Source organism: Emys orbicularis, chromosome 1 (genome assembly GCF_028017835.1).
Source record: "Emys orbicularis isolate rEmyOrb1 chromosome 1, rEmyOrb1.hap1, whole genome shotgun sequence".
NCBI lineage: Eukaryota > Metazoa > Chordata > Testudines > Emydidae > Emys > Emys orbicularis.
The window spans coordinates 120,947,889-121,236,246 of NC_088683.1; the positions used below are offsets into that span (position 1 = coordinate 120,947,889).

Consider the following 288,358-nt stretch of genomic DNA (forward strand, 5'->3'; position numbering starts at 1 on the left):
TAACCACAATGCAAAGTTATTTGACCACAGTGCTTAATCCTTGGAAGTCATGCAGATACAGCGATGATACAGGCAAGTCTCATCTTATGCGGGGGTTCCGTTCCACGGTTATCGCGTAAAGCGAAAACCAAGTATAGACAAAATTACATTGAGTTGAATGGCGGGCGGAATCGCCCGCACTACAGGTACAGTATTAAAATAGTTATTTTTCCTCTTTTTTTTTGGTTTTTGCCGACCGCGTAAAGCTGAAATCGCGCATGTTAAATGCGCGTAAGATGTGACAGACCTGCATAGTTAAAACACAAGCACTGCACCACTGTTGAGGCAAATCATGAACCTTTACTCTACATCAAAGTAAAGAAAAATAGAGGTTGGCCTGCCCTTGAAAATGACTTCTTCAGGTACAAGTTCATGGGCTGGAGTAATGGGGTAGAAATTAAGCATTAACTCTACTTTCCTATATTTGGGGGGAATTCCTAGCACATCATGGGCACCACAATAATAGAAATTATTTTAAGTATGTGTTATTGTTGCTACAAACTAACTTGTAGTCTCAGTAATTTAATCTTAGTAGCTGAAGAGTAGACATTTTTATAGTGAGATAATCAAAAAGGTAATTCCAAACTGTATCAATACTTCTTTCATGAAATATTTATTTAAAGCAGAACGAGAAAGTGCAACATGACCTTTGAAACATCTAAATCTTTTATTAAACTCGTACATCAATTTTGTTACTCTGTTTTAGCCACTCAACCACATCAATTCAGATTGTTTATGTTCAATAATAAAACAGTCGTTTTTAATCAGTAGTTAAAAATGTGTCCCAAAGAATCTTGTTTAACCACATTATAAAATTATACGAACTTCACAGGGTCCAGATTTTCAGGTTATCTTCAGACTTTTTTAAAGAACATTTACTATCTTTGCTTGTAAAAGTATCCTGGATTAGGATCATTTAAATTTGATCGTGGACGGAATAGACTAGATTTAAGCAAGATAGCTCCCTAGAGTATGTTTTCCAGCACCTTGTCAATTCTAATGTTGAAGGTCAATGCAACAGAATTTCCACTCTCAATCTAGGCAATCTGTTGTGTAACCCAATAGCTCCACTCACTTAAGAAAATCTGTGGCATAGTAGTCGATGTATGATACATCATGGATATTACAGTACCTCATCAACTTGTGTCTCTAGTATCCTGGGACCAACATGGCTACAACAGTACTGCAACCACACATCATCATCATCATCATGTTTGACCCCTTTTATTAATGGGTTAGCAGAATTGAAAACATCCTAAAGTTTTGTTGCAGGTTAATACTGCTGCAGCAGGGGAAAAGGTATGTGTTATGGAGCTCACCTCAATGTAGTTGTGTGCTCTTTAGCAACAGGGGCATAATGGATCATTCCTTTCTTTTAAAGCATTAAGCCAGGCAAACTGCAGTGTTTAATATGACACTCATGTATTGACCATATAAATCATACAGATTAAAAAGAGATTACAAAATCAAAAAAAATACACTTTTACTTGCATTTGTCACCATTTCCCTTTCTCTAGAGCAGTGGTTCTCAACCCACAGCCTGCAGGCTGCTTGCGGCCCAATCAGCACACAGCTGCAGCCCATGTGACATCCTCAGGACCATACAACTAGTATGATGTTCGTCCATCGTTATCGGTGAAGACCTCAACAACTCATTCTTTCGATGACCGGGCTCTGTGCGTCCGAAGATGACTGATCAGTCCGATTCGGGCATGGAACGTCCTGTCACACGTCGGGCAGACATGTAATGGCACTGTCGATGATGTATGAGCTGCTCTGGACTTGCGCAGCTCACGCTTTTTTTCAGCCTCAGCAATACGCCTCGCCTCAGAGGTATTACTGCCTGTGTGAATGAGGCTGCGCCATGCTGGACGGTTCAGTGCAAAGGTTTCCCATGTGGCGGTGTTGATCTCGAAGGACTTCAAAGAGGTCTTCAGCGTGTCCTTGAACCGCTTCTTTTGTCCTCCATGGGAGCGCTTTCCCTGAGTGAGTTCTCCGTAGAAGAGCTGTTTAGGAATGCGTTCATCTGACATTCTCACAACATGTCCGGCCCACCTGGTCTGGGCTCTCATCAGCAATGTGTGAACTGACGGCAGACTGGCTCTAATAAGGACATCAGTATCGGGCACTTTGTCCTGCCATCTGATTTTTAGAAGCTTTCGCAGACAGGAAACGTGGAAGTGATTGAGCCTTCGTGCATGACTCCGATAGACAGTCCACGTCTCACAGGCGTACAGCAGAGTTGGAAGCACCACTGCTCGGTAGACCTTCAGCTTCGTTGGTAGGCTGATCCCTCAACGTTCCCAAACGTTGGAGCGCAATCGGCCAATGCAGAGCTGGCTTTAGCAATTCTGCAGTTTACTTCATCATCGATTGACACTGCTCGGGAAAGGGTACTGCCCAGGTATGTGAAGTGGTCCACTGTCTGAAGTCTCTGTCCATTTACAGTGATGGACGGTTCTGAGTACCGAGCATAGGGAGCTGGCTGGTGCGTGACCTCAGTCTTCTTGATGTTAATGGTGAGACCGAAGTTGTTGTATGCAGTTGAAAACTTGTCCATACTGGATTGCATTTCTGGCTCTGTACTAGCATTCAGAACACAATCATCGGCAAAGAGAAAGTCTCGAAGTACAGTTTCCTTCACCTTGGTAATGGCACGCAGTCGCCTCAGATTGAATAGTTTCCTGTCAGTTCTATACTTCAGGCCTACTCCTTCAGTGCAGTGTTGAAAGGCATCAGTCAGAGTGGCAGAGAATATCATGCTGACCAAAGTGGGTGCTAAAACACATCCTTGCTTGACGCCGTTGGTGACTGGGAAGGCCTCAGATGTTTCACCGTCATCCAGGACACGAGCCATCATACCATGATGAAATTGACGTACCATTCGTATAAATCTGTCTGGACAGTCAAATTTCGACATGATCCTCCACAGGCCCTGGCGACTGACAGAGTCAAATGCTTTTGTGAGGTCCACAAAAGTTGTGTAGAGTTCACGATTCTGCTCTTGACATTTCTCCTGTAGCTGATGCACAGCGAAGATCATGTCAATAGTCCCACGTCCCTTGCAGAAGCCACACTGTGATTCTTGCAGTAAGCCCTTCTCCAGGTGAGTGATCAATCGGTTCAACAGAACCCATGCAAAAACTTTCCCCGCTATAGAAAGCAGGGAGATTCCACGGTGTATGGGGTTGTCAGGGAGGGGTAGTACCTCTGATGGGGGAGCAGCCGTACTCCTAGGAGTAGCTCATCCACTTTGGTCCCCACTTGACACCCAGCTCTCACCTGTGGCTCCAAGTAGCTGTCAGCATGCGACAGCAGCCACACCCCGGAGACCATCTCGACTGGCGGGCTAAACCAGGTGAGGGTAGCCGATGAGTATGAGACTCTCGGTGAGTTAGGGCCTGTCTACCCATTGCATGCGAAGGCTGGATCCGGGTGACTAAGGCAACATGGTTCAATGGTCAGGAAGGCGGTGACAGCAAGCATTGTGGAATGCTTAAGAGCACGACAAGACACGTAGGAGTCCTGGTCATCCACTGCACCCTGCCCTATCTCCAGCCGTCTTGACTTCTGTCCTGCCACTGGATACAGATAGGAACTGGGAAGAGAGAGCGAGGCTGACGTCGCGCAACTCTCCCTCACTTTAATCCAATTCACGCGCAAGTCTCGACATCATATCATATCATATTACAACGAGTATATATGTTGTGCAGATGCAGCCCACATAAGACACGGAGAGCTTTATATGCAGCCTACAATGGTAAGCAAGTTGAGAATCACTGCTCTATAGTGAAGGATTTCTCAATGAAAGTCGTCATTGTGCTGATATTTGCCAGCAGGAGCATCAGTCTGATGTAGAGCATGACTCTGAATGCTGCCTCTCTTTGAATGCATTGAGAGTCCTAGGGCGAGATTTCCTGCTCCCTCAACTCAGATAGGAGCAAGTAGGACTAAAAGAATGGTCAGATTCAATAAGACCAGTGGTCTATCTGGTCCAATATCCTGTATCTGATAAAGGCTAGATGATTCCAAAAATGCTGCAAGAAGCCCTATTGTTGACAATTATGAAATAACATGTCCAAAGGAAGTTTCTTCCTAGCCCCTTCCCCTCCATTGGCTAGTGGTTGGCTTATGGGCTCACATATTAAAGTCCATTCTTAAAAGAAAAATCCTAATGTACCTGTAGATGTTCTTACTATCCATATAAATGCATAAGCCTTTTGTAAATCCTATTAAGTACTTGGTTTCAATGATAGCTTGTACCAAGGATTTCCACAAGTTAATTATGTGGTGTATTAAAATAAGGAATTTCCTTCATATCAGTTTTAAGTGTGTTACATTGCAACTTCACTGGACATCCCATTGTCCCTGTATTACAAGCCAGGGTGAAGAAAGCATACCCAAATTCACCTTCTTGATATTATTCATTATTTGGTATACTTCTGCCACATCTCCTCTTAGTCAGCTGCTCTCTAAGGCCCTGTTTCTGCAATGAGCCACATGTGGATGCAGAAATTCACCTACATGCACCTCATTGCAGGATTACGGTCTATATTAAACAGTCTATTCTATATTGATTGTTATACTGTGCTCATCACCATAATATCCGAGAGCCTTCCAGTAGTGCATTAACCAGTGTGACTATACATCTGTCATCACTGAGAATGCTCAGGAAATTTGAATTCTAAATGCTTATGAATCAAATGCTTTGCTTGTTGCACTTTATAAAAATCTCACTATCTGAGCTGTACTTTTAAAAAAAGCAGCACCTCACCCATTAAGAAATTATGAGCATTATTTTAGCTTTACAAACAAATTCAATGCTATTTTTATAGCTGAAGTCACAAAAATTCTCTTTATTTGCACTTTTTTAAGCAATATTTTTAGTTACAAAACTCGAAGAAAATATGGTAAAGAATTCAGCTCATCATGGCCTGATGGGTTCTATGCCAAATTTCAGCCTGGTGCAAAAATATAGGGCCAAGTTATAAAACTAAAATTAGCAGGCTGTAATGGAAATGAGGACAACGTGAGTACCACCAAATGCATCTTCTGTATGTGCACACACCAGGGCTTCAAGTAAAATTCAAGAACAGATTTTTGAACCGTTCAGAGCAAGGTTGGCTCAAACCGCCAGTTATAGAACCTACCAAGCACTCCTTCCTGCTGTGAAGGGAATCCAAGCCTGTGTGTTCTGGATTCCCAAAAGTGCATGTTAAACTTCTAGAGCCTCAGCAGGCGGTAGCACTAGTTCAGGGGTCGGCAACGTTTGGCATGCGGCTCGCCAGGGTAAGCACCCTGGCGGGCCGGGCCAGTTTATTTACCTGCTGACGCAGCAGGTTCAGCCGATCGTGGCCCCCACTGGCCGCGGTTCGCCATCCCGGGCCAATGGGGGCGGTGGGAAGCGGCGCGGGCGAGCGATGTGCCTCTCTGGCACATTTCCTGGGCACTGATTTGCAGTCTATTGCCCCTTCTCAGAAATGGGCCTCTTCAGTCCACTTGCCCTATGCCCCAAGACTAGGGTTACCATACGTCCGGATTTTCCCGGACATGTCCGGCTTTTTGGGCCTCAAATCCCCGTCCGGGGGGAAATCCCAAAAAGCCGGACATGTCCGGGAAAATAGGGAGGTAGGGCCCGGCAGTGCGGGGCCGGGGGTCAGCGCGGTGCTCGGCAGGGGCTGAGGCCGGGGGCGCGGGGCCGGCGCGGTGCTGGGCCGGGGGCGCGGGCACTTGGCCGGGGCCGGGACCGGGGTCGGCGTGGTGCTGGGCCGGGGGCCAGGACCGGGACCGGGACCGGGGCCGGCGTGGTGCTGGGCCGGGGGCCAGGACCGGGACCGGGACCGGGGCCGGCGCGGGCGCTCGGCCGGGACCGGGGCCGGCGCGATGCTCGGCCAGGGCCGGGGGCGCGGGGCCGGCACGGTGCTGGGCCGGGGGTGCGGGCACTTGGCCGGGGCCCCAGCCAGGCGGGAGACACCGGGGCCAGAGCCTCTTGGCCTGGGCCGGCCGGCCGCTGAAGGAAGCCGCTCGGCCAGGGGGGCCGGACTGAGCCGCGCCGCGCCGCACCCCGCCCCAGCTTACCTGCTGCCTCCCTGTTTCAGGCTTCCCGCGAACATTTGATTCGCGGGAAGCAGGGGAGGGGGAGGAGCAGGGGGCGGAGCGTTCAGGGGAGGGGGCAGAGTTGGGGCGGGGCTGGGGGCGTGGAAGGGGTGGAGTTGGGGCGGGGAAGGGGCCCCATGGAGTGTCCTCCTTTTTAAAAATTAAAATATGGTAACCCTACCCAAGACCAGCACTGACCCTTCTCCCAGCCCCAAGATACCCCAGTTACTGAAGCACGCCCCTCTCCCAGAATTCCACCCCCAAAGGTGTGAAGTTTAACAGTTTCCCTCTCTCAGGGGCATGCAGCAGTGATGACACAGTCAACACACACACCCTTTGCACAGTCTAACATCTTTATGCTCTTATTATTTAATTAGGTTAAGCACAGGAGAATACAGATCACACAGAACAAACAAACACTCAATACATGTCCCTGCCTCAGTCTCCTCACCACTCCAAGAAATACTTTGGGCTGGGGTCAGAGTCTCTTGCGGCAACCTGGGTTCAGGAAAGAGGGCAAGTCCCCCGGCTACATGCTGGGTGATGTCTCCCTCATGGAGCACCTCATTCAGTTTCTGTGACCTTGTCCCCTCTTACCCTAGGCTTCCTTTTCTTATCTGGCCCCTAGCCCAGTTCCTGTGTGCTTCTTTATTTTAAAACCCTTCTGGTCACCTGGACTCTTTTGTTCTCCTCCTGGCAACTTTCCATTGCTCCTATCTTCTCCCGTCCTGCACCTTGAGGTCTTTAAACCAGTATTTGAGGACTTCAATAACTCAGGCATAGGTTAGGGATTTGTTACAGGAGTGGGTGGGTGAGATTCTGTGGCCTGCATTGTGCAGGAGGTCAGACTGGATGATCATAATGGTCCCTTCTGACCTTAAATTCTATGAGTCTATAAACTAATCTTTCTAATGACGCGGCTGCTTTTTTTAGCATAACTTTTTCTGAGGTTTAAGTGCCAACGTTTACCTTAAGTATTTCCCATTGTACCTCTCTGGGGTGTAAATGCCACAGGCTCTCTCAGCCATGGCAGATTCACATACCTATAGGCACTTGTGACACAGAAGATTTGCATAATACAACTTTGCAATATCAATCAGAATTCGTATGCTGTACCAAGATAGCCCAAATTCGTCACACTAACCTGATACGCCCTGTAAAGTCATTAGCTTGCATCCAGTATACACCCCCTCTGCACCTCACCAGCTGCAAACTCTTGTGTTATACCAGCTGGGTGGGAAAGTTCAACTTCATGAGGTTTGCAGGGAGAATAGACAACGTGTCCCAAACTGGTTTATTTGTTGGGGGTGGACAGTGGAATGAAGTTTTCTGTAAACAGGAGAGAGAACAGGGCTGAGACAAGGCCAGGATAAAGGAGGAGACATCCTCATTCCACCAAAGTCTTAGCACAAAATGCCACACCACACAGCACTAAGTATGAGCAGTAAATATCACACTAGCACTTTAGCTTGTCCTGAAAGTGGTGGTGCCCCCATGACCTGGGATTGAGGGTGTGCCCTGCACCTGCAGGTTTAACAGCATTGTACGAACCACCTCTGATTCAGGCAAACGTTCATGATCGGTGTATAGAAAAGAACCAGAGAAATTCTAGAAGTGGGTGGGGGATGAAGTACAGGTATGCTAATTACATGCAAAAGGCTGTTTGGGGAATATCTATTTGTGCACACATTTTGTTATGAAGTACCTCAAAGAACTAATACGAATCAATCTCAATAATCTCTACTATGGATCAGGCCAATATCGCTCCCATAAGAATTGCGAAGAACACCCATATTCTCCAGCCCACTCATCCAATGAAGTCAAAGGGTGACTTCAGACTAATTATTATTAAACCAAAAGAAATTTTTATCTTGGAAGCAAATAGCCAAAAGACTAATCTTTTCAGAAAGATAAGGCATAGGTTTAATGATTATTATATGGTATATTTTTTAATAGAATATAGCATGCAATTCTGAAGGTTACCACAGGAGATTGAAGAACTCTGCAGCGTTTAAAAGGTAACACATGTAAGCATTCATAGGTGGGCGTTTTAAGCCAACCTAAGATACCTACAAAACCATGGGCAACAGCCACCCTATCTTCCTGTTCCCCTTTAACACTCAACTTCATGGGAGTATGTGTTGTGGAATTTTGTTTCTAATATCAAATATTTGAGTTGTGAATGTTTAATTATTATCTGATCAAAACAGAGTTATACTTCATGCACTGTAAGAAAGGCTTATCATGTGAGCTTTCAGATTGCGGAGGCGAAAAATATTGGTGGTACTCTCTAATTTAAAAAGAAACAGAAGTACCCAAATGATTACTGAAACTCTAGAAAGTTGAGCTTCCCTCTGGAAAATGGATAGTAGGTGAAAATTTAAAGCAATTTAAACGCACAATTTAAACCATCTAATGGTCCCTCCTGCTCTTGAACTCAATGAATTTTTGTTTAACCATAAGCTTAATTGATCCAAGATTACCCATTTGACTTACTGGTTCTTTAAAAATATTGGCTATGCATGCCCACTTTCTAAACTAAAAATCTGGACTTTAAAGCTTTTGTAGCTCAATTCTTATGGTAAATGCCATGGCTCAAAGTCTGCACTCCTTAAGGAGAATATTTTTACAAAAAACAAATGTTTATTTACGGGAGTCCTGGGACAAGCTAAAGGACTAAAATGTGAACTAGCTATACTTCTCTGCAAACAATTAATAGAATACTAGCTAAATTCACAGTGAAAAGATTCTTTATTTTCAAAACCATTAATATGTATCTTTCTGTATAACAGATTACTGTGTGAAGTGAAGCATTGCTTAATCCATTACACTAAATATTGCCTCAGGATCTCAACCAATCATGAGATGGCAGGGCTACATGCCAATTTACTCCATTATCCCAGAAAAATTACATTTACCAGGACCTGCACATTCCAACCGTCTCTGTAAGAAATAAACTTAAACGCACATAGGACTGCCAACTTTGGTTGGATGAATTCCTGGAGATTTCATCACGACATAATCTTTAATTAAAGTTTAATCTTTAATTCCTGGAGACTCCAGGACAATTCTGGAGGGTTGGCAACCATAAATGCATAGTTCCTCTTCAAGCACAGTAGTCAGTTGAAGACACAGGTAAAGTCTGCATAGCATATCTTATTTCAGAAGATACATTCTGTCTAGAGTGACCAAATACATGAATACTTGGCCTTAATAGCTAAATTTATTCATACAAGAAGTAATCATGTAAATATTTACTTAGTAGTGACCTGGCCAATTAGTTTCACCGGCTCACCTAGTATAAGTGGTGGCATTAAAACATTCCCTATGGTCAGCAAAGCAAACAGCAGCAGCATAGATTCTCTCCAGGCAGAGAAGTTGGTCTTAAAGAAAATATATTTACAGAAATTAGAATTTAAGTGGTTGACTCACTAGGGCCATTCTATGCAAGCACTGGGGGAGGGGAGGAGAATCTTTCATATTTGCACAACCATTGGTGCGGCTTCACGGGTTTTGGCAATGGTGGGAGTGCTACTGAAAATGGGGGACAAAAAACACTGGATCACTGTGTTGTCATACCAAGGCCTGTGCTTTCTCTCCCATTCGTGCTCCACTGCCGTTTCTGACACCAGTGTTATGGAATTAAATGGAAATGCTATAAAACTTAAATGATATCTAGTTTCAAAAAAGTCTCTAGAGTGCAAAAATCTAATACAGAAAACTAGAATAATAAGCACCAATTTCATTTTTCTGCTACTTTGTCTGCAAACTCCCCTCTTCCCCCACATGGGAAAATGAGCACACTGTATTTAAAATCACCAATTATCCTGTAGTTAGTAAAAATACTTTGCACAGATGTACTGTACTGAGGGAGATGTAACAGTTCTTGCCATTAAAAAAAACACAGGAACTGTTTGGCACTATCAATTGGTCCATGCAAATCTTGCCAGAAATAGCATGGGGAAAAAATCAATCTGCAATTAGGAGACCAGAAACTGAAACCCCTATTCTCCACCCCAAATATACAATTTGGCATGTAGACGGAAACAGGTCACAAACACAACAGTTTGCAGATGGTGTTAAACCCTTTAGTTCGATTGTAAAAATCACTAATTCAATGCAGCTGGAAACAGTGATAAACTGAACCTGTTTTCCATGAAATAGGACAGGGATTGTCATTTACTCTGTACAGTGCTGTGGGGTCCCAAACTAACTGGCCCCCAGGTGTTATCACAATATTAATATTGAATTATCATCTGAAATAAAACTAGCAACATCTTAAACACCTAAAACATAACAAAGGGAGACAGTAGTTGTCATGATCTTGTGCATGGAAGACACTAGCCTCTTTTAGATCACAGCTACATAATAAATGCAAAATGGAAGGAGGGAATTACTTTCATTAATCAGATGCAGTAGGAGGATTAATATATTTGGGTTATAAGAACTTACTCCCTTCAGTAAGATTTCTTCTTTCCCACCCACCCGTTTTTCTTTTTTTTCTTAAAGTAACCAGTTCGCTCCTTCTGTTTCTATTCAATTATTTGTGTGGAACTTGACAAAACAAAAGAAGAACATTAAAGAACTAATTTATCAGTTGCAGCCCAGAGTAAAATGAGGCATGAGCGTGGGGTTCTGACTACAGACTGACAAGGCCTAACCTCCAGAGAGCAAGCTGGGAAGGGACCTTTAGCCATCAGGTACTTAGGGACGGAGGTGATGCCACCTGTCAGGTACCTAGGGACGGAAGTGATACCATGAAATGGCACTAGGGTGACCAGCTGTCCCGATTTTATTGGGACAGTCCGGATTTTTGGGTCTTTTTCTTATAAAAGCTCCTATTACCCCTCACCCCCTGTCCTGATTTTTCACATTTGCTGTCTGGTCACCCTAAATGGCACAGAACAGCAGAAGGGAGACAGAGGATCTGCAGCTAGTGGTTTTTTGTTTTTTGTGGGAGGGGCGGGGGGGTTGAGAGGCAGAATAGAGAAGGAAGTGCCTTCCCCTCAAACAGCAGCTAGACTTTTCCCAGATGTTACCTCCTTATCCTCCTAGCTGTAGTTCTTTAGAGCCCTGGCTCAGCTATTTACTTGCTGAAGGCTACAGCGTGCGGTTCTGACTTCCTCCTCTCCTACATGGGCATCTGGTGTAGGAAGAAGAAGAAAAAAGCAGCTGCTGGGGAGTTGCATGATTCTCCACTAAGGAAAGGAAGAGCTGAGCAAGATCTTACTGCTCAAAGCCAGCCTCAGCAGAATAAGGTGGCAAAACCTGGCAGCAATCCAAGATCCGCTCACAAGTGAGGAAAAAAATTCCCCCATTCCCATACAACTCTTCAGATGCAGCTGCAACTCGCTCAGGATAAACTCCCTTCCCAAGTGGTCAGACTTTAAGGGTTAACTCTCTCCCACTGCTACTTCCCTGGAGGAGGAGAGAAGAAACTGGTCTCTTTCCAGGGGCAGAGTCACAGCCTGGTACTTGATACTGCTTGGAGGAGTTAGTCAGATGTCAAAGCTGTGGCTCCACTCCCTGATTCAACCAGAAAGTGGAGGGAAGGGTTGTATATTGGGGAACGAGGGGTGGAGTAAATTATTGTTTCAATACACCTAATTGGGCATTTCTTCTAGTTAGTATTTAAAATATTTTACAGTTTTAATGCAATTTGAAGAGAGCTCCCCACGCTTTAAAGGAACTGGAAAGCTAGATGCAATATGCCTGCCTAAGGCAAGTCCCAAGTGGAAAATATTATGGTGATTGACAGCACAACTTTCCTCTCGGGGCCTCCTGAGCACTATGTTGCTTTAACTGTGAGAGCAAGAGGTACAGAAGTGTCATGAACATGACATTACTCACCTAGGCTTTATTTTACAGGTACTTGGGTCAAAGCTATTAAATCTGGGTGAAGCAGGGAAGCGCGTCTTACTTATGGGCCCCTCTTTCTGTGGGTCAGGAAAGGACTCAGCACAGAGAAGCATTCAAAAAAGCAAGGCTCTCAGCCAACTGGTCAGGCTGTCACCTCTGCCATCATGGAGTAAAGGAGACTTTCCACTGGAAGGGTAAGCCAAGCCTGTGATGCTGCATTTCTCTGTTGGACAAAACCAGAGCCCTACTTAACGTTTTTTCCCCTCAACAACCAATCATATCACATTTAATTTACTATCAATACTTATGTAGATTAATTACCTGCAGCAATGCAACCTTGGGTTGTGCTCTTAGCAGATCTCCAGCTAAAGCAAGATCAGATCTGGTCAATATGGGACAAGAGACCTCCAAGGAAAGCCCGGGATACTGTATGAAAATCAGCATTGGTGTTTTAATCAGTGACCCTTTTCTGTTTGTGTCTGAGCCAATGTACTGTGAAGGTGAAATGCATTGAGCTACAGAAGGTGCTATCTTTTGGAAATTATTTAAGTGAACCCCTGGCCACTCGCTATCATCTAGATTTGGGGTCGGGGAGTGAAGTACAGGTGCCCCAACCAAACTTCACCTAGGACATTTACATTCAGCCTTTTAAAAATTCCTCATTCATTTTCTAGTTGATGCAGCATTTTCCTTCACTTCCCATCCAAAACTGATGTGTAAGGCTTCTGTGATCTGTTCAGAGCCAATTCATTCCACTGACGGAGGAAACTGATTTGTATGTGTGTATGTTTATAAAGAGTTTTAGCATCCATTGGGATGAAAGGAGCTATATAAACGCAAGAGATTAGTGTTATCGCTGCAAACAGGAAAAAAAGCTGTGCAAACTATGACCAAATGACTGAGGTTTAAAAAAATAATCTTCCTGGAAAAGGAAAAACCTGGTTAATTTTAAGACCCTGTACAATTCCCTATTCCTCCTAGAAGATCCATCTGTCAAGACAGGAACAGACAGCTTCTGAACTGGGTGGATCAGAGGTTAGCAGGATTATAATTTTACTTTAAAAAGGTACATAGTTAAACAGATGGTAGCAGCTCTTAAATTCATTATCAAAAGGAGTAAATGTATTGCAGGGAGACAGTGCAGTTCCCACAATGATCCATTAATAACCTCAAGCTTGACCCAGCAATTGCTATCTCCTTTAGAGATAAAAGGGGTAGGTCACTATCTGATTCTTTCCTAGCTGTCATCGTTTCAAACCAGAGCATTACATTATTGCTGAGGTTTGATCTCTGTGTTCTAAAGGTCTAATAAGTATCAGATCATAACTCAAATAATAGCAAATCGACAAGACAGAGGAATTTCAGAGTGTATGTTCTCCAACTATAGGCAACAAGACCATGTGCTAATTTAGGAATGAAGTGTCATCAACAGCTTTGAGTATTATAGCTTTTGTCAGATCAGTTTCACAGCCTTAAACATATTAACAATTCAGTTCAACTCACTACTCTCACTGCCTTGACCATTACAGACCAATCAAAATGTTCCCACTCACATTGAAGAAGGAGCTCTGGGCTTGCACTTATGTATTTTAGAAAAAAAAATCTTGGCTCAAGGAATACATTAAGATAAATATAAAAAAGTGGAAGTATAACTAACTGCCAAACACCAGACATGCTTCTGCATATTGCAGCCTTCCAGATGGCATCTCCTTTCATGGCAAATATAAAATTTCAGCTAGATAGTGAACTCTATGAAGTAAAAAAATCTCCATTTCTTTCTCTCATTCTCATCTTAACGCCCATTTCCATTCACCGTATTATTTATTTGTGTTACAGTGGTGCCCATGGGTCCTAATTGGGATCAGAGTTCCAATGTGCCAGGTGCTGTACAAATGCACTGGAACACATGGTCCTTGCCCTGAACAGCTTACAACTAAAGGTCTATGTTTTAAAGAATGGATTTTGGGTGCCTCCGATTTGTGTCCCAAACATCAAGATACCTTGAGAGAGCTGAACACTCACCCTCTGAAAATCAGACTCGTTTGATGTGTCTCAAGTAAGCTATCTCAAAACTGGCACTGAAAATCACTAGTCACTCTTGAAAATGTAGGCTTAATTCCTTCCATAACATACCCTCCATCTGGAACTGCCTATTCCTTGTGTCCACTCACTCAATTCAAATCTGTCCTTCCTGAAATCCAAACAGGTAAATAATGCCACCAGCCCTTTTTAAACAGATTTAAATAACTTCTAAGCAAGGCACTGAGTACCCTTTGAATCTGGCCCTAAATTAAAGTCATTTTACAGCCTCCCAAATATTGTCTATTTAGACTGTAAATTACTCATGGACTATGTCTACTTTCGATGTTGATGAGAACAAGGTACACTATCTGTGCTCAAATAAAAAATGGAAATTAATGGAGAAAATATATATTGCTTAATGCTAAAACTGAATAATGAGGCCCTGTTTTTTTAAAAAGTATAGTAGCAAAAACTACTACCAACAAAATGATTTTGCCTTCATTTTAAAATGCATATCTTAAAATGCTGATTTTTAGTTTAAGATTTTATACTGTATGCCAAATGATTAGGGCAAAAAAATGTTTTCAGCCAAGTTATGAGCCAAAGGTGGAGGGGGGAAAGGGTATATCGCAAAAATGGTTACACTTATGTGATTTCATAGCAGCATGGAATGTTCCAGAGAATCAAGATAACACAACAGGAACAGTTACAACATGCTGTCACCCACCTGAATCTAGCTAATCTTTGTAGAGATAACCCATTTCTGCGCATATGAAAAAGGCTAAATTGATAAGACATTGATTTTTCTCTTAAAAAAACAACAACAACAAAACATTTTTAAAGCTGTCAACACTTTGTGGTTGAGCACTCCATTCATCATTAAGATAATGATCTTTAAAAGGCCAATCCCATGTGAGGTGTGCCCTGAATTTGAGAACCACAGCACAGCACATCTCTCAAGGCTTAGCCTTGATCATTTGGACAGTTAGAGATTACACTCACCAATTTCATTACACTTGGGACCACAAGCTGAATCTGGGCACTTTAAATGAAAAGCCATATCCATTTCTAGTACTGATAAGTTTAAATTAGTAATGACAGCTTCTAGTCACGCGGAAGCATGGGGATGTGGATAAAGGAGACTGACATTCAAGCCCGCCTTTCTCAAAACTGCTGTTAGTTTATTCAACAGAAAATACATAAATCAACTGGCTAGAAAAAAAAACCAACAACTCCACTTAGCTCAAGGACTTTGGTCTCATACTGTATGACTACACTGCACTACACTACATCTGACTCAGGTCTGACCCTAAGCCCCTCTTCCATCCACACACAAATCAGTCTAACTCGGGTCAGTAAGCACTTGGGTTCCTAGGACCCTGCTAGGGAGGTGAGTCTGAGTCCAAGTCCTGGGTCCAAGCCTTGTCATTTTGCTGTGTGGATGCAGCTCAAGCAGCGGACCCAAGCCAGAAGGTCTGTGTAGTGCAATGTGAATGCATTAGAATGACTGAAACACCCAGATCCCGCAACTGTAAACCCAGGTTTACGATACAATGTGGACACAAGCACAGGCTTGGAAACACAAAGTCTACAAGCCTGGGTCCTAAAGACCATCGGGCCCCCACATGAGTGAGACCTCCAGGCACTACCACAATATAAATGTTAAATACTAACACTAATAGGTTCCCTGGAGTGGAGACCATGAAAAACAAAATGTTAGTGTGTGCGCGCGCGCACAGGGGAAGGGGGGTGGTGGTGGTGGAAGGGAATTAGTGATTAACTTTCAATGTTAGATTGCATTCTCAAGGGTAATAACTATCTTCACAAGGATCAGGGCTAGAATACACAAACAGAAAGAAAACACACTAGCTGCCAAAATCAAGGGGGCAGAACAGGGAGCCCTGGAAACTCTCTGCTCCCACCAATCACATACCGCAATGTGTATACGGATGGATTCTGCTACATTACCACAAGTCTGTCCTAGCCTATGTGCCCCTTCACCCACAACATTTCCCATTTTTTAAATCTTACATCAGTTACAACAGAACTAATCCAGCCACAAACACCTCCTCTTCGATCCTATTACTGAAAACACGAGGGCCAATTCCTAGTCCCTTTCAGGTCAGCTGGACTTTTGCAATTGACTTCAATGGGACTGATGTTTAGCTCAATAATACCTGTACCAGTGTTTAATTCTATTTTAAGACAACATTCAACAGTAACACCAAACATGATCTATTGAGTTTCATTAATTAGCTTTTGGAATTCTAAGTATCCAACCTTGCATGCTTTTATGCAAGGATGTAAAGTGATACATTCAGATCTCAGCTGTCTATAAAGCGGACAGCCCAGAAACCACAAAGAGGCTAATCCCCAAATTTAATTCGGCAGCATACAATAATTTTATAGCATGTATTACTTGTCTGTAAGCACTAGTATCTTCTAAATTTCTAATCGTCCTCTGGTTTCTGTGGAATTGAATGCAGTAAAATCAGCAGCAACCCATTTGAACTGAAATGTGAGTGCATTTTCAGTTTCTCTTTCATACATCATCTAAAGAAGATGGGAAGCATTTTAAGAATTTGTAGTACTTTACACCCCCTGGTCATGTAAGAATTACTCTGTCTCATTGTCAGAAACCACCGATGAATATTAAGTGCAAGAGAGGGAGACTGCTAGTAGGTAGTTTAAGCCCCAGAAGATTTTACAAAAATGTAACCTTAGTAGAAATGTTTTCATGCTTTCTTTGTTTTATTTAAAGAAAAACAGGTTGGTTGCTTGACTCCAAACATTGCTCTGTGGTGTTTGCAACTCAAACACTGCAGATATCGGTCTGTTTCTCATGTCCACACAATCAAAAGCCATCCTTAACAAGGGCAATGGTGGGGGATGGGGAGGAATAGCATAAATGGTGAAAAATATGTTTTTTAAAGTTACTTTAATCTTAATATAATCCAAGGTTCTATTAATAAATAAAACAAGGTTGGGGTTTATTTGTTTGGGGTTTTGTTGTTGTTTTGGACATAAAATTTTAGGCCCCAATCTCACAGATCTCTCTGCATGTGCTTAGCTCTAAGCACATTAGTCCCATTGACTTCAATTGAACAATGCGAGTAAAATTAAACACTGTAAACACCCATGTGCATAATCCTAACAGTGGCCCTTTAAATAACAAAATTTACTTCAACACCATGCTTTGACATTGTATTATAATGGTCATTTCCAACAAGACAGAAGATTATGTCCAATCACATACGGTCAGAGTCAGGCTCTCAAAGACAGGATACCAGTAACCACATTCTTTTAGTAAGCAATATTTCTGCTTAGCTACCATGGGGGGGGGGGGGGAGAAATCTCTGAACTCCCTCCTAAGAGGCACAAACATTCTAATATGAATTTAGCTATATTAGAAGCTACATAATCTGGACTGCACATTAACTGCACCATTGTTAAGAACACATTCACTGCATAGGAAACGTGTATATCACTAGCTTTGTTTTCCCAGTGAGGAAACTAACACCAGGAGAGACCCAAAAGATAACTGCAGGAAACTTGAAAAACTGATTCATACTGAATTGATTGAATTATTTTCCTGAAAAAGGAGAGAGAGAAAAAGCTATGAAGGCAAAAAGCTCTGGAATTTTATTTTTTTCTGAGCACTGATCCAGGGAGTTTCCAGGAGGAAAATTTGTTCAAACAGCAGAGATGGACTGAGAATACTAGTTAAATAAGCTCTCAGATCAGCAAGCACAAACCATCCTCCTAAGCTTCAAACATGCAACATTTGAAAGGTCATTTGCATCCTGGGAAAGAAAATGCATTGGCCCGTATTATTCTATGCAGAATGGTAGGAATAAACACTGCCCTAGAGCATTCCCTTAGCCTAGGAAGTGTAGAATGGACCCCTCCATGGGCAGATCTCCCTGCCTATGAGGAAGGTGTGTGCGTACGGGCAGGGAGGGGAGAGTACCACTTGTATCAGCACTATGTCCTCTCCCTTACACCCCAAAAGAAGTCCCTCCACCAAAGCTTTGTGAGGGAAAGGTCCATGGGGTTTTGAGGCTAAGTAGGGACTGGGCACTCTGTGGCATATCCATACACCACCTGTGGACATCCAAGCTGCTATACTGTTGGAAGCAGCATCAATTCCCTGAGTCTTGTTTGTAGCTGCTACTGAGACACCACAGGGGACACCTAACCAAGTGCAAAAAAGCTCATGTTTCATCTGGCTTTAGCAAATGATGCCTCTATGCCTCTGCCCCTTCCCACAGCCTCCAGAGTCCATGAGGTTGGGAGGTCTCCAAACTACTAAATGATTCTCTCCTGGAGTCCCTGCCTCTCCAGCCCTTTTCATGGGTCTCTCCCATGGCAGGAGTGATCTGACTCAGCACTAGTTTGCACTTAGCTTTTTTTCCAACCAAGGACCTCAAAGCACTTTACAAACTACTTCAGCCTCAGAACATCCCGGCGAGATAGTGAAGCATAGACACACCCATTCTCAGTCTACCCCTTTGGATAAGTGATCTGTCCAAATTCATACAGTGAGTCAGGGGCAGAGATAGAAGAGAACCCAGGATCCATAACTCCCAACCCCTCTACTCTCACCTGCTTTGATAGCCCGTATGCCCTTTGGAGTAAAGTCTGTGTGTCTGGACACAGCACACACAACATTTTCTATGCTAATGAACAAAATAGCAGCAGGCAACATTGCCTCTCAGTGGGCCTACTTCTTTTCACAATACTCAAACCCCTGAATCACCTAGACTTCACCAGTGCTTCTACTGAAAGTCTAACCTAGTGTGCCCGGAACACCAGAACCGTGAAAAGACGCAGGTGGGATAAAAGCAGTCCATTCTCCATTACAGGAAATAGGGAGAGAAGTGAAGAGGAGGAGAGGAAGAGACATCATCTGAACCACACTTATCTTGTTTTATATTTTTCAACATTGGCAAAAATTTTACTCTTTGGTGTATTTACCTTATTCTTATTTAATTAATATTGTCCCAACGAGCAACTGAAGTGTACCCAGCCAAATCTGACATATCTATACAAGTGTATCAATCACCTGTTTGGGTGTTTAACTGTTGAAACTTGCAGAGAAATTGAAACTTTAAGGCACAAATTTTTAACAATGAGCATGATTAACCACTGGAACCATCTCCTGATATCATCAAATCAAGATGGATGCCTTTCAGGAAGATATGCTAGTCAGACACAAATGATTGGGCTCATTGTAGGGGTAAATGGGAAAAAAAGCCCACACCCTGTTTTATGCAGGAGGTCATTGTGGCCTTACAATCTATGAAAGCTCTTTCACTGTTTTAAAAATAAACACTGTATTTAAATAATAAAGTTCTGTTTAACTTGCGCATTCATTACCTAGTACAACAGAGGTGTTATCATAGTACAAATATTAAATAAGAAACCAAAAGAGAATTGTAGGTTCGAGTTATTCTATCCTTTTTTTTTTTTTGTCCCGCTGTGCCTATCTGTCTGAGCAAGAAGTTATACACCTTATGCTCTGCACTAACCAGGTGCATAGTTAAAGGGAAAAAAAGCACAGCCTGGAGTCTGAATTTCCCTATTTTTCCCCGCAGTCTCCAAACTTTAAACACTTAATTCAAAGCCTATTAAATGTACAAGACTTACCGCTGTGTATGAGGAGGAAGGGAATACGGTTTACAGACCTGCCATGACAAAACAGAGTGCAGTTTTAGAGCATGTCAATACAAGGCTACGAGAGAGAGCCTGTCACACAAGCACTAGAAAACACCTTTCCGCCTACTGACTGGCTGATCACATGGCCACAGCTCAGACAGGGATCTGCATTCATTAAGGGGCTCAGTACATACATTATCCTTTTGTTACACTCCCAAATGCGAAGCCTAAAGAGACAGTACAGGAAAGAATTGTCACATCAGAGGCAGCAGTTTCTCCTCAGATTCAGCATTCCTTTGCTCGCCAGATAGATGCATACAGTCCGGCTCAGCAAACCCTCACTAATTCATATGAACGACTGGGAGGCCCACTGCAAATTACTTAATTTTGCAAGTTAGTGAATAAATGAACAATAAAAATGGCCTTATTTTGCTCATTCATTTCGACGCTGGCCATTTCATTTTATTTATGATTATACCTCATAACGTACCAGCAAATATACTGTAGTATTTCCTGTAAAAATAATTATCTTCTAAGTAATGCAAGACCTTGCTACAGCACTCCATTAAATTCTTTGAAAGATGGGGAGAGATCCAATATTTTGTGCAAACGAGGGATTATCCGGGTTCCATCACACACACTACTTTAAAATTAGGCCCTTAGTATATGCAATGAATGAACATGCAGTTTTTTTAATAAGAGACTCATTTCATATTATACTTTGATATGAGGGACCCTTGGGCAGATTTTCTGCACTTCAAAAGTTAGTTGTTGTCATAGAGCATAACATATAGAAATACAGCAAGAACAAGAATATTCCTATCAATCTGAGCTACTACATGCTAGGAAAAAGAACCACCAGTCTTAAATAACTCTCAAAAAGCTACTGTTTATTTATTTCTATTAACCCTGGTATAAGTGAAAGGTCACTAGTTCCTCACAGGAAAAAGAACAACTTACTGAATCACAGAAGCCTAAATGTCACCACTTAACATACGTGAACATGCTTCAAAGGCCATGCTAGCGGTGTTTCAAACCTCTCTGCATTCAGCTCCCAGTTTTAACTAGGGTGGATTATAAAGATGCATACGTGTATCACATCACACACCTCTATGTTCTTAGCTATTTTGATTTGAAAGTCAAATGGACTTCGCAGCTGTACAACCCATGCTTGATTTTAGAGGGACCTGCAAAAGAAAAAATAAATAGGTGTGTACGTTGTTTTGCTGCTTAATGACATTCAAAGGTGGCCTAAAAGTTTGTTTATATGAAGCAAAATAGGGATCAGAACTAATACTTTCCCCCCCCCGTTACAAGTCAGCTTTCAGAGAGATAGGATATCCCACCGTTCAGGCAATACAAGTTCAATCATGACTCCTGCAATCTACTAAAACACTAATCACTTGCCTATCTGTCAATAGTACGTAGGCCTGATCCAATGCCCATTGAAATCAATGGAAAGACTCCTATTGACGTCAATGAGCTATGGATCGGGGGGGAGGGATAGCTCAGTGGTTTGAGCATTGGCCTGCTAAACCCAGGGTTGTGAGTTCAATCCTTGAGGGGGCCACTTAGGGATCTGGGGCAAAATCAGTACTTGGTCCTGCTAGTGAAGGCAGGGGGCTGGACTCGATGACCTTTCAAGGTCCCTTCCAGTTCTAGGAGATAGGATAGGATATCTCCATTAAAATACAGTTAGTAACTGATCACTTGCTACAGTCACTCTCTACTGACATGGGTTATTAAATGGAAAAAAAAAAAAAAAGTACAATAGAAGTTACTGGACATTCCTAACATAACACCCATATGAAAATCAAGATCTCATAAATCAGCAATTAAGAACGTTGGAACAGGTTACCCAAAGTGTTCTGTTATTCAAAACCATTATATGCCCATCTTAATATTTACAACCAATGAAAGAGATCCAATATACAAATCTCCCTCAAAGCCAAAATATTTTATGATCATTAATCCATTCCTAATATTCCAACAGAATAATACTGTAAAGTCTTGTAAAGTGACTGGATGGTCTTTTTCCCTATCAAATCCTCAGGACATATTTGTAAAAACAGATTAACCAAATTGTTCCCTTTGCTGTAATTACCTCATTCCCTCTTGTCCCCTTAGCATTCTTGAACAGAGATGGCTTGGGGAAGACTGCGAGTAATTTGCCAGAGTTCCACCACATTTTCATTCCTTTTAGTTTCAAATGTCACTGTTCCAATAGCACTGTTCAAAGCTGATAGCAAAGGAAAGGTTTTCTACATGAGCAAGAACTGCTAATCCAACCAATATTTCTGTAGCCTCAGGCTAGTTCTTTTTCTCTCTTATTTCACTACTTTAAAAAAAAAAAAAAAAAAAAAACGGGATAGGAGGGGCCCACGATCTACCTTCAAGCCCATTGGAATCAATCTTCCTATCTCTTCCTTGCAATTTGGAAATCAGAGGCTTAAAGCCAGTGTTCCCATCCTTCTTTTACAAGCTGTTTACATGTGATAAGAACTAGGATGTTAATAAAAATAGCTCAGCACTAAATCATGGATATTTCACAAATGCAAATCTAAAAAAACCCAAAGGCTAATATTAATGGATTACCATGTCTCTTTCCCCACATTTCCAACCACAGACTAACATTTCCAAAAAGGAAAAATAAACATAGGGAAATAGCAAACATCCATCTCTTACATATCAATGTCATGAACACAACTGCCAGTGGCTGGCTTCCAATTAATTTTCATACTGGATGGCTATGACATTTCAGGGTGCAATCCAGACCATTGAGGGGGCCGTGTCACCCCTGCCCTGCAACCTTGGGTGTCTTACACTGCCTTGCTGCTGTAGCTGCCACCTGGGTCATTCACAAACAGCCTTCCAGCATACCAGTCACACCCCGAGTGTCTGTGTATAGCTGCAGCCTGCCAGCAGCACTCCAGTCACACTTGGGCTTCCACCAGCCTTGGTTACCACATGCAGGGTGACCCCAACACACTCCCTGTCCTGGATTTCCCCCCCAAAATGTGTATTCTGTATTGCATTACCAGCTCTCAGATAACAAAGGTCCATTGTCTCTATAAGGGAACAATATACAACAACTTGCCATCCTAAATGGACTTATCCACACAGTTCACAAACTGGATTAATTTTGATTAAAGAACAAAAAAAGGTTTATTTAACTACAAAGATGTAGATTTTAAATGAGTACAAGTAATAATACATTAAAGTCAGAAATGGTTACAAGATAAAACACTTCCTAGTACTAAAACTTTACAAACTAGGCTTTGTCCAAGGTAAAATTCTTACCACATGCTTCCAACAGCCATAGGGACCAATCTTCAAATCACTCCTAAAGTCAAAGAGCTGGATTCTTTTGTCTTCTTAGGTTCAAGAGAGATAGATAGGAGAGATAACTTGGGGTGTTTTTGCCCCTCACTTTTATGGTTCAGTCCCCCTTTGAAATGCATCTTCCAGAGGGTGGCCCCCTAGATAAAGTTCTTTCCAGCTGAGAGCAAGGAGACATGATGTCTAGTGGGGGGTTGCTAAATTGTTTGCTTAAGCTGCAGATCTGTTTGTTCCTGCCCCCTTTCCTTGCCCAAGAATGGCCACTTGATAGGTAATGGCCCAACTTTGATGATACCTGGCCGAGTGTCAGCTTGTCCTTTTTCTTTGAAAGACAGGTCTGGGGAGTGGGTAAATCTGTCTGGCAAACACACTTCAGTCGTGATTTCAGCTCATGTTCAGAACTTCACTTATAATGTTGTTACATACGTGTTACCATGATATTATTGTCCACAGAGTTATTAGTTTTCAAATGATACCTTCCCAAGGCATATTCTGCACAAAGATTATTACTAACAAGTGTAAGGTATGAATACAGGGGTGTATTCTGTCACAATGGCATAGCCCACATCCCAGTTAATACTGTGCATTGCTGATATTGTACATGCTCCAAAAAAGGGTTTTTTTAATATTCCAATTGTGGAGTTCTAGTACTTTTGAAGCCAGTTAGGTAATTCACAATGATTAGGTAACAGAGGACAGCTTTGCTCATCTCCCCTGTCCTCAGTATAGACTTGACCAGCACTTTTACTACCACCCTGAATGCCTCTGTTGTTTCTCTGTGATGGGGGCACTAGATTCAGTGTACTAGGATGATGTCAGAGCATGCAGAAAGAGCACTATGTTGCATGAAAAAGGCACCAACTTGATTGAAAGAGGAAATATCTATCCCAACTGCTACAAGACCAATGGGGTGGGCTATCTATCTTGTTCAATATTTGTAAGGCTCATTTCCTGAATGAAGCAATGGCAAGGCAGAAACTCTTAGGAGCCTAATAACCAGGAAAGCCAGTCAACACAGAACAAGTATAATGCTGCCATTAGCATTGGAACTTTCATTGCGGCAATTAGGATGAACCAGCTGCTAGTAAAAATAATAATACTTCACATTTATGTAGTGCTTTACATCTTCAAAAGGCTGTACAAACATTTGCTTAAATAACCACCACAAAACTGCTGAGATGGAAGTATTACCCATTTTACAAATAGGAAAACAGAGGTGGAAGTGAAACATCTGTTACCAAGGCCAATGACTTCATTTATACTGTAAGCTCTTGGGGCTGGGACCATCTTTGTGTTCTGTGTTTGTAGAGCACTAGCACAATGGGGACCTGGTCCAGGACTGTAGGTCATAGGTCCTAACAACAACATGGATAATAAGAACATCCAGAGTTACATACACTAAGGGTTACAAAACCTCAAGAGTTTAATAGGTGCATTAGCGCCTCCCTCTGACCAATAGGGATTAAATAGAAGATTTCCCAATAAGCAGGTTATTCCATAACTGCCTACTGCTCTGAAAATTCTGGCACTGTCAGAGACAAGATACTGGACTAGAGGGACCAGCATGTCAAGTCCTACGTACAGGAGAATTGAGCACCTCTGAAAACTCTGGCTATAAAAGACTTGCACCAGACCACAAAGTGTGTCAATCTCCACAGGATAAGACCTCAGGAGCAACTTGCTCCCAGTTTCTTGTTCAGATACCACCACTCAGTACTGAAGGAGCAGTTGAAAACATCCCTCCTAACTCCCAGACCATTCTTTATCCCTAGACACAGAGAGAGGAAGAGATAAAAATTACACCAATGGTGTGAGAACATAGGAAGGATTGTGGATCTGTAAATAATGATACAAGTAGAGGAGAGGAATTAGGAGCACAGATAAAAAAGGTCCATTGTGGCAAGATTAAGCTAGAGCTGACGATGGGACATCCAAGAGGAGAAAAAAGTGTAAAATTACATAACTAAGCTAGTAGGCCCCAAATTCTGCCTTTGGATGAACTTATAAAACTGCAGTTAAGGCCAATGGAATGCTCGCACTAATTTGTGAAGCTGCAAATTATTTTAGAGGCACAAATATATGACTGACTTCTCCATTTATTAAAAGGCCAGGAGATCATCAAGCTCTCTTCAAATACACCTTGATATGAAAAAAAAAAAAAAAAAACCCCAAAGCCACAGTATGACTAGATTTCACAGCAAGAACTCAATTTATCATCATCATTCATAACACTACAAAACTACACTGGGTAGCTGAAAAAAAAAGATGAACATTCCACTGTAGTACAAAGGTTTCTAATACATAAACCATACGTAATACAGTCATTAATCTGAATCCAGATCTTTCCCATATCAGATGTCACTTAGGGCATGCACCAGGCTCCACCATCCCTGTCTAATCTGGGCCACTCATAGAGGACATGCAAAGGTGTTATATTTCATAACTTTTCTCTCTCTGTAATGTTCAACAGAGGGATTCTTTCAGCTGGCGCCTTCTATGTGTTCCTCCGGCTGCCCAATAGCACGCCTGCCATAGCAGATATTCTGGCTTCATTCTGAACACGTCCCCAATATTTCCATCTTCTTTTCTGGATAACTTTAGAGATTAGAGTTGCTAAACTCTCCAATGAATCTCAGCTCTTGTAAATTCAAACCATTGAATGCCTACTTTTTCTACATTTGCTCCAAAATATCCATGAAATACATTGTGATTTTCCAAGGGGCTTGAAGGAGTCAGGCACCTAACTCCCTCAAGTGCCTTTGAAAATCCCAGCCTATAAATTAGACAAAGCACAACACACTCCCTCAAGAATAATTAGGCCAGATTCAATTTTAAGACGACTGCTCTGGAAAGTGTCTGAGATTTGGCTGTAAGGATGAAGGCATCCCAAGAGCACCGCCAAAAGCAAGCAGAACCAGTGCTTATTGTGTAATGAAAGGGGTGCCAGGGCTCAAGCAGTTACATTCCGGGCCTCAAGCAACTTTTTTACAATCATAACTGACGCAGCAAACCCAGAGGTGCCTTCAGCCTTGGCACAAATCAAACACTGAGCAGAACTCACTGTGATAGGGAGAGAGAGAGAGGAGGCAAAACTCTAGAACAAGATGTCAAGAGCCTGACTCCACTAGCAAAAAAAAAAAAAAAAAAAAAGTTCTGAACGTTTGTGAGACAAGCACTGCAGAAGGCTGGAATAATACTAGTTCTCTCTTCCACACAGGGAAGAAAGAACAAACCCTTTAACCAGAGTTCATACATTTCAGGCAGAAGTCACCAGCGCACTACGCAAATGAGTCACAGTAATGTGGAATTTCAACCAGCCAAGGTGAAAACATTGCTAAAACACTCTTCGTGATCTTGTTATATCACACTGTATAGCTGCAAGTGTTAAGAGAATAAATATGCTTCTTCAGTCGCATGAGATTTTTCCTTTTTAGCTCAGACTTTGTAAAACTGCAGCAGGTGTAAATTAAACACTTTACTTGCCCAGTGTTTTTGGACCTGTCAGTAACCAACAGATGAAAAGGTATTGCTAACATGTGACTTTGATTTTCTCAACTGCTCAAGACAGCATTTTAGTGTCTTAAGGAAATTAATAGCAGCAAGCCCAGTGCCTGTTTTTCTACAAGGGTAAAGAGAGTTTTTACTCACAGAAGAACAAGTCAATAAGCAATACCACACCACCCCCACATAATACAACCCTTTATTCTCCTGCTAAAAATATCCCTAGGTGGCAAGCACTGAGGCGCCCAGTGATATTGCAGTGGGTTTATCTGAAGTACCTGTGAGTCAAGGTAAAGCAGCTTTATTCTACAGAGCTCTAAAGTATAACAACCTTCTAATTAAAACTAAATTAATGCCTATGTTCTCCGATGGTGTGTATTTCTGGGAACCATTGAGGAAGCAACATACATTCAGTAGGCACCATCATGTCTTTACTTGTCTCTCCAAAGTGCCTAACACAATCTTAGGCATTCAAAATTATAGATAAATCATCATTATCTCTAGACACTGTGAATGAGCCAAATATGATCTCTAGCTACACTTAGAACACACTACATTAATTGCTACTCCTCCAATTGGGTTTGGGGGACAGAATATTAAAAAGCCTTTCAATAGAAAAGCCTTGTAAAGGTTTTCATTGTGCCTGTCGCCACCTATTTGGCAATTCTGTCAATACAAAAAAATTAAAACTACTGTTTTTATTTGTTTGATTTTAGTATTAATTTCAGTACTATCAAAAGAGAAACTACAAAATGACATCAGAGGGTTCCTCATTCAATCTCTCTTGAAGGACTTTCCAATCAAGTTTGGTCAGTTTGCAAAGTGAAAGATGTTTTTGCTGTCAGCCCTGCAAACTCCACCCAGGCTCTTAGAAGCCACGCTGCTTTTGTGTCCCCTACAGCAGTCAAAAGGTTCCGAAGTGGGCCAGGAAATCAGCATAAACTCCCTCTCACTTCCAGCAAGTGAGAAGTGAGAGGGAAAAGTATCTTCCTTACACACCTGGGAGTGAGGCCAATACAGAAGATGAAGCAAGGTCAAGGAACAATACCTTAGAAGGAAGCCCACCATCTTGCCTCTTCCCATTAGAGAGAATAGGATCCAGATCCTCTTGGAAAATTAGGCACCTCACTCCCATAGATTTCAATGAAAGTTAGGAGCCTCAGTACCTTTCAGAGGATTTGGGACTAGGTGCGTAGGGTTGCCTGTAGGCTTCACTTGTAGAGTTTTCCCTCGTCTTTCATATTAGCTTCTGGCTGGTAGGTTAACTAATCAATGTGTGGTATTTTTTGAAGCCCTGGACTAATCAAAATCAAACTATAACATGCAAACATGGAATTTAAAGTGTTTATAAGATAAAACCTCTATCAAATGTTAACACACCCATTAATAATATCCCTTTAAAAAAAAAAAAAAAAAAAAAAAAAGGATAGATCTGCACAAGGCCTGGTTTAACACACTGGACTATTAGCATAATTTGGAAGCAGACTGATTTTCCAGTGTTGTGGCAAACATTTTACCATTCACAGCAAGTCCTATCATCACTCTCCAGAGATATCAGTTTCAAAATGCTGGGGGGGGGAGGGGGAAAAAGAGGGGGGGGGAACAGCTTTTCGAGATTTCATTGAAATAAAACAACCCAACATATTTGAAGTGTCACGGGACACAAGATCATAGAATCATAGGACTGGAAGGGACTTCGAGAGGTCATCTAGTCCAGTCCCCTGCACTCATGTCAGGACTAAGTATTATCTGACCATAATTGTCTAACCTGCTCTTAAAAATCTCCAATGATGGAGATTTCACAACCTCCCATGGCAATTTATTTAGTGCTTAACCACCCTGACAGGAAGTTTTTCCTAATGTCCAACCTTAACCTCCCTTGCTGCAATTTAAGCCTGTTGCTTCTTGTCCTATCCTCAGAGGTTAAGAAGAACAATTCTTCTCCCTCCTCCTTGTAACAACCTTTTATGTACTTGAAGACTTATGTCCCCTCTCGGTCTACTCTTTTCCAGACTAAACAAATCCAATTTTTTCAGTCTTCCCTCATAGGTCATGTTTTCTAGATCTTTAATCATTTTTGTTCTTCTCTGCACTTTCTCCAATTTGTCCACATTTTTCCTGAAATGTGGCACCCAGAATTGGACACAATACTCCAGCTGAAGCCTAATCAGTGCGGAGTAGAGCAGAAGAATTACTTCTCATGTCTTGCTTACAACATTCCTGCTAATAGAACCCAGAATGATGTTCGCTTTTTTTTTTTTTTGCAAGTAACTCATATTTAGCTTGTGGTCCACTATGACCCCCAGATCCCTTTCTGCAGTACTCCTTCCTAGGCAGTCTTTTCCCATTTTGTATGTGTGCAGCTGATTGTTCCTCCCTAAATGGAGTGCTTTGCATTTGTCCTTATTGAATTTCATCCTATTTACTTCAGAACATTTCAAATTTTAATCCTATCCTCCAAAGCACTTGAAACCCCTCCCAACTTGGTATCTTCTGCAAACTTTATAAGTATACCCTCTATGCCATTATCGAAATCATTGCTGAAGATATTGAACAGAACCAGATCCAGAACTGATCCCGCTGGGACCCCACACGTTATGCCCTTCCAGCATGACTGTGAACCACTGATTACTCTCCGGGAACGGTTTTTCAACCAGCTGACTGGTCTGTAATTCCCCACATTGTACTTATTTCCCTTTTTATAAATGAGCACTATATTTGCCCTTTTCCAGTCTTCTGGAATGTCTCCCATCTTCCATGACTTTTCAAAGATAATCGCTAATGGCTCAGATATCTTCTCAGTCAGCTCCTTGAGTATTCTAGGATGCATTTAATCAGGCTCAGGTGACTTGAAGACATCTAGTTTGTCTAAGTAATTTTTAACTTGTTCTTTTCCTATTTTACCCTCTGATCCTACCTCATTATCACTAGCATTCACTATGTTAGACATCCAATCACCACCAACCTTCTTGGTGAAAACTGAAACAAAGAAGTCATTAAGCACCTCTGCCATTTCCACATTTTCTTTTATTATTCTCCCCCCCACCCGCCCCCCATTGAGTAATGAGCCTACCCTGTCCTTGGTCTTCCTCTTGCTTCTAATGAATCTGTAGAATGTTTTCTTGTTACCCTTTATGTCTCTAGCTAGTTTGATCTCGTTTTGTGTCTTGGCCTTTCTAATTTTGTCCCTACATACTTGTGTTATTTGTTTATATTCATCCTTTTTAATTTGACCTAGTTTCCACTTTTTGTAAGCCTCTTTTTTGAGTTTTAGATCATTGAAGATCTCCTGGTTAAGCCAAGGTGGTCTCTTGCCATACTTCCTATATTTCCTACGCCGTGGGATAGTTTGCTCTTGTGCTCTTAATAATGGCTCTCTGAAAAACTGCCAAGTGTCTTCAATTGTTTTTCCCTTTAGACTTGCTTCCCATGGGATCTTACCTACCAACTCCCTGAGTTTGATAACGTCTGCCTTCTTGAAATCCATTGTCTTTATTGTGCTGTTCTCCCTCCTACCATTCCTTAGAATCATGAACTCTACCCTTTCATGGTCACTTTCACCCAAGCTGCCTTCCACTTTCAAATCCTCAACCAGTTCCACCCTATTTGTCAAAATAAAATCTAGAACAGCCTTTCCCCTAGTAGTTTTCTCCAACTTCTGAAATAAAATTGTCTCCAATACATTCCAAGAACTTTTTGGCTAATCTGTGCCCTGCTGTGTTATTTTCCCAACAGATGCCTGAGTAGTTGAAGTCCCCCATCACCACCAAGTCCTGTCCTTTGGATGATTTTGTTAGTTGTTTAAAAAAAGCCTCATTCACCTCTTCTTCCTGGTTAGGTGGTCTGTAGTAGATCCCTACCATGGCACGACCCTTGTTTTTAACCCTTTTTAGCTTTACCTGGAGACTTTTAATAAATCTCCTATTTCCATCTCAACCTCAGTCCAAGTGTATACATTTTAAATATATAAGGCAACACCTCCTCCCCTTTTTCCCTGCCTGTCCTCCCTGAGCAAGCTGTACCCTTCTATACCAATATTCCAGTCATGCTTATTATCCCACCAAATCTCTGTGATTCCAACTAGGTCATCATTGTGTTTATTTACTAGCATTTTGAGTTCTTCCTGCTTATTTCCCATACTTCTTGCATTAGTATACAGACATCTAAGATACTGATTTGATCCCCCCCCAGTTCTGTCTTGTCTCTCCTTTATCTCTGCTATAACAGCCCATGTTCCCCCCAAATTCTGACCCTTCTCCCAGGTCTCCATGTTTGTGACTCACCTGCCCCCCTCAAACCTAGTTTAAAGCCCTCCTCACTAGGTAGCCAGTCTGTATCCAAATACAGGACTGGTTATGAATTATCAAAGATTTGCACTCTACTGGAAAATATGGCAATTTCCTAATTGTGTTACTGGTGAAGAGGCTGGTCTGAGTGGAGCTCGGAGACCAGATATAGACAGAATGTTTACCTTTTTAACAATGAGGGTCACAGATAAAGTATCAAAACTACATTGCACAAAATCCTTAGAAGTGGCTAAATGGAGATACTGTTTAATATGCTACACAGAAGTTAGAAGACTGATCAGCAGCACTTTTTTCCAGCTGAAGGTTTCTACTATTTTCACTTTTAGCTGGCTAAACATTTGGATATACATATTGCAAGAAAATGATGGAGGTAATCAAGACAAAACAAGATGATTTGCAATCAGCTATTTCCAATTTAGGCCCTGATCCCGCAAAGATTCATGGCATATGTAATTTTACTCATGTGTGTAGCCCAACTGAAAAATAGAAGTCTGAAATGTTTGACCGATTACAGTTGCATATAACACCCAAGGCCCCAATCTTGCAAACACATACACATGTGCTTGTGTCGGTTCTCAGGGTACCCAGGACTGAGAGTCACCTTGTTACCCCTCTGCCTCCACTGAGAGGTAGACTTGCTTGTGCTTAACTGGGTGTCAGCTCCCTGATATCACCAGCCTGTTAACCACCCAAGCACTCTCCTCTGGGCAGTGCTAGTCCTTACCTTGCTTTGCAGGTTAGCAATAGGTGCACCCTAGTTCCCAAGCCCCTTTGAAGAGCTCCCCTGTAGCGTCAGCTGAACCACTGAACACTCACAGAAATACCAGGTCTGCTGTTCCCAAAGGGACAGTATGCACACCCGCTCATATGATTCAGCTCAGGATCAGCACCTTGCTTAATACCACAGCACTACCACATATTTACAGTGAAAACAACAACAAGCTTGTTATCAAAAACTCAAGATTCAAGGGATAGTGAGTAAGCTAATTTGAAACAAAAAGTTACATATAAAATAAAATCATAACAAGCTTTCTAGAGACCAAACTTAGCTTTACTTCACCCCCAGGGTCCTCTGCAGCATTTCAACCAAGGTTGCTTGACATTCCATTTTCATGAATGTAAACACACCGCCCGTTTATTTCCCAGTTGCAACATGATGTGGTATCTTTGTTCACTGAATACAGTTCAGTAAAACTTTGAAGTGTATAACAAGAGAAGGTTCTCTTCCATTGCTGTGTTTCTCTAGCTCTTAGTTCCTTTTTGGAATTTTTACATTCAGCTTAGATCGGTGATGGGAGACCCATTGTGAATGAGACAATACTTAATTTACATCTCAACAGGGAGACAGGTGAATAAACATCCCTCAGCTGATAGAAAACCTGTTTGTCAAGCTTGCTTTGATACAGACTTTAAAACATATTTTCAGGATAAATACATTACTCCCTACAGTATTGTCTGTACATACATTTCACAATGATATTAATGATGAGTGTGACCCCGCTTTCATTTAAGACCTTACATGACCTCTTTGGTGAACCAGAACATACATACCAGAATCAGGACATTCTGTAACCCTCTTGCCAGTTGGCCTCACAGTGCTTAACTTTAAGCATGTGAGCAGTTCCGTCGCAATGAAACTATTTATGACATTTTGTATGTGCATTAGACTTTGAGGGAATTCGGGTCTCAGATCAAAATGGAGATGAGCTCAAGGTTCAAGCTGACAAGGTCTATTTTAACTGACTAGTTTCTGACACAGCACCCTTTGAATTGTATATCCTGGATTTAAAAAAAAATAAAATAAAAAAAATAAAATAGGAGGGGAGTAGGGTTTTTCTGCTCCCACATTAATGTTAATTGAGATCTTTTCAACAAGGAAAAAAATTACTAATTTTACAGGGGAACAGCAAAACTGACTCTTCACATATTTTCTCTAACCTTTCAGTTAGAGCAACCAAAGGTCTCAATCTTGCAAACACTTGCACAAACGCTCAATTTTATGCACACCAGCAGTCCAACTGATTTAAGCAAAACCACTCACTTGCTTAAGTTTAATAAGTGTATACGTCTGCAGGATCAGAAACGTAGCTATTCCTCATAACTATAGTAAGTACAAGATTTTCCAGACAAAAAGGTAATTTTCAAGTGACAGTGACCATTTAAGTAGAGACTGCGATAGGGAAAACAATGAAAAGGTAAAAGCTCCAAGAAGGTTAAAGCCATTGATAACTGCAACACACATTAATAAAGACAGATCAAAAAGATGGCTAAAAGCCGTGTAGTTGCAAACCATTGCATTGCATAGCATACTTGGAAAACCAACTCAGAGCCAGGATGTTTGAAAACTTTGGATCTCAGTGGCATAGAGACACAAAACTGGTTTTATGGAAAATTCTGTACCAAAGAAAATATAAAAAACAAGCCTCGCCACATGAAGGTGATCTATCCCAGCCACTTTAGGAAAATCAATACACACAGCAGTGTAAAGCACCACTGGAACTTTTTCTAATCAGAGGATTGAGACAGCATCATTCAAAGGTGTTAAATCACTTTTCTTGCTGGCTACCAGCCACTCAGGTTAAAGAGAAGAGATTCTGTAATATTCAAAAAAAAACCTTGGAGGACCAAGGATACAAGGCCTCCCAGTTTACTGGATGGCACAGTACTTGAGAGAAGGATGATAGAGAAGCAAATACTAGTCACTGAAATGAAAGTCAGCAAGCATTCTGTAACTGCAGTCCTTACCATGTGTGCCTTCAAGTTTTCTATTATTCCATTACAGTTGCAAAGGGAGAAGTTTTGATATATTTAGGCTCTGGAGGCACCAATTATTTAACTTTATGTGTTTAACTTTCACCCACAGGGGGAAAAATGCTGCAGTTAACAGAAGTGATTTTACATGGCTGGGATGATTTAGTTGGGGATCGGTACTGCTTTGAGCAGGGGGTTGGACTGGATGACCTCCTGAGGTCCCTTCCAACCCTGATATTCTATGATACGTTTCCAGCTGGACTGAAAATCATATTTCATGTGTGAAGTTAACATCTGACTGAAAAAAATTACTTGTATGGCAAAATGCAGAGATTAAAAATGGGAGTATCATTAGAATAACTGTTCATTCTGTATAATAATTTATGTATGTCCTGGTAACTCTTAATCACAGTGTATTCCTTCTAATTGGACATTTATTTGTATTTACTTCTTCCCAATTGCATCTGTCAGATACAACCATTCAAAAAATTTTAGATCAAAGACCATGAAGAATCAGATACAAAAACTTCACAGTATATACATACATACATACATACACACACACATATACATACACACACACCTATAATGTAATCCTAGAGGGTTTCATAACTTGTTGTACAATAAAAATAATGTTCAAAGACAATTGTGTTAATAGAGTCCATGCCAATAAAATAAAAATATAGAAAAAAGAAAAAAGCAGAAGTATCATGTTACCCTGACTAAAGATACAAATCTGCCAACAACACTTATTCACTAGCCGTGTACAAGACAGTCATTGTACAAAGAATATACCTGGCAATTAGCTCCATGATGTCCTTTAGACCAAACCTGGTCATTGTCGATACAAAAGTTTTACTAACAGCGTGGACACCAAGACAGAATGCAGAGCCCCTTCCTTATGTCACATGAACCTTTAAAAAAAAAATCTCAGGTCCCCTACTGGTCATTAAAAACTAAGCTGAGAATGCCAAATTCGTCTCGCATATGGCCTAATGCAGCAGTAGTCAAACAATGGTCCGTGAAGCACTTGCCCGGGTGCTCCATGGAGAAGTGCTTGGGAATATGGCGCTTACTCTCCTCGTTTCCAGCTGCTAAGTACACAAATGTTTGGCTAACATTACCTTCCCACATAAGCAGTTTTGGTAGCTGACATAGGATGTTGTGCAAGGGCAAATGGAAAGAGGAGAAGAGCCACATGATCAGAAATGGGAGGGGAGATGTCCAAGAGACACCCTGTTAAGATGTGGCCCATGCTACAGAAAAAAGTCAGAAAACCCCCTACTGAGCGTACATCTGAACACAGGTTTCATCACATAGCTCCTCCTCTGTACTTCATTTTAAATAAAAAATCCACTATTACTTATATATATGCAATCCCATTGAGGTCAATGGGGTTTTATGGCTGCAGTTCACAGCAAAAGGTGTTCATCTTTATTCATATTTCATCTGTTCTACCATGATATTAAAACTGAGGAAAGGGAGGAGAACAACAAAGTAGTAATAGGAACATCTGTCCCTCTAGCTATTTTTATGGTTGCTACTAACCAGTTTTAAACCAGGCTTTATTCCCAGCTGTGGAATTGCTTTTTGGGTGCTCACTCCCAATCCAAAAATATTTATCCCCCTGGGAAATCATGGTGTACGTAGTCCTGCTGGGGATCCCTTAAGACAGACCATGAGACCACCACTGGTGTTAGAGCCTAGAAAAAGCTTGGGGGGGGGGGGGGGGATGCGCGCGTGCCAAGGAAAGATAGCAAAGAGGAGGGAAAGGGTTGAAGAGAGAAGATCAGAGACAAGAGAGGAGTAAAACGGAGTGGGACAGACAAAGGTATCCCACCAAAAAAAAGTGCATTGTCAGTCACAGACAAGAAGAGCTGCCTTCAGAAAAGCCAGAAAGTGGCACTATAATGAGGAAGATCCAAATCACCTGCTAAAAGGGGGGAGGGACACAGAGAAAATAGATACACTGTTAGCCCCTCTTGCCCAATGCCCCTAGTTAGGACATCGTCTGATATTGACAAATTGATAACATGAGCCAGGTCACCTTACCTAAAGGGGTGAGAAGTCATTAACAACACACAGGTACCAGTACTTCAAACAGCCTCTACTCCAGGGGAACAATAAAATCAGCTACAAACCTCCCGTGGTGGAAGCCCAGCTGACAAGATCAGAGAGCAGGTGTGGCAGGTACCGCTGAAGTTACCAGGAAAAATTAGAGACATATCAGCAGCGTTTGTCTCCCCAACACCCTGACAAGGTGGGGGGAGGAACCCAGAAAAAAAAAACACCCTCTCACTCTACTTGTATAGCATAGGTCTGAAATACGCTGGGGAAGGAGTCACCTGGCAGATCCTGAAGGAGTTAAAACACACACAAGGCTCCCAGCCTGAGGGCTTCCAGTCTCTACCCCCCACACCAGTTGAAACAGGGGAAGGGAGGGTGGCAGTGGACATTGCAATTCGCCATATTACAAAACAAGCACACATGCAAAAACAAACACACACAATTTGTGTGGTCGGGGGAGTTAAAGGAGAACAAAAGGGGACCCAATGAGCTGGGAACATCCCAGCCCACCACAGTCCCTGCTGCTGCCTTTGGGAGCCTCTTACCTTTAGAGGGGTTGTTTTCCTTCCTTGCAGGCAGCAGCTGATGTGCCGCCACTAGGCTTCCCTTGCACCGGGGGCGAGCTGGAGGGGAGGGCGGCAGGGAAATCCCCCCAGCCCTAGGCGCGAGGTGGCCAAGGAGTGTCCCCCCGCCAGGAGGGCTCTCTCCGGCGCATAGATAACCAGCCTCAGGGAAGGAGGCACCCAGGTTACGCTGCTCCCCCCGTTCTGGCTTTCTGCTGCTGCTCGTGGAACAAAGTGCAGCAGCAGCGAGGGGAGGACGCAGCAGGCAGCTCAGGGTTCCAAAGCGCCCGCCTCTGCCGCTTGCCGCTGCGCTCAGGCTTTCCGCAGGCCAGAGCGCCCCCTGCTGGCCATATTCTTCCCCGCATCGGGTGAGCTGAGCCGCGTTCTCACTAACCTGGTGTTCAGACCCGCTCGATCCCGATAGCTTTTACCTCCGTGGTGTGTGTGTGTAGTGGGCAGGTGAAATCACCGCCCTGACCTTATTGCCTGTTCCCGTCAAAGCAGCTGAGTACAGTATGTGACTCCGGATTTTGTTGAAGGTTAATTAGACGCGCTGTACTTTTTTATGAAAAATCAATACAGAAATAATCGGGGAGGGCGTTCAACCCGGCATTCAAACCAAATCCATACATTTGGAGTAGCTGGGAGCGGGGGAGGAGATTGGAATCCAGCCCCTGATCTTGTTCTGAAATTTGCACTTTTTTTACCCCGTCCCGGTAACATGCGAAACCAAGACCTTTATCCTGGAAACACTTGTATACTTAAGCACAGAAGCCATCCCACTGAACTCAGTGAGAATCACACATGTGTGATATTACATGCAGATTCTGTGTTTGCAGGATTGGTCAGAACAGCCTCAAAAATTGTGGTGTTCAAAATGCTGACGCCGATCTGAAGCTCTGCTTCGTTTTTCCGGCCCATCTCTAAACTCCATAACTCTCAGCTAAAAAAAGTAACAGTCTCCTCTCCCTCTTTTCCTCTGTGTGATTTGCATGATTGTTTGCTAAACACAGGGCTGTCTCCCAGGCTATGACAACATGAATAAGAGCAATTACAAACAAACAAAACCCTTCATCATAAAAGCAGATATTGTAAAACCTGCCTTCAAATTAATCTAGTATGAGGATGGAGTCTGCCATCCCAAGTGGAGAATTCAAATGAAGTTTTTCAGCTGGTTTATTTTATAGTGGTTCCATCTGGAACTACATAGCCCCTGATTCTGCAAACACTTATGCATGTGATTCACTCTACACATGTGGGCACTAGTGCTCACGTAAGCCCCCATCCTGCAAAGAGTCTCCTTTTGCCAAATCTCATTACAAGTCTTGTATTACAAGTCACATGATTTGGGGGAGGGGTCTTTTAGCTCCCAAGGCATGGAGTCATGTTATTACCTGAGAATCTCAATTTTCCTTTTTTAGCCCTTGTGGCTAGCATATAGAAAACATTAGCCCTTGTGAGTGCACAGAGAAGGTTGTAAACATAAATCCATTCATGAAAGTTTCCTGCACAAAAGATACATTCAAAGAACCCGACACTGATTATTTTAAAATGTTAATGTTTTGTAAGCCAATCTCATGATTTTTTGAGGGCTGACTCATGATTCTGGAATATTTGGGCTTGGCAATACTAGAAGATTTAGAGCTTGTCAACACATTAACATTAAGGTAGGGTGTGAATTTTAAATGGATTAACCATTCCTAATTAACTCTGTAGTTGGGTGTTCTTATTCTGGAATAAGAGTATCCACACATGAAGTTATTTGGGGAAAGCAATTCTGGAATAATGCCCTATGTAGATAAATCCTCCCACACATGCTGAATCATGCACTGTGAGTGGCCTTTGGCTTCAGTAGCACTGCTCACCAAGGGAAAAGCTAAAAACATCATTAATCTTTGCAGGATTGGGCCTTAGTTTTTAAAACTAGGCAGCAGATTTTTTGTGCTACAGTACAAACCAAAAGAGATCAGTAGAAACCAGTAAGACAGCAGGTGGATTCTACTGGAATTTCCACTAGGCATATCCTGCCTCACATCTGTGTTACTTGCTTTTTATGCAAATCAAGGATTTATTTGCAGGGCTAGGGAAAGTTAGGGCCATCAGCTGTCCCCTTTACTGCTTCTTCATGATACATAAGGGTGGCCTCAAAGATTTTACCAAGAGTTAAGAAAAAGGGTGGACCTCCTTTGTTTGTTTTTTAACAATACAAGGAACATCAAAGTGTGCCTTGGGCGGCTGCTGTTTTCTGGAGAACTAGGCCCCCACCCTGCAAGCTGCTTTGTGGAGCTAGATGACTCAGCTTGTTCAGAACCCCCTGGAAGTCAATCAGATTCCATAGGAGCATGGAGCTCATTACAGGACCAGAGTGAGAGAGACAAGGGCATCATAATGAGATGAAATCAGAGCTGCCACTTTCCCAGCTCTAACTTGGAGAGGGGGAGATGTAGAACTTCTGTCAACTGTTCAACAGGAGTTTTGAGTTAAACAGGTTTTAACAAAAACAAGCAAAAAGAAAAAGAGTCTGACAAACATTCCCTCCTCCCCAGCTCTGGACGAGGAACACCACAGCCCAGATTGCAGCTGATAGTAACATTGCAGTCCCAGCAATTCTTTGCTCTCCCACTGGGTCTTCTAGCAAAAACCAGAAATTTCTCATGGAGCAACAGGCACAGGAAAAAAATAACGTTGGAAGCTATATTTATGTATCACAAAGAAAACCTTCAACAAATCTAAAAAAATATGATTAATCAGTTGTTCTGAAACAGTTGAAATCATGTCTTGCAAGGGGTGGTTGGATGGCCCTTGGTCTCATGGCAGGGCTGAGGACAAATGCTGCTGCGGGTCATGGTAGCCTGGTGGGAGGGAGCTACTGTCTGATCTCTCATCTCCTAGAAGAAAGAATTTCCTGATTCCTCTGGAGGGCTTAGTTTTCCTTCTGAGGCTCCCAGGAGCACTTCCCTGGGTGTGTTAGGCATCAGGCATTGATGAATCCACATGTGCCTTTACTGGAGCTGTGCGTTGAGGCACATAGGAAAGTAAGAGTGAGTGTGGGGGAAGCTAGAGAAAGACGGAGAAAGAGTGATCAGGTGACCCAAGAGATAGAAAGTGAGAGCAGAGAAGTGAAATAATTGGGAAGGAAAAGAGAATGGAGGTAAGAGGGTAACTGGGAAAAGGGTTAAAAATGAAGACTCAGGAGAGAGTCTTCCCCCTGAGGGCCAAGGGGAAGAAGAAAAGATAAATAGGAAAAAACATGAGGAAGAGATTGATGAGATACTAACACAGAGGAAAAAGCAAGCTGAGCCCTAGAAGGAAGAAGAAATAAATGAGAGAGAATGGATAGGCATTGTGTGGGGGGGAAAGAACTCTAGTGTGATGCTAAGCCAGCGAGGGTTAAGTAAACAGTATGCTGGTTGACCTGAAAGTAACTTTTAAGGATATATTAAACAGAGGCCATTCCTTGTAGTTAGTTAGCAAGGCCATGTTAAGTAGACTAGCATCCTGATATGGAGGCCTGTATTGTTAGAAAATTAACGATAGATACTAATTGTATTTGTCTATGTTTACCTATATCTTGTTAGAAGTTTGTCAATGTGATCTAATTAGCTTGTAGATACTAAACTTCTGTTCCTGTCTATAATGTTTCATTACCGTAGTCTATTGATTCAGAGATCAAAAGGGGATATTATCATTTAGATGGGACTTGTGGTGTAATAATATTATTGTCTTCATTTCTCTTTGAAGTTTGTAGTAAACTACCTGTGAACTGTTTGATGGTTAATTGCCTTATACTAATGAATGAAACTAGTTACTGGAATATGCCTAGGAAACAGAGATGAACTTCAAAGCAACAATATACATTACCTATTCTTCAGCCAATGAAGCCTGCTGTGATCACAGCTTAACTTCAGCTATAAAGAAGGTTTCGGGCTTGATCCTTGCTATCTCAGATCTGCTTAAACGTTGTCAGGGAAAATCTAAGTCGCAAGACTGAGGTCTCCAGGACTTTTCTGGATTATCCCTGCAATTTCTCATGGAAGAATTTGAACACACTCTGCACATGGACTGTCTATTGGACTATAACCTTTAAAATTTATTTGAGATGGATTTTTACAAATCAGCAACCTCGCCATCTATGCTATGAAACTGACCTAAGAACTTTATTCATGTCTGTACATAGAATGATCTCTTAACCACAGTAACTCTTTTTGTTTTTTAATACATCTAAGATTTAGTTAATAAGAATCATCTGTAAGCATGTATTTGGGTCTTTGAGATATTCATTGTCCTTGTGGGTAATGCGTCCAATCTCTTGGGATTTATAGGTTTTCAGTAGCTCTCACTATATTAGACTTGGCTGTCTCTTAAAGGGAATTGTATTTTGACATCTTGGAAACCAGTAAGGTATTGCAGAAGCTGTTTTGTTACTGGCGTGGTGAAATCTAGTTATAGAATAAACCACCAGTTTTGGGGATTGTCTGCCCTATTTTTTGCAGTTTGCCTCTGATTGAGCATTCTCAGTATAGCCCCTCCAGCGACCACGGTCACATCTAGTATTACATATGAGCTGTGCAAAGCACTTACACAGGAGTTAAAATAAGGGTGAGGTTGGGAGTGCAGCACTTCCCCTCTTCTTTGGCTGGCATGGTAAGGGTTCCTCCTCCTCTTTCAGTCTGTTGTAATCGCTGGGCTTGCACTAATGATAATACAGTGTTTGGAGAACGGCTGCAGAATACAATTATGCTTTTTAAATCAGGGCAGAGAATACTTAAAGGGAAGGGGGAAATGAACAGGAACGTAGAGAGCAGAGTGGAATGCAAAAATAAAAATAAAGTGGAAGCTGGAAGAATAGACAAGAAAAGAAAGTAAAAAGAGTTTGCTGAAGAAACTCTGATTTATGTACCAACATCCAGCCTATGTTTTAGCAGATTTTCTTAAGGATGTGATTGTACATGGGCTAGGTAGATATTTATTTTTTAAAACTGTTGTCACCCTTTTTCTTTTGGTATGAGTTCATCTACCATAAGGCCAGCAGGTCAAGAAGTTGGGGCTGAGATAGCAGCAACTAATAAAGAAATAAAAAGGATAGGTGGGTGGAAATAAAGGGTTTATGAAAATTAGAGAGAAATTTCCCCTGATTTATTTGAGGGGGGAAATTCTGAGGTTTTTGCCACTGTTGTAGAATATCATAGGGATATTTCCTGTGTTGTGCAACTCCAGAATCACTGCAATTCTGCAGAAGGGTCTGACAAATTCAGCTAAGAATCTTTTTACCCCACACTTTCAGAATTCTGCAGATCACAAGTTATCTTGGTCTGAGGCATTTGTAATCTATTTTTGCAAGTGTTACATGAAAAGCAGGGTGTATGGAAAAATTGCAAGTCTACAAACCCATCACTAATACCATGTTCACACAATATCTAAAACACATAGGCAATTATTCAAATAGCACCACATCAGACGCGGCAAACTGGAAAACTCAAACTTAGATCTGCTATTGGATTCCCACTCTTCCTGAAAAATGGAAGACCAGACACTGTAGTAACTGCAGAGCCTTCAGCTGAAAGATTTAGAAAGCAAGCCTGATTCTTTTCTTGCATACAACATTTTTCACACAATGTATCTCCACTGAATCAATTAGGGTTACTCTTGATTTACACTTGTATAAGTGTGAGGTGAATCAATTTTTATTACTCCGCCATGATCCATGCCAGCTGAGGAGAAACAAACTCATCTTTCCTCAGTCCTAAAGGTCAGATGTGAGGAGCCACTTTGCAGTTGGTAAGAAGAAAAAATCAGGGGGAGGAAGTTGGGGGGAAAGAAAAATACCACAACTGAAACTATAAGGGTAGCGGGAAAACCCTCAAATATCCTTGCATCTTAAGTAAAATAACAGAAAAATCTTGCTTTGGAAAAAAGTTGAGAAGAGTCTATTCTAGTAATAAATATGGACTGGAGGATCTGGAAAAAAAAAATGTAGAAGTGATTCTGAGCTCAAAAGCTCAGTGTTCATTTGAGCTTATGTTTTTTGTTTTTTTAAAAAACACCTTTAAACCCAGCAAGGGTTTATCTCCTCAGGCTCTATAAATAAATAATAAAAGAAAGTAACTCCATAATGAAAGCTGAATTTTAATTTCTAATCTAAACCCAGATGTTACTAGACAATCTACAACTGACATGTCACACTGGCCTCTAAATTGATAGATTATATTTGTGGTCTAAGCAGAATTTTCCCACAAAATTTGAAATGAATAAAATAGGGCTCCTGTATTATGATACAGTAAAAACAAAGTTAGTAAACATGTTTCCAAAACATTGTGTTCTTGCTGCTTTCTAGCAAAACATGAACAAACCAGAACAAAAGAGATTGTTCAAAACCCATATTTGTGGACTCCCTTATCAGTAGGCTTGGCAGAATTACTTTTTTAAAATAATTTTGACCGATAATATTGGTTTATTTTTACGCTTTGTTAAAGATCAATTTAAATTTTCACCGTTGCAGGAAATTATGGATGGGTCAGACAATATAATGTAATGACAGTAGACGCTGAGATTCAAAAAGTTAAAGCTTTATAAATGTTAAGACAAACTGTCAACATCACATGTCAAAATACACAAAGTAGATATCCATAAATCAAACTCTAATATGTTCAAGCAGCATTTTTCTTACTTTGCCTGTCTGTAAATTTTAGATTTTCTTTGGAAACTAGGGCTGTTGATTAATCACAGTTAACTCATGTGATTAACTGAAAAAATTAATTGCGTTTAACTAAAAAAATTAATCGCAATTAATCACAGTTTTAATCATACTGTTAAACAATAGAATACCAATTGAAGTTTATTAAATATTTTTGGATGTTTTTCTACATTTACAAATATTTCAATTACAGCACAGAATACAAAGTGTACACTGCTCACTTTATACAATTATTTTTGATTAAAACCAAAAAACAAAACAAAAACAGTATTTTTCAATTCACCTCATACAAGTACTGTAGTGCAATCTCTTTGTCGTGAAAGTGTAATTTACAAATGTAGATTTTTTTTGTTACATAACTGCACTTAAAAACAAAAAAATACAAAACTTTAGAGCCTACAGTCCACTCAGTCCTACTTCTTGTTCAGCCAATCGCTAAGACAAACAAGTTTGTTTACATTACGGGCCATAATGCTGCCCACTTCTTATTTACAATGTCACCAGAAAGTGAGAACAGGCATTCGCATGGCACTTTTGTAGCCGGCATTGCAAGGTATCTATGTGCCAGATATGCTAAACATTCATATGCCCCTTCATGCTTCAGCCACCATTCCAAAGGACATGCTTCCATGTTGATGATGCTCGTTAAAAAAAATGCATTAATTAAATTTGTGACTGACCTCCTTGGGGGAGAATTGTATGTCTCCGGTTCTATTTTACCTGCATTCTGCCATATATTTCATGTTTGAGTAGTCTCGGATGATGACTCAGCACATGTTCATTTTAAGAACACTTTCACTGCAGATTTGACAAAACGCAAAGAAGGTACCAATGTGAGATTTTTAAAGATAGCTACAGCACTCAACCCAAGGTTTAACAATGTGAAATGCCTTCCAAAATCTGAGAGGGATAAGGTGTGGAGCATGCTTTCAGAAAAGCTCCCAAGAGAAGAAGGCGGGTGGTGGTGGTCCGGGACTCCCTCCTCAGGGGGACTGAGTCATCTATCTGCCACCCCGACCGGGAAAATCAAGAGGTCTGCTGCTTGCCAGGAGTTAGGATTCACGATGTGACCGAGAGATTGCCGAGACTCATTAAGCCCTCATATCGCTACCCCTTCCTGCTTCTCCACATGTGCAGAGCCGGCTCCAGGCACCAGCTTAGCAAGCAGGTACTTGGGGCGGCCACTCTGGAGGGGGGCGGCACGTCCAGCTATTCAGCGGCAATTCGGCGGAGGGTCCCTCACTGCGGCTCAGAGTGAAGGACCTTCCGCCGAATTGCCGCCGAAGTGCCGCAGATCGCGATCGCGGCTTTTGGGGGGGGGGGCGGGGGCTGCTTGGGGCGGCAAAAACCCTGGAGCCGGCCCTGCATGTGTGCACCAATGATACTGCAGGGCCGGCTCTAGCGTTTTTGCCGCCCCAAGCAGCAGAGCAAAAAAAAAAAGCCGCTCCGAGAGGGAGTGACGTCCCCGTCGCCGAACAGCCGGACGTGCTGCCCCCCTCTTTGTTGGCCGCCCCAGGCACCTGCTTGCTACGTTGGTGCCTGGAGCCAGCGCTGGATACTGCCAAGAATGACCTTGAGCGGATCACTGCAGACTACGTAGCTCTGGGAAGAAGGATAAAGGAGTTTGAGGTGAAAGTGGTGTTCTCGTCCATCCTCCCTGTGGAAGGAAAAGGTCTGGGTAGAGACCGTCAAATCGTGGAAGTCAACAAATGGCTACACAGGTGGTGTCAAAGAGAAGGCTTTGGATTCTTTGACCATGGGATGGTGTTCCAAGGAGGAGGAGTGCTAGGCAGAGACGGGCTCCACCTAACAAAGAGAGGGAAGAGCATCTTCGCAAGCAGGCTGGCTAACCTAGTGAGGAGGGCTTTAAACTAGGTTCACTGGGGGAAGGAGACTAAAACCCTGAGGTAAGTGGGGAAATGGGATACCGGGAGGAAGCACAAGCAGGAGAGTGCAAGAGGGGAGGACTCCTGTCTCATACTGAGAAAGCAGGATGATCAGCGAGTTTATCTTAAGTTCCTATACACAAATGCAAGAAGCCTGGGAAACAAGCAGGGAGAACTGGAAGTCCTGGCACAGTCAAGGAACTATGATGTGATTGGAATAACAGACTTGGTGGGATAACTCATATGACTGGAGTACTGTCATGGATGGATATAAAGTGTTCAGGAAGGACAGGCAGGGCAGAAAAGGTGGGAGAGTTGCATTGTATGTAAGAGAGCAGTATGACTGCTCAGAGCTCCGGTATGAAACTGCAGAAAAACCTGAGAGTCTCTGGATTAAGTTTAGAAGTGTGAGCAACAGGGGTGATGTCGTGATGGGAGTCTGCTATAGACCACCAGACCAGGGGGATGAGGTGGACGAGGCTTTCTTCTAGCTTTCTTCTAACAGAAGTTACTAGATCACAGGCCCTGGTTCTCATGGGAGACTTCAATCACCCTGATATCTGCTGGGAGAGCAATACAGCGGTGCACAGACAATCCAGGAAGTTTTTGGAAAGTGTAGGGGACAATTTCCTGGTGCAAGTGCTGGAGGAACCAACTAGGGGCAGAGCTCTTCTTGACCTGCTACTTACAAACCGGGAAGAATTAGTAGGGGAAGCAAAAGTGGATGGGAACCTGGGAGGCAGTGATGGCCGAGTTCAGGATCCTGACACAAGGAAGAAAGGAGAGCAGCAGAAAACGGACCTGGGACTCCAGAAAAGCAGACTTTGACTCCCTCAGGGAACTGATGGGCAGGATCCCCTGGGAGAATAACATGAGAGGGAAAGGAGTCCAGGAGAGCTGGCTGTATTTTAAAGAATCCTTATTGAGGTTACAGGAACAAAGCATCCCGATGTGTAGAAAGAATAATAAATATGGCAGGCAACAGTGAAATCCTTGCTGATCTTAAACACAAAAAAGAAGCTTACAAGAAGTGGAAGATTGGACAAATGACCTGGGAGGAGTATAAAAATATTGCTCAGGCATACAGGAGTGAAATCAGGAAGGCCAAATCATACTTGGAGCTGCACCTAGCAAGGGATATTAAGAGTAACAAGAAGGGTTTCTTCAGGTATGTTAGCAACAAAAAGAAACTCAAGGAAAGTGTGGGCCCCTTTCTGAATGAGGGAGACAACCTCGTGACAGAGGATGTGGAAAAAGCTAATGTACTCAATGCTTTTTTTGCCTCTGAATTCACGAACAAGGTCAGCTGGGACCAGATGTGCTGCATCCAAGGGTGCTAAAGAAGTTGGCGGATGTGACTGCAGAGCCATTGGCCATTATTTTTGAAAACTCATGGCAATCTGGGGAGGTCCGGATGACTGGAAAAAGGCTAATGTAGTGTCCATCTTTAAAAAAGGGAAGAAGGAGGATCCGGGAAACTACAGGCCATTCAGCCTCACCTCAGTCCCTGGAAAAATCATGGAGCAGATCCTCAAGGAATCAATTCTGAAGCACTTAGAGGAGAGGAAAGTGATCAGGAACAGTCAGCATGGATTCACCAAGGGCAAGTCATGCCTGACTAACCTAATTGCCTTCTATGACGAGATAACTGGCTCTGTAGATGAGGGTAAAGCAGTGGATGTGTTATTACTTGACTTTAACAAAGCTTTTGATATGGTCTTCCACAGTATTCTTGCCAGCAAGTTAAAGAAGTATGGGCTGGATGAATGGACTATAAGGTGGATAGAAAGCTGGCTAGATCGTCGGGCTCAATGGGTAGTGATCAATGGCTCCATGTCTAGTTGGCAGCCGGTATCAAGTGGAGTGCCCCAAGGGTCAGTCCTGGGGCCGGTTTTGTTCAATTAATGATCTGGAGGATGGCATGGACTGCACCCTCAGCAAGTTTGCAGATGACACTAAACTGGGAGGAGTGGTAGATACGCTGGAGGGTAGGGATAGCATACAGAGGGACCTAGACAAATTAGAGGATTAGGCCAAAAGAAATCTGATGAGGTTCAACAAGGACAAGTGCAGAGTCCTGCACTTAGGACGGAAGAATCCCATGCACTGCTACAAACTAGGGACCGAATGGGTTAAGCAGCAGTTCTACAGAAAAGGACCTAGGGGTTACAGTGGACGAGAAGCTGGATATGAGTTGACAGTGTGCCCTTGTTGCCAAGAAGGCTAATGGCATTTTGGGCTGTTTAAGTAGGGGCATTGCCAGCAGATTGAGGGACGTGATCATTCCCCTCTATTGGTGAGGCCTCATCTGGAGTACTGTGTCCAGTTTTGGGCCCCACACTACAAGAAGGATGTGGAAAAATTGGAAAGAGTCCAGCGGAGGGCAACAAAAATTATTAGGGGACTGGAGCGCATGACTTATGTGGAGAGGCTGAGAGAACTGGGATTGTTTAGTCTGCAGAAGAGAAGAATGAGGGGGGATTTGATAGCTGCTTTCAACTACCTGAAAGGAGGTTCCAAAGAGGATGGAGCTCGGCTGTTCTCAGTGGTGGCAGATGAGAGAACAAGGAGCAATGGTCTCAAGTTGCAGTGGGGGAGGTCTAGGTTGGATATTAGGAAAAACTTTTTCACTAGGAGGATGGTGAAGCACTGGAATAGGTTACCTAGGGAGGTGGTGGAATCTCCTTCCTTAGAGGTTTTTAAGGTCAGGCTTGACAAAGCCCTGGCTGGGATGATTTAGTTGGGGATTGGTCCTGCTTTGAGCAGGGGGTTGGACTAGATGACCTCCTGAGGTCCCTTCCAACCCTGATATTCTATGATTCTATGATTCTAAGTCTTAAAAGAGCAACATTCCGATGCGGAAACTATAGAACCCAAACCACCAGAAAAGAAAATCAACCTTCTGCTGGTGGCATCTGACTCAGATGATGAAAATGAACATGCGTCGGTCCGCACTGCTTTGGATCGTTATCGAGCAGAACCCATCATCAGCATGTGGGTGAAATCTTGGCCCCATTGAGCCGGTATGCATTTAGCCATTAACTTCAGTAGGACCAGGATGTCACTCAGAGTAATTCCATTAACTTACAGTGGGACTGCTCGCACTGCATAAAGTTAAGCATATGCAGGATCAGGACCCAAGAGGACAAGTAACATACAAAGGGTGGAGGAGAAGAAGATGATCACAAATGTATATAAGAATTTTAGATATGTATAGTTAATGGGCAAGACCCTCATCCCTGCCCCTTTACACAGTATAAAGGAGCTCTAAAAGCCCTGGTTCCAGCCAGGGAAAGATTTTCCTGAAGCAGGTACTGTGGAAGACAACTATAAGGATGTCTTCTGAGGACCACCTTGCAAACCCAGCCACAGGGGCTATACTGGGGACCGGAGAGTGTGTGTCAGGGGTGGGGCCACAGCACTCACCACTGCAAAGATTTCAGGTAGTACTGCACTGGGAAGGCTGCTGTAATTCATGATTGTCAGACCTCTTTGAAACAGGACAAAATCAACATGAATTACTGCACTGTTAATGCACAGCAGTAGGGTCCACACAGACAGGTAGTCTGCAGCAGGCTAGTGCGGGGTAGAGTCACACCCCAGCTTGCCATGAACTAAGTATTTAGAGATAAACCCTAGGTTATGCCAGTGCTTGCAACATCTGGGCCAAAATCACATCTCAGGAGGTATTCAGCACCTTACAAGTGCTCTATATATTTGACTGAGGAAATTATAAGTTCCAAAGAACATTAGAGTATCATTATGAATTCCAATGCCTTCATATGACTACCTTAGGAAAAGAATAGAGACAAATGAAACACAAGTGATCAATATTTTTATCTGTGCTCTTTATCTAGACATGGCAGATGTTTTATTACAATTGTAAGTTCGCTGGTGGAGAGGTACAATATTAAGCCCCACATCTATTGTTTTTCCTATGTATCTCATCTATTCATTGGGGGAAAAGAGGAGAGAAGCACTGAGGGGGATATACAATTGGGGGGAAATGTTTTTTGTTCATATGACAGAACCCAGGAATCCTGCTAGTCATGTGCTCTCACCACTAGGTAAGACTGTTTCTTATACAACACTGATCAAAATGTAAAATACAAATGCACCAATATATTAGTCTGTCCACCAAAGTGCAGTTCTGAAGTTTATAATTTTCTTTAGTAGCTATGTGCATAAGTTTAATTGCAACTGCCACCAAATCCAGTCAGCATTTTCTTTTCCAGGAGCTTGGAAGTGGCTTAGGAATCAGTCTGGGGCCCATACAGTTTTCTGTCAAGATGAACAAACAGAAATAGTATTTCCATGTTCATACACACGTTTACATATTTATATGAGTGATGTGTCAGTGTCTACAGCTACCTCAATTCAAGCTGTGACCTTGGCAGATCATCCCCAGATACTATGGCGATGGTAATGGTTGGCGATCCCTCAGAGTTCGAGGATGATTGTCTTCCATAAAATGATAGCCAGTTATCGCTGGTGGATACGCAGGTGGCTAATGAGACCAATCCAGGACTCACAGATCTTGTCACACTTGGGGCAGACATTTCCCGGTGGAGGGGGCAGATCTGGATTTTTGAGTCAGGCTGTAGAGTGTTCTTTCCTCCTTCCCCATTTCTCCATTTCCTGTTGTCTTCATTGGATCTTGAAATACTGGGATCCTTGCCACAAGGTCCTTTTCCATTTTGGTTGGTCAAGGGCTTGGGTTTCTCGTGAATTTGTATCAATACTGCACTTCTTCATGTTGGCTTTGAGGATTTTTTGCCTGCCCCTCATCCGTTGGCCATAGCTCAGTTGTGAGAACATGACTTGCTTTGGGAGTCAATTGTCTAGCATTCAAAGAACATGACCAACCCAAAGGAGTTGGTGGTGGGTGATCATAGCTTCAATGCTGGAGGTTTTGGCTTGGGACAGAACACTGATGTTGGTGCGTCGGTCATCCCACTTGATTCAGAAGATCTTGCGGAGGCGCAGTTGATGGCATTGGTTAAGAACTGTGAAGTGTCGTCTGTATGTGACCCAGATTTCAGCACTGTGCAGGAGAGCAGGGATAACAGCCTAGTATATGAGTAACTTGATTTGATTCTTAATGTCATGATTTTCAAAGCAGTATTTGAAATGCATATACTAAAGCAATAACCATGTGTGATAAGCAAGGTCAAAGAGGGTCTGTAATTGGCTGGGAGGCCACTAGGGAAAGATCTAAGCCCTGCAGCATGTAGTAGTGATTTGTCAATGGATGATGACCCTCTGAGGGTTGGATCCTGCCTGTTAGACATGATCCAACCCTCACAGCGGCATCATCTTTGCACTGGGGAGTTCAGTACGGCTTCCTGCCTCTTGAAGTACCCCCTCAGCAGTGAGGACTTCTTCTGCCCCCTCCCTCAACCTCAGGGAGGCAATACCAAAGGGACAGGAAGCCTCAGTGTGCAGAGAACCATGCCTGAAGTGACTCAGGCCTAGGGTTGTCACCTGCTGCATAAGGGTGCCAGCTTTATCTCAGGTCATTTTCGGGGCCCAAGAACAGGAGTTATTGGTCCTACAAAACCCAGAAGTTATGCTACATATTCTTGAGTGCCATTTAGTGGCAATTAATCTATTAACTAGTTACATATATAGACAGCTCTTACTTATCTTACACTCCTGTAACAATGCCTGCTATCACACACCTTTATGAGAGGCAGCTCGGTTTCAACACACTTCATTGGGCAGTGACAAGCAGAAGTAGGGGCATGGCCCCTCCTGTCCACTTTCTTTTGGGTGCTCTGCCCCCCCCAAATGGAGTGAGGAGGGAGAAGTCCCTATACTGCCCTGAGTGCATTTCTGACTGATGTTTGTGATTCATATATAAGGAGGGAACCTTTAACCTCTGCACTGCATACTTGTAAGAGCCAGGCAAAACTTGGCACTGTCATTAATTAAAGTTTTCCAGGATTCGTTTGGGGGCATTCTTATGTTGGAGTTACCAATCTGTGTATAAGATATAAAAACCAAGGCCACAATGCTTGTGGTCACTAACATCCCCTTGTGTATTCCTCAAAGGTAAAGTTGTAAACTCTAGTATCTAGGTCAAATTCCAGCTCAGGTAATTCTGCTTTCCTAAGTCTCCCTTGCAATGATTCTACATATAAAAGGCTTCTCCCACCTCTGAACTGGAACCATTGCTGAGGTGAAATGCAGCAGCTGTTTTCAACAACACTACACAACACTGTAGGACAGGAAATGAAGGAGGACACCACGTCCAGCTGAAGTCAGTGGGAGTTGAGGAGCCTCAATTCAGCACTAGTGTTTAATTCTAAGTCACTTAGATAGCCTTAAAGCCATTCAATGCATTGCACCTTGTGATGATTGCACATCATCATTCATCTCTCCCCTCACAATGTTGGCAATGCACTGAGCAGATAGGTACCCATATTCAAGGTTAGCTGCATGCAGTATTGCTGTTCTTTCATGTCAGATTCCCTTCCACCCTTAATATAACAGTTTTTAGTCTTATTACTACCTTTCATCATCAGCTTGCTAAAATCTCTTCAATCCCCTACCTTTTAAATTCACTGAATATAAATCCTGTCACAAAGAGTTCTCCATTGCTAAATAAAGAAACAAAGCCATACTTTACATTCTGGGCAGTATTCAATAATATCCTTCTAGAGATCTTGAATGCCATGTAAACCCTAAAGTACTCCCTCAACCCAGGGCCACCCAGAGGATTCAGGGGGCCTGGGGCAAAGCAATATCGGGGGCCCCTTCCATAAAAAAAAAAGTTGCAATACTATAGAATGCTATATTCTCATGGGGACCCCTGTGGGGCCCGGGGCCTGGGGCAAATTGCCCCACTTGCCCCCCCCCTCTGGGCAGCCCTGCTTCAACCAGGTAGGAACTGAGGGATTCCAAGAGATAGAGAACATGCTGTATGTTTTCCCAATGAGGCTCAGCACAAAGATGTGTTTTTAGCACAAGAATCTGAAAAAGCTCACAGTGTTTGGTGCTCCCCATCTCCTTCTAATGTAGTGATCAAGAATTAGTACAGCTAGTTGTGGTATAGAGAACACAGGGAGCCTTGAAAGGAGATGATTTTAAGGGACTTAACTATGATTATAAGTAGTACATAGAGAACCCCAGTTAGAGCCACTCACTATCCCCCACCAAACCTGAATTCTATACGGGGTCTCCTATTAGGGCACCAGTCCGCAGTAATCTCCCCTTTCCCCACCATATGGAGTAGGAACCCCATGGACTTCCTCAGCAATAGCTTGGAGAAACAGCCTGAGGGAAGAGAGAGGCCCCATCAGTCTCCCTACCCTAGACTTTCACAGCCCCTGGACACCAGTGATAGCAGCAGGCTGCTTTTTAAAAAGCAAACTATGAATATTATTTCCCATTTGCTGATTGGATGTTAGCCCAAATCTCTTCTCTTTTGCAGTCCTTCCACTGCCAACCTCATGCTCCTCTCCATCATTCCCTTCCTCTTCTCCTACTTCTTTACCTTTCCCCTCCTTTCCTTATCCCCTCTCCTATACCTCCTCTCTAACATAAAAACAAACATAAAGGTAACTCAGTGGTAACGTGTATCTTTGTTTCCCCACTAGGATTGGGCTATATTAGAAGTTTATGAGTCATCTACTGCCTCTAAGCTAATGGACCCTTAGCTCCAGAGGCCAGAGCTTGTTCTTTTAGGATGTCTACACTGCATTTTAAAACCTACAGCAGTGAGTATTAGTGCCTGTGTCTACAAACTCAGGTGTGTGCCATGGTGCTAAGAACAGCAGTGTAGGTGTTGCAGCCTGGGCTGGAGCATGGGTTCTAAAGCCCACCTGCCTCTCTAGACTTCATACCCCGAGTCATGCTGTCTGCAATGGCTCACAACTGAGAGTGACAACCTCAAGGCAGATATCCCAGACTGGTGGTATGTTCTATAATTAGGTTTCATCAACTCAGTAACAAGTGTGCACTCCTAAAGTACTACAACAGTCTTCCCATGGAGTCACAGACAGTCCCCTCAGGCATTCCAGTCTTTCTTGCCACCCAGGCAATCTGGACTAGGTGATGGATGGTCACTTTACACCAAAAAATCACAACACTAGTCTGTTTACTCCCAGTCCCAAAGGGCCAGTCACTTCCCCAGGTCAATTGTACTCAGGTCTCATCCCAAAGACAGCACCTGTAGCCCATCCTGTAATAAATTAAGAAAAGAAATGAGTTATTTCCAAGGTTAAAGCAGGAAAGCATATACACAAATGAGGTATTCTTAAGTTCAGAAGGTAATAGACGTTTCTATAATAAGCAAGCTTTTATGTCCTTTGGTGCTAAGCCAAGCCAAGCAGCTTGGGGATCTTTTGCTTACGTCTAGGAATCTTTGCCCCTCAGAGTTCAGACAGCATAAAGAGACTTCAGTTTCTTCTAGTTAGCGATTTTTATTCCTCCCTCTCTATAGTCCAAGCTGATGGGACAAGCGCTCCTGCACATAACCTCTTCATGGGTGGGTGTGGGGAGCAAATGACAAGGTCATTGTTCCACAATGGCCCATTTGGATTCAATAGTCTTTCCTGATGGGCAGGAGAGACCACTCTTGGGATAAATTAATATTTCACAGTTGGTAATGTTTCTCCCCTGATTGTGGGAATTTACTGTCTTAAATATTTTTATAGTTATAGAGCAAACATTTAAACACTACCTGTAACATGGGGTACAGATATTATAAGTAGAATTAATATATGCAGCATCCTACAAGCATGCCATGAAGTCTAAACATATTGTTATAATTCTAATATCTATTTTGATCATGCTAACACATGGGTAAGCAAGACAAGCTTCCAGCTATGCATTTGTAAGTGTTCAGTGAAGCTTAGGGACCTTAGCATGAGCTGGCACTTCCTGGCAGAGTCCAAACACAGCTGCTTTTAGCGCCATAACGCAAGCCCCATGAGCTTGCATCTGTAAACCCTAGGCTCTGAGACTCACTGCTGTGGAGTTTAAAAATACAGTGTAGACATACCCAGAATTCCTGTGTTCAGTCCCCACCGATGACCTGACTAGGGATGTGTGATGGGATCCCTGGGGTGCAACCTGGAACTGGGGTACTGCTGTGCCCCCTTAAATCTCCAGCCTGGGCTGTCTCTCACAATGCTTTGCTAGTGACAAGCAGCAAACCCCTCCAGGAACTGTTATCACTTAGTACAACTGTGTGTGAAGCCCCGCACCCAGAAAGAATGCATGAATGCTTCCTGAGCCACTCACGAATCACACGGAGGAAGGTACCAGCAAATCTCCCAAGCTCCTAGCCTTGCACCCCAGAACTGTACCATCTTGCCCTGCTCAGAAGCCTGACCAGTATAAGTTTATTACCCAGTCTGCCCTCCCTCCATGTGGAGAGGACTGAGCTAAGATTTCCCAAACACTTCAACCAAAACACACTGTTTTAGATAAAATATAAAACCAATTTATTAACTACAGAAAGATAGATTTTAAGTGATTATAAGTGGTAGGTGAAAAAGGTCAGAGATAGTTTCCAAAGAAAATAAAAGGTAAACACACAGTCTAAATCTTAAACCTTATTAGACGAGGTAGTATTTGGATCAAGCAGTTTTCTAGCACCGCTAGATGTTACAGTTCTTAATACACAGGCTTCCCCTTTAAGCCTGTCATCAGTCTCCTCAGTTCAAGTCTTTGTCTTCCCAGCATTCTTCTTGCTTCCAGCGTAGCTGGGGGAGAAGAAAGGCCAAAAAACATGATGCCATTGTCCCCTATTTTATATCCTCAGTCAGGGCCGGCTCCAGGTTTTCTGCCGCCCCAAGCGGCCAAAAATAAATAAATAAATAAATAAAAGCCGCGTTCCACTCTTCGGCGGCAATTCGGTGGCAGGTCCTTCGCTCCGAGATGGACTGAGGGACCCGCTGCTGAATTGCCGCCAAAGACCCGGACGTGCCGCCCCTTGGTATTGGCAGCCCCAAGCACCTGCTTCTTACCTGGTGCCTGGAGCCGTCCCTGTCCTCAGTCCATGTGCCTGGAAAACTCTAGCTCAGACATATCCTGGTGGGCTTTGATAAATCACAGAGTTGAGCAATCCCCCAGTGTGTGATGCTTGTGCAGCCATCTTACAGTATTATCATCATTTGTTTACAGCTCCCTTGCTGATTAATGATCACTTAACACTGTCCTGGAAGTGGATCACCACCTAGCAGTAGAGACTCTCAGACTTACAACATATTTCAGTAACTTCCATACAGCAAAATCTCATAACTTGGAGGTATAGAGTGCCACAGGATACTTTTGCATAAATAAATGAATAAGTAAATTGAAAAGAAGAAGAAACAGAACTAACATAAGATTGCCCATTATCACCCTGCTCCTGCTCCTTGTATGTTGTACCCCTCTCCCCATCTTGTGTCTCTTTTTTTTCTTTTTTTGTGTTTTTAGATTGTAAGCTCTTCAAGGCAGGGACTGTGTCTTCATATCGCACCTAGTACAAGGGCCCAATCCTGACAAGGGCTTTTGTGCTCCATCAAGATTGAAATATACAGTAATAATAAGTGTCAGTCCATGCTTTTTACACTGCCCCACAAGATAAGAACAAGCAATCGTTCGCACTTAAAAAATAAATTCTTCATGGGAAGGGTTGTCAGCCTGTGGAATTCACTGCTGCACAAGGCAGACACCCCAAGACTGTTGTTGGATTTAGAAAAGGAGAGGAAGGGAATTCTATCTAAAGTTAAACTTACATGATGTATTAGGAACAACAGAATTCCTCTCCTATTCTTCCTTCCCCATCCCCCAAAATCAAAGCAAGCAGGCACAAGTGGGAAAATCAACAAGACTTAAGCGCAAAAGTGCCTAAATCACTTTGGAAAATGGGACTTAAGTTCCTAAATTACTTTGATGCTTTTGAAAGTTTTATCCTAAATTCCTATTTTGCATTGCAATGTGTGAGCCCTTGCTACTTTGTCTTTTGGGATGACAACCGTACGATTTCTTTTGCTGGTAGAAGAGGAAGCATTGTGGAAGATGAATACTGGAAACATTCCTATTGTATGCAAACAAACTGACTTGCAGGGGTTAACAGTGACTTTCTCATAACACTCGTCAATGCTGCTGTATCTGGACAAGTGAAAAATAAAACTTAAAGATAGATAAATAATTTTCTGATCAATAGCCAAGCTGAGATATGAGTAATCAAAAGTCATTTTATTATTTCTACAGCAACCAAGTATATAAGGTGCTTTACAGCACAGCTGGAAGCATGTGGTCTCTGCTAAAAATAGCTTGCAATCCAAGGCTCTGATTTGGTACATGGATTCATAGGAGACACCTGTGTCACACACTCAGGTAGTGTAGTTTATGTCCTAGCCACAAGTCCCAGGCTTGCATTTCTCCATTACTGGTTTCTCACTGTAAGGGCAGTATTTTGCCTCTGCTACCACAGAAACCTGCTCAGACTTTGCTGGCCAGACCTTCCCACCAAGCTGTTTACTTAGGGTCCTTCCACCAACACCTTCACAGGTGTTAGCTCCCAGGACCCAAGAGAAGACAAGGTCTTCCTTCCTGGTGAGCTCACTGGCTCAAGGCACAGCTAGCCCTGCTCCTCTCCCTTGTACTGCCTTCCTGTGCCTTTTTATCAGTCCTCAGTGGAGGTGCTAATTAATTCTTTAGTCCACCCTGCCTGCTATCCTAATTAGCTAATTACATTTCATTTCCCAATCAGGCCTGGGGGGAGGGAGCTAATTTGTGTCAGAGTCCTGAGAGTGCAGGCTCCCTTGGTAACTCCCTGCACTCTTGTCACACTCACCAATCGAATCTCTTTCTGAAGAATGGGGATCATAATATTTAAGGGATGGGGACAATGTGAGGCCTCATTCATTAACAATAATAAAGTGCTTTGAGGTTTTCAAACTGGGAGTGCTATAAGGGCTCAATCCAAAACCCATTGAGGCTAATGGGACTCTTTCCATTGAATTCAACAGGCTCTGGGTCAGACTCCTGAAGAGACAGAATTGCCATTGTACTTAGCATGGGTTCTGATATTGCAGGATGAATGACTCCATTGTAACAGATAACACAAAATACACAAAGTGCTAGCAAGTCAAAATGAATTATTCCTACATGCAACTTTGCTTTGTATTCGTCTAAAGAGGTATTCTTGCTAGCCTCATCTAAGTTGTAGACTTTAAAGTTATCAGCATGAAGACTGCAACAATTTAAAACAAACCAGGAACATAGGGTGACCAGATGTCCGGATTTTATAGAGACAGTCCTGATTTTTGGGTCTTTTTCTTATATAGGCTCCTATTACCCCCCACCCCGTCCCGATTTTTCACATTTGCTGTCTGGTCACCCTACAGGAACAATAGATTGAGCTTTCCAGCCTGTGAGAACAGGCAAATGGCAAAGAACTGTGTAAATTCTGAGTGGAACATAATATATAAAACATCTGACAGCAACTCCAGTCAATCAAATCACTATAGCACAGAAAGACCATACTCCCCAAGCACCAGGCCTGTACACTCACAGCAGTTTTCCTAGTTGATGAGGTGAATGCTATAACAGTTTTGAAGGAATGCAAAAACTTAGTGATAAATGCAAATGTCTCTTGTGTATTTCATTCACCTGATTCTCTCTTTGGAAGGATGATGGGGAAGAAGGGACTTGACAGCTTATTTCTCTAGTGTGGAAAGACACTTCATATTACCTAATCTCTTAAGCATTCTCCATTCAATTGCAAGGGAGCCAACTATAGATAAGGTCATTATAATAAACACACAGGGGTTTTCCCTGCCCCTTACTCTGATAAGCAAGTGCCCAAGAAAACTGAGGACACTCAGAGGATGTCTACACTGATAGAGTTACACTGCTGGGAATTACAGCGCTGCTCAGAGAGTGCTGAAGGAAAACCGCTGTTGTGTGTTCACACTGTCAGCTGCCTGCACAATAGCGTGTTCACACTTGCGGCAATTACAGTGGTATTTGGAGCGGTGCACTCTGGGGAGCTATCCCACAGAGCATTTCTTCCTCTTCTGCTGCTAAGAGTTGTGGGAAGATGGAGGGGGGGTCGTGGGGGGGTCGCGGGGCATCCTGGGTCCTGTCCCAATGCCCTGTGATACATTGCTTCGCATCCCAGCAATCCCTGTGCTTCCGTCCGCATTTGGTGCCATCTTTCAACGGTTTGTGTACTGTGCGCTCTGCCTCTTCGGTCTGCAGGAATGGATCCCAAACTGTTGACCAGTATGCTTCTTGCTCTGACCAACACTTCACGAGTGGCAGTGGAGTTATTCCTTAAACTACAAAGGCAAGAACAGTTCGACGTTGATCTCACCACACGTAGTAGCTACGACACGAGATTGCTTGTGGCATTCATGGACATGCTCACCACAGTGGAACGCTGCTTTTGGGCTCAGGAAACAAGCACTGAGTGGTGAGAGCACATCGTGATGCACTTCTGGGATGATGAGCAGTGGTTGCAGAACTTTCAGAAATGAGGAAAGCCACATTCATGGGACTGTGTGATGAGCTCGCCCCAGCCCTGCAGCGCAAGGACACGAGAATGAGAGCTGCCCTGCCGTTGGAGAAGCGCATGGCAATTGCACAGTGGAAGCTGGCTACTCCAGACTGCTACCAATTGGTCGCTAACCAGTTCGGAGTGGGAAAGTCAACAGTTGGACTCGTGTTGACGGAAGTGGGCAGGGCCATTAATTACACCCTGCTCCGAAAGACCGTGACTCTGGGCAACGTGAGTGACATTGTGGATGGCTTTGTACAAATGGGCCTCCTTAACTGTGGAGGGGCAATAGATGGATTCCAATTCTGGCACCAGACCACCTAGCCACCGAATACATTAATCGCAAGGGGTATTTCTCAATGGTTCTCCAGGCGCTTGTGGATCACCGTGGGTGTTTCACAGACATTAATGCAGGCTGGTCCGGAAAGGTGCACACATCTTTTGGAACACTGGCCTGTTCAGGAAGCTGCAAGCAGGGACTTTCTTCCTGACCAGAAATTGAAATGCCCATTGTGGTCCTGGAAGACCCTGCCTACCTCTTAATGCCGTGGCTTATGAAGCCATACACGGGGCAACTTGACAGCAGCAAGGAGCAGTTCAACAACAGGCTGAGCAAGTGCAGAATGACTGTTGAGTGTGCTTTTGGCCATTTAAAGGCCCGCTGGCGCTGCCTCTATGGGAAGCTGGACCTGTCCGATGACAATACTCCAATGCTGATAGTCGCGTGCTGTACACTCCATAATATTTGTGAAGGGAAGGGTGAAAGCTTCACTCAGGGCTGGACTGCAGAGGCTCAGCACCTGGAGGCTGAGTTTGAACAGCCAGAGACCAGGGCTATTAGAGGGGTGCAGCGCAGTGCGGGGCCATAAGGATCAGGGATGCCTTGAGGCAGCAATTTGAAGCTGAAAGCCACTAATATTTGTTGTTATGCTCAGGAGCGCAGTGCTTGTAATGCTAGGAGGTAATTGTGATTGGTGCAGATGATGGACTATGAAGGTTTAACATAATTGTCTGTTGCTTTGCAGTGCTCTGTTTGCTTTCAATCAATAGAATAAAGATTGCTTTGTGTATGTCCAGGGATCATATCCAACCTCCTCCTTTGGAGTACAATGCAGCAGGTACTGTACTTCAGCAGGGCCAAACTGCAGAGGGATGGGTGTTGAGTGCAGTGGGTAGTGGGACTCCACAGTGCTGGACTGGGGGGAGGAGCGGAATGCCGTGGGTATAGACTGGAGCCAGGAGGTTGATAAGAGTGTGTTGGTACTGTCTGGGGGGAGCATGGGAAAGATTTTTGTGACAGCAGTTGCAGGGGAGGGCGGGCGCGGAGCTGCTCAGTTTGCAGAGCTAGTATTGCCTGGAGCGTGTCTCCTTGGCGCTCCATAACCTTTAAGAGCCGCTCCGTGGCTTTATTGTGGCACGCCACATTTTCCTTTCGGTTCCTCTTCTCGCTGTCCTGCCACTTCTTCAATTCCTGTTTCTCGGCAGCGGAGTGCATCATAACGTCACACAGTCCTCCTTACTTCTTCTTGGCCACTTTCTAATTCTGCGCAGCCGTTCAGCCACCGATAACAAAGAGGGAGGCTGGCTCCCAAGGTCATCTCTGTGAAGCCAAAATGCAACATTTTACAGAAGCAGTATTGTTTGCAGAACACTGATTCAGTGATTTAAAACACAGCCAGTACTCACACCCTGTCACTAACTGGCTGACCCCAGGCAAGCACACATGAGCCACAAGATCCCCAAAATGATGAGTAGCCAGAGGGGCAGGGAAAATCGCTCTTCCTGGACCCTGCTGTACACTCGGCACGTGGCTCTTGGGGAGAGCCAGCACATCCCCCAAGACTCAATAGGGGATGTCAAACTGTACACAGGTTGTGTTTAATTCCCAATTTCAAGCAGGAATAAACTCATCTGATTCACACTGTGACATGCCTTCTACACTTGGTTTTGCACTGGTGCAGCAACAGTGGTTGCTGAATCCTGAGTATAGACAAGGTCTGGGGGCCTGATTCTCATATATACAAATGCCTCTTTGCACCATTCTAGCGTAGGAGTGTGTGTATGCATCTCTCATTTATTTGCATTTATGTACTCCCAGTTTAAGGCCTGTAACACTGCCAGAGTGGTGTAAAAGCGAATCAGACCCTTAGGCTCTAAAGCTACATAGCCTGTGTTCTGTTACCATCACCCTCTTCTCTTCTATTTTATGTTGCACTCACTTGGTGCAAACCTTGTGTTACAATTGATTTTAAGCTCTTTGGGGCAGGGACTGTCTCTTCCCATTAATTTGTACAATGTGTAGCCCCTTTGGGCCCTGATACTGAGTGGGCCTTTTACCACTACCATAGTAATCATAGAAGCTATAGTAATGTGTACAAGAGTTAGGAGGGAGTCTGGAAGAACTAACTGGTACAACCCCTTTATAAACAAAAACTTTATTAATAATGAATTGTTACTGTTTGTATTTACTACACCTCTACCTCAATATAACGTGACCCGATATAACATGAATTTGGATATAACGCGATAAAGCAGCGCTCCGGGGGGCGGGGCTGCGCACTCCGGTGGATCAAAGCAAGTTCGATATAACTCGGTTTCACCTATAACGCGGTAAGATTTTTTGGCTCCCAAGGACAGCGTTATATCGAGGTAGAGGTGTATTAGTATTATGATTAGTATAAACATTTATGTAGCCACCATTACAATAGTGTCTGGATGTCCCATATAACTCCGGCACCACCAACAAGCAGCACCTTTGCAGATAAAATAATGCCAGGGAGATGTTCGAAATGGGACTGCATATGGAACATTGCGAATTCGAAGTTCTGAGCCACAGCTGATTCCCCAGTGTCCCACACACTCACGCTAATGAGGCATAACAGTCTGGTAATCCCATCAATCAGTTTATTTTCATACAAGTGTAAAGCAAAGAGTAAGTGTCTAGTGTAATTATTACCTACCAAGACAAAAATTACAGGTACCCAGTTGTCTTTTCTCCAAAGGTAAGTAGACTATAACAGTTTCCCAACCAGGGGTGAGCAGTGCCCAAAATAAGTCACGTGGCTCAAGGTACCAGAGCTTCCCTAACACCAACCCATACCTTCTTTGTTATTTCCTTGCAGGTTGACAAACTGTTCATAGCAAAACACAGAGACATCAGTACAGTTATCACAGGGTTTTGATGGGGATGATGGAGGTTGGTGAGGATGTGGGAAGAAAAAGTAGGGGCCCGCCCTTCCTCCACCCCTTTGTTTCCACCACACTACCCCTTTCAAAATGAAAAACTAGGACACATTACAGAAAAGGAGAAGAGTTTTCTCCCAATGCCAGCCTTTTCTCTCTCCCATTGTCTTTCCCCTTCCACTCAATTTCATTCACCCAACCCACCAGTTCACCAGCACTTATCCTCATTCCCAAAGTCACTCATTTTCCCCATTCACAACTCCATTCACTCCCCTGATTCACCCATTCCCTGCACTCATCCACACTCTCATCCATATTTCCCCATACCCAACCCTACCCATGTCCCTCATCTCAAAACCTGCTACATCTCCAGGACTCCCTCAAACCAAACACCATGGCTCTGGGAACCCCAATTGCCACCTGACCACTCCCAGCAGCCTTAGAACCCCTCTTGATAGCCCCATATGTTGCCAGTCAAAACCACTCCTTAATTCCCTAGCTCTAAACCTCACTCTGACCCCAGCTCAAACACTTCCTGCCCTTGAAGCTCAGAAATAAACCTGAACACAAAATCCCCCTCCCTTTCCTACACACAGCAATGAAGTCTGCTGGCTCTGAAACCCCTCTCACCCTAAATCCCCATTCAGTCTCACAGGTTTGGGTTGAAAATAAAGGATATCCACTGTAATGCAGGATGGTGGAAAGGTTTGGTCCTTTTCTTCCCTTTTTTGGGAGAATCAAGGAAATAATGGCTGGATTAGAGACATGGACCTTGTTTTCTGAGCAGAAATAAAATACTTCTGCTGCTGGAAACTGGAGCCAACTGTTGTTCAAAGCATTTAATTGAATCCTAATGAAAATCCATCCATCTTTCCCACCAACATGACAGCTAGAACAGCATCAATCTCCTCTTTAATAATATATTTGTTTCTAAACAGGAAGACTTTCCCATATCAACATCTTTTCATAACAGCCTCTTTCTTTGTGCAAGGAAGATTCAGTTTCCATTGTTGAACATGACAATTCATATGGGTCAAGGATTAGGGTAAAACTGCAAAGGACTTGAGGTTACTAACTGCGGATCTAACATTAGTGTGGAAATAAGTCTTTTACATTCACCCATCCTGATCTCTCAGGAGAGTGATTTGCTGGCTTCTTCATCTCCATGTACATAAGCCTTGGAATTTAACAATGTTAGGTTGACCTTATCTTTACTCTGTTCATCAATTTCCCTCCTTAAGATATTTAAGGATACTAAGTTGGGGGAGTTTGCTTCAGACCTGTCTCTTCTCACATGATTTAAATTCAGCTAATAAAAATATTAATTCTGTTAATGTTCTGTAATACAAGATTATCTCACTCTTAAGCGGGGCCAGTTCTGACTATAACCCCCACCCCCAAAAGAAGGAACACATTCCTTACTGTGGCCCAGTTGATAGCAATAAATTTCTCATAAAGAATCACAATTCATTACTGTGATCGGTGTCGGTCCACCTACCCGCTAGGGGGCGGTGGGGAGCTACGACGTCACTGGCCGGCCTGGGTCATGCCTCTGCCACTGGGGAATTAGCGGCGGGAAGGATGCCAGCCAGTGTCTGTAGCGCGCCCCTCAGGCAGGGGAGCGCCGGCAAAGGTCCGTAGCGCCCCTCAGGCAGGGGAGCGCCGGCAAAGGTCCGTAGCGCGCCCCTCAGGCAGGGGAGCGCCGGCAAAGGATCGGCCGGCTAGGGGAACGCAGGCCCACCCTACACCACTGCGTTCCAGCCCAGGGCCCTGATAGTGGCAGGACGAGGGTCCCGCCACTGGGTCAGCGGGGTCCTTCCGCTATATAGACTCACCACTGTGCAGCTCTGTCCCTGGGCTACTTCCTACCCGATTGCTCGTCCAAATCCCTCTGGTCCCACCAGTGCGTCGGGGTAGTCCGCTGTTGGCAGCTCCAGCTCCCCCTCGGGCTCAGGCTCCTCCAGCTCCTCCCGGTCCTCGGCTGCTGGCAGCTCCAGCTCCCCGTCCGGCTCCTCCAGTCCCTCTGGGTACTCGGTAGCGGGCAGTTCTGGCAGCCCCAGTCCTTCCTCCAGGTGAGGTTTCCACTGGTCCAGGGCCTCCCCTGGCGTGGCAGCAGGGTCTGAAGGGAGCAGCCCGCGGTCTGCGTCTGCCTCCCTCCCTGGTGCTGCCCTGACTGAGATAAGGGCCCCGCCCTTTATACTTCCTGTTCCACCCCTCCCCTTCCAGGGGGTGGAGCGAGCTTGGCCTGGCCCCGCCCACTCAGGCTGAGAGAGCGGCCCTTTACCCTCAGGTTTGGAGGACATCCACCCTGGCTCCCTACATACCCCACCCCTCAAATCCAGCTCCCGAACCTCGGAGCTGGCATCCTCAGCCTCCCCCAGACGGGAGAGAAAGTCCGCATTGGCGTTGTCCCGTCCTGCCCGATGGCGGATTGTGAAGGCATAGGGTTGTAGAGTAAGATACCATCGCTGAAGTCGGGCATTCACGTCCTTCATCTTGTTGAGCCACTTCAGGGGTGCATGATCTGTAACCAGTATAAAGGGGGCCCCGAGGAGGTAGTAGCGGAGGGCATCAACTGCCCACTTAACAGCTAGGGCCTCTTTCTCAAGGACGGAGTAGTTCCGCTCCCGGGGGAACAGTTTCCGACTGATGTAAACAATAGGGTGCTCCTCCCCGTCCACCTCCTGTGAGAGGACTGCCCCAAGCCCCACTCCGGAGGCATCGGTCTGAACAATGAAGTCACGATGAAAGTCTGGGCTGAAGAGTACTGGCTCGCTACACAGGCGGTCTTTGACAGTTTGAAAGGCCTCCTCGCAGTCGTCAGACCAGCACACTCTGCGAGGGCTATCTTTGGTCAGGAGTTCTGTCAGCGGGGCCGTAATGGTTGCGAAGTGGGGTACGAACCGCCGGTAATAACCGGCTAGGCCCAAGAATTGACGCACCTGCCTCTTCGTGGTTGGCGCCTGACATTCCTGGAGTGCTTGAACCTTCCCGATGAGGGGGCGTACCTGTCCCTGCCCCAGGGTGTACCCCAGATAAGTGGTTTCTTCCTGCCCGATTCGGCATTTTTTGGGATTGGCTGTGAGGCCGGTGGCGCAGAGGTCCCGGAGGACAGCCGCCACTTGGTTGAGATGTTCCTCCCAGTTACTGCCATAGATGACCACATCATCCAGGTAGGTGGCGGCGTACTTGGTGTGTGGTTGCAAAATCCGATCCATCAAGCGCTGGAAGGTTGCTGGGGCCCCATGGAGGCCGAAAGGCATCCGGGTAAACTGGTACAGCCCTGAAGGGGTGGCAAACGCGGTCTTCTCCTTGGATCGAGGTTCCAAGGGGATCTGCCAGTACCCCTTGGTGAGATCTAACGTGGTGATATAGCAGGCTTCTCCAAGCCGGTCAAGGAGCTCATCGACGCGGGGCATTGGATATGCATCAAACTTTGAAATGGCGTTGAGTCTCCGAAAGTCAATACAGAACCGCCGGCTCCCATCTGGCTTCGGGACGAGGACGACGGGGCTCCGCCATTCGCTCTGGGAATGCTCAATAACACCCAGTCCCAACATGGCCTGGACTTCCTCCTCCACGGCCTCTCGCATTTGCCTAGGCAATGGCCGGGTCGTCTCTTGGACCACCACCCCGGGGTCGGTCTGGATTGCATGGTAGGCGAGCGTAGTCCGTCCGGGCTTCGTGGTGAAGGTCCTGGGGAACGCCTTCACTAGGCAGAGGGCCTGTTCTCGCTGCTCGGCGGTGAGCGTCTCGGCTAGCTGTGGTTCCCCATTATCAGACTCTTCGGGGGGTTGTGACCCAAGGTCTGGTTCAGGCGGGTATGGGGCAATTAGTAGTCCTTCCCATTCCCACCAGGGTTTTAAAAGATTTACAGGATAAATCTGCTTTCCCTTCCGGTGATCAGGTTGCCGGATTTCGTAAGTGACAGGCCCCACTTGGCGAAGGACTTCATACGGGCCCTGCCAGCGGGCAAAAAGTTTTGATTCCTCCGAGGGGAGCAGGAGGAGGACTCGGTCGCCTGGGGCAAATAATCGGACCTGGGTACCCCGATTATATTGCTGCTCCTGGCCCCTCTGGGCTGTGTTTAAGTTCTCCCTCGTGAGCTTACCCGCCCGGGCCAGCCGCTCCTGCAGCTGTAAGACGTATTGTAAGAGGCCCTGCATTGAGGATGGTGTACGTTCCCAAGTTTCTCTCAGGAGGTCCATCACTCCGCGGGGTCGTCGCCCATAGAGGAGCTCAAATGGAGAGAACTTTGTGGAAGCCTGCGGAACTTCCCAAACCGCCAGTAGTAAAGGGGGGACTAGTTGATCCCACTGACGGAGGTCCTGGGTGGGGAAGCGTCGCAACATTCCCTTCAGGGTCCGGTTAAATGTTCGACTAACCCATCAGTCTGGGGATGGTAAACCGAGGTCTGCAGTTTCTTAATCCATAGCAGGGCACACACCTGACGGAACAACTTAGAGGTGAAGTTGGTCCCTTGGTCAGTGAGTATCTCCCGAGGGAGGCCTACCCTGGCGAAGATCTTCACGAGCTCTGCCGCAATAGTGCGGGCAGTGATACTTCTTAAGGGGACAGCCTTGGGGAAGCGGGTGGCGTAGTCCATCAAGACAAGGATATATTGGTAGCCCGCCTGACTTTTTGGGAAGGGTCCGACCAGGTCCATCGCTACTCGTTCAAACGGAACGCCCACCATTGGTAACGGGACCAGGGGGGCCTTCCGGACCCCGGCCGGGGCTGCGTGTTGGCAGTCCGGGCATGACCCACAGTAATCCTTCACCTCGCGATGGATGCCGGGCCAGAAGAACTTGGCCAGGACCCTAGCTGCGGTTTTCTCTGGACCTAAATGGCCTGCGGCCAGGATGTCATGGGCTAGCTTCAGGACCGCCCGCCGATGAATGCGGGGAACCACGAGTTGGGTCCGGACCTCTTGGGTTTGAGGGTCTCGCTCCACGTGGTAGAGACGATCCTGATTGAGTTCAAATCTAGGCCATTGGGTCGCCTGCTGGGCCTCCACGACCTTCCCCTCTACCCGTGCCAGCTGTTCATAGGCAAACCGGAGCGTAGGGTCTTCCCTTTGGTCTCAGCTAAAGTCCATAATGTCCACCAGGGGGCCCCCCGTCTTCCAGCCGTCTTGCCTGGGTGAAAGGGATGGGTCAACGCCAGGGTCGGGACACAGCCCGGGGCCTGGGTCCGTCGCAGAGGAAGCTCCCTCTAACGCCTCTTCCGGAGATAGGGACCGGAGCATCTCGATGAAGTCTGGCCAGTCCCGGCCCAGGATGATCGGGTAGGCAAGGGATGGGGCCACTGCCACGTTCATTAACTGAGTTGCCCCGTTCACCGTGAGAGGGACCTGAACCGTGGGGTACGGTTTCACATCTCCATGTATACACTGTATCCGTACCTCCCCAATGATCCGCTCGGTATCCGGGAGGAGGGACTGGCGGACAAGAGTCTGCCCACAGCCCGAATCAATTAGACCCACAACGGGTGTCCCGGCGATGCCTATGGGGGCCGTCAATTTGGCCGTGGACGGCGGGCGGGCCCGGCGCTCCCCGGTGTACACCCGGCCAAAGTCGCATTCCATCGCCGTACAGTCTCGTTGCAGGTGACCGTACTCGCCACACCGAAAGCAAGGTCCTACCTCTGTGCGCCCCGGCCGTGCGGGGTCGCCGGGGTGGCCGCGTGGCTGGCCGGGGCCTGATGGACGGGTCAAGCGTCCGGACGGCGTGGGCTGTGGAGCATCGGGCCGTCGGGAAAAAGTAGTGCCGCCGCCGTTTGGTCGTCGGGCTCGAGTTGGCATGTCGACTTTGGGGGTGGACCCCCTTTCAGGCTTCTGAGTGCCGGGTCCCGAACTTGGGGCCCGGGCTGCCGGTCCTATTGGGGCCTCGGCCTCTAGAAAGTTCTCCATAAGCGTGACAGCTGCACTTAGAGTTTGAGGTCAGTGCCGCAACACCCACACCCTCCCTGGAGTCGGGAGGATATGCACGAATTGCTCGAGGATGATCTGTTCTGTCACCTCAGCCACAGTTCGATGCTTGGGTTGTAGCCATCGGCACGCTGCATCCTTTAATTCCTGGGCCACGGCCCGGGGCCAGGCACCCGGGGGGTAAAGCTTTCCCCGAAACCGTCGCCGAAAGGTCTCTGGGGTGATGTCGAAGGCATCCAGGATAGCCGCTTTTACTCGGGCATAAACACGGGCCTCATCGTCTGGTAGCCCCCGGTAAGCCTTCTGGGCCGGCCCTGTTAGATAGGGGGCAAGCAGGGTTGCCCATTGATCCGGAGCCCAACCAGCTACTGCAGCAACCCACTCGAAGGTCACCAGATAAGCCTCTGGGTCATCCTCAGGCCCCATCTTGGCCAGACGGATTGGTGGAGCGGGGGGGTTGGGGGTGATCGCCCCGCCCGGCTGGGCTCCACCGGGGCTCGGCCACAGCGTGGCAAGTTGCTGGAAACATTGGGTCTGTTGTTCGCGGTGCTGGGCCCCCAAGGTTTGAAGTAACTGCTGCTGGTGGGTACCCAGCTGCTGTATGAGTTGTTGCGGCTGCTGCTGCTGAGTCTCAGCCAGCACCTTGATAAGCCTCTCCATCTCCATATTCTGTTTAGGGGCTGCCGCTGCCCCTTGCTCTAATCCCTTCCGGCAGGGATAGGGGGCGCTGCCCGCATTCTCCACCACTTGTGATCGGTGTCGGTCCGCCTTCCCGCTAGGGGGCGGTGGGGAGCTACGACGTCACTGGCCGGCCTGGGTCACGCCTCTGCCACTGGGGAATTAGCGGCGGGAAGGACGCCAGCCAGTGTCTGTAGCACGCCCCTCAGGCAGGGGAGCGCCGGCAAAGGTCCGTAGCGCGCCCCTCAGGCAGGGGAGCGCCGGCAAAGGTCCGTAGCACGCCCCTCAGGTAGGGGAGCGCCAGCAAAGGTCAGTAGCGCCCCTCAGGCAGGGGAGCGCCGGCAAAGGTCCGTAGCGCCCCTCAGGCAGGGGAGCGCCGGCAAAGGTCCGTAGCGCCCCTCAGGCAGGGGAGCGCCGGCAAAGGTCAGTAGCGCGCCCCTTGGGCAGGGGAGCGCCGGCAAAGGTCAGTAGCCTGCCCCTCGGGCAGGGGAGCGCCAGCAAAGGTCCCGGCGTGGCTCAGCCGGGTAGGGGAACGCAGGCCCACCCTACACCACTGCGTTCCAGGCCAGGGCCCTGATAGTGGCAGGACGAGGGTCCCGCCACTGGGTCAGCGGGGTCCTTCCGCTATATAGACTCACCACTGTGCAGCTCTGTCCCTGGGCTACTTCCTACCCGATTTCTCGTCCGAATCCCTCTGGTCCCGCCAGTCCGTCGGGGTAGTCCGCTGTTGGCATCTCCAGCTCCCCCTCGGGCTCAGGCTCCTCCAGCTCCTCCCGGTCCTCGGCTGCTGGCAGCTCCAGCTCCTCCAGTCCCTCTGGGTACTCGGCAGCGGGCAGTTCTGGCAGCCCCAGTCCTTCCTCCAGGTGAGGTTTCCACTGGTCCAGGGCCTCCCCTGGCGTGGCAGCAGGGTCTGAAGGGAGCAGCCCACGGTCTGTGTCTGCCTCCCTCCCTGGTGCTGCCCTGACTGAGATAAGGGCCCCGCCCTTTATACTTCCTGTTCCACCCCTCCCCTTCCAGGGGGTGGAGCGAGCTTGGCCTGGCCCCGTCCACTCAGGCTGAGAGAGCGGCCCTTTACCCTCAGGTTCGGAGGGCAGCCACCCTGGCTCCCTACAATTACCTAACATGATTACTTTTAAATTAAGTTTGACGGCTTCTCAAATTATAGGGACAAGGCCAAATAATTCACAACGGGGTACAGGTGTGTTGTCTAAATTATAGTATATAGTGTTTCACCTCTGCAAAGCTTGTGTTTGTTTTTTGTTTGTGTGTGTGTGTGGGGGTGAATGACAAAGATAGCTTTAAGACACTTTTACACCCCACCAGTCCTGGTGATAACCAACTGCTGAAGTAGAGAACCCCATTTTATGTTAGCTGCTAATACCTCATTCCTCCAAGGGCTATTCTGGCAGCCAGTGATTTCCAGGGTATAGTGCCATCCCAACCATGCACACTTTACCCCAGCCACATCCCCTACATTGGGGGAATCCTCCACTATGAGTTTGTCAGTTACAGGTATTTTTTTTAAAAGCAGAATTTGGCCTATAGAATCTTTATTACTGATAATAATGCATGAGCCAGAAACAACCGTACATAATTCTCAGAGCCAAGGGTGAGTTTGCATGGCTGGAAGTTATGGGTGGAAAAACCTATTAAAAAGGTGGTGGTGGTTGTTGTTTAAATCTGAATAAATGTGATCCAGAATCACTGAGTGAAAGTAAATATAGAACTCCACTATGCCATTTCTACAGAGTCACTTTTCAGAGTCAAGATGCACTAAGTATTCAGGGTAAGACTTTGGGATGCACTTCCGGGAGCGCAAAGCAAAAGTCACACTTACAGAAGTCCAAGGATTGCTCCAAGTTACAGCACACCTATGGGCTCCCTACAGGCAGCTCTGTAACCCCGAGCTGCCCAGAATCTCCATAGCAGCACACACTACAGACATACGCCTCTTCCCCCCCCTCCACCTCCCCTCCCACCACAGGCCAGCAGCCAGCACCCCCTTATGTTAGGGTTTGTGAGGGTCCCTAATGAGGCTGTCTAAAGTGGCTCTACAGTATGCCTGCACTGGGGGGAGTTCTCCACAGTCCCTTGCAGCACCTTTAGGGCTCGTCTTCACTAACATAGCAGTGTACAGGGGCCAGAGTGGAAGAGAGAGTCCCTCCTCCAGATATGCAATGGGCATTGAGCTTCAGCAGTAGAGAGTGCTACCCGGGGTGCTAACTCAGTAACCAAACTGGAAGAGAGAAACGATAGAGATGTGTTGTACACCTGTAGGAGCCTGTAGTGGGATCAGCCACCTCCTTGCACCCACTCCTGACCAAGGGTGCCTATGCAGTGCCCCACTAACAATTTCTCCCTCAAAGGGATTCTTAAAAAGATGCCACTGGCATTTATTGTCCATTCTCCACCCTGTCTCAAGGGCCCACATTTAGTCCTCTAAATGAAGCTCCAAAATAAAACAAAATCCCAAGACACAGTCCATCAGTTTTACCCTCCTGTTGGATCACTCCCGCTTGTAATCTCAGTAGGCAGGCCATTTGTCCAGTTTAGAACCAGACAGTCCTCTTTTGGGCATTTTTGTCCTGTATCGGATGGGGTATGCTATTTTTAGGGTGACCAGATGTCCCGATTTTATAGGGACAGTCCCAATTTTTGTGTCTTTTTCTTATATAGGCTCCTATTATGCTCCACCCCCTGTCCCGATTTTTCACATTTGCTGTCTGGTCATCCTAGCTATTTTTAAGAGTGACTCGGTGACCTCTAGCATGATTTCAAACACACCATGCATGCAAAGTCACAGGGCAGCACACTCTTAAAGATGTTGCCTCCCCCACTGCCATGTGACATGACCTCACACGCAGCCTGCATATGAGATCACCCCAGCAGGGGCAGGACAGCACATGCCTCAAAATGGCCTCCCCCATACAGCCTCACGTGACCTCATATGCACTATGAATGAGAGGTCACAACAGTGGGGATGAGTCACAACAGCAGGGGCAGGGTCACTTCATTCCAGAATGTCCAGTATTCAAGAAATGCATAAGTGGCCACCCTAATTCTCAAGAGAAACCCCACACCCCAGGTCTTTCTACTGCAGCCTGCTCATGCTCAGCAATCTCCAATTCACCATATTGCCAGGCCTTTCTGCCTGGGGCCTTTCCTATTTTGGCAAGCCATTCCCACACCAACCGGGCTGGAACCTCAGGTTTTGGCTCTAGCTTCCAAATCCCTTGGTCTCCAGATCTTCTCTATAGAAGCCTCACTTACCTCCTGCAGTTTTCTGTGTTTTCCCCCTTCAGTGCAGCCATCTACTGTCCTTTATAAGGAATTACCTGCTCCAACCCAAATGTGCCTTTTTAGTCATCAGGGTTGGATAGCCCAGCCAAGCCACTCTGTTACAGAGCCAATGTTGTGCATTCACTAGCTAGTCTATATTTTTCCATTTTAAAGAAATGCAAAATTTCCGATGAGATGGTTCTGTCTGATTGGATATTGTATAAAGCTGATATGTATCAGCAGGATAATCATATTTCAGTTGCAGGTGATACATACACAGCAGTCAGTACATCAGTTCCTCACAGGCATGAAAATATAGGCCAATTTTTTTTTAAATGGTCATTGATCTTTAGTGCCTCAATTTTGGGGTGCCCAATTTGAGATACCTGGGGTCTCATTATCCATTCTAGTTGACCTAAGCTCAGTGAAAGAATGGGGTTGTGAGGCAAAGGTGGCAATGCTAAGGCCACATTGTAACATTACAATCTAGTCCTCAGCCACTTAACCCTTAGAACTTTGAGGACAAGTAGCCAAGATTTTCAAAAGTAACTAGTGACTCTGGGATCCTCAATTTTAGGATGTCCAACTTGAGACACATTTACAAGGTCCCGGTTTTCAGAAAGCGCTGAGCAACTGCCTCTAAAAATCAAGTCTTTTTAAGGTGTCTTAAGTGGGGCATCTAATACCACTAATTAATTTTGAAAATTCTAAGCAACTATATTCAACATTAGAGTTGTGCACGGTGGTACAAAAAGCTACTATATTTATTTTTATTACTTCAGATCCCTAGAGTTCCAGCACAAGAGGAACTACACCTCGCCCTATTCTCCATCTTCTACTGAGCTCTGGAAAAATGTGATCCTGTGAGGTTTAAAAACCTCACACTTCCCATACACCTTCTTGGATAGCAGTCCTATCTTCCTGGACAAGGCCATTCTGGGCTCCACGTTGGTTCTTTCTTAATCTTGGCTTCAGCTTGCTCCACTACAGAATCCTGAATTGATTTGACACCTCCACGCACTGGACAGACCCTCACTCCTCCTCATAACAGTGCTTCACAGTGACTCAAAATTTCTAGTAAATGGCCAGTCTCTAGGTGACACCCACATGGAGATTACAGAGTCCTAAGGGTTAAAGAAAGAAAAAATAAGTGTTAGAGAAGACATGCATGTTTTGATATTGGAGAGGAGCCTGTTTATTTTTAATACACCAGAGAAATTATTGAAGCACAAAATAGCCATGTGAAAATATGAACTTAGCTTTGCTGCCAAGGTCCGCTGAGTGAGCCTCCGATGCTTGGGAGACATTTTCATTTCTGTATCCAATTTTTGCAAGATTGAAAACAAACAGAACCTGGTTATAGCAGATGAGGCCACTTTTTCTTCATTTACAACAATTTTGCACATGCCCCTTTTGAATTTAAATTACATGCATATCTCCCACCACTTTTATGAAGTGCACACCACATTTTTACAAGAGAACCCCCTGTTCACCACTGTGAACTGGAATTCTGAACCATATGGAAATGACCAAGAGCTGCCCCCCAAATAAAAACAGGAATCCACTCCAGAGATACTGTACGTCCTCCATATTTTCTCAATATAATTCTTCCAAGTCTGGAAAGCATTTTAGGAAAAGGAAGATTCTGTCAAGCAAGCAAGAACCTGAGCTAGATACATTTACAAACCAAAGTAAAAGAAGTATCCTATACAATTACGCTAGAGCGGCTCTCTTTTGGCTGGCCAGAATCAAATCAATTTGCAAGCAAGTTGAAATTAAAAATAAATAAATAAATAACCAAACTAACTTTTTGCACTTACACAGTGCCTACAAGAACCTCAAAGCACTTTACAAATATTGATGAATTAAACCTCCATCGCAACCCCATGAAGGAGAACCATTATTTATCCCATTTTACAGATGGGGAAAATGAAATACAGAGGGATTAAGTGAATTGCCTAAGGTCACATAAGAGTCTCATTATAAATAATAAGGTAAAGAGCATATGCAAAATCATATCTGGATCTGGGTTTGGATTCCAAACACCTCCAAAGATGAATGTTTGGTTTGAGTTCATATCTAAATAATTATTAATTAGTAGAACCGTTTGCCAAGATATTGTGAATTTCAGTATATAGTTCACCAGCTTTTTTTTAACTCTCCCTTCCAAATAGTGATAAGGCCCATACCTCTTTAATTTAATCTCATAAAATACAACCCAAATTGATGTAAGATAATATGATGATTTATTTTTGGCTATTTAAGGCATTTTGGAATGTATCCTGAAGAGACAATATTGAAATAAATCATTTTATACATTGGTAAATATCTTCTTTTGGAGAAAATGTTGGTTAATCAAAAATTTTAAGGGAACTATTTTGTGTGAAAGTCTGCACACAAAACAAATGATGCAGAAGCACTCTTGGTGGAGAAAACAGTTTCTAACATGTCTTTTTCTACGGAGTTATAGTCAGGACTGTTGTAGCCTGCAGCACGCGAAATCTAAAGTTTAGGTTGATAGTCTAAAAGGATAGCTTAGAAAGAATGCAAGTTGCTACATATATTGTTTCTAAAGTTAATTTTGCCTTGTTTTTTAAAATGTACTTTTGTGGAAATTTAGCTGTGACGCTAACAGCATCCCAATGCAAGAGGGCAATAGACTCACTGGTATCTGGTAGTGAGTTTCAGCTGCCCTGAACAATTCTGTGTATCCCAATTCATTAATGTCATAAACTGTATCTGATATGTCTCATGTAAGGAATCATAGATAAACTAATAACACACTGATCATTAATGTTCTTGCATCATGTATGTACAAAAAAATCCCCCAGGGACCATACAAATATGAAGGAAATGTGCAACTAAAATGTGTTTATCTACCAAGTCGGCGTAGTGGGTAAACAGGTTTCTCTCAAACAAAAGATACGGCAACACCCCCAGCCAAGTGTCATCAGAGTCAATTAGCGATCACATGTCAAGTGGCCATTCATTTGCATCACAGAGGGCAGGAAGAGATCTATTTGCATTTTAGCAAAAATCAGCATGGAACTTCCTTTATCGTGAGACTCCAGGTCTCCTTCCTCACAGTCTGAATTAATTTTATTTTGGGGTGTAACTTACAGAAGAATCCATTTCAAAGGTTCAGTGGACCATAAAAGGGAGGTGCAAAGATCCCCAAGTTATCTTTCACTTAGGAAGAAAAGGGGAATTAGCACCCTGTACTTCTGTGGAAGGTCCTGACTGAGAGACAGTCAGATATGCTGGACAAAGAATGATTAATAAGAGAAACAATTTTTAACAAAGGCTGTTCCTTGCTAGATTAAATTTTAGACATTTAGATGCATGTTTTTCACATTTATTTGCTTATAACCATTGCTTTTATTTATTTTATTGGCATTGCTTAACCTATATCCTGTTGTTAATAAAATTGTTTTATTTTAATCTAAACCAACCCAGGGATGTATTTGAATTGAAGTGATTGTTAACTCCAGTTAATGTGGCAAGCTGCTGGGTATTGACTCTTTAAAGGAGCAAACAAACCTTATCATTCACCTTAATAGTCCATGAAAGGGCTGGACAATAGCAGAGCACATGGTTTGGGGAAAATTCAGGACTTGGAGCCACTTAGTTGTAGTTATCAAGGCTGGTAGAGACCAAAGTGTGCTTGGGGTGTAACAAGCAGGCTGCTGGAATCAGAGTGCTGAACCAGAGCTGCTGAACACACAGATGCTCTGCATGCTTATCTGCTGGCTGTTGGTGTCCAAGCTGTGAGCCTCAGCAGAGCACGGAAGGCACCCAGGGTCACAGGATTACCAATGACAACCCCTCACTGGTCTAGATTGAATCCCACAATATGACAGTAGCACCTGACATTCCGAGAGATGGAAGTCATTAATGTATCCACAGACCAGGTACAGGATGGGCACAGCCAGTGTGAACTTCTCCACACTGCCTCAACCCTGCAGTGAAGAAGCTAGAGTTCAGTTTCTGTGTCTGGGAGAAAAGTTTAGTTTCACGATTCAGTAGTTGAGAGACTACCAACAAGTGTGGTAATGGCCTGTGTTGTGAACACCTCTCCACTAGTAACTAGAGTGAAACCACTAAAAGTCATCAGTCCACCCCCATTTTTGTTAGCTAATGTTTATTCATTAATTTACAGTGACACCAAGAGACCTGACTCAAAATCAGGGCCCCATTGTGGGAGGTACTTGACATAAACCATTAGTCACAATGACTAGTATCTTGGTCTTCAAGTAGGCAGATTGAATGAATAAGGGTGATGGAAGCTGGCCTAAAGTCTCTGCCCTGAAGATCTTATGATCAAAATAGACAAAACAGACAACGAGTAGGAGTCCCATTTTACAGAGAGGGAACTGAAGCACAGAGAGATTAAGTGTTTTGCCTAAAGTTACAAAGGAAGCCCGAAGCAACAATAGGAATTGAACCCAGCTCTTCTGTGTACCAGTTCAGTGCTTTAACTGCAAGACCATCCATCCTCTCCCAGGTGATGGTAAATGTAGGTTGTATAAGACTCTATGGTGCTTTAATAATTCCCTGAGCCATCCAGTCCCCACAAGCAGGAAATTCAAATACTTCAAATTGGACCATAAAGATGTTACTCTTCCGGTATTTATGATTTATAGTGACAACAATCCCAAGACATTGAGTTCATAGGAAAGAAACAAATTTGTTTAATAAACAGATTATATGGTGGCATGCACTTAACATGGATCGTCTCTACATATCTTTTTAAAACTACAGATTGGCCCAGAAATTAGACATCAACATGATTGCCAATCCCAAATATTCCAAAATCATGAGTCAAATTCACAAAAATCCTGAGACTGGCTTAAAAATAATGACATTTAAAAAAAAGTAAGTTTAGGGTTTTTATTGGCCTTTTGGTTTCTGAGCTTTTAGGGTGCACCTGAACCACACTTTCATTTTTTTTCTTGAGATGACAATAATAATAATTAAAACAAATTTCTCATCTAATCACTTATCTCCAAAAACTGGAGCATTAAGTAAAACTTCAACTATTGCAAGACTTGCAATAAAGTTGCAACAATTGGCAACACTGCAGTGCCTTAAATTTGGTTCAGATTCACATTCAAATGTGGGTAACAAAGTACCCACTCTCTAATTTCATTCGGGAAAAAATGTGTTCTTTCACCTTCTTTCCTTGTAGTTTTAACAAAGCAGCAGAGTTCTTCTATTGGCCCACTATAAGCCAGAGGGACTAATTTACCAGCTCATACACCGAAGAACACTCTCCAACCACAGGATTTCAGTCCCTTTACTTCAGGGCTTTGATTTTATTTCTTCAAAACAGAACTGTTTAGACACAAGTTCAACATCTCAATCACATCCTTTCCACTGACTCAAAGATCCCAGAGAAGATCATTAGACAGCTTAATGCTGTTAGCCAAGAATATTTCTTTTCAACTCTCATGAAGTCTTATACAGAAGGCTACAGCTGTTTTACTGAGTCATGGATGGAACTGCCTTGCTGATGTGACTAGATGTAAACAGGTCAGCAGCATTGTCATGAACATTCAGCTAAAGGTAGCATAAAATCCCTCCTTTACCTGTAAAGGGTTAAGAAGCTCAAATAACCTGGTTGGCACCTGACCAAAAGGACCAAAAAGGGGAGAAGATACTTTCAAATCTGTGGGGGAAGGTTTTTGCTTTGGCTCTGTGTGTGTTGGTCTCTCTGAGACAAAGAGAGAGACCAAGCAAGTAATCCAGCTCTGACTGAAATGATAAATCTAATATTACAGAAATAGTAAGTAATAGCAAGGAAATGCGTTAATTATCTTTTGTTTTACCTTGTGAATTTTCCCTATGCTAAGAGGGAGTTTTATTCCTGTTTTGTTGTAACTTTAAAGTTTTGCCTAGAGGGGAATCCTCTGTGTTTTAAATCTTATTATCCTGTAAAATTACCTTCCATCCTGATTTTACAGAGGTGCTTCTTTTACTTTTTTCTTTATAATAAAGTTCTGTTTTTAAGAATCTGATTGGGTTTTTAGGACACTAAAGGGTCTGGTCTGTGCTAACCTTGGTTACCTATTTGGTTGGTATATTATTCTCAAGCCTACCCAGGAAAGGGGGTGAAGGGGCTTGGGGGGATATTTTGGGGAAACAGGAACTCCAAGTGGCCTTTTCCTGAATCTTTGTCTAACTCACTTGGTGGTGGCAGCGATACCATTCCAGGGCAAGGAATTTGTGCCTTGGGGAAGTTTTTAACCTAAGCTGGTGGAATATAAGCGTAGGGGGTCTTTCATGCGGGTCCCCACATCTGTACCCTAGATTTCAGAGTGAGGAGGGAACCCTGACAAGCACTATGTCGTTGACTGTGTTGAATGCTGTACAGAGACTTAGTATGAGCATTCAGATGTGGCTTTCATACATTACCATGAGAAAGTCATCTCTAATGTCACTAGAGTTATCTCTGGGTACGTCCAGCTAGAAGCATGCTTCTCAGTGTGGGTAAACAGACCTGCACTATCTATGCTCAAGCTAGTGCACTAGAAATAGTAGTTTAGCTGGGGGTACCATGGGTGGTGGCTTGGGCTAGCCACCTGAGTACAGACCCGGGGGGCAGGCAGGTTGCACTCAGCTAGCCCGAGATGCCACCCATGCTATCCCTACCTACAATGCTATTTTTAGTGGGCTAGCTTGAGCAGAGCTAGTGAGTGTCTGTTGACCCATGCTGGGAAGGATACTCCCAATTACAGTGTAGATATTTCCCCAGTCTGGCACCCAGGATGCTTGCAGATGTAACATGTTGTCATACTTTTTCAATGATTTTGCTTAGGAATGGGAAGTGTGATAGTTGGAGAGGCTTTCTGCATCAATTGTTGTTATCCTGAGAACTGGGGTGACTGTTGCATTTTTCAGGGAAGTAGGAAGGTTTGCTTCTATGCAGGAGGTGTCGATCATTTCCATTAGAAACAAACATAGCTTTTTTTGGTTGACTTTCACTAGCCAGCAGCTCACAGGTTCGTTTTCCAGGTGGTGGCTCAAAATATTTCCAGGAACTTCTACTTTATTGTATGTAATAGGCCAAATTTTGTCAGGTGCTGAGGGGTGGTTAACACCAACTTGTTCATTAGAGTGTCCAGCCATCATGAGTTTCTCTTGTATTGGAGTAATATTTTATGTAAAGCAGGATGAAAGTTCTTCTTAGCAATCGGTGCTTGGGGTAGCTGCTTGGATTGCGCAGCTCACATGTAGAACATTAAGATAAAAACCCAATAAATCCATTTAGAATGGAAGGTGAAACTGGATAATTTTCAGAGAGTGTAGCTGACCTAATTTCCCAGAAAATGTAATAAACTAGATAGGGATAGAAGAGGTGAAACTTCCACTAGAGACAACCAGAATTGGACATACATTGGATGTACTCTGAGGCCATGGAAATCCACAATACTGTTTTCATTTGTGTTATACTCATTACTTCCATTATATATTTAACTATCGTATATCCTTTCCCGAGCATGCTGTTCCACAGTTTTGCTTTGTAATTACAATGATAGCTAAATCTATAATGGAAGCACACAAAGGAAAACAGCACTGTGGATTTCCGTGACCTCAGAGTACATCCAATGCATGTCCAATTCTGGTGTGTATTGTGACAAAGTTCCTCCTCTATCTTGGTGGGTCCTGCGCTTATTGGCGGATTTTCTTGCATCAGAGATTCACCATGTGCGTTGGGGAACAGCCCAGAGACCTTCCCCTCTGGAAGAACCCACAGTCCAGGTCAATTGGGAGGTTTGGAGGGAACCCGGGCCCGCCCTCTACTCCGGGTTCCAGCCCAGAGCCCTGTGGACTGCAGCTGTCTATAGTGCCTCCTGTAACAGCTGCATGACAGCTACTTCCCCATGGCCTCCTCAAAACAACGTCCTTATTCTCACCACAGGACCTTCCTCCTGGTGTCTGATAATGCTTGTGCTCCTCAGTCCTCCAGCAGCATGCCCTCTCACTCTCAGCTCCTTGCGCCTCTTGCTCCCAGCTCCTCACACTCACACCACAAACTGAAGTGAGCTCCTTTTTAAAACCCAGGTTCCCTGATTAGCCTGCCTTAATTGATTCTAGCAGCTTCTTCTTAATTGGCTCCAGGTGTCCTAATTAGCCTGCCTGCCTTAACTGGTTCTAGCAGGTTCCTGATTACTCTAGTGCAGCCCCAGCTCTGGTCACTCAGGGAACAGAAAACTACTCATCCAGTGACCAGTATATTTGCCCTCTACCAGACTCCTGTACCCCACTGGTCTGGGTCTGTCACAGTATATATATATATATTCACAAAATGAGTCTCTCAGTTCGAGTATCAGAAAACACAGTCCTCTCTATTCCCTGCTAATTCCTGCAAAAAGTGTGTTTTATGCCATATATTGTATACATAGTGGTGGATTTTTGTGATTACACAAGAATTCCAGATGTATTTAGGCAGCTAGTCATCACTTATATACATGAGGTGAGCTGATAAATTAATATATTGATCTTCCGCTTTTCAATACACAATTTTTTCCAGTTATTTCTAAGTGTTAAATCACAGGAGAACCCTAATGGAAAGCATGGAATAAGAATTAAGAAATAAGAATCCCGCTTCTACTGGAGTCAATGACTTCAGTGGGAACAAGTTTGGGCCTTTATTTTTCAGTGATTACTGATAATAATCAGAACATTTCTGTGTCATAGGGTTTCAGTTCAAGATAAATGTTTTGAGCATAAATCCATGCTCGTGGGACTATATTTTGAATTGTTTTCTTTCTTTTCACATTAGGTAGTTGTTGAGAAATTCAGTGTGTCATTAATTTTCCACTGTTTGGATTATTTTTAACTCATGGGTCCAGCAACCACTCCCAAGTACTGGGAACAGCTGCAGGCCATCTGGGAAGTAGCCAACACATTTGGAGTTTCCTTGGAAAAGATAAGACCGAGAATCCTCATTCAATTCTGAGTTAGATATTAGAAGGACAGGCTTCTCATCTGCTTTTTATTTTTGTAAATGAATTATAGATCTGGTGAACCTGTTTGCCTGACAGCCATGAAGAGTAAAATCCTCTGTTCATACACAACAGGTACCAGTACTGCACATACAGTGGCAGTTCAATCTTTCTCTGCACTAGCCTGTCAATGGCTTCAGCCCCATTCAATTGGTTTTAGAGGCAAGGGCAGTAGTTCCCTCCTTGGCCTCTCTGTTGAGACTGCCAACAAGGCAGCCAATTAGGATGCTGTTTTTATTAAGTGGACACGTCTTCTTTAAGAACTAGACTGAAACCACCAACTCATTTAATAAGTCACCCAATGAGACAGCAAATATTAACAATGTTTGGTGACTAACAACTGGAGATGGATTTGTATCCCTTCATTCCCAATTCCCCTCAGTCACCATGTAATTTAGGCTCACAAGTCACAATAAATAATTAACTTAATAAAAATGGTTGTTGTAACTGACACAGATTGTGCATGGGCTGTACACACTTCTAACCAGTCTCTGGAGAATGCTTTAAAAGCCCGAGTTTATAGATGTCTGGGTATTTTCATTATTTTTACCACAGGATGCAAGGTTCTTTAGCAGACAACTAAAAAGAGAGGACCCAAATCCACAAAGATATTTGGGTGCTTCACTGAACTCCAGACTTAGGCACCAATCTCTGTGAGGAGGGTGGGGTTTACTACACACTCCTGTCATCAGCATTTCCTATTGGCTAGCTTAGGGGGCATCATGGCTAGCATTCTGGCTTTTGGTGATCACATTATTTGATGCCTATCTCTCCCCATTCTTTGTACCGGAAGCCTAGGCATCTCACTCAGTTTTTTTGATTGCAGTGTTCTTCTTGTGATTTTCTAGGCGCCTATATGTTTAGACACTGTGATGCTTGGTGTTGCAATGCTTAAGTTCCTTTGTGGATCCCACCCAAGATCCCTCCCACAAAAAAGCCGACTATCTAATTTTAGACATAACACAGGTTGGTGCTGGTGGGAGCAGGCGGCAGCACGTGGCCTGGGACCCCCGCTGGTGCTGGAGGGGGGCAGGCAGCGGCATGCGGCCCGGGACCCCTGACTGGTGCTGGGCGGGGGGTGGGGTTGGCAGGCTCCCTACCCGGCTCCTTGCGGCTCCCTGGAAGCAGTGATGTGTCCCTCCCTCAGCTCCTAGCTCTGTGCACTGCCCCAGCCCAAAGTGCTGGCTCTGCAGCTCCCATTGGCTGGGAACCGCGGCCAATGGGAGCTGCAGGGATGGTGCCTGCAGGCAGAGGCAGCACATGGAGCTAGGAGCTGAGGGAGGGACATGTCGCCGCTTCTGGGGAGCCCCCCAAGGTTAGCGCCGCCCAGAGCCCTCACCCACTTCTGTGCCCCACTCCCACACCCAAATTCTTCTTGCTGCTGGGGGCGGAGTGTGTGTGGTGGCCCGAGACTGTCCCAGCAGCGCCAGTGCGCCTGGTCCAGGGGCTGCCCGAGCTGCTCAGATGGCCCCTGGGCCAAATGCCCCAGCCGCTACAGAAGTCACGTGACTTCCATGACCTCCGTGACAAATTCGCAGTCTTAACAATAAGATTTTGTGGTTACTCAGTTTAGGCATGTGCATGTCTTGATGGCTCAATTAAAAGTAGTTGGTATCTGTTTTTTTAAATAATAAGACAATTACAAAATTAATTAAAATAACAAAAATAGTAGTTGATAATTAATTGAACTTCTTGGGAAGACATTGAATGGGCAATGTAGAAAAGGCACAGAGAAGCAGACACACAGGCCATTAATATTAAACACTTGGCACTTCTGGAGCACTTTCCATATGAAGGGTTCAACAACTTTATAAATATGATTGAACTGAGCCACACATCACTACACATGTGAGGTGTTATTACTGAATGTGACTTTCTCAAGTGGGTAAACTGAGCCACAGAGAGAAATTAAGGACCCAATTTTCAGAGGAGTTGAGCACCAACAGCTATCATTGACCAGGGCCGCCGAGAGTGGGTTTGGGCCCCACAGCAAGGGCGGACCGGCTAAAGGGCCGACGAGGGGGGGGGGGGGGGGAGCCGGGGAAGCCGGGCCCTGGACCGGCTAAACAGGGCCGACGAGATGGGGGGGAAGCTGGGCCCCGGGCCCACTTCTGGACTGCCGGGCCCTGGTAATTTGTACCGGCTTCCCACCCCTCTTGTTGGCCCTGTCATTGACTTCAGTAAGAGTTTTGGGTGCTCAGCATCATTGAAAAATTAATGGAGATGAGGAGTCTAAATACTTTTGAGGATCTGGGCCTAAGAGACTTGTCACATGGTGAACCTATGGCAAAGCCAGGAATGAAACTTATATCCTATGCCTCCAGTCTTGTGCCTTAACCACAAGGCCATTCTTCCGCTAATCCATTAAACTTTCTGTAGCCATAAGGCTGAACATCTGCAGAACACTGTTTTTGAAACTGACTTTCCTTGGTTTGCTCCATCACATGGTTAATAAAGACGTCATCATTTCATACACATACACACATGTATCCTGCTGCAGATTAATTACTCAAATCAGTTTTGCTGATTATAATTCCCCAATTCCCTCTTCTGTAATTCACACCCCTTACATCTGCTCGAGCTTCAGCGGATAATTGCTATTCCATCCAGACATCCCAGTATTCCTTCTAACTGACAAGGCTGCTATTGTGTATGTTTCCTTCTTAGCTTTCCTGAAATAAGTAAATCAGTCACAATACATCATAATGTGTTTGTGTGAATGAAAATTAGTTTTATTATCCCCCTAAAGGCAGCGGCTGATTGTTATGGAAACAAAATATATTAAGAGGTGTATGTTAAATGTACATTTATATTAGTGAAAGGGCAAGCAAGCCTTCTCAAAATTATTGAATCTAACTGAGAAACACTAGGATTTCTACTACTTCCCACCACTGTTCCTCATACTGGAAAACAAGCCTCTGTTGTCCTGCAGCTCTGTTGCTACAAGGAAATCATCTTGGTCCATGGCTCTCTGATGCTGCAAACCTTTGACCCCCGTGTTACCATTTTGTCCTGGGAGAAGCAGAATAGACCTTTGTGGAAAGAATGCGTTGATATTGCTTGGATTATCTCATAATAGAAGCTGAAGTGAGTCTAGAAAACATGTTGAGCTCTGCCAAAATCAGCTGCTTTGGTTCACAGGAGTTTGTGTGAACGTTTTCTTTATGGATTTTTATCTCACACATATGTATTTGTTATGAGTTTGGGCAGGATGGAGGTTTGAACAAACCCAAAATCTCGAAGCAAAATTCATTTGAAAGTTTAGTCTCGCCTAGTTTTCCTGTTGAAGATGAGCCCCTACGTTGGCTAGCTATGCTAGCATAACAGTGTAGGCAGCTTACACTGACAGGAGGGGTTTTTCTATTGGTGTAGTAACACTGCCTTCCCAAATGAAGTTAGCTACATTGATGGAAGCATTCTTCCATCAACACAGCTGCATCTACATAGAGGGGTAGGATGCATAGCTATGGTAGTCAGGATGTTTTTGTCACACCCTGGACTGACATAGCTATGTTGACCTAACTATTAAGTATAAATCAAGCTTAAGGGTGGTAGTTTGGATCCAGGCTTTTGGCTGAGGTCATTATTTAGCCATGAGCCAGTCATGAAGTTCAGATCCAGAACTGAATGGCCTCAAATTTAGGGGGTGTTTGGAGCTGGGATTTGGCCCCAACTCAAGTTGAAACTATGTGGGCATGCAAGTATATAATAATATTTTTTCTTTCTGATGCTTGAATGCTACTCATCATCCATCCCCATGCTATTTGAAGCCAACCAATAGACTATATATAAAAGGTTTTTTTCTTTTGTTCATATGGCAGCTTTGAATTCATGTATTGTAACTGAATCTCCTCTCATGTCTGCATACCTTAATGCAATAAATGTTCCACTTCAAGGTGCCTTTCTCAAAGCAGAATAGGGTCAGCAGTTGGCATTCAAGAGAACAGAGAAAGTCTAACATGCAGTGAACTGAGAGCTCTGATGTGAAACCACAAAAGCAAAAATCGTTACCTGGAATCCTTTGCATTGCTCTTAAGTGCTGTGTTGAAGAGTGGATGAGGAAGGGAGTGAGAGGGTAAGTGAAGTTTGCAGCCCGTTTATGAACCAATAGAGGGATTTGACGCCAAGCAAATTAATTGCAGCTTTAAATAGGGGAGCTGAAGAGAGGACAAACAGAAAAGTAAAAGGAAGGTGGCAGGCCCTGCTTAGAAGCTACAGTTCATGTGGATGAAGAAGGCAGGGGATGAAGAAAACTTGTGAAGGGGACTGACTGATTCAGGTGATTATGGGAAACAGAGCCTGTCCGCAATTCATATCCAGCCAAGATCGGCAATAACTGAAAGTTGTTGTCATCTGGCAATGTGAAATAAGTTGTCCATTACTTAGCAGAGACAAGTGGACACATGAATGCATCACAGTATCACTTCCTTGCCAATGTATTTCAACTCTAACCTGGAGGTGAGAACTAGTTCAGTTTACAGACTCATTCAATCCTCAGCCTCTTTACTGATGCTACCAAGAAGGGGGTCAATTATGATCATGTGGGTTTTTTAAAAAAATATGACTGAACTGACCAATAGAAATTATCAATATCATAACAATTCTTGGTTTTTTGAGCTGGCACAGATTTGATTCATGATCTACAAATAAGATGCTATGTACCTATTACCAATTCCACACGCCATTCAATTCCCTGACTCTATGCCTCTACTAGACATGGAAACAATGTTTGGAATGACCACTACTATGGAAAAAAGTAAATTAGCACAACAATGGCACTCCTGTAGGTGACCTGTTACCAGACTCCAACTTCAGCTCACCTTACTTACTTACCTCACAGATGTGTTGATGACTAATTATGTGTACAACATTTTAAAAATCTGAAGTGCTTGATATGCACTAAGTATCAATTATTATTTTATTATTACTCACACAAAGAGGCTCAAAGAGGCAAATAGACCTGCTTGAGTAATTTGGTTTTATATCTATATTCATTCATAGACAATTACAAGAAAAAAGCAAAGAAAACAAGAAAGTTTGTATGATCACACTGCTTGAATTCAAGCCTTAAACTTTTGTGATACAATCAAATCACATGCAATATTAGTCCTAGAGATTACACAGAAATGCAGCTGGCAAGAGTTCCCACTGCACAAGTAAAGTTCAAAGTCTATGAATAAGTCTCGTGAATAAAGTTCAAGTCAAGCGTCATCATTCCATACCCTACCCTAGCTGTTATGTACTTTCCCTTATCTGGAACTGTTTTGCAACTGCCTGTTCTCAGGGCATGCAGCTCTTCTCTTCATGGGTAAGCTTCACGTTTATGGGAATAGAATAGAATAGAAACCTGAGCAGCCCAACCACTGTGATGGGGCCCAGGGGTTTAATCCAGACCCGTGAGGGGTTTTGTCACTGCCTACCCTGTAACGCTGGGTGCCTCATAATGCTTTGCTGTTGTAGCTTCCAAACTGGGATGCTCACAACCACCCTGCAAGCATGCAGCTCACACCATGAGTGTGTGTGTGCTTAGACGGCCCAGGTTCAGTAGCTCTGACCCCAGCAGCCTGTCTACAGCTACAGTCTGGCTTCCATCAGCCTTGGTTACTACTTGCAGGATAACCCCAGCATATTCCCAGTCCAAAATATTCCCCAAACGGTGTGATCTGTAAAGTCCATCCCTCTCCTGGACAGTTCAGAGAAATAATAAGGTTTGTTTGTTCCTCTAAAGACACAAAACCTACCAGCTTGCCATAGTAACTGGAGTTAACATTCACTTTAATTCAAACATCAATTCTAAACTGTTGGTTTAGATTAGTAGTAAAACAAGATTATTACCAGAAGAAAATAGAATTTAAAGTGAGTTCAAGTATGAGAGAAACAGTTAGAAAGAGTTAGGAGGCATATTTTGTAATTATTAGAATAGTGTGTAGAGTGTGAATACAGGGGTGCCTAGTATCACACCCACCACCATGGGCTCATACAATCAATTAAACTTCATCAATGCGTTCTATCAGGTTTGAGACTGGCAAAAAAACAAACCAAATGAAACCCCTCAAAATTTGTACACAATGAGCCAAACTGATCCCTAGTCTAACTCTGTTGACATTAGTGGATTCACACCAGGGATGACTATTGCCTATTTTGCTTTTAAATTGAACACATTTTCAATTACAGAACAGAAATAATAAATATTCATTTAGAAGGCCTTTTACACCCTAAGGATTGAAATAATAGTATGAATTAGTTGTATGTACAATAGAAATTATATCACTAGTATTTCTTTGAATATCACAAGTATTTTAAGCCTGTATTACCTGTTTTCTGGATACACTCTATTTTTATATTGGTCTCAAGTTCACCTAACTTGACTCATAGACTTTAAGGTCAGAAGGGACCATCGTGATCATCTGGTCTGACCTCCTGCACATTGCAGGCCACAGAACCTCACCCATCCACTCCTGACCCCTAACCTCTCATTGAGTTACTGAAGTCCTCAGATCATGGTTTAAATACTTCTAGTTACAGAGAATTCACCATTTACACTAGTTGAAACCTGTAAGTATTCTGTGCCCCATGCTGCAGAAGAAGGCGATCCCCGCCCCCCTCGGGGTTCAGCCAATCTGACCCAGGAGAAAATTTCTTCCTGATCCCAAATATGGTGATCAGCTAGACCCTGAGCATGTGGGCAAGACCCACCAGGCAGATATCTGGGAAATAATTCTGTGTAGTAACTCAGAGCCCTCCACATCTAGTGTCCTGTTGGTATGACCCAGAAGAAAAGGAGAGTCTAGTACATAACATTTTAAATTGAAAAGTTGTTCTGCCCTTTATGGTATCACCGAATTTGCCCTGGAAAGCACAGTAGGAAAGTCATTGATATATCTACAGCCCTACTTCTTTGCAGTGATGGGTTTCCTGCAACAAATCAGCTGATAGCATATTAGAGGGTGGTAAGAGGTCTTACAATTTAGATTAATACAAACATAACCTCTGATAAGTACAGATTAAGTATCTTGGAGCTGCTCTTGTACCACTAAAATCAGCGTATAAGGATCAGGCCCTAAGGGAATGTAACTAAATGTAATTGAATGAGGAAAATCTGCTAGATTAAAAAAAGTCTCTAGTAAAAATTCACTGACAAAAAAATTGATTAATGCAGAGTTACAGTTGCTTCATGATACCTTGTGCTTTTCCAGAACATCAAGTTCAGAAAAACTCAAATCTCTGAAAACCAGGAAATAAAGAGTTATGGTAATTCAACCTTGACCTTCTGAAAACTAGGACATATGGGATCAAACTACATGCCAATGCAACCTTCACTCTGCCCAAGGAGGTGGCAGTAGCCACTGAGAATTATCCTCATGCACTCCAGCTGTGATCACTTTGTTAGGTGTGGCTATTCTGAATGGTAGAGGGATCAGCTAGAGCAGCTTGACAGAGCTGCCATTGTGATATAAAGTGGGGGGGGGGAGGCATCTCTCTGGATGGTTTTAAGCCTTTCCCCCCATCCCTGAAGTATGATCAAAAATACAAGTTGCATATGTACCTTGAGGGATCCAATTTGGTGATGAGTTCTGAAGGGTGTCTCAGCAGCAGTGCACAAATGTCTTCTTGACATGGGGATTATCATCCATGAGGTAGGATATCTGATCGGTATGTGGGTTAAATAATGGGTAAGTATAAATATAGTGTTAGATGGAATCCTGTGCTTAAGGATTGTAAAATTTAGCAGGTCTGGTGTTCTTTTTGTGGAGTAGGCTCATGTTCAGTACACCTAAACATAAGTTTTACCTTAGCAATGAGAAGATGTTAGACTGGATCCGATAGTGGTCATGGGCCCTATTCCCTGAGCAAAGACTGAGTGTGTGTATGTATGTTATGGGTATAACGAGGCATCACAAAAAGGGAAGAGTTAAGTTGCATTGGCATGTACCTTAACTATTTCCTGGTTTTCAGAGGTCTGAATTTTGCTGAACTCAATGTTTTGGAAGGGCATGAGATATCACCTTAACTTTTTGTTAACTGAGTTTTTTGTCCATGAATGTACTAGGTGTTTTTTGTTTTTGTTTTTTTTTTAACAGAAAGAGAATTATTTTTAGTACATGTTAATGTTCTTTTAGGCAGGTGTAATGATCATGTAGGTTTGAGGATGAGGGAGCTAACTAAAGGAAAAGGAGGCTATGTAATTCCTAAGTAGTCCTCCCTACTCTTGTAAACTTTGTTGTGGTGGAATGATAATAGTGGTGCTTTGAACATTTAAGGGTAGATTTGCTGACAAGGTAGGGAGAGAAATCACAGACAAATTCAATGTTCCAAAATCCCAGATCCCAGCACACGGATGGGATGGGATGGGAGAATGTGGGACTGACAGGCCCACCCACTCCCCAGGCCATGCACCCCCATGTCCTCCCTCTGTGTCCCACATCCCCTGAATCCCCCAACCCTTCTCCTACCACCCATCACCATTTATCCCCCCGCCTCAATCCCTCTCTCCCTACTCCTCCACATGCTAATCCCCCATTCCTGCTCTCTCACAGCCCATACGTCCCTACCACTGCTCCCATACACATCTACATTTCTCCTCACTGCTCTAACCCCAATATTCCCAGCAGTGCACCAAAAAGTTATAAAAATATAAAAACGTTATGAGCACCTCATGTTAGGGGACTGGGTATCAGGGACCCCTTATCTTTAAGCACAAACAATTCCATTGTTCAGGAAAGATGACTACATTATTCTGCCTTTCAGCCTCCCACTAGTTAATCAGTGCTGGTGCTGTTATAATAATCCCCCAGGTGGAAAAAGTAGCAACATGGCCAGCAATCACTCTCACTTATCTGTGTAAAGTATGTCATTTATTATCCTTCAGAAAAGTTAGAATCCCTTGTAAATTAGCTGTACAAATTAGCAGCGCATATTTCCCCAATAGTAAAAAAAAAAGCAAAGCAAAACAAAAAACCCTTAACAGAAACAACATGCCTACAGATCATTCTCAGATTGCTACCAAGAGTAGGGTTTGAATTTACAGTGCATGAATGTAACTTAGTTCAATGACCACAGCATGCTCTCTTGGGCCACCAAATTGCTATAGCAACGCACTGCCTGTAAACCCTCTTACCTAGTCTTGCTGCACATGAATATTTCAATCTTTTTTGCACGAGTGTTTAGCACATGCCATTCCAGAGAGGTAAACTCTTAAGTTTTGACCTTTCTATTATATGTTCTGTTATCTGTTTTCCAATACTACTTCCCCAAAGGGCAGTGAGTGCCAGGCACCAGTTGATATAAATGTCAAGCATCCGAAATCAGTTGGGGGACATTCAGAACAATAGTATGAGTAAAGCCCTGCAAATCTGCAGGTATCCACTTTATATCCGTGGATATCCGAATCCGTGGACCATTTTTGCGGGTAGCGTGGATGCGGATACAAATTTTGTACCCATGCAGAGCTCTGACGGTAAGAGCCAGGCTGGCAGCTGTGAGGAACCACGGCGCGGACCCTCCATCTGCCCTGGGCAGGAGGCCTGGGGGGCAGGAACACTGGGCGGGGCACCTTGGGAGCAGGGACACTAGGCAGGGAGCTGCTCGGGCCTCCCACCCAGGGCAGGTGGAGGGTCCTCCGCGGCTTCCCGCAGCTGCCCACCCAGCTCTTACCATGGCTGGGCCGCGGCTCCAAGAGCCGCCCTGCCCAGCCAGAGCCGGGTAGGGGAGAGACGCGCTGGCAACTGTGGGGAGTCTGGATCCCTCCACCTGCCCTGGGCGGGGCGGGGGGGGGGCCGAACAGCCCCTGGGCAGCTCCACAGGTCACCCCCTCTCCCCAGCTAGTGTGGAGCCCAGCCAGGGAGCCATGGGGATCCGTGGTGGATCCTCCACCTGCCCGCGGTGTGTGTGGGGGACGAGAGCAGCCCCGGCTGTGTCCACGCCTCCAGACTCCCTGTCTGGCCGAGGGCAGATGGAGGGTCTTCGACTCCGTGCGGACTCCCCACAGCTGCCTGTGTGGCTCTCCCAGACCGGGCTCCGGTGGGCTGGGGGTGTGTGCCTTGGAGCCTCAGCCCGACAGTGGTGTAAAGCCCTGCAAATCCGTGGAATTTTTGCAGATCAGGTGAGGATACACAGTTTTGTATCTGCGCAGGGCTCAAAGTATGAGCCACAGGTGTGTGCAAAACCTGTTATAGAACCTACTCGTTTTGTAAAATGCTGGGGAGGGGTCTATAGCCTAGGAACCCCTTTCTCAAATGACCCCAGATTTGGACCCCTAACACTGCTCAGCATCCTCATGATGGTGTCAATGGGAGAGCTTTGGCTTCCTTGACCACGGAATGCTGTGTGTTCCATGAAGGAGGACTGCTGGGAAGACATGGGGTCCACCTGATGAAGAAGCTACCTGGATTTTTGCACCTGCTTGAACTCCCTGGACCCGGTCTCTCATTTGCAGACTCCCCACTGGTCTCTTCAGTATGGTTGCGCACAGGGCAACTGTTGGTTGGTGGGGGGAGGCAAGATGGGCAGGGAGCCTGCCAAGGTGTCGGACTATGGCAGTGACAGGCTGCAGGGAAAGGGAAGCTGCCCTCATGAGTATTGGCCCCCTGCTGGCTCCTGGCCTTCAGCACGGCCCTGGGCCATAGAGGCTCCTCTCCACCACTGGGCAAACTCTTCTCCCACTGCTCGCTCCCCCATGAGTACCGGACACCTATCTATCAGGCACCTCTTCTCTTCCTCCCAATTGACACCATAAGTGCTAGGCACCCCACTTGCCCCCTGCTCTCCCGTGAGTAGCTGGGCCCAGGGATGTGTCACTGCTCAGACATGAGCCCCAGAGGAAAGAGCACAGTCTCCTTCATCCCCAGACAGCACCACCTCTTGCTGGCAGGTCAGGAACAAGTCACTTCAATCCCCCTGCAGGCCCCAGGGGCACAGAGTTGAGGAGCAAATGGTGTGGGGATGAGAGTACTGGCAGCCCACCAGCTGCTGGCAGGTCTGTGTCTCAGTGACTGGGATCTGCTCTCTCCTGGCTCCCAGCCCGTGTCCTAACTAGGGATGTAAATATCCATTTAAAAAGTTAACTGTTTAAACAATTCAAATCCATTAAAAAAGTTAATAGTTTAAACGATTGTCATTTAATCGGTTAACCAATTAAAGGGAGAGAGGCTGGGGCTGGCAGTCCAGCGCGGGGCTGGGGTCAGGAGGTCAGCACGGGGCTGGGGCTGCTCCAGCGGGCCGGCATGGGGCTGGGGTCGGCGGGCTGGTATGGCGCAGGGCTGGGCTCGGCGGGTCAGCCTGGAGCTGGGCTGCTCCAGCTGGCCCTGGAGCTGGGGGTTAACGGTTAGGGTCGGTTAACTGGTAAGACCAATGCTAACCGCTTAGTATTTTACATCCCTAGTCCTAACCTCTGTGACACAGATGATGATGATATTGGGCTGGTGGTTCTGTTCAAGTACTGTTCTTTGTCTATTCTCTCTGGTGTCCTTCAGGTGATAGCAACCCACTTTGGAAGCCTTTTCTAAGTCACAGAAATACTGGAATACTTCAGTTTTGTGCAGCAAAGACATTATTTCATGCTAAATGGGTTGAAAACAAAAAACTGCATCTGACTACATTTCAGAACATAAGGATTTTGAAACTTTTAAGAACAACCAGAAGACAGTGAGATGTGGAATTCATACAGAAGCCCCTTACATCAACCATAACTGTGTAAGTCACCAACAGTAAACTGCTTTTGTTTTTAAAAGAAATTTTATTTTTGTAATGGGTTTTCATAAACAAACTTTTTCTTTTCTCTATTTGTTGCTTTTTTTTCTGTCCTCCTATCCCTCATTATTAACTCTGATATTTATAAGAAAAACCGTGAAGTTAATTTTTTGCGCTTTCACCAGTTTTTATTTATTGAAATAAACATTGATAAATTCCCAGGAAATTAAAACAAAACTCAGAAATGAAGGCCTTACCCATAATATAATCTAATAGCAGTGGATATGGAAAGGGCTCCATCTAGTGACAGAAGGAGTATAATGTATGGTAGGTATTTTAAATTGCATATGATAGCATATGAAAGGGACCTTCGGGGACCGAAAACTTGTATATTGCACTGCCCTATGCCTAATTCAGTCATTGTTTAATTTTTATCAAAACAACAGGAATCCAATTTTTAAAATTAAAAATAGCACAACTTCCACCCTTCATTTTGATAACACTGATCACTTTTGGCAGCTATTTTTGAGAAAATTTAATCACTGGCTGTATAAAGATACCATTTAATAAAGGAGGCAGATCTGAATTTTGAATCTTCCACAAGGAAGAGCCCTACAATGTGCTTTGTAAACTGTGATATGCATCCTGGTGATCATATTGGTCCACATACTACAAGATGCTGAGAGTTTCCTGACATGAGTGGTTGGTGAAGGGCTGTTTATATCAGTCAAAGCAACAAGAAATTACTTTGATAATAACTGGAAAAAAGAATAAACAGTTAACTATGAATTATAAGGCTATGCTACCATTAAGTTTCTGATTTATTCAATCATCAGAATTTGAGATGACAGCCCCTATTTTTTTTAATTACCCAGTTTTATCTTATATGCTATGCTTAGATTCATAGTCTGCATAAGTAACCTTACTTACCCTACTTTTTCTAACCTTCCTCCTCCTTCCCCATGCTGCCTCCATTTTTTCTGTGACTAGCTTAAGTTAGGCCAGGCAGTATTTTGAGGGGAGTCCTCTAAGTCCCAAACAAACCCAGGAAGTGGTTTTAGTCATTAAGGCACTGATTCAGGAAATCAGTTATCACCAGCTTAAATCCCATTTGTGTCAGTATTATTTAGGCATGTGCTTAAAGTACATGTTTTGAATGTTTTCCTTAAGATGATAGAGGTGCTTTCCTGAATCAGAGCCTAAACAGATAGGACACCTACTACTCTTTACATCAGTACTAAATCAATGCAACATGAAGAGGCACTGTACTGCTGGTGCTGCCAGCAGTACAGTGAGATATACGGTCTGATCTATACCTAAAATTTAGGCCAACCTAGTTATGTTGCTCAGGGGTGTGAAAAATTCACACACCGCTGAAGTTAAGGCAACCTAAGGCCCAGAGTAGATACTGCCAGGTTAAAGGAAAAATTCATCCATCAACCTAGCTATCGCCTGTTGAGAGAGTTCATTTACTATAGCAATGGAAAAATACCTTTCATTGCTGTAGCACTTGTAGTAGACATACCCTCAACCTGAGGGCCTGGCTAGCTGTGTGGGCATTAAAGATCTTGTGGTGATTTCTGTAAGAATTCTTTCAGTATTAAATGTGGTGTCCCAACCTAGGATAATTTTATGTCTGCCTAAAATCCCCCTGTATTTTAATACAGTATTGCTCACTTGCTGTTCTAAACAGTCAGCAGTGTTGCTATGCTGTTAAACAGCTACTGCATTTCACCCTGATGTAGCTTGTTTCAGGGGTGTATCAAGTTATTCCCATGTATGGTTTGTATATTACTATCTATTTCTCAGTCACATAAAACAATTTGAAATCTGCTTGGGAGAACAATGCTATATCAACCTAAGCTGTATTACTACTGTAAAAGTTTCAGTGGCCAGACATATAAACAACTTCAGTGGGATAGACAAAAGTCAGCTAGTTTTTTGGAAGCTAGTCTTCCATATCCTAACTACTTTATCTAGGCCTCATTAAAGTAATCCTCACCGTAATTTAGGAACTATGTAGCTTGAATCCATATATGCAGTTATTTGTAACTATTTGGTTTATCTGAAGATATAAAGTCCAGTCCTGAAAATTCTTACCACCAAGTGCAGCCACTGCAGTAAATGGGCTTACTCATGGCAAGAAGCCCTTGGTAGTAAGTGCTTGGAGAGCAGGCTCTTAGCAACAGCAATCATGTTGTTTAATATTTCATGTTTCTGCAGCATATGGAAACCCCTGGATTATAGAATTAATGGTAGGATCTATATAAAATGATGCACCATCAGCCGTATTTTTTATGGCCCTATTTTCTGTTTTTGAGACAAGCAGCTATAGGGTTTTGTCTGGCCTGGTGAGATTTTAATATAGTCTGAATGTAATAGGCTTGACATCTCAACAGTTTTCATCTGCATTTCATCATGTTTGAGATATTTATGCCTTTCTCTGTCTTAACAGTTTTATATCTCCCCAACTAGAGATCATATTGCTGCTTTGTGCAGAGGGTAAAATGCAGTCCAAGATTAAAGAAAATTAATCAAAGCTGTGGGACCATTAAAGCCATACTTTCCTGTGCACAGCTTGTCTGTAACGTCATCGGTGCTTGAGCTTTAAGTGTTCCAAGTTTCTTTAAAGTTTCAGCTTTGCTGACCTTGGATTTTTTCCCCCCTCAGTTTATATCAATTTTCTGTGACAGTTACAAAAGTGCTTTTTAAACTAAATTAAAAAAAATACATTAAAAACCTGGCTGTTAATTTAACTTATTTTGTCAAATCTGGGAACTCTGTATCTTAATTAACAAGTAACGATTAAGCTGCTAAAGAGGCATGAGTGATGTGTAAGCGTTTTTCTACCTAAACAAAATAACAGAATAAATTTAAATTAAATTGGGATAGTCAAAGTGTAGCCCACAGACTGTAGGCAGCCCACAATATGTAGAACATGGAGGCCTTAATTTTTAATACTGAATTTAAGGCCATGAAGAGCACAGGTGCCAGCACAGAATGTTTCACTCATCAAAGCAAAAGATGTTTTGTCCTGTTTCTAAGTATAATCAGTTAGATAGCTCCTCTTTCTAATTAGTTTCCATCCTAGTCCCTCTCACATTCCCATGAGTGTACATTTCAGTGGGGAAGTGCTGTTCTGAGACCCAACACATTACATGAACCTAGCTTAATTTTTAAGGGGCGTGTGGGAGAGAGAAAAGGAGGGACAAAGGATAGAGCTGGATAGGAAAAGGTTTAGAATCCCGTTAAGACAGAAAGCAAGCAATAAATGTTCCCCAATTCCAAAAACTCTTCCCAAGAAAAGCATCAAACATATAGCCCTTCCTTTAAACACCTTTCCTGTACTCTCTGTGACAGGATTATACAAAGTATTTGGGTATTGGATTTGAAAAATCTTGTCACTTTATTCAATAGAAAGATTATATAAACTGAGTGTTATGCCAGTGAAATATGTCACTTCCCTCTCACTGCTGTTGCCTCTCTAGATCAGTGGTTCTCAACCTATTTACCATTGTGGACCCCATATGCAGCTCTCTATGTGTCATGTGGGATGCAGCCACACAATATATATGTTACCTGTATGGCTCTGATGAGGACGTCACATGGGCTGCAGCCATGTGCTGATTGGGTCACAATTGGCCCCTGGGTTGAGAACCACTGCTCTAGAGCCGAACAACGGGATAGGAGGAGGACACTGGAATCTTCCTCAGATAGTCACAGAATTACAGTCAGACTCAAGACCAGGGCCATTCTTACCCATATGCAAACTACGCAGCTGCATAAGGCACCAGGAAATTTGGGGCACCAAATTGCCCCAAATTTCCTGGTGCCCTACACAGCTGCGTGCTGCTCCAGCGACCAGCCCAATCCCTCGGCCAGCTGAACCTCTTCCCCAAAGCCCCCGCCCTTGCTCTGTCCACACTCCACCTCTTCCCACCCCTGCTCCGCCCCAACCCTGCCACCACTCCATCCCTTCCCCAAAGCTCCCACCTCAGCCCCACCCCCACTCCAACCCTTCCCCTGAGCTACAGCCTGGGGGACTGCAGCAGGGGTCAGGCGTGCCCTAGACTCACCGGACAGCGGGAAGTGGAGCGACCCAGCCCCAGCCCGCTCTGCTCCGTCAGCTCCCAGCAAGTGCTGGGGGGTGAATCCTCTCTGCCCCCCCAAGGCTGGGAGCCAGGGGAGCAGAGCAGAGCGGGCTGGGGCCGGGTGACTCCACTTTGCACCACCCCGAGTGCAGGAAGTGGGGTGACCCAGCCCCAACCTGCTCCACCAACTTGTGCTGGGGAGCGGTTCCTCCCTGCCCCCAAACCTGCTCCACCCCCCCCGCAGAGGCCTGGAGCCAGCCTCCCCCCATGGAGGCCTGGGGACAGCCAGCCTCTCCCCCCCACGGGGGACCTGCGTAGGGCACCAAAATGTCTAGGGACCGCCCTACTCAAGACCCACTTAGCTTGGGGATTCATTTCAGTCTTGCCTCAGGTTTTACTGAGACGTTTGAAATCTCAACGTAAACAGCCCAGGGTGTGGGATTTGCCTCATTAAACTGGAGGCCTGTGCCAAAGAGCAAGGGACCGCTGTGTCTACACTGCAGCTGGGAGCGAGCCTCCCCCAGCCAGGGTAGCCAGACCCGTGCTAATGGGGCTTTGAGAGCTAATACACTATAGCGGGGGGGATCTCGCCACGCCTCCAGCCAGCTGAGCTGCTCCCACCCCCAGTGCTACATTGACAACCCAGCGACCTCCCGGCTCAGCGAGCGCTGAACTCCCCCAGGCGCGCGGGCTGCGCCTCCCTCACAGCTCAGCCCCCGGCACGTGTTCCCACCCCTGATGGCTCTGACCCCACATCCCGCCCCCAGGCTCGGGACAGGCAGCGGTGGAGGCAGGAGCCTGGTGCTGCCGCGGCCGCCAATCACTTCCAACCAGGAGCGGCCGCGGGGGGGGGGAGAGCCAAGGGAGCAGGCCCAGCTCAATGCCGCGGGGCCGCCCGCTCTGGACAAACCCATTTGTCCTCTACTCTGTGTATTACGGTAACCCCGAGACGCCCCCGAACAGAGCGAAACGTCCCAGAGCCCCCGGGGGGCTGCGCCGGGAAGGGGCAACGACTGCACGGAACCGCCAGGGAGCCCGCGGCGCGCTGCGGGATGAAGCTGCAGCTCCGCCCCGGGAACGGGACAGAAGCCTGGATCCCCGCTTGTCTTCCCCGCCCCCCGCTGTGTGACCTCACAGCCCCGCCCCCGCGAGACAGCGGACCCCGCTTGGGGGGAACGGATGGAACCGCCGCTTGCGAGAGCGAGGACGCGCGTAACTTCCGCACGGAGGCAAACAGACACTGAGCTCCATTCTTTCCCCCGCCCCCTCGGCAAACGTAACTTCCGGCAACACCAACTGCTCCGGCTCGTCGTCACTTCCTCCGCCGCCGCTTCCTGTTCCTGTCCAGCCCAGGTTGGCCTAGCTCGTGTTCCCGTCTTGTGCTGTCCCGTGTGTGCGCCCGTCGCGCGCCTCCCTCTCCTCTTTCCCGCCGCCCGCTCGCTCGCTCCCCCTACCCCAGGCCTCGCCACACGCGCCGCGCGTTCCTCCCGCCCTCCGCTTCCCCGGAGCCGCCGCCGCCGCCATGGCGATGAGACAGACCCCGCTGACGTGCTCCGGGCACACGCGGCCCGTGGTGGACTTGGCCTTCAGCGACATCACCCCCTACGGCTACTTCCTCATCAGCGCCTGCAAGGGTGAGCTCGGGGCGTGAGGGGGGCCTAGCGCGCTCCTGCCATGAATGAGCTGGGGGCGGGGGGATCCCCGGCCTGGCTCGACAGCTCTGCCTCTCTGGGGAGGGGCTGGGAGAGAGACGCGAGGGGGAGGGGCTGGTTTCCCCTGTTCTACTCTCGGCCTCCATCGGGGTACCTGAGCCCCGAAGCTGGCGGATGAGACACCCCCCCAGGTTCTAGTTACGTTACCGTGCGCTGTGGACACGGGCGGGCAGGTGACATGGGAGACACCCAAACACACCTTAAGTCCTAACCCTAGCGTGGGAGACAAAAACCTGCTGATGCCTTGCCCTGTACCCAGGCTGAGTTACCCATCTGGGATAAAGGCAGCCCCAGGAGTCGGTCTGGTGGGAAGATAGTGGGTGGGATTGTGTCACATTCCACCCACAGTGAGCATGATCTCAGCTTGACATTTCAGATTGCACAGCTGTTCGTTATGTAGTTGTAACTGTTATTTCTTGCATGCTTTGGGCAGCAGTGAAATACCTACCAGTGCTGATATTTGTGGAAACACCCTTAGGGTGTTAGCAAATTGAAAAGAATATTGACAGTTTGTACTTATTTCAGACTGTGCATACTCAGACAGTCATTACTCCATTACCTAGCTGAGTTATGTTCAGCTCACATCTTAACAGTTTTTGTCATAATCTTAAAGGGGTAGAGAATTAAAAATTTTGCTAGTGGATTTTTAAAAATTCTGAAATTAGGCACCACCACTTGGTGAAAATAGCAGTTCTACAAGTTGCTGTGAGCGCAGCCCCCTTCAACTCCTGCATTTTCTAGGTGGTAGCTGATTATAAAATGAGATGTTTTTCAAATAAATTAACTGGCTCATAATTGGACTTAGAGTGCTAGTATTACAGTACATTAGCAGCACCGAATTGACTTTTCTTCATGCTCATATCCCTTTCCAGCAGGGCTTTCTTCCAAACTTAATAAAGCTTCCACCCTCCCACCAAATGCATGCACACACATTTTATTTCTCTATATATCCCCTTCTATAAAAGACCCTTTTGGACCATTTACTGAGTCTGGGTTGTATTTGTCTGTCTACAATGCCACTCTCTAATTCTGCTTTATTTTTATAACTATATGTATCTGAAAAGTAATCTATATATCAGACAATTTAAAAATGAAACTTTTTGTAAGCAGTGTTGGCATCAAAAGCAGGTGCTAATATGTTGAAACTAAAACAAGTACAGCGCTGTTAACAGGGTGACAGAAAACTACTAATTAGTAAATGAACCAGAACACAGACAAACAGTATTATTATTTATATTGCAGTAGTGTCTAAAGGCCCCAGCAAAAATTGTGGCACCATTTTGTTAGATACACATAGCAAGAGTCAGTCCCTATATGAACAGATAAAAAATTAAAGCTCCATTTCTTATTAAATTGGTAACAAAATATATTGTTTCAAAGGTGTCACATTTCCATTGACAAAGAGCTCTGGTGTTTTCTTTTTTGTTACACAGTAATGTAACTGGAACTGTTTCATTAGAATTATGCTTGCTATTAAGTAAAATAAAGCTGTTTTATCTGAAAATTAATCTTTTTGTTTTTGCCTAGATGGTAAACCTATGCTACGCCAGGGTGACACGGGCGACTGGATTGGAACATTTCTAGGTCATAAAGGTGCCGTCTGGGGTGCCACTCTGAATAGGGATGCCACTAAAGCAGCTACAGCAGCTGCAGATTTTACAGCGTAAGTAATGATTAATACTGAAATTTCATTGTGTTGTGATTTCATCTTGTGATACTATATTTTTCTGAATTGTGGTGTTAAAGAAATTACTGTTTTATGAGACTTAAGATGGCTGAGGAGTCCAATCCATGCTCAACAGGTTTTTCCACATATATGACAGGTAGTTGCTTGGAGAGAGCACAACTGCTGGCTGGGGTACTGTACACTTTCCTTCCTTCTCCGCTGTTCCTCAGCCTCTTGAAGAGAATCACCTTGCTCAAAACAGGCTGAGGCTTGATGTATGATGCAACACCATTGCAGTCTAGTGCCAGCCAACTCTTCTCAATTCGTGGGGTCAGTGACTCTCAAGATATGCTTTCAGAGTGTCATTGTAGCATTTCCTCTGTCCCTCTGCAAGTTATGTTACCGTGACTAAATTGAGAAAAGAGGACTTGCTTCAGAAGACAAGTATCAGCCACCCACACACAATGGCCAGCCCAGTGAAGTTGATTTTTCATAATATTCAACTCAACGCTGGTGGTGGTAGCTGCAGAGAGAACGCTGGCATTTGGTGCAATGATCTTCCCATCTGATATGGAGAATCTTCCTAAGGCAGTGCTGGTGGTATCACTCCAAATGGCTTTGGTATGTCATCCATGTCTCATATATATATAAAGAAGAGTGGGAATGACTACTGCTTTGTAGACCAGGATCTTAGTTTCCATCTGCAGATCTCTGCCAATAAAGACATGATGAAGCAATTTTCCAAAGAATACCCTGGCACAACAGATCCTGTGTTCAAACTCCACATTGAAATTAGCTGTTTGGGAGAGGTGGCTACCAAGGTAAGGGAAATAGTCAACATGTTCCAGGAGTTCACCACTGATGACAGTTTGTCAGAGAAGGGGACAACTTGTGCTGGGGCAGGCTGGTGAAGCCACCTTAGTTTTCTCAATGTGGAGGAAAAGTCACAGGTGCCTGAGAAAAGATCTAGAGTGGATTGCAAGTCAGCTTTGGTGTGCATGAGGATAGCACTGTCATCAGCATACTGAAGATCACTAATAACAGTCCTGCTGACCTTAGTTTTAGAATGAAGACGTCGCAAGTTGAAGAGCTGGCCTTCCATGTGATGCAATAATCCCAGTTCCAGAAGAAAAGCAGTTACAAAGAAGAATAAAGATCATGGCAAAATAGATGGAAAAAGGATTTGGGGCAGCAACACAGCCCTGCTTAACACCAGTACAGATGATGAATGGGTCTGTCTCCAGCCCAGTGGAGAAGATGGTGGCAGTCATACCATCATGAAGTAGCCTGAGAATGCAAATGATCTTCAATGGACAACTGAACCTAGATAGCACCTTCCATAATACTCCACGATTGATGGGATCAGAGGCCTTAGTTAGGTCAGTAAATGCCATAAATAATGGCTGGTGGTGTTCTCTACACTTTTCTTGGATCTGTTGTGCTACAAAAATCATGTTGGTGGTGCCCTGAGACGGTCTGAAACCACAGTGGGATTCCAAAAGGACGTCTTCGGCAAGAGGGAGGAAATGGTTCAAAAGGATGCAAGCAACGGTCTTCCCGGCAATGGAGATGAGGTCAATGCCTCGGTAATTCCTGCACATTGACTTGTCTCCTTTCTTAAAATGATCATAATATTAGCATTCTTTAGGTCGGGTGGAATTTCCTCATTAACTCAAATTCTAACAAGTTGATGAAGTTTTTACATGAGTGCTATTCCACCAATTTTGAAGACCTTCCCAGGGACACTATCTGGGCATGGCGCCTTGTTGTGTCTAGTCTGAGTAACGGCACCCCAGACTTCCTCAGAAGATGGGGTGGGAGGGTCTGCAAGCGGTTCTGTTACTGGATGCTAAGTAATGGACTTGATGGTGGGAGCTGAGACTTCAGATTTGCGGTTCAATAGTTTCAAAGTGCTCCTTCCAACATTGCTTATGGGCTGCATTGTCCTTAAGGAGGGTGGAGCTGTCCTGAGATTTGCTTAAAAAAGCTTCTCATATCATGTTGATCAACGAAACTACAGATCTCGCTGACATTTGCCTGTTGCCACTGATTCTTGATGTCTCGCAGCCTCCTTTGAACTACAGCTTTAAGCCTATATTAAGTCTCTCATTTTTGCAGGTTCATTTTGCCAAGTGTAAAATGGTGTTCTCTACACCTTTCTTCTGATGAATAAGTGCTAAGATTTCCTCATTCTCATTAAACTAATTTTGATGGTGGCGAGTGGAGTATGCAATCTCTTCAGCATCTTGTGAATCATAGAATATCAGGGTTGGAAGGGACCTCAGGAGATCATCTAGTCCAACCCCCTGCTCAAAGCAGGACCAATCCCCAATTAGATTTTTGCCCCATATCCCTAAAAGGCCCCCTTAAGGATTGAACTCACAACCCTGGGTTTAGCAGGCCAATGCTCAAACCACTGAGCTATCATCCCCCCCCCCATTAATGAAGCTATCCCTCCCCCCCGCCCCCAAATTAATGAAGCTATCCCATCTCCTAGAACTGGAAGGGACCTTGAAAGGTCATTGAGTCCAGCCCCCTGCCTTCACTAGCAGGACCAAGTACTGATTTTGCCCCAGATCCTTAAGTGGTCCCCTCAAGGATTGAACTCACAACCCTGGGTTTAGCAGGCCAATGCTCAAACCACTGAGCTATCCCCCCCCCCATGGTCTTGAACTCCTCCCAGTGTGTTTGGATATCATTGATGTTGTCGGGTAGGTCAGAGAGCCTCTCATGAGGTTACAGTGGACGAGAAGCTGGATATGAGTCAACATTCCCCATTCATGGTGAGCAGAAGGAATCCTGAAAAGGACTGCTCAGTAGTGGCCGCAGCTGTCAAATTGTGCTTCTGTCTCACAAGTCCAAGCGAAAGATGACCAACACACGGCCACCGCTTGCATGCAGATTAGTGACTAGGGACTCCCAGAGATCACTGCTCGTCCACACCACTACTCATCCATTGCCGCGGGAATTTGTTAGTGGGAGATGTTAACACCATTGACAGAGGCCTACGTGTGAAATCTTTTAACGTGAGTCAGTGCACAAGTGGCAACCTCACAAAACTTGACAGGAAGGAGCCCTGGAGCCGATGGCAGGGAAGTTTGAGACAACCGGAGGTGTCAGTCCTGCTGCAGCCCTTACCTACCTTCACAGCTGCAGAGAACTGACAGGTCCTCGAAATACACCTGTTCTGCACGCTTTGTCTGGAACCTCCCCTGAGAACTGTTCACCAAGGGTGGCCCTACCAGGAGTACACAACTCCGGATGACATAGTTCTGAGGGTCATTGGGACACACAAGCCTCTCCACCACAACAGGATAACGATCCAAGGAGAGGAATGGTAGTTAATACTGTCAAGTTGGATAACTGCCCTATTTTCTGGATGAACAGCCTGATTAATAGCATATAGTGGCCTACACAGACAATTCAGGTATCCTTCATAATTCTTAATTATGTTGCAGTTATGTGGGATACCAGAGTTAATGATTTTGTTCCACCACTGCTAATTCCCTACTTTTAACACTCCGTTTTTCCATTGCTCAAGGGTCAGGTAGTAATCCATACAACTTTCCCACCAAGATTTTGCATAGAAGCATGTAATTCAAAGTACTTGCTGTTAAATGAAATTGATGAATATTGGATATTCTTGAGCCTCAGTCTTACAAAGACTTAAGCACAAACTTAACTTTATGCACTGTGAGCAGTCACCTTGATGTCACTGGGGATACTCGCAGTGTGGAAAGTTAAGTATGTGTGCAAGTCTTTGTGAAAATGTGAATTCCACTCATGAGCACTTAGTCTATGTAGATCTAAGTAGGAATACTGTACCAATCTACCTCTAAAGCTACAAGTGCTGTTAATCCTGAACTGCTCCAGAGAGAAGAGAGGTAGGAGCAATGGGCTGGTAGTACAAAAGAATTAAGGAAATGGCTTTTAGGGGGAAAAAAGTATTCTCACAAACAAATCATTTCCAGTATTGGGTTTTAACTGTTTGAGAAACTTATCTTTATCCAGAATGGTGATCCCTAGTGTGCAGTAATGATCAGAACATAGTAATTATGTATAAAAAGGTCTATTGTGTTAGAAATAATGGTAATTATCTGGGAAATGTCCCTGTAACCAGAACAGCCAAATTAGCTTGTAATAAAGTCAGTACTGGCTAATGAAACCACACTTGTACTTTCTTGTCTTTCAGTAAAGTATGGGATGCTGTTTCAGGGGATGAACTGATCACACTGGCTCACAAGCATATTGTCAAAAGTGTGGATTTTACTGAGGTATGAAAAATCTTTGTCTTATTTGTCAGGGAATCAAACAATTGAATGTAACTGCTGCCCTTGTTTTCATGTGCTTTATGCTTTGTCAGGGAGAGGTTCAGGTGAACTTTTCATTTCTGAGGGATGAACTAAATGTAATAGGTGTTTTAACGGGTTTCTAGAAAAGTGCTATTGTAATATTCATACTAACATTTTAGTTTTTAATAAAAAAGCTGACTTGCCATGACTTCTAACTATTTCAGGACAGCAATTACCTGTTGACAGGTGGACAAGATAAATTGTTGCGTATTTATGACTTGAGCAAGCCAGAAGCAGGTTAGTCCGTTTTTCTTATCCTACTGACGCATTCATTTTGTAGAGTTGCACACAATTCAGTTGACTGTTCCTTTGAAAATATTCAAATCTGTTCTATTTCATGAATTATACTTAAGAGATCAAGATTTGAAATTCTGTTCTTAATGGTTGGTGTTGATAGGATTTGAGATCTAAATTACTGTTGTAGGATGTGCTGAAAATCTCTAGCATCCTTCAGGTTGCTTTACCTCTTATTTATTTTACTGTCAACACTAGCTTGATTTGAAGTTTTCTATTTTAAAAATGTGCAATCATTTAAACTGTTTGATGTCTCATCAGTATGAAGCATGGGTTCATGCACCCAAGGTACCTGCCTCTCTGTGTTTGCCGGGCTCCGTGTGCTCGTATCTTGCATTTACCTGCAGGGACATGTAAACTTGTTTAACACCAGCTACTTTGTAATGTTCCCAGTATTTCTAGACTAGGGGCTCATCTACACAATAAAATTGTGCTGGTTTAATTTAAATGGATTTTTAAACAGTTAGTTTGAGCCTGTGCAAAATCCTGTGTGGACACTCATTTTGGTTTGAGTGTCTCATTTCAGTTTAGCTTATACCTGTTTCTAATTTACTTGTTCTCAACTGAGACTTAACTGAAGTAAGAGAGTTAGCATTAATTTAACTTCATTAGTTTAAATTCATACATGAAGTTAAATTGGTGCAACTTTCTTGTGTAGACAAGCACTAAGAAGCAGGTATCAGTTTGGCCTGTGTCACTCACTCCTGGAATTACTTCAGGTAAAAAATAAAATACAACTCTATCCACTTGACAGCATTGTCATCCTGATGCCATTTACTGATTTATGACAACTGGTAATTATTTATAGTGACTTATAAACAAGGTGAAATGGTTTGTTCATTGATTTTAAGTGGTAAGATTTTTTTTTTTTAAATCTCCCTGTTATTTCATGTACTAAGATGTTTGCTTTAATCTTAAGAACCTCAGGTGGTCAGTGGACATACTTCGGGTATTAAAAAGGCTTTATGGAGCAGTGATGACAAACAGATCCTTTCAGCTGATGATAAAACTGTCCGGTAAGAAACACTAACTTTCCATTTTTTTATTTTTTTTTAAATGCTGTTATCTCTCCATATAATTGTATGTGTGTACAGTTGGCTTTTGGGTTTATAATACCAAAAACATAGTTATATTTAGAACTCAGATTCATTTATTTCTGTAACTTAAGTATATAAACTTCAATAGTCAGTGTCTGATTTGTGGTATGTGTGATTCCTAATTATTATATACCAGGTAGGGTGGTCTTATATTGACCTTTCTTAATTTATGAGGGTATATAACTGAGATAAGAATTGTTAATCATGTGATCTTATCAAATATGCTTTCTGTCACTAAGCCCCAATATACCAGTTGATTAATTTCATATTGTTAAGTCACTGCCCTCTGCCTTTTTCATGGCAAAACCCCCAGAGAGGATGAATTCATAACTGGGATGAGTCCTGTCATTGAGGCATTGGGAGGGAACTCTTATTGCCTTTGCAGAGATAGTGGCAAACAAATGACTTGGCCTTTAGTAACATGTCCATCATAGTCAAGCTTGAAAAATGTACCAGTCAGAGGCTGATATAAAAGATGGGGAAGAGTTCTGCTGTTTGGAGGCAGTGCTCTGGTGACCAGCTCAGTCCTCTTCCCCACCTTGCCACACTAGTGAGAAAAGGAAGGGCGCTGGGATTCTTACAAGTGTCCTACCCCATCACTGTATCTTTGGCTCAAGTCTGACTAGTAGGGGTCTGATAAACTTGAAGCCCCCACAGCCCCTCTGACTGGAGAGGAAGAGCATTCTTTTTGGTTTTTTTCCCCATAGCCTAGAACCTCCTGAGCAAGCTTGGCGGAATCTATACTACTACCGCTGCTGTGACCAGGGTGTTACCTCCTCTCCCCATCCCCTAGACTTCTGTCTGATGTGATGTTGAGTGCAGAGTAGTAGAGATCGGTGGAATGGGGTGGGGTTAACTCTGCCATTCAGTCCCTCCTCAGTCTCCATTTTATCTCCATCAGTAACTGATGGGTTCACAGTTGTTCGCAGGGTTTGAAATACACCTCCAATATAACGCTGTCACGATATAACGCTGTCCTCGGGAGCCAAAAAATCTTACTGCGTTATAGGTGAAACCGCGTTATATTGAACTTGCTTTGATCCACCGGAGTGCGCAGCCCCGCCCCCCTGGAGCACTGCTTTACCGAATTCTATCCGAATTTGTGTTATATCGGGTCGCGTTATATCGAGGTAGAGGTGTAATAGTAATTACAACTGGAAATATCCTGATTAGTTATCCTGAAGCTTAGCAGAGGCCCTAAAGTTGACAGTTTGCAGTCATAGGAAGACAGAATTGCATATGGTGTTTTATATTTAGACTGTTAGTACAACTACATCTTGCTGTAAATGAAACGTGAGATACTATATATGTATTAGCATTGGTCCCCCCTGCATCCGCACCAGAAAAAGCTTCCTGCTTACCAGCCGGGGTTTTGAAGTCTTGATCATAAGTGTTATCACTAGGAAGCTGGATTGCTCAGGGCACTGGTGATTGTGTACAGAGCTCATCATCCCTGGGTGACTGACTGAAACACCAGACCAGTTTAACAGTGTAAGTATCACCGTTGCTGCGTTCTGCTCCAGAGATAGCTGTATTTTAAGAGCGTGTTGTGGCCAGTGATTAAGATCAGCATACCGTTAACAATCTAGAATGACTAGAACCAATTTTGGAGTTTTTGTTTAGGTAGCATTTGTAAATCAAAGTATTGCATTGATGGGAATGAAAGTAATGTGGTTTACTCAAGTAATTTTAAGCGTCTTTTTTTTCACAGCCTCTGGGACCGGAATACCATGACTGAAGTAAAAGCAATAAATGTTGCAATGTCTGTGAGCAGCATGGAGTATGTTCCCGAGGGGGAGATACTGGTGGTAACCTATGGGAGGACTATTGCTTTTCATAGTGCAGAGACGTAAGTTTCAAACTTGAAATCTTCAGAAGTATAAAGAGGAGTAGAGGGCATATGGGAGAGGTGACAGGTGACACTGAGCCAGTATGGTTGTGGGGAAAGGATCTTGATCTTCCACACTAATGAAACTAAAATTTCCCCTTCCATCCCTTTCTTTTTTTTTCTGCCCTTGTTTTCCCCAAAATAAAGGGGTATAGACCCTCAGCTTTAGTTTAACTATAAAAATCTATCTGAAATAGTACTTGAAAATCATTAGCAGCTAACAATTGTTTGCAGGTCTCTATCCAGTTCTTATTGCACAAAGGGTGTATCACTAAACCACCTCAGTTTGTAGTGATTAGCATCTTTGTTCGGAATGGTGGTAGAGAGGCAAAGGTCTGACTGAGGTTGGGGACTGAACTACTCAATCAGCCCTAGAATCAAACTTACTAGCAGACACTTCTAAACTAATGGACATATAAATTTGCCACAGCTATACATGGGTATAGTGCTTATAATAAATGCTCTTGTTGAGAATTATTATTTGTATTGGCTTCTCTATATAATATCTCAGTCAGGATCAGGGCCCAGTTGTGGACAAACTCCCTGCAGAGCTTACAGTTTAAGAAGCCTTTTTGTTAAAGGACAACTTTCCAACAAATTACTCATTAACTCACTGTTAAGACTCTTGTACTAGCGAATAAGTAACAAGGTACCAGTGTCCAAGAGTTTACAGTATAAAATTAGACGAAACAATTTGAAGACAAGGAAAAAGAAGAGATTAAGGGAAGAACAAGGGCGGCAGACAAGAATCCTACGACTTTGTTTGGCTATGCATGTATCATCAGGCAGCAAATGTTTTTGCATGTATAATTTATACAATAAAACTAATTTTGGTTTAATATGATATACTTAATTTATATCATATTATCATACTTCAACTTAAAGTAAAAATCTGAGGTTGTAGTGCAACACAAGTAGCCCATGCAAGAGAACTGTCACAGTGCGTACAATAAGTGAGGCATTGGTCACAAAACGTTAAGGTGTAATAGCTTGTCTTTAGCTTAGTGAAATGCAAATTTACCATCTTAAGATTTATACTGGAAACAGCATTTTTAAGAAAGCTGTGATTTGTAGGAACAGCATCACATTTTCCTAGACTGACAGGCTTAAAGTGCTGTTTTTAAAGTGTTTTTTAAAAACATGTATAGCATTAACAAAACTTTTTTCCCTAGTCTGGAGCAGATTAAATCGTTTGACGCTCCTGCTACAGTCAACTCTGCATCCCTTCACCCTGAGAAAGAATTTCTTGTTGCAGGTGGTGAAGACTTTAAACTTTATAAATATGACTATAATACAGGAGAAGAGCTAGGTAAGTTTTCCAGATTTCATGTGGTAAAGATTATAATTTTATTTCACAATATCTTGTGATAACTTGTACTCAGATTAAATTTGAAAGTTTATTTAGCTCTCTCATTATTTCAGAACACATTTGTTACATATTTAAAGGCATGCTGTTAACTTTAACTAGTCTAAAAACTATAGCCCGCAGCCTCCTGCACCAACAAACCTAACAAAACATTTTTAGAGCAACCTGGAATAAGCAGGCATCCACTCCAATAGAAATCCATGAGTCAGATTCAGTGTTGATGTAAATGGTAGTGTAAATTGCATATCGGGTGTAAAGTAGTGTGGCATTCACTGGTTGCGCAAAAAAATGTTACTTAAACATTTTGTTTGCTTGTATGGACAATGCACATGTTTGTTTCTCCACATTCTTTATCTGTTTTTTGCCAGCCAAATGAATTTAGCAATATTCTTGTTTTTGAAGCACACGAGAATCTTGCCAATTCAAGTCCCATACTAGTTTAGAATAATGGATATAGGTGGGAGGATGGATGGAAGAGCCTGATGTGCACTCGTGATACCTGTGTCTTATTTGTTGGCATGCTTGCTTTATACAAGAAGGGAAATGGTTATTTCCCTGGAACAGTCTATTAACTTGTCAGTTTTTAATTCAATAGCACATTTTGATAGGCACCAAAATTCAAGTTCGCCGGGGTGCAACTGTAGCTTGTACTCCTTGGTCTGAGAAGATACATGTGCAACCTTTTGAGAAACTGCTGTATTTAAAAAATAAAACAAAACAACAACAACTTCCTTCCCTTCCCCTCTTCACCAGTAATTCATTAGTTCTATTTATTTGTTGCCTAAAATTTGAAACTTAACACTGTGCCAAAACTATTTCTTATAGAATCTTACAAAGGACACTTTGGTCCCATTCACTGTGTGAGATTTAGCCCAGATGGAGAGTTGTATGCTAGTGGCTCTGAGGATGGAACGTTAAGACTGTGGCAGACGACAGTAGGGAAAACATACGGTCTTTGGAAATGTGTAGTTCCTGGTAAGAACTTTGTGTGTATTTTTGTAAAACTCAGTTGCATCCGAACTTGTCAAAATCTTGTACAACTAGTTGCCGGTTAAAAGTCAGACCTGCCAGAGTAACTTCTTTCCTTTAACAATCTCTGTATCAGACCCATTCAATTTAAGTACATAAATACTTGCTGTTTCTTTTTTGCAGCTACAAAATTAACCTTTTAAAACCAATAAGCTAATTTAATAAACACTTTCTCGGTGAATATTCTAAGCAAAATAGTCTCATATAGAGTTTTTTCCTTTGGTGTTATAGAAATGTAAAATAAGACTCAACACGTGAAACACTGTATTTTTTTCAGTAATTTAAGCAAGGGCAAGACAGTAGAAACAAGTGTGTATAAGTAGAGAAGCAAACAGAGGTATTGTAAAATTGAGGGAATTTTAAAAATAAATATGATAAAACCAGCAATAAAATGCTTAACCCCATGCAGAACAGCTCTCCAGTAATGGGAAGTGTTTGCCAACCCTCCCGCCCCTCTCACCACTAGACAAAGTTTTAAAATAAACTTTTTTTCTTTTTCTTTCTCACTTAAAAATAACTGGGGATCTTCTATCAGAGTCTGAGGTGAATGGGGATTAGGATTAGCAAAATTAGAATAAATGTTTTTGTTTTTCACAGAAGAGGAGGGTGGAGAGCTGGCAAAAGCAAGGGTCAGCCTTCCAGGAACGGCAGAAGAGGAGCTAGGTAATGTATTGATAACTATCTACTTCAAATACACCTAACAGTGTCAAAACTAATCCACAGGGATTAATCTGCGTAACATTTCCTTTTGTCTTTGTGGATACGGTGTCAACTCTTTACTGATGCTTTTCAAAATTCACAAGATCCCTGAAACTAGTTTCCTGAGAATATGTGGAAATAGCCAAACATTTAAAAAAAAATCAAGAAGCTAATGAGAAAATTATAGACCAGTGAGTAGAACTGTGTATAATCTTGTAAACTGTTTTAAAGGGATATGGTGAAACATTTATGAAAAGTTTAATTTTAAAGATGGTTTCAGGTCCTGCTATGGTGGTTATTTTATTTTCTGTATCTAAGGTGAAGTTTGAAAATAATTTTCCTATTTTAACCACAGAAGACCTTACTTCTGAAAATTCAGATTCCATCTACAGCTCAACTCCTGAAGTTAAGGCTTGACCATCACAGCTGTTATGCAACAAATGGACATAGAGACTAAATCAAGCAAACGGTGATAAGCAGCAGCCTTCCAGAGTGCGCTCTCTACATAAGGCAAAGATGGGCAGTAATTGATGAGAATGTGTTGGAACTGGCTAGGTGGTATCCATAAGAGAACTGAGTATCGAAAAAGACAAGTAGTAGAGTTTTGCTATATTTTAGCGCACCTGCCTACTGTCTTTTTGAATGAAGTGTGCAAGCCAAGATCCAGTCTCTCCAATTTCAATTAAACTTACTGTAGTGTGTTTTCTTTATTATGGAGAAAAAATTTAATGGCTTTTACCAGTATTTTTTCTGAAAGCTGAAAGATGTGGCTTTAGTTGTAAAGCAGGGATTATGTGCTCGAGTATTTGGTTCGGTTTTTCTGTTTCATTGTACACCGCTTCTGAACATCTAACCGTTTTCAGTTGTCTAAATAAAATGCCTTGACAACAGACTCATATTTTATTGTTGTTAACATTGGGTTCATATTCATTTTTTTTTAGTATTCTGCAAAGAGAAAAAGGGAACAAGAGCATTTTTTCATATTAAAGTCTCTGGAATAGTGGGTGACAGGTACCCTGCTTCACAAGTGTTGTATCTTTTATTCTTTAAACTTATTTAAAATCTCTAAAAGATCAATTTTTGAAACACCTGAAGTATATACTGCAAAAATATTTTGGTTGTACATCAGAATTGTTTCAGAAGTTGACCATATTCCTTTACAGTGGATTTGTACAGAGCATGCTTTTAGTCATCAGAACTGGCTTACAAAATAGGTTTCTTTTTTCCTTCAATATAAACCATATTTTTCTTCATTAAAGCCATGTTATTACCATACTTAAATTTGTAATGTCACTTATTTAATATTGTATAACTTTTCATTTGTGTAGTGCATGTGTGCAGCAGCCTGATAGCCACAACTTTCTTCCTTTCTGAGAGGTAATAAAGGCATTATTTATCAAATAATGTGGCTTCAAGAGAAATAGCTTTTGACAAAACAGTCTTCTTGCTGTTATAGTCTGCCAAATAAATTCTAAGTGAACCAAAACGTGAATTTCATGGCATGGGGATGAGGATTTTAAAATGTTTTCTGTACTTCTGGTGTTCAGACTTGCAGCCCTTAAAATACCAGAATGGCTCCTTGAAAAGAAATAATGATATTGTAGCTTTATCATACTTGTTAAGATTGAAAGGAAATTTAAAAAGCTACCTCTGTGAGTGCAGTTAAGCATTCAAGTGGATTTATAAAAGTTAAAATAAGTCAAACATAGTATGATTCCTTGTTTTCTTTCCATATTTTAAAGTAGTAGTAACTGTCAGATGTAATTTATAGTAAAACTATCTGACCCTACTTTAAAATAGACTTTACAAAAGTAATACTTCATTGCAGTGGAGGACTGGAAATAGACAATGCCAAGATTTTAAATGAATAGTCTAAAATTAGACTCCTAAATCCATATTTAAGCACCTTCCTAATTTTCAGAACAGTTGAGCATCCAATAGTTCATTGGAAGCTACTTAGGTGTTCACCTTTTTTCAAAAATCAGGCAACTGCCTGGTGGCTTCCTCTAGCATCAATTGGAGCTATTGTGTTCTCAACATTTCTGAAAAAATCAGGTACAATTCCAGTTAGTTGGAATTTAGCTTTTCAAACTATCACATCTTGAAGTTTGTGTTGAAAAGTACATAGTTGCTTTTTAATCTAATTTTTAAATTGGTCTTTACCTAATAGCTTAAAATACTATCCAAATTCTATATGATGTATCAAAATCTTGTAGCCCTGACCCCTGCTCTCTTGCAGTGGCCTATCGAAGTGAGATTTTGCAGTTTCTGGTGCTGGAACAAAGGATGGGGGCCAAAACAGCCATCATAAATAAAAAGGTTTTGGGTGTGAGACCATATTCTTACAAACTTTGAAAAATGTGTGCATAGGGAAGGTAAATAAGGTCTAACAAATTTTAAATTTGTATGCTGTGACATTCCCCTCTGGTGTTATCTGGACCGGTGATCTATTAGGTCACTCCAATCCTTCACTCTGGGAGCCAGCCTTACCCTGCTCTGCTGTGAGAACCCCCACTCCTGGGCTGTTCACGCACAGCCTCTGGCATGTAAGCTGCTCCTTGGATTGTGCAACTGAATGACACTAGCCAATATCTTCAGTCCCAGACACAACCCTAGGAACCTCCCTCTTGCAGTGTCCAGTTATGCCCACTGGATGCTGCAAGCTTTTATGAGTTTGTCAATTTAACAAAGAAATTGATATGTACTAGGCTTTTTATCCCAAGGGAGGTCTCTGACACGCTTTAACCAAATGCACTGCTTTAGGTAGAATAAACAGACTTATTAACTATGGAAGATAGATTTTAAATGATTATAAGTCAAAACATAAGTCAGATTTGGTCAAATGAAATAAAAGCAAAATGCATTCTAAGCTTCTCTTAACACTTTCAGTGCCCTTACAAACTTAGATGCTTCTCATCATGGGCTGGCTGATTGTCCTTTAGCCAGGCTCTCCCCTTTGATCAGCACATCAGTCGCTTGGTGTGGTGGCTGTAGATGTCGGTGGAAGAGAGAGAGCGAGCCTGGCAAATGTCTCTTCCTTTTATCATGTTCTTTCTTCCCTCTTGGCTTTGCTCCCTGCCCCCCCTTCAGAGTCAGGTGAGCATTACCTCATCGCAGTCCCAAAGTGGCCAAAGGAAGGGGGGTGACTCACTGGAGAGTCCAACAGATCCTTTTGTTGCTGCCTAGGCCAGCGTTCTTTGTTCCTGTGAGACTGGGTTTGTCCCATACCTGCCCTGATGAGGTGTGAACTATCTCTCTGCTCTTGGAGAGTTTTTGCTTGGGCTTATTTTAAGGCATGAGGATACATTTTCAGCCCATAACTATGTACATGAAATTATAACCTATAACCTTACTATAACATTACTGTAACAACAATGCTCAGCGCTTCATGAGCCTTCCGGAGACCCCTGACATGACAAACTGCATTGGATACCACACAATTATTTTACAAGGATGAACATGGGGGTGCTGGGTGTTCCCCGGTGGTACAGAGCGCCACATACACAAACTGAAAATAGATTTTATCAGAAAGGGAAACAATTAGCTGTGATTTATTATGAGGAAGAGAAAGTATGTTGCTGAAGCTAGATTTTTTTGTGGGCTGTTTATACTGAAGACTAAAGTCTGGAGAATTCCAGGAGCTGGGTTAGCTGTGAGTAATGGCTTATTTTTCTTTTATTCAAGGCTGTAAATAAAAAATGCATTTCACAGCTGTGAAAAGAAAGGCCACACACTATTTTTATGTGAAAAAATGTCATGTTATAGCTCTAGTGGTTTAACTGAAACTACCCAAGCCCTATACAGTACCTTTTTTTCCAAAAGAAGCGTAAGATGGTGTTGCGCTTACCAAAACACTTGAACCAATTTAAACAGGCACCAGCCAGTATTCCCTACCAGCCGACAACAATTCAGGGGTTTCAGAGTAGCAGCTGTGTTAGTCTGTATCTGCAAAAAGAAGAGGAGTACTTGTGGCACCTTAGAGATTAACAAATTCGTTGAGGGAGCTGGTCAGTATCCCCTGGATGGAGAGTGCGAGGTATAATTGTGCTGGGGCAGTGGCTTATGTCCCCTGAGGCATACACAGCAAAGTGTGATTGTGCATGTGGGGAAGATGCAGTGGTTGCTTTCAATGCCGACAGCAACGCACGAGTGCATAATGGAGGAGGGGAAGGAGCTAACGACGGGCTGTCCCCGCCTGCAGACAGCAATATAAGGGGGTGGGGTATTACTGGGGAGCGCGAGTTCCCCAGACTCTCCTTCCGGGCAGAAGGGTCTGATTTGAGTTTGGGGGGAAGGCGCAGCTGGCTAACGCACCCAAGCCCCTCCCAGCCTGGGTGGGGGAACGAATGAACAGCCTAGCCCGGGATCCGTGTTTCCTGCCCGCCGCGTGAGGGGAGGAAGCGAAGGGCTCAGCAGGGGCGTACCCAGGAAGTACCGCACTCAACCCTGCTGCTTTGGCCCGAGGGCAGCGCGGGGCGTGAGCGGGGGGCCTGCTGCTGGTGCTGATCATGTCGGCTAGAAACCCGGGCACAGAGCTGGGTAAGGGACAGCAGCTGATCTTCCCCACTGAGCAGCCTGCACGTGTAATGGAGGGGTGGGGGCGTGCAGCAGACACACGGAGAGAGTCAAGACATTGTCCAGCGTTCAGGTGCCTAGGGGACAGCACTGACTCCTGCCCAGTGGAGGTGAAGCTGTCAACAGCCCACTGGGGCGCTAAGGATCTTACCCACCCCAAACCCTGCCTGAGCCTTCAGGGAAGGGATGTGTGTGCAGAAGTAATAATGGGACTCCCAAGTTTTGTTGTTGCTGGTAGATCTGTGCCTCCTGGACAGCAGAGAGGTTAGCATGGGCCAGCTGTGACCCAACAACATGACATACGGACCCCTCCAGAACAGTTAGAATCAAGGTGGGAACATATCAATTTCCACAAAACTTTCATCAGGAAGGACAGAGAAAGAGAGGCTCTCTCTAGCTGGGTGGCTAGGGTACTGGGCTGGGGTATGTCTTACACGCTCCCAGTTTCACTTCTGTGAAACCATTTGAAAGTTTTTCTTTTTGTTCCAAAGCTCGAAAGTTGTTGTGCTATGGAATTGTCATCTTGGGGTTGTCTATCTGTTTGCACTATTACTTGCTAACTTTTTATATGATGAATTATCCTGCTGGTGCACTGTCTGAGAGGAGATCACAGTTTTAAAGGAGTTTTTGTATTATGTAAAATTGTTGAGTAGCTTTTATGAGCATATTTCAGCCTATGGCATCATTCAAGGTTTTGATGATTAAATATTTGGAATTTGCTCTTTGAACTTAGTGATTAGTCGTCTGTGCCACACGGTATTTTTCTGTTTTCACAATGGTTGACTTTACTTTTATGAACTGCTTTCTTCTGAAATGGATTATTTTCTTGGTTAAACAAATGTGGGGTCTTGGCCCAAAATTTGCTGTCCATAAACATTTGTGAGAACAAAAGTCCAAGGGTGCAACTGCTCACAAAGCAGTATGAAGGGGCTGATTCCAACCCTGGTTTATAATCCCGGGATGTGTTTATAAAACAGATTTTCACACTATTTCAGTAGTGACCATCCCAAAATGTCAAATATCCTGAGTCAGGGCCCCCAACATCATGAGATTGGCTTAAAAAATCATAAGCCATAAAAATATGGGTTATTCTTATTTTCCTTGTTCTTTAGCCTTTAGGCTAATCGTGGGTCACATTGTCAAGCTTTTTTCCATAACCATGAGGACTGGAAATATATTTTGTTGTTAAATGAATGCGGAGATTCACTTGAATCATCTATCTCCAGAACCCGAGGCTTTAAGTAATACCCCAGTAGGGCAAGATTTAGAAAAACATTTCAGGAGTTGTCACCACTGCTGTTCCAAGCAGCTTTAGACAAATGCCAACAGTGCCATAAAAACAAGGCAGGACTCCCTACCCTGATTGTTTTGTGACTCTAGGGTTCTGACTGAATCAATGTTTTCTCTGTTCCTTTCACCATCCTTATTGGGTGGTGAGAGAATGGGATGTTTTTCTATGCATTGCATCCTCGTGTGTGAATCAAGGGATTCACCTTTCTCTGTACATTCCTTTTTCTTTCCTGGAGTGAAAGCGATTATTTTCCCCGCCTGGACTGATTCTGAGTTTCCCACAAGATTACTGGTAACAAAATTTTTGTTGCCCTCCATTACATTATCTTTAACCAAAAGGACATCTTTTATTTCCATCTCTTTGAAATGTTGCATTTCCTACAAGCAAGCTGCTGAATTACTGTGATCTAGTGCAGCAGCTCTCAACCTTTCCAGACTACTGTACCCCTTTCAGGAGTTTGATTTGTCTTGTGTACCCACAAGGTGCACCTCACTTAAAAACTACTTGCTTACAAAGTCAGACATAAAAATATAAAAGTGTCACAGCACACTATTACTGAAAAATTGCTTACTTTCTCATTTTTACCACATAATTATAAAATAAATCAGTTGGAATATAAATATTGTACTTACACTTCAGTGTATAGTATATAAAGCAGTATAAAAAAGTCATTGTATGAAATTTTAGTTTGTACTGAATTTGCTAGTGCATTTTATGTAGCCTATTGCAAAACTAGGCAAATATCTAGATGAGTTGATGTACCCTGTGGCAGGGCCGGCGAGTTATATGGGCCCATGGTGCCCGTGCTCCAGGAATATTCAGGGCCCGGGGGCACGGCTTCACCAATGTTCGGGGCCAAGTCTCTCCCCCATCCCTGCCTGCCGCCCCCATGCGCCTCCCCTGGAGCGTCTCCTGGCCCTGCCTGCTGCCCCCAGGCAATTTAAAAGGGCCCGGGGGCCCCCGGCCACCACCACTGGCAGCACAGTGAAGCTAAGGCGGCTTTCTGCCCACCCTCACTCCGCGCCACTCCCGGAAGCGGCCGGCACATCCCTGTGGCCCTGGGAGGGGGGTTTGTCTCTGCGTGCTGCCCCTGCCCCAAGCGCCGACTCCACATCTCCCATTGGCAGGGAAATGAGGCCAAAGGGAGCCGCAGGGGCAGTGCCTGCGGGCAGTGGCACACAGAGATCCCCCGGCCCCCCCGCCTAGGAGCTGCTGCCTGAGGTAACCACCGCACCCCTCACCCTCTCTCGCACCCCAATCCCGTGCCCCAGCCCAGAGCCTGCACCCCTCCCGCACCCAAACTCCCTCCCAGAGCCCGCACCCAAACTCCCTCCTAGAGCCTTAGGCAGGTGGCGGGGGGCAGGACTTGGACCCGTTCTAGGCACCACCAAAAATTATACAAACCTGCTGCCCCTGCCCCCTGGAAGATCTCTGTGTACTCACAGGAGTACGCGTATCCCTGGTGTATGATCTGGGGTAACTTGAAGTGACAGGGACACTAAAGAGTCATTCTCCTATCTGAAAGGCATCTTTTTGCTGGCATATGTATGATAATATTCAGTGTGTGACTCTCACCATCATACTGGAGGGTATGTGCAAACCTTATTCATGCAGATTACATGTGTTTTTTTTAAACACTTACTTTAATGTTCACATCTTATATAGTGATCACCTATGTGGTTCACTGTGAAGTGTTTATGTAGAATCCTATAATATTACCAGGCAAAGCAGATTGTATCCCTCTCAGTAAATTGTCCTCAAATAGATCCACATATCTAAGTGAATATAATGGAGGTAGTATTGTCTGGTGGATAGGTTATGGGACTAACTCAGGGGCACCTCGTTTTTATTTCTGGCTGAGTTCATGAGTTGCTGCATGACCTTGGCCAAGTCACTTAACCGTTCTATACTTTGGTTTCTACCTTCTACAACAAAACTCCAAAATAATGATTTGTAAAGTACTTTGAAATCTACAGCAGAAAAGCACTACATAAATTTATTATTTCCACTCATTCTCTGTAATTCACATTCAAGTATGTTCAAAACATTTCTATAGCAAGTATTCCCTTCTGAAATTAATTGTTTTCCCCTCTCCAAAACAGCTCTCCTCCTTGACTTATTTTGAGTGCAAGATTATAGTATGGAAACCACTGTGGGATCCATCAGGATCAATGGTGCCATTTAAAATGTAAAATAATGTTAGGTTTTCCTGCCTGCGTATTGGAAGAATGTTTTAAATCCATTTCTTAAAGAATATTAATATTTCAGGTCTGGTTTTTTTTAGTTAAGTAAAACCTTCCTTATGCAGCGACATAGACTGTGTCCCAAATGTTAAAGTGCTTTAGTGTTGGGAATCAAATCTGAGACACCTAGGGCCAGATTTTCTTCTGTTGGATTTATGGGTGCTCAGCATTTCTAAAAAAACCGGGCCCAAGGTGTTCCAAATTGGGCACAAATAAAATAATAATAATTAAAAAAAAATCAAATGCTCTTTTTGAAAACTTTGCAGTGCTGCTGTTTTAAATATTTTTGGATTGCTTAGGTCCTGTATGTATTAATTCTTTAGATGTAAAATAAACTTCAAGCAGAAAGAGTCATTTAAAATAAAGTGCATTGTGTGGACAGAGCATGCAAACAAGCAGCTGAGGACACCAATGGATTCTCAAGAGGCAGTGATTTAACTGTCAATTACATATTTACACTGGGGAATGCAGAGAATGAATTTGGTCGGATCACCTGAAAGTTTTTCATATCAGAGTCAGAAGCATAAAATAAAGACACTTTGAACATTTACGTTTCTGCCATTTTCATGGCTTTGCTATGATGGCAGCTGCCCAAACCTTTTCTCCTAGATCCATGCAAAATGGGAGGGCTCAGCAGGTATTCTAAGGGCTTAGCTAGCTTGTGCTAATGTCTTTTCAATGGCAGTGCAAAGCATTTGCCTCATGCCTACCTGGCAGTGCTTGCTGCACACAGTCGTTAGATGGTGATTCAAGTTTTCTAGTAGACACCTAGTGGTCAAATATATTTACAAAGAATTTTAAAAGATTATTCCATTTGATTTCTTCCTTTCTCTTCTATTCTATGCAAAAACATGTCACGTGTACATCTAAAATGTCTTATAAGGTGCCAGGATTATAGCACGCCTATCTTTTCCATAAATGAAAGTGAGACTGTTGTCCTCAACTCATGCCATATGATATAATCACTCTTTGTTTACTGCAATTTTACATTCCTTATTTTCTGTAAAATAAAGTATAAAAAAAATCATTAATTCCATCTTCTTGCACCCTCCCCCACTGTCCCATAATATCAGAAGAAGATAGTTACTTGATTAAAACTAAGGGCAGGTGCAGTTAGAACAGATAAAAGGAAATACCACTTCGTACAGAATACAGTCAGCCTGTGAAATTTGCTTGCCACAAGACAGTCACGTACTGAAGGCAGAGTCTGAAAAGGGCTAGAGGATTTTACAATCCAACATTTTTAGCTATACATGCTGAGATTGGGGAATAAATCTCTTGTATTTATGTATAAACTGACTGTCACAGGCATCCAGGGAGGAAGGAATCTGCCCTCTCCCCTCCCACACTGCTTCTAAAGATGCCCTGACCAGGTGCTTAATCTGCGTGTTTTACCACTTTCCTCTCAAGCACCAGGTATAGACTACTGGAAACAGGATAGTGGATTTGATAGACCATTGGTCTGCTTTGGTGGGGCACAGGCTACATCTGTATCAGATGAATAAAATAGACTTTTGCTGGAAAGCATTCTCCCCGGAGGAGTGACTTTTGTAATGCATGCCTCTAGCATTCCCCTCTTGCCTCATTTGGTTTCACTATGGGGTTAGCAAACTGATATACAGACTTTCCACCAGGAAGTTTATCATAATTCTCCCAGAGGGATTTTCATGTGAGGTAGCCTCATCAGAGGAAGAAGGGACGCCTTGTAACAGAGGTTACAGACGGAAGATAAAAAGAAGGATGCTTAAAACCAGAGATGCAGCTAGTCTGTGTAGAGCAGGGGTGGTCAAACTACAGCCTGCGGGTTGGATCTGGCCCATCAGGGCTTTGGTCCGGCCCATGGGATTGCCACCCCCATGGCCCCGCAGGCACCGTGCTGCTCCCGGAAGCGGCCGGCACCACATCCCTGTGGCCCCTGGGGGAGGGAGTCAGAGGGCTCTGCACGCTGCCCTCACCTGTAGGCACCGCCCCCTGCAGTTCCTGTTGGCCAGGAACAGGAAACCGTGGCCAATGGGAGCTTTGGGGGAGGTACCCACAGGTGAGGGCAGCACGCGGAGCCCTCTGCCATCCCCCCCAGCCCCTCAGGAGCCGCAGGGACGTGATGCTGGCCACTTCCGGGAGCGGCACAGGGCCAGGGCAGACAGGGAGCCTGGCCTGGCTCCGGTGCACGCCGCTGCCACCCCAGAGTCGCTCCATGTAAGTGGTGCTGGGCTGGAGCCTGCACCCCGCACCCCTCCTGCATCCCAACCCCCTGCCCTGAGGCCCCTGCTGCACCCCTCCTGCACCCCAACCCCCTGGCCTGCACCCCTCCTGTACCCTGCACCCCTCCTGCATCCCAACCCCCTGCCCTGAGCCCCCTCGTGCACTCTGCACCCCCTCCTGCATCCCAACTCCTTGCCCTGAGTCCCTTCCTGCACACCACACCCCCTCCCGTACCCCTACATTCATGTTCCTGCATGCAATTTCCCCACCTAGATGTGGCCCTCAGGCCAAAAAGTTTGCCCATCCCTGGTGTAGAGCTTGACTTGCGTCTAGAAATAAACCTTCCCTTGTGAGCTTTAGTAAGTGAGAGCTCGGGCTCAACACCTTACAAAAATATGCCACTTATTTAGGTGCCTTACTTTTAGGCCATGTTTTCAAACTTAGGTGCCTAGTGATTAGCCCCAAGCAGATGGGGGTGGGGTGAGAGATCCTGCAGCAAATCAGTGGGAAAGTTATGACTAGAACCCAGGAAATGTGGCTACCAATCCTGCACTCTCATCATTATTACATCATTCTCTGCCTTTGCAAAACAGTAATCATTGTAATTCTGAGGTAGGGTGACCAGATGTCCTGATTTTATAGGGACAGTCTCGATTTTTGGGTCTTTTTCTTATACAGGCTCCTATTACCCCCCACCCCCATCCCGATTTTTCACACTTGCTCTCTGGTCACCCTATTCTGAGGACAAAGTTCATTCTTGGATATTAAACAAACAAACAAATAAAATCCTTCCCATTTTCCTCAGCCCAGAAATTTGAGAGTAGATGGAGGGATTTTTCCACCAGGAATATAATCTAGTTTATTTGAAAGGTATATATTTGTATAGTTGGCATTTCTGAGCCATTTACATGTGAAATCTAGCCTTTTGGAAAGTGGCATTTATATAATGCAGTGTGGCATCCTTGTTTGAGAGAGCATATTATTATTATTTATTATTATGTATTATTAATACCTAGCTTTTATATAGTGATTTTCATTAGTGGATGTGAAAGTGCTTTACAAAGGATGTAAATATCATTCTATTGGCTTAATTTTTAAATTGAAGATTTTTTGTGATTGGCCATTTGATTTAAATATTAAACATTAATGTTTTCTTGTGCTTATTAAACTAATATTAGAGCAGGGTAGAAACTGGCTTATGGTTTCTCATTCAGGACTTATTTCTTTGTCTTCCTTTGAAGCATTAAACATTAACCATTGCTTAAGACTGGATGCTCTATTTTATTATTATAAGAAGGGCTGGTAGCACTGCCTATTAAGGTTGCCTGAGGGGGCTGAACTGAGTGGGGTGGGAGCTGCTGGACTGATGGTGGAGGTTGCCGGGGGTGGGGCTGAACGGAGGGTGTTGAGGTCCGATGGAGTAGGGAGGCTGAACTGAGGGGAGGGATAGAATTTGGGGGAGGGGGCATTGAGGGACAGGTTTAATGCTGGGCAGATGGATGGGCAGATGTGGGGATGAGAGATCGTGAAGCAAGGGCCACAATACAGTTGGAAGAGTGGGCACCACTGATTGCCCGACACACTGGGGAGGGGCAGGGGGAGTTCAAAAGTCAAAGGACAGACTGTGCAAAAAAATTTTTGTTTAAAATTGTAATTTTTTTGGCCAAACTTTTGGGGGCCAACTCATGATTTTTGATTTCTTGAGATTCACAGTACTGTCTCTTGTGCTCTCAATGTGCCTTCTGTTGGCATCAAGGCAGCATGGTAGAGTAGGAGGATGCAACCTCACTGGAATGCAGATGGGGGAGGATGAAAAGCTGCAGGGTTGGGGACGGGGAAGGAGCTTGAGAGAGGATGGGAAAGGAGCTGTGGGCGGGGAGAAGGGGAGTTCAGAGCACAGGCAATCTTAATTTTGTCATTTCATAACTTTTAGGTGCTCAACTTTGCAACCTTGACATTTGTTTAATGTAATTTTATTTAGGTTTTCATACCTGTTTCCTGATTGCATTCTTTACATGTGTGTGTGCCTTTATAGTAACTCATGGTTCTCTATGCCTTGGGAGAAATGGGGGACTCCACATTGCCCAGGGTTATTCCAACACCTAGCACTGCTCTCCCCACCTCTAGGATAAAGAATGAAAATATTTGTAAAAATACTCTTAGGTTGAGTTGGTGGACAATTTTTAACTAGAGTTTTTGTTGAAAAATGGCCTTTGTTTTTTTCCAGAAACAGCTTCAACTGTGGTTTAGCTGAAAGCGTGGTGAAAAATTTCATGTAGTTCTGACTCTGTGCACGTTTCTCATGACATTTTTGTAAAAACCATTATCAACATTTTTCTGTTTACCAACCCTCCTCCCCCCCGCAACTAGGTTTTTAGGTAATGTGAAAAAAAAATCTGATAAATGTCCCTACCCCCCCTACCCCCACCAAAATAAAAAATAGGTCTGTTTTGAACCTGGCAAAACTGACAACTTAAAATTTTGTTGTGAGTTGTTTAAAATGTTTTTGACCAGCTCTAATTTTAGAATGGATCGATTTGACCCGTGGAAAGTAATTTGTGTGATTGTGTGTAATACAGGAGCTCTTGCAGATTCCTAACATGCCTGATAATAATTGGATTTGAGTAGGTGGATCTTTGCAACTATGCAGAGTCCCCTTGAGGTCAATGGGGTTGTCTATGCGTGCGAGGGTCACCTGCATGGATCCAGTTAGACTGCGGCCATGGAAGGACAGAGATGACTGCAGCCCTGCTGGAAGCCTAGCATGGGGAGCAAGGACCACTGTATTACCATGATGTGACAAGCAGGGCCCAGCCACCCGAACAAGAGAACAGAAGGTTTAACCCCCCCAAAATAAGCAGTTAAACCAACTGATTGCATACTATATTATTTTACTGTGACAATATATAGAGTAAGATCTTGTATGAAAGCTTGTAATACATAAAAACTTAATCATGAGATAGGATATGGTTATGAAGGGTGTGTGTATATGTGTGTGGTGTATATCTATCTTATCTATCTATATACAAAAATTTAACTGTAGTGCAACTTCAGCATCACCCCGCAGCAGGGCAGTGAAGCAATCAGGCATGAAGTGGGGCTGCCTCCCCAACCAAACCAGACTGGCTTTGAGCACCTAGCCCCTGGTCCAGGCCAGGAAAAAACAGTAAGGAACCACCAGAGCAAATGGGAACAGCTTGAAATTGAAAAGAAAACCCCAATCTTCAGGAACTAAGAAAGGAAGGAGTTGTCCCCACTTTAAATATCTTTAGTGACTGAGGTGGAAACAAAATTCAACCCCCTTTTAAAATGAAGGGGTTTGAACTGAAGAGTATCCAGAACTTGGGGGTTAGTTTCCAGGCTGTCTGTGAATGCTGAGGACTTGTCTACACTGGCAACGCTAGGGTTACCATACGGCTGGGCGCTTCCCCTCCCGGGCTCCAGCTGCGCTGGGGAAGCGCCGGCCGGGGGCGCAGGGTCTGGAGGCTGCCCGGCAAACCGTGAAGCCGGTAGCGCTCGGGCAGCCCTTTTCATGTGGCTGGGAGGGAGGAGGGGGAGTTAGGGCGGGGACTTTGGGGAAGGGGCGGAGTTGGGGCAGGGAAGGGGTGGAGGTGGGGCGGGGCCGGGGTGGGAAAGGGGAGGGGCCAGGGCCCGTGGAGTGTCCTCTTTTTTTTTTATTTTTTAAATATGGTAACCCTAGGCAACGCTAAAGCGCTGCCGCACCAGTGTTTTAATGTGGCTTGTGTAGTTGCGGTGCAGCGCTGGGAGAGAGCTCAGCTCAGTTCTACGAGGGGTGTAGGTACCAGCACTGGGAGTGCGGCTCCCAGCGCTGGTGCACTGTCTATACTGGCATGTTACAGTGCTGAAACTTGAAGCGCTCAGGGGGTGTTTTTTCACACCCCTGAGCGTGAAAGTTGCAGCGCTGTAAAGTGCCAGTGTAGACAACCCCTGAGTCCTTTGTATAGCTAGGGAGTAGGCTAAGAAACTCTTTTAAGGTAATAGGTAACACTTCTTAGAAAGGGGAATTGTATCTAATCAGAAAGGTTGCATCTTTATGTTAGTTTTCTGTGTAACTTGTGTATGTTTGCTTTCCTTTGCTATTTCATCCTTGGATCTGTAGTTTTTCTATTAAATGGACTTTGTTTATTTTTATCCCAAGTGGGTCTCAATTGTGCAAATGTGTAGAGTGTGTGTGCCAAAGTGAGCTGGTAACTGAGGGGCTGACTTCATGCCTTCAGGGATGACGAACCAAAGGGTGACGGTCTGAGTGTTTGGTAATTAAGAACGTGCAATGGACATATTTGGGGAGACCTGGGATTGGAAGAGTTAGTTGTTAGTGTCACCCTGCCAAAAGTAACGCTGGTTTCAGAAATTTGAACAACCGCTGCACAGCACAAAGGCCCCCAGAGTTACAATGTATGCAGTGACAGAACCCCTTACTGGTTTGGGTGATACCCAAAATGTCACACATGATTATAGTTTCTAACTCAAAAAATCAAACCTCAAAACCCACTTTACGTGGTAAGCAATTTAACACATTCCACTATGAGATTTGATCCTTGAGCTGTTACTTATATTTGTAGTTCTGTTGAACTCATTAGGCCTATGTAAATGAGTGTGGGAGGCTGGATTTGGACTATGTTTAGTTGAATTTCTCACTTTACCACTAAAAATGCAAACACTATCTTTTAAAAAAAAATATTTTTTATTTTTAAGCATTCAATTTAGCTGTTCAAAGGGATTAAATAAAAGTCCAACTTCTGGTCAGGCGCAAATCTGCATTAAAAAAAGAGTGGGTTATGTAGATTGGGTATTTATAAGGTTATGTATTGAAGCAGATTTTTTTATTTATTTGTTACTGATGGAAAAGCTTAGTATTATTGGATTTGTGTTGCCAATTCAAAAGGGAATGGTTTTCCTGTTAAAACTTTAACTACAGTTTTGAAGGTTTTCAGATGTCTTCAGAGGAAAAAGTAAACTTTAAGAGAGTGATTACAGAATATTGGCTAATTAGCTGTAATGTAGCTGCTTTAATTGCTTTTATCCCTGAAGCCACATGACTATGCAGATGACTAGCAGATGACTTATTTTTTTTTTAAAAAAGGAGTGTTCACACTGCAAGGTTAATGAGCCTAATTAAATATAGTTTTCCCTAGCCAGACTCTCTAAATCATACAGTGTGTGGGGGAAAATCCAAGGCAAACAGTTCTGTTTAAAATAATGGTTATGTTCTGAATTTTAATAGACAAAAGTTAGGATTGAGACTGATTTTTTTTTTTTCTGAATAAAGACATTTATGTTTAAAGGTCTGGTAAGATCCCACATGGGAAACTTTGAAAATCTATTTAAAGATGATTATGCTGATACATATTTATTTATTTTTCTCTTCCCCATCCCCTTCTTAATTAATAGAGATGTGTGCTTGAAGAAAGGATCTGTGCTGCATTGGAGACTCCATCTGCTCCTGCTTATTACCATAACCTTTGTCCTTCCACACCACATCCCTTACAATTTTTTGTTACCCTCACACTTTGCCTCACATGTCTAATATTACATTGTAAATTCTTCTTGGCAGGGATTTTGGTCCAGATTTTTAAAGGTATTTAGGCATTGCTCTGCTCAGCATTGTAATCTGTAAAAATCTGGGCTCTTGTTTTATTTGTTCTGGTAAGAACCCGGCATGCTTTCTCGGTGTTGTACTAGTAATGATAATTAATATTGAGCAGATGACTTTTTAAGGGGGTATTGAATGGGAAAACTGAAAACATAAGTTGAGTTAACAGAAGAATCCCTTAATGGGATGGTTGGTTTTCCTCAGTTGTCCAGCCATCTCTCGAATGGCACAGACTCAGTTGTGTCCTTTGTTTAAAACAAATATATCTGTTAACATGCTTGTTACTTCCTCAAATATATGTCTGTGATTCTCCCTCCCAGAGAAAGTTACCCAGAGTTCCTCAGTAGCTTTGACCAATGGGTTAACTTGGACCATATGAACTGCCATAACCAGATTAGATCATCTAGTACAGTATCATGTCCCTAAAAATGCCCAGTATCCGATGCATCGGATAAAGTTGCTAAAGACTCCAAAGTGGATAATAATGGAATAACTTGTCCACGGGGGAAGTTTCTTCTTACCCCCCGAAGGATTGTCTACACAGCAAAAGCGGTGTGCAGGCTAGCTGACACAAGCGTGCTTGAATCCAGCTAGTGTAGATAACAATAGTAGTGAAGACCATGCAGTGTGGGTAGCACAAGCCTTGCATGGTCCCTGGGTACGTACTCGGCTCATTAGCCCACTCTGAGGTCCGTGCTGTGCTGTCCTCACTGCTGTTGTGTCACTTTGGTAGGCTAACCTGTGCACAGCTTTGGCTGTGTAGACTCACACTCCGTCAGATTTAGGTTTATGGCATAAGATAGCACAAAAGGAAAGAATTACCGATTTGTAACAAATTGGATTTAACATTCCAATCCTTCCTCTTCTGCATACTTTCCATATTCTGTACAAGCAGTCATGTGTTACGACAGACTTTTTAGCTCCATGAAGAAGTGATACAAAGTTAATTTTCTGACAGATCAACTCAATTGTCTTTCAGTGAGTGAGTGAGTCTGGAAAGAATCAGGACATTATGAACAAAGGGGACTCTTCACTGTTTGCCGTCCAGTGCCAGAGTAACTGTGGACAGTAGGTCTTATTAGAGAAGAGGTAAAGCATTTCAGACGAGGTACTGAGCTTCTAAAAGAATTGATCAAATCTTCCAAAGGGATTGAAAGGTTGTGCTGCCCCCAGTAGGTACTAAAGTTATCAGGAGTCTTGATAAATTGCAGCAAGGTCTAATGATTCTGCCTGTACACTAGGCACATAGGAGGAGAATCACAGCTCTGACACAGATCCATGTTTTAATTCCTCTCTGTAGACTAAGTCAAACATTGTATATAATGGCTTCTGGGAACACTGATCACTTCAGGGTCTCAACATCACGAACTGCTACAGCAGCAGCACAGCTGTACCGATGTAGCTGCGCCCTTGTAGCACTGCTAGTGCAGAGAGCTCTCCCATCCGTAGGCACTGAGTTTTTCTTTTCCCCGGGGGTGCTCCACCCCTGCTTTGCCCCGAGGCCCTGCCCCCACTCCATCCCCTCCCGCAACGCCCTGCTCTCGCTCTGTCTCTTTCTGCCCCCTTCCTGAGGCCCCTACCTGCTCACTGCTCTCTGCCCTCCTCCAGCCACTGATCAGCTGTTTGGGGGCACCGCTGATCAACTGTTTGGGGGCACTGCTGATCAGCTGTGGCTGGTGAGTGCTGAGCACCCACTATTTTTTTCCCGTGGGTGCTCCAGTCGGCGGGAGAGCTTCTCCTGTTGACATAGCGCTGTCCACACCGGCACTTAGGTCAGTGTAACTTATATTGCTCAGGGGGGTGGCTTTTCCACTCCCCTGAGAGACTTAAAGTTATACCAAAGTAAGTGCTAGTGTGTACAAGCCCTAAGGGATCAGCTACCTTATAGTTAAACTGTTTATATGTGCATGTTCAAAGGTCTTCCAGTTGCATTTCATTTGTCAAAAATTCTTAAAGGGATGAAAATTCTACCACCAACCCCAGGCTATAAGAACATATAGCTATAGCACTTTCCGATGTTTTCAGAGATGTGGGGCGAGACCAGAGTGCTGTTCCTCTGAATGTGCAGGTTTTTGACTTAGCCAATGCAGAATCATTGAGGTTCTTCTGTTATAAAATGTGTTTGCAATTACATAAATTCCTTCCTCTCTGATTTTAAAGCATAAGTGGATGTGTATGGTGAATGCTGCTACAGTCTTGATGGAAACATTACAAATTTGTAAATGATCATTTGTTCTCTAGAATTACATCTGACACACTTTGTTCATTTTGATTTCTCTGCTTGCAGCCAGTGTTTTCTCTATGTCTTTGTTGCTTGTTTAATTATCTGTAAATAAATACATGGTAGTAAGAAAATGTTGGATTGGTGGGATGTTAAACTTTTGCATGCTATTAGCTTTGTACAGATGTCTCCAGTTAATCTGCTGATAAACCCAGTTAAAACACTACAGCGGCACAGCTGCAGCTGCCCTGCTGTAGCGCTTCAGTGTAGACACTACCTACACTGACGGGAGGGGTTCTCCCATCGGTTTAGGTAATCTCCCTCCTCGAGAGGCAGTTTCTAGATGGATGGAAGAATTCTTTTACTGACCTAGTGCTGTCTCTACCGGGGATTAGATTGCCTTAACTACATAACTCAGGGGTATGGATTTTTTACACCCCTGAGCAACATAACTGAGTCGACCTAACTTTTTAGCATAGACCAGGCCTTGGTTTCTTGCCTTTGTTCTGCGTTCCCACCACATCTCCCCTTAACCTCCCAGTCGCACTTGTTTCCTCCTTGAGCTTCCAGAAAGTCCCAGGTCATGTATAAATTAGGAAAACGGGCTGTGCTTAAAAATGTATTGTCTAATATATTTGAACTAACACGATTTTAAACGCAAACATAGACAAGGTTTAACAACTTTAAAAATGTGTTAGCTGGTCATCATCAACCCTAGAGTCCAATGAGGAAAAAGACTTGGGCCAAGGTTTCCAAAGGTGCTTAGTGATTTTTGGTTGCTTCAGCTGTTGGGTGTTCAACTTAAGACTCTTCAAAGGGACCTGATTTTTCGGAAAGTGCAGAGCACCTACCTCCTGAAAAATTAAGCCCTTTTAAGGTACCTCCATTTGGCCTTTAAAAAATGGAGGCACTCGGAATCACTAGTCACTTTTGGAAATCTTACCTTTGAATCTTTGCACTATCCATAGGTAAGTTGTCTTCAGAGTGACCACATGGCTTAATTCCCTGGTCAAGAGATATTTAGGAAGAACTAGTTGGAGTTTAACTGACCATAGATTTATAGAATATTTTTCTTTGCTTATATCCATCTGCCTTTAGTTTCATCATTGACTCATTATTTGATCAAGAGGATATGTACACAAGTGAACGTTAATTCAAATTAAAACATTTGCATTGTCATGCCAATGAAAGTTTCAAAGTTGAAGATGTAGAAGGCCTAATCCTGGAATGTGCTGAGTGCCCTCAGCTCTCCTTTGCTATTTAGCATGTTTTCAAAAATGGATGTTCATTTGGGTGCCTCCAATTTTTGGTGCTCAGCTTGGAACAGCTTAGGCCTGACTATCCGAGTTGGGGAGAAGCCAGAGCTCCTGTTGACTTCACTTGCAGTTTGTGGATGCCCAGCACCCAACATCCAAATCATTACCCACTTTTGAATGTTCTGCCTTCAATTTCCTTAAAGGCTGAGAGTGCTTAGCACCTCTTAGGGAGTATGCAGCATCTCATAGGTTTTGAGAGAGTCAATTTGCATGTGTGTGTGTGTGTTTTTTCAAAGAATGGATGATTCTGGAAATGGTAAACACAGGGCCTGATCTGTAGGCTGCTAGTTGAAATTCGCCTAGGACAATAGTGACCCAAACTCCTTACCATCACAGGCACTGGGTGGTAGCTTTGGTGAAAGGTGATGGAATGAGCATAGATCCCAGGAGACAAGTGGTCACATCACAATTGGTTATAACTGGCAGCCTGAGCAGAGCAGCCAAAGGTTGAACGGGCACAATCTTGCCCCTCAAGGGACAAGTCAGAGGTTAGTGAAGCACACTGGTGGGCAGTGTGAGGAAACTGAATTGCCATTTTCTGAGCTGTACGTCTTATAGGCATAGAAGATTTCAGAGTCCAGGACTAGCAATCTGCCATCCTTCAACACCATTAAATTAACTCAGAAGTTTTAAAGGGAAACAAAAAGCCAGTATATACATCTGATTCATAGACCCTTCCCTTGAATAAGTGTTGACAAGGTGTCACGCTAAAGGGGTTTTTAATATTTTGCATTGGTGAAAGACCTTTAAGTCCTTAAAGGGGCACACGAGTCCAAAGCTACCTTCAAAGGACTTGAATTATAAGGACCTTTCCTTTTAAAATACCATTAAAATATATTAAAAATACACTAAAATTAATGGGAGTCTTCTTCCTAGACCTTGGCTCGATCTCAAGAGTGCAAGTGAATCAACCTGCAGTTATAAGGCATGCAGAACAAATTCAAGCACGAAGAACTGTGAAAAAGGATTGGCAAGTAAGTGCTCTTTTTAAGCATTCTGTTTCTGTATATTTAAAGCAGTCATTTCCCCTCTCTAGACTGTAGTATTGGATTTCATTCAAGATGCATGTAAACCTAAAAGATTGCAGTTGTCCATGTCTTATTTTAATAATTTGTATTTGATGATGATGAGTTGGACTAAGATGATGCATTTATCCAAAAAAGTTAAAAACCTGATAACTCATGAGTGGCCAAACTACAAATGAATTTCAGGCATCTTTATTCATGAGTGGATTAAATTGTATATTACTATCCAAGCATATTTATTCTGTTTCCCAGACAGATCTCTCTACAAAGTCTAATTTTTTAATTTTTAAAGCTGTATGATATGATTGTGGTCCCTGTCAAGTTTGACCTACCTAACTGTTTTTTTCCTTAACGATCCCGCATGTGTGATTTTTGCTTAACCAGTTATGTATAATTCAGAATACGCAACTTACTGTGGAACTCTTGGTAAAGAAATTGGTACAACATGCATGTTAAGGGAGTTGATTCTGCAACCCTTACGCATGTTGAGCAGTATTTTGCCAGGAGTCACACTGGCTTCAGAGGGGCGACTTGCATTAATAAATGTTTAACATACATAAAAGGTATGGAACTGGACCCTGTGATAGAAAACCTGGCAAGGTGCAAGAGTGTCCCAAGACTTGGCCAAATTTTGCCTTCAAATACACACACAGCTTTCGGAGTTTCCAGTGGGAGCCCTATTGGAGGGCAGAACTTGACCCATAGGAAGTTGTGGTAGTGTCTTAAAGAAAAACTACACATGTTCAGCTGTATAAAACAATCATAGAATAGGTAAAGAATCATAGAATAGGTAAAAATGGCTTATCTCTAGGAATAAACTGAAAACTTTAAACACTGAATTAGGAAATTGTTACATTATAATTGGCATTTTTGAGCTTATGGCTGGAGGCAGCCCTCTTGTCAAAACTTGTGATGCTAGAGGCCAAATTCAACCCTGGTGTAAGTGGGCATAGTTCCCATGGACTACAGTGAAAGTTCTCTCTTTTTACATTGGGATGCATTTGGTGCTATCAATGTGAAAACCCAGTGGAAGAATCTGTAAGACCGCTTTCTACCTTGGTATAAGAACTGTTCAACAATCATAACATTAATCATTCAAAAACACACTTTTAAACATCATTTCCCCCCCAGTCTGTTACAGGAAGTTTAAGGCAGGTTGGAAGCTGGTTTACAGTCTCTCCTATGAGTGTCCTGCATTGTTTAGGGTCACATTGTAGCTATATGGTCTTCCCCCAATGCTAGGTTGAGAAATACCAATAGTGATTAAAAAAAAATCTTGGAGTGCTTCTTAACCTAGAGAACATTTAGATGCTTGGGGCCTGATTCTCTACTCTCTGGGCATTTATTTGTACCTGTGTGAAGTGGGTATAAAACAGGAGCAGGAGCACAAGAGCCAGCAAACAGAGCTGTAAACGGGAGTTTGAGTGGGAGTTCTGTTGGAGGAGAAGGGAGGAGGCAAGCCCCTGTACCTTAGAGGCAGTGAGTGAGTTTTGTGTGTGTTTTTTCTGTTTTGTGGGCGGGGGAGGTTTTTTTTTTTTTTTTTCCCCCCCTGTTCAGTTTGCAGACACTGGTCGGAGACAGTGTGAAACACAAGCAGAAACAACTATGATTTACAGCAATGCAAGAAGCCTGGGAAATACAATGTAGGAACTAGAACTACTGGTGCAGAAAGTGAGACCAGATATTCTCGGAATAACAGAAACATGGTGGAATAGTAGTCATGACTAGAGTACAGGAATTGAAGGGTATGTGCTGTTCAGAAAAGACAGAAATAAAGGTAAAGGTAGTATTGTATGTAATGATGAGGTAGACTGGAAAGAAATTAGAAGTGATGGAATGGATAAGACGGAGTCTGTTTGGGCTAAAAGCACTTTGGGGAAGAAAGCTAGTAGTGGTTCTCCTGGGATAGTGCTTGATCAACAAATGGGGTATGCTACAGACCACCAGGATCCGATTTGGATATGGATAGAGACCTCTAATGTTTTTAATGAAATAAATTATTACTGGGAATTGAGTGATTATGGGAGACTTTAAGTTCTCTGATATAGATTGGAGGACAAGTGCTACTAATAATAGTAGGGTCCAGATTTTCCTAGATGTGATAGCTGACAGATTTCTTCACCAAATAGTTGCTGACCACCAAGAGGTGATGTCATTTTAGATCTAGTTCTGGTGAGTAGTGAGGACCTCCTAGATGAACTGGTTGTAGGGGACAACCTTGGTTCGCGTGATCATGAGCTAATTCAGTTTAAACTAAATGGAAGAATAAACAAAAAATAGATCTGCAACTAGGGTCCTTGATTTCAAAAGGGTAAACTTAAAAAAATTAAGGGAATTAGTTAGGGAAGTGGACTGGACTGAAGAACTCAAGGATCTAAATGTGGAGGAGGCTTGGAATTACTTTAGGTCAAAGTTGCAGAAATTATCTGAAGCCTGCATCCCAAGCAAGGGGAAAAGCCTTGTAGGGAAGTGTTTGACACCAAGCTGGATGAGCAAGCATCTCAAACAGGTGATTAAGAGAAAGCAGAAAGCCTACAAGGAATGGAAGATGGGATGTATCAGCAAGGAAAGCTACCTCTTGGAGGTCAGAAAGTGTAGGAATAAAGTGAGAACTACCAAAAGCCAAGCAGAGTTGGACCTTGCAAAGAGAATTAAAACCATTAGTAAAAGTTTCTATAGCCATATAAATAAGAACATAATGAGTAAAGAAGAAGTGGGACCGCTAAGCGCTGAGGATGGGGTGGAGATTAAAGATAATCTAGGTGTCACACCATCTGGTATGGGACACAAGCGCCAATCTCAGGTCAAACTGCTAGAATACAGGGCATATACCTCAGACTGGTGGTGTAGTCTATCATAAGGTGACATAGTTGTTAGTCCATAAAATCACTATACTGGTTCACAAAGTGTTGAATGGATTACAAACATTTGCCAGAGCTTGTATAAATAATTTAGCTGTTTTCAGTAACTCCTGGCAAGATCACATAAATCATGTAAGAATTGTGTTACAAAAGCTGAAGGAACTCCACCTCACTGCCAAGGTTTCCAAATGCAGAATAGGGTTTGCAAAAGTATCCTATATATAGGACACAGGATGAACAATGGGTTGGTATGCCCTGATCTCTTAGAAGTAGAGGCCATCAAAAGCTGGCCTGCCCCTAGACCAAAGAAGCAGGTCCAATCCATTATTGGTCTGGCTAATTGTTACAATAGGTTTGTAAAGGGGTTCGGTAACATTGTGACCCCCATAACAGTCCTTACAAAGAATGGGAAATTCTTAGGATGTATTCAGCAGTGTCAGGGACACCCATTCCTACATCAATTTTGTGTTCGGAGTGTGACGCTGTATATAAAAAAAAGATGACCATGTTTACATGAAGATTCACTGTGCAAAGGTTCAAGAAGGGTATTGAACAAACTGACCTCAGAGACAAACTGTCTAAGCAGAAAGCATGGTGTAACAAAAATACTTGTAAACACTCATTTGTAATGAAAATTATGGTGCTTATGGTAAACCGTGTAATGAAAAACAAGATTTATCATTAGCACCATAACTAGTCATTAGCGTTTCCTTCACCTTAGTGTTTCCCTTGACATATGCCTTTAATTCAATCATATCTTTAGGACTCTGGTATTTTAGGGTTCAGTGAGGTAAGGATGTAGGAGAATCTTGTATACTAGCAGACCCTCTGTGGAGCTGTCTCCCAAAGCCATGGTTGTGCACATGCAAAAAGCCTATTTACCTTCTTGGGATTAACTTGGGCCCTCACCTTCAGGATCCAGCACTTCTCCGCCTCCCATTCCTGGACAATTGTAATCTGAGCCTTCTTGTTTAAAAGTCTCTACTTGCTGACTAGGAATGTCTGTTTCTAGCAGCATCCTCTCAGCAGCTTTCTTTGGGTAAGTGGCTATGGGCAAAGCTCCCTTCCCCCTCCCAGCCAGTTAATTTGCATGTTTACAGACACTGCTGACTGCTTGATTTTGAATCTACAGCCATTACAAGTTCAAAGACTGGCCTCGGTCTCTAGGGAGATACAGTCAGTTTCCATCCACATGTCAGAATCCGTGTCCTGGTGACTTTCAACTATTAAATTGTGCTTCCACATGGAATCAGATGTGCCTGAGCTCACTAGGACATATTCAAAGGGTCTAGAGGTGAGAGTCTGTCTACCACCTTTTGTGTTCCCGAGGGTTCGTTTGCACGGCTGCTCTGCTCTGAAAAGTCAGTTACCCAAGCAGGATCTGACACACAAGCTAGATGGACAGGTGCTGCATCAGCCTCTCTGTCCTGGGCGTTTTCCATTAAGGAATCAGCATAGGAATACCCATGTGCCAACCACTCTACTACTCTAAAATGCTGGTTAGGCAAAGCCAACTGGTTACAGGGCGTCTTTATATTCCCCCAAAATTCTTTTTCCATTTTCCCCTTCTGAAACCTTTGCAAAGCCACCTTTCCTGGTACTCTGTAGAGTTAAGTCAGTAGAGCTATGCTCAGCTGGAAAACTCTGGCATTTAGCAATGGGGACAGCTTTTTCAGTGGGTACACTACTACTCTCCACAGACAATGGCTCTTCTCGAGCTATTGGGAGCAATTCTCTCCTGCACTCTTCAGGCACAATTAATTATCTGTTTACAAGTTCACTAGGAAGCCTCTCTTTCCCTGAAGGAGCCTTCCTAAACAAAAATCCTCCCCTTCCTTCTTCAGTTGAGGCTCTACTCTGAGCAGCAACAAATTCTTCCTGTGTTTAATTTAAGTCCAGAATCACCTCAGAATCGTATCAGACAAGTTCTCAACTGGCATAAGCTGGGAGATGCGCTCTACCTGCTCGCAGTTTTCCTCACTGACACCAGGCAGGGTACCTGCATCAGAGCCATACCTTCTCTGTGACCTGGTTATGATATTAACCTGATGAAACATAGCTATGATATCGTTAACAATCAAGATATCAGTGGGTAGCAAATCGCGAATATCACCTTTAAAATTTTCCCACTCCAGGTGGATTTTGGCCAAAAGTACTTTCATAGAGAACTCAGAAAGCCAAAATATTCACACACTTATCTGGCAACAAATCTCCTGCTCTGACAAGATTTCCTTTAACTAAAGTAATATCAGATGTGTAACGGTGCCATCCTACACAACTAACATTATTAACTTTTGCACTGTTAATTATTTGCTACCATCCAGAGAATCAGCATTAATATAATTCGTGGGGTCATTCCCTTCCTTTTCCATCTCCTTTCAGGCTAAGTGACAGCATTTGCACTCAAGGTGGCAGTGTTAGTGCTTACATGGTTAGCCTCTGTATTTAAGGTAACAGCATTAGCACTCAAAGCGGGTTTCGTGAGTGCAGACTGTGGAGTGTTTTTAAGGTTTGGGCAATTTGGTTTTATCTGGCATGGGATTCCACTGTGATTACAGATCACCTGTTTCCTCTTAGAGTGAGAGGTTTTATGTTCTGGACTTTTATGAGGTTATTTAACAAAATTAGGGTTAGGTTTATTCTTAAGCCTTTGAACCCTTTTAAATTGGAGTGCAGAGGGATTACCTTTCCTCTGGGGCTTATACCCCTCATGAGCCCTATTTGCTATACATTTGTCATCAATTTCTGCTGCTTTTAAAACTGAGTCAGGCTTTCTATCACATATTGTAGCCTTAACATCTTCAGGTGTCAGCCTAAGCAACTGCTCTAGAGTAGTTAAATTCAACAGTTTACCAAAGTCGTCATATGCTCCTGCTCCCATGACCCACTTCTTAACATAACCAAGCAGTTTATGTGTGCACTCCACATAAGTAACATTATCGGACATCTTAAGTTTTCTAAATTTCAACCTATAGGGCTCAGTAGTCATTTTAACCTTTTCAGTACAGTTGCTTTAATCTTTTTATAATCCAAAGCTTCCTTCACCCCTATTTCATTAAACACTTGCCTCCCTTTACCAGTCAATTTGGTCAGGAGAATCAGCATCCAGTTTTCTTCTGGGATTTTATGAACACCTCAAAGTAGATAAAAATTCTTCAAGCTACTTAGATTCTTTATAAATTGGGCAGGTTTTATCTCCGTCTCTGTTGTTGAGAGGAGAAGTATCCACAGGGTGTTCTCTTTGCCTGTTCAGGACATGGAGTTGCAGCTTGTGAGCCTCTACCTGTTTTTGATGTGCTTCTCTCTCAGCTTGTATCTGTTCCATGTGCATTTTATGAGCCTCCTTTTCAATTTCAGCCTCTGCTGGGCATCTCTGGTATGCTCTTTCCTCTGCATCCTCAGCCTCCTTCTCCTTCATTTTGAAGTTCTGCCATTTTTTCTTCATGCTCAAACTGTTGCTTGTTCACCAAGGTCTGCATCTGGATTGCCTCTGCTGCTGCCTTTTGGTCACATTCCATGAGCAAATCTCTCATCTCCTGATCGGAGATGTCCCCCGTAAGACCTATTCTTCTATCTTTACATACTTTTTAAGTTCATAACCTCATAGGATTGTGACTGACTCATGGTCACTAACTTTTAACCCTTAAAACTCTCAATATCAACTTTAAATGTTAACAGCAGTGGGTTCTGATCCAAAGCCCAATTGACCTATGTGTATCCTGCCAAGACTATGCCAATTGTCATGACACCTGGTTTGGGACACAGCTAAAATCAATTTCAGGTCACATTGCCAGAATACAGGGCATATATCCAGACTGGTGGTGTATTCTATCATAATACTTCACCAAGCCAGTAACAAAAGTGTTCTTCCAAAATACTGCACTAGTTATCATGGAGCTACAGACAGTCCCCTTCAGGCCCTTTAGCCCTTTATGACTTCTGTGATAAATCATTATTAAAACCAGAAATCACATATATTAGGTTCTTCCATTTCCAAAGAACCAGAAACTCACTCCAGATCAATATGTATTTCTGGATCTCACCCAAAAATCAAGCTGATAGCCAATCCTTTAGTAAACTAAACTAAAGGTTTAAATAAAAGAGAAAAGAGTTATTAAATGGTTAAAATGAATCATATACATTACAGTTGCTTTCAGAATCTGTAGATCAGGGTAATAGCAGTGATGTTTAATCTGCTAGTTTGCAATAAGTCTCTTGTATGTCCAAAAGTTCTTCTTTGAGTGCTTGCTCATGTCCATTCCATATTAGGTGTGTGTGCTCGCCACATGCACCGGTGCCAGAAATTTTTCCCTTAGCAGTATTCGTAGGGGACTGGCTCTGGCACCCTCTGGAGTGGCACCCACAAGGTGCGGTATAAGGGGCGCCACTGGCTGCCCTCGCCTCAGTTCCTTCGTGCCACCAGTGATGGTGCTGGAACTTCTGCTGCTTCGTCTAGCGTTGTTTCGTTCTCAGTTCTTGAGAACTTTGAAAGCCTGTAATATGGTTGTATATAGTTAGTAGTTCTTAGTTACCCTTAGTAGTAGTTCTCAACTCTTCATTAGTCCCGAACAGGACTCAGCCAGGGGATGGGGCATGCCCCGGTCCCCAGGCTTTAAGCCCTGTGATTGATGCAGATGGCCTATGCCCGTCAGTGATCCACATACCAGCTGCCTAAGGTGCTTGGGCGAATGGCACATAAGTGACAAGTGCCGTATCTGCAAGTCCTTCACACCTAGGACAAAGGAGTGTGATATCCGTCTGAAAGCGCTCCTGATGGAGTCGGCACTCACTCTGGCACTGGAGCAATGGTCTGACTCTTCACCGAACGCCGCAGCCTCCGTGCGCAGTGCTCCGCTGGTGCCATCCACAAGCCAGCACCGGTCCCCCTCCACAGCTCTGGTCAAGAAGCCGAAAAAGACTGTGAGGGGAAGATCTCCTACCTCCTGCAAGGGAAAGGGGAGGGCTGGGGGCGAGCCATGACCTGTGCCAGGCAGCTCAACACCCCGATTGGGAACTTGGGCCCCAGCTCAGGTCGAGAGGTGCAGCCCATCCCATACTTTGCCTGCGACCCCGGATAGCGGTGTTGGCCCATGTCAGTTTCAGGTGCCGTCGACGCCCGAAGCCCTTCAAGTGACTCAGGAAATCCTGACCCTCCCGGTGCCGCCCACACTGGCTCCAGTGGTATCCCGGTCTCAGGGAAAATCCGTGTTGGGACCTATACGTGTGTGCCCGCCTCAGCGGCACCGTTCCCCAAAGAGAGGGATGTCCTGCCATCGCTCGCCCACCCGAAGCCGTCATGCCTCAGGACTAGAGGCAGGCTCAGCTAAGCCTTCTTCAGTCCCTGCACTAGGGTCACCGATCGAGGGACTCAAGGCGGCAGGAACTCCGGGACCAGCCCCGACCGTCTCCAAGGGCCTGGTACCGATCCCGGGACCGTTTGGACACCAGAGACTGCTGATCGCTGGGCCGTCATTGCCCATCTCCAAGAAGGAGATCACCCTACTCAAGGTGATCCTCCCGGCAACCGGCCTGTAGTAGCTTCTGGTCCTGTTTGATGTCCCGGTACTGGTTGAGAAGCGTGAGGCGTGGATTGCCAGGTATCCGATGCAGATCCACCAAACGCCGTCGGTCCCTGAGAGCCCGACCAAGACAATCTCACTCGGACAGGTCAGCTTTGGGACGCTGAGACCGGCACCGGTCAAACAAGAGCCACCGCTCAGCCCGATCCTGGTTGCCCGGTACCGACCGCTCTGTTGGTAGCTCCGGCTCTGAGTGAGGTTCCCTGACTGCAGGACAAGCCCCGGTACCGGTGGTGCCGACTACATTATCAGCAACGAAACCTGTTCCATGGCCCCAAGTGCAGTGGCCGGCACCATGGTACCTGTGGAACTCCTGGGGGTTCACCCAACCTTCCCAGGCTGCCCAATTGGTGTCTGGAGCCTCGGAGCAGCCAGCGGCCTCGGTATCCAGTCCCCCTCCGGTGCTCGAGGCTTCAGGGGGTAAGACCCTGCAGGTCCAGGAGGACCCGGGGGAGCAAGCTGCTGGACCACCAATGGACGTGGAGGTGGCACCGGCATCTTCCTCGTCATTGCCAGACAAGGCTATCACGGGGGCCCCCTCACCCAGTTCCTCAGGATGACACCAAGGTGCACCAGGAACTTTTGAAGAAGGTTGCTTCTAACCTGGGGCTTCAGGCAGAGGAATTGGAAGAGCCCTTGGACTCTCTGTTTGATGTCCTCTGGTCCTCGGCTCCCACCAGGGTGGCCCTACCCCTTCATGAAGGGGTCTCCAAAATCACTAATGCCCTGTGGCAGACCCCCTCTTCCCTGGCGCCTATCTCTAAAAGAGCTGAGCGTAAGTACTTGTGCCAACCAAAGGGCACGAAAACCTATACTCCGACCCAGCCCCCAGTTCTCTTGTGGTTGAGATGGTTACAACCCGGGGACAACCCAGGACCACCCCCAAAAATAAGGACTCGAGGAGGCTGGATTTTTTCAGACGTAAAGTTTATTCGTCTTCCAGCCTTCAGCTGAGAGTAGCCAACCATCAAGCCCTCCTTGGCCGATATGACTTCAATATGTGGCAAGCCAAGTTCGAAGGGTGGCTCCCTGAGGCTTCCAAGAAGACTTTCCAAGCGATCCTCGATGAGGGCATGACTGCGGCCAAGACGGCCCTCCAGGCAGCATCTGATGCTGCTGCCTGCACCATGGTTTCCGCTATCTCCATATGGTGAGTCTCTTGGCTGCTCCTCTCTGGGTTGTCCACCGAGGCCCAGCAGTCATTGCAGGACCTGCCCTTCGACGGCCCTATTTGTGGAGCAAACAGACAGCAAGTTGCATGGCCTCAAGGACTCCCGCATCACCCTGAAAACCATGGGTCTCTACGTCCCAGCCCTGGCACATAAGCGGTTCAAACCACAGCAGCCTCAGGGCCAGGGGAGCCAGCCTTGGAAAGACCAGCCCCATAAACGAGCCAAGGGTTACAAGCACCGCCCGAGCCACCCGCCTCCACCCTCTGCCCAGTTGGGCTCAACCTGTAAGCAGGGGGCCAAACAGTCGTTTTGAGGGCGCGCCTGAGGGCGACCTACCAGACTATTCCCCGGATCCATCTTTCCCAGTGTTATCTGACCACCTTTCCCCTTTCCTCCTGGCTTGGACCGCTATAACTTCGGATCTCTGGGTCCTCAGCACAGTGGAAAGGGGTTATATCCTCCAGTGCCTTTATACTCCCCCCCCCCCCCACCTTCCCACCCCCTTCCCCATCCCTCTTCAGGGGCCCCTCTCATGAGTCTCTCCTCGTGCAGGAGGTAAAGAGGTTACTACAGCTGGGTGTGGTGGAAAAAGTTCCTCTAGAGTACAGGAACGAGGGGGGGAGGGGGTTATTCCTGGTACTTTTTAATCTCAAAGGCCAAGGGTGGTATACGGCCCATCCTGGACCTGCGAGACCTCAACAAGTAAAGTTCCACATGGTGTCTCTGGCTTCCATTATCCCCTCCCTGGATCCGGGAAACTGGTATGCCGCCCTCAACTTGAAGGATGCATACTTCCACATAGTGATTTTTCAAGGACACAGACGCTTCCTCTGGTTTACAGTGGGGCCGCACCACTACCAGTTTACGATCCTCCCATTCTGCCTGGCGACAGCACCGAGGGTGTTTACCAAATGCATGTTGGTGGTAGTGGCTTACCTCAGTTGCCGGGGTATCCAAATCTACCCGTACCTTGATGACTGGCTTGTCAAAGGCGGCTCCAGGTCTCACGTCCGAAGGGATGTCACGGTGCTTCAAGACACCTGCCGCTCTCTGGGCCTTCTGTAAATGACAAAAAGTTGACGTTAGTGCCGGTGCAGAGGATAGAGTTCATCGGAGCGGTGCTCGACTCTACCTGCGCCAGAGCGTTCCTGCCGCAGGAAAGGTTCCAAACGATGGCGAACTTCATTGCGGAAGTCTCCGCGTTTCCTCTGACTACAGCCAGGGTTTGTCTGCGCCTGCTGGACCACATGGCAGCCTGCACTTACGTGGTCCGCCATGCCAGGCTCCGGATGCGGCCCCTGCAACAATGGCTGGTGACAGTCTATTCACAGTCCCGAGACCCGTTCCCCAGGCGATACTTACGTCGCTGAGATGGTGGACTGACTGTAGGACAGTCCTGGAAGGGGTTCCGTTCAACAACCCTCCTCACTCCATTGAGTTGGTGTCAGACGGCTCGGACCTCGGCTGAGGGGCACATCTCGACAACCTCCAGACACGGGATGTGGTCCCCGGAGGAGGCGCGGTTACACATAAACATCAAAGAGCTCCGAGCAGTCTGGCTGGCGTGTGGAGCACACACACCTAATATGGAATGGACATGAGCAACACATCTCGAAGAACACCAGTTACAGAAAAGGTAACTGTCTTATTGGAGTCCTCAGTCCCTTGTTTAAAGCTCCCTTTGTTAGAAATCACTCTCCAGAAATGGGGAGCAAAAAAGTGGCCAGGAGATGATCTGACAGTCTCCATTTATATCCTCAGCCCATGTACATGAAAAGTTATTGTCTGAAACATGGAGTCAGGGATCACATGTTTTACGAGCCCTGCTGAGTCACTGGGCCTCCATTGTCCATAGGCTCTTTGAGGCGTCTTCAGGAGGTGTCCACTGGAAGAGTTGATTCTCCTTCATGGCCCATCAACGTATGGCTGGCTGGTCTTGATGTAAATCTGTCTTCTGGGTGTTACCCGGGAACACATGTTTTGAGATACAAACATAACAAATATTCATAACTTCCTATACAATGATGATACACAGATTTCACCAAAACAGCATTGTTCAACAGATCACAACTTTTCCAATGATATTTTATAAGGCATACATTTTATAAGATTTATTACAATTGTGCAACACTGTTGATACACTAAGGTATCACCACTGATGTATCATGGTCATCTTTCTTTTTATACAGCATCACACTAGGCATGGCCCAACATCTAAACAATACTTTGTCACCGATTTTAATAAGGCTAATGAAGAGCTTAGGGGTAGTGGCAGGTTGGCTAATGGGAATGAGGATATGGAAGTAGAAATTACCACAACTGAGGTGGAAGTCAAACTCAAACAGTTTAATGGAACTAAATCTGATAATCTTCATTCACGAATATTAAAGGAATTGGCACATGAAATTGCAAGCCCAATAGCAGCCCAATAGCAAGGATGTTTAATGAATCTGTAAACTCAGGGGTTGACTCAGTTGACTGGAGAATTGCTATTTTTAATGGGGAAAAAAGTGATCCGGGAAACTACAGGCCTGTTAGTTTCACCTCAATTGTATGCAAGGTCTTGGAACAAATTTTGAAAGACGAAGTAGTTAACGACTTAAAGTTAAATGGTAATTGGGATAAAATACAACATGGTTTTACACACGGTAGATCATGCCAGACCTACCTGCTCTCCTTTGAGAAGGTAACTGATTTTTTTAGACAAAGGAAATGCAGTAGATCCAATTTACCTGGATTTCAGTAAGGCATTTGATACAATTTCATGTGGGAAATTATTAGTTAAATTGGAGAAGATGGGGATTAATATGAGAATTGAAAGATGGATAAGGAACTGGTTAAAGGGGAGACTGCAACAGGTCATATTGAATGGTGATCTGTCAGGCTGGAGGAAGGTTATTAGTGGAGTTCCTTAGGGATCAGTATTGGGACCAATCTTATTTAACACTTTTACTAATGACCTTGGCACAAAAAGGGGGAGTGTGCTAATAAAATTTGCAGATGACACAAAGTTGGGAGGTACAGTATTGCCAATCTGGAGGAGGACTGGAATATCGTATAAGAAGATCTGGATGACTTTGAAAACTGGAGTAACAGATGTGACAGGTTCCCCCCAGGGTGCCACCTGGAACTGGGGTACCACTGAGCCCTCTGACTCACCAGTCTGGGCTCCCTTTCACACTGTGCTGCTGTGACAGGCTGCAGACCTGCTCCCGGTCGTACACTTCCACCAGCATTCACACAGGCAGGGACACATCCAGCTGCAGTTACATGCAGGCTCTCTGACTAGCCACTGCATGAACCAACAATAGAGAGGCTACAGTCAAGATAACCTCCAGCTCCCCAGGCACACATACCCGCACTGGAGTATAAACACAAAATTATGCCATCTTGCACTGCACAGGGAACTGTACAGCATAAGCTCATAGAGTTTGCCTCTCCCTCAATGTGGAGAGGCAATGCAACAGCCCCTGCCCCTTGAGCTAAGATTCCCAAGCACTTCATGCCAAACTTGCTGGTTTAGATTAAAACATAAAATAAGTTTAACTACAAAAAGATAGATTTTAAGTGATTATAAGGGATAGCAAACAGATCAAAGCAGATTACCTAGCAAATAAACAAAACCGCAAACTACGCTTAACATACTAGATAGACTGGATATGAATTAGCAGTTTCTCACCCTGGCTGATGATAGCAAGCTTGCAGATTCTTAAGGGACAAGCTGCATTTGCTTTGCAGCTTGGGATCCCCACCCCTGTTCCAAGTCCTTTTCCTTAGGAGCATCTCTTAGGTGTTCAGTTGTGGGGGAGTGAAGAACAACAGATGATGTCACTCCCTGACTTGTATAGCTTTAGCATAGGGCGGGAACCCTTTGTACCAAACTCAGTTTGTGGTAAAACACTGGTATCCAAGATGGAGTTCCGTGTCATGTGGCCTGGCCACATGCCCTTGCTGAGTCATAGCAGCCATGACTTACAAGCTGTCTGCAGCATTCTCAGGAAGGCTCACCAGGTGGGGGATAAGCATCTCCTAAGGCCTATTGTCAAGTATCAGAGGGGTAGCCGTGTTAGTCTGAATCTGTAAAAAGCAACAGAGTCCTTCTCACTGAAGGACTGTCTGGATATGTGGACTCCCTACTCAGACCCTACGCCACCAGCACTCCCAGCTATCTCCGTGACACCACAGATTTCCTGAGAAAACTACAATGCATTGGTGACCTCCCAGAAAACACCATCCTAGCCACCATGGATGTAGAGGCTCTCTACACAAACATCCCACACACAGATGGAATACAAGCTGTCAGGAACAGTATCCCTGATGATGACACAGCACAACTTATTGCTGAGCTCTGTGACTTTATCCTCACGCACAATTATTTCAAATTTGGTGACAATATATACCTCCAGACCAGTGGCACCGCTATGGGCACCCGCATGGCCCCACAATATGCCAACATCTTTATGGCTGACCTGGAACAACGCTTCCTCAGCTCTCGTCCACTCACGCCCCTTCTCTACCTACGCTACATTGATGACATCTTCATCATCTGGACCCATGGGAAGGAGACCCTGGAAGAATTCCACCATGATTTCAACAGCTTCCACCCCACCATCAACCTCAGCCTGGACCAATCTACACGGGAGGTCCACTTCCTGGACACCACAGTACAAATAAGCAATGGCCACGTTAACACCACCCTATACCGAAAACCCACCGACCGCTATGCCTACCTTCATGCCTCCAGCTTCCACCCTGGACACACCACACGATCCATCGTCTACAGCCAAGCACTGAGGTACAACCGCATCTGCTCCAACCCCTCAGACAGAGACCAACACCTGCAAGATCTTCACCAAGCATTCTCAAAACTACGATACCCACACAAGGAAATAAAGGAACAAATCAACAGAGCCAGACGTGTACCCAGAAGCCTCCTGCTACAAGACAGGCCCAAAAAAGAAACCAACAGAACTCCACTGGCCATCACCTACAGCCCTCAGCTTAAACCTCTCCAACGCATCATCAGTGATCTACAACCCATCCTGGACAATGACCCCTCACTTTCACAGACCTTGGGAGGCAGGCCAGTCCTCGCCCACAGACAACCCGCCAACCTTAAGCATATTCTCACCAGCAACCACGCACCGCACCATAACAACTCTAACTCAGGAACCAACCCATGCAACAAACCTCGATGCCAACTCTGCCCACATATCTACACCAGCAGCACTATCACAGGACCTAACCAGATCAGCTACAACATCACCGGCTCATTCACCTGCACGTCCACCAATGTTATATATGCCATCATGTGCCAGCAATGCCCCTCTGCTATGTACATTGGCCAAACTGGACAGTCACTACGCAAGAGGATAAATGGACACAAGTCAGATATCAGGAATGGCAATATACAAAAACCTGTAGGAGAACACTTTAACCTCCCTGGCCACACAATAGCAGATGTTAAGGTAGCCATCTTACAGCAAAAAAACTTCAGGACCAGACTCCAAAGAGAAACTGCTGAGCTCCAGTTCATTTGCAAATTTGACACCATCAGATCAGGATTAAACAAAGACTGTGAATGGCTATCCAACTACAGAAGCAGTTTCTCCTCCCTTGGTGTTCACACGTCTACTGCTAGCAGAGCACCTCACCCTCCCTGATTGAACTAACCTCGTTATCTCCACACTGATTTATACCTGCCTCTGGAGATTTCCATTACTTGCATCTGAAGAAGTGAGGTTCTTACCCACGAAAGCTTATGCTCCCAATACTTCTGTTAGTCTTAAAGGTGCCACAGGACCCTCTGTTGCTTTCTAAGGCCTATTGTTTTTCCTAATGGCCCATTACCTTGAATAGGCCCTTCACACTCGGCTATCTAGACTTGGAAGCATTTTGCCTAGTGGGTGTGTCACCTAGGTGTGACTACCCGTGAAATACAGATACATAGCCAATATTCATAACTTCAGATACAAAAATGATACATGCATACAAATAAGATAATCATATTCAGCAAATCAGAACTTTTCCAATGACACCTTACATGACCCATCTTGTCCAAAATGCATCATAATTATATCATAATCATACAACTATGAAGAATATGGGGTGCAATGTCACAATAGAAATGGGATGAAATTTTAATAGTGCAACATGGAAAGTTATGCGCTTAGGGATTGACTAACAAGAATTTTTGCTATGAGCTGGGGACTTGTCAGTTGGAAGAGACTGAGGAGGAGAAAGACCTGGGTGTATTGGTTGACCACAGGATGACTATGAGCCGCCAATGTGATGCAGCCATGAAAAAAAGCTAATGCAGTCTTAGTATGCATCAGGCGAAGTATTTCCAGTAGAGATAGAGAAGTGTTAGTAACATTATACAAAGCATTGGTGAGGCCTCATCTGGAATACTCTGTGCAATTCTGGCCTCCCATCTTTAAGAAAGATTAATTCAGACTGGAACAGGTGCAAAAAAGGGCTACTAGGATGATCTGAGGAATGGAAAACCTACCTTATGAGAGGACACTCAAAAATCTTGACTTGTTTAGCCTAACCAAAAGAAGGCTGAGGGGAAATATGATATCCCTCTCATGTGTTTATAGAGAGCAAAATACCAGGGAGGGAGAGGAGTTATTTAAGTTAAGCACCAAAGTTGTCAGAAGAATAAATGGATGTAAGTTGGCCATCAGCAAGTTTAGGCTTGAAATTAGAGTAGGTTTCGAACCATCAGAGGAGTGAAGTTCTGGAACAGCCTTCTCAGGGGAGCAGTGGAGACAAAAAAATACCTAACTAACTTCAAGACTGAGCTTGATAAGTTTATGGAGGGGATAGTACGAGGAGATTGCCTACAATAGCATGTAGCTGATCTGTGGCTGCTATCAGCAAATATCTCCAACGGCTGGCGGTGGGACACTAGATGGGGAGGGTTCTGAGTTACTACAGAGAATTCTTTCCCAGGTGTCTGGCTAGTGGGTCTTGCCCACATGCTCAGGATCTAACTGATCACCATATTTGGGGTCGGGAAGGAATTTCCCCTTGGGTCAGTTTGGCAGAGACCATGGGATTTTTTGTCTTCTTCTGCAGCATGGTGTACGGGTCACTTGCATGTTTTAACTAGTGTAAATGGTGAATACTCTGTAATTTGAACTCTTTAAATAATGATTTGAGGACATCAGTAACTCAGACAGAGGTTATGGGTCTATTATAGGAGTGGCTGGGTGAGGTTCTGTGGTCTGCAATGTGCAGGAGGTCAGACTAGATGATCAGGATGGTCCCTTCTGGCCTTAAAATCTATGAGGAGCATTATGATTTGCTGTAAATTACCACATATTCACATAAGGTGCAATGAAGTGAAGAATCAGCTCCTTGGATTGCATAGATATAATCACTTGGGGTGGTGATTTACTCTGGTGTTGATGTCCCCCTTAATGTGTCTGCAGGACAGAGGCATTGTTGCCCCTGGTACCTTTCAGCTCTGTATTTATGTAGCAACACGACTGTTGAGCTAAATAATTCAGTTTTTCTTTAAAGAACACCAAAGGGTTGTTTTCATAAACATCTTTTTTCATCTACCCAAGTGCAGATGTAGCAGAATATCCATGTGCTGCCTAACAAATAGAGATGGGCCTGAATGTGATCCTTAACTCTTAAAACCCTGAACTTTGGGGAAAGTTCAGATGTAGATAATATTCCACATCCAAACTTTGTGGCTCAAGTCCATATCCAAGTGTGTGTGTGTGTGTGTGTGTGTGTGTGTGTGTGTATGATTTTTATATTTATATATATATATATATATATATATATATATATATATATATATATATATATATATATATATATATAAAGCCAAAATCCTATTTTAAAACAAATAAAGTTCACACCATTTCTTGGAAGCAGTTTACTACATCTGTCTTCACAACTCATTTCCTAAGGGATGAGACTAGAATCCCTTTCTTAGCAGCTGATTAAATATTCCCTTCTTTTTGGAAAACAATTTTTGTTTTAATTTAAACCAGGTTATAAAAAAACCTAGTTGATGTAAAAAGCTAACTTTCTGAAGTAAAAAAACAAAAAAACCAACCCAATCACAGTTAAAAATAATTTTTGAAGTTCTGTAGCATCTTTCGTCCAAGGATACTGAAATGCTTTAGCAATGTTAGTCAATTCTCTCAACTTTTTTTGCAGGAAGATGGGTAAATATTATTGTTCCCATTTTACAGACAGTTAAACTGAGACACCTGGAGTTTTGGACCCAAATATTAAAACATATGTAAGACACCTAGGGTGAAATCCTGGCTCCATTGAAGTAACTGGCAAAATGTCCATTTACTTCAGTGGAACCAGGATTTCACCCTGATGCATATGCACAGATTAGGGTTGTAAAATGTAATGGCAGCATGCATATTCCTGACTTTTGTGTGCGTTCAGGTGACTTGCTCTTACAATTCATGTGCCTGCTGAAGAGTGTGTATGCTTTCTATGCAGACTAGCTCTGCATGAGGCAGACTTAGCATGTTACAGGAACGTGGACAACTCTGTTGGGGAGAGGTTGCATCCTTCCTCCAGTGGGTTGCCCAGATACAAGCATCATTGTTTTAGGATCCTGGTGGAATAATATGCCAGGATTCCTGCTCATTATTCAGCCTTTGATCCATGTGCCATAAATCGGAACTTGGACCTTTGACTATATAATAGCTGATTTTTAGACATTGGGTAATATTTTCAAAAGCACCATTGATTGTCAATGAAACTTAGGTGCCTAAGTGACTCACTTTTGAGATGGGCTTAGTCTCCTAAATCATCTGGGTTGGGCCACATTTAAAAATTTAATCCATTTTTTTGTGTATTACTTTTTTCCCTAATAAAGGCTGCTTGGCTACTGAGAGCTGTCACCTGCATAGACCTCACCACCCTCTCAGGTGATGACACCCCTTCAAACATTCACAGGCTTTGTTACAAAGCCAAACATCCAATCAGAGAGGATCTTTTGAGAGCCATGAATATGCATGATAAAGGTATGATGGTTTTGGTTACATTACTTGCAAGCTTTGGCTTTATAAAACTGGTTATGGACAGAACATAAACTTGACGTCTTCTTTTTCAACTTCTACTGCCTGAACATTACTGATGTTAGAGCTAGTATTGCACAGCTAAACAGCCCTGGAAGACTGAACTGGATCCTAGGCAGTCTCATTCAAAGAAATGGTAATATAAGTTCTGATTGCAAAATCTTTATCCCTAGTTATGATGTAAGATGTGCAGGAAAAAGCCTCACTTTAATTTACAGATTCCAGATCGAGATTGCAATAGGGGTATGTGACGGGTTGGATCACAAAAACCCCCTTGGGAGCTGCCACCTGATGTGCCAAGACTACTTCTAGCCCTGCTTTCCCTGCCAGCTCGGGACCCCAGCACCCTGTCTTGCTGAGCCAGACACTCCCGTCTGCTCCAACAAAGACCCAGGGTCTGAATTATGTGCCCCAAAGCTGCAGGTTTACCTGAAAGCAGCTAACAGAAGTGTGCTTGTCTTTAGCACTCAGATGCCCAACTCCCAATGGGGTGTAAACCCAAATAAATTCGTTTTACCCTGTATAAAGCTTATGCAGGGTAAACTTATAAATTGTTCGCCCTCTATAACACTGATAGAGAGAGATGCACGGTTGTTTGCTCCCCCAGGTATTAATACATACTCTGGGTTAATTAATAAGTAAAAAGTGATTTTATTAAATACAGAAAGTAGAATTTAAGTGGTTCCAAGTAGTGACAGACAGAACAAAGTAAGTCACCAAGCAAAATAAAATAAAATGCGCAAATCTATGTCTAATCAAACTGAATACAGATAATCTCACCCTCAGAGATGCTTCAGTAAGTTTTTTCCTCAGGCTGGACACCTTCCAGGCCTGGGCACAATTCTTTCCCCTGTTACAGCTCTTGTTCCAGCTCAGGTGGTAGCTAGGGGATTCTTCATGATGGCTCCCTTTTCCTTTGTTCTGTTCCACCCCTTTATATATCTTTTGCATAAGGCGGGAATCCTTTGTCTCTCTCTGGGTTTCCACCCCCCCCCCCCCCCCACTGGAAAAGCACCAGGTTAAAGATGGATTCCAGTTCATGTGACACGATCACATGTCACTGTAAGACCCCAAGCCTTCATTCCCCCCAGCCTGACTCACAGGAAGGCTTGCCTGCAAACAGAGCCATCCAGTCAATTGTCCTGGTTGATGGGAGCCATTAAGATTCCAAACCACCATTAATGGCCCACACTTTGCATAATTACAATAGGCCCTCAGAGTTATATTTCATATTTCTAGTTTCAGATACAAGAGTGATACCTTTATACAAATAGGATGACCACACTCAGTAGACAATAAGCTTTGTAATGATACCTTACAAGAGACCTTTTGCACGAAGCATATTCCAGTTACATTATATTCACTCATTAGCATATTTTTATAAAATCATACAGGCTGTAACGTCACAGGGCACTTATAGAATACACTACAGTATTTGACATGGAAACCATTAAGAGAATAAAACTATGAAATATATTAAAAAAAAAAAAAACACCTCTCTCTTTTAATAACTGGATGGTAAGGTGCCACTAAATCTATTTGCATTAAATGCACATGATACCCCCAATAAACCTTTGGGCTTTTTTTTAGTATCTGTAAATATTTTGGGTCATAATCCTGGCTGAGGTTTTTCTGTGTAGCTCCAGGATCTGGCTCTTTGCCTTTGTGCAGACAATTAGATACAGACACGTGCTGTGTGTTGAAAAATTTGGCTTTTTAATCTCTCCTCAGAATTGTCTTTGCCACCCAGTTATGTCAGTAACTAAGAAAGGGATCAAAATAGCAACTAGTTCTGTTTACTAATAGGGACTTCAATGGGGTCAGGATTTGACCGTAAGGGTGTGTCTACACTGCAGCTGGGAGACATGATTCCCAGTGTGGGCAGACAGACTTGCTCTAGCTCGAGTAGAGATAGTGCGTTAAAAATAGTAGTGTGGACATTACTGCCCGGGCAGTGGCTCAGGCTCGCTGCCCAAGTCCAAGTCCACTTGACTTCTTGGGTCCAAGCTTAGGCAGCTAGCTGAGCCACCACCCTTGCAGCAACTTCCATGCTACTCTTTTTAGCACACTAGCTTGAGCAGAGCTAGCACAAGTCTGTCTACCTGCACTGGGAATCACACCTTCCTGCTGTGGCATAGGCATTTCCAAAGTATTTTGCAGAACTGGGCCCTCAATATAAGTCTAAATGTTACACCCAACACTGATTGGAATGGAATTGTTAAGGCATTGATGTGGCCCTACAGAGTTTCTATTAAATGATAGCCGTAAAATGGCATATTTTCATACAATATTCAGCACTGCACAACGTAACTTCTCAGAAGTATTAATATCACTGATGTGTCAGATGCAGGAGACTGTTTTAAAATGCCACATGATTTTGGTGCTTTGTTTGAACTACAACATTCAAACAAAAATCAAACCCACCAATATTGTATAAACACTTGGAGCCTGATTGATGAATTGCAATGGTAAGTTTTACACAGACATAACCTCATTGTTTTCAACAGAGGTGTGTGGTGTAAAACTAGAGTAATATAGTGGTGAATCAGGCCCTGGATTGTTAGCCATAGTCATGAAATAAGAAAGACCCAATCCCTTTTTAAACTCTGATTTATGAATTCTTTCTAATCCTTTATACATTTTAAAAAAAAACCTATTAAATATCAGTCCAAGTTCCTTAGACTGTGAGAATAAAATTTGAAATAGAAACACAGTGAAACTGTGCTAACACAAACGGAATTCCATGCTAGTCAAACTGCGCTATAGGCCCCTAGGTACAATACTCTGATAGCATAGTTTCTTACATCATAAATCCCAGAGCAAACTGGTCTGAAACTGGCGTATAAAGAACTCCAGCCTTAAACTGTGTCTGGGATTGAGCTACTATTGATGCAGCCTTAGTGTTCTCAGGGCAGGGCTAACGGACATGGTGGCAGCTCTACCAGTGGCCACCTGAGCCCTGCTGCCATTAAAACTCTCATGGTTGCTACAGCCAGCGGAGAGCAGTTGGTGGTTGTGCAAGAGTAGGAGATTTAAAAAAAAAAATCTAGTGCACACAAGGCCATAGTGTGGACTAGAAGACAATGCACATTACATAGAAATATACAGGTGAAACAGTGGATTGTAACTTTTTGCAGGTATTACTACAGCAGCTGTCTGCGTGTATCCAGCTAGAGTAGCTGATGCTGTTAAAGCACTCAAGGCTGCTGGTTGTAACATACCAGTAGCTTCAGGTAAGTTTCTCTTCTTTACAAGTATTATTTAAAAGATTATTTTCCCGGTGGGCTTGTGCCCTTTTTGCGTTTATGGAATGGGTGAAGAATACCTGAAAAGGTGGTGGTTGTTTTTTAGTTGGTTGTTTTTTTGCCGGGGGGGGGGAGGATCCTCCTTGTTTTTCACTAAAAAGTATCTGGAATGTCAAGTTTTTAGTTGTCAAGTCTAAGTTTTGCTGGAGGAGGATCTCCTGGGGGGGTCTTTGAGGTGTGTATGTTGATCTCATACCTGAACTGAAGGGGTAGGGATAATGAATCTTTACACAGACATTTTTTTCTCCCAAGGGGAATTAGTCATTAAAGCTGAATAGCTGTTAACATCAACAAATCAAAACCCTTCCTTGCTTAATAGCTCAGCTTTTAGGTTGCATGCAGGTGGATCCTTCCACCCCATTGAAGTCAGCCAGGCTCTGTGCAGGTGCAAGAGTCCATCCCTGTAAAAATACCTTCGTCTCAACTCTTTGTGATGTCATCATTTCACTAGTTCTTCAGGCACCACAGAAGGGAGACAATGTGGAATTTAGGATTGAAAAAACACCACAAAAACATGTTTGTGTTTGCAAGGGGGAAAGAGAACTTTTCCAGATTCTCTTTATGCATCAGAAGGGGAGAGAGGGGGAGGGAGTGGAACAAGGATAATTTTTTTCCTTTCCAAGTTATCTTTATATTGTTTAAGTACAAAAATTCAAATGACTGTTGAATAGGGTATGATTGCATTCAACTTTACCTATATTGTGACTATTACTTGCCCATATTAGTTGCACTTATTTTCAAATACCTTTTACAAGAATTTGGGAGGACTGAAGAACATACACATCGAAGATGATTTCACACATTAGGACAAATTCAGAGCTTGTGTATGCAGGCAGAATTCTATTGAAGGCAATGGACTTATATGTATTAGCCAGGCTGAACTGGAAATAGCTGTAAGGAAAGTGGGAGAAATCAATTTGCAGGAGACATTTAAAACTGAGCAAAGCACTGATTAAGGAACTCAAGGGAAGAATTAATGTTCTTGTAAATGAGGTGGGGGATGAATTAGGTGCCTTCTAGGTCTTTGAGTCTTTTACTGGCGCTCTAGAGTAACTTCCCTTTCAGGGGAAAAAAAGAAAAAAAAACCTTAATTTTTTATGCCCCCAATCTGCCTTAATAACAATTATATTTATATAAAAGTCTTTGCTTACTTCACAACTTTATTTTTCCCATTCTTCATAGTGGCAACTGGGTTTCCAGCTGCACAGACTTCACTGAAAAACCGATTAGAAGAGATTAGGATAGCAGTGGAAGATGGTGCCAGAGAGATCGACATTGTAATTAACAGAACCCTTGTGCTGACTGGCCAGTGGGAAGGTAAGCACTTGCTAAAGCTAAAGAGCCAACTTTTATCCTCTGCCCATGTCGGTGATGGCAGAATTTGACTTTTGGTTGCCCACTGTGGGCCAAGATTTTCAGAAATGACTAGTGATTTGGGTACCTCTGTTTTTTGGGTGCTGAATCAAGGGACCCTGAAAGAGCCTGATTTTCAGATGGTGGGCGTTCTTATCACTTTCTGAAAATTCAGGCTACTTTAAGGGATGTCATGTTAGACAACAAGAATCACTTGCTCACTTTGGAAAATCCTGACTTTTAGATTTAGTCTTGAAAGTGTTTATATAAAGAGATATATGAAAAATAATTTCCCAACTTCTGCTTAGTTCAAATGAGACAGCAGAAAAGTGAATGCTGATGGTCTAATTACCCACAAACAGAATGGTTAAAAAATACCCAAACGGGTTGTCAGTGTAGATGCTATGTCGTTAAAATGTGTGTTTTGGTTCTTGACAAAAATGGATGTGTCTTCTAATTGCTTTTCTTCGAAGTTGAGAGTACAAATTTACAGTTCATATTGTTACTGGTGTTCTCTCTCTGTCTCTCTCTCACTCTCTAATTAGTTCGTGTAATAATACTGGAGATGGTTTCACTCTAATTGGTTCTCCCTTAATGTACCGTGAATGGTTTGCCTTAAGTGCTGACAATGGTCCTATAACTAATCTCCATGTAAAGGTAAACGAGCACTAATGGCCTTCACTGAGAACACTTCAGAAAGGAACATATGATAACTGAGTTTAGTTAAGGAAATGTAATCATCATAGTGACATACCATATTTTCTGATCTCTGTCTTCCTTCAATTAACAATTAGCACTGGACTAAAATTTCATCAATTGCAACATGCCAATATTTGTATCTTCATGAGTGTTATCCTAGTGCTAGCTTGTTCATGTATCTTGATCTTTTTCACAATGTTCTTCACTTACACCAGCTTGTACTCAAATATATGCAGCAACCCAGGTCGCTGGCATCAGCTTGGCTGTCTTTCAAAATGGCTATTTTGATTTCAGATGCAGTAAATAAGTTGGTGATCTCAGTCCAGATCAGTGTGGACTGACATCTGTATCACGAAAGCCATCATTGCCAACAAAGGTTGAACTATCTTACTTAGATTGTTAGCTCTTTGGGGCATAGACAGTCCTTTTGTTCTGTGTTTGTAGAGTGCCTAGGACAATGGAGTCCTGGTCCATGATTGGGGCTCTTAGGTGCTACCAGAACACAAATAATAAATAATAATAACAGGAGTGAAATTGCCACAGTAATTAGATGATCCTCTTTTCCTCCACTAGAGGTCACACCTCCAGTAAAAGATTGAAAGATACTAACTGGGAAGTAAGCAGAAAGCTCAAACAGCTGCTGGCCACAATATATTTGTTCTAAGGACCTAAATGGAGATATAAATAATCATTATCATTCAAATGCTGTTTTAAAGCTAATTCGTTGTGTTGATTTTTGTGTTGCAAAAATTAGTCTAATTCAGTGACATGGGAGATACTTATGCCCTATCCATGTTATTACGAAGCTAAACTGGTTTTGAAAAGAGTTTGGTACAATTTGAACAGTGGTAGGTGAAACCATTTTAGAAGCCAGTTTAGGCCTTTTCTGCACTGTGGAAATGTATCACATTAGAAAATGAGCTAGCACCATTTTAACTTAGTTAAACATGACTTATCTTCTAGAATAGACTAGTACCATTGTGTGGGTTTTTAAAAAATATATTAATTGATTGTGGTTAATCATATGTCCCCCTCCCATAATCAGCTAACACATTTTTTTAAACACAAAAGTGCATGTTTACAGTAGGCTCCAAATTGTGTTTAGCATCATGCTAGTTAAAATGTGCGTGTTAACACATTTTCTAAAACAAAGCATTTTATGAGTGTAGACATACCCTTTGAGTGACCAGACTACAAAGATTAGATGTGCTAGAGTTCTAGTTGGAACAGTGTGCGCACTAGTTGGGTTCAAATGTGATTCTGTAGCACCTTTCCTGCATGGTTCAGAAACTGCTTAGTGTAGACACAATATGAAGTAGTAATAGAGACATTAGTGGAGGCACAGTCTTCTAGTACTTTTTATAGGGTGTATACAAATGGAACTATTCATAAATAATCTCATAAACATATTTAGCATTTTAGCATTTTAATGGGGTTACACTATGCAAAATATCAATAGCATTAATCCCCCCCCCCTTTTTTTTTTTTACTATCTGACCAAATTCTGAATAATAGTTTTTTGTGTAGGATCCTAATATGGATCCAAATAATTAAATGATAAGGCGACTTATATAGTTCCACTATTAAACATTCTTGAGAGGTGCAAAAATCAAAATGTTTAAATTTTAAAAAAGTGGCTAATTCGTTATCAGATATGAACAAATTAATTTTTAAAAGTGCAGGTTGTGCCCTTCTGTGGAAAAACCCACTGACTGGGATCAGTGAGGGGGATATTCAAAAAGTTCCCTCATGGTGTTTCCAACAGATAGTTCTGTCATCGAGGCAGGGTTTGTCCCATCTACCTAAGGAGCAAAGAAAAGGTTCAACTCAGATTTCCCCATCCTCTAAATTCTACTGGAGGCCAGAGCCATCTGCACAACAGGCCCCTTTGTCTCCACATTTGCTCTGAGTTTATTTGATTTCCTCTACTCCTTTCAGCCACAGCCAAAGGCTCCCTGACCCACCAACAATCCTCCCAAGGGAGCTCCACATTGCAGTGGGAGTATACAAACTCGGACGGTATTAAGATCAGCTGAATGCCAAAGAGGGGGAAAAAAAGGCACAGCACCTCCACTTGCCCACACAGGGATCTCTAAGCCTATGGATAGCTGGACAGAGAGTATTGCCAAACCCAAGTATGCAAAAATCATGAGATTTAAAACCACCCCTCCTCCCCCCAAAAACAAAAAAAATAGTTCTTTTGATTTGCCTTCTTGCTTTAGAGTTTTTAGGGTTCACTTGGCTCACAAACTTTTCTCCACAACCCGTGAGAGCTATAAACTTTGTAACTGAAAACTAAAGTTCTTGTATAATCGCTTGTCTCTGGGAGCTGGGACTGTAAGGGAAACTTCAAATATTGCAAGACTTGATATAAAATAGAGAGTGTTCGCGATTTCCTCCCCCATTCTCCCCCCCCTTTTTTTTGTATGGGCAAGGAGAGAACCACATATGAAACGGGTGCCTCTACATGACTATCTCCACATTATTGCTTGAGCAGGGTTTGCACCCCGACAGCAGACTTGAAGTGTCCACTGCTGCTCAGTGGTGGCCATGTTATAAACAAATGCAATATTTGTATTTTTTCCTTCTTTAATGTTCAGACAGACATCAGACAATTACACTGTTCCCATACAGTTCAGATATTCCATCCAGCCCTATCACTTTCTCATAGCTGTACTTTTGTTCACAATCAGAGTTACAAAGCATATTATCACTGCATATCCAGGAACAGGAGTGAGGACTAGTCTTGAGCACAGTTCCAGCTAACCCAGTTGACTGCAAGAGAGCCCTATCCACAAGAGAACACCAATCTGCCCTAGAGTAGCGACAATTGGTGCCTGAAAAAGTTGTCAGGAATTGTTTTGCTTAATGTGCTGAACAGTGCTGAATAGCTGTTTCTGAACATGCCTCCAGTTACCATGCTTCAGAGGTCACAGCATGGGCAGGCTTTAGACACAAACTTCTTAGAACAGGGGTCACTGAGTTACCCCATGTAATCATCAGAAAATAGAACTTAAAGTATATTGTACATGATTATGAAAAGGGATGTCAAAGAAGAAATAATAGAGGGACTGTGGTGGGCTTTGTACCTCGTCGACCCCTTAAGTCAGGGGGGCGGGAGGTAACCCCGCCTCTCTATGCCTACATCTGTTTTCTAACCCGCCCCCCCCCCCCAGTAGTCAGCACAGTGTGGCCCAATGGCCAGGGTCCGTCTACTGCCTGTTCCCGAGTGGGGTAATGCGGCCTAGTGGCCAGAGTGCATTCAATGTGCCCCTAGGGCAGTGCCGCCTAATGGCCAGAGCCCACCTAATACCGCTTTCCCTAATGGGGTAGTGCAGCCTAGCATCCGGAGTCCATTCAGTGTGCCCCTAGGGCAGTGTAGTCCAATGGCCAGAGTCCGCCTAATTCCCCCTCCTCTAGTGGGGTAGCGTGGGGTAGCGTGGCCTAGCGGCCAGAGTCAATACTGCCACCTTTGGAGGCAAAACAGGGGGCCTAGTGGCTGGTGCCTGGGGGCTATCACAAGGGAGTGGCGGCCCCCCGGTAGGGGGCCCCAGGCCCACCCGACTCCACCATGCCCCAACCCAGGGCCCTGCCAGCGGCAGAACGGTCCACCACGGGGTCAGCGGGGAATCCTACTGAAACACGCTGACCTCATAAGGGTGGGAGGTACCACTCCCTCGCCCTCTCTGGGTCACTTCCTACTGGCTCTCCTGCAGCAGTGGTCCATATGGTATCGGGGTCTCCAGGCTCCTCAGCACCAGACACTCCCTGGGGTTCCGATAGCGGCAAGCCTCTGGTCCAGGTTTCTGGCTCTTCAGCTCTCGTAGGTAAGGGCTGTAACGGCTCCTGGGCTGGAGCCCCTGCCAAGTGTCCCTCCTTGGCAGTCAGCCCTGATTGAGCAGCTCTGCAGGCTTTTACACCTGACTTCCAGGTGGAGCATGCCCAGCAGCGCCTCAGCGGTGGGCTTCCTTTGCTAGGAGGAAGGATTAATCCCCTCCGTACCAGTGCGGGGCCGATCTGCCCCGTCACAGGGACAGATCCTGAACACCTGGCACTCAATCACAAGTTATTGGGCACAGTGCAGAAATTACTGTGTGAAACTGTGACCTGTGTTGTGCAGGAGGTCAGACTAGGTGATCGCTATGGTCCCTCCTGGCCTTAAAATGAATTAACTCCTATTGAAGTTAATTGGAAGTTGCAGGTCTTAGGCTTTGCCCCATGAAACAGGATGAACCGGCACCACTGCAACTGTGGTGTGGATGTTTTAACTTGAACTGTATCCGCTTTTTCTGCATGTGGTGACAGACAGTTACGTATGAACAGAAGTAACTGGGGAGGAGCACTCAGATGTGACAGGGTGGGTGGAGTAGATTAAAAATAGACAAATCAGATTTTGACTTTTCTTCATTTTATTCATTTCTTTTATCCACAGAAAGTGTTGTGGCAAACTTGAAAGCAGTTTTTTTTTTTAAATAAATAGTTGTGATTTATTTCCACAAGGGGGTCACTGAGTTTATCACTGATAGATTTCTGAGAGTTTATGTAGGAATGTACATCTGTGTGTACTGTAGCCTATCATATTTGTCATGAAAAGAGAACTATCCAAGGAACAAAATTTACTCACCCACCCTTACAACACTGACAATGACATTAACGGGGAAAAAAAACCCTGATATTTAACTCGCCCATCAAGGAAAGCAACTCTAGTGGATGAGGGGAAATTTTGTTGCAAGGCTGATGTTCAGTATATAGGATTAACATTCGACAGACATATGATTTATAATATAGCCCAAACTCTGGCTATATCTAATGTCTAGAAATGATAAATCTCTTTGCATTCTACAATTTATTTGAGGAAGCCAGAGAAAGGGCTAAGGAAGTCTTTCCAAGCAGGACCCATGTGTTATGTAAAATTGAAAAGTGGTGGCGAGGGCAGTAAATACATCTTTGTTCCAGTGACTTCATAAACCACAACTGCTTTGCTCATGTGCTTTATAATAATGACAGAACCTTTGCATATACTTGTAGCCCCAGTGTATTTTTATGGTTGTTTTCTCATGCTGTGATTCTTCAAAACTTCAGGTGTTCTTGACAAAAATATGTGTGGTTTATATTAAGTTTTTTATTTTGCAAACTAGATCTTTCTGTTTTTATGTATTTTTTTCAGCTTTTTTCCCCCTAGACTGTGGGATAATTGGAGTCACCTTGATAGATGAAAACTGCATTTTCTAAGTTTTTTGTGACTTTGTTTAAAAAGTTGCTGGACAATGTTATATTAAGTATTTTAGTGAACATCCAATTATACTGAGAGTTACTTTAAAGCTATTCTTACATATTGTTGAATATATTTATTGCACTTGAAATATAATAGTCTAAATCTGCTTTTTAACAATTTTAACATGCTTTCTAATGGTGCACGTTAAAAAATTGTTAAAGAGCAGATTTAGCACAGTAGTACTTTTCTGAAAGTATTTGTGTATTTAATTATCTGATTTTTTTCCACTGGCATATTATGAATGAAAGGCAAATGACCTTTTTGTTTGGGAGAGCAATAGGCTGCAGAAATGGAAATGGAACACTATACAACAGTATAGGCCATGTGTCAAAAAATATGGGCTTGATCCATGGCCCATTGAAGTTAATGGGAATCTCTCTATTGACATCAATAGGTGTGTGGGATTGGGCACTATGGTCCCAAAGCCTGCTGAGATGCCATGATCATGCTGCTCAATCTCCGCCAATCCCTTCTAGGTAATTATGAGCTCACCATCAGCTGCTCTATTATAGTTGAAGCACCAATGTCTTTCTGAAGGCCGAACTCCATAGGGGAACTGTATACCAAATCCCTGCCCAATACTGGTTCCAGTAAGGCTTCCTTCTCGGATGCCACTAAGGAAATGAAGGATCTGTCACCTTTTCAAAAGGCCACTTCAAAATTTGTCTCCATCTCCATTGGCCCACTGGACTTTGGTAACAGGAAGTTGCATTGTTAACGGGGCTATTGACAGACCTGTATTTGGAGAGTGACATCCACAAAATCACTTCACTACCTGCTCACCTCCCAAAACTTGCCTGGATTTGGTGGGGGACCTTGTTTCTGATTCTCATTGCAAGAAGATGGGTGAGGAATGGAAACGGAGGGGAGAGAACTATGAGAAGAGAAAAGAAAGGAAGATTAAAAAACCAATCAACCAACAAAAGAGCGAGTGAAGGTCAAACCAGAAAAGGAGAAATTCCTTAAAACAGGGTTGGGCAACTTTAAGATAATAGAGGGCCACAAATCCACTAAAATTCTTTGGCAGGCCATGGAAAATTTTAAGATTGAGCAGAGTCACTGAGGGGCTCAGTCTTTTAACAAAGCTGCTGTTGCCTCATGCCACTGTGCATCCCCATCAGCACAGACTGTACCTCAGTCAGCTCCTCAGCTGGTGTCAACTGACACAGTTCTGTTGACTTTAGTGGTACCAATTTACAACAGTCAATAGGGCTATGCTGATTTACATATCAGCTGAGGATCTTACCCAAATCTAAAGGCTAAAAGACAGGCTATGATTCTCTTTCTCCCCTTTGAGTCTTTGCTGAGTTGAAAGTGACAACTTTTAATACAGATATTGCTCTGTGTATGCTACTATTAACAATTTTCCCTGGAGTGTTGAGGATTGGTTGGCTGTTTTTTTTTTTTTTTTTTTTACAACAGCCAGAAGTTGGCTCTCTCATAGCCTTTCCAATGATAGTGGAGTAGTGTCATGGTCTAAGTTTCACATCTGAAACAAGAAGGCTGTTTCTACACTAGTCATTTTTGACATAAAAGAAGTTTTCCACCATTACTACTAATTGGTTCAGTGCCACCAGTTGTAGCAAAAGGAGCATTAGTGTAGACAAGGCATGAGGCAGTCACTGGCATTTTAACCACTTTGTCATCTAGCCCTCTTCAGGAAATCTGAACAACATAGTGGTTAAAATACCAGGGGCTGCTAGCATCCTGTATGCTCTTTCCCAGTGATGGGACTGGTGGAGCTGAACAACAGACACACATTTTTGGCAGCAAACCCTACCACATACAAAGCCAGGACTCCAGTAAATCATGAGTTCACGTCCGGTATGATCTACTCAGCCCGGTTTCTTTAGGAAGCATGCAACTTGAGTATCATGAAGCTTGTGCAAATAATTTGGATGCAACCCTAAAATGGCCTCCTGTCTGCTCTGTGTGAATACTGAAGCCTTTTTTATAGGGTTAGGGGCTTGTCCCAACATCCGTGATCAAAACTTGCTTTCTCTTTACTATATTGCAATATGACTTGTGTCAGTAGGGTACCTTCCCCCCAGGTGCTGTAAAACTGAAAAGTGTGTTGGGATATTTTAGGATCAAAGGCACCATATAAAAACAAGATATTATCTGTAACAATTGTTCTCTGAATATATGGTAATTATTACAGACATGTTATTGTGTCCCCACTGCTAGAGTCAGGGGGAAAAGTACATATCCATTTTCACCATTACCTTGAAGAATGTGGCAGAAAAGATACTGATGGCTGAGGAGCCTCAGTTATTCCTCTTCATTGGGTGCCACACATCCCATTGGCTAGTGAGGCAGTTAACTCATTCCTGCACTAATTTCATATAGAAGCACATATCAAAAGTGTGTGTGTGTGGGGATAATACTATAACTACAGCACTACCTTCAGAGAACAAGATACTTTTCTTTCATGGCATCCAACCTAAATTTACATTCTATTAATTTGTTTTGAAATTTTTGGCAGCATGTCTTAGAACTAGAGAAAATTTGACTCTTTTCTTATTGCTACTGAAACTAGTAGAACATGAAAGCTGCTTTCCTTGGTTTTCTAAAGGCTTCAGGAAATAGTCACTCCACAAAAAGAGACTGTATTGTGATCTAACATGAGCATCAGCCAGTCATATTATCACTTGCCAAATCATCTACTCATGCAAATAACACAGGTTCTTTGTGTTTCCTTTCTGAGTGTTGATTTGATCTAGGAGGATTCTCGAGTATCAATAATACATGTTCGACTGTATGGTAGCACTGATTAATTCACACTTTGGGTACAGAGTGAGATGTGAGGAAAGCCAGGTGTCTATAAAGGGACTCACTAAGTGCGTTAGCCAGTTGTCTGCTAATATGCATAGTATGTCGCAGCGGAACACTGCAGTGCTATCAAACATAGCAGCTACATCCTGACATCAATAGAATGCAGAAGCACAGCAGGTGGAGTGGAGGACCAGCAGTGAAGCAGTTTGATAAGTCCACTGAATGGTTTGGACCGTCTCTTGGGGGTGGAGAGAAGATTGCTAGTTTATCACTAAACATGCCTTTGCTCTGTAGTGTCCACAATTATCATGGTCATTGCACAGCAAAGCTGTATTTAAATATATTTTAACTTTATTTTATCATTATTAATATACATTGATTTCCATTCATGTATTAACAAATCTTACTCATAATCTGAATTTGTTACCTTTAAAGGACCCAGTTTGGTTGGTCATCCTTTTATCTGTATCTTTATTTGGTTAAAATTCCAAAAATGGGAACACTATATTATAAAAACTACTTGATTCTGATATAAAGCTGTCTGTCATTGTTTCCACTGAAAGGGCTTTCCATACTTGATTTCTCCAGGTCACTAATGTTGGGGTATCTGCCCTTTTTCAAAATGTCTGTAGTTATATTTTACTAGAAAAGCATCACTGTGTATTAATATACATGTTTGGATTTATCTAGTGGCTATTTCCCATCCTTTGTTCTTTTAGAATACTTCAGTCTCCACCAAAATATGGTGGATTTCCCAGTGCTTCCACACTCACCCCTCATTATCTGATCAGGTCAAAGGGGTTTAATCATTTTTTAAAACAATATCAATTAGAAGTCTCTTAATGTTTTCAAATTTATTCTAGTCCATACTGAAATAACAGTCTGCCAAGTTGCAAGGGAAGGGCACTTGGGGGTGTGGCGTTCCTGTGGTTATGACAATCGTTTCAGATTCAAAAGCAGAGTTTTTTTGGTTTGTTTGTTTCATAGCTACAGGTTCACACAAGAGCTCCTTCCTGAATTCTAACCAGCTCATCTTATCAATTATGGATAAGGATAAGGGCCAAATTCTGCCCTTGGATGCGTGTATGCAACTCCATTGGGAACTGTGTATGTCATCTAAGGGCAGAATTAGAAATGGTGGGGTAGAAGAGGAGTGGATGACAAGACAGAGTGGGACAGGCTGGAAAACACATTCCAGAAAGTAGAAGACATTCCAGAAAGTTGATGACAAGGCCAAGAGCATCAGAAGGCTGGAGCGAGAAGGAGAAAAATGACACAATGAATGTACGGGAAAGCTATTAACAAGCAAACAGGAGAGACTTTAGAAGTATTGGTAATGTTTTATTGGTATATTTAGGGCTAGTCAGTGAGATTTTTAAGTCTTTGTCCTGTTTATACTGCTGACTTGTTCTCATATGCCAAACATATTTGAATATTTTCTTGGTTTTGAATGAAATGAAGTTAACAGCTATTAAAATTAATTTGAAACTGTATAGCAGTGCTAACTACCTACACAGCAATGTGATTCACTGAACCTTTAACATTTAGCTTTATAACTAGTTCTTAGACCTGTTTGCATTCACCCAGAAGTGGAAATAAACACCATACTTCAGAACGTTTCTTGACCAGCTTTTATAGTTTTAAAATGACTTTCCTGTAGGCCTCTATGAAGAGATCCGTCAGTTTCGTCAGGCCTGTGGAGATGCTCACATGAAAACAATCTTGGCAACAGGAGAGCTGGGATCACTTACCAATGTCTACAAAGCCAGCATGGTAGCGATGATGGCAGGTAAATATATGCATTTTTAAACATTCTGTAGATAATGCAGTTACGAAAATCTTTAGTTTTAAATTAGGGGCTTGACAATTGGATGTTAAATACTTAGACTAGACAAAACTGTGATCTAACACCCCAGCTAGTAACTATTAATATCGCAGGTAATAAGATATGTCACTTTTTTTGTATAAAACTATGATATTTACTGGAGCTGGTCATAAAATGGGAAGAATAATTTGCAAAAGTTTAGTAACATTTTTTCCTATATTTTTATTTATTTGTATTTATAGCAGCTCCTAAAGGCCCCCGTTGGGACTGGGCCCCATTCTACTACTCACAGTACAAACCCATAGTAAGAGACACTTCTTCCTCTGAAGCACTTACAGTAAGGTAGTAAGTTTCATCTAAATTCAGAATGTCAACAAAGCTTTTCATCAAAATTTCAGAATTCAGAACATTTGGACCAGTTGTAATATGGACAAAAAAATCTGATTTGTAAACATTATTAATTTGCCAAATAGTACATATGGGAGAACTATTTCCATTTACCTTGGGCTACGTTGTGCAACCCTTACTCATACCAATGACCACTTACACGAGTAAGTCCCATATAATAATTCTACCACCTTATATATTCTTAAATAGCACTTCTCATTAGATCTCAAAGTACTTTAAAAAGGAGGTCCGGATTAGTATATCCAGTTTCCAGATGGGAAACTGAGGCAAAGAGAGGTAAAGTGACTTACATAAGGTTACCCAGTAGATCAGTGGAAGAGACGGAAATAGAACCAGAGAATCTTGAATCCAAGTCCTGTGTTCTATCCACTAGGCCATATTGCTCCAATATTGTTGGGACTGCTGCTGTAAGCTCATGTTGATGAGCCCTGTCTATCCCTATATAAGTGCAAATTTAGATCTGTGTATTGAGGATGAAATTCACCTTTGAGCCCTTGAAGTCTGGTGTTCTCAGGGTTTAAGTGGTGCATATACCTTGTGCTGGGCCTCTGCACAGGTATGAATATCACCCGATGTTAGGGCTTATGTACTCAGGATGTTAGTGCGTGGCAAGCCATCGTGCGAATCTACAGTGCACCAACTTGCCATGCAGTAACGTCCTGTGTGGGCACTGCTACGGTGAACTAAAAGTTCCATAATGCACTCTGACAATGGAACTTTTAGTGGTCTGTAGCAGTGTGCATACGGGATGTTATTGTGTGGCAAGCCAGCATGCTATATATTCACACCCTGGCTTGTTGTGCATTAACATCCTGTCTGGAAAAGCCCTTGTAAGAATGTATAATAGAAATTTGCAGTGGAAAAGTACTGCTCAGTACTAGAATACAGTCAGATCAATGAAAACTGAAAACATATCCAGTATGTGCTTAATGGATTTTATTCATTTGATCATTCTTTTAGAGAATTCTTTTATACACTGATAGTAAAGCATTGCTTTCATTTATTTTATAAATAAGACTATTATACTGTGGCTGTTATAGGAATTACAGATAACATTCATTAGTATTTGTGTGCAGATAGCTTCAAAATGACAAGGCCCTCTGCATTTTCAGGGAGCAAATGGTGTCTGCTAAAGCATCCCATCCTCAGTGCATCTGAACAGGGATGTATACAATTCTGGGGGGAGGGAGGGTGGATCCTTGTCCAAGCCAGAGCCGGCCCACAAGATTTTGGCACCTGAGGCGGGGAGCTCAAATGATGCCCCCATGCTCTCTCGCTTGCGCCTAAACTTTGAAAAGTCTCAATTCTGCCTTCTTCCTGTTCTACTCCTCTCATGGTACTGCTCTGCTACCTACCCCAATAAAGGAGAACTAACAACTTAAAATGCCTTGTTCAGAAAATTTAAGTAACACTTACATTTGCTGTTCAGGCGTTTGAAAGTTAACTTTTCTTGTTTGCATAGTAAACACTGGCATTTTTATCTGTTTGAATAATCAAAGTGCTGCTTTCTGTGTCTTCTTGGTTGCAAAGATTTGAACTGTTTCCTGCTGAAGGTCCACAGTCTGGGCCAGCTCATGCTCTATTGAGATGGTTGCAAGGCTGACCAGCCTCTCCCGTGTCATTGTGGAGCGTAGATGTGTTTTTATTAATTTCAGCTTGGAGTTGCTGCGTTCTCCACTGGCAACTGTTACAGGAAGTGTTAGAAGTATGCGCAGAGCAACAAAAGCATTTGGAAAGATGGTGGTCATCTTATTTGTGCACATATATTTCAGAACAGCCTTTGGAGTTGATCCTGCTGAAATGTATCTTGACAGGTCTTTCAGTTCATCACCTAAATCACTCGCATCAATATCGCACATGTCATCATGTGTCAACACTGTCTCTAGTGCCCTGCATTGCTGGTGTAGGTCTTCTTCAGGTATAGTGAGGAGTTTTGGAATATCATACAATATCCCAAATATACTGCTGTGTTCCTTGAGCTGCATGAAACGTTCAACTGACTGCATTGCACAATCTAGCACCTGGTTAAAGAATTAAACTTTGAATTGTTGTTTGGAGTCTCTTATGGGATTATCCCGTGCCTCGTTATCAAAATGTCGTCTTTTTCGGTGACTCTTGTATTCTTGAATGGGTGGGAGAATAGCTTCAGTGTGAAGTTCCTCTGCTAACTTCTGTGCACTCTTCAGAACATTTTGAAATCCTTCATATGACCGGTAAGACTGTAGGTATGACTTTGCTTTGTCCAGTTGTTCCATTCCTCCAGATATATCAAGGTCAACACCTTGGAGTCTCTTGCTTACAACATTTATTTCAAACAGTATGTCATGCCACAACACTAAGCCACACAGAAATTTGAAGTTATGTATGTTTCTGGGGATTCCATTTCCCTCTGCCACTGTTCTCCCACGAACAGTTCCTGTCATAGCGTTATCCTCCATAATGGCAACTATGACATCATCTGTCTTCCCAATTTGGTGTTTGTCATAACTATAAAGGGAAGGGTAACAGCTCTCCTGTGTACTGTACTATAAAATTCCTCCTGGCCAGAGACTCCAAAATCCTTTTACCTGTAAAGGGTTAAGAAGCTCAGGTAACCTGGCTGACACCTGACCCAAAGGACCAATAAGGGGACAAGATACTTTCAAATCTTGGGGGGGGAGGGAGGCTTTTGTTTGTGCTCTTTGTTTTGGGGGTTGTTCGCTCTTGGGACTAAGAGGGACCAGACATCAATCCAGGCTCTCCGCATCTTTCTGAACAAGTCTCTCATATTTCAAAATTGTAAGTAAACAGCCAGGCAAGGCGTGTTAGTTTACCTTTGTTTTCTCAACTTGTAAATGTACCTTTTGCTAGAGTGTTTATCTCTGTTTGCTGTACTTTGAACCTAAGGCTAGAGGGGGGTCCTCTGAGCTCTTTAAGTTTGATTACCCTGTAAAGTTATTTTCCATCCTGATTTTACAGAGATGATTTTTACCTTTTTCTTTAATTAAAAGCCTTCTTTTTAAGAACCTGATTGATTTTTCCTTGTTTTTAGATCCAAGGGGGTTGGATCTTGATCCACCAGGAGTTGGTGGAAGGGAGGAGGGGGGATGGTTAATTTCTCCTTGTTTTAAGATCCAAGGGGTTTGGATCTGTATTCACCAGGGAATTGGTGAAGAGTCTCTCAAGGCTACCCAGGGAAGGGAATTAGCATCGAGAGTGGTGGCAGCGGACCAGATCTAAGCTGGTAGTTAAGCTTAGAAGTTTTCATGCAGGCCCCCACATCTGTACCCTAAAGTTCAGAGTGGGGATGCAGCCTTGACAGTGTTTGATAGGCTTTATCGCCTCCACTCGACTTTCCCATTGTGTGGCACTCAGTGGTTTCAGCATCAGAGAGGATGTTCCCAGATGTTGCTTCAAAATTTGCTGTTGATGCAGAGAAAAAATACATAGATGCTTTGAATTACGTTAAAAAATTCAGCAGCCTCACTAGAAACTGAGGCTGCATCACTGACCATCAAGTTCAATGAATGAGAACTGCATGGGACAAAAAAAGCTCGAGGGTTTAACTCTCAGATCCGTGTCTGCACTCCTGTTCTTTCCTCTGATGTTGGCACCATTATCGTAGCCCTGACCTCTCATGTCAGCTATCGCAATTCCTGTATCTTCCAGCTTTTTAAGAAGCACATTTGTCATACCAGCTCCTGTAGTATCATCAATGTCAATACATTCTAGAAAATGCTCTCTGACAGTCACCATTGGAGGGACATTTTCACTAGGTTCTGTTGTTGTTACAAAACGCACCATTAAAGTAATTTGTTCCATATGGCTGATGTCAGGTGTGCAGTCCAGAATAACAGAATAATATCTTGCTGACTTCAGATCTGCCACAATCTTCTGTTTGACTCTTGTTGCCAGTAACTGTATGATCTCATTTTGAATTGTTTTTCCAAGGTAGTGGTGTGTGTACATTCTTGGGTGGTGACTCTTCTTAGATGCTCCTGGAGCACAGCATCAAACTCAGCCATCAGCGCCACAGTTTTAAGGAAGTTTCCATTGTTTGGCACATACAGCTGATCTGAAGTGCCACGCAGTGCTAGGTTTTGGGTAGAAAGCATTCTCACAATGGCAATGAGCCTTTTCAGAACATTTTGCCAGTAAAGAATCTCTGATGCAATCTTCTCTTGATGCTGATCATCTATGGTGGCCTTTAACCTTAGTCTCATCTCAAGCTCTTTCCACCTATGGAATGCTCTCTGGTGATTTGCTGCCTTCTCATGGCATGCCAGATTTCTAGCCAGATTTTTCCAGTCCTTTGTTCCTGTAGAACCCAATGTGGCTGGAACATTAGACTGGAAGAATTTGCAACAAAAACAGTATGAAGCATTCTGGGTTTTTGAGTACATAAGCCATGGCTTCTCCACTTTGTCACCATTGGGGATTTCATGCCAGTAATGTGTTGGATGGAAACTTCTATTTTCATTGTCTTTGGGGAACATGAAGTTTTTCACTTGCTGTGGCCCATGCAGTACAAGGAAGTCCCTCAGGCTACTGCTCAAGTGGGTCCACAGTCCTGGATCATTTAGACTTTCAGGAACTAAACTCAGCAGCAGCTGTTTCTTGCGCCTCCACCACGCTCTTCTCTGATCTACACTTTTCTTCAGGAATGTGCATGGTTACCTCCATTTGAGATGGAGATATGGATGCTGCAGTAGCTGCCAGGTCACCTGCACTTTGACTAAACGGAAGATCAGGTATCTCCTCACCACTCACATCCTCACTGGGGCCGGAAGGCTCACCGTGAACATTTGTGTCTATGTATCTCAGGAGAGCTCCTTCCTGCTTAGATAGAAAAGCTTCCTTTGCTTGCTTTCTTTTTCTGAATGCTGCCCCAGAGGGGCGTTTTCTTCTTTCACTCATGTCTGCTGTTCTGTGCCAGCAATAGTGGCTCTCAACACTCAATTGAAGGGGACAAATAAGCAGGCTTGTAGCAGGGCCTGAGTGAGGGAAGATATCAGTGTCTTAAGGGCCTAACTGGCTCCTACTACTTCAGTTGACTGCCTGTTCTCCTCAAGTGGGTTCAGGGAAGCAGCAAGGAACAGGAAGCTCCCTGAGAAGCTGGTGTTAATCAGTCCAGGCTTCTGGAGGTGCTAGAGAGGTACATAAGAGGCTCCTCTTCCTCTCTCTCCCTGCAGCTCCTGCTGCTTTCTGTTATTCCCTCTCACCTTTTCTCCTGCCTGCCTGTTATGTCTCTTGTGCCCTCCTTCCTCCAGCACAGCACTCCACCATCTCTGTGCAGCTAGAGCAGAGAGAATACATATGCACCAGCAGCAGACACAATTTTCTACACTCTGGGTCCTAGTGGCGCCCCCCCGAACCCCCACAGTCTGGCACCTGAGGCGGCCGCCTCAGTTCACCTCATGGTAAGGCCAGGCCTGGTCCAAGCAATTCCAAAATGCCTACAGATAGATATCCAACTTGGATTCTGTCACTTTAATATTTTAAATACAGTGAAAACTGCCTAGAAAGATTGATTTGGGCAACCCCCGTTTCCACCTTCACATCCATTGTTGTGTAGAGAATGACAGCTCCATGAAACGGTTAGCTTCCCAAATCACATATGTTGATACTCTACATGCAAAATCTCCAACGTGTAAGAACAGCACACATCAACTAGGTATTTTAGTGGTTAAAATGGTTAGTCAGGTTATAATTGGGTCACCGAGAAACAGCAGTGTTCTCTATCTGCAGCTAAGAGGCACTCCAAAATTGCAAAATATTTCCTCCTTGTTGAAACCATCAAAGACAATTACTTTTAATCTGATCCTTATGCCTCCGCTGAAAGCTGCAAAGTAAGTGGGAGACAAACACCTCAGCATAAACAGGAAGTGATTTTTTTGGGAAGTGATTTAGGGTGTCCTCATACTTGGTTTGTTTGTTTTGCACTGGTATAGCTGTGACCGTGCAGCCCCCCAGGTAGGTGCATGACAACAGTTCAAGCACTGTTTTGTACCAGTGCAATGTATGTATATTAGCCTGGTGCAAATTCCTTTAGTCTACACAAGCTTCTAGGGACATAAGGTGGTCTCATAATTAAGACTCAGAACTAGGAGTTAGCTGACAAGGGTTCTATTCTCAAAACCCCTTCTACAGATCCACTTATTTCACAGTGCTCGTTAAGAAGAGACTTTAATAATTGGATTAGATGGAGGGAAGTTTAAATTAGAATCACCTAAATTATCCCCATCTCTGGAGTATCCTGTCTTACTTGTGCCCATCTTTATTACAGTTCGCTCTCTGAGACAGAGAATATTTTTATTTTTGTGTAGGATAAATCGCCAAGCACATTATCGACATTGAACAAATACTACTCTAATAAAAATTTCCGGCTCTGCCACAGCTTTCTTCTATGACCGTGTACAAGTTAACCTCTCTCTGTGCCTCAGTTTCTCCCTATGTAATATAGAGATGATACTTTTCTACCTAAAAGGTGTTGAGAGGCTCAATTCCTTAGTGTTTTTGAGATGTTCAGATAGTACAGCGATGAGGACTATGCCAGTAAATACGGTTTTTATCCATACATCAAAATAATTTGTGACAAGTGGTGAGCCATATAACAATTAAACTGTAGTTTAATTTGATCTGCTGATCATTTTCACCTCTTTTGTAATACATAATAGTTGAAAACTGCAAATTATTTTAGTTTATTTTATACATTATCCGCCCCCCCCCGCTTTTTTTTGTTTTTTTTTTAACTGGTGTAGTTTTCTTGCTGTACAGCAGGTGGCTCTATTGCTAATGATTTTCCTTGCATCATGATTCATTTTGTAAGTACTCTTGTGAATATGTATAGTAGCTTCTTTATTTTGATCTCTTGCTTTCTGTTTGAGAGTGGGTGTGGGAATCTGAACGATTGGAGAGCTGTATCCAAGTAGTCTGGGTCAAATTTGGAAATACGGGAGCTTGACTTCCACATAGACAGAGAACCCAAAACTCCGGTTGAAGTCCGTGTGAGCTGCAGGTGCTTAGCACCTCTGAAAAATAAGGTGCTGTTGCCTAGAACTTCACAGGTGTTTAGACACCTATCTCCCATTGAAATCAATAGGAGTTAGGCATCTAAATACCTTGGAGAATCTGAGCCTGTGCACCTAAAGTTAGGTTCCTAAATCTCTATTTTCAGGCACCTAACTTCTTTGCAATCAATACCATGATTTCTTTTTTAAAAGCTGTGCCTAATTTTCAGCTCCTAAATCTTTATTTCAGATCCTGAATACATGATCTGATTTTCATATGTGCTGATCATCAAGCAGACCCATTGAACTAGGTAGTTGCATGAAGGATGAATTTGACACTATGTCTTGGACCATGCTAGAAACTATCATTTTGCATGCATGGATGCAAAAAGAAAAAAAGAAAAGTTGCCATTGCATGATCCTGAGAAAACTGGGCTTGACAGCATACTTTTTGCTATCATGCCTAACAGAGATGAGGATTTTTTTTTTAAAGTAAACATTTGTACTGTTGTGATCTGATTATTTTGCTGTTAAATATCTGTTACTGCCTGAAGCTGATAGTATCACATCAAGCCAAAATTGTGAACTTGGGCTCAGGTTTTCAAAATTGAGTGCCTCGTTAGGCTCTTAAGTCCATATTTAGGCATGGTAAGAAGTCACCTGATTTGCAAAACAGGTGCAGATCAAGCCACTCCCACTGATTTCAGTGTGCTTAATTCTTGCGACCATAATACGTTTTTCACCACAGAAGAATCAGATAATTTAAAAAGCAGTACAGCTGTGGGCTTTGTTTTTGTTTTTTTTAAATTCTCACCCTCATTAAATGACTCATGGAAACAGCTACAATTATACTAGCAAGAAGCATGCTGTCAATCCTGTTAACTTTAAAAAAGTGACAGTGATGCTGAATCTGGTTTCCTAGATTGGGAAGGGCCCCAAGAGTGTAAAGAGTAAGGACACCAGAAATCCAAATGGACAGATATGCCTTTCTGTGGTTTAACTATTACTATTAGTAGTAGTATTTGAATAGTGCCTACCACCCCCAGTCATGGACCAGAACTGCATTGTGCTAGGTACTTTACAAACACAGAACAAAAAGACCATCCCTGCTCCAAAGTGGTTATAATCTAAGTAATCCAGTTGCCAAGGCACGTAGGGAGTTTTCTGGGACAAGTTGGTGGGATCTTAGCCAGAAGTTTCTGTAGAATAAGCTTTAATCTAAAATAAATTACTCACCCTTGTCTGGTGAAGGAACCCTTCTGAACATATGCCGATTCAGTGCTGCCATCTTGAATTTACAGACAGCTAATCTGAAACAGACAGGCCCCTGAGATCTAAATCTAGGACTAGCAAACAGCCTGAGCAGTCAGGTTGTGCACTGACAACTTCCTCCAGGGCCGGAGTGGGAGGAATCCTTCTGCCCTTGAGCAATCACTGGCAGCAGAGAAGTTCTGTTGCCCTTACAGCCTCATGGCTGGAGAAGCCTCTGTACCACTTACTCTGCATAGCCACTCCAAGTGCTGCTACATTCCATTTGCATACTAGAACTGGTTCTGCTACAGGAGGGCCATCCATAGCCACTGGGGAGTGGGTGGGATTTGCCCCTAAGAGAGGTGAAATTTCCTCCTTCCAGCTCAATGGGGTGCTAACTGTGCAACTCCTCTCTGTGACTTAATTTCACTCCTGAAAAATGCTATGTCTAACGTATAGGATCTTTGATCTTCTCTCATCTGTTGCTCCAAACCTTGTGTACACCTTAAACACTGGTGGCAAGTAAGAGAAGTCTTCTGGCTGACTCCCTGGATAACACTGCTTTACAGCCAAAATGCTTCTGAAATAAATGTAGTCAAACTTTACTAATTCTGGGTCACTGAGAACGAAAATGATGCTTAAAATTGTTGATTGGCTCTAGTTTTCAAGATATGCTATTGGGTCAGTATATACGACCCTTGACTTGGGAATGGCGGAGGATAAGTGAGTTATAAAGGGAAGGGATCTCAATTTAAACCAGAAATGACTAAAATACATCTTTGACTGGATCTATGAATAAATCTATGACTGGGTTTGGACAGTACTTGCTTTTTAGGCAAAACAATGAATGATGCAATCTGAAGCTGGTATTGCGTCATACATGATATGAATTGCATCATGTTATTCCTAGAAGTCATGGATGATGCAATCATAACGAAGCTTACATCACTCTGCTGAACAAATTTCCCTATATCAGCTCTAGAAATCATACAGTGTCGTGCTCTCTTATTTGTCAGTGTTTGCAAAGGGACACATTTCTGTTTAGCCAAAGTGAGCAGAGATGCCTCGTACTTGTGTGAACAGTGCAGATAACTTCTGCTATGTTTGTGGTGAAGTGACTTTTGCATCACAAAAGCGCAGTATAACCACTATGGTTAAGAAAGCCTATCACCTTTATTTTGGCTGCAAAATTGGAGATCAGGACAAGAGGTGGGCCCCACACATATGCTACAACACTTGTGCAACAAATCTTCGCCAGTGGTTGAACAGGAAAAGGAAATCTATGCCTTTTGCAGTGCCAATGATTTGGAGAGAGCCAACAGATCATACCAGCAATTGTTACTTCTGCATGGTGCCTCCAGTTGGGAAAGGTGTGTCAAAGAAGAAAAAGTGGACTGTGCATTATCCAAACATTCCATCAGCTATACGCCCAGTACCCCACGGAGAAGGACTGCCGGTTCCTGATGCACCAGAATCATTCTCACTTGAGTCAGACGAGGAAGAGGATGAAACTTCTGGTCCTGAACCCTCAATGTCACAGGACCCACATTTTCTCCCATCCTCCTCCTCTGAACCACACCTCATAACACAAGGTGAACTGAATAACCTTGTAAGGGATTTGGAACTACCCAAGAGTAAGGCAGAGCTGTTGGGCTCCAGACTATAGCAGTGGAATCTCCTGGCAGGTGATGTTAGGGTTTCCATGTTCCGTGACCGTCAAAAGGATCTTGTCCCATTCTTCTTCATTGAAGGTGATCTTGTAGCCTGCAACAACATCGATGGTGTGATGGCAGCCCTCAACATCGTTCACGATCCAGATGAGTGGAGACTGTTCATTGATTCATCGAAGACGAGTCTTAAAGCTGTTTTACTGCATAATGGCAATGTTTTGCCATCAATTCCAGTTGGTCATGCAGTCCATATGAAGGAAACCTATGACAACATGAAACAACTTTTGAGGTGCATAAACTATGACCAACATCAGTGGCAGCTTTGTGGCGATGTGAAGGTTGTTGCTCTCTTGCTTGGTCTGCAGACTGAATACACAAAGTACTGCTGTTTTCTCTGCGAATGGGATAGTCGTGCAAGAGATTCCCATTACATCAAGAAAGATTGGCCACTCCGACAGTCATTGGGGCCTGGGAGAAAAAGTGTTCAGCATCCACCACTTGTTGAATCAAGGAAGATTTTGTTACCACCCTTACACATCAAGCTGGGTCTGATGAAGAACTTTGTCAAGGCCATTGACAAAACACAAGCAGCTTTCAAGTACCTCCGTGGAAAATTTCCAAGGTTAAGTGAAGCTAAGATAAAGGAAGGTGTCTTTGTTGGTCCTCAGATTCGTGAACTTCTTCGAGATGATGCATTTGACCATGCACTGCGTGGCAAGGAAAAGACGGCATGGAAAGCCTTCCAGTTAGTGGCAATAAATTTTCTCGGAAACAACAAGGCAGACAACTACAGGTTGTTGGTGGAAAACGTCCTCAAGGCATACAAAAGCCTTGGTTGCAACATGTCACTAAAGATACATTTTTTGCACTCTCATCTAGATTTTTTTCCACCGAACTGCGGAGCAGTGAGCGACGAGCACGGCGAGCGATTTCACCAGGACATTGCAACAATGGAGAAATGCTATCAGGGCAAATGGAGCCCATCAATGCTTGCAGACTATTGCTGGACAGTGACAAGAGATGCTCCATTTAATGAATACAAGAGACAAGCCAAGAAGTGCCGAGTAGACACTGAATAGGTCTAAACTATGTACATAATAGTTTTTTGCCTTTTGTTTCATAATCAATTTTATTTATATAACCCTTTTGCTGATTTTTAAAGTGTTACATAAACAGGACAGGTGAAATATTATCATGTAAAGCAACCATAAACACATGAAAAGACCTAGGTTTACAATTTATGATTAAAACTCTACTATCTACACAATATACATAGACATAAAATGTAAAAACTTAAATATCTTAGAAACGGTAGCCAATCAGTTGTTTTAATTGTCATATTTGAATTCAGCACATCAAAATACATAATAAATAGCACATTTTATCTCTGAAGCAGACGACTTCTCAAAAATTGTAGACCAGTGTAATTTGTCAAGGATTTATTTTGTCTAAGCATTTCTGTATGGATATTGCCTGATTTTCAGAGGTGTTGTACACTCATGGCAGTTTGACTTTAGTAGGAGCTATTGGTGCCCAGCACCTCCGAAAACCAGGAAATAATGGGTTACATTAGATTTTATGTTGCCAGTGATATCTAAACATAACTGGAGAAACAACTGGCTGCTGCAGTGCTAATATTAATTCATTAAGGCTTGCAAATTTCAAAAGGCCTGTAGGCACTACAGCAATCCCAAATTAATCCCAGAATTGCATCAAAAGAACTTTTTCTGTGTCGTTATTTTAAATCCAGGTCAGCAAACTAACCCTCCTCCCAATGGTAACAAACTCTTTGACCCTTAAACAACAGGAATTTGTGGAGCAGGCCAAGGATGTACTTCGGTAAATATTCAGAGGGTGAGAGTTCCTGTGACAGGGAAGGCGCTATCACCTTTCTGTCCTCTCAAGATTATAATGAAGGATGGTCTTAATTGCAGTGGTGAGGTATTCCTATGTCCCCAGGTAGACAGGTCCTATGTTATTTCACATCCCAATTCTGTTTCCTTATGGCAGAGGACAAAAGTCCATCTTCGGCCTAGGATTCCTACCTGTTCTTTAGACTTTGCTAGGCAACATATTTAGCAAGCGCTCTTCACCTGATCCAATACCCATTGAAATTGATGGAAAGACTCCCATTGGCCTAACGGTTTTAGCATTAGGCCTACAGAAGGTTGGGGAGCGAGTGCTTGGAGCTCAACTGTCCAACAAACCCAAAAAAGAAGTTAGTGGATCAGCCAATGTGACTTTATTGCATGCAGTCATATTGTTGGATTATATTACTATTTAGAGTAATGAGGCACATGTCAACACTAGTCAGATTTTTTTTTAAAGGAGGTGCTCCTTCATATTCAATTTCTTAACATCCCCATTATGTTATCCCCAGTTCACCCACATTCTGAATGTTCAGCATTGCACAGTGCATTGTAGCCACATTATTCAAGCATTTCATTGTCCTCTGAAACATAAGGTGTTGACAGCAGCCAGAAGCAGGATACTAGACTACATGTACCATTCATCTGATCTGGCAAAACGTGTGCCTAGTTGAAGGCTGTGATTTTCAAAGGAGTGGGAAATATGTGCTTAAATTCCATTGAAATTCAATGGGAGTTAGACACCTGCCTCCTTTAAGCTCTTTTGGAAAGCCCAGATGAAGTCTTTGAGATTTGACTGACAGTATTAATTCTTCTGGAATATTTAACATTATACACCGCTCTTTATTTAACCCTGTGCTAAACCGCTACAAAGATCTTGACATCCCTCTAAGGATAATAAGTTAGCTGAGAGGTGCAATTCTTGCAGTGTTAGGGAAAAAAATAGTGGCACCTGGGAGTGATTGCACATAAGTGGCTGAGGGAAGTACGTTATTTTCGAGGAAGCAGACTGTAATTAAATATGAATCATGAATCTTACATCACTGGCTGTTTATCTGCCATGCTTTCGTTTCTTGAGGTCTTTGAAGTCTTAGGTTATGTCTATGGTGCAATTAGATACTCATACCTGGCCCATGCCAGTTGACTTAGGCTCATGCTAAGGGGCTGTTTAATTGTAGTGTAGCTGTTCAGGCTTGTAGCTGTTCAGCCTGAGCTCTGGGACCTACCCACCTTGCAGGATCCTAATGCCTGGGCTCCAGTCTGAGCCCAAACTTCTACACCATAATTAAACAGTCCCTAAGTGCAAGCCCAAGTCAGCTGACACAGGCCAGTCACAGGTTTTTAATTGCAGTGTAGACGTACACTTAGGCCTTGTCTACACTGGCACTTTACAGCACTACAACTGTCTCACTCAAGGATGTGAAAAAACACCCCCTGAGTGCTGCAAGTTTCAGCGCTGTAAAGTGGCAGTGTAGACAGTGCACCAGCGCTGGGAGCTACTCCCCTCATGGGGGTGTATTTTTACAGCGCTGGGAGAGCTGGTGCCACGACTACACAGCCACGTTAAAGCTTTAATGTTGCTAGTGAAGACATGCCCTTAGAGGTGGGCTAAGGGAGATCAGCTTCTTAAGGGACACTGATTACACCTGTGATTCTATCAGCTGATTGCCAAATACTGAGGAGATTGAACCAATCAGTGGCGTTCCTTTGCTGGTGGCTGCACTCGCTGTGCAAGTCGTGCCCATTCCTACAGCAGATATTCAATCCTTTTAACCTATTGGCAGTACCAAGACTAAAGGGGCCAAATAAGAGCACATTTTCTCCAAGCCAGTAGGCGCTGTGCTAAGTTTTTCTCCGCTTGGAAATTGTTTTTATATGTATCATTGCTTCTATCTTAGCCTGTGTACACAGCTTTGCTTATGACAAGAAGGCCTGTGTGTTTTTGACAAAGATATCAAAAAATTGGCAAGCCAGCTGTACAAGAATGGGGAAGGCAGCTGTAGCTTCAGAAAACATGTGGAAAACCTTTTCTGTATGAATTAATTAAGGGCACATGCCATGGAGAAAGTTTGTTTGGTTTTGGAAAATGGGTTTTAGCCTTATTGTCCAATTTTCAAAAATATCCCTGTCAAGGCTGTATCCCCACTTTGAACTTTAGGGTACAAATGTAGGGGCCTGCATGAGGACTTCTAAGCTTAACTACCAGCTTAGTTCTGGTCCGCTGCCACCATTCCCTACCCTGGGAAGCTTTTAGAAACCTCTCACCAATTCCCTGGTGAATACAGATCCAAACTCCTTGGATCTTAAAACAAGGAGAAATTGACCCTTCCCCCCTCCTTCCTTTCACCAACTCCTGGTGGATACAGATCCAAACCCCCTTGGATCTTAAAACAAAGAGAAATTGACCCTTCCCCCCTCCTTCCTTTCACCAACTCCTGGTGAATACAGATCCAAACCCCCTTGGATCTTAAAACAAGGAGAAATTGACCCTTTCCCCCCTCCTTCCTTTCACCAACTCCTGGTGAATACAGATCCAAACCCCCTTGGATCTTAAAACAAGGAGAAATCAATCAGGTTCTTAAAAAGAGGCTTTTAATTAAAGAAAAAGGTAAAAATCATCTCTGTAAAATCAGTATGGAAAATAACTTTACAGGGTAATCAAACTTAAAGAGCTCATAGGACCCCCCTCTGTCTTAGGTTCAAAGTACAGCAAACAAAGATAAACACTCTGGTAAAAGGTACATTTACAAGTTGAGAAAACAAAGTAAAACTAAGACGCCTTGCCTGGCTTTTTTACTTACAAGTTTGAAATATGAGAGACTTGTTTAGAAAGATGGGGAGAACCTGGATTGATGGCTGGTCCCTCTCAGTCCCAAGAGCGAACAACCCCTTAAAACAAAGAGCACACACAAAAGCCTTTCCCCCCCCCCCCCCCAAGATTTGAAAGTATCTTGTCCCCTTATTGGTCCTTTGGGTCAGGTGTCAGCCAGGTTACCCGAGCTTCTTAACCCTTTACAGGTAAAAGGATTTTGGAGTCTCTGGCCAGGAGGGATTTTAGTACTGTACACAGGAGAGCTGTTACCCTTCCCTTTATAGTTATGACACGCCCCCCAAATCACAGATAGTGTTGGACGTTTGGTTCCACACTGGCTGTGATTTCTTCCTGGAGTTCTAGGAGAAAACAGAGTTAATAAGACACATGTACCTTTAGACATACTAGTGGTACTTGCCAGTACCCCTTGGTTAAGTCTAAAGTAGAGATGAATTGGGCATGTCCCAATTTCTCCAATAGCTCATCTGTGCGTGGCATTGGATAGTTGTCAGGACGAGTTACAGCATTTAGCTTACGGTAGTCCACGCAAAAGCGTATTTCCCCATCTGGTTTGGGAACTAGAACCACTGGAGATGCCCATGCACTATTAGAGGGGCGGATTATACCCATCTGTAGCATGTCCTGGATCTCCCTTTGTATAGCAGTTTGGGCATGAGGTGACTCCCGGTAGGGTGGGGTTCTAATTGGGTGAGCATTACCTGTGTCAATGGAGTGGTATGCCCGTTCGGTCTGTCCTGGAGTGGCTGAGAAAATTGGTGCAAAGCTTGTGCACAGCTCCTTGATCTGCTGTCGCTGCAGACGTCCCAGGGTCGTGGAGAGGTTCACCTCTTCCACGCCACCATTCCTTTTTTCTTTGTAGTAGACACCTGCAGACCACTCTGCGTCATCTGTTTCCTGGGCTGTAAACTGGCAAACGTTTAATTCTCTGGAATAAAAGGGCTTAAGAGAATTAACATGGTATACCTTAGGCTTTATGTTGGAGGTGGGGGAGGCTATGAGATAGTTAACAGCTCCTAGGCGCTCCTGGACCGTGAATGGTCCTTCCCACGACGCTTCCATTTTATGGGCCTGGAGCGCCTTTAAGACCATGACTTGGTCTCCTACTCTGAAGGACCGTTCTCTGGAATGTTTATCATACCAGGCCTTTTGCTCTTTCTGAGCATCCTTTAGGTTTTCTTTAGCAAGGGCTAAAGAGTGTCGGAGGGTGCTTTGTAGGTTGCTTACAAAGTCTAGAATGTTAGTTCCTGGAGAAGGCGTAAACCCCTCCCATTGCTGCTTCACCAGCTGTAATGGCCCCTTAAGCTCGCGGCCATACACAAGTTCAAATGGTGAAAACCCTAAACTGGGATGTGGTACAGCCCTGTAGGCAAAAAGCAACTGCTGCAACACTAGGTCCCAATCATTGGAGTGTTCATTTACAAATTTACGTATCATGGCCCCCAAAGTTCCATTAAACCTCTCCACCAGACCATTGGTTTGATGGTGATGAGGGGTGGCAACCAAGTGATTCACCCCATGAGCTTCCCACAGGTTTTTTATGGTCCCTGCCAGGAAATTAGTTTCCGAATCTGTAAGGATGTCGGAGGGCCAACCTACCCTGGCAAAAATGTCTGCTAATGCCTGGCACATACTTTTAGCCCTGGTGTTGCTTAAGGGTACAGCTTCCGGCCATCGGGTAGCAAAATCCATGAAAGTCAGTACGTACTGCTTTCCTCTGGGTGTCTTCTTTGGGAAAGGACCCAGAATATCCACAGCTACTCGCTGAAATGGGACCTCAATTATGGGTAGTGGCTGGAGAGGGGCTTTAACTTGGTTTTGGGGCTTTCCCACTCGTTGGCACACCTCACAAGACCAGACATAATTAGCAATGTCCTTGCCCATTCCCTCCCAGTGGAAGGACTTCCCCAACCGGTCTTTGGTTCTGTTCACCCCAGAATGGCCACTGGGATGATCATGGGCTAAGCTCAAGAGCTTTACCTGATACTTAGTGGGAACTACCAACTGTCTTTGAGGATGCCAGTCTTCCTGGTGCCCACCAGAAAGAGTCTCCTTGTATAAAAGTCCTTTTTCTACAACAAACCGGGATCGGTTAGAAGAGCTGAGAGGCGGTGGGGTGCTCCGTGCCGCCGCCCAAGCTTTCTGAAGGCTGTCATCTGCTTCCTGCTCGGCCTGGAACTGTTCCCTTGATGCTGGAGACATCAGTTCCTCCTTGGACTGTGGACTGGGGCTTGGTCCCTCTGGAAGCGATGCAGGTGCTGGGCCTGTTTCCATTGACTGTGAACCGCTGTCTGCTGGTGCACTATGTGGTATTTCAGGCTCTGGCTGAGCCTCTTGGGTAGGGTTATCTGCTGCTTCCACCAGTTCAGGCTCGCTGGTGCCCTCGGGCATTGGAGCTGTAGACGGGTTTGCAAGCGCTGGACTCAGTGCTGGCAATGGTTCTGGAGCTGGTTGCGTTGCCAGTTCCGGTTCTGGGACTGGCTTTGGCTGGGTCTTTGGGATTGGATCCACTACGGCTGTTGCAGTCGTTGGCAGGGGATCCGGTTCCACCACATTTGTTTGGGTCTCCGATAACACAGACGGGGCCCTGGTGGACGGCTCAGGAACAGGGATGGGGGTGAAAGCTTGCTTAGCCTGGCTGCGGGTGACTATTCCCACCCTCTTGGCTAGCTTCACATGGTTGGCCAAGTCTTCCCCCAGCAGCATGGGGATGGGATAATTGTCATAGACTGCAAAAGTCCACATTCCTGACCAGCCCTTGTACTGGACATGCAACTTGGCTGTAGGCAAGGTTACAGACTGTGACACGAAGGGTTGAATTGTCACTGTAGCCTCCGGGTTGATGAATTTGGGGTCCACTAGGGATTGGTGGATAGTTGACACTTGTGCCCCAGTGTCCCTCCAAGCGATAACCTTCTTTCCGCCCACTCTCAAGGTTTCCCTTCGCTCCGAGGGTATGAGAGAGGCATCTGGGTCTGGGGATCTTTGGTGTGATTGGGGTGTAATGAACTGTAATTGGTTGGGGTTCTTGGGGCAGTGAGCCTTTATATGCCCCAGTTCATTACATTTAAAACATCGCCCTGCTAAGGTATCACCGGGGCGATGTTGGTTGATGGAGACTGGTGTGGTGGGGTGAGAAGGCGTCTGGGGTTTCCCTTGGGATGTGGGTGGGGTCTTGGGTTGTCCCCGGTGATAAGGTTTTGTTTCGGCTTGCCCCTTCTGATATTCGCTCCAACTGCTACTAGCTTTTTTCTTTTCTGTCACCTCCACCCATTTGGCTCCAATCTCCCCCGCCTCGCTTACAGTTTTGGGCTTCCTATCTAGGATGTACCTTTCTATTTTCTCAGGAACACCCTCTAAAAACTGCTCCATTTTTACTAGGGAAAGCAGATCTTCCAGAGATTTAACATTTGCTCCTGATACCCAGGCATCACAATTTTTGTCAATGTGGTAGGCATGCCGGGTAAATGACACATCTGGTTTCCACCTTAGGGCTCTGAACCGCCGACGGGCATGCTCGGGTGTTAGCCCCATTCTGAGTCTGGCCTTGTTTTTAAAAAGTTCATAACTGTTCACGTGTTCGTTAGGCATTTCAGCCGTCACCTCTGCTAAGGGTCCACTGAGCTGCGGCCTCAGCTCTACCATGTACTGGTCTGCAGCGATGCTGTATCCAAGGCAGGCCCTTTCAAAATTTTCTAAGAAGGCCTCAGTATCATCGCCTGCCTTGTAGGTGGGGAATTTTCTGGGATGGGAAGTGGTACCTGGAGAGGAGTTGCTAGGATGGGCTGGTGCATCCTGCCTAGCCCTTGCTACTTCCAGTTCATGCTTCCTTTCTTTTTCTCTCGCCTCCTCTTTGGCTTTTTCCAGCTCTATCTCTTTTTTTTTCAGCTCCATCTCTTTCTTGTGGGCCCCCTCTTTGGCTTTTTCTTCTTTGGTAGTCATTTTCCTGTTTTCTTGTGCTGGGTCACACCCCTCTGCAGTTGACTGAAACTGGGATGTACTCCGCTTTAGCTGCTGCTGAGTTAACAGAGACTTTCTAACTAGCTATTCACGAGGATGTAAAAAGAAAAAAAAACAATTCAGCTTGTAAATTGCCTTTACCAGTCAAAGTTTGCTCGCTTTGAACCCTTCTCTTAACAAAGGACCTTGTTAAAAAAACTTAACACCTCTGCCTTCAGGCAAGGAGAGATAAGATATGCATCTACCTTCAGCTCTGCTTTCCAAGCAGCTAGAAGGAAAAAAAAATCTTACTGGCTTTTGGGTTTAAAACGATCTCCACCGCTGTGCCACCATGTCAAGGCTGTATCCCCACTTTGAACTTTAGGGTACAAATGTAGGGGCCTGCATGAGGACTTCTAAGCTTAACTACCAGCTTAGTTCTGGTCCGCTGCCACCATTCCCTACCCTGGGAAGCTTTTAGAAACCTCTCACCAATTCCCTGGTGAATACAGATCCAAACTCCTTGGATCTTAAAACAAGGAGAAATTGACCCTTCCCCACCTCCTTCCTTTCACCAACTCCTGGTGAATACAGATCCAAACCCCCTTGGATCTTAAAACAAGGAGAAATCAATCAGGTTCTTAAAAAGAGGCTTTTAATTAAAGAAAAAGGTAAAAATCATCTCTGTAAAATCAGTATGGAAAATAACTTTACAGGGTAATCAAACTTAAAGAGCTCATAGGACCCCCCTCTGTCTTAGGTTCAAAGTACAGCAAACAAAGATAAACACTCTGGTAAAAGGTACATTTACAAGTTGAGAAAACAAAGTAAAACTAAGACGCCTTGCCTGGCTTTTTTACTTACAAGTTTGAAATATGAGAGACTTGTTTAGAAAGATGGGGAGAACCTGGATTGATGGCTGGTCCCTCTCAGTCCCAAGAGCGAACAACCCCTTAAAACAAAGAGCACACACAAAAGCCTTTCCCCCCCCCCCCCCCAAGATTTGAAAGTATCTTGTCCCCTTATTGGTCCTTTGGGTCAGGTGTCAGCCAGGTTACCCGAGCTTCTTAACCCTTTACAGGTAAAAGGATTTTGGAGTCTCTGGCCAGGAGGGATTTTAGTACTGTACACAGGAGAGCTGTTACCCTTCCCTTTATAGTTATGACAATCCCATTAGCACCCAAAGACTTGTATGGAGCAAGAAAGGGATGCAGGTGGGGGATTGAGATGGGGGAACTGATAGGTAAATGTACCCATTTTAGGAGCTAGTTTTCTGTGTGTCATGTTTTCCCCACATGAAAGCTGATCTGATATCACTCAGACCCTCCTCTGTCTCACCCCTGGGAAGTGTGGGGGAAGAGATTATGAGGCTGTTATAGATGTTTGGGTTTATTAGAATATTAGAGGTGTTCACACAAGTATGCAACTACCCCCGGAAAGGTCATGAAGGTGTAACCCATACTCCTTAGCAAAGGTGCTCTTTGAAATGACTAAATATGCATAAGGAAATTAAATGATTGCATATCAAAGCATAATGGATTTAGTCAAATACATTTGGAAATACAATCCTAGAATAATCGAGTTTAAAAAGAGGACGAGGCAAATGTCTGAACAAGCTAACACTTGTGATCTCTATGTATTGTAACAACTGCAAAAAATATAAAAGAGCGAGGAAAACTGCTGTGTGAAAGGGCTACACTGGCAGGCCAGACAAAAGAAAAAAGGCAGATGGAATTTGTAAACCGAAAACATTTCCTGACCGAGACTTTATTTCAGTCTGCTCAAACAGGAAAAGAAAAAAATTCCCACTTTCCTAGTCACTCTTCAGAAGTATCTGCCACAGCTCATTACAAAAATCAATTAAACTTTTACAACCAAACCAAAATTGAAGCAAATGGTCTCTCTTACCCACTGCTTTGAGGAAAGCCCACTAGCACAGTCTGGCTCTTTGGCCAGAATGGTGCTGTTTATATACCCCTCCAAATTTCCCAGCAGGCCTTGCCAGAAACTAGGACTGTTAGGAAAGACATTTCCCAGCAAACTTGCTGTTCTGGATCTCAGAAAGCGATTGGCTTTCTTACAATAAGCCAGCCTTGTCCCTGACTACTGAGGGAAGGGGGGAGTTGTAGCCTTCCTTGTTCATGGAACTCCCAGCCTAGGGCCCTGAAGCCACAGGCAATAGGTTGGGCTTCTTCACAAACCCTAGACGAGTTCCTCTCCCTCAATGATATTGTTTCCTGTGCTAGGAGATGGTAGTACTGGCCCGATTCTTAAAGGGCCAGTACACCACCTTGCACAGGCGCCACCTTGCAAGAGGGGATGTGGCAGGCTAATAGCTTAAAAGAAGAGACAGGACAATCCAAGGTGTTTAGAGGCTGGGCACTAGAAAATAGAGTCTTGTCTCACTTCCTCCCCCACAAAATTTCCTCTGTTCCTAATGCTGGTGCAGCTCTGCTTATGCTGTGAATACTGGGAGCATGGGCAGAAAGGAGCTGGCAATTATTGGCATTTTAAGCACTATGTCCTGTTCTATGAAGGGCAGTAAACATACTGGTAGCTGTCTGGGTGCTGTGAACATATTCCTGCTGTGACATGTGGACTATCCTGCTCCAAAGGAGAAAAATTCTTCCAAGCAAATGTTTTATGAGAAATGAACAAGGGAGGCGAGCAAGCTGGCAAAATCTGAGTGAAAAACTAGGCATACTGTCTGCAGTGTAGGAAAGTGTAGGAAACAAGACTGCTGAATAAATAATAATACGTAGCACTTTGGATAACTATGTACATCTTCAAAGCACTCTACGCACATTAGCAGAGTAACCTTTACCACACCCCACTGAGGTGTAAAAGGATTCTCTTTTTGATTTTTTTACATAAGGAGAACCCAACTGGCAGAGCAAGTCAGGAGCTGGGATTAGAACTCTGGAGTTCCTGACTTTAAATCCTGTGCTCCATCCAGAAGTTGAGATGTCACTCAGAGTTCACAGCATATTGTGTTTAAGGAAAATTGTGATTTGTAACTAAAACTGCAGAGATCTAGTTAATTATGAAACTGAAAGCAAGAAGCAAACCAAAGCAGGAGCAGGTGTGGCAAGAGATGTAACAATGTTGAGCCCTATTCTTCGCTTTTTATTACAGAGTTGCAATATCATTGAGTTCACTAATTTACTTCTGCTTTACATAGTGGTAAAGGGTAGCTTGTGTCCTTACCATAAGTCCTGAGTAAGGGGCAGTGCATAATTGCTCCAAGAGCATACAGGTCCAAACTGTTCGCCTGAGGCACAATCTGGTGCCTAGTTCCTTTCATCCTTCCAGAGGGAAGTAATCTGTGTGAGTCCCATAGCGGGCATGAATTGCTTCCCTTCCACAGCGGTTCCACTGCACTGGCTGGCGTGTTGGGACAGGAGAGGAATGGAGTTAATGTTTGACCCAATCCCTGCTGTTTCCAACTTGTTGTTGAAGAGGGTGTAGCAGTCTCTCAGACTGCTCCGTCACTCGTGTGATGACACAGGATACGTACTGATAGTCAGAGCAAGGAGACACTTTACACCTCCTTCCTTCCCTGCATGGGTGTGTACAGCAGATCACAATCTGGTCCTTCATGAGAGGAGAATCAGGCCCATAATCAACAGAAAGAAACCACATTATCTTTGTATAACTCTCTCCATTCTGCACAGCAGATGTCTTGCATCCTGCATAGTCTGCATTTGTTCTGCACATTCAGAACTTCAGCTGACATCACCAGAAGTTCAGTGTAAAGAATGAGTACAGATTCTGTGCACTGGAGATCTGCTGTATGGAAGAGTGTATCACAGTGCAGGACAGAGAGGAGGGTTTTGAATAAATATTTAAATTAGATTATGGAATAAAAATGTTTTTGGATGACAAGGTAGAGCAGGAAATGTTTGTGCAGAAATATCTCTCTCTCGCTGGTATAGCAATAAAAGGGACTTCAATTATTCTGAGTGAAAAAGCAGTAATAGAAAAATGAAGGACGATGCATGTTCAATAAGGCAGTACAGGACTGCCCCCTGAAATGGTGCAATTGCCAACAAGCTTAGAGTTATTCTACAACTAATCTTTGGAAATAATGTAGGCATGAGCGATAAGTTTGAAGTTGAAAAGCTCTAAAGATCCAATCACATCATCCTCAGATTTGAATTGCTGATGACAGTCCCCAAAAAGGGTGGTGACACAAAAAATATTGGACGTGGGTAAAGCAGACCTTGAAGGAATGCAAAATGAGATTTTAAAAATCTGGCTGGAATTCAATAATTTATGTATGGGGAATCAAAAGTGAAGGAGTGGGAAATAGTTAAGAAACAGTAGGGGATCTTATAAAAATTCTTCCAGTAAAGTCAAAAGAGGAACAGAAGAGAGTGTGGTTAAGTTGAGAGCTAAAGTAATACCAGAAACAAACAGAGGCCTTGGAAAAAAATAGAAAGCACCTGCAAGGGAGGGTCTGAGCGTTATAGAAATAAAGTGAGAATACTAGAATTTCATTAGTTTACACTTCAATAAGCTGCAAACCCAAATATTTATACAGCACCACACTTTTATTGCCTAATTTTAGGTCTTCTACTTACCAAAAGGTGTACTAGCTGGCTTCTATAGCAGTGTTGGAGGGGAGATCAGGGTGTGTGCTGAGGCACTCCCTACTTCTCAAACGATGACACTTGCTGATTCATAATGTTTGCATATGTAGAAAGTGGTAATTAGAAAACAAAATTGACAAGAAATTGCAAACGATCGTAATTAGCAGTGAGGCTTATTTGCACATATACAAACACACTGAGCCAAATTCTCTGCTCCCCTAAATCAAAGCAGCCATGCCAATTTAAACCAGATAATCTGGCCTACTATTTATGAATTATTACAGTTTCATTTGGTAGCGGCCATGATATACAAGGTGATTTCCAGCCCTACAAGCAGGACTGTGCTTTCCCCAAGGAGCTCTCAGGGGACAAATGGACAGACAGACAAATGGGTCAGGGAGGGAGAACAACTAAAGGAGGTAGTATACTCAGAAGACCGAGGATTAGGACTCCTGACTGCCAGCCTGCCGTTGACATTAGACATGTCACTAACCTCCTTGGGCTTCTGCTTAGCTATCTGTAATATGGATGTAAGACCTTTCACCAGACCTTTTGTCAGATTAATTAATGAATGTTTATAAAGTTTGTAGAACATTTTGAATGAAAGGTACCAAATAAATGGGGGGGGGGGATTTTCTCGATGACAAAATATTACTCCGCTTAAAGGCACACGATGAACTGGGCATTTTACCTGAGTAAGGAATGAAGGCCAAATGCTCCTCAGAGAAGATCTGTTTGTGGAGTGGAGATGCATTTCTCTCCACGTATTCTTTTGTCGTAAAACACAGTTCTTCTTCGAGTGCTTGCTCATGTCCATTTCATATTAGGTGTGTGTGCTCACCACGTGTACTGGTGCCGGAAGTTTTTCCCTTAGCAGTATCTGTAGGGGACTGGCTCTGGCACCCTCTAGAGTGGCGCCCGCATGACGTGGTATAAGGGCGCTGCCGACTCCGCCCACCCTCAGTTCCTTCTTGCCGCCAGTGACGGTGCTGGAACTTCTGCTGCTTCAGCTAGCTTTCGCTTAGTTCAATGTGTCTCACGTTTCTTTGTAAAATAGTTGTATATAGTTAGTTGGTCCCGGACAGGACTCAGCCTAGGGATGTGGCATGCCCCGATCCCCAGGCTTTAAACCATGCGATCGTTGTAAGCGGCCCAGGCCCATTAGTGACCCACACGTTAGCTGTTTAAGGTGTCACATCTGTAAGTCATTCAAACCCAGAACAAAAAAGCAGAGACACATCCGTTTCAGGGCACTCCTGATGGAGTTGGCGCTGACCCCAGCACCGGAGCAGAGGTCCGACTCAGCCCCGAGCGCCGCAGCGTCGGTACGGAGCGCCCCACCACTGCCGTCTTCGAGCCAGCCTGCCCCAGCCAAGAAGCCCCAGGGGTCTGCGAGGGGAAGATCTCCCACTTCCTGTAAGGGAAGGGAGAGGGCTGGAGGAGAGCCAAGACCCGTGCTGGGCGGCTCGACACCTCCGTCTGGGAGTTGGGCCCCAGCTCATGTCAAGCGGTCGAGCCCCTCCTGTACTATGCCTGCCACACCGGACAGTGACGAGGGCTTCCGTCAACTCGAAGTCCCATCGACGTCCGAGGCCCTGCAGGGAGATTCTATTGACGCCTGGCCCACTTCGACTCCCGGTTCCACTCTAGATCCCCGGTACAGGTCAAGCAGCGTGAGGCGTAGATTGCCGGTCTACCGACGCAGATCCATCAAAGATCCCTGGGGTCCCACGGGAAGGGCTAGTCCCGATTGGACAGGTCGGCGTCGAGGCACAGCGGCCGGCACTACGGTGAGGTCTCTCCGCAACATCTGTTCCGCTTACGACTCTGGTGCTGATCAGGAGTCCCTGGTAGCAGGACAGGCCCCAGCACCAGAGGTACCGTTGACCTCATCGGCACTGCAACCGACCCCGGGCCTCTGAGCCAATGGCCAGCAGCGTGGTACCCCTGGAATCCATGGGGCTTCACCCAGCCTTCCCAGGCTGCCCGATCAGTGGTGGGGGCCTCAGATAGGCTATCTGCCGCAGCATCCCGCCTTCCTCCAGAAGTGGAGGCCCCACAGGGAAAGACCCCTCAGGCTCATGAGGACCTAGGGGAGCAGCCAGATGGACCGCCAGGGGATGTGGTGGATCCCTTAGTGCTGGATTCATCCTCATAATCGCCAGATGAAGCGATTACAGGTCCCCCACACCCAGTTCCACAAGATGATGCTAAGCCTCACCAGGAGCTTTTGAAGAGGGTCGCTTCCAACTTGGGGCTTTAGGCAGAGGAGCTAGAGGAGCCATCTGACTCCCTGTTCAACATCCTTTCGTCCACAGCACCCACTAGAGTGGCTTTACCCCTACACGAGGGGGTATCGAAAATAATTAATGCCCTATGGCAAACCCCCTCCTCCCTGCCACCCATCTCAAAAAGGGCTGAGTGGAAATATTTTGTGCCAGCTAAAGGCCATGAGTATTTCTATACTCACCCGGCCCCAAACTCCCTCATAGTTGAGGCCGTTAACCAGAGGGAGAGGCAGGGTCAACCCGGGGCTACGCCCAAGAATAAAGACTCGAAGAGACTGGATCTGTTTGGGCGAAAAATTTAGTAGTCTTCCAGCCTTCACTTGAGTGGCCAACCACCAAGCTCTCCTTGGCCGCTATGACTACAATATGTGGCAAGCCATGGCCAAGTTCGAGGTCTCGCTGTCCGAAGGGTCCAAGAAGGAATTCCGGGCGATCCTCGAAGAGGGCACTGCTGCAGCAAGAGCGGCCCTCCAAGCAGCCTCAGACACAGCAGACTCCGTGGCTCGCACCATGGCCTCGGCCATCTCCATGCGTCCTGGCTGCTCCTCTCTGGTCTGTCAATGGAGGCTCAGCAATCTATGCATGACCTCCCCTTCGACAGCAAGGCCCTGTTTGCAGAACAGACGGACGGTAAACTGCATGGCCTTAAGGACTCCCGCACTACCCTGAAAACTCTGGGGCTGTACATTTGAGGTCCAGCCTGTAAGCAGTTCAAACTGCAGCAATCTCAGGGTCAAGGGAGTCAACCCACCAGGAGCCACCCCATAAGAAGAGTAGGGGCTAAAAGCACCGTCTAAGCCACCCACCTCCTCCCTCTGCCCAGTCGGACTTGACCCGCAATAAGCAGGGGGGTAAGCGAGCGTTTTGAGGGTGCGCTCAAGGGCAATCTACCAGGCTTTACCCCGGATCCGTCTGTCCCACTGTTCTCCAGCTGCCTTTCTTTTTTCCTCCCCACATGGACAGCTATAACTTTATACCGCTGGGTCCTCAGTACTGTGGCGAAGGGTAACACCCTACAGTTTACTTTCCCCCCTCCCATCTCTCTTCCCCGTCCCTCTTCAGGGACCCTTCTCACAAGAGTCTCCTCACGCAGGAGGTAAAGGGGTTGCTACAATTGGGTGCGGTGGAAGAAGTTCCTCTCGAGTACAGGAACAAGGGGTTCTATTCCTGGTACTACTTAATCCCAAAGGCCAAGGGCGGTCTGTGGCCCATCCTGGACTTGAGGGACCTCAACAAGTATCTAAAGAAGTGAAAGTTCCGCATGGTCTCCTTAGCTTCTATCATCCCCTCCCTGGAACCGGGAGACTGGTATGCTGCCATTGACTTGAAGGATGCATACTTCCACATAGCGATCTTTCAAGGTCACAGATGCTTCCTCCAGTTTATGGTGGGGCCCCACCACTACCTGTTTGCGGTCCTCCCATTTGTCCTGGCGACAGCACCCAGAGTGCTTACCAAGTGCATGTTGGTGGTGGCTACTTACCTCAGGCGTCGGGGTATCCAGATCTACCCGTACCTCAATGACTGGCTAGTCAAGAGCAACTCCAGGTCTCAGGTTCAAGAGGATGTCGCGGTGCTGCAAGCCACATGCTGCTCCCTGGGCCTACAGATGAACGACAAAAAGTCTACGTTAGTCCCGGTGCAAAGGATAGAGTTCATCGGAATGATACTCGACTCGACCCGCACCAGAGCGTTCCTGCCACTAGAAAGGTTCCAGATGTTGACAGACCTCATCGCGGAGGTTTCCGCGTTCCCCCTGACTATGGCCAGGCTTTGCCTGTGCCTTCTGGGTCACATGGCAGCTTGCACATACATTGTCCACCATGCCAGGCTCCGGAAGCGATGGTCTATTCCCAGTCCAGAGATCACCTGGACAAGGTCATTACCATTCCCCCAACGGTATTTGCCTCACTGCGATGGTGGACCATTTGCATGACCATCCTAGAGGGGGTTCCATTTGACACCCCCCATCACTCCATCGAGTTGGTGTCGGATGCCTTAGACTTTGGCTGGAGCATGCCCCTCGGCGGTCTCCAGACTCAGGGTATGTGGTCCCGGAGGAGATGACGTTACACATAAACGTCAAAGAACTCAGGGCGGTCCACTTGGCATGCGGAGTCTTCCTACCTCACCTGTCAGGCAAGGTGGTGAGAGTCCTGATGGACAACACAGCCTCGATGTTCTACATCAACAGGCAAGGGGGGAGCACGTTCATCGACTCCCTGCCAAGAGGCACTCCATCTTTGGGACTTCTGCATCAGCCGCGAAATCCATCTGGAAGCTTGTCAACTTCCTGGTGTCAAGAACATGCTAGCGGATCACCACAGCAGGGCCTTCTCCTCTCACCACGAGTGGTCGCTCCACCCAGAGGTAGCCTGAATGATCTTCCAGAGGTAGGGAACTCCCCAAGTGGACCTGTTTACCACCAGGCTAAACATGAAATGCCACCGGTTTCATTTGCGGCAAGGTCTGGGCAAGGACTCCCTCTCCACTGCCTTCCTCCTGTTGTGGTCAGGGAACCTGATATACGCATTCCCTTCGATTCCTTTCATCAGCAGGTCCTTGCAAAGATCAAGAGAGGCAGGGCACAGGTTATCATGATTGCCCCGGTGTGACCTTGCCAGCACTGGTTCGGCACACTCATGAACCTGACAGTGGCCCCTCCCTGGCCCCTGCCCAACCGACCAGACCTGCAGTCACAGGCCCGCACTCGGCTCCTGCACCCCAACCTCATGTTCCTCCACCTCTCGGTGTGGATGCTGCGTGGCTGAACCCAGAGGAGCGGACCTGCTCGGATGTGGCATCTCTCCCTTGCACTCTTCCGTACAGTCTATCTTAGACTACCTGCTTCATCTGAGGAGCCAGGGCCTGGCACACTCTTCCATTTGAGTGCATCTTGTGGCCATCTCTGCTTTTCAGCCACCGATCCAAGCACAAACTGTTTTCCCATGACATGCCAGTCAGATTCTTGAGAGGGCTCAAGAGACTCGTCCCGCAGGTATGGACCTCTGTCCCGCAGTGGGATCTTAATTTGGTCCTCTCTAGGCTCACCGGCCCACCCTTTGAGCCGCTGGGTTCCTGCTCCTTTTCCCACCTGTCGTGGAAGGTCGCATTCCTGGTGGCAGTGACATCAGCGAGACGGATCTCTGAAATTAAAGCCTTAACCCCAGGACCTCCGTACACAGTCTTCTACAAAGATAAAGTTCAGCTGCGGCCCCACCCGGCCTTCCTGCCAAAGGTGGTCTCCACCTTCTATATGAATCAGGACATCTTCCTCCCAGTGTTCTGTCCCAAACCACACAAGACCAGTGAAGTGAGGCTTCTTCATGCCCTGGATGTCCGGAGGGCCTTAGCTTTTTACTTAGAATGTACCAAGCCTTTCCGAAAATCGACTCAACTCTTCATCGCTACAGCGGATAGGATGAAGGGTCACCCGGAGTCCTTGCAGAGGATTTCCAATTGGATCACCTCATGCATAAGGACCTGCTACAACCTGATTGTCAGAGCCTACTCGCAGGCATCTTCGGCGGCCTTCCTGGCGCACAGCCCTATCCAGAACATCTGTAGAGCCGCAACGTGGTCCTCTGTCCACACATTTACCGCTCATTATGCCATCACTCAGTAGGCCAGGGATGACTCTGGGTTCGGCAGAGCTGAGTTGCAATCTACACGTCTGTGAACTCCTACCCACCTCCAGGGGTACTGCTTTGGGGTCATCTAATATGGAATGGACATGAGCAAGCACTCGAAGAAGAAAAGACAGTTACCTTTTCCGTAACTGCTGTTCTTCGAGATGTGTTGCTCATGTCCATTCCACAACCCGCCCTCCTTCCCCACTGTTGGAGTTTCCGGCAAGAAGGAACTGAGGGTGGGGGGAGCCAGCGGCGCCCCTTATACCGTGTGATGCAGGCACCACTCCAGAGGGCACCAGAGCCTATCCCCTACGGATACTGCTAAGGGAAAAACATCTGGCACATGTGGCGAGCACACACACCTATTATGGAATGGGAATGAGCAACACATCTCGAAGAACACCAGTTACAGAAAAGAGAAGTCTTTTATTTGCCCAGGTCTGCTGGTGAGGAAGAAGTAGGAGTACAGCTAAGCCTCCAAAGGGGCTGTCCAAATATGCAGCAAGGGGAGACCTGAAGTTTTTGGGTGGGAGTAGCTGGGTCTGACCATCTGGCACAGTCTGTGGTAGAAACAGGGGAGGCAGCAGCTGGGAAGAAGGGCGCTGCTGCAGGTTGCAGCGGAGAGCCAGGCAGGTGGTGTAGTGCTGGGTCTGGAGCAGGAAATGATGCCTTTCTTTAGCAGCTAAAGCTCCCACCCCATATGCTGCATACATGGAAATCCAACTAAAATATACCCCGGATCATTCTCTTATGCAATGGGAGAGATTCAGCAAGCTGCATGGTACACTCCTTGAGGAGCTCAGTGTAAGGAGGAATGCAGCATACTGGCTGAGGATGCCTAGCAGCGGTATCGCATTTCTTCCCTATGGCCATGTCCCCAGTGTACCCTCTGCCTTGATGAGTCAGAACAGAGAGACCTGCATGCGGGATGGAGTAGCAACACTTTGCTGACAGCACAGGATACCCCAGGGCTTGGTGCAATCTCCACTCGGTTGAAATGATACTGTCTCTAGTATAGGTATGGATGAATAGCCAAAACCCATTGAAGGCAATAGTAGTGTTTCCAGTGAGTTCACTAGGCTTGGATCTGACCCAAAGGGAGACCTTTTATAAGTCTTCAGTAGTACGGTCCTAAAGCATGAGCAGTCAATGAGATCACTCCATTTATATCTTGCCTACCATTCTCTAATTTGCTAAATGTAACTTAGAGACTTGTCTTTGTGATAATGAAACCACCACCACAGTCATACAGTAAAACTGTGCTTTGTTTTACACTAGCCAAAGGGTTGACAGCCTTTGTAATCTTACGTAGGCGTAATAACCCTCCCACATGGCTTATCATAAGGTTTAAACCCAGGACCTTCAGCACAGATCTCTACCACTTGAGGAAAAAAAGAGCAAGTGGTTCACTGAATCACCCACTGGAGCAGGATGCATAAGATACGCTGAACAGTGGGTTACACGGAGTAGCATTATGATGAGGTTTACTGCTAGTGTTGTGAAGGGTCAACATTCTATTCATATTCTAGTGCTAATACTTGCATAGCATTTTTCATTTGATCATCTTAAAGCTCTTTGCAGCAAACATTAAGTAAATGATATATTTTTCAATTTATAACCACCAACGCATAGAGGTGAGAATGCACCCCTATTGTGTTAATTGTCCTCATGAATGAAAGCGTGCTTTCCTATTAAATGATTTGTTAGCATTTGTGCTAAAACTTCTGAAGTTTCATACCGCATCAGACTCAGAAATTATTGCAGAGTAGATAGTTCTAGTCAGACATGCCATCAAAATAATATGGCTTCATAGCATAAACTTAGCATCTGTGAAGACTCTCTATGGAAGGTAATGGGTGGTGAGAATTTTAAAACATGTAGATAGTATGAAAATCAATAGATATACAGGGTACTGTATCTTTGTGTTATTTCAGGCTGTTTTTTATTACTTGAGCAGCAGTTAAATTTAACAAAACAAGCGATAAATAGAAATATATATTTAACTTACTGTATCTAGAAATTATAGAAATACAAAATTGACTTATGAAATATTAAAGTAATTTTAAGAGATTGCTGGGAGGAACAATAGCTGGAAAACTCATCACCATTAAAAGAAATTTCATACAGTTGTGGAAATAAAAGAGGCATGATTTTAGGGTTGGGTTTTTTTTCTTTTCTTTAAATGGGCTCAGCGTAGAGATCATGCTTATCTGATTTTAGATTATCTTGAAGGTGTGTGCCTAAGGTAGCGGAATATGAAATTGACTTGAAAGAAAACATGTTGAATGAGAAAATTGATTAGGAATTTGTTGTCTAGAACATCTTCGGTAGAAAAGCACGAAACATTGTCTGCATTCATTCAAATAAAACTGGTTTGTGATAAATAGCAGAAGAAATCTGCGTGATTCATAAAACATACAAATACAAAACAGGAAGTATACAAAAGGATAAACAAATGGCAAAATAAGATAGAAGAAAGAGACAGAAAGCTACTGCAAGTGAAAATATTCCAGTATAAAGAACCAAGTTAGTCATAAGGAGATTTTGTTAATCAATAAGGGTTTGATCTAAAACCTGCTGAATGACTCCCATTGACATTCATGGACCCTTTCATCAGACCCTAAGGATATGTCTACACTGCAATTAAACATCCATGGCTGGCCTGTCAGATGACTAGGGCTCGCAGGGCTCGGGCTGTGGGGCTGTTTAATTTCAGGGTAGACATTTGGGCTCAGGCTGCAGAGCCCAGACTCCAGCCTGAGCCCAAATGTCTATGCTGCATTTAAATAACACTGGAGCCCAAGTCCTGTGAGCCTGGGTTGTGAGTTCAATCCTTGAGGGGGCCATTTAGGGATGTGGGGCAAAAAAAAAAAAAAAACTGTCAGGGACAGTACTTAGTCCTGCTAGTGAAGGCAGGGGACTGGACTCAATGACCTTTCAAGGTCCCTTCCAGTTCTGTGAGATAGGTATATCTCCATATATTCATATTCTATTCTAGCCTTTTGTAACTGTTGTTCTTCGAGATATGTTGCTCATGTCCATTCCATGGACCCACCCTCCTACTTCTCTGTTGGAGTTATCGGCAAGAAGAAACTGAGAGGGTGCTGAGCCAGCAGGACCCCTTATGCCAACACATACATGAACAGCTCCAGAGGGCACTGGAGCCGGTCCTTTGGCTATCACTAAGGGAAAAATCTCCGGAAACTGGGCACACACCTAGTCTGGAATGAACATGAGCAACACATCTCAAAGAACAACAGTTACAAAAGGTTAGTAACTGTTTTGGGGGGTTATTTTGCATGAACCATTCAGTCAAAACGTTAGAGAAACAGAGACAAAAGAGGGTGACTTAAAGGCGAGCACCTGCTCTGTATGGTCTTAAGAGGTTGTGACGTTGCATCCCATAATGCTTTTTAGAAATATGCTTATGAATGTAAATATGACATGACTGGAATATGTTTTATGCTACATATGCCATGTAACATATATCTGCAAAGGTTATGATCTACTGAATATATTCATCCTATTTGTATGCATGTATCATTTTTGTATTAGAAGTTATGAATATTGGCTGTGTACTTGTTTGCTTTTAAGTAGCCTCAGTGAAGCATTTGGTCAGCTTCTTGAGAAAAGACTATTCTCAGTAAGTGCCCAATCAAGAAACATTTAATCTGACATTAGACTTTGATAGACTCCAATCCACAGCTGAGCTTTCCTGGGAACATTCCTGTGCAGAACTAAGTCATGCATGGACATGTGACTTGCTCAGGTGACTCAAACTCCATCTTGTAGAGGGGATTCTATACAGCGTGAGGGAGCGGTTTCCACCCACAAGAGAGAGTCTATTTAAGCCCCTGGAAACCCCTCCATTTTGTCTTCAGCTGGCTCAAGAGAGAGCCTCTCCACCCCCAAAGGATACCTGAAAGAAACTGGAACAAAGGACAGTAACCACAGGGGTGTGAGTGATTGCTGGACCCAGACTAGAAGGAGGCTAGTCTGTAAAAGAAGCTTATTGGAACATCTCTGAGGGTGAGATTTCATCTGTAATCACTTTCTTACTGTATTAGGCTTAGACTTACTTGTTTTATTTTGCTTGTTTTTATTATGCGTTTACCCTGTATACGCTTTATACAGGGTAAAACGGATTTATTTGGGGTTTGGACCCCATGGGAGCTGGGTGTTGGAGACAGGAGCACTTCTTAAGCTGTTTTGAGTTAAGCGTGCAGCTTGTGGGGGACGTGTTTCAGACCTGGGTCTGTGTTTGTAACAGGCTAGCATGTCTGGCACAACCAGGCAGGGTTCTGAAGTCCCAAGCTGCCAGGGAAAACAGGCTCAGAGGTAGTCTCAGCACATCAGGTGGCAGTTCCCAAGGGGGTTTCTGTGATCTAACCCGTCACAGAGGTGCCCTTGTCTTTTGTACCATGCTTGAGAGTGTTGCTTCCAAAGCAGGCAAATACGACGCAATGAGATTTGAGATCTGCATAGGAAAATGCTCTAGACAGACACAAAGTATTATTGTGTCAATATTCTATCACAACACGTAGTTATTCAGAAGGTATTGGAGAGCTGAGGCTAATGTCTAATTCCTGGAGTTGTGGAACATGGATGCAAGGAGGGATTGAGATTATTTGACTGATGCAAAGGGGAGCTGAGAACGGAGCCATTTCAAGCTGGAAAAAGTAACTAGCAGGGCACTAGAGGTGTTAGTGATGTATTTTCCATTCTTTATTGTTTATGGATGTGATTTTGATATGGCATATAGGTTTTCTGTGTCTTCATTTGATAAATTGGGTTGGACAACATATAAAGAGCAGAGTAGTCCGTGAAATGTAGAAAGATTTAGATCAGCGGGATCCTACAAAGCTTGTAGATGCCTTTCTGCAGAGCGCTAGCTGCTCCCACACTGATTTTATGTTAACTTTCTAGTGAATAATTTAAAAAGACCTGTTTATTTTTTAATAAAAAGGAAAGATATAAATTGTCTGAGTGTTCATAATGTTACTTACAGCTGCTATTGAGCAGATGTTGGGGCTTCTTAATGGCATTTTAGACCAAAATAAGTTATAGGAATAAACAACAAACTTTCTTTTACTACCATTCTTTTCAGACTACTCCTCTGCCAAAATTTACAAGAAATGTCTTTTTTTAAAACCACCTTATAAATATTTACCTTTCATGTGCCACTTTTTTTCAGCACTTACATTTTAGTGATTGTGAACTATTTTAATAAAGTTGTTAAATAAGTTGCCAAATCCAGTTCCGACTGAAATCAATGGGATTTCCTCCCTTGATTTTATTGGTAGCCTCGGGGATTGGGGGGGGGGGGAGGCTAGCCCTTTAGTTATTGTAAATGCATCTGATAGTCACATTTAAACACACTGTTATAAACACACACCTGGGGCAGCTGACAGTATGCTATTTCATCTTGCATGTTTTAACTCTGCATAGTGTGATCTTAGCAGGTTGATGAAATATTGCCTCCCATCACTAGCTGCCATTCTGTTTAATGTAGGTATTTTAGTTGCAGTAAGTTAAAAATGTAGGCAGCCTAATAGGTGCAAACGTATTAATATTTTGCACTTAGAGCCTTATTCAAGCCCCTGTTAGCCACCTAATTTAGATGGGAGATTCTGAGCACCCAGAGCTCCTACTGACTTCAGTAGGCACTGCAAGTGCTCAGCACCACTGAAACTCAGACCGCTTACTTGGGTGCATACGTCTATATTTAAGTGCTTAACTTCAGGCACTTAAGTTTGAAAATTTTAGCCAAAGTGGCTTGTTTAAGATGACATAGCAAGTCAGTGGCTGATCTAGGAATGAAACCCAGGAATCCTGATCTTTAGTTCATGCTCTAAACAGTGAAGAAAGTTAACTTAATTAAAAGCAGCTGCTGTTCAAAAATGTACAGATCATGTTTAAACTCCTCTTTTATTGTTCATTTTTGTATAAATATTCATATGTTAGGTTATACATGAAGAAGACATAAAACATAGTAGTGGGTTTTAGGATCCTATTTCGACACTAGATAACATAGATCACTAAAGACAATAAAAAATGTGAAACCTAAGCCACGAAAATTGTTCTTATGTCTGGTACAATACATCAGCTTAAATATTAGCAGATGGTGACAGAGTTAAAGAATACACTCAGCTCAAAAGATCAGAGCCAGATTTTTCAAGCCTCTATTTCTCCAGGCTACTATGTTGATTGGCCGTGTTTTTTATATAGTGTCTGCTAATATATACACTGCACAAAGCATATATAGTGCTGTATAGATAGACAGATGTTAGTGCTAATTTTTGCAGTATCACTGTGTACATTGGAATCACATGAGTATCCTAAGGACAAAATAGCCATGTCAGGGAGCTGATCATGCTCTTCTGCACAAGGTCTCCTGTGTTGTTATAACTGCAGAAGATCTACCTACTGACAAGTCTGTATGTTGGGAAGCTTGGAGTGGAGACCAATATTTTACTTGGCCACTTTTCCTGTGTATGCAAATGTGGAAGAGGTAGCCTGAAAGTGGCCAATATTGTCAAAAGCAGGACCTTAATTTTTTTCCCCCCCCACACAAGACTGCCATCTTTAGTTGATTCTTTTAAAAAAGATAAGACATTACACATACAGGCTCTTTGAAGGCTGACATTTAATAACTCCTCACCAAATACCTGGCAGGATTTATACATCTAACACAAAAAAGGTTTCATGTTCAGTTCCTTCTGTCTGCTGTATTTCAGTGGGAGGAATTAAATGCCAAAACTCAAAATGATTTTTATTAATATATAAAATATTTTAAAAAGTAAGATCTACATTTAAAAATAAAAATGTAGGTTTATAAAGTAGGGTAATATGCAAAGGAAGTGTGAATATTTATTCTTTTTAGAAAGTCTTTTACAAACAAAAATGGCTGTTTAAATCAGACTACTAATTTTGTAAAGGGAGGTGTTGGTTTGGAAGCCAGAAGATGGTTTGTAGCCTGTTACCAGATCAGGAATGGACACTGCTGACTAGTGGACCCAGAGAATCAAACCCCCAACGTAGTGTTTAGCCATTCCCTGGATTATAGCCGCTTCTGACAGATACCTGCAAGAGTATGGGTTTTTTGTTGTTTTGGTTTTTTTTAGCACTGTGGTTAAATTCAGTGAGACTACAAATATTACCAAACTGGGTGTTGATAAAGCATTCATGTGAAATACAAATACACAATTTGACAGTAGCTAAGGCCATATGTAGCTGACTTTTAAAATGCATAGGGATCCAAATCACTCCTGTAGGGAAGTTAATTTATGGAGAATTTTATTCATTGAATTGCCAATCCTACAAACCTTACTAGCCGGAGTAGTGCCTACTCAGTCATAAGGAAGAGTTGCAGATCGGGCCCCAGCATTCTAGGGTAAATTCATGTCTGCTAACATGCAGCAAGAGGGGCATACATTCATTTAAAAAAAAATTGACCCAAATGTTTTCCTCATCTCCATTGCCAGACCTTTAAGATTTGTAAAGGATCTCCCTTGTATGCTCCATCTTCCCTTTTATAATCCCCCATCTAAGAATCCTGTCACAAGGCCTAGAAGATATCTTAGCTTCAAATTGGGGATGGCTGTGGCCAGAGATACATGGTGTTGGAACGGCAACTGCAGTGGATGACAGCTAGGGCCCAGGAGAAAGGCAGCCAAATTAGTTGGGCCTTATGATTGGCGCCATAACTGTCATGATGCTACCTCCATAGTCTCCTTCACTGAGCAGAAGCTGACTACAGGAGAGACTCTGTCTTCTAAGTTTTCAGACATGGCATATAACCTTCACACATGGAAATCCCCTTCCCCCCACCCCCAACCCCCCAAATCAATTCTCTCTCTCTCTCTCTCTGAATTAGAGAGCAGGGACAGCATCTTAAAGTACTTTTATCATAAAATATTGAAAAAATATTCAAGATGACATTGAAGTATCATGATTTTGGTTGTGTTATATATGGCTTTTAAAAGTTATGTTTAAAATTCATAGCACTTTCTAATCCTGAAGTAGACTAATTTTCTAGCTTGCTTTGTTCAGTACAATGTATTTCTAAATCCATTTTAAGCAGCTATTTCTTCAATTTGAGTAATTTTCTCACAAGTTAATAGACAATGCTCAAGCATACCTGACTTTTAGTGTTAGCAAGTTTGGAACAACTATATTATCGGCATTAGAAAGCACAAAATTAAACCCAGTTGCTCAAATCATATGTAGCATATTATGCTATATACTGCTATTCTTCTAAACTATTTGTACATATCTATTACTTTCTTCCAAATCATAGTGTTACTTGTGGCAGAGCAGATGTTGCTATAGTTACAAATTTTAGTGCCTAAAACAAGGGTTTAATGGAGGTTGTGCTGGACAATATCTTGTGCTACTAAACAATATTGATCTAAAACTTGGTCAATAAATAATAAATAATATTTAGAGTAGATATATTATTATACATATTGTACAATAGTTTTATTGTCTAGGATATTTAGTTTAGATTACCCTAATATGAGCTAGTGAGTGACACAGTGCAATTCAGTTCAAGTAAAGATAGATTTTCAAACCAGTGCACCTAATTGTATGTTTAAAATGGGAAATCACGTGTACTAGAATACTCAGAATTGGACACACCATGGTATTTTCAAGCATGATGAAAATTGGCACATACCATGTTTCCATTATTTATGCTGCCCTGCTCAAAAACAGAGCCGACTATGAATAGTAATCACACAATTATTAGGTAAAGAAACATAGTATAGGCAAGCTTCCATTCTTGTTGGATAAGCTGAGGGAGTGTTTTCTAATGATTTCAGTAGGAGTGAGTGTGGGTATTTAGACTCATGGGCTCTCTTCCTGATCTCTACCTCTGTCTTACTATGTGGCCTTACACAAGTCACTTTACCCCTCTCAGTTTTTCCATCTGCAAAATGGGGATAATACCATACAGGGGTGTTTTGAATTTTTATATAGATAAAGTGCTCTGAAATCCTTGAATGAAATGCATTATGTACATTGTTTTACATTAGAAAAATAAAAACCTCAGTTAGGAAAAAATGAAATTTTCTTTATACATGACTATATTTATAAAGTATTTATTTTACCTCCAAATATGCCTGGTGAAGTTTGGATTGGAAGAACCCCTCTCAAAAATATTAAAGAGATAAAACACAGGGCAAACTGGTGAATAAGAAAAGCTGATGTAGCTCTTCCTTTTGGATCACCAAGAAGAACATGTATAAAATGAACATGTAAGAAACACAATACTAATGAACTGGTCCTATCCTATGGAGAACTGCAGTAGACACTATAATAGTGCAATAGCTAACCATGAATGATTCTAATGCCATAATTCTCACCAGACATCATCTACGGGTGCAGCATCCTGCTCTGACCAGAGTTATTGTCTTGAGAGACTTTTGCATGAGGAAGGATTTCATGATTTGTGTAAGGCCCACAAGTGTCCCTAAGGGCAGAATCTTAATTACTGGTGATGATATGCAAGAAGGGAGGAACCCATTTTGACTCTTGAAGCCCAAGCGGAGATGGCAGGACTAGCAATTAGCAAGGTCAGCCTTTTATTTATAACCAGAGCAAATATGATATGGACTTACCGAGAGACAGGGAGTGTGGAGCCCTCTGATGTACTTTTTACAGCCACTTTTGAGAGCAGAAGTGCACTATACAGTATTTGAAAATGTAAATGACTTTACTGTAAACTGATAGAGCAAAATTTTCAAAATTAGTAACTTAGAAGTAGGCACATAAATACTTAACTAGTCTGATTTTCAAAGAGCTGAGCACCTAGCAGCTCCCACAGTCAAGCCACTTATTTAGATGTTTAAATATGGACTCAGGAGCTTAACTTTAGGCACATTTTTAAACAATCTTGGCCATAAAACATGTATCCATTGTTGACAATATGTATTAATCACGGCTACCTCTTCAACATGCGGCACAATCACTGTGTGCCTGTGTTAAGACAGCTTGGCCCCCAGTCATTTTACATGTGACCTAGAGATCTTGTAAGGACATACATTTACCCCATATTGCCACATGGTATTGTAACTGGGGTACAATAACAAAGAAATCTTCACGAGTGCTTTACTAGTAGTTATAGAGAATTGCAGTAAAATTGCCTATTTTAAACTGCCGGCCACATCTTTGTTCTTTATTAAGACTAAGCAACTACAAGCAGTGTGCAGTTATCAGGAGATAATCATGCCCCCAAGGCATTTGAGGTGCTTTGCAACCCAAAGGTTGTGATTACTCCATGATTGCTACACTGCTTATTATTTCTTATTGCTTAATTATAGAACCATAATATTGTTCCTGAAAACTGTAATCTAAACAACCTTCGACAGTGTTAATCAGCTGCTCAATTACATTTACATGATCTAAGCAGTGGTGAGCTGGTGCTGGTTCGCACTGGTTTGCGTGAACTGGTTGTTAAATTTAGCAGCTGGTTTAGAACCGGTTGTTAAAGAGGTGGGCAAACTCCGGCCCGCGGGCCACATCCGGCCCACAGGACCGTCCTGTCCGGCCTGCCTGAGCTCCCGGCTGGGGAGGCTCCCCCGGCCCCTCCCCCGCCTTCCCCCCTCTCGCAGAGCCCGGCGCCAGCGCTCTGGACCACTCCTGGGCAGCTCTGCAGCTCCTGCCGCTTTGAGCGGTATTGTGAGGGGGTGGGGCTGTGAGCTCCAGCGGGCCCTGCGGCATCCATACACGCTGCCGTGAGCAGCATGGTAAGGGGGCCAGGCCGGGGCTGGGAGGAGGGGTTTGATAAGGGGCAGGGAGTGGTTGGAGGGGGCGGAGGTTCTGGGGGGGCGGTCGGGTAGGGGATAGGGCCCTGGGGAGCAGTTAGGGTGGGGGGTCTCGGGCTTGTACTCACCGGGCGGCGCTTAATAACCAGTTCCCTACTGGGTTGGCGGCAGCACTTCGGCGGCGGGTCATTCACTCGCTCCGGGTCTTTGGCGGCACTGAAGGACCCGCCGCCAAAGTGTCGCCGAAGACCCAGTAGGGAACCAGTTATTAACATTCTGGCAGCTTATCATTGGATATAAGGGATCCTTGCCATGTGAAGTGAATTGGGGAAATATGGAAGGATGGTCCAGTGGTTAGGCCACTAGCCTGGTACCTGGGAGTCTTGGTGTTCAACTCCCTGCTCTGCCATAGATTGGCTATTTGGCCTTAGGCAAGTGAGTTAGACTCTCTGTTCAGTTCCCATCTCTACAATGGGGATAATAGCACTGCCCTACCTCACGGGAGTACTGTGAAGATAAGTTACTACAGTAATGGGGCCACACAAGTACCTAAGATAGACAATATAGATGTCTCTACCTCTGGTAGAGCTCATCCTCATGTCTAGATGCTGCTAAACCATCCTTACTAGGTATTGTATTTATTTCTGGCTCACAAAGCTTTTCTTCTGAAAAGTACACTTTTTTGCTTTTGAAATGCACCAGATTGTACTAAATAGCAGTATCTCCCTGTCACAGGGTCCACTCACCACTGGTAGCACCTTCTGCTGGTCATCCTAGAGATTAGCTCTAGCCAGGCATTGTGCCCTCCTCCGGTGGTGTCTCTCTCACCGTCCTCTCCTCCTGTGGCCCCTCTTGCTCCAGAAACAGCAGCCTCCTTCTCATGACTCAGCCCTCTGTCTAGGTCATTACCTGTGTTTCCCCCCTTCCAGGGTCCCAAAGTCTTCCTTCAGTCTTCCTTTGTCTGTTGACAGCTTCCTGGCTTTGTAGGCCCTGTCTGTTCCTGCCCAACTGAACCTGTTTTCAATTCCCTGCTCCTTGGCTCACCTTCCAGATGCAGCCTGTGGAGTTAGTTGTCCTGCCTGGCCTTCTTAACCCCTTCCAGTCTTGTGTGGGGTAGACATCCCATCACACTCCCCTTACACCCCCAAAATAAATAATTAAATCCTGCAGAAAAAGATCCCTACAGGGCTATCTCTCTCTTGTAACCACAGTGTTGCAAATTATTCCATTCTAATAACAGATGTTTGAACCCTTTTGTCAATCTTTTTTTTTAAAACATATAGGTTCCTAAGTCCACACAGAGGTACCTAAATACATGGTCTGATCTAGCAGCTCCCAGTGTAGCCAATGGGATTTTCAAAAGTGCTGGGTACTCAGTGTTTTGTAAATTAGGACACTTAGTTAGCACCATAGTCCCTTGTTCTGTATAATTAGGGCCCTACCAAATTCACGGCCATGAAAAATGCATCACAGCCCATGAAATCTGGTCTTTTGTGTACTTTACCCTATATTATACAGATTTCACAGGGAAGATCAGCGTTTCTCAAACTGGGGGTCCCGACCTAAGTGGGGTTGTGGGAGGGTTGCAAGGTTACTGTAGGAGGGTTGTGGTATTGCCACCCTTACTTCTGCGCTGCCTTCAGAGCTGGGTGGCCAGAGAGCAGCGGCTGCTGTCCGGGCACCCAGCAGTGAAGGCAGTGCCCTGCCAGCAGCAATGAAGAAGTAAGGGTGGCAATGCCATGCCATGCCATCCTTACTTCTGCACTGCTGCTGGCAGTTGCACTGCCTTCAGAGCTGGGCTCCTGGCCAGCAGACACTGCTCTTGGCCACCCAGCTCTGAAGGCAGCGCTGCCAGCAGCAGCAGCAGCGCAGAAGTAGGAGTGACAGTACCGTGACTCCTCTACAATAACCTTGCAATCCCCCCCAAATCCCCCTTTTGGATCAGGACCCCTGCAGTTACAACACCATGAAATTTCAGATTTAAATATCTGAAATAATGAAATTTACAATTTTTAAAATCCTATGACTGTGAAATTGACCAAAATGGACCATGAATTTGGTAGGGCCCTATGTATAATATAGCATGCAGGCATACTACTGAGAATGCACAAAACTCCATTGAAGTCAATGACTGGGATTTTCAAAGCTAGCTAAAGATTTTGGGCACTCAATTCCCATTGAAATGCAATGGGAATTGGGTGCCTAACTCCCTTCAAGCTCCATTGAAAAACCTAAACAAAATGGTTCTGCATTGGCACAGCCTTCCACCTGTGCTCTGCATGATCTGGAATCAGGGACCTAAGGACCAGATCCTCAAAGATATTTAGCTGCCTAACGACTTAGGCACCTACATACGTTTGAGGATCGGGACGTAGAAGCCTAATTTTAGACACCCATTTTTGAAGAGCTTAGTCTTAGTATTTCATTGAGTCACTTTCTAATTCACAAACTATTTAGAAATGTATTTGAAAACTTGCCTTTGTGTATGTGCATTCATATAAGGGAGGCTGGGTGATGGTTATAGGTTCAAAATGATCTGAATCCCCAGATAAAACTTGCTGAATTTTTGTCAGTAGCGTGTTTTTTGTTTTGTTTTGTTTTTTACAAGTATAGAAAACACGGGGCTGGTGAATAATGTCACCAGAAACTCCAATTACAAGGTTGGCATGAATTCCACTTAATGATATGCTCCTTAAAGCAGTGGTCGATTTTTAAATCCTTTTTTTCATAAGCGAAATATAAAATGTTAATAATACCTTACCCTGTAGTGCTCTCTGGTAGCATACATCTTCTGGGTTCCGCAAGATTCTTTATGGAATCCTGCTAGCAAGCTCTTGTATCATAAATAGAATTTGTTCATGAAATAAAAATGTATTGTTTTCATTGTTAGGAGATGATGCTAAATTGGCTGTATGTTTGTCTAATAATCACATCCAAAAGCTGATTATTCTGATAATAGCTTTAAGATATTATTTAAAAATAAATAAATAAATAAATGCATTACTTTTGTACTAATAATAGTTTTTAATCTCTTCTTGTTTCTCTGAAGTCAATGAAATTTTCAAAATTGAATAATAATTTGATCCGTTAATCTTTTGAAGCTAGTAATTTTATTTCCCCCTCTTTGCAGTCTCTGAGGCTCACAAATGAATAGAGCTTCATTACTGGAGTCTGCATTTAATAACCATTATCCATTATCTTGTAATTAAGACTCCCTGTAACGAATCATGAGGACAATGCAAAAATACATAGTACATTTCTTTAATGAACTGGAAAATGTTCATCTTGTTCTATTTAGTAATGAGTTGCTGAATAGTCGTTAAATCCACTGGAGAATGGAGCTAGATGGATTTTGAAGACTATCTTGAGTTTGTGGTTAATCTATTAGAATTAAAATTTCATCTTCTATTTTTATCAACAGCTGATTAGAAGTCATTCTGTTTGACCAAATTGATTAGAAGACCATATACAAGGGCAGCTGTTGTTTAATGAAAGTTTTTAATGAAACTGTACCATAGAGACTTGTAATTATAAGACTTATAAAAGCTTTGACTTACCTTGTACTGTGGCGGGGAGAGGAAGTATTGTAATGAAGGACTTAAATTCTGCACTTAAAAGAAAAACTGAAAAAAAACTATAATTTGATAGTGTTAAAGTTTCATTTCCATTTAAAAAAAGATGTGACCATTAAGTGTATACAGTGGGCTCAATCCTGCTCCCTTTTAAATCAGAAGAAAAACTCTGATTTCAATGGGAGTGGCCCCAAAGTATATAACTTGTTTAGTGTTTGGGTGACCTTAACTCTTTGTTTGCAGTGTTGTTGTAGCGATGTTGTTCCCAGGATACTAGAGAGACAAGAAGGATTAGGTAAGCTCTTTTATTGGACCAACTTCTGTTGTTGGAAAAAACAAACAGAAGTTGGTCCAATGAAAGAGATTACCTTTTCCACCTTAATTTTTTGCAAAGTTCAGTCAATTGTTAATTGCCCTTTACTTTAAATTGCATGCCCATGGTGTTAAGAAGAGTTTCTGTGTTGCCCTATCTGGTCAAAATGTGATCTTCATCATATGACACAACAATTGGTCTGTTCAGTACTTGAATGGGAAACTTACAGGGAAACCCATGGTGTTGTGGGATGTGGTGTGCAGGGGCGGCTCTATGTATTTTGCCGACCCAAGCACGGCAGTCAGGCGGCTTTTGGTGGCATGCCTGCGGGAGGTCCGCTGGTAACGCGGATTCGGCGGTATGCCTGTGTGAGGTCCGCCGGTCCCACGGCTTCGGCGTACCCGCTGCCAAATTGCCGCCGAAGCCGCGGGACCGGTGGACCTCCCGCAGGCATGCTGCCGAAGGCTCCATGACTGCCGCCCCCACAGCGACCGGCAGGCCGCCCCCCGTGGCTTGCCGCCCCAGGCACGCGCTTGGTGCGCTGGTGCATGGAACCGCCCCTGGTGGTGTGATTCAAGAGATGGCCTCATTTGCTTTGCTCTCATAGTGAAACTGCTCCAGATTACTGCTAGAAGGCATTGTGCTGCTGAAGATGCCACCGTTCAGATGAGATATAAAACAAACCCTGAGCTAAATTTGATGTCGAGGTGTAAGCAGATGTAATTTGATTTAAATGGGAGAGGCAGTCTTACCCTATGGTTGAATTGGTCTCCCGGACTACTTTTGCTAGTTAAAGAGGCTGCAGTTCCCTACTTTTGCTAGTTAAAGAGCCTGCAGTTCCCAGGGCTCCAGCCTGCTGCATTGAAGTCAATGGGAGTGATGTCATTGAACTGTATGGGAGCAGCATCAGACACCTGGCTATGCTCACACCCCTCCTCCTCCAAAAAAAAGTAGTATTTTGCAAACTAAGTACTGTGTTACAGGATTCACTTTAGACAACACTGAAATGCAGCCAGGTACAACCAACACTTCACAAGAGCTCAGGCCACAAAGTGAAGAATAACATTGTATTCAAATGAAAATGCAGAGTGAAATAAGCCAGGAACCAAGGCTAACTGTCCGCTTCTTTGGAATGTTTCTTTAATGCCTACATATATTACTGACCATGCATTTAAATGTTGTATATCACAACATTAGCTGATTGGCACATGAGCGAGGACAGATTGTGTTCTGATGGCTAGAGACAAGAACTAATCGTAGAAATGCCTAGGTTCTATCCCCTGGTTGTTCTTCTGAATTGCTCTGAATCTTCGAACAGGACTCTTAACCTCACAGTGGTTGAGGTTCCCTAGCTGTAAAATAGGGATAATTCCTACATTACAGGGATGATGTATGGCTTAATAATGATTGTAAAACATGAAAGGAGCTATATATACGTGCAAAGAATTACTGTTATTATAAAACTACCGTGGAGTTTTCTGTTTCTTTTAAGGTTCTGATTTTATTAAGACCTCTACAGGAAAAGAAGCAGTTAATGCCACCCTTCCAGTAGGCATAGTCATGGTGCGAGCCGTTAGAGATTTCTACTGGAAAACTGGCAACAAGGTATTCTTACTATTGGAATCTTTTGTGTAAATAAAAACAGTGTCATTGAGAAGTTGAGGTAAAACCTGAATATTTTCAAAATACAGAACATATGGTTGATTGATTAACATATATCTTAGCTTTCATATAGGTCAAGCTGCAACTCAACTTTCCTTATAGCTGCCTCTTTCCAATTGCTTATAAAAATGTTCCTCTTTGGCTGAAACTTCCTATGTTAAGTCTCAGTTAAAGAGGAATTTTTTCCCCCTGGGAAAATTTGTGCAGCATCCATTCAGTCCCCATTGCATATATATAGTGTTTTGGTTTACTAGTTAGGCTGTTTAAATGTGAATTTTAATAAACAATGGGGCAGATCCTCAGCTGATGGAAATTGGCCTAGATCCATTGAAGTTTATGGAGCAACACAGATTTACATCAGTTGAGAATTGACCCAATACATGCAATACTTGTAAGTAAAATGTTGTATCTTCTGACTTGATTAATTTATATTCTCACCCCAAGTACAAATTCTACTGCTTTCTTCTTGGCCATGTAGGGCAGGGGTGGGCAAACTACGGCCCAGGGGCCACATCTGGCCATTCAGGCATTTTAATCCAGCCCTTGAGCTCCCACCGCCGAGCAGGGTCCAGGGCTTGCCCTGCTCCGGTGCTTCAGACGGGGGCTTGCCCTCTCTGTGCGTGCCATGGCTCTGTGGGACTCCCGGAAGCAGCAGCGTGTCCCCCATCCAGCTCCTATGCATAGGGGCAGCCAGGGGGCTCTGCACGCTGCTTCTGCCCCAAGTGCCGCCCCACAGCTCCCATTGGCTGGGAACCACGGCCAATGGGAGCTGCAGGGGCAGCGCCTGTGGACGGGGCAGTGCACTGAGACACCTGGATGCGCCTTCGTGTACGAGCCAGAGTGGGGGACATGCCACTGCTTCCAGGAGCTGCTTGAGGTAAACGCCACCTGGAGCCTGCACCCCTAACTCCCTCCCATGCCCTAACCTCCTCCCCCTGATCCCCCTCCCGCCCTCCTGCACCTCAACCCCTCATCCCCAGCCCCACCCCAGAGCCCTCACCCCCTCCCGCACCCCAATCTCCAATTTCGTGAGCATTGATGGCTCGCCATACAATTTCCATACCCAGATGTGGCCATAGGGCCAAAAAGTTTGCCCACCCTGATGTAGGGTTTCCCACCAGCCATGAAAGACAGTGTGTAAGTTTTGCAGCAGAACTAGTATGTGTGGGGAACAGGCTTCTGAGAACAGGATGTTTACTACTACTGTCCTTCCATATCACTTGGAGGGGAGACTTGGTGCAGATCCAATTTTCCATTCATCTGTTCCTGTACTTGCAACAGTAATGGAAGGGGAAGGTGGCCAAAGGAAGCTCTAAGCCATCTTTCCCTTTCCTGAGTTCTGGGGCAGTTGGGGACCTGTGCAAACCCCAGGTTAAGTTGGAACAACCTCAAAACTGCTCTTACTTATGCTTCGGTCTCCTCCCATGGTCCCCAGAAAGCAGACAGTAGCTATAGTACAGTACTCCCATGACATCTCCTCTCCATCTCTGGCTTGCCCCTCCCTCTCTCCCTCTGCCCTTATGTCAGCTGGGAAGCCCCCGGCACAGGCAGTAGTCTCAAGAGGCCATTTCCACTCGCTTTAACGCCCATTTAGGCTGCCAGAATAGCCTCCGTGGGCATTAGTGTAACAGAGAATCTGGTCCAATTATCCACAACCCTGGCCTTGGCTAGACTAGGATTTTAACTCCATTGACTATTTCCCTGCAGAGGGTGTGTGTGTGTGTGTGTGTGTGAGAGTGACGGCTATGGGGGCTCCTGCAGCCATGTGGCTAGAGTAACACCACCTTCTCTGTAATCTGTGAGGGAGGGGATTCCTCCCACCTTCAGCCCCTGTGGCTGTCCTCAGTACAGATCCCAGTTCCATGAGCTGTGTGCCAGAAGTCAGGATTTGCCCTTTCACACTGCATTACTATAAGATTTTTACATTTAATTAATATAATTGTTTAATTTATCTTTCATTTTAACACAATTAATTCACAGTTTAAAATGTGCTATTAAGAGACTGTGTGTGTGTGTGTGTGTGTGTGTGTGTGTGAGAGAGAGAGAGAGAGAGAGAATTAGATGTAAACTGACTTTATATCCTTCTATTAACTGAAGACAATTTTATCAGTGACAAGAGATTTCTAAATGGTTTCTTTAACAAACTAATTCTGCTGCTGTACAGAAGCTTTCTAGCAAGGCGTGAGCCGGCAAAAACAGGTTAATAGAGAAATTAAACTTTTTCAAGGAAAGGAACAGGTTGCAGAGTAACATTTATTGAATGATAAGCTGTGATAGTGATATGAAAAGTGTGCAGTATAATGGGAAATAATCTTTTCCTGTCATTATTGAAGGACACACATAAATTGGTTTTTCTGTTGGGAAACCCCCAATCCAGAAAAACATATTACTTTTAATAATATAAGGTGAAGAGAAAATTCTCGAGGAGATGAACTTATTAAACAAAATAATGAAATGCTGTGAAACAGCAGGGAAAAAGCAGCTAGACTTTATGCAGCTCTTGAATTAAATATCTTTTTTTTTGCATTTTTATGGCAGTCAGATGTGCTCTTTGAAAAGCTGGGCAATGAAGCTGAGGATAGGCCAGTCTTTGCCAGCTCTTTAAAAATAACACTTGCACAATTTTTCCTATTCAACATGAGTATTCCAAAAAAGTTTTTATTTTTCCAATTTTTCTCTCCCCACCCTTTTTTTAAAAAACCTGAAGTTTACTTGTTTTAGCCACAGATTATCTCAAAGAGCTTTGACACTGGTAGGAAGAATCTAATGAGATTTTCATTAGTTTTTCCCTTTGTGAAAGAAAAACTGACACCATATACCCTTTGCTTTAATTCTTTGCATTGCAGATGTTTTTCCAGTTGCAGTGGTTTGAATTATTTTTGGAAAACTAGAGCTATTACATTCACTCTTTTTCTCTCTCTCTTTCTCTCTGCATTTCAGATTCAGCTGCTTTTCCTGTTTTTATCTTTTAGAAATAGGGTTATTAGAATGCTTCGGTGTGAGAGAAACATACTTCTTCTACAAGTTTGTTTTGCTAAATTACTATAATCTTTACCAACTACATAGTTCAATGATTTTTTTTTTTTTAATTCCAGTAAATTTTCTTACGGATCTCACTGTATCCCCTAGAAAATGGGATTCATGCTTTCCAGGCTATAACTGCTTCAAATATTTAGCAGATTGATAATCCTCTCAGGGAGTGAGGGCGTAAGGAGAAAGCAGAATAAAAGAAAAAAAATGGAACAGGGAAGGTCTCAGGGCTCTCTGAGGAGAATCTTCCTGGGGTGGAGGGAATTGTGAAAGCACCACTATATACTACACTGCAGACTATCCAGATTGTTCCTGCATTACATCAAATACCAGCAAGCCTGCTTCTTCTTCTCTTTGCTTTTCAAGCTTCAGGGCATATGTATAGACCACTGCTGAAGGCAGGATAATGAACTTGATGGATAAATGGTCCATTCTAGTGTAAACAACAAGGAGTCTGGTGGCACCTTAAAGACTAACAGATTTATTTGGGCATAAGCTTTCGTGGGTAAAAACCTCACTTCTTCGGATGCATAGAGTGAAAGTTACAGATGCAGGCATTATATACTGACATAGTATATAATGTCAGTATATAATACCTGCATCTGTAACTTTCACTCTATGCATCCGAAGAAGTGAGGTTTTTACCCACGAAAGCTTATGCCCAAATAAATCTGTTAGTCTTTAAGGTGCCACCAGACTCCTTGTTGTTTTTGTAGATCCAGACTAACACAGCTACACCCTGATCCTACACTAGAATGTCAAGTAACTCCTAGGCTCTTAAGGACTGTGATGTGGACGGATTCTGCAATCCTAAAAGTGTATGGATATGCAGCCGACAAAAGACCCAGAATGTGTTCTCTTAACACAGCACGCATTGTTTAACTTCAGATCTACATTGTTTCATACACCTCTACCTCGATATAACGCTGTCCTATGGAGCCAAAAAAATCTTATCGCGTTATAGGTGAAACCACTGTGACAAAGTTCCTCCTCTATCTTGGTGGGTCCTGCGCTTATTGGTGGATTTTCTTGCCTCAAAGATTCACCATGTGGGTTGGGGAACAGCCCAGAGACATTCCCCTCTGGGAGAACCCACAGTCCAGGTCAATTGGGAGGTTTGGGGGAACCCGGGCCCGCCCTCTACTCCGGGTTCCAGCCCAGGGCCCTGTGGACTGCAGCTGTCTATAGTGCCTCCTGTAACAGCTGCATGACAGCTACAACTCCCTGGGCTACTTCCCCATGGCCTCCTCCAAACACCTTCCTTATTCTCACCACAGGACCTTCCTCCTGGTGTCTGATAACGCTTGTGCTCCTCAGTCCTCCAGCAGCACACCCTCTCACTCTCAGCTCCTTGCGCCTCTTGCTCCCAGCTCCTCACACTCGCACCACAAACTGAAGTGAGCTCCTTTTTAAAACCCAGGTGCCCTGATTAGCCTGCCTTAATTGATTCTAGAAGCTTCTTCTTAATTGGCTCCAGGTGTCCTAATTAGCCTGCCTGCCTTAACTGGTTCTAGCAGGTTCCTGATTACTCTAGTGCAGCCCCTGCTCTGGTCACTCAGGGAACAGAAAACTACTCATCCAGTGACCAGTATATTTGCCCTCTACCAGACTCCTGTACCCCACTGGTCTGAGTCTGTCACACCGCGTTATATTGAACTTGCTTTGATCCACCGGAGTGCACAGCTCCGCCCCCCCGGAGCACTGCTTTACCGCGTTATATTGGAATTCGTGTTATATTGGGTCGCGTTATATCGAGGTAGCGGTGTATATTGCAGGCCCTACATTTCAGTTCTGATAAAAAACACATTTTGTGGATGTTCTCTGGAATGACAGTATTTGCCAAATTAACAAACAAACAAAACTTCATATGTCTAGCAGGGACGGACCCAACTTGGTGCATCCCTGTAGAAAGATTTATTATATCTAGGCAATTAACTGTATATTAATTTTAGTGTACTAAATATAGCTTAAAAGTACAGACTGGTAGCATATAATTATCATGCATGCGCTTTCAGTAAAATATAGAAGCCTCTCAGTTGTTGACAGATAACTCCCATTCCATACAGACCTCTTCACTTCCACATCTTTGAGGAGATGTTTGTGTGTGTGTTTATTATTAGTCATTTAGAACTAGATGGTGACTATGGGCCTGTGCAAAGGAATAAGAATCATCCTTTATACCCCCTACGTCAGCTACCCAGAACTTGGGAACAGGCATGTAAGAGTTGGAGACATTACCTACCCTCTCCCTCTTTCCCCAGAGCATGTGAGTGGGGGGTGAGGGGGTGGCTGGGAATGGACAGTCTTGCCTCTACCCCACTCTCTCATTGCGGTTCCAGAAGCAGGGAGGGAATTGTACCTTTCACAGGGGTGTCTGAGGCACAAAGCCTTCCAGGACTACTCCTGAGTCGGTGCAGCTTACACACTATTGCTTGTTCAAGGCTTTGCCTAAAGTTAGAACCTAACGCATAACAGAGTCTTGGGTGTACATTGTGGACATTTCCCAGCTGGAGATATGCAGATTTTCATTTCTCCTAAAATGAAGACAAATCACTGAAAATAAATAGTATTTTGTATGTATTACACTTTTCTTAAGGTTGGATTTAAACCTGCTGGAGGCATTCGTAGTGCAAAGGATGCTCTTACCTGGCTCGTATTGATGAAGGAGGAGCTAGGAGATGAGTGGCTGAAACCAGACCTCTTTCGTCTAGGTGCCAGTACTTTGCTGTCCGATATCGAGAGACAGGTTAGTTCTGTGATAGCAGGGGACTGGATTTGAGGCCCCGGGAGGTTGCTTCCAGTCTTGGTTGAGAGAAAACATTTTTATAGAAAATGTTTGCTTATTGCTTTCATGAAATATGTATTCCACACCATTTCAAGGATAATGGAGCACGATTCTAATGACTTAAGAACTACAATTTTGCTTCCATGCTGGATTTCTTTAAATCTAGCTTGTTGCTACAGGGAGTCATTAGGGGGCTTCCATGATCTAATCAGTCTGCATTGCCTCCCTAGGCAGCTACCTGGGCCAGGCTCACAGTGCTGAGCAGAGAGAATCTGCTCTGCTGGCTTTCAACCACTCAGAGTCACTCTGCTGCTGCTGAGCTCCAAAGCCTGCAGCTATGCCATGTTTGTTTCTCACCCTTCAGGAAGTGAGAATGTGTTAGCAAAGGAGGGATGTGGCCAGATATTGGTACCTGCCTGCCATGCCTAGGAACTGCTTGCCTGCCATGCCAATGATGTAAGATTCAGCCCTCTGCAGTAGTAGCAGCATACAGTAGGAGATTTTGCCTCCTGCTACTGAACAGCCATAGGGGAGAGGGCTGTGTTACACCCATTCTAGAGTAGTCATCTGCTTCTAGTGCCCTTAGAGTTTACAATCTCTAAAGCAACCAGGAGCACATGATAGGTGGGGGAGAGGGACATAAATAAAAAGTACATTTTATATTCAACATGGGTCTGTTCTGAAGCCCATCGTAGTCAATAGAAATCTTTCTACACACACACACACACATATTTTAAAATATATTAACACCCAACTGCCCCTCAACATGTCATTAATTTGTTGGCTAATGATACCTTTTTAATTTTTAGTTGTATATGATACCATTATAAATTCTCCTTTTCCTTGCAGATTTACCATCATGTGACTGGCAGATATGCAGCTTACCATGACCTGCCAATGGCTTAGCCATATGAGTAATTCAGGATGACTTTTATAAAGAGAATTTTAAGAAAATAATGTCCTAAAGTCTTTCCTGCCACCGAGTCCAAAAGTGCATATAAAAGAACCAGTTCTCTGTCTTCATATTTTTGTTGTATTTAAAAATATGTTCAAGTCTAGTCGGTGGTGCTTGAGCCAAAATGGGGGGATTTGGAGGGGTGGAAAGTAAATCTGAAATAGTTAGTAAAGATTTGCAGTGTTAATAACAAAGTCTTCCTCAGACCAGCCTGAAAAGCATATCAGTGGCAATGATAACATTGTAATACTATGAAAAAGTTTTAAATCGCCTAGTAATGCTTTCCAGGAGCCGAATATGAAGTATCTGTGGAATGCTACAGATCTCTAATTACTTTCAAGAGCTACAGATTTTGCATTTTTTTTCCATGTCAGTTAGTCTGCAGCTTTAGCCATAGACATGTTGCTCTATTAATTGTTACTTTAATTATATTTCAGACACTGTAATCGGAGACAATGAAACTTGGCTATTATTTTTAAAATAAAATGTCATTATAGCTAAAGCCAAATTTTTCAAACTTGAGTAGTTATAGTTAGGTATCTACATCCCTGATTTCCAGAACAGCTGAGCAGCCACTGTTGCTACTGCTGTTAATGAGATCAGAACCACTGGAAATCAGGGAATCTGTATCTCGATGCCTAAATATACATTCAGGTGCCTATCTTTAGACACTCAAGTATGAAAATTTCAGCCTGACTTGCTTGGCAAAAACCTAATTTTTAAACATGTTCATGCAGAACTTTGCATTTTAATGTACAGGTTCAGAGTGTCAGTGTCTGAATGTTGCTGCTGTACAAGAACTTACAGGCTGAGTTTTCGACTTTGTCTGTCTAAAAACAACTTACTTTTGACATTTTTAAAATGTATATGTAAAAAGATAAGTTATTTGAGAGGTATCCTATACACTGGGCTGCTCCCTGTCTTTTACACATTGGGTAAAGTAGTGTTTACACTTACAGCACCGTAACAATAATACCCAACTCGCTACCCATCTGCTGATCAAACTTCAGTGAGTTGAATGTACTATTTCATCACTGCATTCTTCTTGGTAACTAGAAATATGGTAAATCTTGATTATCTCATTACTGTAACTAGTCCCACTGACTTCAGTGGGACTAATCATGTGATTAAGGTGGGAGGGATTTAGCCACATATCAAACTGCTAGTTTCAAGGAGATTCTTTAAAAAGCAACAGAGGGTCCTGTGGCACCTTTAAGACTAACAGAAGTATTGGAGCATAAGCTTTCGTGGGTGAATGCCCACTTCATCAGACGCAGGAGATTCTTGTAATATAAAAATCAAGATTTGGTTTATTTAATATTGAAGTTCTACCAGAGTTCCAGTGCTTTAAAGTAGCGTACTGTACTATTAGACAAATGGATAAGCTGAACAGTAGGAAAAATGGAGTACAGTATTTGCAGAGAATATAATCCTATATGCAATACTTGGTACTAGAAAATATGTTTTAAGCTGATTTCCTAGCAGGCAATAGAGTCCAAGTGCCTTTGACCTTTTCTGGTTTACTCGTGCAGCACACAAGAACCAGCCTTTTAGACTGAGCTGTGTAGCCATGTTTGCATATATTCTTTTTCAAAATGAAGGTGGTGTTTTTTATCACAGAGCTTCTCTCTGACTTCGTTGCAAGTCTCTATGAAGGAAAATTCCAGTTCTTGGGTAGAATAACTTTGTGGCAAAATTCTGCTCCTGTGCCTGAGCGCCCATGCCGTGGAGGGAGGCAAAGGTATGGCCCAATGCAGCCACTTCACACGGAATAGGTGGCAGGCTAGTATCACTTGCAATTGTTAAGGACTTGTCTACATTACCCACTGGACCGATGGGCAACGATCGATCCAGCGGGGGTCGATTTTATCGCATCTAGTTTAGACGCGATAAATCGACCGCCGAGTGCTCTCCCATCAACTCCGGTACTCTACCAGGGTGAGAGGCGCAGGCGGAGTCGACGGGAGAGTGTCAGCCGTTGACGTACCGCAGTGAAGACACCATGGTAAGTAGATCTAAGTATGTCGACTTCAGCTACGCTATTCGTGTAGCTGAAGTTGCATAGCTTAGATTGATCCCCCCCACCCACCCTGCCCACTGTAGACCAGGCCTAAGTCACAGTCAGAGAAGAGCAACCATAACATGTATTCAGCATATATTTGTATTTTTATACCAAACCATTTCAGAGGAGGATCATTTCAGAGGAGGAAAAATGTAGCTCCTGTGCTAAGACCTTCCAATCCCAATATTTTGGCCTAAAGCTATTTTTTTAATTGCTGAATTTCAGACATTTTGGTAAGAATTTATGTACAACATAGGGACTAATAGCATTCTGAGATCCATAGACGAAGAGTGCTGTATAGGTGCTGATATGGCTAAATGACCAGTTGCTGCCACCTTCACTACTCAACATGAGTAACTTGCTTTGCAAGTAATCGCATTGATTTCAGTGGGGCTACTCCTATAATTATATATTACTTAATCTGAATAAATGTAGCAGAATATGCCACAAAGCATAGTTAGGTGCCAAGCAAAATTGCACACATTTCTGCGAGTGCACTCCCAATTCTTGACCCGCAACACCTGTTGTCCCAGGTTTGTTTTATTTTGTTCTTTTCTTCTTCTTTAGACTCCCATTATACAGCCATTGAGGTAAACCTAGATTTAAACACAGCCTTTTGCAACTCCTCTGAGCCATCCACTGCTCCTCACGTCTTTTCTTCAAGGTGTTAAAAAAAAATGACCCAACTAATATATTGTGTAACTCCTGGACAATCAATGTTTTGAAAAAGCTGAACTTCTAGAAAGCATCATCTGCTCACATTTTAAATGCTTCTGTCTTGGGATTTGTGATATACTGAGAAAGGAGGAAAAATGAGTAAAAATAAAAGTGATTACATTAAAACTGTTTTGTGCTTTGTTTTTTAATAATAAACAGTCTGCTGGTGTTGTGTGACTGGCCCTAGGTTTGTACTGCCTCCTCCAGCCTGTCCACTGCTACAGCCATTTCCCATTTTCTGCCAACTGCTTGAAGGATATTAAGGTCATATTGTCAAATAAATCCCTGAGGAAGATGAGCCCCTGCCTAGGTTATTGTGATGGTATCAGCTGCTGCCCAAGAAACACAGGACAGACTGAGTGCCCGAAGTCAGTTACTAACTGGAGATAGCCTGCATAGAAAGTTTGGCACCATATTTGAAGAACTCCAAACTTTGGGAAAGTTCAGATCCAAGGTTATGTTCTGCCCATTAGAGACATAGCAGCCAACTGTGCAGTTCAGCTCTAAATACAAAGTTCCGCAGAGTTCATGCGATGATATGATGCAAAGTTGGTTTCAAGTCATGCTGTAGTTCTAACGTGTAAAACCATTATTTTTAAATGAGGACATTTTCAGTGCCCTGTTATTGATTTGGGATCTTAGTGTACTTTCTTTAAGCATTTTAGTTTCTTTATTAAGAAGGAAATTCTTGCCATAGAGAATCAAGTGAAAGACTGTACAAACCAAGCTCAGAACATTTCTAAGGGTACGTCTATACTTACCCGCTGGTTCGGCGGCCAGCAATCGGTCTTCTGGGATCGATTTATCGCGTCTTGTCTAGACGCGATAAATCTATCCCGGAAGTGCTCGCCGTCGACGCCGATAATCCTGCTCTGCGAGAGGAGTAGACGGAGTTGACGGGGGAGCCTGCTTGCCACGTGTGGACCCTCGGTAAGTACTTTTAAGTTCGAACTAAGGTACTTGGACTTCAGCTACGTTATTCACGTAGCTGAAGTTGCGTATCTTAGTTCGAACTGGGGGCTTAGTGTGGACCAGGCCTCAGATGCTGCATGTGCCTACATGCATGGGAAAAAAGGAGATTGTGTTCAATTGTTATATTTTATAACAAAGAAAGAACTTCAATAGGGATTATATCCCAGGTGTAAATTTCAGATTGTGTAAATTGTATTTTGATAGCTGCAATGCCCTTATAGCAGAAGTCCACCACCCATCCCCTTTTCTAAAGTAAACAACCAACCCTGTACATTGTAAAACATACCATCAGGACAACCTGATCTACTTTTAATTTTGTTTTGCTCAGTTAGAACTTTGGCTTCTTGCCTCCCCAAAGAAAGTCCCCAAGTTTTATCCAAGACCTGATGATCCTTTGCTGAAATAACCAGAGGTAACCTCTAGATGATATATAAAATGTGTAGGAGGGTAGCAGGAAGGGAGGGAATAATTTTTAATTAGATACAATTTACCCAGGAGGGAAAGACAGAAAAATCTCCATCTGGTCACTTCTTAATAGGGCAGATGAGGCTGAGACTATTCTTGGTACAAAGCTGTAGTATATAAAATGCCAACTGACCATTTGCACTGAAATCCCAGATAGTCTAAACTGGGTTAAGAGTGATAAAGTAGTACTGTCAGGGAGTTGGAGAGAGCACAGCTTTCGAGCTGTGGCAGGCATTTGATGGGTGGCCTAGAAATACCTTAGATCGGGCAATCAAGAACTTTTACATAGTAGAGACCACATCTTAATGGACAGATTGTTCAGACACCTCCCCTCCCATTAGGAACTACAGCAACTGCTTATTTGGAAAATTAATATTTGCAAATAATTTATTCCAGTTTTAGCTTTATTGACATTTAGCAGCTGAAACAAGGAGATCCAGTGCTGGTCAGGTTATTCCAATGTCTAGTGATTTTAACTGCCTCAATTTTGGGTGCCTAACTTGAGATAGCCTAGGGGTGCCAGTTCTCAGAAATTGCTGAACTGCCATCCTCTGAAAGTCAGGCCTCTTTAAGGTGTCTCAAGTATGGCACCCAAAATCACTAGTCACTTTTCAAAATGTTGACCTGTCTGCTCAAGGGAACATTGTAGAATTACTGCCTTAGATGGACTAAAAAGCAAAGCATTTCACTACCAAATAGAAATACTAGAAAACCAAACTCATGGAAACACAGTTATTAGGATTTATTAGAGTTGGTTTTGGAATTGACACGCCAGTCAACTTCTATGTTCTAAATTTTTTTTTAAAGTAATATTGGCAAATAGTATTTGGATTCCCTCCTTACCAACCATGACAAACAAGTACCTAATTCCCAGTGGCTCTATAGATCATGCCAAAGTATGATCATGCCAGAGTACAGAGGGTATCCCAGCTTTATCACATGTTCATGCTAAACAATGGCTGATTAATAACAGCTAATGCGGCTAGCATGTGTATTAGAGGAAAATTAAAGGAAGGGGATGTCTGCTATTAGCCAGGATGGGCAGGGATGGTGTCCCTAGCCTCTGTTTGCCAGAACCTGGGAATGGGAGACAGGGGATGGATCACTTGATTACCTGTTCTGTTCATTCCCTCTGAAGCACCTGGCATTGGCCACTGTCGGAAGACAGGATACTGGGCTAGATGGACCTTTGGTCTGACCCAGTATGGCCATTCTTATGTCCCATATCATCTTTCACTTGACCTTAGAGAGAGATTATTATGAAATCAAACTGATTTCTCATCCTCTCCCATCAGTTCCAGTGACTCAGACTCAGCATGCATTCATCACATTGTTTATGGACAGATCATCTGATAGTCATCTATTTTATTTATTTGGAGATTGCAGTTACTGCATTCTCTGGCCTGCATTACAGTTTTTCCTTTATCTCTATCCAAAGCAAAATGACTATTCAGCAGATCAAAATATTGCTCCATCGTGTACACTATGCTGCCCTTGGCATTGGTAGATACACCAGATGCTTCAAAAGAAATCATTTGGTACTGCTCTATTTACAGGGTGTAGGTGCACAAAAGCCCAATTGTCTTTCCCTATTTAGGGATCATGGAAAAGGGAGTTTGCAGGCACAGTAAGCACTGTTTAATGTAGTTGTAAAAATTGGAGGCACAAAAGCACAATGTTTTTTCTGCAAAACCAATAAAAATACCACCTCTCCATTTCGCCAGTGGTGTGAAATTTGTTTGCAGAGTTTTACAAGCCACAGTGGGTTTGCATCATGTGTTTGAGCTAGAACAGCTCTCACATGCTGATAACAAGGGTACCGTGGTTTAAAAAAAAAAAAAAAAAAAGAGGGAGGGCAAGAGCTCCCCTTCACCAGTCAGTGTGGAGAGGAACAAATGCACTAAATATGAAATAGAGCAGGACCTACCCTCATGAAGTACCAGCTGCTCCTACACCCAATGATGTCTGAGGTTGACTGTGATTTCAGGGAGGATGTAGCCAGATTGCAGGGGTGGAAGAGCCACAATAACACGAATTCTGATATAATGCGGTAAAGCAGTGCTCCAGGGGGGCGGGGCTGCGCACTCCGGTGGATCAAAGCAAGTTCAATATAACGTGGTTTCACCTATAATGCGGTAAGATTTTTTGGCTCCCGAGGACAGCGTTATATCGGGGTAAAGGTGTACTTTGCATTGGATGTTCTTCTAGGAGAAATACAGATTTCTCCTTGAAAATTAATGCTGCTTCTGGCAGAAGCAACATTAGACCCACCAGTTTTTCTTCTCTGAAGCAGTAGAAGCCCACAGCTGAAGACCAGGTAGCCAACAACAGCATAATCACACAGTAGGTTATGTTCTACCACAGGAAAGGAGTCTATAGCACTGCATGGATGGACTGACACTCCATTTGGATACCTGGAGATCTGTGGTGTTGGGACTTGGATTCCTTGCATACTCTCAAGAGCAGTACTTTTAACTGGCCACATTCCTTCTCCCTCCCTGCTACTTGTGAGGTAAGAATACAACTGGCCTGATCCAGTGTAGGACTTGCCAAATTGGATCCAACATGTGGTCTATCTAGTCCAGTAAATTGTTTCTGGCAGCAATCATCACCAGATGCTTCAGTGGAAGGTGCTAAAACCTTATGCTGAAGTTAGCTGCCGATAGAGGAAGTTTCTGCCTTACACCCATGAGTTAGTTGTTGACTTATGACTAGAAGCATGAGGATTTATATTTTTTAAATAATATTTTAAAATCATACATAATGTAACTGTGGATGTTCTCTTCAGCTCCAGAAGAGAATCTATCCAGCAGCATTATAGTGGGGTACTGTCTGGATACTAATAGCATCAACTACTAAAATCTGCATTACCACTTTCCATGGCTGCACCTTGGTCTTCCTGTCTAACCCAAAGCACTCTTTCATGCTCAGACTTATTTCAGGAACTGAATTCAATCAAGGCACAGCATAGTGATCCAGCCTCTGAGCAAGAAGCACTTAGTTGTCTGGTTAGCAGAAATCTAATCCAATTCCAAAAATATGGATGAAATCACCCCTTCTGATCACAATTTCAGCCAAGCACCTGGCTGGATGATGATAGGAAAGGGAAAAAAGAAAGGTGGGGAGTAAAGTAAAGAAGACCACCACCACCACTTGTTCATAGAAATAAAATCTTTTGTGATCTCTTTGGAACAGGAGGTAAATAATAAAACAAAAGGGAGGGAGAAATTTAAATAAATGCAGTGTGAGTGCATGTTAAAATAGATGTCAGATTAAAAATAACTGAAAAAGAAATTCTACTGTAGGGAAAAACAGCTACTTTTTCTCCAATATTTCATATTCCACCTTTATTAGGCAGCAGATAAGAGAAAAAGTGTAGGAAAAAGAGAACCTGTGTTGTTTCCCTCTGAACTTGAAGAGAAGTGTAATGTGAGCACAAGGGGGATGGTTCTGTGGAATGCTGCGTTAGAACAATTCTCAGCATGAATTCCAGGACGTGCAGGATGTTAAACAGATGCACTGTGAGAATGCCAAGGTTGGTGAATTGGAGTTGTAAAGCTACAGTACACTCTATCCAGGAGGTTTTCTCCCAAGCATCCTTTAATCCTGAATTACAGGTTTGGATGAGTTCTCTAATGTTTAAAACAAAATCCTGCAAAGGGGTAGGATCACACTGTTTCTAGCACCGAGCTGTGGCACATTTGTAACTGTAGGATCTAGGAACAAAGGACTGCACGCTACTCCCCTCCCTACTCTTTTTTTTTTTTATGATGACTTCATCAATGGGATTATCTTGTTCAATGAGAGGAAAGGCATTGCTAGGCCTGTTTGCTGTTGTGGGAGGTCCTGCACAGAGAGGAACCTTAAAATGTTTCCCTCCAAATAGTAAACTCATAGTGACCTTTGGAAGCAGGCAACCCCACTGAGAATGCCTTGTCCCATCCTACAAGAGCTTCATTCAGGGTTCTGTCAGGTGGCTGTAGTCTTCGTCAGTAATGGCTTATTGACCACTTTTGTGGTCTGTGAGATGACTGGGGCCGTTTAAAGCTAAAGACCTACACCCTGAAGAGATTCTGGGAGCCACTGAACTTCCCAGAGCACTAGTGTGCATCTGTCCCACTTAGATGGCACGCTTTCAGGGGATGAAACATGCAATTTTTTGCCTGATATCCCCCTTCAATCCTAGGCAGTTTATTACACCAGGCCAGCACAAAGGTGACAAAAGCACAAATCACTGTGACTAGGGCTTCATTTTAAAGACAAGAGCATAATCTCCTGGCTAGTTAAAAATGACAGAAGCTGTCTGCCTAATGTTGTAATGTGTGTTCAGGAGACCTGATAAATCCAGCTGCACCCAGGCACTGCATACTTTCTTCTCCAGTGGGGGTACAGATCCTCCCCCGCCCTCCCAGAGAGGGAATGTGGTCTAGCTTCTGCAACTTCTCTGGGCATTTTCTTTTTTATTCCAGCAACGCTCCAGCCTCTCCTAAATATATCTTGAGACCGTTTCCTTTCCACACAAGATGGAATTTGCTTCAGACACTGGGATAGCTGGTGATGGTGAGGCAAGTGAAAGGAAACAGAGTTGGTGTCACTGGCGGAGTGAGGACATTGGGGACCCAATTGTCACAAAAGTCACCCCTAGTGTTCTCACATATAATGTTGAATAGTGACAGGATTGAGATCTACAGGTGAGAGCCTTCGGGAAGGAGAAGCAGTTGCCCATCATGACTCTTTGGTATTTGCCAGAGAAGAATGAGTGGAATTAGCTTAATGCAACTCCATCCACCCATGCAAGGTCTCATGGGTGAATCAACAGCATCTTAGGCACAGAAGTGTCAAAGATCACTGTGAGATCAAGTCTCGCCTCTGTCCATAATCATCAGAAGGTTGTCTCTCCATGACACCAGGAAGAAACACTGATGTGGACTGCCCCCCTGCAGAACTCACTTCCCATCAATACAAATGGAGCTTCTGTTGTGATGCTAACGTCCCCAGTATGGCTTGCCTGCATTCTTCCCATTAATCTGTCTGCACCAGAACTTCATGGTTCTCAATAGTAAAAAACCCTAGACTTCTTGCTAAAAAAATAAAGACCCCTTTCTCTTGAGCTAAAGAAAAAAAATCTTTATTCACTGTTAATAGTACATGTGCTCTCTGGGTCAGCCCCTAAAGGGCAACATCATCATCATTTGTTAACAACGAACAACATGTATAGATAGCAGAGGTCCATAGCTCCAAATGTCCATGGTTGGCCACATTGTATGGCTTTATTCCAGGTGTCTAAAAGCTCCAAAGGGTTATTACTGATCTGGTGCAACTAGGTTAGTTGTGACTGACCACATGGCCACCTCCAGTCAGTGGCCAGACAATATCTCTTCCTGACCTCAAGTCACATTGTCAGAGCTCAATGTGCAGAGGCTTTATCTCCAAGGTGGCTGTATGACCAAGATGTGACAGTTGACTTCAATCCTCTCCAGGCTAGTCCTCAATAATACATCCCTATTACTGATAAAATCAAACCATATTACGCCCAGAAGTCACTGCTGGCAAAACATGTGCAATGCCTCCAGTCACCTGCTGTCTTGGTTAAGCAACTTCCATGTTTCAGATCCATATAAGAGGACTGGAAGTATGCAGGTTTGATAAATCTGTACTTTTGTATATAATTTCACCTTCTTTTGGCTTCAGATACTATGCAGGTCCTTCATGGTCGGGGCTGCTAAACTGATTCTCCTTTGGATGTCTCACTGGCTGTGCCCATTTGATGACAATTTACTGCTCAGACAGATGAACTCATCCAATACTTCCAGGGTTTGTCCAGCGGCACAGATGTCTTGTATCACAACCTTTGCGCTGACACTCTGGATTTTGTTTTTGCCCAAGAAATCTTAGTCCAAGGGCAACTACCACGTGCTGAAGTTCTCTAGTGCATATTTATTAGGGCTGTCAATTAATCGCAGTTAACTCATGCGATTAACTCAAAAAAATTATTGTGATAAAAAAAATTAATTGCGAATAATCGCAGTTTTCATCGCACTGTTAAACAATAGAATGTCGATTGAAATGTATTCAATCTTTTTGTATATTTTTCTACATTTTCAAATATATTGATTTCAATTACAACACAGAATACAAAATGTACACTGCTCACTTTATATTATTTTGGATTACAAATGTTTACACTGTAAAAATGATAAACAAAAGAAACAGTATTTTTCAGTTCACCTCATACAAGTACTGTAGTGCAATCTCTTTATTGTGAAGATGAAACTTACAAATGTAGCTTTTTTTTGTTACATAACTGTACTCAAAAACAAAATAATGCAAAACTTTAGAGCCTAGAAGTCCACTCAATCCTATTTCTTGTTCAGCCAATCGCTAAGACAAACAAGTTTGTTTACATTTACGGGAGATAATTCTGCCCACTTATTCATAATGTCACCAGAAAGTGAGAATAGGCATTCGCATGGAACTTTTGTAGCTGGCATTGCAAGGTATTTACAGGTCTGTTGCATCTTACGCTGGGGTTATGTTCTGCAGTCAGCGCATAAAGCGAAAATCACGTATAGTCAAAATGACCCTTGAAAATCCCTTAAATCACCCATAAAGTACAGTTTTGTGTATACAACCCTGTACAGTACTATGTATTGTGTACAGTACAGTATATAATAAAGACTACATATGCAAAATATAATTTTACAGTATTTTAACAACCTAACAGAGACAGAAGAATGAAAGAATAAAAAATGAAAACAGTACAGTGCAGTACTGTAAACCTGAACAGTCACCAGTCATTCTGGCTATTCTTGCTAGTCTTGTACTGTACACACTCCAATGATTAGGCTTCCTCTTCCCCTGACGACACTATCATTGAGTCGTCAGGGCTTGATGTCGAACCAGGAGACGATGGGCCAGGCTTGGGTGATGGAGAGCAAGTCGTAGACGAAGTGGTGAGCTCTGGTTCAGCTCGAGAAGTTGATTGTGTAGGCTCTGCTGCTGCTGGTTGTTTTTTCTTTAAAAACATGGTGATTGGCAACTGTCGCTGTTGTCTCTTGAGCTCCTCAAACATTTCTTGGTACAGTCTCAAATCATCCATAATACTACGTGTGATTTTGAGGCTTCATTCCATAGAAGGATCGTATTCAGAAATTAAATCATTCAAGTGTTTCGCTGCTTGGAACACTTCAGAAAATTTATGAAGATTCCAACTTGCTGGCTCTTCCTGTTCGTCGTCATCTTCATCTTCTGTAGACGATTCTATCAGTTCCTCTAACTCTTTGTTAGTCAATGTTTCTCTATGGCCCTCAATTAATTCCTCAATTTCTTCCTCGAGGATGTCAATGAAGCCATCACCACCCACTTGCCTGGCCACCTGAACAATGAGTTTCACTTCTTTGTCAATGGTCGGGAAACCCTTAAAATCATTCAAACAGTCTTCCCATAGGTTTCGCCAACATGCATTGACTGTTTCAGGCTTGACTGCATCCATTGCCTGTTTAATATAAGTGATGCAATCAGCAATGCTGAAGGACTTCCAACACTCCATCACATTAACATTGGGATCAGCATCCATAGCGGTAAGGATCCGTGAGAATGTAAGCCTCGTGTACGTGGCCTTGAAACAGCTAATGACACCTTGGTCGAGCGGTTGGAGGATGGAGGTGGTATTGGGGGGGAGAAAGATGACTTCAACGTCATTATGTGCAAACCGGAGTGCCACAGGGTGGCCAGGAGCATTGTCTAGGATCAGCAACACTTTAAAGTCAAGTCCTTTCTCTTCAAGGTACTGCTTGACCTCCAGAATGAAACACTTGTGGAACCAGTCCAGAAATAATGCTGCTGTCACCCAAGCCTTTTTATTTGATTGCCAGAACACAGGCAGGAGATTTTTGTTCTTGCCTTTTAGGGCACGGGGATTTGCAGCCCTGTAGAGCAAGCCTGGCTTTATTAAATGCCCAGCCGCATTGCCACAAAACAACACAGTCACACAGTCTTTAGCTGCTTTGAAGCCAGGGGCTTGTCTTTCTGATTTCGAAACGTAAGTGCAGGTGGGCATTTTTTTCCAGAAGAGCCCAGTCTCATCAGCATTAAAAACTTGTTCTGGAAGATAGCCCCTTTCCTCTATGATTTTCTTTAATTGTTCGGGGTAAGCTTTTGCTGCCTCCTCATTGCCAGATGCAGCTTCAGCAGTAGTCTGCACGTTTTTGAGGTTGAAGCGGTTCCTAAAACTGTTAAGCCAACCTTGGCTGGCTTTGAATTCCTTCTCATCAGAAGGCTGTCCCTCTTCGGCGGGAGGTTTGAACAGTGCATAGATGCTAAGAGCCTTTTCTCACAACATGTTGCCATTGATAGGCACGCGTTTACGGTTCATGTCTTCCAGCCATAAATTTAATGCCTTTTCAGTCTTCACTAAAGTCTTATCATGCACTTGGCTTGTCACCTTAGCAGTTACTGGAGCACTTGATGCCACGGCTTGACGAATTTCTCTCTCTCGAATCTTGATGGCACGGGTGCTAGATTCGTTGCGGCCATATTTACGTGCCACATTGGCGATGGACATACCGTCTCTCAGTAAGTCCAACACAGCCAGTTTTTCCTCCAGCGTTGGAACAGATCGCTGTTTCTTCGGCTGAGCACCAGATGAAGTAGGTGGCTTGTGTTTAGGGGCCATGTTATAAGAAAAATACGTATTGTATCTTTAAACAGTACAGGTACAGTAGAATCTCACTCAGCGCAGTGAGATGCGCACAGTATGAGAGGCACAGGGGGACTGAGTACTGTAGTGGGAACAGCAGTACTGTAGTGGGAACAGCAGATTCGCTTCTCCCATCTCACACTCACTCCGGGGCATACGCACTATTTAAACTGTTTTTTTTTTGTTTTTTTTGGGGGGGGGGGGTTGTGCCAACCCTCCAGGGTTATTATAGGGGAGAACCTTATCACAGGCCTAAAGTCCCCCCCCCCAAAATATTTTAGTGGGAACAGCAGATTTGCGTCTCACGCTGGTGGAATCGCCCACACTTTCCCCCCCCCCCCGACCGTGTAAAGCTGAAATTGCGCATGTTAAATGCGTGTAAGATGCGACAGACCTGTACATGCCATATATGCTAAACATTCGTATGCCCCTTCATGCTTCAGCCACTATTCCACAGAAAATGCTTCCATGCTGATGACGCTTGTTAAAAAATTAATGTGGTAATTAAATTTGTGACTGAACTCCTTGGGGGGAGAACTGTATGTCTCTGGGTCTATTTTACCTTTGTTAGTTTAATCTTATACTCCTAGTTCTATTCCGGTGTTTAACACTAAATCAGTAGAAGTTAGGCACCTAAATACTTTTGAGGATCTGGGCCAAAGTGTTTGATTCTTCAATGTATTCTGCTGTTTTATGCTGCTGCACTAATTTGACTTCAATGGGCTACATTGGCATAAAACTGGAGTAACACAGTGGGGAATGGATTGGCTGCTTGAACAGGTCTCCACAAATACTACTGTAATTGTCCGTTCAAACCTGATGACATCATCCGTGTAGTCCTCTTTGGCCAGGAAGGTTAAATTTAGAATGAATATAAAAAATCTTTTTGAAAGTAAGATGTTAGGCTGCTCAATAGTCTCCCAGAGGAAATAGCAGAAGTCCATCACTTGGGACTAGATTGAATAAAACACTAGACAGACATGTACTGTAAGGGCACAATTTTGCACTGGGAGTAAGATAGAAGAGACCATTAGATCATCCAATCTCTCTTTAACTTCTAGGATTCTATACAGCTTTCCCCAAAAGTCAGCAGAAATAAGGAAGTTGTCAGAAGAGATGATATGTTCATACACATTTCTGGAGCTGAGAACTATGAAAAGAAATCAAATAGTTCTCTTCCATGAAATAAAATTGAAAGCAAACTCTATTCCAAAAGGAGACTGACTTGCAGAGGAGCATATAAAAATCTTATAAAGCTCTGCAACGCTCTATAAATAATTTTCAGGCAAGAAGCTTTCTGTTTCAATGACACAATGTTACAAAGGAAGAATGGTGAATATTAGTTAGGGAAGAGTGGAACAATCCAGTTTAACCATCCATACTGGTGGTAACTTTAATCAGTACAGGAATAGCAAAAAATCCCCCTTCCCCGCACACAATTATTGGTCATTTATTAAAAACATAGGTTATTGCTGCCGAGATTTAGATTAATGCACATGAGAATCTGGTATCTTGCCAACAGTGCCCATGTGATGCAAAAAGCATTGAATAAACATTTTAACAAGTCAGTGTGTTATAAATCCTACAAATGAAAGAAATTAAAAAGCCAGGAGCAATTCTGAAAATGATTTATGATTGGAGGTGCACTTAGCAGTGCTTTTATTGTCACAAGAGCATCTCCTCTCACATTCTAAAGGTGACAGAAAAACTCTACTTTGCTCAGAGTTTCTCGTCATGCCCTAAGACTACATGAGAAGAGGCAAGAGCAGCAGAAATGTGCCAATTGATTTGTTTATATGTGCACTTTAGGAGCACTCTTAAGGTTCTAAGAGTTTCTTTTGCACAGCCTTAGGGCGAGGGAACCACAAATCATTTCTGACATCTTAAGTACGTGCAAAGAGACTATTTTAAAAAAAAAAAAATACCATAACTATGTTCCTAAGTGCACATATAAACATTTTATAATGTGTATTTAGAATAATTCTTTAAAAATAACCTTAACCCTGGTTCTTAAGCATAAGGTACTCTTATCAAAATAGCAGTCCTACAACAGTCAGATATCTGCTCTGCACACATAAAACACAGCAGTCTGACTGCATATCTTCATTGTTAGGATAAATATTTCTCATATTTAAAAACAGAAAGTGATGAAAGATGACAGACTGACAGCCCTGGAAACTGAAGTCCTCTATCTATCCACAGAAAACCAAAGGCAGTGGCAGTCCAAGTCACTATGCCTCATCACGGATAGGGACAGACTGGGTGAGATTTTCAGTCTGCTCTGGCTCCTTTATGCCAGATGTCACAGCTATGGGGCTAGCTGCTTCTCTGGTGGGTTTCTGGTCTGGTCTCCGAGTGCATCCCCTGAGGTGTCCAGCTGCATGCCTTTCTCTCTTCTGGGATGGAATCACACAATTCTACTGCTCCTAGACTAGGCCCTCAGCAGGTCCAACTGACTTTGGTACCCGCGGTTCTTCCCTTTGAAAGTCTGTTACCAGTGGTGAATAGAATGATACCCCACCACCAAGGTTGCCAGTTAGTGGCTACTGTGATAATGATTTTCATGCCCCCTCCCCCACTCAGTTTCTCATTTTGTAAAAGGGGGGTGATATTACTGTCCTCCTGTGTAAAGTGCTTTGAGGTCTCTGGAGGTTGTATTAAATAATATTTTCAAAGAGGCCAGATGGTTTAAGCTTTACAGATATATTTAAAAATAATATAAGGGAAATCTCTTTAGGGGTATTTTATAATGCAACAAAGGCAATACAAGTCCTTTCCCTAACTGTTCAGGGAACATCTGAAGTGGGTGGCCAAACAAGATTTTAGACGAATGGGGCTGTGCCCCCTGCTTTAGGGCTAGATAACCCTGCTTTGGTTAACCTGAGCCTTAACTAAGGGTTGAGGGGTGAATTTTAACTGTATTTCAGTCAGTGGTCCTGCTCCTCCACCCATTGAAGTGTATGGCAAAACTGCTAGTGGAGCCAGATCAATCTCAGTTTTCATATGAGATAGTCATGACTGTCTCAGTTTGGAGGGGGAGAAACTTTGCCTCATGGCTCCTTTTTCCTCTCCCTGTTACTCACCCCATCAGCACGATCATGAAAAAGGGAGGCCACCAGGTGCAGTTATTAATACATAATAGAAATGCCAAGTGTGATTGGCTGTGACTGTTCCAGTACTTTATGCAATGCAGATTTAGAGATTTCATTGTAAAGTCATTTTTAAACTCTGAACTAATGGGTAGTTTGGCAACAGCTTCTAAGTATGAAATCATTATTAATTCCTTTAGTACTGTAATAACATTGATTTAGATGAACTCTTATAACATAGAAATTGTATAGTATTTAGCAGTAATTAACGTCCCCTAATTAGGAAGTGTTGCCAAGTAGTTTTCTCTGCTGGCTCTGTTGTAGTTAAGTGCAGCTGGATGAAAATTAATCACAAAGGGAACAGCTTGTGTTTTATGTGAAGTTTGCCTTTGATTTATTAGAAAAAAATATTCCTTGGTACCATATTTTATTATCAAAAAGGGTACACTGAAATACCAAAGTTACAGAGAGGAAATAGTCCACATGCCATAAACCATATATAGATAAACCCAACGAGCTAGATACACATTTGGAAAATTCACAAATTTACCTTGCAGCAATGCCACTGCTTACCACAATGAAATGATCTGATTTTAAATGTGGCCATCATTATCATCAAAGTCTGTAGGAATTACAGTGGAAATTAATATTACTTAATGTCCACTTAGAGGGAAGTATCATCCATTGCTAACTGGAGAGGCATTTATTGGTATGAAAACCCTGACACTTTTTGAATTTCAAATTATAAATTAAATGCTCCTGTCAGTTTATTGTGAAACTTTGTAGCATATGGTACTTCTGCTGGTGGGTGTTATTTCAAAGTTTGCAAATCACACTAGGAGAGTGTCCCTCTGGTGAGCTCTTGCAACGCTTAGCAACTGTGAATCAAAAGTGACAGTACAGAGGAAGAAAGACTTAAAAAAATTTTTTTATCTCTGAGTTGGTAGTACAAAGTGCATGATAAGTTAATACATTTGTACAGGGGATAAAAAAAAGAGGCCAACCCACTAAAGCTAAAGAGATCCAGTTCCTTCATTCTTGCAGAATAAGCCACACTCCTAAATTGTTAAAATAAAAATATGGTTCCTTTCTCCCACTCTCTTTGACTTCATGGGATAACAAGAGAATTAAAACAATTGGCAGATAAAATGAAGAGCAGCTAAGAATCATTTTAAAGCTTTGGTAAGGTTGCTTCCGGAAATAATGAAATTTGCTGAGAAAGTCTTGTAAATGTATATGCTTTATTACTCAAAATAGAATTTAAAATTAAATAAGTTACAGAAAGCAAAATAAAGATGGTGACATCATAGTGCTTACGTGAATGAATTTAGCATATAGTGTTACATTTATCAAGAAATAGTATATCAAATCACAATGAATGAGGATTTTATCTGATGTTAGTAGGTGGATTTCTATTTTAGAGACATAAGTTTGGTATCAACATGAAACTATGGATCTTCGATACAAGCCTCTTCAATTTGCCACTCAAGCTTTCTAAGAATGAAAAGTGATGGAACTGTCAGTGGCAGTTCAACCAAAAGTAATTCTAAAATAAGCAATTTGAAAATTCAAACAGTTACAATGACCAAGAGTTATAAACTTGGCCCTTAATTACCGACATGCCAATTTAACTCAAAATTGCCTTCCCAGATAATGACAATGCACAGAGAAATCTCTCTCTTTTACACCCACCCATAGAATTCATTAAGTCAAGCTTTTTTCTTTTGTCTGAGAAGATGTCAATTTCATGTGACATCACATGTTAGCTGAAAAATCTCTAGGCTGTCTGTCTTGCTGTAGGTGTGCATGCTTTCTTTTCAGCTGTATTTTCACCATATGGAAGCACATTTGTTAATAGAAGTGATACTGTGCTGAACTAATGTAGTGAGTTTCCCAGTCTTTGGCACTCAACCACTTACTAACTCAAAATTAGTTGTAGGCATCTACGGTGAGACCTGTTAGTGAAATACAAGGAGAACCCTGAGGGTTTCCATTGCCCACCCCCTGGCACTTTCTCCCAGCTGCTGTGGTTGCTTCCCCTATGGAGACAGAGAGAGACTGAACTCATGTCTTGAGTGTGTCCCTCTGCATCTGGCGTAAGAGGCAAGCGGGGCTGGAAAAGACCTAACTTTCCCTATAATGTCAATGAATATTCATATGCAATACCCGGGTTTAAATATATACAGCAATCTAATCTTTCTAACTGTGAATTATATAGAATTGTGTTGCAATTTTTCATGTCTATCAGTTGCGGAATTTTGGACCAGATGAAAGAAGTAGAACCATCTCCATATTCAGAATCCACACACCAATTATCTATAGTTCATATAACCCATAATAATATCCCTTCCAGCAGAACAATCTCAATAATCCATAACTGTGGGTACAAAATAGCCACATTTCACACCCCTATTGCAATCTCAGCATTAGTCATGATGGGACCGATTCTGCCATTCGTTCTCATGAATAAGTAGCACCTTATTCCATGAGAGTCAATGGAGCTATTTACAGAGCGAGGTGCTACTCAATGTAAGGGTAACAGAATCTGGCCCTCTGAGAAAAATGCATCACAGACACAGCGCCCTAGCACTTACTAACTAAAAATTGAATACATAACAGCAGCCATCCAAATTCACACTGGTTCAAATAGCTCTCAGATTGTCAAAACTGGCTCACCCTATCAGTGTGCTGTGTCCCCTAAGGGGTAGTTATGCCCGACACAGCACTGCAACCAAGGTCTGTATTTTCATGCATAGAAGGGGGAAAGAGCCTTTTCTTAACGCCTTGGGAAGTTTTAAATTGCTTCGTCTTTACTCCTTGCTTCCAGTGGGGTTAAGGAAGGGTTTTGGCTTTGATTAACCATGCATCTTACCACCAAAGGACTTGCAGTGTATGCTCTCCACCTCCCCATGTTTGTGATAGCTGCATAAGGGTCACAACCCTTTTGTTGCCTCTTGCACTTTTCCTTACTGATTTGGATGTAACTTGCTCGCTTTCTTTTTAATGCACATGATGAAATGGCAGGGGCCTTTGGCACTTAAAAATAAACAACCCTTGATAAATCCCCTTACGGGCCCATTTTAATTCTGCTTACGCTCCTGATGTGCATGTTCTTATCCTGCTCTCCCCCCTGGAAGCAGTTTATTTCTGTCTGTCAGCACTGCCAAAGTGACAAAATCCCCTTTCCCACCCACCAGGTAATTGCTCTGTTGCTGCCCTTCCCACACATGCCTTTAGAAAGAAAGCTCCTGCTTTATTTGTACTGCTGAAGTGAATAAAATCTCCTCCCTCCTGCCCTCCCTCTATGTGGCTTTCAAGTAGTCATACTGTTGTTAGTTATTTCTGTTCTAGTGGAGCTCCCCATCTCAGGGGTGAGTATATTCAATATAAATAGATTAAGGTCCTGAGCCTACATTCCTTGCACACTCCAATCTCTCATTGGATTCAGTGGGAGTTTTGGGTGTGCAAGGAATGAAGCATCAGGCCTTATGGCGGTAGACAACTTGGAGGGAATTCAGAGAAGTGAAGTGCAGTAATGATGAAGCCAGAAGAACTGGCTGCTGGAAAGAATGTATGAATACTTAGACTGTAAGCAGTTCAGGAAAGCATATAGCACAATGGGTCCTTGTCCAGGACTGGGGTTCCTAGGTGCTACCACAGAACAAACAATAAATAATAAGACACAATTATTTCTCCATATGTTGTGATCCTGAACATTTCCTTCTAAATTCTTATGGCTAAGAAACAAATTATGCAAATTAGTGGGATAAACTTGCCTTAAAACAAACAAATTGGATTTATTTCTTCCAGTTAACTTAAAGAATCACTACAAAGACATGTGTCCACACCTCATTCCAGATGCAAAGAATGTGATTGCAAGAACATGGAAGCGATCCATCTCTCAGCAATGAAATGGACAGAAAGCATTTGGTTCACCTTGCAGTGTACAAAATGGCATTGAATCTCCTGTTAAAGTTTCAGAATTCCATTGCAACATGGACATATGAGCATAGGAAGAACAATTTCCCAGGTACAGGCAGACCTAAGGGACATCATAACTTCACTGTTTTGTAAATTATATATGTGCAATTCCTTAATCCTTTCTGAAGCTTTTACAGATGACATGGCCCCAGATATTCCAGCACAGGCTAAATGCATAAAACTTGCATTAGGGGCCACTAATTTAGCACAGTGAACAATGACATAAGCCTCCCCATGCCTGTCTTCAGTTGGTTGCCAGCAAGTGTACAGGAGTAGTTCCCTAATACATGTACACACTAGTTAGCTACACCCACTTTGAGGCCAGGAGCAATACCAGACTCATGATCTGGCCAAACCATTAAGAGCTGAAGGGAATGCATTGAATACTCACATATAGAAACCAACAAATGTACTGGGACACTGCAAGTAACAACTCCAGTGCACTAGGTGGGACTTCAAACTTCCTCAACACCCTCCCACCCTGCCTTAAATACAACATAATATCAAAACAAGACTACAATTTAGCACTAAGATAAAAATCCAGCAGCATCTGTTGGTGTAATTGCTATCTACACTGATCATTACTGTAACCCAGCTGCTTCCTGAGCATGTACATTGGGGAAAAGGAGCGGCTTCCAGCATCTTCTGCCATACTTACTGCCACCTCATGTGGCTAAGGGGAAATGTGATCACCTTTAACAAATATCCAAAGGGTGTCATTACTAGAGCTGGTCAGGAAATGGGATTGTTTCCCCAGTGGAACCTTTCTATGAAATCAATTTTTGTGTTTTTTTCATTTTCATTGTAATTTTCAGCAGAAAATTTTGATTTTTCATTACAGAAAGTGAAAATTTTAAATTTTAGCCAAAATTTTCCAAACGTCAGTTGTCTGATTAAAACCTAAAACTTGAGAAAAAGCATATGCTTTGGGTGAAAACATTTGTTTGTCAAATACACAGTTTTCTATCAAAAAAAGTCTCAGGAGAAAATTTTTGACCAGGCTTAGTGATCACCCAAGAAGGAAGAGGAATAATTTTAGATGGTGTATTTCCCCCCCCCCCAAGTGTGTTAAAATCCTCTCATGTATGAAAAAGTTGGATGGGAGCAAAGAAACAAAGTTTAGAAATACCTAGCCAATTGCCATGATATAAAGATTTTAACACACACATTTTAAAAGACACATGTAGGCAGGTCAAGTTGTATTTTAAACACATTAGCTGGTCATCTTAAGGTGAATGCTGGGGTACTTTTTCTCCTAGTCTAGACATTCTCTGAGCGAGGCTCACAGGGGTATAATCAGAAGCAGTGTGATGATGTTAAGAAAAGTTACAAAAGAGGGGCACGCAAATGGCTGAAGAAAAAATCATTAAAGTTTCTAACACGATATTCATGGAAAATGTTTTTCATTATTTGCTTGTGTGTAGTAGTTTCCCAACATTCCAGTTGAGGCACAAAAAAGTCAGTGACTTTGCCAAGGTCTCCAAGTCTAGCCAGGATTTGTAAATGTGACCAGCAATTTTGGGTGTCGCAGATCTTAGGGTCCAACTTAAGCCACTGTAAAAAGTTCCTCACTAACATAGTGGGTGCACCCAAAATCATTAGTAATTTTTGCAGATCTTGGTCTGTATCAGTGGCTAGGCTGGTTTGAAAACAAGGCTGCTCCGGACTCCTTGGTCTGCACTCTGATTATTAGCTGATATATATAGTAGTGTATGGTGCAGTTCAACAGTTCAAAGTACAGACTGGGAAGCAGGCGGGAAAGAACTTACACAATGTATTTTAGCAACAGCATAACAAGCAAAGTTCTGAAGTAGCCATCTCTGAATGTCTGTGCTTTCCTTTGTGCTACTGCTTCTCCCTTGGGACCTCCCCTCCCATCAGTCCACACCTCCTTCATTCCTCCATCCCAGCTGCTATGCTTTGCAGGCAGCTTGGCAGTTTTAAAGATTTACCTTTAATTAAGAAATTGAATTAAAAGTCAGAGTTAACTTTAAAGTAGCCCAGCTGTCTCTATGGAGTAATCGCTATATCAGAATCACAGTCCTTCCTTTTCTTGGCTAACCTAAGTGATTTTGTGACTTGACAGACCTTTGTCACTCCTCCTCCCATCATCTTCTGCCTATTTTGGTTGGTCAATAAACATATTGCCCAGCACAGATTCTCGTGTTGATTGGGCGGGGGTGGTGGGAGTGGGTAATCCTGTAGTGCAGATCTTTATATCATGGCAATTGGCTAGGTATTTCTAAACTTTGTTTCTTTGCTCCCATCCAACTTTTTCATACATGAGAGGATTTTAACTCTTATTGAACGGTTACCAAGTTTTCATAACTGTGTCTCAATTCAGAATTTTACACTCAGCTCTAGTGTTTTCCAATTTAAACAAAAACACTTCCTTGTAACTTTAACCAGAAGGCCTACACATGTGTCAGGCACACATATTAGAACTGTACCTTGCTGGTAATATTTACACTTTGTTCCTGAAAACAGAATTTAGCACCGCATACTGAGAGTATAGCTCAGTGCTCGAGTGGGGTGGGGAGGGAGTGGGGGAGAGACTTTTAATAGAGTGGGGACCCTGGGTATGCTTCGAAAGGTATTTAAACAAAAATCTGCCATTTAGTACAATCTAGTTATTTAAAGTAGAAAAAAAGGGCTCATCATAAGTTGTTTTGTTGTTGTTTTTTTGTGTGGCTCAGGGGCGATAACTGTAGCAGGAATGATTTAGCACTTTCCAGACGAGCTGAATTCTATCAGGAAGGAAATTGCCCCAGCTCTGCCTTTAGTTTGGTGAGGGAATTTTAGTCATGGAGCTTGAGGAATCCACTCTAGCACTTCAGTGATACGGGACCTGATCCAAAGACCATTGGGTCAGTAGAAAGAATCCCACTGACTTCAGTGGGCTCTAAAATCATTATTCTTAGCAGCCTCCAATTTCGCAATACAAAACCCATGCTGGTTTGTCCTTATCATATTTATAACTCTGAAGTTACTAATTTTCTCAACTATTTTCCTTAATTGTAAAAGTCAGGCTTATCACATTGTAGCACTCAGGATCAATACTCAAGATTCAAACAAGTAGCATCTTTAAAAAATATTAGAATGAGATTAGCCACGTTCCAATCCTCCAGGATAGTACCTATGGTTCATCATGTACTTTATTAAGAAACCACGTTGCTCATAATTTACAGCCCTGGAGTGCAGCCATCCATTTAGCCACAAAACAAGAAGAGCATGGGCAACAATAGTACAACTGGAGAGGAGGTAGATTAATCTCCATGGCTAAATTTTCCAAGAATAGGTGACTAAAGTTGCACCCCAAAAATCCATGTTTAGATGCTCAAATAAGTTGCCTGATTTTCAGAAGTGCTGATCACACTGCAGCTCGCATTGACTCAGCAATTTTGAAAATCAGGCAACTTATTCAGGTGCCTAAATATGACCTCAAGGGGAAGATTTTCAGTGGCATAAATGGCAGTTAGGTGCATAGCAGCCATTTTGCCTTGAAAAATCTCCCCCGGACTCTAGTTTAAGGCACTCACTTTAAAAAATCTTGGCTCATGTCTATTCAGTCCTTGCTTGCCTGTTAATACTGCCAACAAAGGTGTTAATTAATACCAATGATTTTTGTGATGTGAGCCAAAGACCACTGGAAAGTAGACTGACCAGTAAATAGCCTTCAGATGATAACTATTAATCACTGTTGGCTTGGGATAATTTTGATTCAGCAACCTACTGTAGAGATGAAAGGCTCTGTATTCTAGTACCATCCCCTGAAACTAACAAATATGTTACTTATTGTTAATAGGTGCTTTGTGGTTTAGTTTCTTCTGGTCATTTGGAGAGTGCTACCTGATCCTGGTAATCTACATTAATTTAATTTCTCAAGATATAAAATTATATCTTTTTGATACCTACATTTGACAATGGCTAGCTCTCAGTACTAATAGTAACACCAACGTAAATAATTCCCCATTCTCCTTCTGTGCACCAATAAAAGAAATCATCTAATGGTTCTACAAGCTTCTTAGTTTGATTGCTCAATAGTAGATTCACTGAGTGTCCTGTGGTCTTCCTATTTCTGATGTACTTAAGAAATTTCTAATTACATGACTTGATATTATGGCTATTAAATTCTTCTAATTTCTTCTTGGCCCTCAATCTTCCATTTCAATTCTTCAATACATCTTCTTAATCTGAAGCCCTGCTCAGCACCATGACCAAACCAAAGATTAAATTAAATGTAGGGGAAACCATTTTAGAAAAGCAATATATATTACATTCATATTACAATAAACAATGAATATATTAAAGTGCAATTCTGCTCTGAAAAGTGACCTTTGAAGAAGCATTTTAGGGTTTCACATTTATTGTATCAACAATCTCCAGATCAAGTGTGCTCAGTTTATAAGCACAGAGATAGGGGATTTTCCCCCAGTCCTGTAAACTCAGCCTAGGATCTGAGAGTTTAGGTGGACTCTTTCCTTCATGGACACTATCACCGGGAATAAGAATTCTTCAGGCCAAACATGGCCCACAGTGGCAGCTGTGCAACTCAACTGCCTGTATCGGGTTTGCACAAAAGGAATGGATTAGAATTTGGTAACCAAGTCTGGTGATGATGCAGAAGGAGGAATGGAATGAAGCTCACTCTTTTCTACTTGTGTTGGCTCTGTAGTACAAACAGGAGTAAAAAGAGAAATAATTTTTATCACTAAACTCAGCAGTCCCTAATGCATAGGGAGAAAATCTGTTTAGTAAGAATGTCACATTTAGAATCTAACTACAAGTAAGGCTTGATCTAACTACTAAAGTCTATGGACCATGTTCTGCTTTCACTTGCACTAAGTTTACACCACTGTAACGCCACTGACTCTGAAATTCTCCTGATTTACAGATAAAAATCAGACCCAATATTTCTTAGGTGACTGAAGGCACTTAACTGTTGGCTTTGTGACTCAGAATCAGAGATAGGGCCAAATTAAAACCCAAGACATAAATACCTAAAAGCTTCATATCTGTATCCGGAGCTCATTCTAACTCTCCTTATACTGACCCAAACCAAAAGCCTGTATCTTAGTGCTGCTGAATTTTGGATCTAGATCCTGATCCATAGCTGAACTTCAAGGTTTTGGCCCATTCATACCCACAACACAACTTTCAGTGTCTGCAATTTTACCAGTGTATTATTACTAACTGAAATAGTGTATGATTTGTTTTACTGGACAAGATTATTAATTATTATTATTTGCATTGCTATAGTGCCTAGGAGCTCCAGTCATAGAGCAGAACCCCATTGTGTTAGGTGCTGTACAAACACAGAACAAAAGACATTCCTTACCCCAAATACTGCAACAACCTTGACAAATGCAATTTTGCCCCACTTACGTCCATTCAGAATATTGCTTCAACCATCATTTTCCTAGCCCATCACTTTGCGCCCCTTCACTGACTTCCTATTCTCTATCTCATCAGAACATACTTGTCTTCCCAGTACTGAAAGGTTGACACCCACCTTTAATCAGTCTATGATACCAGCCTCCATCGCCCACTTGTCAAAAAAAGCACTTTCATATTTTGTCCCATGCTTGGGAAGAACACCCAATAAACATCCAGAAACCAACACTCTGCAAGTCAGAAGTCACTCCTGTGATGATAAAGGAATTACTTCTGCCTCACACGAATGAAAACACCAGCAGAACCTGACCCTCTGTGGTCGTGTAACATGTATGGTCAGTTCAGTCCTCACACTTACCAGTGTCTTCCATGGGAATATACAGGGTAAAATTTGGCCCATAATATGTAATATTAAAATAGGAGAAAAGCAATGAAATGTGGCCTCATTCATGCAGTATTTCAAGCAAGTAAGGAAATTGTGGTTAGAATTGAAATACAGAAGCATTTTGGGTTGGTAACCAAGGCAACCCTTCTTGCTTCAAGACAGACTTTTCTGTTGATAATCTATTGTAATGCCAGTAATTGCAGCTGACAAGGCTCTGTTTGTTGTGAGAGATAATTAGCACTTGAAATAAAGTAACAGATTTAAATAAATTGGGGGGAACTGAACAGTATGACCTGTCTCTTAGAGACAAACAAGAGCTTTGGTGGACTACTGACTGTGATGTTAGTGGTGGCCTCCAGAGTGAGTGAACAGCATTGTCAGCTATTAGACTATACATTTAATTGGGAATTACAGGCGCTTTCATGATGAAAACATTTTTTCTCCCTCTCACACACCCAGATTCCATTTACATTTTTCTTATTGTTTTTACACAAAACTGATATTTACTCATGTAACTTCATTCATCCCAGTTACATTTGAATTGGTTAAAAGAAAAACATTTTTTTAAAGAATAATTGCTGTATTACATCCTGAATCCTAGCCTTTGTTGCACACAGGTAACGACAGAGTGTCAGTCTTACACCACAAGCCAAATATCTCCCTCCGGCACAAGAGTACACAGGAATGAAAGCCAGCAGATGTGCAAGGTGTTTAAGGTACAGTGACAATCTGGTTTCATGGCTTGGGATGTTAACCCAACTCCTCAGTTGATTTTTGTCTTTGTATTGCTTGGTGTCTTATCTGTTTTTTTAAATTGTGATATATAGGTGGCTGCATTCAATGGATGACAAGAATACTGTCTTACATTAATACTGCACCTTTTATCCAAAAGGAAAGGAAAGTGCTTTAAATGTCATGGAATAACTGCTGAAATGCAGACACTCCTGGAGTGGAATAACACAGCTGTTTAACAGTACACTGCCAAACTGTCTATCTTAGGTACTTACATGGCCCCCAGGAGTGTCTGAGTACCTCAGAATCTTTCATGTATTTATCCTCACAACACCCGGGTGGGGTAAGAAAGTGCTATTACTCCCCTTTTACAGATGGGCAACCAAGGCACAGAGAGGCTCATACAAAAACCTGGGGGGTAAAGCAAGGAATTGAACCTAGAGCTCCTATATCTTAGGCTAGTGGCTTAACCACTAGACCATTCTTCCACCACTTAAATACAGGCACTTGTGTTGTGGAATGACACAGCTGCTTAAATCACACTGTCATACTGCAAAACAGTTTAGGGCAAGAAGTTACCATATCCAGAGAGACAATGAAGGGTGTTGTCCTCTGAATGTATCGCAGAATGACATTTCTTAAAAAATAGAATTTGACCGCAACTCATGGAGAGTGGCATGGGATCTTTAATTATTACAAATAGTTAGGACCTTATTTTATATTTCTTCTGAAAGACAGCACTTTTGTTATACCGCAAACAGGGCCGGTGCAACCTATTAGGCAACCTAGGCGGTCGCCTAGGGCACTAGCATTTGGGGGGGCGGCATTTTCTTCAGCGGCGACCGCAGTGGCCGGATCTTCAGCCGCCCCGGTCGTCGTCGGCATTTAGGCAGAGGGAGATGGGGAGGGGGGGGGCGCGGGGAGGGCCGCCTGCAGCAAGTAAGGGGGGGCAGCACGCAGGGGAACGCCCCGCCCCAGCTCACCGCCGCCCCGCTCTGCTTCTCTCCCTCCCAGGCTTGTGGCGCCAAACAGCTGATTGGCGCCGCAAGCCTGGGAGGCGGGAGAAGTGGAGCAGCGACGGCGTGCTTGGGGAGGAGGCGGCGCAAAGGTGAGCTGGGGTGGGGAGCTGCTGCACGGCTCCCCGGGTGGGGGGAAGGAGCTGCCACGGGAGCTGCCGCAGGGCTCGGGGCGGGGGGAGGGTGCAAGGTGGAAGTTTCGCCTACGGCGCGAAACATCCTTGCACTGGCCCTGACCTCAAATAATACCAACATTGTTCAAACTGCAAATGTTTTTACAACCATCCTGTCATGTCAGAACAGTGCATATATTATGGCTTCTTGTTTAACAGCAACATTTGACAACAATCCTTACCGTGCCCTTTTGAGGTCTAGGGCCAGATCGACACTGAGTTACACCTGCCTTCAGTGCTTACGATAGTAGAAACTTGGCCTAAATAACTTGCTAAGATTAGAGACAACATGGGTGTCTCAGCCAGGATTGGAACTCGGGATTTCCTGAATTGCGGGGCTGTGCTTAGCCTCCATCATTTGCTTTCTCACACTCTTGGTCTTTCACGTGAGTATTCTGAGCTTTACCAAATAAAGATCCTCAGTTAAAACCACAGACTCAGAATATAAAACCCTTCTCCTTTTCTTCTTTAGTAACCAAGATATTAGCTCCACTAATCAATGTTTTAGTTGTTTAAATGTTTGGAAACTTTTTTTAAAAAAATTGTTATATCTCTATATTATATAAAAACAGCAACAACGACAACTGGTTTGTAGTGAGTTCCCTTGGAATTAAAAATTACCTACAATTTATAGCATATGCAGGATCTTACTGCAAATCCCATCCCAGCCCCTGGTCTAACTAGCTCATAAAAATGGCCTGTTTATTTTCTAAAACGATCTGCATAAAAGGATTAAGCTTATTTATTGTAAAAATTAACATCTTTCTGAAACAGTAATGACTATATCATCGAGGAATGTTCTCTCCTCAAATGCCTCCCTCGGCAGCGCTGTGCAAGAAGACCTGCATTTACAGCCTCCCAGAATAGAGTTATTGCTCATAAGACTCCACTTTTGTACGCCTACAGCTAAATCATGGTACCTAGCAGATGGTATATGTGTGTTTCCCAATGCAATGTCTTGTATGTGTGTAGTTGTCATAATTAAATAATAGCTCCCCACACCATCTCATGTAACAACAGAACCAAAGCCATATTTCTCAGAGGAGGGAAGCAGCCAAAGCCCTCTTGTGTGCCAGTTTCCTGTGGCACACTTAAACCACACACAAGAGGAAGTCCCCAGGAATAAAACACATGCATTTTTGTGTGCTTAGTTTTTAAAATAATCTGCATCGAACAAACATTAGAATTTACAGGCCTAATTCATCCATTCTGTAACTCAGCTGGCTCCTGAGTGAGGAGTTACACCAGAGATGAATTTGGCTTTATATGGTTAGGGTTTTCCATATTTTTCCAGGGTCATCATTTTGACAGAAGAAATATGGATACCTGTGGGAGATGTTCATAGGGGACAATAATTCATGGCTGTCAACTTCCTAGGCCAGAGAAAAACAGCTGTTTGTTGAAGTCCTTGATAGAGAAGGGCAGAATGAGAGATGTCTGTGGAGGCTTGTTCCTTCCTTGGCAAAAGGAGGGAATTATGGTGTCGATTATGCCTAGCAAGGGGTATTTCTAGCTAAACTGAACACAAAGTATAACCTCAATCAAGTGATGTAAGAGTTTAAAGCAGTAGATTTATAGGGTTTACTTAGATATACTTGTAAACTACCAGAGGTGCCAACTTCCTGAGTTCCCGGGGGATCCTCGACCCCCACTCCACCCCCACCCCCACCCCTGCTCCCACTCCACCCCTTCCCCTAAAGCTCCCACCCCTGCCCTGCCTCTTCCCGCCCCCACTCTGCCCCCAGCTCCACCCCGTTCCACCCCTCCCCCTCTCCCCAGCACCTTCTGCATACTGCTTAACAGCTGATAGCGGTGGGCAGGAGGTGCTGGGAGGAAGGAGGAGGAGGTGATTGGCAGGGCCCGCTAATGGGCGGGAGGGCTGGGGGGAAGGAGCTGATCCACGGGGTGCTGCCGATGGGTGCTGAGTACCCACTAGTTTTTTTCCATGGGTGCTCCAGCCCCAGAGCACTCACGGGGTGGGTGCCTATGAACTACTCCCTGCTTTAGAATACTTTGGGGTTTTTTGTTTAAAAAGCCACAATTGCCTAGAATACACAGAAGACTGACTAGCTTCTTATTTTATACTAAAAATTGGACAGTGATGTGAAAGTCCAAACAGACTTGTAGTCATGGGATAAAAATGAAGGTCCTCTCATGGATCAATAATTGGTTAAAAGACAGGAAACAAAGGGTAGAAATAAATGGTCAGTTTTCAGAATGGACAGGTTAATAGTGGTGTCCCCCGGGAGCTCTACTGGGAGAAGTGCTGTTCAACATATTCCTAAATGATCTGGAAAAGGGGGTGAACAGTGAGGTGGCAAATGATACAAAATTACTCAAGATAGTTAAGTTCCAAGCAGACTGTGAAGAGTTACAAAGGGATCTCACAAAAGGTGGGTGACTGGACAACAAAATGGCAGATGAAATTCAGTGTTGATAAATGCAAAGTAAAGCACATTGGGAAACATAATTCCAACTATACATACAAAATGATGGGATCTAAATTAGCTGTTACTGCTCAAGAAAGATCTTGGAGTCATTGTGGATAATTCTCTGAAAACATCCACTCAGTGTGCAGTAGAAGTCTCAAAAGCGAACAGATTGTTAGGAACCATTAGTAACGGGAATGATAAAACAGAAAATATCATAATGCCACTATATAAATCCCTGGTATGCCCATACCTTGAATACTGAATGCAGTTCTGGTCACCCCATCTTAAAAAAATATATTAAAATTGGAAAAGGTACAAAGAAGCCCAACAAAAATGATTAAGGGCATGGAACAGCTTTCATATGAGGAGACATTAAAAAGACTGGAACTTTTCAGCTTGAAAAGAGATGACTAAGGGGCGATATGATAGAGGTGTATAAAATCATGAATGGTGTGTAGAAAGTGGATAAGGAAATGTTATTCACTCCTTCACATAACACAAGAACCAGGGGTCACTCAATAAAATTAATGGACAGCAGGCGTAGACTCAGACTTTAAGGTCAGAAGGGACCATCGTGATCATCTAGTCCAGTGATTCTCAAACTTTTGTACTGGTGACCCCTTTCACACAGCAAGTCTGAGTGTGACCCCCCCTTTATGATTTAAAAACACTTTTAAATATATTTAACACCATTATAAATGCTGGAGGCAAAGCGGGGTTTGGGGTGGAAGCTGACAGCTCGCGACCCCCCACATAACCTCATGACCCCCTGAGGGGTCCCAACCCCCAGTTTGAGAACCCCTGATCTAGTCTGACCTCCTGCACATTGCAGGCCACAAAACCTCACCCACCCACCCCTGTAATAGACCCCTAACCTCTGGCTGAGTTACTGAAGTCCTCAAATCATGGTTTAAAGACAAAGTTACAGAGAATTCACCATTTACACTAGTATAAATCTGCAAGTGACCTGTGCCCCATGCTGCAGAGGAAGGTGAAACCTCCCCCAGTGTCTCTGCCAATCTGACTCAGGGGAAAATTCCTTCCCGACCCCAAATATGGAGATCAATTATACCCTGAGCATGTGGGAAAGACCCACCAGGCAGATACCTGGGAAAGAATTCTCTGTAGTAATTCAAAGCCTTCCATTAGTGTCCCATCTTAGGCTGTTGGGAATTTTTGCTGCTGGCAGTCACCGATGGGCCACATTCCTCTGTAGACAGTCCCATCATATCACCCCCTCCATAATCTTATCAAGCTCAGTCTTGAAGTCAGTTAGGTTTTTTTATCCCCATTGCTCCCCTTGGAAGGCTGTTCCGAACTTCACTCCTCTGACAGAACCTTCATCTAATTTTGAGCTTAAACTTGTTGATGGCCAGTTTATATCCATTTGTTCTTGTGTTCACATAGCCGCTTAACTTAAATAACTTCTCTCCCTCCCTGGTATTTATCCCTCTGATGTATTTATAGAGAGCAATCATATCTCCCCATAGCCTTCTTTTAGTTAAGCTAAACATGCCAAGCTTGTTGAGTCTCCTCTCATAAGGTAGGTTTTCAATTCCTCGGAACATCCTAGTGGCCCATCTCTGCATCAGTTCTTTTGTAATAAACAAAAGGAAGTACTTCTTTATACAACACACAGTCAACCTGTGGAATTTGTTGCCAGAAAATGTTGTGAAGGCCAAAACTATAACTGGATTAAAAAAAGAATTAGATAAGTTCATGGAGGATAGGTCAATTAATTGTTATTAGCCAAGATGGTCAGGGATGCAACCCCATGCTCTGGGTATCCCTAAACCTATGACTGCCAGAAGCTGGGAGTGGACAACAGAGGATGGGTCACTCAATTGTCTGTTCTGATTATTCCCTCTGATGCACCTGGCATGGGCCACTGTCAAAAACAGGATACGGGGCTAGATGGACCACTGGTCTGACCAAGTATGGTCATTTTTATGTTCTAAGTTTGGGGTTAGGGGTCAAAATAGGATGAAGCAGAGGGAGTGGAGAGTTGTTCCCCTCTCCTGTGCTAAAGGCAGAAGGAAGCTCCCTCTCCTCTCCCTGCCACAGCCAAGCAGTGCCTCTCCCTTCCCTGGAATGGCCAAGTGGTGCCTTTCCCCCACTATTCCTTCTCAGCTTAGCCTGGGTAGGCAGAGAAAGAATAAGGGGGGTGGGAGGGTGGGAGCAGTGTTGAAGAACTCTGTGATGCTCCAAAGCATCTCTCTTTCTCCAACAGAATCTGGTCCAATACAAGATATTACCTCACCCACCCAGCCCAGTTAAGCTTTGTAGCCCAGACCTTTAGTGGTTATTGATTTCCAGTTAATGCTGATTTAAAGAGCTGGGGATTGTGGTGTTCTACTGCCAGAACGAGGCACAACGGAATCAAGGTTATTAACTTCAATATCTGGTTGAGTAACTAGGTGTGCACAATGCAGACACTCACACTGAGGGCAAAGCAGAGCTTTAGCAATTTTTATTAACACAATTAGTAAAGAGAAAAAAAGCAAACCACATAAAAAGATAGCAAAAAATATATATGCAGAGTTAAGATGATGTCTTGTACCATTCCTTGCATATACTCACATCCTTCCTTGGGGATCCGGTGGTAAGAGACGAGAACCTATTCTGTCCCTGAAATGCCAAGCAAGTCCGATGGTCCAAATCCAGACCGACAACAACGGCAGCACACACAGTGGTTTGGTCTATTACAGGGCCTAGGGTCTGTCATGATTATTCATTCGAATGCCCAGCCTCCCTTGTCCATATCTAACTCCCTCACCCTAATAATGTTGGGATATTCTTATCCTATAGGTCAGTGTATTAATAATTTCAACTAATTATAATATATATCAATTCATTGCCAAGTCAAGTTTACGATTAAGCATTTGCCAACATTTTATCCTAAAATATCCAAGCCTAGTAGCAGATCATTGTTCTTGCAGTTACCTGGTATCATTATGCACAAACTCCCTCCTTAAGCACACTATTCCTACTACCCCAAAATTCAGGGTAACTGCTGGGCAATTTTTCTATGTCAAAGGTCACTGTAGGCCTTGAAGCCTTATGCTAACTTATGCCATATGCAAACTGCTTAAGCTAATGTCTTACAGGATATGGCCTGTAGGCTCCTTGCATTACTGCTAAGTAAAATAAAATGCTAAAGCCAGCTCTATGGGCTACAGGACTAACCAGCACTTCCCCTCACCTCCCCCCTCTTTCTAGGCTGTGGCAGAGGAAGTTCCACATCCTTTGTCAATCAAATTTAACCATACTGCTGCTTTGGGGGTATGAACATTCAAACTAGGATCCAGGTGTGAATTTTGCAAACGGAGCCATCTTTCTAATGATGGAAACACCCTCCACTCTCCAGATTTAAACGCCCATGAACTTTGGAGTGTTAGAAATTCAGTTCTGGATGCATCTTCCAATTTTCAAGCTTGGTGCCTCTAATGAAAATCTGGGCAAGCCACTTCCAGCAATGGCTTATCAGGATAACAAACTCGCTAATTTTTTGGTTGTTTTGCCCCCTGAGGTTTATGTTACAATAAATATCCATGACACATTCCCCATCACATTGTAACTTCTGGAGAAAACACTAATCTGTTTAGGAAGAACATGAATCAGGCTGATAAAAATAATTGTCTGGGTTTTTCTTTTAATTTTTTAAAATATGTATATATATATTTTTTAAATAAAGCTGTCAGAGGTTCCTATGGTAATGAGAAGCTTTGTTGTTATGACAACTGCTTATTCCTTTTCCTTTGAAGAAGCCTGCAATTTGATAAGCAAAACATCAGGAATAATTAAAACAAAATGGTAAGTGAAGAAAAACATCTGCTATGAAAAATCCCCACCAGAAAGCTTAACAATCTCACTTGTTAACTGACAAACTTCAGATGGGGTGTAGACATGTCAGCTAGCACAGACATACTCACCAGCTGCCAGGGGCTAGGATAATCACACATCAGGAATCCCAGCTCTTTGTATGGAGCAAATATGTCTTATTCACACGATTATTTCTCATTATTTTTGATGCTTTCCCCTGTATATTATGCACATATGCTGCTGCAGCAACTCAAAACAGGGATTCTTTCCAGAACTGGTGCAGAGGCCTTGTACCCCCATGGATGGATCCTGGAGATAGAAACCCCCGCTTCTGCTGTCTGGCATTGGGGCAGGCATGAGGGGACATAAAATGAGCCACAATGACTGAAAAATTTGGATACATCTCTGCAAAGAAGTTTTCCCCTTGCTGCTTCCCTAGCCTATGGGTTTTTCCAGGGGATGGCACAGTCTGGCCCTCAGTTTTTACTTCATCATTTCTCAGGCAAGATTCATGTTTGACTCAATAGGACTTTTTGTTGACCTCATAAAAAATAAAAATAAAAATAAATAATAATAAAAAATATAAAAGATGGAAATACATACTATTGACTCCATAATGCTGGAACACTTTGGTCTTGACGATAAACTAGAAAGACATGAACCATTCAGAGTTTGGAATTGGAAGAGCTAAAATTCTTGCTGTGTTGCTGACCTCAGTGGAAGCAGGAAGTACTGAAAATCTTGCAATAGAGTCTGTTGTCCTATCTCCCCAGGCACTATGAGGTCTACTTCTGTAGTACAGACCATTTCCACAGCACACCCTGTGCCACCCTCTCCAAAAGGATCCGCTATTCTTAAGCGGCACATTTTCTAACGGTTGTATTTCCATAATGTCTATATTTGAGAGCCTATATTTTGCATGCAGTCTCTTCTGGACGCCTTGGTGCTTTTCACTCATCCATCCAGGATATTCCTATTAGAGTGAGGTTTTCAATCCCTTCCCCTAAAGAGAGTTGTTCCCTGCGTCTTACCCATTTCCGCATGAAGAGACTGCATCAGATATCTGAGAAGATTGCCTTGCTGAGTAGATGGGAGGGTTGGGCAATCAAAATAGTGAGAGGCAAGGTGGCTTTTGTGGCAGTAGCTTTCCAGCTACACTAACAAATACTTGAGCAAACAGAGAAAAAACCCTGCCTTTGATTTTCACAGCTTCCTATCTTCATTGCAGTCTTAAATTAATGACAAACCAAAATTACCAGTATGGACATTAGGCGGTGCTATGACAGTGGTTTCTGAGAAGTCTAGTAGGAAAATTCTGGGTAGACGAGTGCGGTCAAGAAGATTGTAAATGGTTGCTTTGAAATAAAGGATCACTCTAATAGAGTTAATCCATCGCTATCCATTTTGATTAGGCTAATTTACATGATTGGACACCATGAGTTGACATTGATGATGTCTACTGCTGCCTTTTGCCATCCTGTCATTTCCCCTATTGCTCAAGAGGATAGCCCTAGCAGCTCCACCTAAAAATGCAGAGAAAGATGCTCAAGAAGTATCTTCTTGTGAGTGATGCCGTCGGAAAGGAGATAGAAGAGGTATAAGGACTGCAAGTGTTAAATGGCCTAAACATGGAGATAGGTGTTATAAGCATGGTACGTGGTTGATCGGTCACAGAATGCAATGCTAAAGTTGGCTGCAGGTTGGAAGGATTACACTAGTTCAATGTAAATACTGATATATTAGACCGACATACAGTGGTCAGCACCATGTATCTATCTAGCTATATATCATATTATCAATATGTATTATTCACACTGCATATATTAATATGCATTAAGCATATATCTACCTATCTATATATTAATATATATCTATATATAAAAAGCATATGATATCTATATCTATCTATATGACCTGAATTGGCCTATGCCTTTCTGTACTCCTGTTCACTTAAGATAAGTATCCCATTACAGTTTGCAAAACTGACATCAGCTTTGGCATTTAAAAAAAAAAAGGAAACTTGTCAAGGGGCAAAATACATTAATGTTCTTCCCTGGTACAAGCTGGGGAGGTACCTTCAGAGACTAGTACCTGGAATGCTAGTATTCAAAACAAAAATAAAGGAAGGTACAGAACAATTAGTCAAGGAACTGGTATGAACTGGTGGGTTGGATTTTAGTGACATGTAAAGAGTTTTGTAACTATATCCTATAAATACTACTAGCTGAAATACGCAACTTTGAAGTACACCTTCTGTGTAAGGTGAATGTAACAACGCTGCACAAGATGGCTTCCCAGAAACTGGTATTGTATTGAATCTTTTTTCCAGTACTATACTATTATTGACTTTTAACAATAAACCTGACAGATGTTGCTTATTCGGTCTCAAGTATATTTTGTAATGAACCAAAGTGTAGCCAAGCAATTGACTAGACAATTTATCGACAATGGGTATTTTTTTTCTTTTTAAATTCCCCACCCCAAACGCCAGTGCTTGTTAAAGGGACCAGATAGGCCCGGACACTGAAATCCTCTATTCGGCCAGGATACATACAGGTACAGCATAGGCAATGGCATACAGAATACATACGGGTACAGCATAGGCAATAGCTTCTTTCACATTGCTGAGAGAACCTATGTAGGTGAAACTACTTCTAGGGCATGCGTCTGACAAAGTGGGTATTCACCCACGAAAGCTTATGCTCCAATACATCTGTTAGTCTATAAGATGCCACAGGACTCTGTTACTTCTAGGGAGTGAGTGTAATTAAGTCTCCATTGCCTGCTTTTCTGCAAGACTAGTCTCAAGATGTCAGTTCATGGTAACTATGGTAGTGCGAGTGATGAACGGTGTGGCGTGGAATTGTCTCCTGGGAACTCAGTTGGGACCACCAGTTCATTTCACATAGGACACTTGTTGCCATAAGGTGGCTATTCACTTTCAGATCACAAACAAACCCTATTTCAGAGGTGAAAGGCTCCCATGACTAGTATCCCTTGGGCCATCCAATCCCCCAGGAAAAAACATTTTTGATACTTATAGATGTGGAACATATCATGGTAGTCCTCCTGTAACTGCATTAAAGACACATTATGCTCCAAAGGTTAACATAGTCCTATGATATTCAGCAACTGACAGCATGTTAAGAGGCCAGATGAAGCCATACATGGGCATGCTGCAGCTCTTTGTGCTCCTGCAGGTGTGAGTGAATATGGTGACAAGAGAGATGAATAATGCTTAGAGACCAATTAGTGGGGAAGTCTTCCTTTATATAAGCTATATTTGAGGCCCCTACTGAAGTGTTTCTCTTCACCTTGTAAGTATTACACAAGACAGACCCTGAGCCAAATTCTGCCCTCAATTACATAGCACAAATCAGGGGACTTCACTGGGGTTGCACGGGTATAAAATCGGACGTAATTTGCCCTCCCGTATGTAAGACGAGACTGAGCAAAAGCAATCAGACCTGTGGAAAACGGTACCTGGGGTCCGGTTTTAAGCTGAGGAGTCTAAAGGACAAATTCTGCACTCCACAATTGTGCTTGGGGGTAATAATTTGGCCTCATCCCCCAACTAAATCAACTTACTCATGATCACTACAGCTAACAAAGTAAAAGGACTTGAGGCTTGCCCCAGTTGGTGCTTCCCACGTCAGTGAGAGTTACGCCACAGAATTGGATACAGTTGATAGTACATTTGTAAATCTTAGTAAGGAAAAGCAAAGCAGGGTGATTAACAGTATACTGTAGGTAGTGGTGCATGTATATAGCAAATACAGGCACAGTAAAATATATATATTTAACATTATACTCACAGTGCACCCAGCTGAATAGTACACAAATCCGTTCTCTGACAAAAGAAAGTCACATCAGTACAGGTAGTGTTTGTGACAAATTTCTGTTGTGTCTTGGGGCTCTTTGGTGCATATATTACTATTTATAGCCTCATCCGTTGCCTACCCATTTATCACTTACCATGGGCAAGATTAAAAAAAAAAAAATCACACCCCACCAGTGGACAGGCAGGAACCAATATTCAGCAGTGGGAGCTGGAGTGTGGAGACAGAAATTAGGCTCACCTCCTCTGCCAATCTGCAATTAATGTGGCAGACAATGGATACAACTACATTTGCTAGGGTGACCCCAGATGAGCTCCCTGAGTTACTGTGGTGTAAAACTGTATTAAATTTGTAAGCTACCAGTTTAAATGCTATGGGGTCTTTCTGGGTCCTGCTTGAAGGCTAGAGAGCTCTATAGGGAAGCATGCAATCTGCGTCTAGCTTCAGTCAGTTCTGCAGGTCGGTTGAGTTGTGCCCCTCTGCCTTAGGGAGCAGCCTGCTTTATCTCTCTCTGTTTTTGAATTCTTGTGTGTTAGCTAGGGTGACCAGACAGCAAGCGTGAAAAATTGGGACACAGGGTGAAGGGTAATAGGCACCTATATAAGACAAAGCCCCACATATTGGGGCTGTCCCTATAAAATTGGGACATCTGGTCACCCTAGTGTTAGCTTTCTGAATTCTAAGCAATGAAGTAGTGTTACGTTGCAACCTTCCAGCGAGAGTATTTCATGTTTTGAATTAACTTCTCTGTGTGTCTGCTGTGAAACATAACAGCTATCACCATCCTCTAACCCATTCTCTACATGTAGTGATGCCTCATTGACCTGGAAATGGAAGCAGGGCAGCTAAGCTGTGACAGGCTGAGAAGCTCAATCAGTGCAAATTGGGCAAATGAGCAGGAAAGAGTTTCCAATCTTCTTGGGGGCAATGGCCCTTAAATAGCCTTAGCAGAGCTAACAGTCATTTGCTGATGAGTAGCTTTACAACGGAAATAACTACATATACAAATAGAGTTACAGTAAAGCAGCTACTCTGACATAAGCAACTAAAGATGTGGACATAGAATTTTCCTTAAGTAGGATATTCCCAACAATGGTCATTTATTGCCACCCTGCTTGGCCATGCAGTGGGAGAGGTACTTTGTGCAGCTGTGCAAGGAGCTTAGATGAAAGCAACCTATGTGCTCTGGAAATGTAATTACCAAATTTAAATACCAAATGCTTCACAACCTAAATGAGTGGCTTCAAATGGGCATGTTCTTGGAGTTCACCTTACAACATGCTGTCCCTGCTTGTTGAATGAAGAAAGTGCAGAGATTTGTGTTGCTTGGCTTCTGCCTGTACAGCAACATTTGTGTATCTTGGCACAAATCTAAAAGGTAGATTTAATATTTACATATTTCTAGTTTGGCAAAACATTTAAGGAGTGATAAAATATACACCTTCAAATATTGGAGGGAGTAAATATCAAGGAGGTGGAATATTCTTACATGAGAACTGAAGAAAGGTCCATGTGATTTTCTCTCTGTCAGCCACTAAATCAAATGTGCCCAGCCTGGTAGCGACTAATTATCCTCTAATGGTCAGCTGGAGGCTTATATGAAATGCATTAATGATCTGATCCACTTCCTAGTGAATGGCTTCTATATAATAAAAGCTGCCAATGAGAACATCACTTGTAATGGCAATCTCGGATCAGAGCCCAAGGACTGCATGGCTACAAAGCCTGAACTGCTTTATGAACTACACTCTGGAGGTGAGGGCCAGGGGCTGGACCGTTGGTGAAATAGCAGAGAGGGGAGCTTTCACTGTTGTGCTCCGTCCTGTTCCTCGATTAGGGGATTTCTGACCCCAGGTCTGCCAAGCCAACATGTTTTACCAGCACTTTGTCTATAAAAGGCATGCGGAGATGAAGAGAGATGCTAGAAAACCCAAATACAGCAAAGATAATAATATAATAAATAATATATGGAGATATACCCATCTCAGAACTGGAAGGGACCCTGAAAGGTCATCAAGTCCAGCCCCCTGCCTTCACTAGCAGGACCAAGTACTGATTTTGCCCCAGATCCCTAAGTGGCCCCCTCAAGGATTGAATGTACAACCCTGGATTTAGCAGGCCAATGCTCAAACCACTGAGCTATCACTCCCCCTTGATAAGAGCTGAGATTCCGGTGCATGTTAGGAAACTGTTCTGCAAAGTTTCCTGTTAAAGCAAAGAAGGGCCAACCAATGCACAGAGAAGGAAAATGGACCCTACCTTGCCATCTGATTGCTACATCAGGCAATGAAACTAATGCTCCTGATCTGCACGTCCCTTACTCCACCCAATACTAGGGCAGAGGGAATGAATGACACTCAGACCTGTGAGCTGGGAGATCATTTTTGGCAATTAAGTAGTGTTTGGAGAGAGAACTACACGTTGGATCATAGAAGATATTAGCACCACTGTTGGGTTATTGCTGCTAGGGGAAAATGTAATGGGTGCTCACTCTCTGGTGCCTCCTAGTGGCCCATCTGGGGATTAGCTTGCCACATGGTCTGATGCCCCTTCCTGCGGTTACTCAGCCGGTCATCCCACTCATTCTCTCCATGGCTTCTCTCACACTCCCAGAGCTGCAGCGCTTTCCTCTTCATGGCTCAGCTCTCTGGCCAAGTCACACTGAAGTCCCCGCCCACCCCCTTCCAGGATATTATCAAAGTCTCCTTCCAGACTGTCCCTGTCAGCCCCCAACTAGCCTGCCCCTTATGTGCCACTCCCACAGTAGCTTGAAGGGGAACCTGGGCCTGCCCTGTACACCAGGTTCTAATCCAGGGACCCTTGATCCAGCAGCTCAGATCTTTCTTCTCCCAGACCTTATGGCTCCTTCCGTGGACTGCTCCCTACACTGCCTATTACAAGCTCCTAGTCTCCTCCCCCACCCTTGTATCAGGGTGCGTGACCACAGGCCACCCCTCTGACTTTATAGAAGCCCCACCTGTTTCTGCCCAGATGAGCTTCATTTCTTGTTACGTTTCATTGCGTCTAGTGCCCCTCCATGTGCAGTCTATGGCTAATTACCCTCTCTTGCCTATATTAGCCACTCCAGGGCTAGAGTGAGGTGAATGGCCCATCACAAGAAACTTTAGGGGATAGGAATCTGGGTCCCTGTGGGATGGGCCTTTGTAGTGACAAATAGAATATTGTCTCATTGGCAAAATGCATTGGTGGAGATATTGAGAGGTGTGTGCCTTCTGCAGTTCAGTGTATGTAATGGAGGGTGGACACAGTGTTCAGTACCTGTTTGTTTCCAAGTAGCTTAGTTGTCCGATAACTATAATCCCAATTTTTTCCTACTGTATTAGTGATTTTTGTGACTAACTATACTCTGTTTCCGTCAACATCTGTATCAAAAGGGATATCCTGCCACAGTTGACAGGTTGCGGTGTTCACTATGCCACCCCCATGTGCAGGCGTAGAAGGAGGTGAAGATCTTGGTTTTACATTTTAAGGCCTTTAATGGACTGGGTCTCAGATGCTTTCCCCCCCTCATTTTTATACACCATTATGTCCTGAGATCCAAGTGGGGGGCTTGCTGGAGTTGGACCTGGCAGGGGCACAACGGTTATGTCCCCATCTTCACATCTACAGCCTTCCATTCCAAACAGAGGACAATCATAGAAACAGCTGCTTTAAAAATCTTTTCATTTCACAAGGCTTGGGCCTGGCACATTAATTGGACTGACAACTGTCTAGATTTACTTGAATTTGAAATTTCTCGGGTGCATTTCAAGATAGGTACTATCAAACAAAATAAAGTCATCTTCAAAAGAAGAGTGACTACCCTGCTCAGGATTTTCATGAGGGCTGAATACAGCTGGAAAAGTAGGTTTGTTAACAGTTTGTTCTTGTGAAATAAAAATCATATAGAGTTTGCCTTTCCACAAGGCCAATTTCCTTTAGCAGCCTGAATAACCAACTGGCTCTTGGCCAACTCTGGTGGATTTGTCCCATGTTTGCAAGATCAGTCAGTGAGCAAAGCTGTTTTCTGTTAATAAATATTTAATTTACAACGTATTGTAAGTAATAAAAAGGGAAGGGAGTTTAGCTGCTGGGAGATTTGTTTAACACTTTAGTAGCAATAACAACCAACCAGGTTTGGTTGTTTTTTCCCCTTCACATGGCCAGTGGGCAACTGACTTCATCAGTCTTGTTGCATTATACCTTGTAGTGAGCAGAACGAACATGCTGAGCAAAACAGAAGTGGACTGGGACATGCACTGTGCCTTGACAGAAACACAGCTGAGGGCAACATTCATAGATTCTCCTTTCTTCTTCTTTCTGAGTAACCTGTGATAAATATTGCATTTCTCAGTTACACTGGGAAAAATGAAAAATGTTTGATCGTTCCTATATGATACAGGTAGTTCTATACGAGGGTGGAGGTGAGGGCTGGGGAAGGAATGCAATGTAGAACATACAGAATAGCCAGCAACACTTTATCAAAAGGAGGAACAGGACCCCAGATGAGATGAATCAGCTAACTAAGATTTCTCCAGTATTTCAGAATGGAGCTTGTTAGATTAAGCTGGAAAATTAAGTTACTCAAAAATAGGCATGATAAAGGAAAACAAATAGTGCTCAACAAAAGCCTGGATAAAAAAAATATGAATTGAAGGTAGTGTATATCTAATTTTTGATGTATTTCTGAAGTCACTGTAGTTTTAGGGAGGGGAAATTGGTCCTGTGGTTAAGACACAGGAATAGATGTCAGGAGACCTGCGGTATGATGCTGCAATTTGCTAGAAGCATCCTGTGACGAAACGAGCACTCTGTGGAGACAAGGGCACACAGCACCTCAGTAAGGAGCAGACACCTTGATTCTATTCTTGAGTTTGCTACAGACTGTGGGCATGTGTGACACAGAGGCCTATTTGTGGTTCACTATTCTGGGTCAGCAACTCTTGTCGGGCATGACTATGTCTCACACACACCGGTGACATGATACTTATCTAAAAAGGTATCATGTGATGTGTCATCGGAAAACTAATAACTCACTGACTAATATTTTTGTGTGATGTATGTGCATGGTGCCTATTAAGAATTATGGATATACGTTATAATTATGACTAACGGGTGTTTAAACCAGATATATCGGGGGAGTTGGTAAACAGGTCTGCCCTGGACAAAGGAATATGTTTGCTACTCTAACCAGCAGCCTGGTCATTAGGCAGAGACAATGAAGGTACAGGTACATTTACATATCAGGTAAACAACGATATCAAGCTAACAAGTGGGGGAGGAGACCGCATGGTGTCTATGCCCCAGCAGGTAAGAAAAGCTTGGTCTGGGTTTTACTTTTCAAAGAATACATTGCAAAGGTTTACTGGGCTATAAAGACAGGGTGGCTGAATGTCAAGTGATAAGTAAGGCTACGTTTTAGTCACAGGTATTTTTAGTAAAAGTCATGGACAGGTCACGGGCAATAAACAAAAATTCACGGCCTGTGCTTATCCATGACTTGTACTACACCCCTGACTAAATCTTAGGAGTGCTGCGGGTGCTCATGGGGGGCACTCCAGGTGCTGGGGGAGGGCAGCCTGGGGGGCACTCCAGGTGCGCAGGGGACCCCACAGGTGCTGGGGGGACAGTCTAGGGGGTGCTGTGAGTGCTGAGGAGAGGGGGGTCCAGGGGGTGCCATGGGTGCTCGGGTGGGAGCAGCCCGGGACCTCCTCTGGTGCTGGGGGTGGGGGGGAGTTGGCGGGGCTGGCAGGCTCCCTATCCGGCTTCTCAGAAGTGACAACTTGTCCCCCCTAAGCTCCTAGCTCCACGTGCTGCCAGTTCTGTGGCTCCCATAGGCTGGGAACCACGGCCAATGGGAGCTGCAGGGGCAGTGCCTGTGGGCGGAGGCAGCGTGCGGAGCTAGGAGCTGAGGGAGGGACATGTTGCCGCTTCCGGGGACCCTCCCCATGGCAAGCGCCACCCAGAGCCCTGAGCCCCCTCCCACACCCAAACTCCTCCTGCTGCTGCTGGGGTGGGAAGGGCGGTGGCCCGAGACTGCCCCAGCAGCGGCTGGTGCGACTGGCCCATAGGCTGCCTGAGCTGCTCAGGCAGCCCTGGAGCCAGGGCCGCCCAGAGGATTCAGGGGGCCTGGGGCAAAGCAATTTCGGGGGCCCCTTCCATAAAAAAAGTTGCAATACTATAGAATACTATATTCTCGTGGGGGCCCCTGCAGGGCCCAGGGCCTGGGGCAAATTGCCCCATTTGCCCCCTGCTCTGGGCAGCCCTGCCTGGAGCCAGCCACACCAGAATTCAGGGAAGTCACAAAGTCATGGAATCCGTGACCTCCATGACAAATTCACAGCCTTAGTGATAAGCAATTGAATCAACTCATTGCATAATACGTTGCTATATTATAAAAGTGTATAGAGTGAGGTCTTCTGAAAGCTAATGACACTGGTGATTAATATCAGTGAAATGTATGCATTATTATATGAGGAAATATGGATACTTAATGATATTATTCTTTAAACAGTTTCTCCCCCAGATGGGAGAGAAGGCAATGTGCCTTCAATGAGATTAAGCAAGGTGTCATCAAAAACAATGGAAGCTCCATTTACACAGAAATCATCAAGAGAATGGGAAGCCCACAGGAAGAGAAGAACAGCATAAGATCATCCTGCCTCTTGAAACAAGGTCATTGAGGTTTGGAAGATATAAGCAAAGACAGAAGCCATCTTTAGCTCCATCACTAGTCGCAAGGGAACAGAGCTCTTGCAAGCTGAGAAAGATGGGTTCTTCAACCAAGTGGGGACTGAAGTCTCTGGAAACGGAGTATAGATGAGAAACCTGCATAAGCAAAGATCTTTCACTTAGGAAGACAAGCGAAACAAGCCCATGATGCTTTTTGTGGAAGGACCTGATTAAGAGAAAGTCAGCCATGGCTGGGAAATGGAGATATCCTATCCTATCTCCTAGAACTGGAAGGGACCTTGAAAGGTCATCAAGTCCAGCCCCCTGCCTTCACTAGCAGGACCAAGTACTGATTTTGCCCCAGATCCCTAAGTGGCCCCCTCAAGGATTGAACTCACAACTCTGGGTTTAGCAGGACAATGCTCAAACCACTGAGCTATCCAGAAGGAAGATTGTTGATTTTTAAGAGAAAAAACATCTTGAACAAAGCCAGTACCTTGCTAGATCAAGTTTTAGACTTTTAGAAGCATATTTTATTTTATTTTTCTTTTAACTCGTCTTCATTCCTTATAGTTGAATCCATTTAATCCTATGTATATTTTGTTCATTGTTTTTTTATTGTAAACTAACTCAGTGCTGTGTTTAAAGGATATTGTGTATTTACCCCCAATCAATCAGCTGCGAAGTACTTTTGTCTCTTTAAAGGAACAAACAAACCTTTCTTTGAACTGTCCAGGAAAGGGCTGGATATAGCAGAGCACATGGTACTGGAAAATTAGGAACTGGGAGTGGTGTTGAAGTCACCTTGCTAGTTGTAGCCAAGGCAGGTGGAAGTCAGACAAGCTGCTGGGGTCTGAGCTGCTCAACCACAACAGGCTGCATAGCACTCAGACACTCAGGGTGCGAGCTGCATACTTTTCTGCTGGTGTCCAGGTTATGAGCCACAGCAGCATGGCATTTCAGACACCTAGAGTTACCGGGTAAGAGATGACAAACCCTCACTGATCTGGATTGCACCCCTGAATCCCGTGACAGCATGTCATTTAATCTCTTGGTGCTTCAGTATCCCCCCCAACTATAAAATGGAGACAAGCCTCACCTACTCCACAGGAATGCTAGGATGTTTAATTCTTCAATGTTTGCAAAGTGGTTTGAGTTAAGGTACTATAGAAGTGTAAAGTATTATTACTGTTTGGTTGCTTATTGCACATTACACAGAAACTCCTATAGAACAGAAACCTTTTGCTAGGGATTCTGAACAGCAGTAAAGACAAATAACCCCCCAAAATACTGTGCATGCATAGTTATTGATTTTCTATTATACGTTCGCTGGTGGCTGCCCCCAGGAACCATAGGTAGGACAGATCTACTATATATTGTTATTTCTGCCAACATGGAATTAGTATATCCAAGTTTTGACTATTTAATTCACATTGCTTTAGATTTTATTTTAGTGCTGTTACCTATGCATTTGATCACTGAAATTGGTGGGCGGAGTCCCAAAGCAATTGAAGGCTTACCTGTTCAGGTGAGGGAGGGGCCAGAGAACCCAGAAGTCAATAGACTGCAGGGAACGAAACAAAAGAACAACCCCAAACCCAACCCTCTCCCCCCACAGGGACAGGGTGAAGATCACAGCGTCCAAACGATGGATTCTGAGGAGGACGCGGAGTGGAAACCCAATTCTCAGCGTATCCACAAAACAGCGACAGCACAAGCAGTAGCTCTGCAAGCTCTCGTGTACTACCCTCCAGTCCTGAGTTAAAAGGCCAGCCTCTAGTAGTTCAGTCTCTAGGGCTACTCACTTCTTGGCCTCTCTGCTGAAACCATCAACAAGCAGTGCTAGCTATGACAGTGGCTTTTGTGCCATTGATCTATTAGGAACAATGGACTATTCTACAGGAAGTAGGCAGCTTTGTCCAGTGTACGAGTGCACTGGACTGGCAATGAGGATACCTGGGTTCTAGTCCAGGTTCTGCTACTGACCTGCCTTTGACACTCTCCAGTCACTCACCTCTCCATGCCTCAGTTTCCCCAGCTATAAATGGGGCTAAGGAAACTTTTCTTTTGTAAAGCAATTTAAAATCTTGAATGAAGAGCGCTATATAAAAGCTAGGTGTTATTAGAAGTGAGCTGCTTCTACTAACTGATTTAACAGAGGCTGCCAAAACTCCATCAGGTAGTAATAAGCCAATGCTGGGTAAGATTCAAAGAAGCAATCTTAGGGTGATATGGCTCCTAACTTCAGGGTGATAAGGTCAACATTTATTCTGAGACATCTATACAGCTCGACAACATTATAGACAAACAGCAATGTCACATGCTTTAGGGAAAAAAAGGGATTTTTCCTTCATTTTTGCTTTAGACTTTAACCACCATATTTGTTAAAATAAAGTGTGATAGCTGGACAAAAAATGTTTATTGTAATAACAGCAACCTTATAAAACTGATAAACCATGTTCTTCAAACGCAGATTATGCCTCTGTTTTTCTACTGAGTACGGAATTGTCCCAAAGGATCTCCCTTTGGGAACTCTTGTCTCAGCATGAGATGAGTAACACGATTTATGTAGACACTGCTAGCTCCTTTTGCTTCTCAGAAAGAAAATGGCTTTATCTAGTCAGGTAATGTCACAATAAAATAGTACAGTAGAAATTTCATCACAGGATGGGCTAAAAGAGACAGATCACCCAATCTATATTTTCACAGTCTGTTTAAACAGGGTGTTGTGCTAGAAAGGAGATGAGCAGTAACATGAGGAAAAGAAAAATTGAGACCACAATCCAGCTTTTAAGCAGAGAATTACTTTGTGGATTGATGATGGCATTACCAAAGTTGGATAACAGACCGGGAAGGGATCTGGTAATGCGTTTATTGGATTTAATAGGCTGCTTTCCCACTGACATTTTCTAGAACTATTCTATAATTAGCATCTATTTATGTTTATACACACACACACACACACACACACACACACACACACACTCCACCACCACATCCATGCCAGCAGCCAGTTTCTTAAAGAATAAACAATCAAAACTGCCTCTGCTAATCTTACCCCTTTGGAGACTAAGGGTTTGTCTTCAGCAAAGTTAACACAAGTTCTTTCTTGGGTGTTGCCCCTAACCTGATAGAGATTTTGATGTTTAAAAAGACTTAATAAAGTCAGGACAGAAACACAGTAGAAACTGAAAAATGAATTACAAACTCAAAAATAATTGCCCATCCCCAGCAGTACAAGTTGCATTTCCAATAGCCAATGCTGAATAAATTGATCCAAATCACTTATAATATAAACTCCAAATGAAGGCATAAAGCCACTAAAATCTAAAAAACCCAAAGAACATTGGCAGTACCAAATAATTTACTTCGTCTTCTTTTTAAAATGGACATCTTTGCTTGATCCAAAATGAAGTTGCAAAGCATATCACAGATCTATTTGTGAACCTATACTTAACAGTAAAAAGTAAGAACAAGTAAAAACCATGAAAAACAGTCTCCTCCATATCAAGAAAGGACATGACATTGACACCTCTGGAGTCACATGCTGCACAAATGTATTTGTGGCAATAGCCCTGTGAAGAATTCGCCGTTAGAGATCAACCATCCTCTTTGCAATTGGAGACTTGTATACTGTTCACCAGGCTAGCTGGCTGGAGTCCATCACTGAAGTGCTCTTCTCCATATTGTATCGGGATAATCAACAAATGTTCAAAAAGGACAAATCTCTACCACTAGCGTATTATTTTAAATATGGCCTAAGCTATTAAAAGTAAATTCAGAAGACCTGTTGAAGGCAATGCTGCCAGGTTTGTCAACATCCCAGTCCACAGCAGGAGCAACAGGCAAGAAAATAGAAACATTAGTATAATCAGGAATGGCTCACTTAAGGAGGCAACTGTGCAGACTGGCAAAACTGCCTCTAAGAAGGGCTGAGACCATCCCTGATAAAAACTGAGAAACTCAGTGAATGGAATAAAAGCCAAGCTTGACAGCCAAGATACCTGCTGAGACCCACATAAAATTAGTAAAATCAATTAAATGAACCAGTTTTGTTACACCTGCTGCAGTAAGGGAAGAGAAGACTCCTAGAAACAAAACTAGGAATCCTCATGGCAAGCAGACCTGGGCACTCCAGTTGCCTATCCCTGTGGCCTCAGCTTAAAATAAATCTCCAACTGTTAAAAAGGCTTTGATAAAAACTGGGTAACAACTCAAAAAGTGAGGCACCCAGGGTCCAACACAAAAAGGTCCTGATCAAAACCCAAACCCTCTAACTGCCAAAGAAAAGCAAAGGCCAGTTGTTTCCAAGGAACAGGCTAATCTCCAAATAGCTGTTGCAGAGACTGTAACCAAAAAGTAGCAACTCTGTTCAAAAGATCAATGAGACCTGGACGCCACAGCACTGCGAGCATGGAGCCCGCTGCGACCATCGCTGCAGTTATGGCCGTTGTCAACACCTCGCACCTTATCGTCCACCTTTTCCAGAGGCAGATGCTGAGAAATCGGGTGAGGCGGCTACGGCAGCGCGGTGAGGACATGAAGTCTGAGAGTGGCACAGACCTCTCACAAAGCACAGGACCCCGCGCCGTGAACATCATGGTGGCAATGGGTCATGTTGATGCTGTGGAACGGTGATTCTGGGCCCGGGAAACAAGCACGGACTGGTGGGACCGCATAGTGCTGCAGGTCTGGGATGAATCACAGTGGCTGTGAAACTTTCGGATGCGGAAGGGAACTTTCCTGGAACTTTGTGAGCTGCTGTCCCCTGCCCTGAAGTGCAAGGACACCTGGATGCGAGCAGCCCTGACTGTCCAGAAGCGAGTGGCCATAGCCCTCTGGAAGCTTGCAACGCCAGACAGCTACCAGTCAGTCGCAAACCACTTTGGCGTGGGCAAATCTACCGTGGGGGTTGCTGTGATGCAAGTAGCCAACGCAATCGTTGAGCTACTGCTGTCAAAGGTAGTGACCCTTGGAAACGTGCAGGTCATCATAGATGGCTTTGCTGCTATGGGATTCCCAAACTGCAGTGGGGCTATAGATGGAACTCACATCCCTATCCTGGGACCGGACCACCAGGCCAGCCAGTACATTAACCGAAAGGGCTACTTTTCAATGGTGCTGCAAGCACTGGTGGACCATAGGGGATGTTTTACAAACATCAACGTCGGATGGCCGGGCAAGGTTCATGACGCTCGTGTTTTCAGGAACTCTGGTCTGTTTAGACAGCTGCAGGAAGGTATTTACTTCCTGGACCACAAAATAACTGTTGGGGATGTGGAGATGCCTATAGTGATCCTCGGGGACCCAGCCTACCCGCTAATGCCCTGGCACATGAAGCCCTATACAGGCGCCCTGGACACGGAAAAAGAACTGTTCAACTACCGTCTGAGCAAGTGCAGAATGGTGGTGGAGTGTGCTTTTGGACGTCCCAAGGGGAGATGGAGAAGCTTACTGACTCGCTCTGATCTCAGCGAAACCAATATCCCCATTGTTATTGCAGCTTGCTGTGTGCTCCACAATCTCTGTGAGAGCAAGGGGGAGACCTTTATGGCTGGGTGGCAGGTTGAGGCAAATAGCCTGGCTGCTGATTACGCCCAGCCAGACAGCCGTGCGATTAGAAGAGCCCAGCGGGACGCGCTGTGCATCCGGGAGGCTTTGAAAGCTAGGTTCCTCAGTGAGCAGGGTAACCTGTGACTATTAAGTTTGTTTACAGAGAAGCTGAACCTGCCCCCGTTTCTTTACCCAGTTTATGTTGACTATCCTCTCCAGCTACATACCCCGTTCACCCCGTCCCCCCCCTTCCAACAGACGTTTAAAAATAAAATAAATGGAACTTTGTTAATGAACACCGTTTTCTTTATTACAGGTTTCGCGGTAAAGTGTTGAAACTGGGACGCAGACTGTGGTGGGGAGCGGGCGTAGTGATGGAAAGGACCGCTGCATAAGATCTCTAACCGCCCTCCCCCGCCACAAACTCACATAGCCGCCCCCCCCCACACACACAGAACATGAAAACCACCTCCAAGATTGACCAAGGTGTCTAGTGACTGCAATGTGTGTGTGACCTGCTGCTGAGCCTGCCCCCCTGTCTGTACCCTGGTAAAGGTGACTGTCCTGTCCAATTACCAACCCCCTTCCCCCCCTTCAAACACACTCTCCTCTAAAAGAACATGATGGAAACAGTAATTAACAGAAACATATTTTTTATTAGCAACTACACAGTTAGGGGATGAAACTGGGCCAGGGGCTTGGGTGAGGCGGGAAGGAAGGGACTTATCAAATTTTGGGGAATGAGAGCCTTCTGGTACTTGAGCAGTCTGCAGGGGTGGAGTGACAGTTTTCACAGCCCCTGCCGCCCCTCCTTCTTGGGACTTTGGGAGAGGGGGGGATGGGACTTTGTGGCGGGGGAGGGCGGTTAGAGATAGACTGCAGCGGGGCTCTGTCCTCCTGCCTCCGGTCCTGCAGAACATCCACAAGGCGCCGGAGCGTGTCTGTTTGCTCCCTCATTAGTCCAAGCAGCGTTTGAGTCGCCTGCTGGTCTTCCTGCCGCCACCTCTCCTCCTGTTCTATGTGTGATCGATGGATTTGCGACATGTTCTCCCTCCACTGGGTCTGCTGGGCTGCCTGGGCTCGGGAGCAGCCCATAAGTTCTGAGAACATGTCGTCCCGTGTCCCTTTCTTTCTCCACCTAATCTGCGCCAGCCTCTGGGAGGGGGATGCCAGGGTAGGTCGGGAGACAGTCGCAGCTGTGGGATGGGAAAAAGGGAGTGAATTCCTCACAAAGATAATTTTTTGTGAACAATGAACATAGTCTTTCTCTGCGAACAAGACCATGCACAGCACCTATCACATGCGCACTCAGGACAAGGTCGAATTTTCGGCCTTCGCATTCAGTGCCTGGGGTCTTGCAGTGGAGATCAGACAAGCGGGGCAGGACAGCGGAATTTGGGTAGCAGGCTGACATGGTAAGCCGTAGACTTTTGGCTGCTTAAAACTTAAATTATAGCAGTGCCCTCCTTTCACGTTCAAAGCAATGCTCCTAGCGTTGGCCAGTTCCTGCTGCCGGCAATCCGGCAAGCATGAACTCTGCCCCTGTCCCACCCCCTCGTGGCTGTCCCCGGGAAAGATCCCTGTATGCTGCCCCTCTCCCACCTCCACCGCGTGGCTGTAAAACGCCAGTTACAGTTCTGTAATGGAACAGGCAAGCAGTCCCAACAGTAACATTCCCCTAATTCTAAGCAGGTCACCATGAGCGACATCACTCTGCTGAGGATTTCTGGGACAGAGAAAGACTGCATGCTGCATGAAAGCCAGCAAAAACCAGGGCCGTATGCCGCCATGCTCTGCAAGGCAATGATCCCAGAGTATTTGATGATAGCCTGGCGTGGAAAAGTTTCCTACCACGGAGGACACAATAAGGCCGCTCTCCCCAGGAACCTCATGCAAAGGCTTTCCAATTACCTCCAGGAGAGCTTCGTGGAGATGTCCCATGAGGATTTCAGCTCTATCCCCGGACATATAGACCTTCTTTTCCAGTAGCTGCACTGGCAAGGACTAAAACGTTAAGCGCCTAGGGCAAACTAATCATGATAAACCCATTGTTAATATTGTTAATATTCCCGTTCTGTTCAAAATAAATGTTTACATGTTTTAAACACTTACCGACTGATCCTTCCCCTGATTCTGGGTCCTGGTTAACGCCTGGGGATGGTTGGTAGGGGATCTCTGTGAGGGTGATGAAGAGATCCTGGCTGTCGGGGAAATCAGCGTTGTAAGCATTGTCGACTGCCTCGTCCTCCTCATCTCCTTCCTCATCTTCCCCGTCCGCTAACATCTCTGAGGAAGCGGCCGTCGACAATATCCCATCCTCAGAGTCCACGGTCAGTGGTGGGGTAGTGGTGGCGGCCGCACCTAGAATGGAATGCAGTGCCTCGTAGAAATGGCATGTCTGGGGCTGGGATCTGGAGCGTCCGTTTGCCTCTTTGGTCTTCTGGCACCCGTGTCTCAGCTCCTTGATTTTCACGCGGCACTGCGTTGCATCCCGGCTGTATCCTCTCTCTGTCATGGCTTTTGAGATCTTCTCGTAGATCTTTGCGTTCCGTCTTTTCGATCGCAGCTCCGAAAGCACGGACTCATCGCCCCACACAGCGATCAGATCCAAGACTTCCCGATCAGTCCATGCTGGGGCCCTCTTTCTATTCTGAGATTGCATGGTCACCTCTGCTGGAGAGCTGTGCATCGTTGCCAGTGCCGATGAGCTCGCCACGATGTCCAAACAGGAAATGAGATTCAAACTGCCCAGACAGGAAAAGGAATTCAAATTTTCCCGGGGCTTTTCCTGTGTGGCTGGTCAGAGCATCCGAGCTCGGACTGCTGTCCAGAGCGTCAACAGAGTGGTGCACTGTGGGATAGCTCCCGGAGCTATTAGCGTCGATTTCCATCCACACCTACCCTAATTCGACATGGCCATGTCGAATTTAGTGCTACTCCCCTCGTTGGGGAGGAGTACAGAAATCGAATTTAAGAGACCTCTATGTCGAACTAAATAGCTTCGTTGTGTGGACGGGTGCAGGGTTAATTCGATTTAACGCTGCTAAATTCGACATAACCTCCTAGTGTAGACCAGGCCCTACAAACTGGAAAGAGGGCACTCAGAACACTATTCACCTTAAGCAGACTATATGTCTCATTATACAGTAACTGAATGCAGGAGACAAACCTGAGCCCAAAACCAAACACCCACGATCTACATGATCAAAAGCCTTCTTTTAATCAAGAAACATCAACCCAATGTGCAAATCAAACTTTTTTTTAGGACAAAATGACATCCCGTAATAAGACAAGTTTATCAAAAATGGACCTGTTGGGGATGCAATAGGTCTGATCAGTGTGCATGATCAAACCAATCACAGTTTCCAGTGTATTTTCCAAGGCCTTTGAAAAAAGTTTATATATCGAGCAAAGCAGGAACACAGGTCTCCACTTCTTCACCTTCTCAAGGTTCCCCTTCTTAGGCAACACAGTAAGAATCGCTCAATGACAATTGAGTGGCAATATCTTCTCTGATGTTCTCCTGAAAATATCTGGAGCAAGTCAGGCCCAAAGGCCCAAGAGGCAAGGCACTGATACCAGCTGCCTTCTCTGGAGCAAAGCCATTTAGGACAGAAGTCAATTCTGAGAGTGTCAGGTCCTGTTCAAGTCTGTCCATGTCCAATGCTGAGATCCTAAGAAGATCCTCAAGGAGTTGTCGAGTCTCAGATAGACACACAGACTCTGCAGCATAGAGGTCTGAGAAAAAATTCACAGCAAAAAGTTTCTAATCCCCACAGGTTCTGAAAGCAGTTGGCCCGACAACATCTTGAAGTGGCCAATCATCTTCTGTTCCATGTGTTTCTTTTCCAGGCTAAAGAAAAACTGAGTAGGTGCATCCATTTGAGAAAGTCCCTGAAATCAGGCTCTAACTAGTGCTCCCTGAGCTTGGCTATCCAATAGGTATTGCAAGAGATGTTTTTTATATTTCAAGCTCTCAGGCAACCCAACATCATTAGTGCTATGAAAGGCTTTTTCAAGTTCTACAATCCCCAACTCATACTCTGGTGAAGACTCAGGGTTGTCTGCTGAAAGTATTGGTGACAAAAACATTTAACTTTACTCACCTCCCACCATTGCCTCAGGGAGGGGAAAAACATCCTTTGAGGCAACCTAAGCACTCCAAAAATAATTGAGAGAATCCAGAAAGTGAACATCTTATAAAAAGTGAGTGTTAAAATGCTAATATGGACAACGGTATTGAATAGAAGGAAGAGACAACACACGTAAGACTAAACCATAATCTGAAATCCCAGTAGGGACAATACAGCTAGAAAGCAAACAAGACAAATGATGAGTAAAAACATAAAGATGGTCCAAATGGGCCATAGGGAAAGACCTGGCACTGCACTCAACCAGGCATATTGCTGTGCATAAGGATGAAAATGTCATCACACATCAATATGTCAGAATCCTGTAAAAGAGTTGCAAGTCTCTGAGCAGACAGAGGATGTGGTTCCAAATGATTCCTATCCAATTTCTCATTAAGAGTACAATTAAAAATGCCCCTCAAAATAAAATGTCATTTGTCAAACAATTTGCCAAAAGTGCACCCAACCTCTGGAAAAAAACAAACACGCCTCTCCCCCTTCCACCCCCACCGAGCAACACACCCTGTCTTTCCCTATAGTAATCAAAAAAGAAGATATTGCTCAAAAGTAGCTCAACCCATTTATGAATGTCATGGAACAACTTCCTGCACAACCACTGAATCAGGCTTCACCCTGTCTGCAAAGAGAATGACAACCCCTGAGCTTGCACGGAACCATGACACTGAAAAAACTCCCCTCTCCACCTAGGGAGAGGGGAGTTTGGTTGCCTGCATCTGTGTGAGTCACTTGAAAAATTGGAATGTCCACCTTTCTCTGGAGACACACTTAAAAAAAGAGCCATATGTTTTCTGATGTCCCTGCACCCATTCACATTCAGAGAGCCACATACAAAATTATCCATCAGACCAGTAATCACCAGAAAAAAGTAAGAAAAAGATAGACAGAGCCCGCACCCCCACTCAAACAAAAACCACCACGTTCTCCTAGATCCATTCATTCCCAACATTTTCACTGGTCAAAGAGACATGCACTTTGGTCATCAGTTTTTTCAATCTGTACTGCTTCTGTTTGTCAAACTCAGACACAGAGACACGTCTCATTGTATACTGAGCAGACAACAAAATCAAATCAAAATCAGGAAACCAATCTGCCACCTCTACTCCACGTTTCCCTTTAGTCTCACCCAGAAACCTACCAATAGCATCTGAAGTATATCCCCGCTCAGGGAATTCAGGATGCAAAGAATCTGTGAATTCGGCATTGCTCACACTCTCCGAGTCAGTCACTACTGAACTTGAGGGGGGGCTGCTGGGACTAAGGGGGCAAAACTAATAGCTGAGAGTTCTCCATGCCCCCAACCAAAGAATCATCCTCAGCAGTGTACTTCCCAGCTAGAGCCGCCTCCACCTTCAATGGCTATTTTTTGTTTTGGGGCTTTGCCAGCAAGCCAAAATCCACAGCCAAGGCTGCGGAATCCATAGCACAGCCTCCATTTCACAGTGGGGCTCAGGCCGAGAGGCCACTGAGTCAGGAGCCAGTAATGCCATGTCCCCAAGATTGTAAAGGTGGCACTAACCCCTCCCCCACAGCACAAGCCAGCATCCCCAGAGACATTTGGAGCCTGTTGGGACTCAGTCTCCACCACAGCCACCACTCCCTGTGCTTTACTCTCAGAAACCTCCACATTCCAAGGGATGGGGTCACTGTTCCCAGAGGCAGCCTGTCTCTCCTTAGGGCACTGATTAACCAAATGTGCCAGACTCCCACAATGAAAACAGACCATGTCCTCAGTGGCAACAAGCCCAGTGTGGTCACACTCTCCAATCCTATACTTCAGGAAACTTGAAATTTGGAAACATTATTTAGTATCATATAAACCTGGATACATAAAGACAAGGCATGCCAAACTCGAGCTTTACAGGCAAGTGATCTTACCATAACTCGCCAGGTCTCTAGCCAGCTGCTCATTTCCTAAAAAGGGAGGAACATGGAGAGTGGCTTTAACAGAGGGGCACTACAGGGACAAAAACATTCAACAATACTCTCCACAACCACCTGCTCAACAAGGCTAAGCGAGGCAACAAACACAACAGCCTCAGGAAGGAGACATAGCCCGCATTTTTAAACCCAGACACCTTCCCCATAGCTAGAACACACTCCTCACACAAGCAGATTAGAACCTGGAGGCAAAATCCGCAAGCCAGGGGTTATGTGATGCTGTATGATTAAAGATAAACATTTATAGAATTGGTATAACTACTGTTATACAATTACCATAAATCTTGTACAAAGTAGGTCATGTAAGATGTCAATGGAAAAGTTATGATTTGCCAAGTAGGATTATACTGTTTATATGCATGTATCATCTTTGTATCTGAAGTTATGAATATTGTCTATGTGCTTGTATCTTAAACCTGTGTTGTATTCCTGGATGATACCCTCCAGATAAATTTACACCGAGGCTAGACGGCTATGTAGTGGTGGCCCATCAAGGGCCTTCAGCATTCACAATGGGCCAGAGAAGAAACTCATCTTGCCCTAGCTAGCCCTTCCCGAGGATGTCTCAGCCAGCAAGGGGCCAATGGCCACACCCTGTGATTCAGCAGACCATGTGATATGCTCATGTGATCCTGGACTCCATCTTGGGCCAGTAACTTTCTACAAACAGGGGTTGCGGGCTTTGCGTGTTAAAGTAATTTTCCATGCACACAGCAGAGGATATAAAAAGACACCCGGAGATATCTCCATTGTGCCTCTTTCCTTGCCCTAATTCTCTGGACTGTGGATTTACAACTAAAAGGAGCATCTTGAACTATGGATTGAGGATCTCCCAATCTTTTGGAAGTTATCAGAGATTTTACAAGCCAGCAGCCTATTCCACCACTGCTATAAACCTGATATGAGGACTTTGCAAACATTTGTATGTATATGATTTATTAACCAAATTCTAACTCTCTTCTTTTCTTAATAAATCTTTAGTTAGTTTACTAAGGATTGGCTGACGGTGTGATATTTGGGTAAGATCTGAAATATAAATTGACCTGAGGGTATGTGTCTGATCCTCTGGGATTAGTAAGAACCTCACATATAGTGAATTAGGTTTTCAATAACCCCTCACCATATTAGAGCTGTTCATCTGGATGGGAGCCAAGGGCAGGAATGCCTAAGTTGAACTGTGTTTGGCTTCTGGTTAACTAGTGGGGTACTGCTACTGCAAAAACTCTTTTGTTGGTGAATCCAATTATAGAATAAACCACCAGCTTGGGGATTCTCTGCCCTATTTCTTGCAGTCTGCCCTGATTGTGGCATTCTCAGCATGGCCCGTTCCAGGCAGCCAATCACAAGTTAAATCCTCAGAATCCACAACAAACTGTCTCCCTTGGCTGGCCATCCTGGCCCATCGGACAGACAAAAGCCTGCTAAAACCAAAGAAATCCCACAACAACCACAAAACTAAACAAACAGAGAAAACCAAAACCCCATTTCCACAGCTGAAAGAAATAGAGAGAGAACAGCAAAGTACAGCCACTCTTAGCCTCATTCCCAAACACTCCCACAATTCAGAGAGTGAGAGAGACAGACACACACACACACACCCCTCTTTCTTCCAGGTGTGGTGGTGCTTTCCTCCTGGGCTATTTGTGCCATTCTGGACAGTAGGCTTTGAGTGCTGCTTCCACTCAAGCTGCAAACAGGACCACTCTGCAGTGTGGACATTTACAGTCTTCGCCTAACTGCAGACCAAAACAACCCCCACCCTATTAAAACAAAGTTAAGGTGGCAGAGTCAAGCATTCAAGTTAGGAAACATCAGAATTTCTGGAGCAAATATGGGGTGGAAAGAAGAGTTTTTTGTTGTTGTTGGTTGCTTTGATTTACTGACTACCTAAATTAATTTGTAACCATTTGCAACCTTAAATCTGCCCCATTGTGCATGTGCATTATGATACAGTCTTTAGTTACATACTCTCATAGTGTTTTTTCCTATAGGACTATTGTATCATTCAGTGCAATTCTGGCATTTTCTAACTTTAAAAATGCCTGACTCTCCCACTTTAACATTCTTTTACCATAATGTTTTATGGAGGGGGGCAATGTAATGTTTAGAGGCCTCAACCAGGGTCCGGGTCCCACTGTGCTGTACAAATGCATATGAAAATATGGTCCCTGTCATGAAGAGTTTACAATCTCCTGGATTTATTTTTGCTTAATAGTGTTCTTCTCTACATGCTAAGCCCTATTCCAAAAAAAAAAAAAAAAACAAAAAAAAAAACCACATTTTTTTTGAATAATTGCCACGTGGTTTTGGTGGTGATGATGTTGAACCGTCTTTTGTATCCTCCCTTTCCCATACTTTTTTCCAAGTGAAGAGTAGTTTAGCATTGCAGAAGAAAGCTCTCTTCTCCCAGCTTACAATGATAATATTATACTCTGTCAGTTCCAAGTAGAGGAGGGTCTGAATGAATTAGCAATGGAATTGAGTGAAGTAGGAAAAAGGTGTGTCACCATGTATGGAGATTTTATTTTATTTTTTTAAAAAGGAAAGTGTTTACAAGCCCCCTTCCCACAAAAGTACTAACTGCTTCAAAATGAAGCTGTGTAAGTCACTGGAGTCTCAACCAATTCCAGCATCTGTTGTGATTGTTGTTGTTATCTTTTCTTTTCAACATTCATGAATAAATTCCCTCATCCTGAACCATATAAAAACATACACATTCATGAAAGAGCCCACAGGACTCCTTTTATTTTTAGGAGATGGCATGAAATATTTATGCCCCTCTATGTCCCTCTGATCAATTACTTTCTCTACCTAAAATACTTATGAAATGTGATTAAAAATTTACCTCACTACAAAACAACATACAATTGACTCATACATCACCACCTATCCTTCTTGTCAGACATATGCTGCAAATAGCTATCACTTTTAAACCATTCATACTGGCAATTCTTACGTCCAAATTTGACAAGCAAGTCAAAAACACAATAGAGTGCTGTTGTCAATCAGCATATCCAAATGATCTAATAAGAGTTACAGGTATATGCAGCAATCACCACTAAAAAGAAGTCTGTATTTGCCAACAGATATGAGTTAACCACACTTATTTCCTATTGTTGGTGTCACTAGGCATCACCCTAGGTAACTCGGGGGGTTGGAAGACCACGAGAGTCAATGAAGCCCCCCCGCACTAGGCCAAAGTGAACCAAAGCCCCTCCATGTTAACCTTTACTAACCTCACAGGCCAGCAGCTGGCAAGCGGTAGTGATAAGGGGAACCTACATGCTTCTAGCTGAAGGACAAGATTACTTGCAGAAAGGAACAGTGCGAACAAGCTGCACAGCCAAGGTCGTTTAATGTAACTGCTGCAGAGGGAGGAAGGAGGGGAGGTAGGGAAGGAAAAAAAGAATAAAAAGGGAAAAACTGCTTGTCTCAGTGCGCTTGATTTGAGACATGCTGGTCTCCTAGTGCCTATTCAGAGCTCTTGAATAAACTTTGTCTGCTTCTCCACCCTGGTGTGTTCATTGGCGCGAAGCGCACCGGACAACGAACCCCGCTGTTGCCCCCTCAGGCCCTCTGTGCCGGCAACAGTTTTGGCATCCCTGGGTGGGCTCAAGGCTGAAATTTAGCCTTGCCCGGATCCTTCCCGGCGGCCGACGGATTGCGGCGACGACCGATGCCCAGCACGCACCGGTGAGTTCATCAGGGGCCTCGGCAGAGATGTGGTTTGATCGACCCTGGAGGGCACAACGGTGCAACGCGCTCGGATAGTGGAGAAGCGGTTGCGGGCGACGGTGAGGAACCGGTCCCTTGGATAAGGTAGGAACAGTCCAGTGGTGTGGACTTTTGCCTGTTAGGAACTGGGGACGCCCAGTGTCACCCTAGGCCATGGGGCAGGGACAGAGTACGACAGGCAGGGCACGGTGTACGCCCTTAGAATGCATTCTAGCAAATTGGAAAGTGTTTGACGCAAATCCAATAACTAAATGTAGATTAAAAAGGTTCTGTACAGTAGACTGGCCTCAATATCAACTAGAGGACCAGGAAAGGTGGCCACCGGAAGGATCACTTAATTATAACACGATCCTTCAATTACTCCTGTTTTGTCAGCGAACGGGTAAATGGAACGAACATATGCATGCGCAATTGTTTATGGCTTTACGAAATAGAACAGATATTTTGCAAAAGTGTAATTTGACTCCGACAGGTTCGGTAGTAGCTACTGTTAGTCCCCAGAACCCCCCCACAGATGTAATGGCAGGTCCGGTGTCCCCTTCGGCTATCACACCCCCACCATATAAAGAAAGGGTGTCTTGGGTTCCAGAAATCGCCCCCTCGGTGGGATTTTATCCGTTAATCACCGAGACCGTGGTGTCCAGACATGGCTCGGATAGGAATCAGGCCACCACTATGCAGGTTTACACCCATGTGCCTTTTAACCCAGTCGACCTAGCAGCCTTTAAGGCACAGGCAGGGGAATTCTCCACGAACCCAAGCAAGTTTCTCTCAGTTTTTGAAGGGTGTCTGGCCAGCCACAAGCCTGACTGGGATGACTGTAATATCCTCATGAGGACCCTGTTGTCTGAGGTGGAGCGGAATCAGGTTATGTCCAAAGCAAGGGAGGAGGCACAGCGGAGATATGACCCGGATCCAAATCACGTCCCGGTGCCCGCGGACATGGTCCCCCTAGCAGAGTCCCTCACCATGGTGGGTGCCACAGGGAAAGGAACCAAGTGTCCAGTGTATGCTCCAGCAGAATGCACTTTGGGAAACAGAACTCTATCTCACAAACTGGTCTACCTCCCCGATTGTCCAATGCCTCTACTGGGATGGGACCTGCTTTGTCGCTTAGGCGCCACCCTGCATTTCACCCAAGATGAAGTAACCCTTACCTTACCCCCCGAGAATGCCTGGATAATGACCCTTGCAATTGAGCCCTCAGCCATGCAAGCCCCAGAGTGGAGCCAGTGGGAGGACAAAAGGAGGGTTAAAAAGCAGCTTTGCTGGACAGTGTTGGCCCAGGGATTTAAAAATTCCCGCACCCTTTTTGGCCAGAGATTTGAAGGAGTGGGACAATGAGGACAAGGTCCTCCTCCTGCAATATGTAGATGACTTGTTAATTGCCGCTGTGGGTCTAACCTCTTGCCTTAAAGCCACTGTGAGCCTCCTGAACTTTGTTGGACTCAGAGGATATTGAGTAGCACGGAGTAAGGCTCAAATTGCCCTCCCAGAAGTTCAATACTTAGGGTTTCACATAAGGCAGGGGGAGCATCAGCTTTCAAATGAAAGGAAGGAAGCTATCTGCCAAGTTCCTATCCCAAGCAATCGTAAACGGCTTAGGGCATTTCTGGGTATGGCAGGCTTCTGCAGAATATGGATCCCAGAGTTTGGACTGTGGGCTAAACCCTTGTACAAATGCGTTAAGGGAGCGGATCACGACCCCTTTCACTGGTCCTCAGAAGCCGACAAGGCATTTAAGGTTTTAAAAAGGAAAGCTATTGGACACCAGAGGTTGTACCGAGTGGACTCCTCAAAAGTGGGTGTGCTTGTCCTGGTTTGTTGCTCCAAAGCTCTGTATAGAAGTTATTTTACTGGAATGGTGTATATGGCATACATTGAATAATAAGACTAATGTACTGTATAATGGCAATGTGTATGTGTTCATTGTTGGGAAAAGGTGTATGAGTGAAGAGTGGAAGTTTCCTTTGTAGGTTAAAAGAAGCCAAGAAGGGGAGAAGGAAAAAGAACAGAACCAGTTAACTGAGGGAAAAAAAATATAGCTAGCAAGCTCAGTCCAAAGATAAGATGCTGGCCCCATCCAAGGACATTGTTCACAGCTAAGACTTGGCTGACAACCAAGAAAAGGGGGTCCTGAATGTGCCCAAGCAACTATGAGATCTGCAAAACACTGCCAGGCATTAATGAAATGTGTTAAGTTTCTTTTCTCACAGATAAAAGAAGTGCTAACCAAAGACCCTAGCAGCCCTGCCATTCATTGAAACAAGGAGACTGAGTCTACGTAAAGTCCATCAATGAAAGACTGCTTTGGCTCCACACTGGAAAGGCCCTTTCCAAGTCCTGTTAACCACCAACACCGCTGTGAAGTGCCAAGGACTGCCTACCTGGACCCATGCTTCTCACTGTAAAAAGACCCCTCCACCTCGGGAGGACTCTCCGACTGATGATAAGCCTATTTCTCCTTCTAGCTCTGCTGTGCCTTCTGGACAGCAGGAAAAAGAAAAAAAAGACAAGGTGAAGTGCTAGTAACCTCTCCCTTGTCCACTGACAGACCTACTGTGCCTTTGGATTTTTCTAGAAGCAGCAAAACCATTACAGGGTGATGTGCTAGTAACCTCTCCCCTGTATGATGCTGAACCACACTGTTTCAGGAAAAGAGAAGAAGGAACACTTGCTTCATTGAAACCACAAAGTCCAGGGATTCCGGACTACAAAAGACACTAAGAACTGACCCTGGTGAAGAAACAAAGAATTATACGCTGGCAGGGAGGCTCTTACCCAGCTTATGAGTAAATATTTTCTAACCTCTGGACTTAGACTCATAGCATCCCAGGTACAGGCTGAATGTCTGCGCTGCCAAAAGAATAACCCTCGACCGGGAGTGTCAGTGCCACCAGCCACTCTGGAACCTACCCCAGGCCTGGGATTGGTTTGGCAATTAGATTTTACGGAGTTCCCCCGGACCCAAGGGTTCAGATACCTCCTCATCTTGGTGGATCGATTCAGCGGATGGCCCAAAGCCTTCCCATGCCGTAACAACACTGCCAAAATGGTGGCCCTCAAATTTGTCAAGGAGATCATTCCCCGCTTTGGGCTCCCCCACTGGATGGAATCTGACAACGGAACACACTTCACGTCACAAGTCGTTCAAAAGATATCGGATGCCCTACAGATCCCCTGGAAGCTCCACACGCCATGGTGACTGCAGGCCAGTGGGGTAGTGGAGTGTACAAATCAGACTCTTAAGCGACACCTCTCAAAGGTCTGTCAGGCGGCTTCTCTTCGATGGCCTGATGCTTTGCCCCTCATTTTGCTCTGCGTCCGCGCTCTCCCTCAGGGCAGATTAGGGCTCAGTCTCTTCGAGATTATGTTTGGAAGGGCATGGCCTCTGAACAGTACACCGGTTCTGGCAGGGGAGTGGGAAAAGGGGAACGGTTTCTTATCTCAGTACATGTGCTCTCTGTCTGCTGTTCTTTCTTCTCTCCACAGGTACACCAAAGATTCATAGCCTCTTCCGCTGGATGCCCCGATCCACTCCTTGCAGCCAGGCGATTCCGTACTCGTTCAGACCTGGAAGGACGAGCCTCTCCAAGAGCGGTGGAAGGAACCCCACACCGTCCTGTTGGTTTCCCATACAGCAGCAAAGGTCGAAGGACACAAGAACTGGATTCATCACTCCTGTCTGAAGGCAGTGCCCGCTCCTGAACAGTGGACCGTCCAGCCTGCTGAAAAAACTTCCAGCGACGATCTGGGACTTAAACTGTTATTTAAGCGATAATAAGGTTTGCTGGGAATGCCTTGTGCTCCCTTTGGACAGTCGCAGCGACTTTGTTTCCTCACCCTACCTCTCTTCTCATGCCTGAAATGTTTAATGGTTAAAGTATGTACCACCTCTAGAAGTCAAGACACCTCCTTTTTCCCTTTAATCAATGATCCTAAGACCATGGCCTTAAATCACATTTTGTCCTCAAATTATGAGAAAACTCAAGCCGGTGCCTTTTGAGTGTTCTCAAAGGAGGGAGTTGTTGGTGTCACTAGGCATCACCCTAGGTAACTCGGGGGGTTGGAAGACCATGAGAGTCGATGAAGCCCCCCCGCACTAGGCCAAAGTGAACCAAAGCCCCTCCATGTTAACCTTTACTAACCTCACAGGCCAGCAGCTGGCAAGCGGTAGTGATAAGGGGAACCTACATGCTTCTAGCTGAAGGACAAGATTACTTGCAGAAAGGAACAGTGCGAACAAGCTGCACAGCCAAGGTCATTTAATATAACTGCTGCAGAGGGAGGAATGGGGTGGGGAGGTAGGGAATGAAGGGGAAAAAAAAGAATAAAAAGGGAAAAACTGCTGGTCTCAGTGCACTTGATTTGAGACATGCTGGTCTCCTAGTGCCTATTCAGAGCTCTTGAATAAACTTTGTCTGCTTCTCCACCCTGGTGTGTTCATTGGCGCGAAGCACACTGGGCAACAAATCCCACTGTTGCCCCCTCGGGCCCTCTGTGCCGGCAACACTATTCTAAATATAATTTAAGCCACTGTAGCTGTGGAATCAACTTCCAGAGGAGTTTAGAGGAAACCAGAATCTGAACCACCTTTTAGGAAAAACTGCAGAAGCTTCCTCTTTGATAAAGCTTTTCCACCATAAACCAGAATGACTTTAACATCCCTTCACTGTCCCCCAAAACAACAACAAGCCAATAGACCTTAATTAAATAGAGTTACCTATAATCCAGAAAGGGAGAAGAGCCTGAGACGGAGTCCACTAAAGACTTTGCTATCACCAATCTATTTTGCCAGGAAGGCACTCAGAATGTTAATTTCTTTAGAAAAGCAATAGTTTAAAAACGCCAGTACAAAGAGCTGTAGGCACCCTGACAACAACATAATTATGACAGCCAAGTGGTCCTAAAAAATCATGTCTGAATAAACTAAGCTCATCCCAATATTGATCAAATCAATTCAGCCAGCCAATCAAAGCAAGCAAAAACAAAAAACCCATATGCTCTCAAGGAACATTTCCCCTAAACCCTGTCAAATAAATAGTTTTTGCAATGTGCCTGGAAGATGATCAAATTCAGCCTAATTCAGACCAGAGGTGGGGAGGAAGTTCATTATAAAGATACTACAGTGATAGGTGACAGCACTGAAACTCTAAGGTGTGGTCAACACACTGGTTTTGTACCATTATAACTATTTTAGAGGTGTGATTTCCCCCACCCCCCTGCCTAATTGTTTATAGTGTCTCAGGCCAGAAGGGACCACTGTAATCATCTAGACTGAATTCCCATATAACACAGCCCACAGAGCTTCCCCAATAATTCCTTTTGAACTAGAGTATATATTTTAGAAAACACCAATCTTGGGTACTGCCACTACAGTGGGCATAGTTCTATTGGTATGAAGATGCCATTTACTGGTATAGTTTATTCCCCTTCCTGTATGGGAATAGTCAGACCAGTTTAAGTCCCTTTTATATTGACATAACTTTGTCCACCACAGGAGGAGTAGTTGTTTTATTTAAGTATGCCAGTATAGTTTCAATGATACAACTTTGTGTTTCAACAAGGCTTAACATAGAGCGGGAGTGATGAAAGTTCTATTTAGGTTCTTATACTGCACCTATCACCATGTTATCTGAATGTCTTTGTGGAGGTTTTCATATTTTATGAGCTGGGTGTTTCTGATTTGCTATTTGTAAGCACCAGACCAATTTTTGAGGAGGAACACCATGGATCTCACATAGGATAGAGGCTGAAAGAGTGAGCAGAAAGAGACCTTGCGAACACAAATAGCTCCAAAAATCTGAGAACTCAGCACAATAATTTAAAGAGTAAAAAGCATTCAAAAATCCATTCAGTTGTTTTTATTATTACTCTGTCATGGATGTGAAGTGGTCTATTAAAGAGCCGAGAGAAAGAAAATTGACTGAACCATCATGTCAAGTAACGAAGGAGATGGGTACAAATCCTGTGAATTCCCTTTGACTTCCATGAAAATTTAGGGTGCTCAGCGTCTCCCAGGTTCAGGCTCATAGCTACTGAGAACTTTCATCAGACACGAGGTAGAAAGACTTCCCATATAAACAGCTTTTCTAAGTCAAATGCTAATATATTACATATGACCAATATCATATTAACACATATACAATGTATAGCAAGATCCCTCCCTTGGACATAGGACTCTACATCCAGGATTAATAAATTCTAACGAACAGAAAATTCTATACTGCTAAGAATGTTTTTAAAAAATCATCATAAAACCCTCAAAAAGCCTCACAAGAAACTTAACTTCAGAGTAGAAGGCCTTTAAATGATCATTTGGTAATTGAATATCAAAATGTTGTTCGCAGGTAGTGATATTTTTCTTCAATAAGCAAAACAAACTCACCGAGATATTGGAATGATAAATTCAAAGGTGGAACCTTAAATTTCTCTCTCTAAAAGTTCAATGGAAAGCAAACATCTATTAAAAGGTCCTTCTTGAAAATCTAAGCCTTACAACACATTGTTAACGGATAACAGGAGGAGAGGGGAAGCAGATTGACCTTTCATATCCGAATATATTGATCTGAATCTCATTAGCATCTGTTGGGGTGGAGGAATGACTTTATAGTTCAAAATGGCCTAAAATTTGCTCTCAAATTACCTTGTGTGTATTTTCAAGCATGAATATCTTTCTCAGGATTTTGTATGTTGATTTAAGCATTTAGTGAGAGGGCTACTGAGTGAAAGATGAATAGGAGGGTATTGTTCTGCATGTAGTTAAACGAGAAGTTGCCTTCTCAAATGAGAAGTTGGATTCTTCTCAAGTAGGTCAGACAAAACTTTAATCCAATAGAAGTTGGTTGCTAGATACTGGGTCTGTTTGGAATTTATTACAGGAGATATATTGAGCAAGATTGCTCTGCTCTTGGTTTTCAGAATAAGGAATCCGATCAAAAAACTCAACATCTACACCTAGGACTTGATCTTGCAAGTACTCCAGTGATAGACAGATCTCAGGAGTTTTGAAGAAGGAGAGCTAAAACTCCAAAAACTGATCTGAGCCCCTGAACACTGGGAGATTGGATCTGAACTTCACAGCTCTGGGCCATCTCTAGTGTGATAATTCAATTAATCTTTGAAAAAATTGACTGTTTAGCTAAACCTTCCATGCTCTCACTCTTCCATTTCCTGTCCTTTCACTCCCTACTCCCAACAAAACCAGGTCCTTCTTCAACTCCATTCTACCATTCACTTGATACAGTTCCCTCCTTCTGTCTGCCAAAAGACCCCTGACCACAACACCGGTTTTCAGTTCCAAACTTCTGCTCCTTTACCTCTCCCTCCATGTCTCGTCTCCATTAATCCTATCTTCCCCCATATAAACATCATGCCTTTTACTATCTCTGGCATTTTCTAATTTTGTCTCCTTCCATTTTTCCTCTACCAGGAGAGCTCAACAAGAAGAAAGCAGTATTTAACAGGCTGAAATAGATGGTCAGGGGAACTTATGCAGGTATGGTCTCAGATGCCCTACTATCATGCTCCTTTGTACTTCCTGGTTTCGGTCATTGCTCAATTTGCAAGTCCTAAATACATTACAACAAAGAATATTTCAAAATGCTTCCAATATGGCTGAAACTAGGAAGCATCTTAGAAGTAAGCTTGATCTGGAAAATGGGTTGGAAACATCATGAGAACATAGAAGTTCTGAAATAGTCTGATAAACATCTGGATTTTGCATCTAGTTCTGTGCCACACTCAGAACTTTGTTTTGAGGTTCACTCACCACTGTTTATGCTAATACTTAATGAATATATCCCGGCAAAGGACAACAACGTATCAGAACATGTATAGGTTTCCTGAATTGGAGGTTATCAAAACTGCCACCAGCTCTACAAGAAGTTCTAAGACACAGTTCCATAGTTGAGAATAACTAAAAATAGACCAGAATGAGCAACCTGATACAGCATTGCAAGGCAACAAAAAGGAACCAGAATTTTAACACCTTGTCCAAAGTGGTTAGCAACCAGGGCAACAACCGGCTTTATTGCACTATATAGAAAGCCAAAAAATGCAAAATTGGGGTTTCTTTAGCAATGTTAACTCTATTGCATGCATCCTATATATTTTATAGTAGATCTATTATGATATAAAAAGTAATATGTCAAGTTACATATTTGACCAGAAAACAGGAAGAGGAAAAAGTACTAGGTGGATGTGTAATGTGGCTGAGTTAACATCTTAAGGTTTTTATTTTCTGACTTGTGATTTTTTTAATTATGGAACCCTAATGTTGCAATAAAGAATATGCTTCTATTTAATTTCCTAGGGTTGTCTTTTTAATTGCCTGTCCATAACTAATTTAGCATTCACATTTAGGCTTTGATGCCCAAACCTCACTGAGGTAAATGAGTGTGGTCAGAATGCAGTCTCATGCAGGACCTTATTTCTGTGATCATTCATTGAAAACGTACACAATATGGTAGAATTTTGGATCCAAAATTTTCAGGAAACTTTAAATTATGGGATCTGCAATTTTATGAACACCCCAAACTCTCCTGACCTCAATATCAAAGCAATTTTGTACTGGCAGTTTTGCTCTGTGTGTTTCAATCATCCACATGCAAATTGTTCTGAACAGCATGCCTTGATCCTGCCTAACTACATGGTCAAGTCAGTCAGAAAGAATGCATAGTGAAGCAAGACCTACAAGAAATCAGGACCTGATACAGAGCCCAATGAAATCAGTTGGAATCTCTCCATTGAGTTAGAGTTCAATAGCTGAGTTTATCCAACGATAGCTAGTTTGAGGGCCAAGCCAGATGAGCTGATAGACAAAATTTATTAACTTACTAAGAATTCAAATTTGGGAGGGAGGGATAGCTCAATGGTTTGAGCATTGGCCTGCTAAATTCAGGGTTGTGAGTTCAATCCTTGAGGGGCCCACTTAGGGATCTGGAGCAAAATCAATACTTGGTCCTGCTAGTGAAGGCAGGGGGCTGGACTTGATGACCTTTCAGGGTCCCTTCCAGTTCTATGAGATAGGTACATCTCCATATATTATTTAAACTGCTTGGAACCATCAGGTTGTGCACAAAAATTATAGATAATCATGTGATTTTACTGTTACCCTGTTCAATGATGATGATTCACCTGTTCACCAGCCCCCTCTTGAATCATCTCTCCTATTGTTATATCTAGTGTCTGGTTTCAAACTACATTAAGAAGTCTTTGGGGGTAAGGACAATGTCTTCTTTTGTGTTTGAACCTCAACCCAAACAGAGCCTTTGGGCACTACTGCAATTCAAATAATAATCCTTCTATCTCCACTCTCTTCTTCCTTGAACTATAGTCATGTAAAGTTTCCCATTTTGACCCTATTCCAGTAAGTGTGGCTAGAGGGTTTTTTGTTTTGTTTTTATAATGGAAGGATATTTTTTCACACTCCCATGTCTCAAAATTGTCTGAAGGAATTTTTTTTTTTTAAATTACACCTTTAGTCAAGGACTAAACATAAAATATTTCAGTCCAAAAAGTGACTTTCAGAAAGTTAAGAATATATGAAATCAGGGGGTTATTATGGAAGTTGTTTAGCAACCACTTTTGTAACTAAGGTTGCTATTAGTAAGTGACAGTAAGCCAGAGTATCCAGAATAATGCGATCACTATATACACAGTAGTTACACCAGGAATGTATTTGGTCTAATCAGCCTACATTTATATAGCATCTTTCATCCCAAAGGTTTCCCAAAGCACTTCACAGATTACAGCCAAAGTTGTCTACTTAACTGGTGGCTTTGGGTGCCCAATCTGAGACATCTTAAAGAAACCTGATATTCAGAAAGTGTTAATACCCACTCTCTGAAAGTCAGGCCTCTTTAAGGTGTCTCAAATTAGAGACTCAAAAATTAAATAATCCAAAATTACTAGTTACTTTAGAAAAATCAGGCCAGAAGGGCCTGATTCTGCAAGTGCGCCACACACAGAAATGCTATTAAAGTCAACAGGATGTCTGAGCAGAGTGCCTGCCACATCAGCCCTTCATGGATGAATCACTATTTTGAAGCCTTCTCAGGGGTTAAAGATGGCAGCTGCTTAGCAGTGCATAACAGCTCTATATCACACAGAGAAAAGAATCCATTATCCAACTGAAGTAAGTAGAATGTAATTGCCAGCATCAGAGTTAATAGCCATACTCTGGTAAAAAGTGTAGAAAGAGCTTTAAGGAAGTGGTCAGGATCTTGGTTTTAGGCTCATCCACATGATGGCACCTTCTGAATCATTGGCGTCACTTCCTGGAACATCTCAGTTTTCCTTTGAGATCACCCATGAGAGAAAATGAATTATCTTGATCCTATTTATCACACAAGATCCCAGTCTCAGGTGATATAGCCAGGAACATGTCTTCACAAGGTGCAAAATAAATAGACCTTCCCCGTCATGTCTACAGCAAATGGGTTAAAGTTCTAATGTCAGTTCTTGGGGAGACATTTGAATGAATGCTTATTTTCAAACTAAACTTTCAATGTTCCCACTTGATATGATTCAGTTAAACAGTCAAATATTTTCATTCTAAGCCATTACAATTAAAATTCAAATAGTTTCAGGTATCGTTAGATATTTATGAGAAAAGGAATCCAAAATTAAATATTTTTGTTTTGTCAACAACTCAACTTACAATGGGGCTCTCATTTCCTTTTAATTGTAAGTGAACAATAATATTAATAATACTCAAGACAGATAAAACAGCAATACCATCATTATTCATTTTTATGTTATTACTACACAAAAAGTAAAAAGAAACAAAAAACCCCAAACTCTCAATCTCCATCGCATCGCCACCCCCCCCCCCCCAACTCCTCAAGATATTCTTTCTAATCCCATAAAAGCATCTGTCTTTGATTTCAAGTGGAGTACCTGCTGTGCGGGATGCAATGCAAATCCAATTTGTGTGTAACAAAACCAAATGGGTTGAAATGAACTCTGCATTTTAAAGATGTTTTTGTTTAATCATTGCCATCACTCCTCTTTAATGAATGCATAATCAAGTTAAACTTCAAGCAAAAAAATGGAACGGCTCATCTCAAGAAAAGAAAAATATCTTTGCAATATCCACTACTGATGATAGTCATTAGACTTCTCTGTTGGCAGGATTGGAATAGAAAGAACTTCAAATGCATATTATTGTAAGTTGTTTGAAAACACACAATATCAGAAGCAACTCCTTTGGGAAAGGAGTGTGGCCTAGTTACTAGAACAGTGGAGCAGGAGCCAGGTTATACTCCTAAGTCTGCCACTGAGTCACTTAGGCCCAAATTTTCAACAGTGACCTCTAATTAGGGGTACCTTGGGGGAT

At 43.6% G+C, this 288,358-nt stretch overlaps 3 protein-coding genes across 3 annotated transcripts; 2 read left to right on the forward strand and 1 right to left on the reverse strand.

Annotated features, from left to right (window-relative positions):
* The first annotated feature begins 97,459 nt into the window (after window positions 1–97,459).
* STRAP (serine/threonine kinase receptor associated protein) lies at window positions 97,460–111,132 on the forward strand. Its single transcript, XM_065398931.1, has 10 exons — window positions 97,460–97,773; window positions 99,379–99,514; window positions 103,710–103,791; window positions 104,034–104,106; window positions 105,083–105,179; window positions 106,972–107,109; window positions 108,321–108,457; window positions 109,340–109,489; window positions 110,141–110,206; window positions 110,598–111,132. The coding sequence occupies exons 1-10, from the start codon at window positions 97,662–97,664 to the stop codon at window positions 110,657–110,659; spliced, it is 1,053 nt and encodes a 350-aa protein (XP_065255003.1). The 5' UTR covers window positions 97,460–97,661; the 3' UTR covers window positions 110,660–111,132.
* A 3,518-nt stretch (window positions 111,133–114,650) lies between these two features.
* Window positions 114,651–217,258, forward strand: DERA (deoxyribose-phosphate aldolase). Its single transcript, XM_065406133.1, has 9 exons — window positions 114,651–114,781; window positions 130,581–130,678; window positions 149,208–149,355; window positions 152,547–152,642; window positions 153,897–154,031; window positions 164,477–164,605; window positions 210,252–210,364; window positions 216,048–216,197; window positions 217,086–217,258. Exons 1-9 carry the CDS (start codon window positions 114,751–114,753, stop codon window positions 217,140–217,142), a joined length of 957 nt encoding a protein of 318 aa, XP_065262205.1. The 5' UTR covers window positions 114,651–114,750; the 3' UTR covers window positions 217,143–217,258.
* A 10,990-nt stretch (window positions 217,259–228,248) lies between these two features.
* LOC135882481 (tigger transposable element-derived protein 1-like) lies at window positions 228,249–230,081 on the reverse strand. The gene is made up of 3 exons (XM_065409443.1): window positions 229,870–230,081; window positions 228,685–229,614; window positions 228,249–228,528 (listed from the first exon to the last, which is right to left on the reverse strand). The coding sequence occupies exons 1-3, from the start codon at window positions 230,079–230,081 to the stop codon at window positions 228,249–228,251; spliced, it is 1,422 nt and encodes a 473-aa protein (XP_065265515.1).
* Window positions 230,082–288,358: the final 58,277 nt, after the last annotated feature.

Coding starts and splice junctions, on each gene's coding strand:
- LOC135882481 (XM_065409443.1), bottom strand. CDS start 230,081: ATGGCCCCTAAACACAAGCCACCTACTTCATCTGGTGCTCAGCCGAAG. Junction 229,615..229,869: donor CGTCAAGCCGTGGCATCAAG/TGCTCCAGTAAC, acceptor CTTCAACCTCAA/AAACGTGCAGACTACTGCTG. Junction 228,529..228,684: donor GAAACATTGACTAACAAAGA/GTTAGAGGAACT, acceptor TATGGAATGAAG/CCTCAAAATCACACGTAGTA.
- DERA (XM_065406133.1), top strand. CDS start 114,751: ATGTCGGCTAGAAACCCGGGCACAGAGCTGG. Junction 130,679..149,207: donor CTGTGAAAAAGGATTGGCAA/GTAAGTGCTCTT, acceptor TCCCTAATAAAG/GCTGCTTGGCTACTGAGAGC. Junction 149,356..152,546: donor CATGAATATGCATGATAAAG/GTATGATGGTTT, acceptor AACTTTTTGCAG/GTATTACTACAGCAGCTGTC.
- STRAP (XM_065398931.1), top strand. CDS start 97,662: ATGGCGATGAGACAGACCCCGCTGACGTGCTCCGGGCACACGCGGCCC. Junction 103,792..104,033: donor AAAGTGTGGATTTTACTGAG/GTATGAAAAATC, acceptor TAACTATTTCAG/GACAGCAATTACCTGTTGAC. Junction 104,107..105,082: donor CTTGAGCAAGCCAGAAGCAG/GTTAGTCCGTTT, acceptor TTTAATCTTAAG/AACCTCAGGTGGTCAGTGGA.